We start from the raw sequence: 255,821 nt of genomic DNA, 5'->3' as shown, positions 1-255,821 counted from the left end.
CCATAAATCCTGTGTTTGGAGCCCCGTTTTCTTACAGCTGTTAAGGCTGGAGACGTGGGAAGCAGGAGATTATCTGAAATAGTGCTGAAAGAGTCTGGCAGAGCTTTTCCACTCACTAGTTTATTACAGCAATGGAATTACTCCCTTTCCTTTTAAATACAGTCATGGGCCCCCCTCTGTGATTTTTCCAATTTGCCCAACTCTCTGCAGCAGTGATGGAAAGAATTTGCCTGGCACAGGGCACAGCATAAAACTCCCACCCCCCGTGCCAGCCTCCTGTGCTGGTGCAAAAGGGAACCCTCCCTCGCCTTAGCACACTCGCCATAACATTCATTTTCTCATTGCTAGACCTGATTTAAAGCAGAATGGAAATTACTTCAGATTCTTGCATAACAGGTTCCTGTATTTGTAGGGTCACACATATGTTCCTTTTAAAAATTTAATTAGCAAGAAGATCCAAAATGCCAATTGTAATTAAAAATGTTCCTGGTGAGAAGAGTTTCTCACTTTCCAAATTGGCAGATGTCTGGGCTCAGTCAAATAGCAGCAGGTAATTTTGCAAAGGCTTTAGGGCTTAATCCTGCCCTCATTGAGGGAAAGAGCATAACTTGCACTCACTTAATTGGGAGCAAGATCAGGTGTAGTTTCTGTAGGGCCAGAAAAGCTATGTTCTCCACAGCACAAAGGCAGCTTTGTGCTGCACTGCTGGTGCAGAGCTGCTCTGAAACCAGTTTACGTGGCTATGGAAGGCTTAACCCCAGCATTAGGGGAACCCTGAGTGACGCAGAGCTACTGTAGCAGCTCTTATACCCTTTTCTTGGCTGTTGGTGTCAGGGATGTGGCATCCTTAGAGACTTCCGAAGTGTCACATGGAAAGAAGTGTCACCATAGCAAAGAGAAAGTCAGCTGAGAAGCGCTGCCCACACATCTCACAAACGTGAGTCACTCGAAACCCAAATCAGCGGATATACTGACGTTAACGTGATATGAAATAGACTTTTATTTGATTTTACTTTCTTGGGTTCATGATCCATCAGGTTCCTCCAGGTCAGGGCTGTGGCACACTGACACAGGAGCTGTGTGGAAGCTTGCCAGGGCCAACACTCAGTTAGTTTTTCGTTTGTAGGGATATACTTGAGTCAAAGCCCCAAACTCAAACATGCCCAGAGCTTGGATCCAGATCTGAATTTTCTAGCTCAGGCCCAACCACCACAGCTGGCATTAATTGCTGCCCTTCATTGACAGTCTCAGCAGAGAGACCAAGGGCTGAACAGGCCCTGGATACTAAATTCCCCCTCTTACCCAATCCCTCCAACTCAGGATTATGGCTCATTGGTGGGGACAGGTGGAGAAACCTGCATTGTTGCTGTCTGTTCTGAGCATAAACAGAGGACAGGTGTCTCCAGCGTTTCTTACAGCAGCACTAACATCTCATAAAAATATTACAAAAGAATTGTAGGCTACTTAGTTCATCACACTTTCTTCTTTGCTTTTCTTAACCCTAGCTAGTGCTCCCCTGTGACTTTTTACGTTCCTTAACTATTCAGGTTCCCCCACTCTAGATTCTGCTTCTCCTTCATAGTCCAACTTAACTCCTCTGTTCTCTGTCAAGTTCAAAAAATAAAACCTCTTTCTGGAATCAATAGCAAATTAAACATCTGATCCTGTGCTTGTCCAAGCCTCAGCTAGCTAGAGCATCATTTGGGTGATATCATTATGTTGTATGTGTTCTGGCTGGGTCTGAATGAGACTTCCTAGCTATTCCACATGCCTGCTTTCAAGGTATTCAAAGCCTCCAAGCCTTGGACTGTGTGACCCTAAAGCAGCCCAGTGTCAGAGAGAAAGGGACTCGCTGGTACCAGGCATAGCTGCTGACTCTGTGGGTGCTCCAGGGCTCAAGCACCCACCGAAGAAAAAAAATAGGGCGTGCTCAGCACCCACGAGCCACCAGTAAATGGCAGGAAGGTGGAAAGAACCCACTGGCAAAAACAAAAATCAGTGCCTGTGGTACCAGGTAATGAGTTTCAGCTGGCCTGACCAATGGAGTGTACCCGATGCAGTGTGGTTATAATCTGTATCCAAAAGGTGTCATGCAATAAGTCAATGAAAAACTAATAACTCACTGATCATTAATATTCTTGCGTGACCAAAAACACTTGAAGCCCCATTACATAGAAATCAGCAGGGGTCTGGGAAGACCACAGGAAGGGAAGAACAGCATGAGGTCATCCAGACTCTTGAAGCAAGGTCAATGAACTTTAAGAGAGATGCTTTCCAAAGGTTTACTGGTCCATAAAGGGAGGGGCAGAGAACACCCAAGTTATCCATCGCTAGATAGACACTAGGGGTCAGAGCTCTTGCAAGCTGAGAAAGGAAGGGTTGAAGTCTCTGGGAACTGAATATAGGTGAGAAACCTGCTTAGGCAAAAATCTTTCACATAGGAAAATAAGGTATGTCAGCATCTTGTACTTCTGTGGAAAGTCCTAACTGAGGGAAAGTCAGCCATGGCTGGAAAGAAGGCAGATTGGTGAAAGAAGCCATCTTGAACAAAGCCTGTACCTTGTTAGATTAAGTTTTAGACTTTTAGATGCATGATTTAACTTTGATTTGCTTGTAACCCTTTCTCACTTTATTTCTTTTACCTGGCATCACTTATGTCTTATTGGTAATAAATTTGTTATATTTTTTACTATAAACTAACTCAGTGCTGTGTTTGAAGGGAAGGATCTATTTACTCCAGTTAAGTTAATAAACTGTAATGTGTGTTTGTCTCTTTATAGGAGTAAACAAACGATATTATTTCTCCAAGTGGTCTGCACACTTCCGAATACATGTTTTTGGGGAAATTTGAGACTGGGAGCGTGTTGGGGTCACCCTGCAAGTAATAACCACGGCTGGTGGAAGCCAGGGTGGGGCTGTTGTTCTGTCGTCAGGCTGGTAGAGTCAGAGTTGCTGATCCAGGGATATACAGCCCACAGACACTCAGGGTGTGACCTGCAGGCTTATCTGCTGGTGTCCAGGATGTGAGCCACAGCAGCAGGGTATTTCAGGCCCCTCACTGGTCTGGATTGCATCCCAAACCACGACAAACTGCCCTCCTTGTTAGGTTTTCAGGCTTTATGTAACTTCACTGCCAGCTGAGTTCATTCCCTGCATTTACCGATTTTGAATTTCTATTATGGGGGTGGTGTACGTTGAGTTTTATTTCCAAATGAAAAAAAATTATAGGCCGGAAGCATGGTTTGGTGGTTTAATCCTGGGATTAGGAACCAGGGGAAAAAAGTCACTACTCTGTCTTCAGAATGAGGTACAGAAGAATACGAGCGATGCCACAGAGAACCCACCTGCCCTTAGAATGAGAGAAAAGAGAGGTCTAGTTATGGACCACTCAGATGCTCTCTATAATTTGATAGGACAACCTGGTGCAATGGGCATGGCAGTGAGAGCTGCACAAATACTTAGCAGAGAGAAAGTGAGATGAAAAAATGTCCTGAGTTCTAATCCTGGCTCTGACACCAACTCCCTATATTGCCCTGAGGAAGAGTTTTAATCTCTCTCTCCCTTAGTTTTCCCATCTGTAAAATAGGGATAGTTGTAAATCATAGAAATGTAGGCCAGGAAGGGACCTCGAGAGGTCATGTAGTCCATCCCCTGCCCTGAGGCCGTATTAAGTATACCTAGGTTGTCCTTTTCAGATAATGATACTTAGTAACAATAGGTGAATATTGCACAAACATTTCTTTAAATATAAATTCAGATTTTTAAATGAATTTGCTCCAGGTGTGTTTAAGTCCCTTTGTCTTCACTGTCCATTAACATGTATGAGCTAGAGTTTCCCAACTGCTTATGGAAAGCAAATGTTATGTGTGGACATTCAAATGCTTACAGAGAACTACTTGTCCAATCAGGGAACAGAAACAATACCATGTGATCTAGTTGACCAATCATAATTAAGCAACATAGCTTGGATTTCAAATGGTAAACCACAAGGTGAAAGAAATGGCTGAAAAAATTCATTGAATAACAAATCCATTTGAGAAAAACCACAATCCGCATACAGACATTCCACAAGTTGCAAAAAGCAAAATTAATTGAATATTACTTATTAAGTATTATTCACTCAGCTGTTTATCATCTCATAAGTGGTGTGAGAGGTTCAGTTAGGTAATGTTTGTAAAACGTTTTCGAGATAAAGTGTTATATGAGGTACATGTTTTTTATGTTGTCATTAACAAAAAGAAAGGGGCAAATCTGTCTCCCTTTACTACCGTCTGTAGCCTGTTTGAAGTCAAGGGGAATACTCAGGTGAGTAAAGCAAGCAGGACATGGCCCTACTATTAAAACTGACAAGCAGCGTCACATTCAGAAATTAATTTTTAAAAGGATTTTGTTTATTATCCAGAATAATGATGTCATAATTAGAGCTGGCTGGGAATTTTCTGACAGAGTTTTGTCAGAAAATGCCAATTTATCGCCCTGAGATGTTTTTCAGAAATCTCTCTGGTTTGACAAACTTCTGGTGAGCTTCAGGAAGGGTTCCAATGCAAACCTAGGGCCTCCAGCTCTGAGCAGCCCATCCTGCGAACAGCCACTGCCAGACAGCCTGGGCTTCATGAGTCTGCAGCTTTGGGGTAGCCCCTCCATGCCAGGGCTTCTAGAGCTGCCAGGTTCCCTGCCATGGAGCAGCAGCCTAGAAACCCAGGGGGCTCTCTCAAGCTCGATGCGACAGAGCCAGAAACCGGGCAGCCCTGGAATCCATGGCTCTAGGCTCCCAGCTAGAACAGCAGGAGTGAAACTGACAAGAATATCAGTTTCAGTCAGCAGCTGCTGGGGTCTCTGGGAGCATATTTTGTTTTGGAAATATCCTCTGTTGGTTCCCATGAACTGGGCTTGAGAGCCCAAGCAGCTGCCCGAGCTGCAATGCCCACACTGCTATTTTTAGCATGCTAGCTCGAGCCAAGCTAGCATGAGTCTGTGTGCCTGGGCTGGGAGGCTCACTCCCAGCTGCAGTCTCAATGTACCTCATGGGGTCCCAGAGTTCAGGCTCCTGAATGTCTACACTGCAATCTTATAGCCCCGCAGCCGGAGTCCCGCCAGTCCAAGTCAGATGACCTGGGCCAGCCGTGGGTGTTTAATTGCTGTGTAGATGCACCCGAAGTGGCCTGTCGTTAGTGGAACCCTCAGCCCTGAGCTATGCACCCAGGCTCCCCAGCCAGTGCATGGGAAGAGTTAGGCACCTAACAAAGGGATTTTCAGAAGCTGGTCAGCTGAATGGGAAGCCACCTGAGCTAGCCAGGAATGACATGCTGAGGGTGGGGCAGGGAGAAGAGGGGATTTAGGCATCTAAGCTTCTGACCTGGCGCATCTGTCTGGTGGGCTAGAGACAAGGGCCTCCTTTTACTTGGGATCCTAAGCTGCAGACCTTCTCCTGGAACCAGGCACTTAAGCCACGTCAGCCACTTAAATAGCCCGTACCCTAGCAGCCCAAACCATCTTCTGTTCACACTCCATACCTCTCTCACACTCGCCCGACATTGCCCGGTGCCCCTAGCTGTCTTTTGTGCAGGTGCTCTGCTGCCCCTCTGGCCCTCCTGATTGGGGGGGGGGGCAGGTAACAGGTGTTAGGTGTGCTCTGAGCATGCCAATAGGCCCAGGCTCCGCTGGTGAGACAGGCATGTTCCTGCCCAGTCTGAGAATCCTGCTTGGGGGCGCCCGGGGCTTTGGCTTGAGCAAAGGCTCCCAGCAAGTCATTAGCTGTGCGTCGGCACCAGCGCTTAGGGGACTTTGCAAATGCTGACGGGTGGAAATGCAGCACCCGTGGGGTTAGGTGGCAGCTGAGCAGCAGTTCTGAAAATGGCAGTGGATCCCCGAGGGTGGACTCAGGTGTCTAAAGAGGTGGATGGGTGCCTAAGCACCGTAAAAGGATCCTGGCCAACAGGCCTGATTCTCCTCTTGCTAGTGCAAATCTGGAGTAAGTCCATTCAAGTCACTGGCTATAAAGAAAAGCAGAATCAGGCCCCAGATCAACAGATGAGTACAAGCTGCATACAGCCAGATAGATACTCACACTATAACAGCCCATAGCCACAGGCTGTTGACAGACAGACACTGCGACAGCATACAAGTACAGGCTGTTTCCAGGGATAGAGGCGGACATCCTCCCTCTCTCATCCAGAACAGAACAGGAGTGCACATGGCCTCCAGAACACATAGGCATGACGAAGTTGCAGAGCCAGGCACACGCGGACCTAGTGAGAGAGCATGTGGGGGGAGACAGGCTGCCTTCAGGGGTCACACACAGACACGGTGTGAGCACATGGGGACAGGCGAACTCCAGAGGCACACACAGACCCAGTGTTATCACATGGGGACCGGCTGAATTTATGCTACTGCAGCTTTTAATTCCCCATTAACACGGATGTGTGTGTTTGATCATTCTTAAAGTGATTCTTTGAAATCGTCTGGGTGCTCCAGTGCTAATCTTCAGTGCATGAATTGTGAAGCTTGCTGATATCCCAGCAGATCGGCAGTGCAGGACTTCATCTTTGTATGGTCCTACTGGTATTAATTTGCCGCTCAATCTAATGAAATATATACAGCGTGTTGTTTAAATATTCGTCTGACACACTTAGTATGGCAGAGCAGAAATGCCTCTTATATTTAGAAGCCTTGCTCTAGAGTTACATATCAGGATACATGCACACTGCTGTTTTGCAGAATGCAGCTGTCCTGTAAGAAGTGAAAGATCTTAATCTGATCCAGGAGCTGAGGCCAGCGATTTAAAGTTTCCATCTGTCTCTGCCTGTAACACATGCAGGGAGGAAAAGAGGGCTTGCTTTCAAGAAGGAGCAAGTGCTTGAAGGATGCAAGAAGGGTGCAGAGAAAAATCTCAGGTCTGGGGCAGTTTTGCCAGCAGGAGGAAGATTCTGTTGTCCTGCTTGGAGTTTCTGTTCTGGCATCTCATGTTCCTTGGATTTCCTACAGCTCTCGTGTTTCACTGACTCCAACATCATTTTACAATGCAAACCTGACAGCCCGTTTTTCTCCTCCAACTGTGCAGGGTGTAATGCATCTTCATAATGGGCCCAACCCAGCAGGTGCTGACTCAGACAAAAGCCTCATTGTAAAACAAGAGGGGTGACTTAATGATCTGAGAACAGTACTGGGAGCCAGGAGTCACTGATTCCAAATCCCAGCTGTGCCACTGACTCCCTTTGTAGCCTTGAGCAAGTCACTTCACCTCCATTTGCCACACTTTACTGTCTGTAAAATGGGGATAGTACTTTTCTGCATCACAGGGAGATTGTGAAGATTACTTAGTTAACGGATGTAAAACACCACATAAGAGTTAAGCATTATTTTTATTGGTACAAACCTGGTTTTCTTATTCAGCCTTTGCGTGGCTAAATCTTCCATTGATTTCAGTGGAAGTTTTATGAAGAACTGAGTAAACAGGGCAAGATCCCACCCAGACATGATAGGAATGTTGAACTCTAATATTGCACCTGTCATCTGCAAAGCACTGAGATTCTGTTCTGAGAAAGACAGATATTAAAAATTACACAGGGCAATATTGTGACATACACTTTCAAGCAAAATTCTCAGTTGAATCAATAGTAAAAAAATCAATAGCATGATAATAATATCTAACTCGTATATAGTACTTTTCAGCAGTTGATCTCAAGGCACGTAAGCGGTAAGCATCATTATCACCGCATCTGAGGCTCAGAGCGGTCAAGTCACATGGCTATGTCACCTAGCATGCTGGTGTCAGATCTGTGATCAGAACTCAGACCTGCTGAATCCCAGCCCAGTGCACTAGTCACTAGGCAACACAATCTCCCCAATGAAGATGGGCTATGAAGTAGTCCAGAGAAAAGTACATCGTTGTTAACAGGATTTTTTTTTTTTTTATAAATAAGACTGACTTTCTGTGAAAAATAAAACAAGAATTTTTGATAAATGTAACTTATTAAAAATACAATCTGTTTTGACCTGAGCGTAACTAGCTTCCACCCAACACTCCCAGAAGAGCTAGAGATCTTTCTAGTAAAATGATCAGCCATGAACTAGTTAATAATCTTGACATCTAAACTGTCATAAATAGACTTCAGCATTACCATTGCGCTGTGAAACATGGGGGCAGCAGTTCACATGTCCCTTAGCCACGGGGCTCAATTCCTCTCTCAGTTACAACAGAGTCAGCCTGGAGCAGCTCCACCAGTACCATCTCCATTGATGTCACTGATATCTCTGTAGCTCAGCATAACCTCAAGTTGTTTTGGGTGTCTGTAGATCCAGCTCCTTTCTTTCTGTTACCTAGGTGCTTTGTGTCTGTGTCAATGTACGTAGTTAATAGATGGCCCTGGGTTTTGTAGAACCAATAAAGCTCATTGATATACACTGCAAATGGCAGCTTTTCCCATTCACTTTTTCCATTTTCATAGTTAATTTTTATTCTCAAAACACCCCCCAAACAATCAAGAAACCCTTGTAAATTACTGAAAACGATTCTGTGCAAATATTTGTCACTGTTCAGGGAAAACTGCCAGCAGTGGCTTGTATCTTTCATCAAGAAGAAGATCACTTGGAAACTCCTGCTATTGATCTTATCTGTTAGGGCCAGAAAAAGCACACCCCATGTCTTTTGTTTCTGTAACTGCAGGTTAAGAGCATGTTGCTTAAACTTCATCCACATCATTCATGAAAAACACAGCCAAAAAACCAACACACTTTGCCCAACTGAACTGAAAACAAATGCAAAAAAAAAAAAAAAGACCTAGATGTGTCTGTCCTCATGGCCAGTACACGTTGTTGGGGGTTGAAGCTGGTGGTTATAACCGCTGCCCTACATTTAAGACAGATGTAAGAAACAATTAAGCTCCTTTATAGCCGCCTCCACCTCAAAAAGGCATCTGCAAGTTCAGCCAGGAGTCGGAACTATGTGGGTGGAGGGCTTGTTTTGGGTAAATGTGTGCATGTTGGGGGAAGAAGCACACTGCAAGGGATGCAGAAAGAAGCGCACACAAACAGAGAAGGAAGCTACAGACACAGCCAGAACAAGCAGAGATGTGTGGTTCTGGAAAAGCCTTTAGCGAGAGAAAGCTTTTGGGTCCAGGACTCGCTAAAAGTGGTTTGGGCTGTGGGCCAGGAAACGCTCTTCTGTTGTTTGGGTCTGCTTGTGTTCAGGGAAACAGGACTTTGTGAATAAACAGGATTGCATCAAAGGTACCTGACTCCACCCTCAATTTCTCCTCCTAAGTGGAACAACTTGCAAGACCCCAGATTTTTGGTTAGCTGCTCAGGCCACAAGGGGTAAGTCTATGGGGCGAGGAGGAAGGACCCACCTATTGGGCAGTGTTTCAGCCCCTGGTGGCCAATGGGGGCTATCCCTTGTAAGGGAGGCCTTCATTGGAGAGTCTCTAGTCCTTGTAACACATGCTAGAACTGGTCCACTGGGGGTGGAGGGGCATGCCCGTAGAAGGTTTTGCAGGGGAGAAGCAGGCACTAGCCTCATATTTTCAGCCTCTTCTGCCAAATGTGACTCCACCCACTCCCCTCACCCATTGCTGAAAGCTGCTGTCTCATGGGTGTGGATAGGTTCAAACTTAGTCCAGCACCCACATGCTTGACCACTTGTTCTATCAGGGTCTCTCCCACTTTCTTACAAGAGGCACTGAACTTGAGTGACCCAGCCCAGCAGCAGCACAGTCCTTGTTGACATCGGCTGAGTGGGGCTGCTGGGGGAGCTGTGTTTGACACCAGTTGTCAAACATGGCTGAAAATCCTAGGACAGGCACAGCTTTATTGAACATACGTGAATAAATGAAGAGCAGCGATATCAGCACATCAGTAAAGCAAAACGTAGACATACTAAATTCCTTTCTCTCTTTCACATGATTCAAGTGGTTTAATATAAAAGTCTGTGTGTTTATACAAATCAATAGTACTGTAGGTCAGCAATCTTTGTTAGCTTCACAATCACTGCAGAAATGGGGGCCCAACTCCCAGTTACACTAAGGGACAGATTTTCAAAGATATTTAGGTGCCAAAAATTGCAGATGGGTACCCACTGGGTTTTTCAAAAGCACGTATGCAGCTTGGATGCCTATGTCCCACTGATTGCAATCCTGCTTAGGCACCTTTGAGAATCACACTTGGTGCCTAGCTGCGCCTTGAGGTGACTTTGAAAATCTGTCCTCAAGGTCCCTGAGCAGAGAAGCAAAGGCCCAGATTGTTCACTACACTGCACTTGAATATTTGGTAATGTTAGGGCCAGATTCTGATTTCCATTGCATGAGTGTAAATCAGGACTAACTCCACTAAGTCAATGGAATTTACTCTGGATTTACTGGAATTTAACCTTTATTGTTTATTGAGGGACTTTCTGCAGCTCTCTCATTAGCCACTCTCCCTGAACACATTCACCATTGCTGCTCGCGGAACACTAATGACCTCGGAACACGTTAACTTTAATTGGCCAAAATGTATGAGGAGAAAGCAGGTACAACTCTATTGTCGTTCCAGGTTTACTCCCTTGAAAATGAGAGCAGAATCTGACCCAAAGTTTTTTAACTAGGTATTTTCTATTCCATCAGTCTTGCTAGGAGCCACCATTCGAGACTGCTGCTGCACGTGGAAAAACAGGCACTTGGCTCCAAATTTTGCTCTTGCTTACCCCAGTGTAAACTAGGAATAACTCCTCTCAATTCAGTAGACTTACTCTGAACTTACACTAGAATGACAGAGCAGAGTTCAACCCTTACTGCCCACCATGGTGTTGATCTTTTACTGGACTATTTTATACTGTAATAATTAAAACTTACATCTGCCGTGAAAACGGAACAGAAGATCCTCTTCACCCTGGCCTGCGTGAGCAGCACCAACTAAGCCAGGCCACCCTTTGTTCTTGGCCTGGTTCCTTTTATTCTGAAACCTAATTTCTCCAAAGTGGTTTGAAAAAAAACCAAACTAATCATTAAAATAACAGTAATAAAAAAATGAGTGACAAGGAACCTTAGGAAAGACACTTCCCACACACCAGTGTGAACATGATTAGTTAAAACCAATTTTATTCTGCCTCTCAATGACAATTTTGTTACACCTGATAATAATGCAAGTTACAAAACATTTGTAATCCGTGAAACAGTATCCAAAAATCATTAAGACGTGCTCAGAACGGGGCAGTTCCTGGGGTTATTGAAATCAGTGGCAAACAAACTCCAAACTGGGCAAATTCTACCAGTGTAAATCCTGACCTTCGTGGAATGACTCAAGATTTATACTAGTGTCATTAAGAACAGAATTTACATCACTGACTTCAATGAAAAATCAGAAATTGGCCACCATAAAGGCAGAAACAAACAACCCCCCCCCCACAGTACAATTCTGTTAAAAACCTAACCTCAGTGCACAGAAAATACACTCTGTTGCCGGATAGCTGCTTTGACAGGCACAGGTTTCTGAAGATTATTCCTTTGCAATAGCGTAGTTGTACTCGTTCCAGGCATGATTCTCTTCTCATTGACGCCTGTTTTACACCAGTAAAATTCTACTGATTTCAGTGGGGTCACTCCTGAGTTACACCATTGTGAATGAGAGGAGAATGAGTGTACATTGAAGTTGTAATAATAACTTAGCCAACGGAGCTACAACGACTTACCCCAGTGGAGGATGTGGCCCTCCATGTTAATCTTTACTGCCCTTCGTCCTTCTTGAGCACCGATTATTTTGCTTACAAAAACAAATTTGTTCTCTTAAGTTTTCAGCTAAGAAAGTGCAGTTGTATTGTCCTGCGTTCTGCTGTTTGCTTAGGGGCAGCATCTTCCCTCCTTAGAGTGCATCTACACAGCCCCTGGCAGCAAGCCCACCCCCTCCCTAGGCTTCTGACTCCAAGCTCCAGCCCAAGCTGCCGCTTCAAGGCGTTGTCTACACAGCTATTTTTACAGTGTTAGTGCAAGCCGTGCTAGCCCGAGTGTGTTGTCCCGGGCTGAGAGGTTCTCTACCCTGGGCTGTGTAGACGTACCCTCACTCTTACTGATCAGTACCTCACTCTCTGAGCAGGTCGTTGTATTATTAGTCCGATGCTACTCAGCGTAACTCAGGGTGGCAGGATCTGTGTCTTACCAAGTGCACTGACTTACAAACGATCGCGGCAGGATGAGTTGGTGAATCAAACACAAACACTAATGAAGTGGGGCACAATCTGATGAACTGATTTGCTAGAGACACTGTAAAAAGTGGATTGACAAGCACATCGACTAAAATGCACCTATTTTGTCAGAAAAAAAATGAGAAAATGTTCTTATAGACACAGCACGGAAGAGGAAAATATGCTTAGTGCACGTTCAAAGTGTGTCTGTGGGGGGGACAATGCAAGGTGGCTCAACAGTAGAAGACAACAGATGTGAGAGGTCGTTTGGAAGAAATGCATATAGATTCACAATATGGGACAAGAGATTCCCTTCATAATCAACTGATTAAAATCAGCCTTCAGATGGTGAAAAAAAACAAGGTGATAGACAGAAAAGCTCGGGATGACTAAGAAGGAAAGAACTGGGTGACTCTATAGCAGAGAAAAACTGACCATAAATTCGTTATTTAGTATGATTACATGCTAAGGCAATTTTAAAATATTATACAAATCTTTCAGGGCCCAATCCAAAGCCCCATGATGTCAATGGGAGTCATACTACTAGCTTCACCGGGCTTAGGATGAGGCCATGAATCATGTGCTGTAAACAGTATAGACAAGTTGGTTTTGTGTCACTAAGTTCAACCAGTGAACACCCATGGACTCAGGGCACCCTCTACATAAGAGAGAAAGTAAAGTCGGTCACAACGGGCCAAGAACCCACTGTACATTAGGATAGGAGGGTGTGCATTGCTCTATACCAAGATTCTTTTTCAAATAAATAACTTTGCACATCTGGTCACGCCACTTTGATGTGCTAACTTTGGACTATTAGTTCATCCACCAGCAACTTGCCTCTGGAGAGGGACTTGGAGGGTCAAATCTAACAGTCTGGAATGAAGGATTTTTTCCCCCTTCTTCACGCATTTCCTTCCCAGAGTTTAGATAATGATAATCCTTCATGCTCAGTCCTGGTCTTCAGATAGCATGCTGCAATGGCACAAAAATATGTATTTTTGAGAGAGAGAGAGAGAGAGAGAGAGAGAGAGAGATCTGCATTTAAATTATTCATTCTACAGGCCTAATGGATGCATTATTTAATGGCACTTGTTCCTATTAAACAAACATCCCAGTGGATTAGTGGTTCAATATACTTTTGAAGCAAAGCATTATGTTTCCATTGGCATCAGTCTACTCTCAGTCAGACCTGAATTTTTAATCAGGGTTACCTAAATCAGTGTAGGCTAGGATCGTCTGATTGCCAGGAAACAGTCCGATGTTTGCTAAGGGGTCAGTCAACATTTTCAAAAGGGCAGTAGGAGCTCTTTCCCCTTAAACTGTAAAAATCAGCCAGGCAAGAACATGGTTTTGCAAGTGACACCAATGTCTGATATTGTGGAAATGCATTATGGGTTGTCAAGGTCCTTATTCAAGGCCTGATCGCCCCTCCTGTGGGCCGTGGGTAGGGGAGGAAAACTCTGAGAGGTTCCCTTTATGGAGTTTCCTGCCGATTCTTGTGTTGGGGGCAGGGCCTGCCTGCCCCCCAGAGAAGCAGCAGGTGTGGCCCTCAGAACCCATGACTCCCTCAAGGGTGCTGGGCTCTCTGTTGTTCCCCCTCCCTCTTTTCTGGACAATTTCCATAACGTCTCCCGCAATCAGCTGCCCCAGGAATGCCTTAAAGGAGATGCCAAGCATGGAAGAGGGAGCTCCACGAAACAGTAAATGCAGCCTCAGACTGTGTTTACTCTTTAGCAAATTTACAGCTGGGAACTGACCAGGACTAAGTCCGGTCCTCAATGGAAAGGGCGAAAGCTGGTGCAGAGGGTCCCCTCCATGCACAGGTCTGAGGGGAACAATTGGGCCATCATTTTTTATTCAGTTCTTACTCAGGGAAAGCTCCTGTTAAGGCTGGAGAGAAGGCTATCTGAGTCAGGACTTAGAGGATTCTCTGCCATTCTCAGGACCAGGCCAAAGATAAATAAGGACTTCCAGGCTTGCCCTAAGTTTTGCTGGGGTGCCCAAATTGTGCCCAATCAAAGGGGCTTCACTACCAATCTGCCAAGAGCTGGAGCTGCCCTTAGCTTATGGAAAACAGAGCAGGTTGCAGCCAGCCTCGTCTTCTATATAGAGGTGCAGGCTGCAGAGTTCACAGGTCTGAGCATTCAGGCTATATAGGTCACTCCATTAATAAATAGGAGGGAAGCTGCAGGCCATTTTGTAGGATGTCTGTCTCCATCCATTGTGTCTTGTCTAAGATTGGAAGCTCTTTGGGGAAAGGACCGCCTTTTTGTTCTGTGTTTGTGCAGCACCTAGCGTAATGGGGTCCTGGTCACTGGCTAGGGCTCCTGGGTGCTACAGGAATGCAAATAAAAATAATAGTTAGCCAAACTTTGGAGCCCCTGCCCTAGGTGTGTTCTTTATCCTCCTGTCAGAATGCTGATAACACTGAACAGCCCCGGACTCTGCTTGCCACTGGGCTCTTTGGTTTATAAATACCTTTAACATGATGCCTGTGGGCTGGGAGAAGGCCTTTGTGGAGGGATGGCTGTGCGGTTAACATCACAGTCACATTAGTGTTGGAGGAGGAAGCATAGCCATGCAGTCTGAGACCAGAACAGTGAGTGAAAAGATCTGGGTCCTGTGCCCACCTCTGCCACAGACTCGCTGTGTAACCGTGGGCAAGTCAAGTCATCTAGCGACTCCTTAATTTAGCCTATCTGGAACATGGGGAATATAATAATTTCAAGACTCACAGGGCATTAAGGGTATGTTTACGTAGCCTGTGGCAGTGAGCCTCCCAGCCTCATCGTCAAGAGACTTGTGCTAACAGGACTCACGCTAGCGCTCTAAAATGCCGAGCCCGAGTTCCAGCCTCGGCAGCAACTTCGAAGCACTGTCTACAGGGCTATTTTTGGACCGCTAGCATGAGCCCTGCAAGCCCAAAGTCTGTCAACCTGGGTTGGGAGCTCACTGCCATGGGCTGCGTGGTCATGTCCTGTGAGGCTTAATACACTCCTGATTGTCAAGTACCTGGAGGTCCTCAGGTGGAAAATGCTACAGAAGTGAAGAGTATTATCGTTATGTATCTTTTCCTTCCACAGAGTAATTGAGAAATTAGTAAGAAAAGATCTCAGTGTACACTGTGCCTGGCAGATTGCATAATTGCTTAATCCTCTTCCTTCCAGCAAGGATTGCCCAACACGAAATCATAATGTCTGGGGGTTAGCTGAGGCCCTGTGATCGTTAAAAAGAAAGGGACTAGTACTTTCAATGGTTTTAGAAAGCCTGACTGTTCCCATATCTCCTCTATGAGCCACGGGAAAGGGTTATTTCCTGAAAGCTCTCTGGGACTTGCATGGGGTGAAGCGCCGTCTAAACAGAGATAAAAGGGGGAGTCAAAATGCTTCTCTGCGTCAATGTTAAAATATCCTAACAGTTGGGATGAAATTCTAAAGGAGCTGAACACAGACTGCCCTCCTCATGTGTGTATCCACCAGCTGGTAACTCGATTCGCCCTTTGGCAGCTCGGTTCCTGACAAATTGGGAGGATGAGCTGTTGATGTGAATGAAAACTGCTCCGAGTGCCTGTCCATTGGCAGGCACCCCTTGTATCCCTTCCCTTTAGTATTTTGGCCACCCCTCCTCATCCTCAGGCTGTCTGTATTTCACAGTCAGGTCTATACAGCCGGGTGAGTGTTTTTACTTTGCTGTATCAGTGCTTAGTGGTTCCCCACATTTCTATTCAGCTCTCTCCAACTTACTTTGACTAGTAAATCCCTTCAGAGCCCCATACCAAAGAACTGGTTGTTAGTGGACGTGTTTCAGTGCTTAATGGGAAAACAAAACAAATCTGATCTCTAACTCTGCTCCCAACAGCGCCCGCATCACTACTTGCACACATGTTTGAGTCAAACTGACGTGGTTTTAAAAATAAGGACTGTAAAAGGCTGTATAAAAATCACAGATTACTCACAGAATCGGGAGCAAATCCAGTCCTGCTGCAGAGGGCGAGGGGGCTCCCCTGGGAGCATAGTATAAATATGACAAATAAATATGCTTTTAAAAACATTGAAAAATTGGGGCCTCCCTCATTTCCCTGCTGCGACCTGAGCTCAGGAGTCTGTGTCCTCGCTGCACTAGTGAGACCGGAATGAAATCTGTAGCTCCCTGGACTCCACAGCTGTCAGCAGGAACACAACTGTAAGACCCTCTGCTCCACAAATCCAGGTCTCTGTCAGCTGCACCAAAGAAGAATCCCCATTCGCTATAGCTGGGGCAGAGAGGAGAGCTTTGGAAGGCTGCACTCACCAGCAGGCAACATGGATCCTCACCCAAAGCCCAGTGAGGTTGGTGGAAAGACTCATCGACTTCAATGGACTTTAGCTCAGGCCCATGATGACATTGGCAGGTCCGACATTGGCACACCTACCGTTCACTCCGACTAGCCCCATTACGGCGTAGTTATGGCCTAACGCAGTGTGAAGGGAACTGCTCCCTGCCCTGTTTAGGTCGTATTGGCTCCTGCAGGGCAAACACAGCTTTTTTCACCTAGATAAAATGCCTTTAGCTTCACCTTTGGGGCTAAACTTGGTGGTGAGGTAAGCAGTGGCTTAAGTTACGTTTTAGCAAGTCAGTGTGAGTGTCAGTTACATACCGAAGGAGTGGAAGGGGTTGTGCATACAGGGAAGGAAACTAACAGGAGAGGGTACAAGGTATAGCAGGGAAGGGGCCTTCTTTATCTTACACCTTCTGTTTGGCCTTGTCTGCATTGGGAATAGCCCCGATTCAGTAGTCAAAGTAGTTCAACTAGCACTGGCTCCAAAGCATAGACAAGGACAGGCCAAAGTTTGCACCGATTGAGATAATCAAGTCTTACCCTTGCACCATTAGTGAAAATGTCAATCGTGCAAATATAGAAACAAAACTCAAAATCTGATTTGGCCTGATCCTCAGCTGGTATAACTTGGAGTAAGCGCCATTGATTTCCAGATGAGGATTGGATTTATACCGAATGAGATTTTCAATCTTCTCTCGAGTTGCCCCAGTGAATTGAGAAAGTAAATCCATCTAGTTTTGAAAGTATCCAATTTAAACCAAACACGAATCTGTTTCCTCTGAGGCTGGTGCTGCTAAGTCTGTATTCTGCTAACGATTTGGCCTCTAAACACTTTGTGCATTTGTTTTATTTTGAAACAACATTTCCGTGCAAAATTTAAAGGTGAATCTAAACACGTCTCATTCGACATGTACTTGCTGTGAAATCTATTAATGCAGCTAAAGTGACCCCAGGGCCAGGCTAATGACTGGGCAGATGGAGCACTGGTTTAGAAACTCCAAACTGTGGGGCGCTTTAGCCTCTCAATGTCCTACCGAACATTATGTCTAGGGACTCCATACTCCCTTAACCAGGCTGTACCTCATACTATCTGTCAGATGTCATTTCCCAGCTTAAAATGGATGTTTCCCACATGTCCTTGTGATGCGGTGTCCACCCTGCACATGGCCTGCACAGCTAAAATAGGCCCATTAATCTACAGGCTGCACCTGGAGGGGAGCGAGTGACTGGTAAAGCCGAATGGCTGATGAAGCCCAGCTGGGGGAGGAGCTGGGACAGGCTTATAAAGAAAGGAAGTTGGTGGTAGGAGGTGGTCTGCAGGGAGGAGCTGTGCTGTCACTCCCTAGAGGGGAGGGGAGTTGACTCAGTACAAGGAGGAGAACTAGGTGGAGAGTGAGCCCTGGGAACCAGTCTTGGACTACAGACTCTGACAAGTAGCCGAGAGGGGGAAGTAGCCATGGGGAGCAGAGGGGGCCGCAGTGGTAACCCAGAGGTGGGCCAGATGATAGGGCAGAAAGGTAGGAAAGAGCCCAGGGAAACAGCAACAAGACTGGACCTTGAGCAGATAGTGGTGGCTGGACGTAGGGTCCCTGGCTGCAGTCCAGAGTGGTGGGTGGGCCCAGGTTCCCCTATTGCCTGGGCCAAGGGCCTTTGACACCTCAGAATGGGAGGACTAGGTGATTTGGCCGGAGGACTGAATGATGAAGAGGGCGTAACCTGAGTCCAGAGAGAGAGACTGCGGGGCAAGCAACCGAAGGAGGGGGCCTCAGACCAATTGAGAGCTAGTCCCCAGACAAGCCACAAAAGGAGGCACCCCAGCAGTGAGTAGTGAGCCCCATTATAGCCCCCTAGAGAGAAAGTGCTATCCTGACAGACAGGAGAACAACTTCTGCTCTGAGGGTCACCCGTACAAGCCCAGAACTTGGCTCAGTGTCTGCCTCCTGGTAAATCTTTACCATGAAAACAGACTCTAGACATTTCCCAACATATTGGGCCAGCCTCCCAGCTGCTCTAACCCTCCGACTGGTTCCTCAGGACTCAGAGGGATTGAATAAAACTATTCAGGCTATGCAGGGAAGGGCAGGATTCCTCCGAGGGTAGGAGCTCACTGAAATATAAAGAGCTCTTCTCCCTTCTGAATCCACCAGTCCCCTGCCCTGATCTATTTTCAGTCTGCTGCAGAACAATCTTTGGCAGTTCCTGTGATACGCAAGCTGTTAGTGGACCTCGCCACATGCTCTAGTTCTTCCCAGCTGTGTCTGATCTTTGAGCTCATCTGCAGGAGCGACAAGGCCCTTGTCACAGAGAGCAGAATTCGAGGGCCCAGTGGCAGCCTGATTCTGCAGGCACATTGCCTTAGCAGGCCCACAATCTATCACAGAGAATGACAAACCTGACAGTGGTCACTCCAAATCCATTTCTGTTCACGCCACAGTTCAGAAATGCCAGACTTGGCTAGAAAATTCAAGGGGAATCCCAAGAACACCTACCGAATCCTGTTTCCCCGTTGAAGTTAAGGTGGGGCCTGCAGTTAATAGAAAGTACAATTCTTGCCATTGTTTTGTGTTGGGGTGGAATATCCCTCATTTCCCCCTCTGCCACGGCTACCATCACTACCCCCAACAGCCCAGCCCTGCATTACTAGGAGTTTCCAGCCAGCTGAGGATGGCTTGGTGTGGGTACCGCTGGAGCCTTCCTACAACTCTGATCCAACCACTAGCCTGAGGGCTTGCTCCCTCTCCTGAGGGACTGAGCACATGTGTATCTTCAGGGATGGAGGGGCCAAAAGAGGAGAAGCTGGAACAAACTGATAACAGTGGCTGGGATTATGAAAGGGACCTAACGGAATCAGGTGTAATTCAAAAGGAGTAGGGTCCTTTGAAAACCTCTGTCGAAAAGTGCAAGTCACCAGATGGTCTTAATCCAAAGCATTCTGAAAGAATTTAAGCATGACAGGGCTGAGCTTCTACCAAAAACAGGGACTCATTAAATCAGCGACTGGACCAGAGAGTAGCAAATATTGTATGTGTCCTAAAAAAAATGCTAGGCGTGATCCTGGGCATTACAGGTCAGTTAAGCCATTACGCCAATAACAAGTAAATTGGATGAAGCAATAATGAAAGAATTATAAAACACTGAGCCGAACATACAAATCAGCCTGGCTTCCGTAAAGAAAAATCATGCCTCTAATCTGTTCAAATTCTTTGAAGGAATCAGCACACTAGTAGATAAGGAGAAGAGGCAGGTATAATTTCATCAAAGCTTTATGAACGCCCAAATGAAGTTGTCTGCAAGCTCTTCAAGAAACCAAGTAGTCTTGAGAGGAGAGGTAAAACTGGCTGCAAACAATAAACAAAGAGGAGGAATTTTCCAGGAGGTTAATCGTGGGGCGTCCCAAAGGATCCATAACGAGACTTGTTATTAAATATCTTTATTAGTTATCTGGAAAGGAGATGAACTATAAGGGGGCAAAATTTACCAGTGACCAAAATCATTTAGGCTACTCAAGACTTGACAAGACTGAGGAACTTAGGAGGGAGCTAGCAATGACCGATGATGGGATAACATGACAGCAGGTGGAATTCAGTGTTGATAAACACAAGTTAATGCTACTGGCCCAGCTTTTTATATTAACTATATCCTGGCTGAAAAAACGGTACACGTCATAGTACACAGCTCCGTGAATACATCTACTCCACACACAGCAGCAATCGTCAAATAAAGCAAACTCCAGGCTACTTTGCACCAATGTAAAGGGGCCTTAAAGTCAGTATAAAAGCAGGTTTCCCGCACAGGTCCTTTTCCATTACCAGTGTAACATGGCCCTGCTGTAAATGATACTCAGGCCCCGGTGTTTGGCTGGATTAAGAGTGAGACAGATAATATGGGGACTATTATAATGTCATTATTTACATCAATGTTACATTCTCCACTGAAACACCGTGGGCACCCTCATCTTGAAAAGCACTTAGTGTTCAATAGAAATGGTCCAAGGAAAGGCAACAACAATGAGTAGATGCATGGGAAGACTTCTACTGAAGAGAGATTAGAGGTTTTTACACTAGAAAATGAAGACTGGGAAGTGAAGAACATAAGAATGGCCCTACTGGGTCAGACCAAAGGTCCATCTAGCCCAGTATCCTGTCTTCTGACAGTGGCCAGTGCCAGGTGCCCCAGAGGGAATGAACAGAACAGGGAATCATCAAGTGATCCATTCCTTGTCACCCATTCCCAGCTGCTGACAAACAGAGGCTAGGGACACCATCCCTGCCCATCCTGGCTAATAGCCATTGATGGACCTATCCTCTATGAACTTATCTAGTTCTTTTTTGAACCCTGTTATAGTCTTGTCTTGGCCTTCACAACATCCTCTGGCAAGGAGTTCCAAAAGTTGACTGTGCATTGTGTGAAAAAATACTTCCTTTTGTTTGTTTTAAACCTGCTGCCTCTTAATTTCATTTGGTGACCCCTAGTTTGTGTGTTACGAGAAGGAGTAAATAACACTTCCTTATTTACTTTCTCCACACCAGTCATGATTTTATAGACCTCTATCATATCTCCCCTTAGTCATCTCTTTTCCAAGCTGAAAAGTTCCAGTCTTATTAATCTCTCCTCATATGGCAGCTGTTCCATACCCCTAATATTTTTTGTTGCCCTTTTCTGAACCTCTTCCAAGTCCAATATATCTTTTTTGGGATGGGACGACCACATCTGCACACAGTTTTGAGAGATCCTTTTGTAGCTCTTCACAGTCTGCCTGGGACTTAACTATCTTGAGTAGTTTTGTATCATCTGCAAATGTTGCCACCTCACAGTTTACCCCTTTTTCCAGATCTGGTAAGAATATGTTGAATAGGACTGGGGCCCTGGGGGACACCACTATTTACCTCTCTCCATTCTGAAAACTGACCATTTATTCCTACCCTTTGTTTGCTATCTTTTAACCAGTTACCAATTCATGAGAGGACCTGCCCTCTTATCCCATGACTGCTTATGAAGAAAAAGTGGCATATCAGGCAGATATCAGAAAAGGTCAGTTGGGTGAGCCTGTTTGCACATTCTCATTATACAAGAAAAAGGAGAGCTGCTGCCCCAGTCAAAAGATTCCTCAATGACGAGAGAGAGGAGAAGGAAAAGAAATGGAGGGGCTGTGCAGTTAGAGAGACGGGGGAACCCAGTGAACCCTACCGCCGGAGTCTGTGATCCTATCAGGTTTCAAGCAAAGCAAGGCAAGATTGGGCAACTATTTGGACAGGAGACCTCTAAGGAAACTCTTGGCTTTGAGTCAGTACAGGAATCAATATCTCGGTATGCTGCTAAAGGGCACTGTGCTATTGGAGGTTCTCTCCTTCCAGTGAGCTAGACAGCTAAGTCCCTGACCTCACGTCACTTTTCATAAACATAGGTGTGCTGTCTCCAACCTCCTATGTAATTACAGTCTATTTCCTTAACTTCTCCCTGCAGTCATTGTTCTGTCTGAAGTGGCTGTGCACTGTTAAATGGTCACTGCATTCCACTCCCCAGAGATGGCTGCATTTCAGTGGTGGCTGAGGTGCTCTCTCTTTACAGGTTGTACATTAGCTTGTAAAGCATTTTGGAAGGAAGGGGTTCTGTAGAGGTTAGATGATAATAAATGGATTTAACTGTGTGGAATGCACATTGCTAAAGAGAAAAGAACATATTATTGCTCTGCCTGAAGAGAATATATTGTTGTCCTAATTATTTCTGTCCTGTTTTCATTATAAACGTGTCCTCTGCCTGGATAAATCATTTGAGAGAGACAAAAAAGGACTTGTTTCTCCTCCAGGGCTACAAAAAGATAAAAGCTGATCATCTGGACATAGGAGTGTGTGTGGACAACTTTCACTTATAGCAAGGCAATGAGAAACAGATGGTTGCTTTTTGGCATGATTATTGCTAGTTAATACCAAAACATGAATCAGTAATCACATCTCTTCTCCTGTTTGGCAATGTTACAATAGATCCAGTGTCTCTTTTCTGATCCTGAGATTTGGTATTTATACACACTAGAATTTTGCATCTGAGGAGCTCCATTCACTTCATTTTACAGGTAGGGAAACTGAGGCATGGAGCAATAAGTGACTTTCCCAAGGTACACAGTGAGTGAGTTGCGAAGGTTGGAGGAGATCCCAGTATGCCTATCACACAGTCCTCTTCTCTAACCACCAGACAACACTACCTCCTTTACTTCTAAATAAGAAATAATGCAAAAATTGCTTTTAGTTAATGAGAGTGAACCCTTGAATTATAACATGAACATTGTGAATAGTGTCAGTCTGCCATAGTCGTCAATCTCTTATAATGAAGCTCCTGTTCAAGGAAGAACTACTTGTATTGGAAACGACCAAACTTTTCTTACCGTTGTGAAGTGAACTACACAATAGATCCCAATAATCAGAAGGCCAATCATGATTGATGCCACAGCAACCCAGAGTGCATTGCGACCCAGTCTTCTTGATCCTTCTATGTCTCCTTGACTATAACTATTTAAAGCCTGCAGAACAGAAACAGAATTTGTGACTATTGTTAAACAACTCAATCCACCCCTCAGTTCAATTGACGTCACTACGTTTAGTGCCCTGCATTTTGGGACCATAGACAAGATTTCAGAATACTGAGCATTATTTTTAGAACACATATTTGTACTAAGTGAGGTTCATTGTAACAAGGGATTCTGGTTTCCAGTTTCTATGTTCACAAAATTTCAGGGCTTATTCTTGGCTAGTTTAGGTCTCAATTGTGCAACTCTAAGGTCTTGTCTACACATAAAAAATAATCAAGAATAAAGTAGCATGTGAATTCAAAGTGGATTCATTATTCCTGATTTAATCCATTTTGGCATCCAAACATGGAGTTAATTAATTTAGAATAAGGCACTCTTATTCTAGAATAACACATGGAGTTAATCAGGAATAGTTAATCAGGAACATCTAGTCCAGAATAACTTCCCAGGCAGACAAGCCTTTACTTCAGTGAGTAGCCCCACTGAAGTCATCAACATAAGGATTACTGAATCAACGCTCACCACACTCATTCCCATGCATCACTGACTCGCACTATCCTAGAAAAACCTTTTTTTCCTGCTTGATTTGAATTGTGATTTGCATTTGAGCAGAAATCGGCTGTTTCGTTAGCAATGAAATAACCCCAAAAACTAAAAGAAAACCAACCGATCTCATGTATTGTTCACGCCTGTTGTATTACATTAGATGGAATAAATGGGCCCAAAAAGTCAAAGGTGTTAACATGACCCTGTCACTGTCCAGACTTACGCAGTTTTAAACAAGGCTTGGTTACACAGAGACCCCAGCCTGCTTAGTACCATGGCAAACACACCAGAAAAAATCTTTGTCACCCTTTTTTAAAGATACAGAAAGAAGAAGGGAATACAATTCAAGCATTTGCAATGTAAAGTATTAAGGAAGCCTTTCATTTTAGCAACGTCCCTTGTTCCCATTTCCTTTAGTTGGAGAGAGGTTTTAGAATGAACGCCCCCCCCTGCCATTTCACAGACTCTTAGATGGTATTAAAGCTGGCAATAACAGTCCTCTTGGGGAAAAGAGAAGACGTGAACTGAAATGGACTGGAGCTGCTGTTGTTAGAATCCAATCCTGTTTCCTAACCAACAAGGTAATCGCACACAACAGGGGAAAGAAATGAACAGCACAGGTAGAAAATGCAGCTTCTCTCTCTGGTGTTGATTCTCACTTGCAGCCTCACTGCTGGAAAAACACATGTAACTCTTCTGCCCATCTAAGTTGGCAGCAACAAGGGCCGGGTTCTGTATCTAGAGGTTCCGTTTCAATAACGCAATGCAAAACCGGCTCGAGCCCCCACCAGTGACCTGGGACAATTTACATACCACTCCCTGGGTGCCTCTAAGAGGCAATACTTCCCCTCTCGCAAACACGGAGTCTGAGTGTAGCAGAAAATGTTTAATAACATGAGGTAAACAACATCAGCATTAAATTGGAAAAACACCACAAACAGGATTCATAACACAAACCATGAGCAAAAGACCCACCCCAGCAAATTGGGCTGTGTCCTTTCCCTTTGGTTCTTGAATCCAGCAACCCCAAAATCACCCAGAGTCCCCAAAGTCCAACACCCCCAAAGTTTCTTGGGTCCAGCAACCACCCAAAGTCCCAAAAGTCCAACAACCCCCAAAGTCTCTGTCCCTGGTCAGTGCAGCCCCAGAGTAAAAGGGGGGGCACGCAGGGTGTTAAGGGGCACCTTATGTGATCTGAGGCCAGCCGGCCGTCTCTCCGTGGGGTTCCGCCACAGCCTTCACCACGAGTCAGTCCACTTCCTGCCGTCCCACGAACTGCTCTGCTCTACGAGCTGCTCCACTCCGCTCACCAACCTGTGAGTCGCTCCAGCCGTCCCTGCAAACAGCTCCGCTCACCGTTCCTTGGGCCGCTCCAACCGGCCCCGCAAGGCTCCGCGCCGCTCCTCCGGTCGTCCCCGCAAATTGCTCCACCAGCTGCTTAGCAATATAGCTTCAGGCTCCCCCACTAGTTAACACAGCACTCAGCTCTTAATAACTTCAGCTCTTGTAATTTCAGCTCTTAGTGATTTCAGCTCTTAGTAGGGGAGCCCCAGTGCTGGTGCACCATTGGCCCAAAGTGAATTCAGCTCAGCAGCCTGTAACTAGACTTCTAATGGAATCAAAGTTAGCTCTGACATTCAACAGTGGAAAAATGAGGTGGTGTAATTGGTGTTTCAAGCCCTCAAAGGGGGCCCATTCCATCAGATATAAATTAGAGAATGTTTTCACTTCAAGGTCCCAGAAACAAAGGCAAGATTTTCATCTCGAGGCCAAAAGGCCAAAAACATCAAGACACTTGATCACGGCCTTGGATATACCAAGAGACTACCTACACTTGACCAGAACTCAATAGCCCCATCCTCTCTCCATTCACTGGGTTTTGTAACCCATGCCCCTTGTCAAGCAAGTGCTACTTAGGTAATGGTGAGTCCTTCTGTCATACAACAGTTCCACTGGCCTTGATTCACAGAATCAGGGTAACAAAACTTTATTCTTCCTGCCCCAATAACAGAGAAACTGGGGATCCCACACCAGCCAAAGTAACCACTTTCAGTTCCTGTTGTTTCATGCCAGGCGGGTGGGTGTGCCTAGGCAAACACGATCAGCCCCTGGAGTTCTTTTCCACACTCGCCATAATTCACCACCAGATGTCAGGGTAGAGCTCATCCTGACTCTGCTTACACACAGGCCCGGCACATTGTCTCATTAGCCACTCTGAACTTGTGCAAACTTGGGCCAGTATCCGGCTGCTCAGGGCACTGCTTTCAAAGTTTCCTCCTTGGTCACAGGCTTGCAGCAGTGTTGCGAAATTCACAGACGTGGCTGGCTAAGCCAGACTCTTATTAGACTGAAGGAAAAAGGAGAGGGACAGGAGAGAGAGAAATAAGGTGGGGGAAGGAAAAGGACACATGGGGTGAGTGGAGGGGTATATGACGAAGTCTTACATCCCAGGCAGTAGTCAGGATTTAGTCGGGGCTGGTGGCAATGCCATCTGGGTGCCTCTCTCTCTTGGCTCTGTCTGGTCAGGCTAACTTTCAGGCTCAGGATGACAAAGGTCTTCCAGGGTCCCCAGTAGATGGTGGGGGTGGCGGCCATGATGCTGAAGCTTGCTCCTTCCCCTTCTCTCTTCTTTCGGTCAGGAAGCGTTTCCATCCGTCCGTCCGTCCATATTTTTCCCTCAAAGTCTCTTCTTTTATTTTTACATACCCCAAAAGGGAGTGATTGGTGAAATAGCCCGTCCCCTCATTACTGTGTCCACCAAAGGCCTAATTTCCGACACACCAATTTTGGTTCACCGATTTCCAGTCCCACGTATTGTTTATCAGCCATGATTTTAGCAGTGCTTGAGTTATATCACGAAGTCTTTTTGTTTGTCTTTTTGTCTCCTATTTGCACCTTTTCTCATCAGCATTGACTGTTATAGGTTATTGTGACACTTACCTTGTTTGTGAACAAGAACTGAAATGCAGAGAGCATAACTAGGAAGAGAAATGGATTGTTATTTATAGCCAGCAGCATGAACAAGAGGTGAACCTGTCAGAAATGCCTTAAATGAACCTTGCCAATTTCTGACTTTTTTCCAGTGTTGATTTTTCAAAGCCAAATTTTGAAGTATTAATTGTGGTGTTAACAGGATAGGCAAAGCAAAGAGAGTTACTGTAGCACAATAATAGGAATTCAAGAGGATGCTTATTGCGCAGGGATTTTGTGCGTTTAGGTTTTTGTAAAGCATGGCATATTATTAATAATTAACATAATACAAATCCATAGTACTCTGAAAAATATGGCATAATAATAGTCTGTTTATACACACACACACACGTATATATATATATATTATTAATTATATATAATACACATATACGGTGCCATGATTTGGTAGCCACTTATTTAACTATAGCAGCTGCTCTGTAGATAAGGTAGAAAGCCCGATTATGCCCATTTTCCCACTGAAAGCTCAGTGTCGTCCCCCCGCCGCCCTCCACACACTGTAAAATTCCAAGTAAAAATGCTTTTACTCTTGTGTGTGCTTTGTGGCCAGCAGTCAGTAGTTTTTAACCTAATTTGAGATTATTCCGACAAGTGGTTTTAAAGCAGTAGGACTGAGGGAAAAAATAGGCGTCCTTCATAGTTTGAAAATTCTTCTAATGCTTTTTGCCATGTCCTAGTTCAAAATGGTTCACCTGGGAGACTTCAGATGGAGGTTTACTTGAAAGAGCTCGGCGAGATGTTGTGCACAGGATCAAATTTGAGACACTGGATAGCGTATAAAAGAAGTCATTCACTGGCGAATTAGGACCTGAAGAATCCAGGTATTTTCCTAAAGATTGTCACATCCAGGAGGATCGTTGTGGAGCTGAGTTGCCTGGCTCAACTACAGTGCCTTAAAGCACCCACCAACGCACATTCCCACCACAGTAAAGTTTCATGAACACATCTCTGATACTAATCTGACAATTAAGCCCCATACTGACATTTGTTGTTTTATGTAAAACAAATGTAATGTCATGATCTGGGCCTAAGAAGCACTATTCTGTGCCTAACAACACTTGGGTCACATTTATGACCCATGGCATCTGAGGACCTTTTCCAGAGCCCCATGCAGGCAATGAAAAGAGTCTTCAATGGCCTTTGGATAAGGCCCTCAGTGAAGAGTGGGGAATGATGGTCTGACAGGGAATTTATAAAGCATATCTTTTGCTATAGACTGCACATAACTGTAAAGAAGGCTGGAGCTGGGGTAATCATAGGATCCATCAGTCTTTGTGGTCACTGACGAGATGAGTCTATGACTGTTAGAGGATCAGGTATCTCAGTGTTTGTTTTCTTTTTTTTGAAGGTGGTGCTGGTGGCAACAGTTAAGGTTGGGTGACTTATTGGGCATTTACCAGATTCAAAAGTCTGCATTTCTTTTATTTTTCCCTTCCTCCCATTCTTTTGCTTTTTAAATAATTTTTACCTTCAACGTACTGATATGCTCTCTCAGTCTTAATTCAGATTGAACTTGGCTGTCAATGTGACGGTGTCAGAAAACATTTCCGTGACTAAACCATAATATCTTTACTAGTAGCTTGTCTACTGTTCCATACAAAGGCTTTCAGGCCACTGAAGTGCAATTAGAACTGGGGGGATACCAAATGTTACTGCATTACCTTTGTTCCCCAAGGACCTGATGTTTAATCTTGGATCGATTTAGCAGCAGTCAGCATTCAGCATTAGAAACAGAGCAACATAATTAGGGGCTATCATCTGCCAGACACAGTATATGCTCTGTTTATTAGTGAACAGGCCAAGCTTTATGGGCCAAATTCATCGGTGATGTAACATCTCTGAACTCAGAGGAATTCAACTAGGGAGGAGGAGGAATTTGACCTTATGGACCAGATTATGGTTGGCCTTGTGTAGGTGTGCTAGGATTAGTGAGAGTGTAAAGAAAACCACTAGGTGGGCACGGGATTTTCCAAGGGGGAAATTCTGCAAGATCATTTTCTCTTTTTCATTCCACGGCCTGCAAAACGAAATTATAACATTTTTCTCATGTCGGGTCAATCAAAACATTGTGTCCTGACTGGACATTTAAAACAAATATATAAAATGCAATAAATTTTGAAACAAAAAGTAATTTCTAAGCAAAAAGTCAAAGCATTCCTCTCTGGAAACATCAAACTGGATCCTGGCAACATTAGTTGAATGTTGTGTTGGGTTTTTTAAAACGAAACTTCATTGAAATCACCATGTTCCCAGGAAACGTTTCACTTTGATTAATTGACATTTTCCAGCAGAAAAACGTGCAATCGTAAGATTTCCAAACAGCTCTTCTAAGGAACCTCCCTCCTTGTATCTAGGTGCAAGGGGCAGACACCATTCAGGCTCTTATACACCCTTAGTGCCGGATCCCGTCACCCTTACTCACATCAAATATAAAAATTTTATTAAAGTGTTTAAAATGAAATATACACAAGTTAAGAGGGAAGGTACTGTACATCTGGGGTCAGGCTTGGGTTATGAGGGATTACAGGTGTCGGTTGCAAGGGTGAAGAGATACATACATATCACATAACCGGCATAGACCCAGATTGGGGTGCAAGAGTTTTTCAAGTGTCAGTGGATAAGTGGGCTTGGGTACGCCACCCATGGAATGAATAAGGAGTCCAAGTCAGTATCGGTGTAGCGAATGAGTACATGGGTGGGATGTGTCCCTTGGTTCGTCAGGGAAGGAAGTGGTTATTTCCCTGGTTGGCGGTCTCAGTTACTCAGTGTGGTATTGGCGGTGTCCTGTGATATGTTCCGTATACATTCATTACATGCTGAGTAGTCCCTCTGATTTCTATGGGTGGCAGAACTGAGCCCATAAAGACCAAACGGGATGCTGACCCTAAGCCCTTTGCCCTACCCAGCAGTGGGAAAAGTCGCACCTAGTCCTCTCAAGAGCTGTAGTAGTGACTCTGCTCCTCCCCACAACCTGGGCACTAGCCATTTGTCTCTCCCTCAGGCACAAAATATCTGGGAGTTCCCACTAGACATGTGGCGTCTGCAGTGCCTTCCAGTGCAGATTGCAGTTTAAAGCCACAATTTAACCCTGTGAGTTCACATCTGCCCTGTGTATGGGGCCCTGGATGGCAGCCTCAAAAGCCCATGTAGAAAAAGTTCACAGTTTACTCAGCAAGAGTGGATTGATTTTTCCAACCACTTCAGAAGTTCTCATCTGTTCTAACAATAGTTGGACACCCACGCTTCATTCCACACGAGCAAGAGCCAAATCGGATGTATGGAAGTCACTTTGGAAACAGCTGGTGAGAGATGAGCTATGCCACTCAGGTGACTTGCCTTCAACTAATAGAAACCAGCCCAACTGATCATTCTGGCAGAAAAGCAGTGATATGTCCTGAGACTCGGCTATTGTGCCCAAGTGGGGAAATGGCCAGTCTATCTGTCTTTAAACTAGCAGAGGGATATCCTGTTTGATGCTTCACTGAGAGGTCTCTCTATTATTAGGTCATGTTGGTCAAAATCTTGCTTGTCTACTCAAGTAGTTATTCCAATGACTTTACCAGGACTATCTGCATGAGCAGAGCAAGCAGAGTTTGGCTTGCTATGCTATTTAGAAGGATGGCGGGGAGACAAGGGGATGGTAAAGTGAAACAGGGAACTAACTTTGTCACTCTTTTATGTTATCAAAAGGAATCTCAGGTTTTCTCAAATTACACTCTTGAGGCTAAATTCAAAGTGGTTTATATGGAAGGGAAGATCCTGGGGTTGGAACAAAGGACTGGGAGTCAGGGTTGCTGGGCTCTATTTTGGTCTCTACCAAGGGGAAGGGATAGCTCAGTAGTTTGAGCATTGGCCTGCTAAACCCAGGGTTGTGAGTTCAGTCCTTGAGGAGGCCACTTAGGGATCTGGGGCAAAATCATTATTTGGTCCTACTAGTGAAGGCAGGGGGCTAGACTCAATGACCTTTCAAGGTCCCTTCCAGTTCTAGGAGATAGGATATCTCCATTAATTTAATGACTTATGAGAATGCCCTTGGTTAAGTCACTTAATGTCTTGTATCCATCTGCAACATGAGTCTAAAAATGTTTACTTATTTACCTCACAAGGGTAATATCTTAGTGTTTTTAAAGTGCTTTGAGATCCTCATATGGAAGATGCTACAGAAGTACAAATCACTATTAAAACATAATGGTTATTATTATTAAAGTTGCCAGGTTGGATTTTCTTAGCTGCTTGCAAGAAAGGCCTCGATTCCTAAGGGGAAAATAAAAACTTCATCCTACTCTTAGAGTGGTTTGTTACTTCTAGCATAATTATTCCCTGTTGAACACATGATGCAGGCTGAAATGAAGCTTTTGGCAAGGCAGGGAGCTACAAGTCATGGCTCTATAAAGCTATTCTAATGTATTTCGGAAGCATGAAGGAGAGCTTCAAGGTGACCTGCGTGGGCACCGGATGGATAAATAATTCACACTGCATACAGTACTTAAATAAGTCATGCTATTTGAATAATGTTATTTTAATAAAAATCCCTGGGTGAGGAGGAGGCAATTAGCACGAAGGGGCAAGCACCAGATTTAAGAGACCGGCAGGAGAGAGGCTCCTTCGTCAGGAGGCTTATATTGAACAGCATTAAGTAGATATTATTCAAGGATAAAATGGATATATGGGAGGGACAAACCTAAAGCCCACAGAAATCAATGCGAGTCTTTCCACTGACTTCAAAGGGCTTTGGATCAGGCCCTTGGTTCTCCACCCCTAGGACACCTTCAGCTGTTATAGATCTAAACTGACCCAACCCCAATCTTATTTCTAGGGCTAACCACTATGTCTAGGGTAATATGTCTATCTGTGTTTAACCTCTTAGTCTTTATCTAGTTTCAGTAGCAAATCACAGCCACTTGGAGTCTAATTCCTTATGAAATCTCTCAAATCCCTCCTCTCTTGTTCATTTTGAAGTCATAAACCAATTAGAGGCCTGATACTGCAAAGCCTTGTTTCTTTCAGCAGCCCCACTGCCGTCAGCAGCTCTACTCATGTGAGTCAGGACTACTCACTCATTTATACATACAAGAGTTCCTCTGTTCCCTAACAGGCCGTCCTGCACTCATGGGCATAGAAGTTAGCAGGATTGGGCCCTACAGTTTTAATTCATTTTAAGTTGCTTACTCTGTGAAGCATTTCCACAGTACAGTGCTTGCTCATAATTCCTTAGTCTGAAATCTGGCTGTTCATTGCAAAGCAAAACGAACTGGAGAACCCTCCGCGTTTTACAGATGGCAAATACCTTAGAAGTCAGCCTCCCCGCTACACTTATGACTCTTAACAGCCTCAGCTGACTTACCTGAAGACAGTCTGTGCTGCCTGGCAGAGCCCTTCCCCGGCTTTGCAGGGAAGCGAGGCTCCCTGTGCTCTCCTGCTCAGACTGACTCTGGCTGAGAGGAGGTGAGCAAGACATACTTGCCCAACGCTACCAAACCATCAACAAATGGGCAGGGAGGCAGCAGAAAGGGCCAAGGAGTGAGAGGCTTCATCTCCCTTCCATCCTGTCCCATAGTAGCAAGCTGGGCACACAGGGAGGAGTAAGCCACTCTGCACCCCAGGGCGCTGGTACAGCCGCCCCCTTTCACGTCGGTGTTTACAGGGATGGACTGACTATATTGTGTAAGTGTATGGTGGGTATAGCTAACAGCAGCGGCAGATGTGCTTCAGTACAGCTGCCAAGCATTGTTAGTTATTTACATTCAAGTAACAACCCCGCCCACGCCTGCCTATACAAGGCTCTGGGCACCCTAGTGCATAATTAGCTATTGGCTACTTTTTAAACAAAATGTCCTTTGGATGTTCCCAAATAAACCTTCTAAAGGGGATAACGTCACACGCAAATGCGAGCGCACGTGCCTCACGCCGCTGACCAGAACAAACGCCTCTAACAGTGCTTTAAAAACACGGAGAGGGGAAGGACCCGCTTCAGAGAGCAAGTTCCATCGTTTTGCTTCCACACTCCCACCACTTCTTCTATGGACCTCGTGCAATGCCTCTGCTCAAGAAAAGTAACGTACAAGCAGACAAGAGCCAGCCAGCTGCAGCAATGCTGGACTTGGAGTCCAATACGTTGCCATTATGAGCCTCATGCCTTGAGTTCTGGAGTCTGTGGGTCAGCTGCCTACCCTGTTTGAAGGATTCATCCTGTCCAATCAATAACAGCCACCCCGCACAGAGAGCCACGGCAACTTGAAGTCTTTAATTCATGACTTGAGGACTCCAATAACTCAGCCAGCAGTTAGGGGGCTATTATAGGAATGGGTGGGTGAGGTTCTGAGGCCTGCAATGTGCAAGAGGTCAGATTAGAGGATCATGATGGTCCCTTCTGACCTTAAAGTTTACAAGTTGATGAGAAGTAGCTCTTGAGATGCCACTGCAAATATCAAACCACATGTTGCCTCGCTGGCCACTAAAACAAAAGAGCTGAAGAGGAGTTGCCAGCAATGGACGACGAGGGTTAACATAAAGGGCCCAACCTTGGTCCCGCTGAAGCCAATAGGCGGCTCACCATTGACTGCAGCGGGAGCAGAACCAGGCACAAAATTAGCCATGGCACCTGGACCAGGTGATCTTCTAAAGGAGGAGGCACAGAATCTGATCCAAGCTTGACGAAATCAATGGGCTCAGGATCAGGTGTAAAGAGAAGAGCGAGGTAGAAAGCTGAGGAAGATACTGGAGAATAATTATAATTCTACTTTTCACTTCTGCGGAATCTTTCATCCAAGGAGCTCACACACACCAATTAATTAAAAACCCAACACCCCTATGAGGCTGGTAAGGGATACATAGAAATCACTTAATCCAGCATTATAAAACAGCTGAATGTGGGGTGGAACACATCAATGGTTTAACACTGCACAGCAACACGACACGATAGCTTAAAGCACTAAAGGAAAGAAGAATGCAATATACAATTGGAATTGCCAAGGAATACAGTTGGGGAGAATGTAAGTTTGGCCCGGACATTGGGGTAAACACTTCTACTCTTGCAAAAAAATACCAAGCAATCTTTAATGACCTCAAGTGACCAGGACCTCAGTTTTACAGCTTATCCAAAAGACAGCACCTTCAGCATTATAGTGCCACATCCTCCTCCTCTTGGACTCACTGATCTCATGTAGCAATGAGTTCTATGAAGGAGGCAAGGAATAAGGAGGAGAGAAAAATAATTAGGATGGGTGGAAAGGTCCATTCAGAAATACTCAAGGAAATAAGATGTAAAATGGATAACAATGTTGAATTATTTGGTTTAACAGACAAAGTTAATTGGAATAAAACTTTGTGACCAAGATAACAGAACATCGAAGACTTTATTTGAATCATCTTTGCCTCCATGTTTTAGGTCTGATAAATGTTTCAGCTTTCATTTATCTGGCAGGAGAACATGAGGCCGTGTCACTGATTTATGCCACTGACACTATTATCTCCTTAATGGTTTTGTCTCAGTAAGGTACTTAAACACATGCCTAACATTAAAACCAGCACACAGTGCCATTGACTCCAGTGGGGCTAGTGCTCCAAGGTAAACGTGCTCAAGTACCTTACTGATCAGGACCTGTATTCTTAGTAGGATTGCCAACAAAACCAAAGGAAGAAAATGCTTCAGAATTCAGAACTGCAAATCTCCAATCTCCTTTATATCCACTGTGAGCAGCGTCATGAACCAGCTTCCTCGTGGCCTTGCTAATATTAGTATCTGGAAACAAACCAGCTGAGTAAAAACTAACCCCAGGCAGGACTGCAAAGATGCTGATAGGACAAGGGGAGCACTTGGAAGAACCTGACTCTCTAGCACAACCCCCACCATCAAGGGCATCTGCCCTCAAATTGTCAAGTCAAGCTGCAGCCCTGGAGTCCTTTTGGCCTCTTTATTGCTACTGGGTGCTCAAAGAGACATGGTGGCAAAAAAAAATCACCCACTTCCCCCCGTGACTGGCCCGAAGATGCACTCCGTCCCATTAGACATAGTTCAGGCTGCGGAGATTGATGCATTTTAAGCCCCAAGCTTGTACGTTGTGACTCCTATCTAGGAATGAAACCACATACCCCCAAATGCGCCAAGTACCACAAAACACAGGAGCCCTTCTGCTTATTAACACAGGTGCCCACGAACACATTGCTTTGCGCGCTGTCTCCTTGGCTCCCCACTGAATCTAGAGTGCAGTTCAAGGTCTCTGTCCTGACAGTCAAAGTCCTCCATGGGATTGGCCCAAGCCACCAGAGAGATTGCTTCTTCCTCTCCCAGCCAGGCCCTCCACAACAGGTACCGTTCCTCCAAAACAACAGAACTGTCAACCAACAGGGGGACGCTCCTCAGCGCAGGAGACAAAGACTGGCTTCGCTCACACAACAGAAAGAAAGCGAGCTAGAGAGGAGTATGGGGGGAGGCGGGGAAAGAAACCTTTGCTGTATTTTATCATGCATGCCCCTCATAGCGATGCCAGTCAAGATCACAGACTGGGTATTTAAGAATACTTTAATGGAAAGGAAAGATCGGCTCTGACCCTTTGGTTCTACAGATCAGGAGTATACAGACTGTATTCTATACTGCAAGAAGGTCGCTTATCCACTAGGTCAAAGAGAGGCATGCAGGTGTGTGCTCTCCTCTTTACCCCTCTTCAGTTACTCAGCAGTTGTAAAGAGGTAAAGTGTGAGGGGAGGTTTAAGATCAAAGGCTGACTCTGTCCAGAACGTTATTGTGTTTTTCCAGTGTTGGGGGGAAAGGGGGCAGAATACATTAAAAAGAAACAAAAACCCACCCACCCAAATCCTTTGCCAAGTGTACAGGTGAATTGACAGGAGAAGGCGTGCGGCTGTGTTCGGAATTCCCTCTGTACCCGAGAGAGGTTTGAGCAACAAAATTTAGAGCCAAATGTGAGCTCCCCAGAGTTGGAGCTGGCCTTTTACAGCTATGGCGCTCGCTGCAGAGTTTGCATAGGTATGCTGGGGGGAGTCCAGCCCCCTTCCTGTGCATACTGCAGAGGGGTGAATACTATCCGAAGGGGGTTGTTGCCTGGACACTGAACTAGTCACCACTCCAAGCACAGCAGTGGGACAGGTCAGGGCCCGGGAAAGGGAAGTCTCTCTCACAGCCCAGCAATGCTCCCCCTGATGCCCAGATGGGCCGAGCTAGGACAAGGCTTCGTAGAGCAAAGGGACAAGGGGGGGCTCCGCAGGGAGGACCTGAGCAAACCCAGTCCGGCTGCTGCTGATCTCATTCCGGAGCCCGTGGCGGGCAGTGGCTGCGGGACCGCCCAGGGCTGGGTTACACCACCGGGGGCTGGGGGGCGTCGATCAGCCCCCAGGGACAATGACATTTGCCAGCTGCCTCCCAGGAGGCGGCCAGCCCGGGCAGGGGCTCTCCCCGGCCACTCACCATGATGGAGAAGACGAAGGCCACGATGTTGATGGGGTACGCGGGGCAGAAGCAGGAGAAGATGCTGAGGACCAGGTAGTTCTTGGGCATGGGCTCGGCCTGCGGGGGCTCATGCTGGACGCTCGTCTCGGGGCTGCCGCGCAAAGCCCGCTTGAGGTCCGAGTTGGCGGCGGGTGCAGACATGGGCAGCGGCCGGGGCGGGAAGAGCTCGGCAAAAGGCTCCGCTCTCTGGGCTGGGAGCTCCGCGGGAGGGTCTGAAATCCCAGCGCCAGGCTCAGGGGAGCCGTGACCTCACCCCGCATCTCTCCTCCCCCGCCCCCGGCTGCAGGGAAGGGAGCCAAGAAAGTCCGCCCGAGAGACACGCGGCGCGGCGCGTTCGCAGCCGGAGCCTCATGCTACGCGCCGCGGAGCGGGGCACGGGGCAGGGGCTGCTCCGTCTTGTGACCCGCGGGGGGAGCCGCCGCCGCGCCCCCGCCCTCGCTCGCCCTGGGCCAAAGGGGAGTAAGCCCAGGGGCCGGGCAGGACAACATCGGAAGGGGGCGAACGTGTGGGGAAAGGGGGGCAGGGGGCGCAAAAGGGGGCGGCGCGCGGGGCTGGTGCGTCTCCTTGGCGGGGGCCCCCTGCCCGGGGCTGTGGCGATAAAGCCACGATCCTAGCCCGGTGCTTCCGTGCCCGAAAAGCTGAACGCTAGAGATGTAAGTCACTGAAACTCCCCCCGTGAAACACGGTCTGAGGCGGCGCATTCCCTTCCCTGCCGGTGTCAGCAGCTTCGAGGAAGCCAAAAATATCAAACGTAGCCAGCCGCCGGCACGTGGGGGGAGCAGCCGGGCAAAGCCGGGAACTGGAAACCCCTCCGCGCCCAGCGGCCCCTTTGCACCTGGCTTGTCTCCCACGTGGCGAGAAGCCGGCAAGAAACAGGCACTTGGTTAGCAACCCAGGCCTGGCCGGCCTGGGTCCGAGCCAGGGTCTGTCTAGCCAGGGCCCTTGGCCCTGGCCAGCACCGGCTGCTTCAGAGAAAGGTGTAAGAGCCCTGGGGGTGGGAGAATCTGCCCCACACACTAAGGCTACATCTACACTACAGGGTGTGTGTGTGTCGATTTAAGATACGCAAATTCAGCTACCTGAATAGCGTAGCTGAATTCGACGTATCGCAGGCGACTTATCCCGCTGTGAGGACAGCGGCAAAATCGACCTCTGCGGCTTCCCGTCGACGGCGCTTACTCCCACCTCCGCTGGTGGAGTAAGAGCGTCGATTCGGGGATCGATTGTCGCGTCCCAATGGGACGCGATAAATCAATCCCCGAGAGGTCGATTTCTACCCGCCGATTCAGGCGGGTAGTGTAGACCCAGCCTAAGGCTTGGGCTGAGCGCTAAGCCCCAGAAGTTGGCGTCTTAAACCCTGAAGGTTTAATTTCCCTACCACCACTTTATCCCCATGAATTGTAACAATTTCGGATATTCTTGTTATCCCCGTAAAGGTCCAATCCCTTTGTGAATCTTTGCCTCTCTGCCTTCTGGTGGCCCCGAGTCCCACAGTCGAACGTCTTGTGTGGATTAAGTATTTCCTTTTATCCCCTTTGAATGGTTCAGAGGAGCCAACACAAACCCCTTGAATGTAGAAGGCCCCAAACGTTTTGGTTGGTCTCAGCAAACCGACTCTTCCTGCGGATTGCTGTAGCCACCTCTGCACATGGGAGCCATACTATTTCGCTTTTTGGGTGGAATATTTTATAACTTTCAGAAAGGTCATTTATTTTTAATGAATAAAGGTCTGTTTCAAACATGCCCATAAAGCCATAATGGTTTTCAGGCTGATGAGACGAGACATGATAAATTTCATCCACGCGTCATTCCGAAGCCAGGCCCCAGCACTGCAATGTGGTGTTGATAGAGCCTGTACTGCTACAGCACCGTATCCACCCCCTACTAGCCAAACCGCTGCGTTCTCCAAATCCCTCCTTCGTCCCCCATGTGTCTCATGCTGGGGGACAAGGAAGGGATTGGGAGAGTAGAGCAGATACCCCCAGCCAGGAGGGTGACGAGGAGGAGAATGGAAGGGAGCCCTCTGCAGCCACATTGTCACAGGAGTGAGTGAGCGGAGCAGAGACCCCCAGCCAGGAGTGTGAGGAGCCGTCACTGGGGAGGCCATCCTGCCGCTGAATGGCTCCTGCCCTCTCACTTATCTGAACTCTCGCTTACCCCAAAGAGAATCTACATCATGCCTGCTGTCTGGGTAATCAGGAGTATACAGGGTCAGAGCGCGCCAGACTTGTACGGTGCTTTGCCTCACAACAGCCGGGCGAGGCAGGGAAGTGTTATTTCCTCTGAAAATCAGGTTGTAACAGGGGCAGCTCACGGGCAGACCACCTCCACTTGCGAGGATGCAATGTTCAGGTGTTCGTCCAGTGTAATGCCCCCTACTGTTCTGGGTCTACAGCAGACCACAGCCTATGTGGCCCTACCCTCCAGCCAGGTCAGCTTTCAAGTTCAGTCACTTTGGGGGTAACAGAAAAATCCAAACAGATGAACCCCCTGAAATTTAATGGCCTTTATGCTCAGCCTTCATCTTCCTTCATCAGTCTTTGCCTCTTTTATCCTGGGGATTTTGTTACTCCTCTTGCTGGGGGAGGGGGACCCTGCGTTAGGCATTAAGGATTGCTCCTTACACTTGTTGCCTGATTTTAGGGGCATAAATATGATTGTTTATACAATAGGCTTGCCAATTAATCCGATCAGAAGATAACAAGGTTCTCGTCCCAGCATCAGGTTACACAGAGTTTTGCAAGGACCCTCGGTTTGTATGACCAGGACACTCATGCTCAGTGCAAAAATACAGCCTCTAAGACTGTTATTGAGATAAATGGACTAGTAATCAAGAAAAAGTAACCAATCGGAATGACAAAGGAAATAATACTGTTAGAGGCATAGGCGCCGACTCCGTGGGTGGAGCACCCACAGAAAAAAATTGGTCCCCGTGGTCCTGCCCTGCCCTCCAGCTCTAGCTGACCTCTGCCTCTGCCTCCTCCACGAGCGCGCCGCTGGAGGGAGGGGGAACGCGGCGTGCTGAGGGAAGAGGCGGGGCTCGGGCGGAGATTTGGGGAAGGGATCCAATAGGGGCAGGGAGGAGGCGGAGTTAGGGCGGGGACTTTGGGGAAGGGGTTGGAATGGGAGTGGGGCCAGGGGTGGAGTCAGGGCGGGGAAAAGTGCAGGGGGGGTGCGGGCACCTATCGGCGCCGGAGAAATTTGGCGCCTATGGTTAGAGGTACATGTGGTATTGTTTACTATAAAGCTTCCTAGATTAACATACTCACACCCTTCCTTGCTAACTTGGTGGTGAGAGACAAAGGACCAACCTCGCCTCTGGCATGCCAAAGATTCCGATGGTCCAGGTTCATCCACGCTCAAGTGGGAGATGAAGAATTTAGGAGCAGTGAGGGAGCTAGAAAGCTATAGAAAGACCCAAGAGAAACTAATTAAAAAGCTGATTAAAAAAACTAACTAAACATGGGGATTTGCTCCTCGTAGAGAGCCTGAGCACTTTGTGCCCACCCTCCATGTCCAAACTTAATGTCCTCACCCCCATAATATCAGGGTACACTTATTTTATAGGCTGGCATGTTCATAAGTATTAATGACAATTAGCTCATCCTCACATGTGTTATTCCTAGCCTGAACCAGTTTGGTGGTGGTGATTTCCATGTTCTTTGTGGTGTACCTGTTAAGTTTATGGAGGGCAATCAGTCGGCCACTTATCTATGCCAAAGGTCACAAATATAAGTAGGCTAACTTACTTTAGCTCATCTTACAGGATGTGGCCTGTAGGTTCCCTGTGTTACTGCCAAAATACTCTAGTACAAATCCATACATCATTATAATAAAACAAACAACAAATCCATAAGAAAGGGTATAATACACCAGCAAGAAGGCTAGTCCTATGGGCTACGCAATCCACCATGCCATCCAGGGGCTGCTCTTACCTTTCCCTGTTTGCCAGGGTCTCTCACAGGGCTGCAGACTCTACCACTCCCACCCTGGGCCTTCTGTCTCCTGGGGCAGCTTCTTCTCAGTCTGCCACTTTCCTCAAGGCTCTCCGGCAGCCTCCTGACTCCAGAGTCTTCCCCTGCTTTGCCTCAAGCCTGTCTTTGTGGAAGGCCTCCCCCCCCTTTTCTCAGGTGGGCCTTATAGTAATTTGGGCCTGACACTCCCCCACCAGGGGTAACCCGGTGGGCTAATTAGGCCCTCAGGCTCCTGTTACCCTTTTATATGCCAGTGTGAGGCATATACCCCATCACAAGGTCCTACAGCGAGCCAGTGTCAGAGCATCTTGAACAGAACCAACAACCCTCACTTCCAGCTCTCTGCTCAACCTCCAGTGTCCCCCATGTGAACGGAGGAAAGAAAGTCTAAGAAATAATTTTCCAAGTTGGGTTGATTTGGAGATGAGAAGCCCTGCAAACTTTATCGCCACAGGATAGGTTTGCTATAATGGCCTATTTAGAAAAAGGGTTGTATGAAAGGCCTACCCCAGCATTCCTTTGTGCACCTAAAATTCCTGTTGCAGTCAGTGCATTTATAGATTCGTAGGCCGGACGGGACCATTGTGATCATCTAGTCTGACCTCCTAACACAGGCAATAGAACTTCCCCAAAATAATTCCTAGAGCATAACTTTTAGAAAAACAACCAAACAATTTCAAAATTGTCAGTGACGGAGAATCCACCATGACCCTGGTAAATTGTTCCAGTGGTTAATTACTCTCACTGTTAAAAATGTACACCTTATTTCCAGTCTGAATTTGTCGAGCTTCAACTCCCAGACATTGCATTGTGTCGTACCTTTCTCTGCTAGAACCCATTATTAAATATTTATTCCCTATGTAGGTCTGAAATCAAGTCACCCGTTAACCTTCTCTTTGGCAAGATAAATAGATGGAGCTCCTTGAGTCTATCACTACAATGCAGGTTTTCCAATCCGTTAATCATTCTTGTGGCTCTTCTCTGAACCCTCTCCAATTTATCAGCAGCCTTCTTCAATTGTAGAATCAAGAATGGAACACAGGATTCCAGCAGCAATCTCCCCAGTGCCAAATACAGAGGTAAAATAACCTCTCTGCTCCTACTTAATATTTCTCTGTTTATGCATCCAAAAATTTCATTAGCCCTTTTGTCCACAGCGTCGCACTGGGAGCTCATGTTCAGCTAACTATCCTCCATGCCCCTCCAAATATTTTTCAGAGGCACTGCTTCCCAGGATCAAGTTCCCCATCGTGTAAGTGTAGCCTACGTTCTTTGTTCCTAGATGTATACACTTCCATTTAGCCATATTGAACTGCATATTGTTTGCTTGAACCTAGCTTACCACGCGATCCATATTGCTTTGTATCAGAGACTTGTCCTCTTTATTATTTACCACTCCATCAGTTTTTGTGTCATCTGCAAACTTTATCAATGATTTTATGTTTTCTTCCAGGTAATTGATAAAAATGTTAAATAGTGGGACCCCACTAGAAACATACCCGTTTGATAATTCCCCGTTTACAATTCATTTCAAGACCTGTCAGTTAGCCAGTTTTTAATCCATTTAGTGTGTGCCATGTTAATTTTATCTCTCTATATTTTTTAATCAAAATGTCATGCGGTACCAACTCAAATGCCTTACAAAAGCCTAAGTATATTACATCAACACTATAACCTTTATCAACTAAACTTGTAATCTTATAAAAATAGATCAAGTTAGTTTGACAGGATCTATTTCCCATAAACCCATATTGATTGGCATTTATTATATTACCCCCTGTAATTCTTTATTAATCAAGTCCCATATCAGGTGCTCCATTATCTTGCCCGGGATCAATGTCAGCCGGACAGGCCTATGATTACCTAGGTCATCTCATTGACCTTTTTACAATATTGGCACAACATAGTCCAAGTGATGGCCTGGTGGTGCAGGTGCAGCAAGGATGAAAGGGGCATATTTGACACTTAACTCACGGTGCATTTGAACTAAAAAAGCCTGACCACGCAACTCTGATTTATAGAACTGGTTGTATTGACTTCAGTAGGCTTACTTGGGTAAGTAAGGACTTACTGAGGTGAATAAAGATTGCAGGATTGGCCCTTGGTGCTGTTTTAACCCCTTAATACTTCCTTTCTGGGTCACTCACCCCAGCATTTGACTGGACAGCAGAATTATCCTTAAAATATTTTCATCTCCTGTGGCAAGACCCAGGTTGCTACCAGCACTCAAAGAAAATATCAGCTGCCCTTCCTGGCTCATCTAATGCTTGAGGGGTGGGATATGTATGCCAGGGCAGAGAGCCCGCACAACTTCCTGCACCCCACTGAAGCCCTTAACAAGGCCTTGTGCATTGTGGGGAAATTTCCTCAGTATGCTTTGTCTCCCAAGAGAATGTGTGAGTATGCCGCTCTTGAGCGCCCCCTGCTGGGTGTTTAGCGGGGCAGTACTGGCTTGATGAGACACAGCTGTACATCTTGGCCAGCACAGCGGAAGGGAAAGTGATGTAGTACTGACCTCCGAGTTGCAGAAGAGAGTTCTAGAATTCTCCAGGCCTCCTCCAGGATTTGGATTAAGGACCTTGCTCTTCTACGGGATAATAAATATACAGCTAGGATTTCAGAAAAATAAAAAAAAAAAAATGAATGGCCACTTTTATATTGTTGGGAGTAGTGGGTGAAATCTATTACCACTTGCTCCCCCTCCCCCCGTTCCATTTTGAGGTACAGGATCTAAAACCAGGCTGCATTCGGTTTCTCATTTCCAAAAGTCATTCATGTACGTTTAAATGAGGTTCAAAATACTTTGTGTGACATCCTGGCCCCATTCAAGTCGATAAGACTTCTGCACTTGACTTGAATGGGGCCAGGAGTTCACCATTTCTGTGTATGGGAAGATATATATGTGGATATCAACGTAATATACATGCAATATTTACCTATATAGAGAATAAGCATCTTTCGAGCTCTATCCTAGGATCCTGGAATAAAACACATGTAGAAGGAAAACCTGCTGATCTATCAAAATGTCAGAAGAAACGATTTCAGATCGTTAGGAAATGGTAAAAATTACTCCAGTTCATTTATGTGCCAATTTTCCCATTAGTATTCAAGCACCGGCTTTCTGTAGCTGCAAAATGACTGATTTGGCCTCAAGGGACTGCTAATGAAGAACAATAGCTTTTTGGATAATATTATTAGTACACCATTTACCTTCTGAACTGAATGCAATCTGGTTAGTTCATTCCAAAGGGGAGAAGAAGAAAATAAATAAATAAAGTAGAACTGCAGGAATAGTTAGATAGACTTTCCTTTTTCAGATATAGCGCCACGCAGTCAGAACGTAACTGCTAAACGTGAATTAAAATAAAATACAACTGTATTTCAGTTGTCAATAGTTAGGTACTTAATGCTTATGGTCTCATTCGTATTGACATAGCTTCCCCTCCAAGCCCTCAGAATTAAACATAACCACATGGAAGCCATAGTACTGTAGTAGCCTAACACTCTCTGAAAGCACAGTGGGTCACACTGCACCATTGATTTTTAAAGCACAGCTCACTATTGAGTTCAATGGGAGTTGCGGGCACTGAGCATGTCTCTGAAAGGGATCGGCACCTTCCAAGATCCGCCTTTAATCCCTGAGCACACTTCCTGGGGCTGTCTGTGTTGAAGGGCCCGATCCTGCACTCTTAACTCAGGCAAAGCTTTCATTGGGAATTTTGGCTGTCAGGTCTGAAGGATCGGGCCTGAAGTCACTTCCCCTCCCCGTCGTAAACATTTCTGATGTGAGAGGGTAGCAGAAACTACATTCCATCATAGCTGGAGCAGGGGAAACTCCGGCTGAGGAGGACACTATGGCAAACCCCTTTCTTGTACAAGCCTCATGGGATCTTTAATGTCCAGGCAAAGCAGGAAGTACCTGGGTTTTTAAATTCCCATCGGAAAGAGGAAAGAATAAATAAGTTTTGCCTGGGGTGGGACGTCTACTGGGGGGTTGGAATGTTCACTGGAGAAAGCACACACCAAAATTAAGTGCACAGAGGCAGGCGGAGGAGTGGGGTGGGTTGTGAACAGGTACAGTTGGAGACTGGGTTTTCAGAAATATAGCCCTGAAAGAGGAGATTGGATGCCTCTCTTTTGCTTCTAAAGCGCATTCAAGTCTTGTGGAGCACAGGAGTTTGTTAGAGGATATTAATGAGCTGAAAAGGCAGACAGAGTGTGGCAGCTGTAAGGAGATATTGAAGAAATTTCAAATTATCTGGGGCAATGTCTCCACTAGTAATCATGAGCGAGATCACTGGAGAGTTTTGGGAAACAAAAGTTCTATCAAATAGCAGCAACTGTCTCTGAATTTAGCAGGGTTCCTTCCCCCCCCACAAGGCACTTTAAAAAGCAAGCAGGGCAGCCTGTTAGGAGGAAATTGATTAATTTTTAAATACCAGTAAATTGTCTCCACTTACCAAGGCAGACAGAGAGAAAGAGCGAGAGAGAAATACAATTAATCCCTTCGATTCAGGAGATGCAGGCAGTTTACTCCTGACAGTCTGGGAAATCTCCTGGTCTGAACGCCTATTGGAATGGGAAGTCTGGAGAAAACATTTGTAAGAATTTCAGGAACTGCTCACATGGATGGCAGAGCTCACCAGCAATTGTATTCCTAAACCCAGCTATGCTATCCTAGAACCTAGGTCAGAGTAACCATATGGTTAAGTACAGCCAATTTCACCAATCTTACTAAATTCCTGCAAAAGAACTTAGACAATGTGTTTGATATCTGGCCACTTCTGGAAGAAGCAGCGATTTTCCTGGTGATCCTGATAACACAGGCTACATTTGAACTGCTGTACCTGGTTGAGACAGGCAGTGAATATCATGGTTCAGCCTTTAAGAAATGCCCTCCTTCCGTGTTTCTTAGGGCAACTGGCAGGTCAGTCCGTGTGCAACATGCCCATTGATTTCAATGGGCGTTCCAATCACAGCCTGAGGACAGAATTAACTGTGAAACTCAGGTGTCTCTATTGCCACTTATTATGTTATGACCCGTATTGGTACAAATTCTGCCTTCAGTGACCTGTGTATAGCTCCCAGTGATTTCAAGGGGAGCTGTGTGTGCGCGCAGAATTTGGCCCATTTGGGTGTAATGGTATGTCTGCTCTGGATCCGATGGTGTCTAGGGCTAGTGTGGATACATGAGGAGAGCAGGGAGAAGATGCAAGGCACTTTCCCCGCCCTACCTTTCTCACCCCACATGGGGCCAGATCTAATAGCAATCAATCAATCCCAGAGCATGGGGACTGCGCTCTTCTAGTGCATTCAGGGATATAAATCACCCCAAAGGGCCAAGGAAGAGGCAGGGCCAATGCTTCCCCACCCTGCCTTGGCTCATGGATCCGGCTAGGTGAACTGGGGAAGGACCGATGGTGCCTCTTGAGACACAATGCCTGACTATAGTGCAGGTAAGATTGCTTGCTATGCCCTCAGTAGGGAAAGTAGGCCTGGATCCAGAAAAAAGGAGAACGGACAGAAGTTTTTTGAGACTGGGCACATGGCAGAAGGAATATTAGCCTGACAGTATCACAAATGGAGACATCTTAATGGTCTCTGAGTAACTGTAATTTCTTCATCATCTCCTGACAGCTATCGCTCCCTGCCTTCTGCTTTCTTTTCAGATCAAGGCTGGCCCTGCCACACTAGAAAGAAGGGAAAAGAACAAATAAATGAGACACAGGAATAACATTTTTCTGGTGTCACAAAGATTTTTATTTTGTGGACAGATCAAAGACAAAGACACAAACCTTTCTGAATACCCTGACCTTCCCTGGAACCATCTCCACCTGGGCTAGAAGAAGGGTTGTGAATGGAGGAGGTCTCGCACAGGTGATCAGTCGGTCCGGTCAGACTCACGTCCTGATGGAGTTGGAGTTGACTTCTATAAGTCCGTGAAAGATGCACACTCTCTCAGACCTCTTCCAATGTTCAGTTAGACTTTGTCCTTAGGGATTCTTTCTGTGACAACTGGAGACATTCCCAACATTGGAGAAAAAAAACCCACAAAAGACAGACCTAGAAGACTGCAAATCATGTAATCCAATTTCATTATTAAGCCTAGATAACAAGATTAGAGTTAAAATATTTACATGCTACTTAATTCCTGTTCTACCATGGATTATTCACAGGCTTTGTTTTAGGAAAATCAGCTAACAATAGCATTAGGTAACCCATCAGTGTTGCCAAGAGTTCAGTGCCTGGAGGCATTCGCCTTGTATTTGATGTGAGAAAATTTTTGGGCAATTTTTTTTGTTTGCTAGAGAAATTAAAATTTTGGATCATTTCTTCAATTAAACTTTTCTGTAATGCCTTAAATGCAGATACCAGACCCAGATACTAAGGATACTTGTACAGCTCCCATTATCACAGGACCAGACACGCTTTAACATACGTATGTATTAAAATTGTGCCGTTGGCAGATGATAGCTTGTTGTTATTCTGGATATCACACAATCTGTATCACTCAATCAGCTGTTGGAGGAATATGGCTCTATATCTCTGTTCCTCTTTGGCACTGGCAAATTTGAAGTGCTGCCTTTGGGGGACTCGAGTTTTTTTCTCTCTTCAGACTTTCTGCTTGATTGGTCCCTTCTCCTCAAGGCTTTAGACATTTTAGGGTCAAAAATCACTCCATGTTTCTTCAGCTTGGGTCAGAGACCGTGATTTGGATCATAATGAACTCAAACCAAACCCCTGGATCCAGTGATACCCAAACTTCATGGCTGCACTAAATCCAAATCTTTGGATTTCAGTTTTGCAAAAGGCCCCTATCTTTACAATGGGCTGAACCAATGCCTTGGGTCCAGTCACCCCCAAATTTTTGAATGTTTCTGAGTAGTTGGAATTTCCCTTGCTGGCGAAGGCCACATACAGGTTGTATGGGAGGATGGGGAGTAAAGAGACGGGTAAACAAACTGCTGACTGAAGGCCTGATCCTCTAATCCTTACTACACAAATCATTCTAACAGAAATAATGCCTTTGACTTCAGCAAGACCTTGCCCAGCCCTGGCTCACATCTCACCTCCATTCAGAATGTTGCTGCAAAGATCATTTTCCTAGCAGGGTGTTTTGACCACATCCTCCTCCTTCGCATCCTCTACTTGCTTCTCCATTTCAATTGCATCAAACACAAGCTGCTTGTATTCACTTTCAAGGCCCCTCACAATTAGGGTGACCAGATGTCCTGTTTTTATAGGGACAGTCCTGTTTTTGGGGACTTTTTCTTATATAGTCGCCTATTACCCCCCACCCCAGTCCCGTTTTTCACAGTTGCTATCTGGTCACCCTACTCTCAGTCAAACCCCATTCAACGTACCATCTCTCATTCATTATCTAGCTGTCAATGCTCACCTCTGATTGGTCTGTCAGGCCAGCCTCCACTGCCCGCTTGTTACATTTTCAAACAAGCCCCTTTGTGCTTTCTCCAGTGCCACCCCTTGAGCTTTGGAGGAGCTCCCAAGAAACGGCTGCTAATCTACTTCATTAGCCTAATTCAAATACTTCCTCAAACCTCTCCTTTGTCATGATGCCCATAAACAACTTAACAACGGTTAGACTGCTGGTGTGCAGAGACCACAGCCTACTATGGCTCCCAATATTGTCCCATTGTTGACTTGTATTCCCCTTGGCTGTCTATATCCAGCTGTCGTCTCTTGTCTCATACTTAGATTATAAATTCCTTGGGCCAGGGACCAGCTTTTCGTTTTGTATTTGTACAGCACCTAGCACAATGAGGTCCTGGTCAATGACCAGAGTTCCTAGATGTTACTGTCACACAAATAATAAACAACAACAACAAAGACTCCTTATATGAGTAAGGAAACTCAGTTTCGGACCTTGACAGCGGCGGCTGACTCACTTGTAGATGCGAGGGGATAAGTTAGCATCCACTTGAGGGGAAATGTCATGGGATATTTTATGAGTAAATTAGATCAGGTAAATGCGAGTGCCAGTTCAATCGTGAAGAGTGCAAGGGCTCCAGTAAGGCTATTATAGCTTTAAGAAGCTCAAAGGAAAAGGAATATTATACACTCCAGTTCATCATGCAGGCACTAACTGACTGTTCACTGGAAAGTTTCTGGGAGTTAATGGTTATCCAGTTGATTTTAAATGCTTCAGTGGTCTCCTACCCCATAAGCTAGTGATGAGAGTGTTTGTCCAGCAGAACTTGTGGAAAGCAGCAGCACGCCCAGGGACATGCTGAAAGCATTAAGCTTCCTTGTGCATTAAAAGGAATTAGAGAGGAGAGAACTGCGGGAACTACAGTTGCTGCTTTATCACAGCTCTTGCTGGGTGATTCTGAATGAACAGCTGGACTGTACTCGTCCTAGGCTATTAGGTGACGAAGGCTGTGCTATAAGCTAGTATAAAGATAATGTTTCCTAGATCTGAAGTAAGGTTTGGGGCACTGATGTCACAGAGGATTAATAATCTCCATATAGGTAGCACTGTATACAGGCAAACCAATACATTTTATTTTTGGTAGGACCCTGATCCTGGAAGTAACTGACTGCCCTCAAATCCCCACAAGTCAAGGGTGCTGAGATAGTGTTAATTTCGGAGGATGAATTAAATACAGGCAATTTACTGATTTTCTAACATTTTACTTATTTTCTCTGGTTACACCTCGGGAACTGCTCTAATACGGAATACACCTCTACCCCGATATAACGCGACCCGATAGAACACGAATTCGGATATAATGCGGTAAAGCAGTGCTCGGGGGGGGGGGGGGGGGGGAAGGAGCGGGGCTGCGTGCTTCGGCCGATCAAAGCAAGTTCAATATAACGCGGTTTCACCTATAATGCGGTAAGATTTTTTGGCTTCCGAGGACAGCGTTATATCGAGGTAGAGGTGTATTGTAGTGTAGCCAAGGTGGTGGTGGTTTTGGTTGTTAACATGTCATGGAAGGCAATCGTGTATCACAGTGATAGGTGGCCTTATACAAATCTAGATCTAGAGAGTTGGCCAGTTGCCCTAACAAGAGCATTTCTTCTTGGATCCACGAGGAACAGGTAGGGGTAACTGGCAACATATACTGATAGAATTGATTCAATGGGCCTAGCACCTGCCTCGTTTCAGCTGCCTCTCCATAGATGTGGAGAAGGTACTCTGTGTTTGTACAGTGCCTGGCACAACAGGGCCTCACCTCAGTCTTAGGCACTCCTGTAATAAACATGAATAATCTCATTGGAATCCAAAAGCAAAATTCCCATTGATTTCAATGGTAGAGGCTCAGGCCCCCTTTTTCAGCCATGTTGAACATATTTGAATTTGACCTTACTTTTTGCAGTTGGATTAGCATTTGTATAACCGGTCTTAAATCTCCTTGTATCAGTGGCATTATTTCTTCTATACTATACCTGGTTTGAGGTACAAGACAGGATGTCCCTCATCTTGTCTGCTTTTCAAAGTCGCTAGTTCTACTAATATGTGCATTTCAAAACAGAGACGTGTTAGAGTTGGAAAGAGAAGTGTTCCCTTTTCTAGAGTGCTGATGGCTGTGTTTGCATTTGCTACATGTATTTTTTCTATTGCTGACAGTCAGCACTGCACCTGAAGTTATGAAATTGATGCATTTTTCTACTGGTGGGGCCAGTTCAGGCTGATTCCTTAATGAACATCTCGAAAGAGAAACTGACCGATTTACCTTCCCTTGGTTTAACCATGACATCACTGTCATTGTGTAGATGCACACGCCATCCTTCATCGTGAGCTAGAATCCTGGGCTCTGGCTTCCCATACATTGTCAGTGGGCCCTGATGAGGTGTCACTTTGGTAAATGTTTCTCCATAAACAAACCTGGGAGCAAGCAAGTGCCAAGGTGCTAGTTAAAGCCCCCGTTGCTGTCTGAGAGCACTGTCTCAGTCACCGTGAAACTTCTTAAATTATTATTTAAATTGAAAGAAAGAAATGAGATGCCTATACAAGGCTATAGCTGACCAAACACATAATTAACATGACATCAGAACACCTGCAGCATTAAAATAATCATTCAGACAGGAAGTCTCCTAGCTAGCCACCAACAAAAAAGCTCCTTTCCCCTGCTTCGTCGTTTTACGGAACTCTCTCAGCCCTAACCCTATTGAGCAGATGTCTTTTGTAGCCTGCCTGAAAGGTCATAAAATCTGGACTGTTGCGGACCAAGATGAGGAACAAGTTTCAGAGTCCTGGAGCCCTCCCAGAGAACATGCTGCCAGCTACTGCCTCTCTTTTACAACATAGGGATCCAACTTGAGTGCCCCGGCTGAGTACCACGGCTGCAGTATGGCCCGGGGACCGAGGCAATCCCTCAGGTACGTGGGTACCAAGCCATTTAGGCTGACAGAGTATGACATCGCTACTTGTGTGCTATCACCACATTGGTGTTGTGTGGCTAGATTGGCACCTGCCATTTGTTCGATTAGGCATGATCAAAACGTATCATTGGCATGGCTGAGATTTTTATTGTGGCATGAAATGTGACCAATGGAAATACAATAATCTAAGTGCTCAGTGGTGCATATGTGAAACATGGTAAATTCCGGGTGTGTAACATGTATAATAATTAGCCATTGCTTGGAAGGAAGCACCTCCTTAATATGTTCCAGGATTATTGCATTCTTAACTACTTTTGCTTTTCTGAGGTTTGGGTGTAACATCTTTTGGGAGAAGAAAGTCCATAGAATTCAATTACAACATGATTGAATTTGCAGTTGGATTTGCTGTTGATTGAATTATTAGTTATTGAGATGCTTTGATAGTACTGTGTCAGCTTGGGTTTTGCCAAGGACTAGAATATGACCACTTTAGTTAAATGCATTTAGAATGTGTTGAATTGCTCTGATTATGTTGTGAAACCTTTCTGCAGCTGAGCATATTCCAAGAGTTAATTTCCTGCGCTCTTAAACCTACATTAGCAGAGAACATTATCGTGCATTGAGATTCTGGTGCTAGAATTAGTGGACAGAACATTTGTTTCAATGTAGTTTTTAAAAAAATGTACCAATATGGAATTTAGTTAGAATTCATAGTAAACTCTATGTATTTCTATCTGTAGGATTTGTGTTTGGAAGGCTATCTACATTAAATCTAACTCTACCTCTTTCCATCTAGCAATAGTCATTATTAGGGAGTTTAAGATCAGACAATTTTTCAATTATAGCTTGTTCTTTTAAACTGTGCAGCTAATTTTCCACCCATTTACTCTGGTTAGAATTCATTCAGTTCTGACTGAAGAACGGTGCAGTGATTCAAACAGATCTGAATGTTTTTCTGTTCCTTTAAATGAGAAAAAGGTTTTAATAAAATTTCTTATTTTTGAGCAATTCTTTGCCTGACATCACTTCTGCAGTGCTAGAATTTGAGCAGCTTCACAACCTAGAAAGCATCTCTATTGTTTTGGAATACAAAGAATGTCAGCCTGCTTATTTGCTTTCTATTTTTCACTAGGGAGTTAAATTGTCCGAGTATCTTTGAAAAGTTTGTTTGGAGCCATTTGTGCAGGTCTTTATTGGAAGGTTTGCTATTCTGGGATTCTTTAGGATTCTTTAAATAGTATCATTCTATCTATCAAAGTTTTCAAATAGACAATGGGTCATATTTTGCTCTCATTTACCGCAGTGTAAATCTGAAAGATCTCCACTGGCTTCACTGGATCAATTCCCAATTTATTCTGGTGCAACTGAGAGCAGAGTTTGTCCCAGTAAATCTGATTGTTGTATTCGGTTCTGTATATATCTTTGTTTGGATCAGTTTTGTTAGTTATACATAGAGAAGGGCCTGAACCAAAAACCGGAATCCTAGCATTCCAGGCATTGGGGAAATTCTGATCTGGATTCTGAGCTGAGCGTTGTGGGTTAGGCCTAACACTAATTTTGTAAATAATTAATAACTTTAACACTTTGCCATTGTGAATCATCCCGTAAGAACTACATCTCGCACACACCCACCACTTTGCTCATTAAAGGTTTTCCACCTGCATTAATAAGAACAGTCGCTCAAATTGGAGTAACACACTGGTGAACCAGGCCCAGAATTCTCCTTCCATGGTGACTATTCTAATGACTACAGTAGGAGATCCTTTAATGGGCGAAATGTGTGGGAGATGCAGTTCCTATGGGATGACACACAAGGGGTCTCAGAATGTCTGCACTGCAGCTACCAATTCTGATCCACCCCAGTCTGCAGTGATGGGGCTGGAGAAAGTACGAATAGCAAACAAATCTCTTAAAGAGCCGGGTTAGAATATTCCAGGAAGGTCTCTAAGAAATGATGTATACAGATGATGTTTTGATTACTGTTCTAAAGGTCTGGCATGGGAAATTAAGTACCCCAGCCGGCAGCCATTATGGGTTCTTTTAAAAAAAATTAAAAATCCACTACAATTTATAGCACCATAACTAAACCTATCATCTATAGTTGGGTATAATTTACAATAGACTGCGCTAAAGTAAAGCGCCTATAAATCACATAAAAAACAAAACCACAGGAACAGGAAAGAAAGATAAACAATCTTTTTTTTTTTTACCTACTTAGCCCTCAGTTAACTCAAGTTGTCAGTGCAGGATTTAGGCCCAATCCTGCTGCCAGGCATGCAGGGAGCCATAACTAACACCAGCCTGGGACAGTTCCTGAGTCCAGGGAAAAGGCAGTGAGTCCTGCCAGCTAACTTCAGCTGGTTCTACAGAGGCTTTTCTGCTCAGTCCTGAGGCAAAGACTTGCGTGAGCTGTGCAAAGGCGGCCTCATCCTCACAGTAAGCAAGGGAATCCAGAGCTCAGAGGAGAATTCTTTCCCCCTTTTTCTCTCCTTTTCAGTTGATTCTTGGTGTGTGTGTGTGTGCGTGCGCACAACTAGACCACTCCCCGCAGTGTGAACTCAGCCAGTGTGGTCACCTGCTTGGGAGGTGGGTCTTTAGTCACTAACGCCTATTCTGACACAGCATCTACTGACCTTTCAAACTAGGGTCTCCATGGTAGGGGAAGATTTTGGGCTTTCACAAAACGTGGGGGGTCAGGACACTGTTGTGATAATTTGTGTGAAACTCCGAGTGAAGTCATAACCTGGGACATTAGCCTCATCACACACCCCTGCTGGAATTATCAAACCAAAGAGCCACATTTCACTCTGCTGCATTGTTTAAAGTGGGCTGTTATTTCGGATACCTATAAATAGTTTAGTATGTTTTTTCATCTGGGTTTGGAAGTAGGAGAAGAATGGCTTTAGTATATTTGAAAGATTTCAAAATGTACTAAGCCATTGAAAAGTTAAGTTTTCTCCCGTTTTTAGGCAGTTCCTGAAAAATAGCTGCATAATAGTTCACCCGAGGGTGGCACGTGAGGTCTCTACCAAAAGCCAGTTCCCATTGGTCATCAGAAATATTGCAAAATGTATGTATGGGAAATATTTAAGGAGTTAGGTATCTAAACTAAACATTATGCTCTTTAGGTCTTGGCATTAAGGCAGGTCACCAGGAGGTGACATACCTGGGAGATGTTTCTTTCAGGTGGGAGGTAGCTGACACCTAGCTCCCTGTCAGGCCATTGGTATACTGGGCATTGTATGCCTGTTGGCATACTGAGCCAGGTGCAAATTCAGCGATTGTGAAATTGAGAAGAGAGGAAATCCAAAGGAAGAGGCAAACAGCAGGGGCATGTCCTGTTTATGAATAAAATAAAGGATTGGTCCAGTGTACCTTGGAGTACAAAGAGAGACACTGAATACTTCACCTAGGAGGCAAACTGACAGCATGCTTACCTCATGAAAGGAAGGTCTCAGCCAGCCTGGCTCTGAAGTGCTGCAGGGATATTGGATGAGCAGCCGTTTATTAGACATAAGAGTATCTGGTTAATTAAGTCTAGGCTGTAGAATGTTGCTATGATTTTATTTGATATGTAACCATTTGTTTCCAGGCAAGCCTATTTACAGATTTCCCGGGACAGCTACCTCTGAAGGGGGAGGATCAGGGGAAATACTTGGACAGGTGGCAATGCTAATGAGCCTCCTACTAAAGTCAAAGGGAGTTTTCTCGTTGACCTTTATGGCAGCAAGTCTGGGCCCCAGAGTAGTCGAAGTTTGAGCCAAAGTGTAGATGCCCCAGAGGCTGCCTTGTGGGTGGAGAAAAAGGATGTCGGACGTGGCGGTCTGAGTGCGAGTGAAACCTGCTGGGGAGTGTGGCACAGGTCGCCCATCCACACAGGGCAGGAGTCTGTTACAGCCCCAGCGAGGGAGGCTTGGGTCTTTCACTCAAGATGCAGCAGCTCCTGTAGGCAGCTCTAGAGGGCCCTGGTTCAATCCCCATTGTGTCAGCCATCCTGTAAGATGACCCCATTAGCTTTGCAGACAGTGCTGCGCTCCACAGAGGGGGTGGTTACAGCCAGTGGGGCAAGTACAGCGGTACGGTCTGGTACGCCGTACCAGTAAGATATTTATAGCCAGTACGGCCTACCGGAAAGACACAGGAGGAGCCCATCCCCAGCCCTTCCACGCAGCTGCGTCTCCTAAGTCCTGCCTGGGGGCTGTACAGCAGCCCCGCCGGAAGACAAGGCTGGAAGGGCTGGGGGCGGTACAGCTGCGCCGGAGGAGCTGCTGGTATGGGGATGCCTGGCGACCCCATGTTCTGCTCCTTTCACTGCTGCGGTTCTGGAGAGCCCTGATCTCCCCCCAGGCTGGGAGTGGGGCAGGGAGGAGTCACATGGGAGCCATGGGGGGAGGTCACCTCCCCCCCCTTTGTGTCCCTCTCATGAGTGCAGCGTACCGGCAAGAAATGATTTCTACTGGCACTACTGGTTGCAGCCTCCTCTTGCACTCTGCTCTCCAGCTAGACAGCCGCCCTGCTGCAGAGGAGCACAAACTTGGAGGCATCCACATTATACAGGCACCATGCCTCCTCTCTCCACCCAGCTCTAGCTCCAACAACCATAACCCCACCCTCAACCCTCTGCTCAGAAGATTGTTTTCAATGTTCTCGCTGCTACAGAAACCCTCCTCTGCCAAGGTGGAGCCTCCTGGTCCTGCCGTTTGCCTCCGCGAGTGGTGGTCAGATGGTCGAGTAGGTGGAGCTAAATCACATGAGCCAGGGAAGGACAGTTCAGTCACTTGAAGGAGAGGGAAGACCCACTGGCAAACTCAGTCAAATAAGGGAGAAGTCGTTACTCAGAAATACAGAGAAATCACTCACTGAGGGACCTCCCATGCTGTCACAAGCACAAAATGCAAAAGGAGTCTACTTTCATTCCTCCCAAAAGAAAAAAGTAACTCAGCTAAAATGACATCAGATTTTGCCATCAAACACCTCAAAGAGAATACTGCAGGAACTAGACTAAGATGACCCCAAAACCTCAGTGTAACTACAACCCTAATCTCACTTTCCTTTCATTCTGAACTGCTGGCTCTCTCTTGTAGGTTGCTTTTAGGGCCATGAGAAGATAGCTTCCTGTCTCTAATGAGGTAAGACTTGGCAGCTGAGAACTCTAACAAGCTGCATCCTTATTAATTAAGTCTCTTCTCTCCTCTGCCTTTTCTTTTCTCTGTGTTGTTCAGTTTCCTTTTGTTGGTTGGCTAAATTAACTGCTGGGCAAATTTATTTTTCAGCTTGCTTTCTGTACGCTTGTTACCTAGCTATGAGCATGGCTTTATCGATTCCTCTGTTGTTGCACTGAATCGGAGACGGAGTTGATTTGCTGGAGAGAAGATCAGCTTGGCCTTTGGTCTTTTTACACCTCTTTTGATCTCACAATGACTGAAGGCCTGATCCAACATACATATAGTTACTGGGGGTCTTTCCATTAACTTTAACAGGAGTTGGATCAGGTCCCAAATGCCCTGGAGTTTGTTGCCCTGTGGTTTTATCTTCGGGAATGCTAGAGCTGTGATATTTATTAACAAGTGTTCGCAAAAAAGAATTGCTGTTATTTATGTTTAAAGCCAAATATAGCAACATCGCTGTAAGATGCCAGAACAGTGCCGCTATTTTACAATACAGCAGAATACAGTGGTGACGCATACTGCTGAAATTCCAATTAAAAAGATATGACCCTATTTCAGAATACCTGAGAATAATAGTGACATTTATTTACCATATAATACAATATATTCAAGAAGGATAGAGGTGTTTATTTTACAATCTGTATTTATAAGCTGCTGTTTTTTTATGTCTAAAATAAAACACAGGAGGAGTATTGTTATTGATACAATAGAATGGTTGGTGTCCTTTCTGGTATAGTCAAATACTTCCTACAAGAACAGAATGGAGATGTTTATTTCAAAATTGCTAACAAGCAGAAGGTAAGGCTGGGCGATGGAGTTGGATATTATTTATTATATCAATTTATTAGATTTTCTATGGTACTCACTAGCATATTTGAGCAACTCATAAGCATGAACTAATTTAGCCTCAACTTATGAGTCAGCAAAATGTTCTCAGTTTTACAGATGAGGAAACTGAGGCACAGAGTGATTCAGGTCACACTGGAAGTCCATAACAACCGGGAGTAGAACCCCATTTTTCTGTTCGCTAGTCCAGTGTCTTACAAGATCATCTTTCCTCTATATGCAATAGGCAGTCACACTGAGTTTGCGCTCCTCCTTTTAGCTAACAAAGCAGTATTAATTAGAAATTAGACAGGCTATCAAAATTAAGAACTCAGTAATAGTAGGGGATTTCAGTTATTCCCATATTGACTGGGAACATTTCACTTCAGGACGAAATGCAGAGATAAAATTTCTCGATACTTTAAATGACTGCTTCATAGAGCAGCTGGTACAGGAACCCACAAGGGGAGAGGCAACTCTAGAGTTAGTCCTGAGTGGAGCGCAGGAGCTGGTCCAAGAGGTAACTATAACTGGACCGCTTGGAAATAGTGACCATAATACAATAGCATTCAACATCCCTGTGGTGGGAAGAACATCTCAACAGCCCAACACTGTGGCATTTAATTTCAAAAGGGAGAACCATGCAAAAATGAGGGGGTTAGTTAAACAGAAGTTAAAATGTACAGTGACTAAAGTGAAATCCCTGCAAGCTGCATGGGCACTTTTTAAAGACACCATAATAGAGGCCCAACTTCAATGTATACCCCAAATTAAGAAACACAGTAAAAGAACTAAAAAAGAGCCACCGTGGCTTAACAACCATGTAAAAGAAGCAGTGAGAGATAAAAAGACTTCCTTTAAAAAATGGAAGTCAAATCCTAGTGAGGCAAATAGAAAGGAGCATAAACGCTGCCAAATTAAGTGCAAGAATGTAATAAGAAAAGCCAAAGAGGAGTTTGAAGAACGGCTAGCCAAAAACTCCAAAGGTAATAACAAAATGTTTTTTAAGTACATCAGAAGCAGAAAGCCTGCTAAACAACCAGTGGGGCCCCTTGATGATTGAGATACAAAAGCAGCGCTTAAAGACGATAAAGTCATTGCGGAGAAACTAAATGGATTCTTTGCTTCAGTCTTCATGGCTGAGGATGTTAGGGAGATTCCCAAACCTGAGCCGGCTTTTGTAGGTGACAAATCTGAGGAACTGTCACAGATTGAGGTGTCACTAGAGGAGGTTTTGGAATTAATTGATAAACTTAACATTAACAAGTCACTGGGACCAGATGGCATTCACCCAAGAGTTCTGAAAGAACTCAAATTTGAAGTTGCGGAACTATTAACTAAAGTTTGTAACCTGTCCTTTAAATCGGCTTTTGTACCCAATGACTGGAAGTTAGCTAATGTAACGCCAATATTTAAAAAGTGCTCTAGAGGTGATCCCGGCAATTATAGACCGGTAAGTCTAACGTCGGTACCGGGCAAATTAGTCGAAATAATAGTTAAGAATAAAATTGTCAGACACATAGAAAAACAAACTGTTGAGCAATAGTCAACATGGTTTCTGTAAAGGGAAATCGTGTCTTACTAATCTATTAGAGTTCTTTGAAGGGGTCAACAAACATGTGGACAAGGGGGATCCAGTGGATATAGTGTACTTAGATTTCCAGAAAGCCTTTGACAAGGTCCCTCACCAAAGGCTCTTACATAAATTAAGCTGTCATGGGATAAAAGGGAAGGTCCTTTCATGGATTGAGAACTGGTTAAAAGACAGGGAACAAAGGGTAAGAATTAATGGTAAATTCTCAGAATGGAGAGGGGTAACTAGTGATGTTCCCCAAGGGTCAGTCCTCGGACCAATCCTATTCAACTTATTCATAAATGATCTGGAGAAAGGGGTAAACAGTGAGGTGGCAAAGTTTGCAGAGGATACTAAACTGCTCAAGATAGTTAAGACTAAAGCAGACTGTGAAGAACTTCCAAAAGATCTCACAAAACTAAGTGATTGGGCAACAAAATGGGAAATTAAATTTAATGTGGATAAATGTAAAGTAATGCACATTGGAAAAAATAACCCCAACTATACATACAATATGATGGGGGCTAATTTAGCTACAACGAGTCAGGAAAAAAATCTTGGAGTCATCGTGGATAGTTCTCTGAAGATGTCCGCGCAGTGTGCAGAGGTGGTCAAAAAAGCAAACAGGATGTTAGGAATCATTAAAAAGGGGATAGAGAATAAGACTGAGAATATATTATTACCCTTATATAAATCGATGGTACGCCTACATCTTGAATACTGCGTACAGATGTGGTCTCCTCATCTCAAAAAAGATATACTGGCACTAGAAAAGGTTCAGAAAAGGGCAACTAAAATGATTAGGGGTTTGGAATGGGTCCCATATGAGGAGAGATTAAAGAGGCTAGGACTCTTCAGCTTGGAAAAGAGGAGACTAAGGGGGGATATGATAGAGGTATATAAAATCATGAGTGATGTGGAGAAAGTGGATAAGGAAAAGTTATTTACTTATTCCCATAATACAAGAACTAGGGGTCACCAAATGAAATTAATAGGCAGCAGGTTTAAAACAAATACAAGGAAGTTCTTCTTCACGCAGCGCACAGTCAACTTGTGGAACTCCTTACCTGAGGAGGTTGTGAAGGCTAGGACTATAACAGCGTTTAAAAGAGAACTGGATACATTCATGGTGGTTAAGTCCATTAATGGCTATTAGCCAGGACGGGTAAGGAATGGTGTCCCTAGCCTCTGTTTGTCAGAGGATGGAGATGGATGGCAGGAGAGAGATCACTTGATCATTGCCTGTTAGGTTCACTCCCTCTGGGGCACCTGGCATTGGCCACTATCGGTAGACAGGATACTGGGCTAGATGGACCTTTGGTCTGACTCAGTACGGCCTCTCTTATGTTCTTATTAATTGAATTGAAAAGTGACTGCCCCACTAGCTGAGATTGTAAAGTGCTCATTAATCCCAAAACAGAATCCCCAAACAGAGAGTAAGGACATTCAGTGCTTAGGCCTTGGGAGAGCTGGAAGGTCCCTGCTCTGCCAGACTTCCCGTGTGACCTTGGACAAGTTGCTTAGCCTCTCTGTGCCTCGATTCCCCAGCTATAAAATGGGGGTAATGCCATCCTACCTCACTGGGGTGCTGTGAGGATAAATGCCTTAACACCTCTCAATCTTTCAGACACTATGGTAATGAGCGGCATAAAAATGCCATAGATAGATAATCAATACGACAAAGAACTGAATGTTGAAAAACTGATTCTTCTAGCTAATCCCTTTTTTTTCTTGCAGCAAAGTCCTCATCTTAAGAAAATCTATCCCTGCCAGTTATCAGCCAGACTAAAACTGCTCTAACATTTGGAAACGTTGCACAAACTTTGTATAAACTGCAAAAATGTATTTTAAAAAATATTCTCGTAAAGCATATCAAAGGCGATTATTGTCACTCATGTTCATTTCCCTCAAAACATTTTGACAGCTTCACAACTTAGCAATGCATAGCACACAAGTGTCATCCCAACCTCATCTCTTATCATCCAGGTCTGGATCAAGTGTGCTTCATCATCCCACAAAGTCACTGCAACCTGCTAGAAATATTATTTATCTTCTCAAAGTATGGAACCAAGAACTGGGATAAATCACCGCGCCCGAGACTCTAGGTTACAACAGGTATTTGAGGCTTATTTAAATAGGGAGCTAGTATAGCTTGTGGCTTTTTTGACACATCAGGATTACACAGAAAAGGCAATAAACTTTATAAAGCACTAAGGAAGAAACAAAAACGGTTTCTTCAGTATAATTTCATTAAATGAAAAACACTGACTATTTTTTGAGAAATAACATTTACTTAAGGGAGAAATGCAGACAAGTTCAGGTGTTTGAATTGTACTTAAAGCCTCTGTCTACATTGTAGCTCCCACTATTACTACCAGCCATAGTCAATTACAGCTATAAAGTTTGTAGTATAGACACAGCCACAATGACTAGGCAAAGCTGGAATGGATCAAGCTAGCAAAGATACATTCTGCCCACATGGCAGCTTGAACTATGCTAGCAACAAATGAATGTAAAAGCAGTCATCACACGGTTCTGGCACTTTGCAAACGCGGTTGTTGCTGGCATGGCTGTAACACAGTTTCCATATCCCAGTATGGACAGGGTATTGTTTTTTTGACTACCCCTTTTTTTTAAACCATACATTGAAAAAGCATAAGCCATGTTATTGACCGGCTAAAAGGCTGCATATTTATGAATCAGGGATCAATGATTAAGATAAAAGCCTCTGTTTATTGATCAAGCGCTGCTCTCTTCAATTAAAATGATAACATGGAGTTATGTCCCAACATTAAAATGTCCGAGCTCACCAATTGTGAATGAGTGCACCACAGGTGCTAGCTAGGTCTGCACGGAGGGACTGCTCTCAGCTGCTCATCTGCATGAACGTGGTTAGACACCCTGGTGATGGGCACTTAATAAAATCGATGATAGGCAGATATTTGACATAATTCATCCCTAAATCTAGCAGTGTTTGAGATTCTGTGCTGTGCCTCTCAGCTATGCAGCACAGAATTCACGGCCCAGAGGGAGGGTGAAAAAAGTGTTCCTAAGCCGTCCTTACCACCCTCCCGATCCTACACTGCTCTGTAGCTCCCAGCGTAATTTACGCCATGTTGTTACACAGGTTTCCCCCGTCTGCCCTGTGGACTGGAGCACTGTTCAGAGTCTCCACAGTACTGCATGTTGTTGCCCACCTCAACACACCCATCTGCCCCTGTGCATGGTATGCCCCTTAGGCCAGTGGTTGTGAGGGGATCCTTAGTAGGCAGTCTTATGGCTGTCTTCCTCTGTTCCTGCGCCACAGGAATTGTCCCCCAGCTGGATCCGAAGATTTTAGGGTCTCCCTTCATGTCATCCCAGCCCTTTTACCTGACATAAAGGAGCTGGAGCGGGGGTGAGGATCCTCATCAATAGAGAGGGAAGCTGTCAGCAGTGAGGAAGAGAAAAGCTGCTGTTCCTACCCAGGGAAGTTCCCTGGATGAGAGGGAGAGAAGTTGCAGATCCTACTTGTGGGTGCCATCCCCTGGACACAGCGCTGCCCAGAGGATTCAGGGGGCCTGGGGCAAAGCAATTTCGGGGACCCCTTCCATAAAAAAAATTGCAATACTATAGGTCTGGCTAGAGAATCTTGCCCGCATGCTCGGGGTTCAGCTGATCGCCATATTTGGGGTTGGGAAGGAATTTTCCTCCAGGGTAGATTGGCAGAGGCCCTGGAGGTTTTTCGCCTTCCTCTGCAGCATGGGGCAGGGGTCGCTTGCTGGAGGATTCTCAGCGATTTGAAGTCTTTAAATAATGATTTGGGGAGTTCAACAGCTAAGTCAAGGGAGAGAATTCTTCCAGGAGTGGGTGGGTCAGGTTTTGTGGCCCGCATCATGCGGGAGGTCAGACTAGATGATCATAATGGTCCCTTCTGACCTTAGAGTCTATGAGTCTATATTCTCATGGGGGCCCCTGTGGGGCCCGGGGCCTGGGGCAAATTGCCCCACTTGCCCTCCCCTCTGGGCAGCCCTGCCTAGACAGAAGGAAGAGAGGGGAGCTCCAGTTCTCGCTGGGGCAGCCCTTGACAGAAGGAGAGACAGGGAGATAGAGGAGCCATTGCCAAGCAGAACCGTGCTTAAAAAATGCCCTCGTTTCCTCCACAAACGTTTCATTAAAGAACTGTAATATTCAATGCTGAAATAGTGCTTTATACAGTCAAAGCACTGTAGAGACATTAGCAAATCACACTAGGTAGAAGTAACTCATCTGACAAATGGGTAGATTCTTTAGGTCAGCTTCTTAGCAGGCATAACTCTATGTGGTTCCATTGATTTCCATGGAGATTCACCGATTTGCACCTGAGCATCTGGTCCTTTGAGTTTCCATTTCTGATTTGTCAGGGAAGAGCCGGAACCTGGTACTTTGCTCACAAGGACATCCCCAATTCTGAACTGTATTCACCAGCTAAGAATAAAGACTGAAACAACAGTAGGTGCCAGCCAGTGTAACAACAGCTTAGCTGGCGGTTAAATGATGACTTAAATGATAAATTATGGGAGCCTGCCAAGAGGAGTAGTGGGGGGAGGCAAGCAACACAGGTAGTTTTCAGGTGGAGCTTGATCCATTTCTGACTGGGATTACGAATAAGGCTAAAATTTTGTCATGGATATTTTTAGTAAAAGTCAGGGACAGGTCACAGGCTTCTGTGATTTTTTTCTTTATTGCCCGCGACCTGTCCCTGACTTTTACTAAAAATATTCATGATAAAATGGGAAGGGACTGGGCAGCAGCTGGGTGGCTTGGAGCTCTGTTCCCCCTCTCCCCCCACCATTGGGGACTCAGAGCTCCAAGGTCCCCCTGCCCCGTGGCGGGGAGCAGCCGCAGTCCCCCCGTCCCCCATAGAGGCCAGGAGCTGTGGGGTACCCCCACTGCCCATGGCAGCAGGGAGCTTGGGGGCCTGCTGCCTCAGGTGGTGGGGGTACCTCACAGCTCCCTGGTGCTGTAGTAGGCACCAGGGGGACCCTGCAGGTCCCAGCAGCCGGGGCTGAAGTCACAGAGGTCTTTGGAAGTCACAGAATCTGTGACTTCCATGAGCTCTGTGACAAAATCGTAGCCTTAATTATGAGACAGGGTTGCCTGCAACAGCAGGGGACTGAACTTGATAACCCAGAAGTTCCCCTCCAATCCTACGTTTGGTTTAGGTTGAATGTAATATCAACTATCACCACACGATGTCACAGCAAGCCAAGTAATGAAGTATGACTGGCATACAAACGGAAGTGATACCACAGTAACACAAGCCATATTTACAGATTCCAAGGAGAGTAAAATAGCCAGGCCATCCTATCACACGTTCGCTAACAAAGCGTTACTGACATTCAATGATCATCGTACTGACCTTGATCCTGATTTTAGTCTGGTTTTCCTTCGTCTTGTGGCTGGAAGATGAATTGAACTCTAGGGTTCTGCATAACCAGATGTTCTGCCGGAAGCTTTGACAAGGCCTGGAAATCCCAAGCCGAGTGGCTTTTTTCTTATTTCAGGCTTAGTCACCGAAATGCCAGATTTACTATTAATGGGAAGAGCTGTAGTATCTAGGAATGACAGAGAACTAACACCTTGTGCTGTCGTTGCACTCCTGTGCCCAGGGATGGCACTGATGAGTCAAACTGGGGGGGTGAAATGATACGTTTCCCTGGAGGGGTCACTCAGTAATAGTCTCTTTAGTCCCCTCTCCTGCTGAGGAGGAGTCATTCTACCCTCTTAGCGAACAGCGGACGGATGATAACTGAGCACTCAGAAGAGCAGGTGAAAGGACATCTGTCCGCTTTTGGCAGCCGCAACTGGAAAATGAACAGTTATAGAAAAGCACCCCAGAATACAGAACACTTGAATCGTGATTTTAATAAAGCAAAACCAATGCAACGTGGATATTCCTAAAAAAATTGTAGAGAACAAACGCAAACATTTCAACTAAGATACAAAAACTAACACAGAAAGGATTTGGCTCAAAGCTTAAAATGTTCCAGTGCTGGGGATTTTTTTTTAAAGCAAGGGCAAGATGGCAAAACTGAGTGCAGAACAGACTGTAACAACTAAGATCGGTTTTCTCTATCTACAAATCTAAAGCAGAAGGTTCTATAATGGAAAAGGGTGAGCCAATGAAAAGGTGTTGGTGATTCTCAGTTCTCCATTGCTATTTGAGGAATGTTTTTGAAGCACTTGTATAATATTGTGGTTTACAACTTGTCTTAATTCTACATGCCAACCTGAGAGTGAGCTCTTGCTGCAGTCCCATAAGGCTACCTGGAAAGGGACTGCAATATTTGGTTTCTCTTTCTTGGTGGTCACTGGGTAAATATGGGCTGGTGTTAAGATGAGCATTGTGGAGTTACACATTTCAATAGCTACCGAGCATACACAATTGGAGCGGTTTCCAAAGTTTTTTTCCCCAGCCCTCATTCAGGCAGATCTCACCAGGAACCAGATCTCTGTCTGAAGCACCAAGACTTCCCTCTTGTGGCCAGGAAACCAGCTCCTCTGACCTTTCAGCACAAGGGTGGAGCACTATGAGCTCTTCTGGGGATTCTGACTCGAGTCTGAAGCCACGCTTTGTAATCCTCTTCTGGCATCTGAACAATATTTTCACGCACAAACTGAAAAATAAAGGGGCATTTTCCTTAGCGCTTTATATTATATATAAGAGATACTGATACCATCTGACTGTGGGACAACCACCATAGAGCCTGCAAACTGTTAGCATGCTAACCTCCTTTAGATTGGTGCGATAAAAATGAAAAGGGAAGTAAGTCTTTTAATACAAGTTTCTTTAATAGTGCATGTTAATTAAAATGAATTTTAAAATTGAAGCCGCTATGATCTTCAGTATTATTTACACCCTAAAACCTGCAGAGCTAAGGTTGTATAAAGTGTAAAGCTTTTCTTTTACCCAGAGTTGTGTTACATTAAATTGGCTTAAAGATGAATCAAAGTGTTGGTTTGGAGAAGTGTCAAGCAGCTGACACTGAATGGGGTTTTTCCTCTTCCTGAAATACTCCCACTGCCTTTATCAGATCCAGGCAGAAGGAACACTAGAGCCCTCCTTTGTGGATGCTTGTGGAGAAGGTAGAAGAGGCTGGAAACAAAACTCAGTAACAGTAGTAGTTTTTTGTTTTAAGTGTCATTCCTAACACTAGTGTGAAGGAAGAGCATGCAAAGGGCACAGAGTGGAAGCCACAATCAAAGATAAAGAGATACAGAGTAACTGGCAGGCAACAGAGAATCTAGGCTTCATGAAGTGTGCATAATGGTAAGGGGAGCCTCTCTGGCGCTACTTTGGGAGTTCCTGGTATGATTACACAAGACAGCGCTCCGGAGACAATGGTTACCTTTTTGTAAGTCACCAAGAAGTGCAGTTAAACTATCCCCAAGCTTTCTGGGTGTTGGAAGAACTTGGCCTTTTTAATCTCATGACACAGATGTGTCTAGTTTGTGTATAGATGTGTCTAGTTTGTGTATAGATGTGTCTAGTTTGTGTATAGATGTGTATAGTCTATCTGATGTAGATGAGCAGCTTGTGTGTGTTGTTATTATATTTAACAGGTTACTGTTGCGGGTTTTCGGCTGATACTGTAACCAGGAGAGGAAAGGGCTGTGATAACAATAGAAACCACAAGGTGGCAACATTGCCTTGTTTAGAGTAAGTTACTTATTTAGCATCCACAATCTATATTTAACATAACCTCTCCTTTTCCCCTTCCATCTTTCCTTCTCTCCCTCTTTCTTCGTTCCCTTGTGCAGATTATTTCTAGAGCCCTTTACTTGAGCCACTTGAGTAGGTCTTTACACATAACCAGAGCAGCTTTTATTCACATGTTGCTGAAGCCTCTTCAAATAAATCTGCAGATTTCACAGTTCACTAGTGTGCTTCTTATTCTCTAGTGCTTGGCACACATCACATCTGTGAAATACAAGCCTTTCCAGAGCACAGCAACAACTGAATGTCCCTCTGCATGTATTCTACTTATACTAACCTGCAGTCACTTTCACTCTGGCAGCAAATAAAATCAGTGATGAAATACCACCAACAAAACAATAATCATTAATAATACTTCTCAGTTACATCGCACCTTTCACCCAAAGAGTTTAAAGGGCTTTACAAAGGTGGATATTATGATCCCCATTTTGCAGGGACGTGGCCCCATCGTCCCAAATCATGTATCTTTGTAACCTTCCATTGGGTAAATCACACTGCAGGATGCCTTCCCTCCCCACCCTGCCCCCCAGGATTAGAACACTAACAGATGGACTCTCATCACCTCCACGGCTGCACAGATGTCTGGAGAACACAACTCCCATACACGTAGCTCACTCAGCACCTTCAGAAAGGTGGTGGGACGGATTCTCACATCCGGGTTCTTGCCAAACTTTTCCAGTTTCTTTAAGATTCTGTGTGTGTGATTGTCATTCTTCACAGCATCTGGGATTCTGGACAGCAAACTGGAAAACCTGTAAGAGCCAGCAGAGCAGAGCTGAAATAAACGCCCTTGAAACTGATGTTTACACTGCTGGGCACCTCAGACTTACCTGCTTTATTTGCCCCCCCCCACACCTTTCCCCCGTCACAGAATGTGAGAAAAAATGTCTTTGTGGGACGCTTCACTGAGCATTACATGCCAGGGAATGATGCAAAGAAGCTTTGTTTCTATTGTTAACAGGACTGTGCACCCAATTTCCTTTGTACGGCATTAAAAAGAGATCCCCTGATTAGTCATTTACATTCCGGATGACAAACCTTTGGTGTGAAAGCAAACAATAAAATACTGACAAATGTTTCCATTTTACTTCTGATTTGCCCTGTTCATCTCTTCTCTCTCTTGTTTAGCCTCTATAGATTTTCCGAAGCAATCACAGCCTGATCTGACACACTTTCTGATTTTCTTTACTGTCCCTTTTCCCCTTGCTGTCATCATATTTTTCCCCAGTACGTGCTGAGATAAATCTTACTGATGTGAGAGTGTGCTTGTAACTTTCAATCTTTGCCATTTCACTCTGAATATGGAGACTCAAGAGGAGAATTATACATTACAATAACAATAAAGCTCTTGTGAAAAGACACATTTTTTTTAATGTCCTGTATAAATTTTTGTAGTGCTGCTTTGACAGCCCTGGAGACTGATGTCTCCAACCCCTCCAGACTGTATGTGTCTGTGGAAGTGTGGTGGCTTCTCCCCCTTGTCCCCTGCAGGTCTGGAATTTGCCAGCACATCAACTAGTCTTTAGCAGCAAGTGCGGTCTCCCTCCAGCTGAAGATACCGCGTATCAGTCTGTCAGCAGCAAGAGGAGGTTCTTCCCAGAACCGATAAGGGGAGACAGTTTAGGTCTTGTCTAGTCAGCGGTTCTCAAACTTTAGCAACCTGAGGACCCTCATTTTAATTTAAAAATTTTAATCCCCCGTTCAGCCCCAAACCCCACCCCCACTCCACTCCTTCCCCCAAGGCCCCACCCCTGCCCCTCCTCTTCCCCACTTCAAGAAAAGCTGCACTAGAAAGTGATCCCATTTTAAGCATGCTGGCATAGGTAAAGTAATACAACCTCCCTAGGCCTTGTCTACACTAGGAGGGTTTTGTCAATATCGTTATAGCAGTAAAGTGAAATTGGCAAAGATCCTTTAGCGTGGGCACAGTGATGGCTGCATAAAAGTGCTTATAATCATCAGTACAGTTTATGCTGGTTGTACCAATATAAGCAAAATTAGGGCTAATCTACACTACCGAGCCTGGGCAAGCGTAGCTAGACCAGCAGAGCCCCCTGGGGAGCTGCAGCATAAGCCAGCAGAAGTGGTTCTGCCTGCATAGTGACACCACCTCTCCGAATGACATTAGCTAAGCTGGCAGGAGCACTCGGTCATCTTAGCTGTGCCTACACCAGGGGTTGTCCCGGCAGAGCTACGCGGCTAACGGTGTGATTTTTTCATACTCCTACCTGTCGGAGCTCTGCCAGCAAAACTTTGCAGTGTAGATCTTTTTAGAGGTATAACTGCATCTACACTGATGCTTTTACTGGCATAGCCGTGTTGCTTAACAAATAATAAATCACCCCCTCCCTAACCATAGGTATTCCAGTAAAACTTTTCAGTGTAGACCTGGCCTTCCTATGGATGCAGTTTTATTAGTAAAAAGGTGCTTTACACCAGAACAGATATTCTTGTATGGGAATAACGATACTGTTATAAGGTTCTTTTATACTTGTATAAATACATCCACCCTAGGCTTGTACAGATACAATTAAAGCAGTAAAATAAAATCACACCCCTACTCGACAGTTATAGTGGCACAGTTTCCAAACTTAGACCAGACCTTTGATTTGGGAGGCAGGTGGGGTGAGTATGCGCTACAATGCAAAATGCAGCTTTTCTAAATAGACCAACATTTGCTTCTAACTCATTCTCAGTTAGGGTCAGTTCAGAATAAGCATCTGGAACGTAGACTCTCGACACAAAATCTGCCGCCACTTTACTTCAGTGGATTCACTGAGGGAAGACTGACGCAGCAGCCCTATTTTCTGTGCTGTGCGATATAGCTATCTAATTCCCATCATCAAAGGCTGGAGCTCTGCAGGAGTGCTTTATTGAGAGGTGCCTGCTTATCTCGTGGTGATGATGCCTTTTGCCCCTGGGAGGGATGAAGTCGATATCTGGGTGCAGTTTATAAACACTAGCGGGGAAATGTTCTTCAAACATGTGTGATGGATAGGCAGCTGGAGGCAAAGTCCTCTCCATCATCATCATTGCTAATAGGAACACAAGTTTTCATTTCCAACACCACATTATGTATGGATCAATGTATACTTATAGAAGGCCTGTCATCCTAAGAATCCCAAAGTGTTTTGCAAACTTATGCCTCCTATAAGGCCATAAGCTGGAGATGGAGAGGAGATGCAGAGTTGCCTGGAGGCATCAGACCTTTTTAAAATGGAAACAAGCTACTTACACCCTCTCTCCTCCCATCTTCACCAAGCAGATTTGCAACACAAGGTGAAATCTGGTCCTGGATATCATTGTTGCATCTTCACTTAGACAGTGTTTATAAGGGTGGTAAAATCAAGCCCTGAGCGATGGTATTTAAGAGGGTTTACAGGTTTCTAAGACGACTTTCTTTTGGTTTTATAGAAAAAAAAAGCTGAAAATAAAGAAGAGCTTTTGGTCCTAGAGGAAATGCTCTGGGGGGGTGTTTAGCTCTTCCTTCCTTACCAGTTGCGTTCATCTTCGTCATGTTCTCTTTCCGCTCTCAGGCCACACTGTCTCATTCTTTCTAGGTCTCTCTCAAAATACGTGATGTTTTTTAAAGATTGGTATTTCTGAGAACTCTTCTCCTCCCGCCTCCTACAAATATACTTCAAAAAATTAAGACCGCATATTTTAAAAATTAACATTCTGATTGAACGTTAGCTGGGAAGATACTTAGGATGGTGGAAGGCAATGAGATGAGAAGAATAGAGCATGTTCAGGCCATCGCTACTAGTAATATTTTGCACTTTGATAGCGCTTTATAAATTAAGTCTCTCCGAACGATTTACTAACAATTAATTAAAGCCTCCGTCAATTTAGTGAGCTAGGTAAAGTATATACTTAAGGATCAAATCATCTGACACTGAAATGCAGTCACCTCTGAGTTGTAAAGTATCTGGTATTTAAGAGCATACTGCAATACTACATAACTCAGGGCAGGAAGAAAGAATACTATTTTAAATATCTGAAACCCTAGGGAGAATAGGCAGAATTTAATTACCTGAGCTGGTATTTTGTCCAGGATACCACACTAATATGCCATATCGTACAAAAAGCCCCATCCAGGTATATTGACCACAAGTAGTCCGGACCTCTGCTTCTCTTCCCATCCAAAAGCAGCTTCTTCAGCAGCACAGTCCCCATCATCACCACAATGGGACCTTGGTTTAGGGTGAACTCAGCCAATAGAGTGCCACCTACTGAATTACCATCCATCACTAGTTCCTGTCACATCCAGGTGATCCTCAGAGTCCCCTCATCCAAATACTGATCTACCCTGCTACTCTTGTGAGATTTTATGAGTTTATAGTGAAGGTGGAATGGTTTCAGGTAATTAGATAGGGTCTGATTTGTTCTTTTATCCTGAAAGATCCAAGAATCAGTCAATTCTTCATGCAGTCACAATGGGTGACTATGAGAGGTGGCAGAGAAAACACTTTGGGGCTCTGGAGAGGACCTAACATACCAGTAGAGGCGTGAATGTAAGAGTGGTGTGGCAGGAGGAGAAACTGGGGATACTGCCCTTTAAAATAACTATGTGAAGAGAGATCTCAGGTCTCTTATTTTCTACAGCTATAGCGCTCAGATGAGTCATAGGTGAAACATTTCAATCTTTCTAGAGGAAAGGATGACCAATGCTGGCTGATCAATGGACCAGAATTGAAGCAGGCCTGGGAGAAGGCTGCTCACTTGTCCTACGCATGAAACAGATGGCTGCAACTGTAGACACTACAATTGCGCAGTAATGTGAAAGGACAGTGATTCACATAGCGATGGCGGATGACCCTACAGATCATGTGCGGATTGGCTCTAATTTGGGGTGACTGAGTAGCCGCTCTTTGGGAGAACAAGGATTAGCTTCAAAAGTAAGTAAATCCAACACTCCAAATGTGCTGTGCTAGAGGGACTGGGATTCTTGGACCAAGGGTTACACTGGAATTTGAAACCTTAGCAGCAGTTTAAGAGGTTTGTGTGACAAACTAGGAAGGCTGCCTTCAGCCTGGAAAAAGTTAATTGAAGATATACTGTTGAACATCACTGAGTCCACTGAATCAACTGGCTAGAATGTAAAGACGACAATGGACTCTGAAGTTTGGGGGAACTTTTTCCCAGTGCCTGTAAATTACACATGTAAAGGTAAATATTCTGTGCAATGTCCTTAGGAATCATGCAGACAAATCTCAGCACAGGGGCTTGAATATTTGGCCCAGAGTGTACATCCTTGCATGGGTACCCCTAAAATCAGCTGGGCATATACGCCATATGCCATTACTCTGGTACCACTCCACCGAAGTTAGCAGACCCATCTCTAAAAGGTTTGAGAGCACGTCCTAAGTATGTTACAGAAGTGAGGCATGCAGTGCTTTGACAGCATACAGCAAACATTCAAGTTCTTACCGTTCAAGGATCTCCAGGTTGTCATGCAAACAAAAAGCTGCTTCTTCAGCTACTGCAGAGAACTTCTGCCTCATCTCAGCACACAAATTATATTTACTTTGAATGAAATAGCTGGCATGGGAGCTGCAGGTGAAAGCACACAAAAGCCATAGTTATTCGTTTCTGTGAAACAGTGCTGGGCAGCTCAGAACACAGAGCTTTGTAAAGTGATGTGACTTGAAAGCCTCAGCTCTCAGATTAAAAGTTAGGACATTCCTGGTCATAAACATGCAAATGAAGGAGTACAGAGCTGGGTTTAGAACTGAACAAGTACTAGAAAAAATGGTCAGCAAATATTCATCTGAATTCAAAAACAAATCTTTTCATCACATCCACAACGTCTTAGTGTTCACCCTTCTGGGGGTGACAAATCGAGTGCTTGAGATTAACTAGCAGGAATATTCACAAACCACGAATTGCTAGCTTGAATTCTGAAATATTCATGGGCAGCAAATTTCTAGTTGCAGATTCATTTGAAAAATTCATAATTTGCACTGTGTTGGTTAGTTATAGAAATCATCCAAAACAGGGAACTGAAGCAAAACTACATGAAATATAAATAAAGAGCAGACTGCAAATTGCAAATAATACCAGACACTGTGAAGAGGACAGGCAGCCTCTTTGCTAATAAATGATTATGATCTCACACTCTTTCATATAATCTGCAACTGGTAAGGTTTAACTAGGCTTTTTTTGCCCAGTAGTGGAATTAAACACAGAAGGGTAAGTAGTTAAGGCAAAATCCATAGATTTGGCTTCACAACTCACATTAATGTACATGGGAATCATATGACAAAATCCACATGGTATTGCATGGAAACCGAGCAGTTTGTGTGTCAGATAGTACATATACTCTAGCAGGGTTTTGCTTACAGTTTTGCTTTCCACATGAATGCCCCTCAGGAGCATTGCATCCAGCATGCTACCTACCTTTTAGGCCTCTTTATGTGCTTTGTGCTCTCCTCCTCCTTAAAGGTTGCTGTGGTTGTTTTGTCCTCCCTCAGAGTCACAGATAGTGAACTGCAAGAAAAAACAAATCATAGAATATCAGGGTTGGAAGGGACCTCAGGAGGTCATCTAGTCCAACCCCCTGCTCAAAGCAGGACCAATTCCCAACTAAATCATCCCAGCCAGGGCTTTGTCAAGCCTGACCTTAAAAACCTCTAAGGAAGGAGATTCCATCACCTCCCTAGGTAACCCATTCCAGTGCTTCACCACCCTCCTAGTGAAAAAGGTTTTCCTAATATCCAACCTAAACCTCCCCCACTGCAACTTGAGACCATTACTCCTTGTTCTGTCATCTGGTACCACTGAGAACAGTCTAGATCCATCCTCTTTGGAACCCCCTTTCAGGTAGTTGAAAGCAGCTATCAAATCCCCCCTCATTCTTCTCTTCTGCAGACTAAACAATCCCAGTTCCCTCAGCCTCTCCTCACAAGTCATGTGCTCCAGCCCCCTAATCATTTTTGTTGACCTCCGCTGGACTCTTTCCAATTTTTCCACATCCTTCTTGTAGTGTGGGGCCCAAAACTGGACACAGTACTCCAGATGAGGCCTCATCAATGTCAAATAGAGGGGAATGACAACATCCCTCGATCTGCTGGCAATGCCCCTACTTATACAGCCCAAAATGCCGTTAGCCTTCTTGGCAACAAGGGCACACTGTTGACTCATATCTAGCTTCTTGTCCACTGTAACCCCTAGGTCCTTTTCTGCAGAACTGCTTCCTAGCCATTCGGTCCCTAGTCTGTAATAGTGCATGGGATACTTCCGTCTTAAGTGCAGGACTCTGCACTTGTCCTTGTTGAACCTCATCAGGTTTCTTTTGGCCCAATCCTCTAATTTGTCTAGGTCCCTCTGTATTCTATCCCTACCCTCCAGCGTATCTACCATTCCTCCCAGTTTAGTGTCATCTGCAAACTTGCTGAGAGTACAGTCCATGCCATCCTCCAGATCATTAATGAAGATGTTGAACAAAACTGGCCCCAGGACCGACCCCTGGGGCACTCCACTTGAAACCGGCTACCACCTAGACATGGAGCCATTGATCACTACCCATTGAGCCCGACGATCTAGCCAGCTTTCTATCCACCTTATAGTCCATTCATCCATCCCATACTTCTTTAACTTAGTGGCAAGAATACTGTGGGAGACCCTATCAAAAGCTTTGCTAAAGTCAAGGAATAACACATCCACTGCTTTCCCCTCATCCACAGAGTCCGTTATCTCCTCATAGAAGGCAATTAGGTTAGTCAGGCATGATTTGCCCTTGGTGAATCCATGCTGACTGTTCCTGATCACTTTCCTCTCCTCTAAGTGCTTCAGAATTGATTCCTTGAGGACCTGCTCCATGATTTTTCCAGGGACTGAGGTGAGGCTGACTGGCCTGTAGTTCCCCGTATCCTCCTCCTTCCCTTTTTTAAAGATGGGCCCTACATTAGCCTTTTTCCAGTCATCTGGGACCTCCACCGATCGCCATGAGTTTTCAAAGATAATGGCCAATGGCTCTGCAATCTCATCCGCCAACTCCTTTAGCACCCTCGGATGCAGCGCATCCGGCCCCATGGACTTGTGCTCATCCAGTTTTTCTAAATAGTCCCGAACCACTTCTTTCTCCACAGAGGGCTGGTCACCTTCTCCCCATACTGTGCTGCCCAGCAGGAGCTGACCAGTCTGGGAGCTGACCTTGTTCGTGAAGACAAGAGGCAAAAAAATCATTGAGTACATTAGCTTTTTCCACATCCTCGGTCACTAGGTTGCCTCCCTCATTCAGTAAGGGGCCCACACTTTCCTTGACTTTCTTCTTGTTGCTAACATACCTGAAGAAACCCTTCTTGTTACTCTTAACATCTCTTGCTAGCTGCAACTCCAAGTGTGATTTGGCCTTCCTGATTTCATTCCTGCATGCCTGAGCAATATTTTTATACTCCTCCCTGGTCTTTTGTCCAATCTTCCACTTCTTGTAAGCTTCTTTTTTACATTTAAGGTCAGCAAGGATTTCACTGTTAAGCCAAGCTGGTCGCCTGCCATATTTACTGTTCTTTCTACACATCGGGATGGTTTTTTCCTGCAACCCCAATAAGGATTCTTTAAAATACAGCCAGCTCTCCTGGACTCCTTTCCCCCTCATGTTATTCTCCCAGGGGATCCTGCCCATCAGTTCCCTGAGGGAGTCAAAGTCTGCTTTTCTGAAGTCCAGGGTCCGTATTCTGCTGCTCTCCTTTCTTCCTTGTGTCAGGATCCTGAACTCTACCATCTCATGGTCACTGCCTCCCAGGTTCCCATCCACTTTTGCTTCCCCTACTAATTCTTCCCGGTTTGTGAGCAGCAGGTCTAGAAGAGCTCTGCCAGTAGTTGGTTCCTCCAGCACTTGCACCAGGAAATTGTCCCCTACACTTTCCAAAAACTTCCTGGATTGTCTGTGCACTGCTGTATTGCTCTCCCAGCAGATATCAGGGTGATTAAAGTCTCCCATGAGAACCAGGGCCTGCGATCTAGTAACTTCTGCTAGTTGCCGGAAGAAAGCCTCGTCCACCTCATCCCCCTGGTCTGGTGGGCTATAGCAGACTCCCACCACAACATCACCCTTGTTGCTCACACTTCTAAACTTAATCCAGAGACTCTCAGGTTTTTCTGCAGTTTCATACCGGAGCTCTGAGCAGTTACACTCCTCTCTTACATACAATGCAACTCCCCCACCTTTTCTGCCCTGCCTGTCCTTCCTGAACAGTTTATATCCATCCATGACGGTACTCCAGTCATGTGAGTTATCCCACCGAGTCTCTGTTATTCCAAATCCCTTAAGATAGTACAGTATGCCTTGCAAACCCAGACATCACCGGGGTAGACAATTTCCGAGATGATAAACAGCTATGATTTCAAGCAAGATAAATCTGGTTGACAACGGAAAATTCATTTTCAAGGTCAACATCAAAATTTAGGTGCACAACTCTCAGTGATGTTAGTAGGAAACCCAAGGCAAATCCCCATGCACTGTATTGAAAACATAATACAAAATATACAGCAAATCAGTAACAGTCAGAAAGCATTGTTATAACACCATACTCTTATAACAATAAGATGCTATCTGTCATGTGCATGCCATGTGCTTTCCACATGTGAAGCTGATAGCATGGAGCATACTACATGCCACATGTTTAGATTCTGTAATGACGCCTACCTTTTAGGCCTCTGGTCCAGTGATGTTAAGCTCTCTTGGTACTTGGATGTTGTGTTTACTCTGTCATCCTTCAGCGTCACCGATAGTGAACTACAAGACAAGACAAGACAAAAATGTACAAAGTATGCCTTCTCCAGCATATGAAACATCCTGCTGGCACTGATGAATTACTCCCAATATGACAGACTTATTCAGAGCCGTCCAGAGATAAGATTTCTACTTGATATTTCTCTCCCCTTTAACTCAGACCAAGGGAAAAAATATTGCAGTAAATGTCAGATTATAACATGTGTCTTGTGTTCTTTGAGTCTGTAGTGGGGAACCCACCACAGAACTGGGGACTGGCTACAGAAACTGGGGCAAACTGAGTCATGGAATTAGATTCAGTGGAGGGCTGGGACATCACAGGCTCTCTTCTTTCCTGGTTTAGTGGCAGCAATAGATCTAGCCAGAGGCCCAATGGTGGTATGCTCCCCCTTGCTTTGACAGCGACAGTGGCTCCTGAAAGGTGAGGAGGAGAAGAACATGGCAGCTTGATCTCCTTTCTTCCCTGTTAGTCAATCCAAGGGGAGAGAGTTGGAAGACTGATGGCATCTTGTTCCTCCTATCACTGACAAATTCACATTACGCGTCAGATTCCATCAGAACCTAACTCAAAAATGAGCTTGGAGATGCTGCATAGATACACACGTCCTGCCTGTAACAGAATTATGGCCTAACAAGAGGTATTGAATTAATAGCTAATTAAGCCAATAGTTTAGCCTGGGTTTGAATAAGTCTCAAATAGAAGCCCCCATCCTCTATTTCTTAGACGAGACACAGCGTAGTGACATAAGCAGTCGAACAGGGGCTGGCAGACAGTTACTGAAACACCCTCTGTAGTAGGGAATTCCTCCCCTTTTTACCCTCTGACAAACACACACCATTTCTGGGCTTAAGAGACCCTTAAGTGAGCACTTTGCCGGTGCAATTATAATGGATAGGCCCAAATTGCCTCTAGTTCAGGCCACCACTTTCCAATTTCAGAGGTGAATTCAACACAATAATTATCATGTGTTAAGTGTGAGAAATAATTCTCAACACCACATCCTGGCCTACTGGTTTGGGGCTGGGGAAGCAGTAGAGCTGATATATCTTGATTTCAGTAAAGCTTCTGACACAGTCCCACATGACATTCTCATAAGAAAACTGGAGCAATGTGATCTAGATGAAATTACTATCAGGTGGGTGTACAACTTGCTGAAAGACCGTACTCAAGGAGTAATTACTAGCAGTTCACTGCCTGACTGGGAGGGCATTTCCAGTGGGATCCCACAGGGATCAGTCCTGGTTCTGGTAATAGTCAATATTTTCATTAATAACTTGGATAATGGAGTGCAGATGACACCAAGCTGGGAGCGGTTGCAAGCACTTTTGGAGGACAAGGTTAGAATTCAAAAGGACCTTGACAAATTGGAAACTGGTCTGAATTCAACAAGATAAATTTTAATAAGAGAAAAGCACTACACTCAGGAAGGAAAAATCAGATGCACAACTACAAAATGGGGAATAACTGGCTAGGCTGTAGTACTTCTGGAAAGGATCTGGGGGTTGTAGCAGATCACAAATTGAATACAAGTCAACAATCTGATACAGTTGTGAAAAAGGCTAGTATCATTCTGGGTTGTATTAACAGGAGTGTCGTATATAAGACACGGAAGGTAACTGTCCTGTTCTACTTGGTACTGGTGAGGCCTCAGCTGGAGTACTTTCTCCAATTGTGAGTGCTGCACTTTTGGAAAGATGTGGAAAAATTGGAGATACTCCAGAGAAGAGCAACAAAAATGAAAAAAGATTTAGAAAACCTGATCTATGGAGGAAAGGTTAAATAAAAATGTTTGGGTTTGAGAAAAGAAGACTGAGGGGGGACCCGATAACAGTCTTCAAATATGTTGAGGGCTGTTAGAAAGAGGATTGTTCTGCACACCCACTGATGGTAGGAGAAACAGTAATGGGCTTAATCTGCAGGAAGGAGGATTTAAATTAGATATTTGGAAAAAAACTTTCTAACTTCAGGTGTAGTTAAGTTCTGGAATAGGATTCCAAGGGAGGTTGTGAAATACCCAACATTGGAGGTTTGAAAGAACAGTTTGGACAAACACCTATCAGGATGGTCTAGTTTTACTTGATGACTTCTCAAGGTCCCTTCCAGCCCTACATTTCAATAATTCTATATACCAGAATAATTGAGAGCGGATCAGTGCTGTTCCATGTACCATTCTTGCCCCATAAGGTCTCCGTGTCACATTCCCAATGCTGGCAAATTGTGGGAGACATCCTCGGACAATAAATGGGTCTTACTCCACACAGTTTTAGCTGGCCTGAAAGTGGAGAGGTTAAACCATGTTTCATCTTGATTACCAGTGAATGTAAATGCACAAAGGTACGTTTTTAGCCACAGCTGCCTGGCTCCTATTAATATTAGTGTGAGCCCTAAAGCAAAATTCCAAAATTCCAATATTGAAAACGCACAACTCTAGTAATACAGCTTCTCCAATCCCCCGTCTCTTACAGCAGACCAAGCTGGGTGTGATTCATGCATGTGACTTTATGAGCTGTTTTCCACTTGTGAAGATGACTGCATATCTCATTCTACATCACATGATTACTCTTTTTTAACGTTCCTACCTTTTAGGTCTCTGTCCCGGTATGCTCTCCTGGTCCTTAAAGGCTGCTAGGCTTGTTCTCTCAGTCCTTTGATATACTGGTGGTGAACTGCAAGGCAAGACAACGTCCTTGAAACTGTTCAGAATATACCTTCTCCAGCGCATGAGCATTGGTGCTGGAGCTGTAGCTGTCAATCTTGAGAGAAGAGACATGGCTTCTTGCGGAGCTTAGGGGTTTTATAACCCAAAGATGTGTGGGTCAGATCTTCAGATAGCTTGATTTGATGTAGCTCTGCTGACTTCAATGGAGCTATCCCAAGTTATACCAGCTGAGGATCTGGCCCATATGTATTTACAAACAGTACTAGACAGAAAAACACTTGAAAATTAATAAGGAGACATAATCTATACACCCACAGCAGCCAGAAAACTCACAGAGTCCAGTTCTGAGTTGCAGAAATCACAGCACCTGTAACAGCCTTGTCAAGACTAGGTCCTTCTCACTGAGTCTCACAACTATTACTGGTAGCATTAGGACAAAGTTTAAATGTGGTTTATGCTGTTGTCCCTCTCTTTTTACTTGTTTGTCTTTTGGAGACCAAAGTTCTGCCACTGACTTCAGTGACATTGCATGCCTATAAGTGACAGCAATATTAAGCTTTATTTTTTGGAAAATGTTCAGTTTGGTGTTCTTTGCAGTGACCCTAAGCCTTCAATACCACGATGAGAATGAATAAAATTGATCTGCACTAACTGTTTACTCTAGTGAAAATTTCTAAAAGCCAGGGATAATTACAGAGTGCATTTGACAGAAGTTCCACTAGAAATTTTATGGGGAGCATGTGGAAAATGCAGTGGTAGCAGCATAAACAATTCTATAGACATTGAGAAGAAAATGGCCTCTTTCTCTATAGAGTTGCTGTAGATGATTTATACAGGCATTGTATGAAATGTTTTCTTGTAAGTGAAGGATTCACTGAGTGTCCACCTGGAAAATAAACATTTATTGTGCACAGTCAAATGGGCCATTCTGTCACCTATACAGAGAAATGTCAATGTCCTCTAAATTCACTGAATATTGAATTTAATCAGCAACTATCCTGAAAAAAAAATAGCACAGTGTAAGCGCTATTGTAGTCAACTGCCTCTCTTAGGTCTGTAGAATCCAATCATGTAGCATACCTGTGCAGTCTGGTCTTCTTAACAATATCTTCTGAACTGAAATTCTTTGCCACATCTTCGTATATGGTCTGGAGTAATTTCTGTAGGTCTGATAAAAAAACCAAACACATGTATAAAAATGTGCCCACTGGACCTTCCACTGCTCCTTCTCTTTACAAGGGAATGCTGCATACATTGGCCTCAGGTTTTGATTCTGATTAGCGATTTTGGTTGCCCAATTTAAGACACCTTAGAAGGACCTGACTTTCAGAGGGAGGAGATTCAGCACTTCCTTTTAGATGTCTCAAGTTGGGCACTCGGAAATTGAAATATACCAAACCACTATTCACGACTGGAAATGTGGATCCCTGTTCTTTGGCTCCGAAATAAATAACAAATGAGAAGTTCGCTAACTTCTTTAATGTTTATCCAAAATTATTATGCAGGAATTAGAAAAGTAGGCAACTTTTAACAAACGGTACCCAAGGCCCACTTCAAAATTCCTATGCTCATGCTATTAGCATTCTTAGGCCATATTTGTAAACATCACAACTTAATCTATTGTGTCACTACATCCTTCTTTAAAATGAACTACGGAATTTAACATCTGACGAGAGATATATCCTTACCATGATGCATTTAAAGCTGATAATTTATCCTCAACAAGTCCTTACTTGGTCATACCTGCCTGTCCATCCTTTTTCTTTCTTTCTACTTTCATTGTGTTATCACCTTTATCACCTTCTCTCCATTGTGACTGTGTGCTCTCATGTTTTCCCATACCTTGAATAGCCCTTCTCCCCCTGAGTGCCAGATGAACTCACTGTTCTTCAAATTCCTCCTCAAAACTCACTTCTTCTGAGGACCTTTCCACCACTAATCCACTGCTGCTTTGGTGCCCAACTACTAAACAAAGCAAACAGCCCATCACAAGAAATACAATAAGATAATCAATACAGTGTTCTGCCCAGAGCCCTATTCCCTCTCCCTAGACACCATCCACCAGCGTCTGTTATTAGTCATTGTATTATCTATCTAATTTTGAGCTGATCCTGCAAGGTATTGAACATATCCTAGGAGATGCTAAGTGAGCTCCACTGGAAATGCGGGCTTAGCTCCTTGTCGGAGGGAATCAGCATCTTGAAGTTAAAGTCAATTAACTGTATGTTCCTCAATGTAGGGACCTTTCCTTAAACCCCAGTAAAGCACTATGCACAAACAAGCAGGGTGGTAATATAAATGACAACTGCTACTAAATAATAAATACCTATTCAAATATTGCAGAGGAGGTTACAGAACACACACAGACTTAATCTGTTGTCAAACAAACCCTGATTGGCCAAAACTTTAAGAAACTGGCTCCTATAGTTAGGGTGTTATGTCCATATTTAAGCATCTAAATAAGTGGTCTGATTTTAGAGAGTGCTAAGCACCCAGGCAGAAGGTCCTGAGTTCTAATTCTGATTCGTTCTAACAGGGACTCTCACTATGACCTTGCACAAATCTTAAGGCACGTGTACATGGCAAAAAAAAACGGTAGCAAGTCTCAGAGCCCAGGTCTACAGACTCAGGCTTGTGGTAGGACTCTAAAAATAGCTGTTTAGAGGTTTGGGCTCAAGATGGAGCTCAGGTTGTAAAACCCATCTCTTCTCTGGCTTCAGAGCCTGAGCCCTTGCAGTATGTCCACACTGAAATCAGGGGAGGGAGGGTGATAACAGCACATATGTAGGCACATCCAATCTAGCTTTAGCCTGAGTATCAATAGCAGTGAAGCCATGGCAACATGGTCTTCAGTGCAAGCTGTACAAGCCTGCCCAGGTCCCTAGCTACATACTCGTGTTCCTAGCCTGCACTGAAGCCCGTGTGCTGTGGCTTCACTGCTATTGGTACCTGAGCCTAGCTAGATCAAAGCTAGCTCAGGTATGTGGAGACATGCTGCAATCTGCCCTCTGACTGTAGTGTAGACATACCCTTGGGGTCTGATCCTGCCAAGCTGAGCACCCAATGGGAATGGAGGGCAATGCACATCTGCTAGGATGTGCTCACCATTTTGTGGGATTGGACCCTCAGTTCCTCTGAGGAATAGGGATAATAATACCTGTACTTAGCATGTATATCTTCAAAGCGCTCTATAAATATTAATCCTCACAGCGCTGCTGTGAATTAGCTAAGCACTAACTAGAAAAGAGAAAGCTGCAAAGAGGGTTGGCCTTGTGATGGGGATGCTGGCTTGTGACTCAGGAGATTTGGGTTGGGACCTCTGCTCTGCCACCAACTCTGTGTCTGAGCCGGGAAAAGCTGCTGAAATGCTGCGCCTCCGTTGCACATCTGTGAAATGGAGTTAATGACATTCACGTACTTCACAGGGTCCTAATGAGGATAAATCCATTTATGTATGTGAGAGGCTCAGCTACTACAGTGATGGACACCAGAGGAAAGCCTACAATTAAAGTGCAAGCTTTATAACGAAGATCCCTTGTGCAAATATGTATAACTTTCCTTTGGAATTTATATCTTTCTAAGACTGGGAATTGCACCACTAAATTGTTGGTTAAAGAAGCAGAAGCAATCCTGTTAGCATTTAATTTCTCAGATACAGTCCTACATATTTTTTTCAATCAATATGAAGTAAACGTCTGGCATTTCAAATGATTTGCACAAATAATCCATTATGCAGTAACCATGAAAAATTAGGATTACATTTAGCGCTGTGTGATTCAAAACAGGGATGATACAGTTGGTATACATTAAAAGAAGTTTTTAGATGTGGCAAAGAAAGCAAACTTGAAACGCTAATCTACTTTGTAAAACCTTTAACAAATCAGAGGGAGCCTGAATGAGAAATTAGACAACCTCAGAACTGACCTGCCTGTTATACCACAGCTGTGAGGATGGCAGCTTCCACGTCTGACTTGTCAACATGATGTGACTTACAGAACCTTTGGACAAGTGTAGTTCCTCACCCAGTCAGTGATGTTGGAAATCAAACTTGTGGAAGCAGGTTCGATACAGTAGCAGTCACAAAACAATACAAACTAAATTATAGCCAGGTAAATGGCTCCATATTAAATTACAGACTGAATCCTGAAGCAAAATAAAAACCCTCTGCAAGAATCATGTTCACATTTATCTGCAGATTAGTTGCCCAATGCAATACATTTCTCACATGTTTTCCAATAAACATGTGTCATCTCAATGGTACTTCTGTGTGAGTTATAGGGAGCCTCATGGGCTGTTTGAGCAATAAGCTACAGGGGCAGTTGAGCTGTTCTAATCCAGTTCCTGTTCTGGCTCCGAGGCATCCTGGTGTTTAACATGATTCTATGGCTACAGAATTTACCTCAGAATCCATCCACTGCTGTAGTGTTGTCCTGCAGAAAGTGAGTTTTTTTTTTTTTTTTAAATTTCTAGCTGTTATAAATATGAAGAATACCTTCGGTTCACATTTTGGAAGTGACCCGAAAGTTGTCATTTTGAGCATGCAAACAGACCACTGGAAACAATAACTCGGAGGTGTCAACCATTCCCATTCATCTCAGTGGAACGTTAACTCAGAAGCCTAATGATGACAGTGTAAATATCAGTTTGTGTGATAATTTTAGCAGAAAAATGAAGCTAGTATCTGCGGTAAATATTGGAGCAGCGATCATTCGAGTGGCTGGGTGCTGTTGAGGGTTACTCAAGTCTAGAACGGGGTTGGCAACCTTTCAGAAGTGGTGTGCTGAGTCTTCATTTATTCACTCTAATTTAAGGTTTCGCGTGCCAGGAATACATTTTAACGTTTTTAGAAGGTCTCCTTCTATAAGTCTAGAATATATAACTAAACTATTGTTGTATGTAAAGTAAATAAAGTTTTTAAAATGTTTAAGAAACTTCATTTCAAATTAAATTAAAATGCAGAGCTCCCTGGATCGGTGGCCAGGACCCGGGCAGTGTGAGTGCCACTGAAAATCAGCTCGCGTGCCGCAGGTTGCCTACCCCTGGTCTAGAAGATTCAAGTCCCCAGAATCTTCCTATCATCTCCACTGTTGGTCATAAGAGAGAGGGAAAGTAAAGATGCAGCTCTTCCTCATTGTCAAAAGCCTCAATTGCGTCCTGAGTGTGAAAAACCAACGCTCGCTCTCATACCTTCCCTGGTGTAAAAAGTCTACGTCCTGCCCCCAGGAGCAGAAAGTAAACGGAGTGCAATGTCAGAATCATTGACACCAAGAACAGTCAGGATTGCATTATTCATCTGCAGAGCTCGCTTGGTAAAAAACAAAATCATTTAAAAAATGTCTTAAAGCTGATGCAGAATTTCCTTTTTGCTTCTGAACACAATATCTGAATGCTGTAGAGGTTAGCATTATTTTGGCCCAGAGTACACCGGGCATTGCCTATACTTCACAAAACAGTGTGTTCAATTTATTTTGCTTCCTCTAAGAAGCAGTGTGGTCCAGTGGGCAGAGTTCTGGCCTTGGAGTCAGGGCACCTGGGTTCTAGTCTCATTTCTGCCACTGACCTGTTGGGAAAGTCACTTCATCTCTCAGTGCCCATGTTTCCCCACTCAGCCTTTGTCTGCCTTATTTTGTAAGCTCTTTGGGGTATGGACTGTCTCATATTTTGTGTTTGTACTGCACCACGCACAATGGGGCCTCAGTCTTGTTTTGGGCCTCTAGATGACATAGTAATACAAATAAATGCTATTAATACATGAGTAATGTGTACATTAGTAAACAGTCCCAAATTAAAAAAATATCTATGTAGTTCCACTGCCCCATATGGAATTACAGTGGGTCAGCTGGTTGTTACAGAAGTTGTTCTACTTTTGTGAGACATCTTCTATTGAAAACTGCCGAGTTGTGGATTGTATGCCATCTGAATAACTTGATGGGCTGAACAATGGCAAATCCATAGCAATTCATTCACAATGGTTTCAAATTGTTTCATCATAGTAAGGGCTACTGAAACAAATTGTACCATGATCTTCTGAGCCACAGTCCCTTCTCCTGCTCACTTTAGGCAAAGTACTTTTTTCCTTATAACACAGCTGAGAGGATTAATCTTTTGAAGCTGTGAATCAGGTTTTCTTGATGTATTAGAACTTAGTAATGGGATGTCCAAACCTACTGGCACATAAAGTTGAACTCAACTGAGAACTGGACATGATGATCTAGCAAATCAAACCCAATTCCTCCAATAATATTAATTAAAATGAAGCAGCAGGATGAATATGTAGATTAATAAAACAAAACTGAATTACTGGTAAATAGTTTTCTCCTACAGTATATCAGCACAAAAAAAGCACCTGGATAGACAGTGCATACGGCACATCAATGGACTTAAGCAGGAGTTAAACTTACCTTATAATGCAGCTCACAGCATGCTATGGCTGAAGGCTGCACTGATACAGACAAATAAAATTTGTATTATCATATAAAACTGCAAAGTAGTTTTGATGATTTTCCAGGAAGATGCTTCAGTCCTCTCTGCCCATCTGGCAACATTGCTCGAGTGAAATGACACCTCACTGACCCACCTGCTGGTACATGAAGCCAATGCAGTCCTTTATCCATAAAGGTATTTTAGAATAGATTACCTCTGTCTTTAAAGCAGACAGGAAAGATGAAAAGGACATTCCACTTTGTGAAGCCCTTTGCACAAGCCAAATAAAATGTGAGGATTTGCTTCATGTCCAGCGATTGTAGTGCTCATTGCAAATAAGAAACCTGGTAATGGGAAAAGCATTATGTGCTGATTTATATAACAATACCATGCACTTTTGTAGTGCCATCTGTCCGAGGATGCCAAAACACTTTACAAACGTTAATTAAATAAGCCTCTTAATACTCGCCTGAGATTGTGCTTTGTTGCCCCCATTTTGCAGATAGAGAGAAGGAACAATGGAGAGGTTAAGTGACCTGCTCAAACTCATACGACCTACTACCGCCAGAAGTATCTTTAAGATAAAGATCTTCTTGGCCACTGTTGAAGCAAATACATTTGTTACTGTGCAGTCAAGTAAAGGCAACTTACAGTGGGAAACAGGCTCTTCATCCTCTCTGGTTTGTTTGCTCTGTACTGACTCACTGTCTTCACATTCCTTGGTGACATCAATGGGAGCTGTATTCACATTGGTATTGTCTTCAGAGCTGGGGACTAGGGAACTTATGCTGCCCAGAGGAGTTCGACTATGGGGAGATGACAGACCACTAAGCCGAGAGACGCTTATGATAGATGTTTTCTTGTTTGTCTTCCTGCTAAGCTGACTACGTGGTGCTTTCTGGCAGGATTTCTTACCCAGAAGGAAAATAAAGGAGGGGAATTTTTATAACAACGTTTGACAGGGATGGTGCACTGTATTTCCATATCTAATGCCAATACTGGATTCCTCTGGGCTTTTTTGCGTCCCGCAGATTTTCTGCAGCGAATTCAACAGGTTGGCTAAACTGCTAAATTGGGAGTCTCTTTCATTTTGGGTTGTTCTCTGCATCTTTCTCTGGCTCTGGCATTAGTGCCAAGTGGACCAGTATACTTTGCAAACAAGTAGCATAGCAGCTTCATAGAGGTTTGCTAATAAAGAAATCCTCAACTTTTTCACCTCCAGGGAGAAAAAGGTCAAAGCTGTAGAGATAAGTGTTCAAGCCTCCACCTCTCCCACACCCTGGAAATCAATTTCCTGTGTCAGAAATATGAAACCTCAGCAGACTGAAATCTGCACGCTTGATAATCAAAACAGAATGTATCACATTGCAAATACCCTGGAGGAATCCATATCTCAATAGAAGATTTCATATCAAATATGAAAACCTACATTTAAATAATGGCAATGTAAATGACAACAGAGAAACTTCTGTCTAATTTAGGCTGCAAGAAAAAAAAGCCGCAGCAACATGAGAGCAGAAAGGAATGTCAACATCAGCATTCACTTTGGATTCCTTGATTCTTGTTGATTTGGGCCCTAACCTAATCCCACATGGGAATCTGGAAAACATCCTATTTAGAAACAGTTCTGTGAATATTGTAAGATTTGCTGATTCCCCTCTCTCCTCTCTTTTTTATTATTACAAAGGATATTTGCCAGGGGATGTTGTAAAGCCCAAAAATATAACAGGGTTCAAAAAAGCACTAGATCAGTTCATGGAGGACCCCACGCTCCGACTGTCCCTACTCTATGATTGCCAGAAGCTGGGAGCGGACAACAGAGGATGGATCACTCGAGGATTGCCTGTTCTGTGAAGCATCTGGCATTGGCCACCGTTGGAAGACAGGATACTGGGCTAGAAGGACCATTGGTCTGGCCGAGTACGGCTGTTCTTATGATGAAACATGATCTTTGTCTTTTTAGAAGTTCAGCAACTCTTGCTACTGATTCCTGAAGCAAAGTCATAAACATATGTCTCCTGGTCTAACCCCTGGGCACTATACTTCCTTTGTTTTCATGCAAACACCTTTAGTAGTAATAGTAGTGGTAGTAATAGTAAGTAAGTAAGTAAGTAAGTAAGTAAATAAATAAATAATAGAGAGGGAGAGAGAGCACCCGTCACCTCTTCAGAAACACAGACTATCTCAGCAGAAGCGCATCAAAATTCTCCACAACATTTTCTGTAGTACACCTAATGTTGCCTTCAATAATGTCACTTCTCTTCAGTTAAAGATTTAAATTTTCGATAATCTTAGAAAGCCTTTCATCTGAATGGCCTCGTTTTCTCCTCCCTTTCCTTTTCTCTAGATGCCATACTTGATTTCGGTTTCTTGTACTGCCCTCACACTTGGGCTTTGTTTTCCAATTTACATTTTTACCTTTTAATTACGTTAAAAAAACCAACGTAACCGTTGGAGTTTGTCAGGATGGGGCCCTTAAAAAGCTAGCGAGCAAACTGGAACTGGATTCTGCTAACCTGCATCATTCTTCCTCACATGGCTGACAGTCGCCTGCTTGTATGAGTAAGATCTACTCATCTGAATATGGGCAAGTAGGATTGCGGCTCCAATTAATTAACAAAGGGGCAAGACGCCAATATTTTCAGGGACTCTCATATTTTTTCGTAGTACATTTCCTTCCAGCAACATCACTAGTTACTATTCAGCCAAGCCACAGCTACACTCCTGCATCTGGCTAACTATTGCTCTTTCTGTAATCCGTCTTCAAACATTTTTTATCAGAACCAAGAGAGCCACGTGTCTTGCAGTCACAAGTTTCAAAGCAGAAAGATCAAATCAGGGAGTCACATGAGGGAACAAAACAGAGAAAACAAATATTTTGAAAGTTGGACTAGCTCGTAAAGTATAAATTAGCAATGAAGTTACCTTTGTATCCATGATAAAGTGCTCCCATCTATACCTTGCTGCCTTGTCCTTATTGATTTTTTTAAATGTACTTTTACTGCCACCAGGGTCCCTAAGTGAAAAACAATTTAATGAGTTTTCCATTTCCAGAATCTTGCTTTTATTACAACAAGTTCTTTTTAGAAATGCAATAAATAGAGAATAAATGATGGCCAATCTCTGCTTTGACATTTATCTTCACTTGTAAGGAGAGGGATAACTTACTAGTGTTATAGCAGCGAGTGAATTATAGTCACAGGTGAAGAGAACTGTTCAGAAAGCTTAGCCATTATGTATTACAAACCTACCACACATGCATTAGGCCAAATTCTGCTCTCAGTTATTTCTGTGCATTCCCATTTCCAGGGAGTGTAAGGCACTGAAGAATTTGGTCTGGGTGGTGTAGCTGCATGGATGTAAGTGACTGCAGATTTGGCCTATTACAGATGGAGCTCGGAGTGCTGATTCTAGTTGAAAATGCCTGATCTTTTCATTATAAAGACCATGTTTTCAGTTGCTTATAACTTCTATCAATTTGGGCTGAGATTTGCCATGCCAAGTGCCTGCCTCAGACTGAATTTTGTTTTTAAAGTTCCATTTCAAATACTTCAGCCATTTCCAAGAACAAGATCAGGGAAACTGCATTCTGTTTTGACCATGTTAAAAAATTCTTCCAGCTGTTTCATTGAAAAGTTCGACTCTCTCCATTCTTTGGAGCAAGGTATTGAAATTTGGCAGGGGGAGGTGCCCTGGCACCAGGAATGTGCCTTTTGCTGTCTGCCTGACAATTCTCCCAAATTTGGTCAAGTTATAAGACTTTGAAAAAGATCAGAGTTCACATGTGGTTAGTAGAGACTCATTAGTGTGGCAGCTAAATACACTGAAGAATCTGCCTGCTGCACCGAGCACGGGTTAGATTGGGGCTGTAACGGCTGAGCAAGACTTTTCCTGTAACTGCTCTCCTAGGGGTGCTGTGGTGTGGGGCACCAGAACTGAGAGCACAGGACCGGTCTCTTCTGTGCTCTGAATGCTCCCTGTACTGGCACCCAGGCTGTATGGAAGAGATAGAGGAAGTCGTCTGACTTGAATGCAGAGGGGAGAGGGAAGAGGCAGAGGATAGGGATGAAGGGGTAGGGTAGGAGCAGAGGGGAATGGGGGCCGGAGCAGTTGAGGAGTGTATAGGAGCAGAAGGAGACAGAAAGAGGCTTGGGGTGAGAGACTGGGGTCAGAAGAGTGCAAACATCAGTAGAGCACATTCCCCTACTAAGCCTGGAATTGAACCCAAAAGTCCCGAGTCTAAATTTCTCTGCTGTGAGCAAATATTTCTGAAACCCACTGGCACAGCGTGTGTCTCATCCCTCGCTAGTGCCTGGTCCACATACGTAGCGGGGGCAAACATTTCACACACAATACACAATGGACTAAGTTTTCATCTCCAGTCCACCTGGTGAATTCTCTCCAAGACTATTCTGCTCTCTCTGTTGTATACAGACAAAGCTTTTATTTGTGTCAATTGGATTTCTGGGCATATAGGGAGAGAAACCAGAACAGCCTTGAAGAGCTCTGCCCTGAGGATCAGAGAAAAGAATTTCACTCATTGCTTTATGGTTCCATCTGATGTCTGGATATACAATTAAGAAAACTTCCTGAATACTTTAAATATGTTATTTCAATATTACTATGTCTATTGGCTGAAAATGTTGAAAAGTTAAAAACAGTATTTACTACTAATTACACAAGTGAAACAGCTATAGTACAAAATGTTCTGAGGTAACTTATCTTTTAAAACAGCCCAGAGCCATATCTAAGCGATGAAATACAAATAGCTAGCAAATATCACTTGATACAGGCTCTGTACTGCAATCACTCTGGAGAGAAAATTCCAGTTGATTTCACTGGGCAAGCCATGCAAGGCAGGCTGCAGAATCAGGACCTTAGTAGATACATTTAACTTGCATAATTGTTTAAAACCAAATTTGGCTTCAAAAGCTCAAGATTCTTTCTGCTAGTGCTACAACATATACTAAGAGAGGGCCATGCTATGCTGCGGGTTTGTCCACAGAACTTATTGATTCCAAAGGGGAGTTCTGTGCACAAGTTGCTAACACAATATGGCCCAGAATTAGTAATCACATGTAACTTGAATAATTTTTACTTAAAAGCAAAGGGAGAGGAAAACCAACAATGTTTGCAAGAGAAAAAAACAACAACTCATCCCATCAAAGAATATTATGCAGCGTGCATGTACTTTGGATTCCAGCAGGTTAACACAGGTTTTAAGGAACAGTTGGGTTCGAGAGTCAAAGCCTCCAAGAGCCAGTGTAGAGCACAAAGCTGTCGAAAGAGGGGTTCGCTGTGAAAATGAAGAAAAAACAAACAAGTGCTGTACTGCAAAGGTGACAGAAGGAACAGTTTGATCATTACATTCAGGGGATACCCTGGCAAACAGTCAGGAACTAAATGACTGACAACAATAATCTTGGGGATAAACACAGAATAGGTTAACAGCATATCTTGGATCAAGCCTCCTGTAAACAACTTCATGTCAGTTACCCAGCACACCCTGGGTGATTTTTCCACATCTGTTGGCGGGAAAGGGTAAATTATACAGTTGTGTTTTGTGAAGGCAGTATCTAACACAGATCCACATTCCTAGGTTTTTGTGCCTTTCTATGTACTCAGTCAGGAATCCTTATTCAGGGATTCTAGACACCGTTTGCACTTGCTTGAGTGAGAACAAGGCGTAATCCTAGAGTGCATGTACATATTGTGACTGACACAACCCCATACTATGCGGTGTACTCGTAGCTGTGTCAGTCCCACGTACGTATGCTTTCGCAGACATTGTGAATTCAAAGCAGCATACCCATACACACTTAGTACATACACATGCTCTCTCTTACATGAAACAATTTTTAGGTAGACAATCTAAACTTTTGAATTTGACTGTATTTTTAAAAAATTAACCTAATCTTGAAATCTTCACCACACAGAGTAGGGAGTTTGTAGGATCAGGGCCTGTGAGACAAATACTACTTTTGATGTGTATGCAAGACTTTCATTAAAAGTTAATGGGAGTCACATGCATTCATCTGAGGATGGAATTTGACTCTGTTGTAGGTAAAAATGTTGTCTATTTTATGAGCCACATATTTCCAAAATTCTAGGGTTCACGGGCCATCAGGCAGACCGTGGCCTGAGGCATTAGCACTTTGGGTCTCATTTTACTTTGCATCCCTCTTATATATTGGCAAGATGGGTGCATCTTAGATTTGCCTTAGAACATACGCATGTGATGCAGGTGGCTGTGGAACCAAAAGACTGTTGTAGACAGGGATGAAAGGCTGTATGATAGTCTTCTTTTTCTTCTTTGCCTTCTTCCTCAGCAGGGGACCTTCTGTTAAAAAGAAACTAAGGGAGGGGATAAGGATAAACATTAGAAGTGGAAGATACAATGTATAGGGAACCATTGTGACTGCCTAGCCTTATTTATATTACCCACGCCCATCCTTCCTCTTCCCTTCTTTTTAAAGTAGCATTGTCTGTTCTGATCTGCCAGAACTTTGATTGCTACTACCGAACTCTGAATTAGGCATTTATAATAAATTAATATTCTTTTGGCCATCTACGATTATAAGAATTTTCTTGACCATATTGTTGAGAAAAGAACTGTGAAACTGATTCTACCTTCCATTATGCTAGTTTTAGGCAGGTGTAGCTCCATTGACTTCAGTGGAATTACACAGCTATAAAAGCAGTGTAATGGAGTAGAGAATCGGACCCCTTACTAGCATGTTGGCTTCTGAAAAGGTTCTCTCAGTAATACTACGGGCTGAAGTTTCAAAAGTTGCCTATACATTCTGCACACAATTTTTCACGATAAATTTACTGTGTGAGCAAAAACACTAGAGATCAAACTGGCACGTGTTTGAAAATTTGGCTCTTGTATAGTTTGATGGAACTGGAGAGGAATGGAGAAGGAATCCGAGGTGACAAATGTCAATCACATTGCTTAGTATGTCACTGGAAGGCCTCCTACACAAGGTAATAAGCACAGTCTGAGAAGCTGAGTGAAACCTTTGGTTTATGCACTGTCACTTGTTAGGAAGTTGGAGTTGCCATAAGAAATTTTATTTTCACAATTTACTCTGTAGGGCTTCTGTATCAGGGCATGACGCTGCTGGCTGGCTCTGAAATGCGAGCTGGTGGATTTGACTCTATATGCATACCTGGTGTCATTTCTAGCACAAAAATGGGGTTTCCAAAGATTGCGAGGCAATGGACTTGCCTGAAATATGAGGTAGTTCCCCCGGATGGAAATTCCTTGGGTAGATTATCATCATCCTGGGACAAGACGACACTACCTGACAGAACAAGGAGTAACGGTCTCAAGTTGCAGTGGGGGAGGTTTAGGTTGGATATTAGGAAAAACTTTTTCACTAGGAGGGTGGTGAAGCACTGGAATGTGTTACCTAGGGAGGTGGTGGAATCTCCTTCCTTAGAGGTTTTTAAGGCCTGGCTTGACAAAGCCCTGGCTGGGATGATTTAGTTGGGGATTGGTCCTGCTTTGAGCAGGGGGTTGGACTAGATGACCTCCTGAGGTCCCTTCCAACCCTGATATTCTATGATTCTATTCTATTCTACCTCTTGTATAGTGTTCCAAGGATACACCATGAAAAATAAAACAAAAAACCTCTGTATCCCACACGGATTGTCAAAGCTTGTCCGCCTTGTTAGACTTGGGGCAGGTGAAGCAAGCTTTTAAAACTGACAGTTAATCAGACTGTGTGAAGAAGCGTGTGTGCAGCAGAGGAACAGTTATGAAGATATGAATAAATGAGGCAGGTTTTCCGGCATTCATCACTGCATTAAATAACAGAGTGATAGTGGAACAGGACAAAAGCGAAGAACAGGAGGAGGGGAAAATATCAAGTGCATAAGGCTGTGATATCAGTTTGCTTTTTCATGGGTGCTACTTAGCAGAACACTCCAAGGACATGGCTATGCAAAAGATTATAGTGGGTCCACAATGAACAGACAACGGTGTTTATTGCAATCGGTAATGTGATAAATGTAAATCTGAAATGATACTGCCCACATCAGAATAGCTGGCAGGTAAGGTCAGAATCCTTAAAAGTATATGCAGAATTTTGAGAACAGGGTCCTCTTAGATCACTGAATACACTTCTGGAAAAAGGTTCTCTTTATGAATATGGAACAGAACTTTAGAGTGAGCCCCCTGCTGCTAATTAGAAGATGTGTGTAGTTGGAATCAAAAGAAAAAAAAATATGTGCTCCTGGCATTCCACTGCCACAATTTTCCTAAAGCAAAGCAACTGTGTTAGCAGATACAACATTAGCCTGGCAACATTCATCTCAGCATTGAGTTAAGTGACTCATATACTGCCTAGGCACCCACTGTTACACAAAATGAACGATCAGATATCTCAGTGTTCTTTAGCTAATTCAGAAATGAAGAAATGTGTGGCTATTCAGCTCTGCCTAATATGTTTGATACTACAGAAGGGATCAAGGCTGCAGTAATGGGATTTACCTCGGGCTGTCACAACTGAAGTGTCTTGCAGTCAAATGTATAGGTACAGTCTGTCTGACATCACACCTTTGGAAGCAGACTCTTTTTCACCCAAAGCAGTCAAAGTTACATTCTACATTAGACATTTATGCTGATCCAAATGAACATGGCTATGTAACCCAGAGGTTCCAGTGTGCAAAACAGCACATTTTCATGCTTCCCCAAATCAGACTTACTTTCTTCTTCTCTATGAGCCCTGAAGAAAGTCCAATTGCCAGAACAGAAACTGTTACAACCCTCCACATTTCGGAGTTACTTATAAGTCCTGCACTCCAAACTAATAAGAGGAAGGGTGTGTCTCCTCTCTACTGATTTCTGGGATGGTGTGGGCAGCAGGTTTCTAATTATTCATGCATTAAAATAGTCGTTAACACAATTATATGCTGCAGTGTATGTAACAACAATAACAAAGTCCCATCACTACAACAACATTTGCTGGAGACCTACAGTAAGTGACATAAAATGTAGAAGATTAAATGTTTATCATTTTTTTCCTGCACCAAGCCACTTGCTCTTTCTAAACAAAAACCAACAAAAACTAGCTATAACCATCACTATTTCACTTTTTTCAACTGAATCTGTAGATGGAAAACCAGGACAATACACACGACTGGAAAGAAGGCTAGGATGCATCAAATCATCTAGAACATACTTACAAATGGTTTATCGGAACTAAGCTTTTATGTCAAGTACATATTTTAGGGTTCCAAAAATCTGCACGATTTCTCAAAACATACAATAACGTAAATATATTTGTATAGGATTTCAACTAAACTACCCACAAGTGGGTAACTTAAGCATTACACTGGAGAAATAAAAGAAACATTCCTGCATTGACAGGGAAATAAATCAGGTGCTCTAATATGTCCTTGCTGATGTGACTTTATGACAGAACTTCTTGGGAGCTGAGAATTCCAACAATTCAATATCTGCTATTTCCTATTTACTAACATAGCTCTCTTTGGTCATTCCTAAGTTGGAGATTGACTGTTAATTTGTTTTATATGCAAATCCCTCTATAGACAGGTACTGTAGGAATCAGGTTAATTTTAATCTTATTTACAACTTTCCAGATCTCTGTTACCACAGGACACTCAGATAAATACTGCTACAAAGTGATGAGTCTGTCACCATTTAAAACATTTGAAAAGAACATCTTTATTAGCCTCTACTGCAAAGGAGCACAAATCTGTGTAAATTAAACTACTGTAGTTGATTGTATTTATTATAGTCAGAAGCCTCACAAAATTAAATGTAAACACATCAGTCCATTGTCAACAGTCACAGAGATGCTGAAAGAATGGTTTTGGCTGCTCATCCATAACCCATTTAAGCCAATATACACACGCCCAGTCCCATGGTGAGAAGAGGGACTATACAAAAGGCACCTTCTTAACTCAGTGGCCCTGATTCTACCCTTCTTATATTGTTTTTATACTGGTGCATCCCCATTGGCTTCAGTGGAGCTACTCTAGCATAAAACTGATGCAATGAAGTGGAGCATTAGGCCTAAAATATCGGCTCCTGTTTGTTTTCGAGTCTTACTTGAGGGAAAAAGATTCATTTACTCCTCTTTGAACTATAAAACCAAGATAACTATGCAAGAGTGCTAGATACTGCCCTTCTTCGCATACCAGTCATAAAACTGTCAGATAAATTCTGATTGCAGAACATTCATTTCTGATTAGGTCAGAGGCAGAAAGAACAACTTAGATTTTTCCTACCACAGGCAGAGTTCATCGTGCTCACCGTTAGCAAAATCATCTTTTGATTTGTTAATGAAAAGATTCATGGTGGTAAGTAATTAAGAAAGAATGAGTTTGGAACTTCATGATGGCTTTTTATAGCCTTTTTTGCCGTTATAACTTAAAAGCTTCTGTTTTAAGGTTTGCTTGAACAATAGTGTATTTCTCCAATGTGCAAGATAATCAAGTAATGAAAATATGCTGTACATTCAATAGCTTCAGCTGAGATTTTCATTATCTTCAGGTGAAGCTATAGTAAAATGCTATATTTTAAGTCGTATATAAAAATCCTTATGAAAAAGGCTGATGCTAGATTTTATCTGTTGAAAAGAACCTAAGTGATCCCCTCCAAAGCGGTCTTTAAACTGCTTTAGCACCCTTCTTACCTCCCCTGAGTTCCCAGTTTATAAATTCAGCACTGCTACAGCCTGGAGTGAAATAACAGATAACGATCCCTATTTTCCCCACATAGACTGAAAACAGCTTTTTAACTGCCTGCCACAGGATACAAGCAAACACAAATAACATGACAAGGATGAAACTAACACCTGCTAGCAGGGATCCTGCCTCTGCATAAATTACATTGGACAGTTTGCATATATAAACGAAGGCCTGCCAAGAGAGTGCATTTCTTTCACTAGTTTCAGTGTGCATTCTTATCCCAGCCCACACATACTGGAAGAGGGCAGCTCAGTAACCAAGTTTCCAATTAGGAGAAGCAGGGACCTCAACCCTAATTCTGTATTTGGTTCACCCAAGTCTAAAGATTTTGCTTTTTTAGAGAATAAATATCCAATAATGCAGATAAGATCTTTTTAAAATCAGTTGGAGGGAATGATAAGTAAAACGCTGAGCAAGTAAGGAGTCACTGATACCAACCTTACTCCCTTGGCCAGATCTACACGAGGGGTGTGATTTTTGTGTGTGCAACACTTCCATAAGGGCAAAAGCCCTAGTCTAGATGCAGTTGATAGCAGCAAAAAGGAGTTATTGCCAGTATAGCTTTTATTGGTTCAGAGAGCAAAATAAGCTATACTGGCAAAAACATTTTAAAAATACATTAACAAATCTGGCCCAAAATGACTTGCCCAAGGTCACATCGGGAATCTGCAGTGAAGCAAGCACTTTTACCCAGGTCTCCAAAGTCCTAAGCCCCCATTGAGAATTGTTGCTGCTTCCAGCTAGCAGCTCCCTTCCATTCCCCCTTCCTGTGTGACCTCTCTCCACTTGGAGACTGCAGTCTCAAGCATTTTTTGAGATTTTGTAATTTTTAGTCCCAAAGTGAAGCCGGAATATAAACTTCAGAGTACCTATGTAGTTAGAGAATATTGAAGTCCAGACCAAACAGAACCTACATAGAGATCCTGAGGGTAGGTGGAAAAGAGGGCATGGCAGAAAAGTAAAAATCTAATTGTTTGGATGCCGGCTTAAAATTCAACACTTCATCTGTTCAACTCCTGCATAGCTAGAAATGAGTACTAGGAACAAATAGAGTATTATTGAATAAACAAAACAGATTCTGAGAGGAAGAATAGTTCAGTGGTTAGCAAAGCTCAGTGGAGGAAGCATAATTATTACTAACGACAACCTCAGCTACCAGCCGCAATGTAATGGGAAGTTTGGGATTGCATGAAACTAAACAGAGTGGGGAGTGGGAGAAGGAGAGGAAGACAGGACCAAATGAACACAAAAGCCACTGTGTTTTGTGTGCCATCCCAACGTGTTCTTAGTGCTTTAGGGCCAGAGTGTTAAAGCTATTTAGCTCCCAAAGATGCGGATAGGAGCCTAATGGGATTTTCACAAGTGCCTGGGTACCTCATTCCCATGGCTTTCAATCTAGGTACTACTGAAAGTTCCACTAAGCACCTACCCTCATCCTTAGAGGCCTAAATACATGTACAAATCTGACCCTTAGTCCCTATGTTCCTATTTGTGGCATGGTGGGAACAACTCTTAGGTGGGACAATTTAGAGAGCTAAGCACTGTAGACCTCCTGTGCGCCAACGTCTTCTCTTCACACAGCCAGCTCTCCTCTGCAAACTCTGAAGTTTTCCCTCCACCCACTAGCCTTCTTCCCCTCCAGGCCTCCTCCTCTCTTTGTACTGTTTCTCAAGCATTTTTGCTCCACGTTCACGAATCAAGTTTCCACTCTATTAACTGAATTTTAAAGCACGTCAAGTTTCTGTTTCATACGAGACGGACTATTCTGCCTCAGGCATCTATGTTAAGGCTCCCAATTTCATATTTTGGTGTTGAAGTCAGCATTTAGGTGGCTGATTATCCACTTTAGGCACATCAGTGCCAATCAGAGGGGTCAAATGCAGAATTTGTTGCCCTAATGTAAGGGTCTAAATTGAAAATTTGGGGTCTGTATATAGAGTCAAGAAAGGCCTCATATGAGGAGGGATTAATCTTGCAACAGTGAATCAAACGTCCAGATATTGATGGCAGAGACAGAGAGTTTAATTCTGAAACTGCCTCTTTCAAAACCTTTGATTCTCAAGTCACCAAAATACCAAAAACCCACTTACTCAGTTAGCTCTTCATCAGAGTCTTCCTCATCTGATGAGTCTCTGGGTGGCTGCCATTCAGTTCGCCATTTTTCCTTTTGTTTTTGCCGTGCTGATTTCAGTGCATTCTTCCTCTCCAACGTTTCTTTCTGAAGAGTGTGGAAATACCCCCGACCCTGCTTCACTGAACTGATCAAATGCCTGCCAATAAATGACAGGATACCGGAATTTAAAAGAAAATCAAAATCCATAAACTTTATAGATGCAGCCAGGTAAACCCAGTGATGTTTTAAGGTCTTCTCTCTGAGGGGCATTTCTCTTCCTTTAATCATTGTTAGGAGTTACATGTTGGCATTGCAGAGTCTAGATATTGTGTATTTGACTGGTCAAATGGGAAGGTTTGAAAAATGATCCCATAAATTAGAAATAAATACACCAGAGATGCATAGATACTCTCATATCTCCGTAGAAGCAAATTTTGTGAGAACTGTAAAAAAAAATTAATCAAACTCTGAGATGGCCCAAAATGTCAGTTGAAATTAATGATTTTTTTTTAATGCAGTGAAAGTTCAAATATGGCCTTTTCCAGATCACTAAAATCTTGCATCTCAGTGGTAACCTGAGGGAACCAGGCAACATTTTCTCAGCAGTTCACTAATGAAAGCATCTCCAAATGTGTGCGCGTCAGGTGGGGAAGGAGGCCAAAGAGAAAAATCAAGCTGGTTTTACTGTATGTCAGCAGTACTGTCAAGCGATAAAAAAAAATTAATCGCAATTAATCGTACTGTTAAACCATAATAGAAAACAATTTATTTAAATATTTTTGGATGTTTTCTACATTTTCAAATATATTGATTTCAATTATAACAGCATACAACGTTTACAGTGCTCACTTTATATTTATTTTTGATTACAAATATTTAGACTGTAAAAAACAAAAGAAATAGCATTTTTCAATTCACCTAATACAAGTACTGTGCAATCTCTTTATCATGAACATTGAACTTATAAATGTAGAATTATGTACAAAAAACCCCTGCATTAAAAAATAAAACAATGTAAAACTTTAGAGCCTACAAGTCCACTCAGTCCTATTTCTTGTTCAGCCAATTGCTTAGACAAACAAGTTTGTTTACATTTGCAGGAGATAATGCAGCCCACTTCTTGTTCACGTCACCTGAAAGTGAGAACAGGTGTTTGCATGGCACTATCGTAGCCGGCGTTGCAAGATAGTTATGTGCCAATTGCGCTAAAGATTCATATGTCCCTTCATGCTTCAACCACCACTCCAGAGGACATGCGTCCATGCTGATGATGGGTTCTGCTCGATAACAATTAAAAGCAGTGCAGACCGATGCATATTCATTTTCATCATCTGAGTCAGATGCCACCAGCAGATTCGTATTCTATTGTTTAACAGTGCGATTAAAAATGTGATTAATTGAAATTAATTTTTTTAATCGTGATTAATTTTTTGAGTTAATTGCGTGAGTTAACTGCGATTAATTGACAGCCCTAGTAGGAAGTAAAGGAAATTTCAGAGAGACTGCAGAAATTGTAGAAAGAAAGATTATAATAATAATAATTAGCTTGACAGACCTATTGCAACATCTTTCCTGGAAACAGCTACTCAAAACTCAAAAGTTAGCTTTAGAGACTCTGTACCTAATTTTATACTTTCAGGTGAGAAATGCAAGCCTATAAACCACAACCTGAAAATAGCAAATATCCTTTTGTTGTTGTTATCGAGCCCAGAGCTAGCCAGGATACAATGCAGAATATACCCACACTGTAGGAGAGGGTAAAGGCCATGAATCATGGGGTATCACACAGACAGATACCTCTTCAAACGTCAGCACCTCTAGTAATATAAACAACAGAGAGTTGAAGAATTCTCTCTCATTCATTTAATAGGAACATAGGAATTGTCTTACTGGATCAGATACATGGTCAATCTAGTCCTGTACATGGGCTCTGACAGTGGCCAGTCCCATGTGCTGCAGTGCAAGGAACCCTGTAGTACACAGTTATGGAATAACCTGCACATTGGGGAAGTCTCCTCCCCTAATAGAGATTGGTTTAAGCTCTGAAGCATGAGGTTTTATATCCTTTCCAAAACTTTTTTTTTTATTATTTACTATTATTATTTTGTGTATTCTTGTTATCACAGAATCATAGAATATCAGGGTTGGAAGGGACCTCAGGAGGTCATCTAGTCCAACCCCCTTATCCATACACATGTCCAATATCTGAATCATGCTAAGTTTTTTACCTCAATGATACCCTGTGGTAATGAGTTTCAAAGCCAACTTATGTGTTTTTTCAGTTCCGACCAACAGCACAATCCATTTTCCCCAGGTACACAAGTGACTTGCACTAGAGAGGGCAGCTGGTTTGGAAGTCGTCTTCTTTGATGTCCCAGCTCACACTGAACTTTCTGAGCCTGATTTTCCACTGAGTGTGACTTTCTTTGAAGTCAATAGAATTACACTGGCATAAAGAGAGTGGGCAATCAGACGCTTTAGGTGCGTACAGTGGCAATCTGGTTTAAGAAATAGTGGAGGAACTAACAACTCTCAAAATAGGGACCTGTTCTAAAACAGGAGCTTCCCCGCAAAAGTGGATGTGTTGGTCAGCATACTTTGGATGCAGGTGAGATGCTACAGTTTGATGCTGATGATTGACATAGCTATAGGTCAAGGACATAAGTGTCAACAGAAGGTTGCCTAGTCCACTCTAATTATACAGGGTAATCGAAATGTACTGAATATCAGCAAAATATTTTCTTTTGCACCATGAAGAAGAAGAAATATCACAAAGCAAAAAGAATGGAAAGATTCTTCAGTCCCATTAGGTCATTCCTGGTGGCTCACAGTCTGTACAACATTAGTTAAATATGTTGAGCTCATCCTGGCTTTGTTCTCTCCTCAGGTTAAATAACCTCTTGGTTAACTATAGTTTATAGTAGCTTGTTGGCCACCATGCCACTTTCTACCTTAGCTTGATTGTCACAAGCTGACAGGTATTGCCCTGAAACTACCTGTTAGCTGCTAAATTCCACTTGCTGCCACTGAGCTTCACTGTCAGCAACAGGAAAGCTGTCAATGAAGTCTGTCAGTGACTTGGAGACAACAGGCAAGGGCATTACAGTAAGGAGAAAAAAAGACGCCATAATGCACTCCCTATAGGATGCTAGCAGGGACAGAAAAGAGAAAGCGCACCATGGCAGTGAAACGGATATGGCATAGCATAATAGGTTACTCTGCAGCCTTTGATTGCAATGTGTAACTAGAAAGTGGCAGCTGATCCAAGTCAAACATGATGGTTCATACCCTGGCACAGAATGTATCCATCTAAATTAACGTGTTTCTGAGTTTTGGATTAAGCGTTGTCAGGCTGTACCTAATCTTTTAACACAGATCTATGCTGAAGCTGGGCCTGGTTCATTTTACTGAGAAGGAACCAAACCGTTTTCTTATTAGCGATGCCTTAAAGTACCCAAAGGTTTAGTTCACTAGTTCTCAAGGTGAATAGCTCCCTCCCTCTCTCCCTGCCTGCCTGCCTTTATGACAAATTACATGTGGAAGGTAACAATTTGCCATTTTTTGAGCCCAGCAATTGCAAACGCCAGTCACTCCACCTCTCTTGTTCTGACACAACGTAACCTCTCTGCTAGACCTTTCTGTACTGGCTCAGGAACAAAGTAAAAACGTTGCTTTCAGAAACCCATGGCCTTATTGAGAGATGCTGTGTGCTTTATAAATTCACCAGGATTCTGGAATAAAATCAGGCTGGCTAATTGTTCTTCAAGGTTTTCACATAAAAGATCTTGACACATTTAATTTCTTTTTTAACAACATAGCAACATTGCTGCATTCTCATGTAATTTTTCTATAGGTTTTTCCTGTCATTACTGATGATTATCAAGATATTTGTGTGTAAAAAGATGTTTTTCCTTCCTTCCTTCATACTGGTTCTTCCACTTGTAGAAGCATTGTTGTGGCTGTTGATTATGATGCCATAAACACTAAAGAGTAAGATTGTAAAATGAATCAAAGCTAATGGGTGAAAAAACAAAGAAAATGATAAAACAGAAAATTTCTTTTACACACAAACTCCTTCAATAATCAGCAATATTGGGGAAAGAAATATAGAAGTGGTGTCGGTTTAAGTACAATTTTGTAAGATTACCTGACTTAAAGGGCTTTTTAAATGTTGTATGCTAAAATCAGTGATCTGCTTGGCAAGCCTACAGGAACACGTGGCTACAACCAATGGTGAATAAACACTTCTTTGTATATGATTTTCAAAATGGCGTTCTTTACAAACAACTATTCCACTTAATTAATTTCATCCAATTTCCAAGTAGTAACAAAGAAATAAATCAGGTTAGTGAAAAAACACAGCAATGGTATGTATAAGCTATAACATATGCCAGATTTAAACAACAAATTCACAATTCCAGAGAAGGTCAAGAAAGACCTTAGAAGTCTATGGACTTTTGGCATGGAGAAAAAATTAAATACATCCTAACTTGGAATATACAGGTAATTGAAATATATTTATATAATGCAGATTTACAATACACCGCTACCTCGATATAACGTGACCCGATATAACACGAATTCAGATATAACATGGTAAAGCAGTGCTTCGGGAGGGGTGGGGGGGGCAGGGCTGTGCACTATGGTGGATCAAAGCAAGTTCAATATAATGCAGTTTCACCTATAACGCAGTAAGATTTTTTGGCTCCCGAGGACAGCGTTATATCAAGGTAGAGGTGTATATTTCATCATTGGCACAGCAAATATTTCTGCATTTAAATGCAGAAATAAGAATGCCCTGTTTATACAGTAACTTAATAAATTTAGCCTGGCTGCCAGATTGATAAGTAGGTGAGAATCATTCATTAAAATGCAAATGCAATTGAGATGAAATTTGGAATACATTTATTACAGTAATTGAGCTTTAGTCAACTGTAGTCACAACAGATTTTCAACTGTCTTTCAGACAAAAGGACGTGCATTATTTTTGGTAAGTTAATACCTTTGTCAGCATGAAAATTAAAAGAGTTTCTTGAGTGCTAATAATTTGCAATAGTATTCTTCACTTTTCTTGATAGGCAAAAATTATTATAGATAAAGGTCAACCACATGCACAAAAGAATGACCTAGTAGCATACTGTGTACACAGCAAATTGATTGTGAGCATATTTTCAGTGCTTAGTACTAGTCCATGCTTATTAAATTACTCTTTAAATCCTTCATGGTCTCTGGGCCATCAGTTAATTGTAATGCAGCACCATAAAAGTATTGCTGAGTCAAGCTTTTGCCTCCAGGATTAAAGATGCCTGATGCATTCCTTTGCACAGGAATGGCTCAGACAAAACTGAAGGAATCCATTAATTTGTTTCTCTTGACCATAAATCCGGAGTTAGGATGACATTAAGAAGCTAACACAACGATGTTACAAACTTGATCATTGTCAAACCAAACCACATATTTACCAACATATTTACATTTTATTTAAATACACTGGGCCAATTTAAGTAACTTGAGTGGCATTACACCAGGGATGTATTTGACCTCGTATATAAAATTTTACCAAATTCGCTACCATCCTCACATCTACAGTATGCAAACAGGAACCATTATAAGTAATCTACACAAGGAACAAGGGACACCAACTGTGCATAAGTGGGGAGATCCTCACTCAGCTGGTGCAAATGGGTGTAGCTCTCTTGACTGCCAATGAACTAGGCCTGTTTACACCAGCTGAGGCTCTGTTGCCCTAGGTCGAATGTTACCTCAGAGCCCTGACGACTACAGATGATGAGACAAGAGAAAAGCACGTATTTGTTTGGGCGCATGTTATTTTGCCTAGCAACAATTCTCACCAGGGACACATAAATTATTTATTTGGTCATGGGCATGGTTAGCTTTTGTGCCCCAGGATGGCTCTTTTACACAGACTTTCTTGGTTTAGTGGTATATAGGCTCCGACGTGATTAGAGCCAATGGTAGAGTTTATCCCTGTCCCTAGGCGCTATAAAGAAAGAATGTAGCCCCTTGCAGCAATTTTATAAACAAATACAACATAGGTGGCACTGATTTGAAAGCTGTTCGCAGCACAGGCTTTCCAAATGCAGTTTCATATATTTCACTAAAGCACCTCAAACCTTATCTGCAACAACTCCCTACTAATCCATTGAAGGGCCTTCCCTGGGCATTCTGCCAGTTCCCAAATTGTGTAGGAGGTATTGTGATGTAAACGTTTCCTAGGGACTGCCAAACTCATTGCACTAATGACCAACTGAATACAAACCCAGGTCTTCTGAGGTGAAAAGCAAGTGCCATAACCGATGTTGCCTCTTAGCTTCCTTTTGACCAGGATTCTTTGTAACAGAAACATTCAAGGAACAATACTACATTCTTTTTTTTTTTTTAAACAGAAAAGTCAGAATATGATAGCTTTGGAACTACAGTAAATGAAAACTAAATAATATATAGTACAACATTCTGAATATGGCAGATTAAAGACAAAATCGACGGAAACATTTTAAATGAACACTTAAATCACCTGCAGCCATACGATGTTGGACTGTGATCCCATCAGATCTCTCAAACTAAGGAGGGGCAAGGGAGGTCAGTATTTGGGGTGGAGAATTCAAAGGAATATCTAAGTGCAGGAAATGGTGATTCAGCAGGTGGTTGGCCCGCTTCATTTTGACTTAGGCCTTGGCTACACTGGCGCTGTACAGTGCTGCAACTTGCTGCGCTCAGGGGTGTGAAAACGCCCCCCCCGAGCGCAGCGAGTGCAGCGTTGTAAAGTGCCAGTGTAATCAGCGCCTGCAGCGCTCCACGCTCGCTCGCAGCGCTGCTATTCCCCTCGGAGAGGTGAGTTCTCGCAGCGCTGGTGGCGCGACTACACTCGCGCTTCATAGCGCTGCTGCGTGTAGCCAAGGCCTTAGTATGCAGTCAGTGCCCTTGTGTGGATTTAGAGGTGCTGTGCTACTGAAAGTGCTAATGACACTGAAGTTCTGACAACCTGTAGTCATGAAAGATCTCAGCAATTTTCAGTGCAGTTAATTAAATTTTGGTTTCCTCACTGCAGTTTCAATTGGATACAGGTTTTTCCCCCCATTCCCTGTCCCAAATTGTTATATAGTGTTGCTATGGATATTATACTGATATCACATTTCACTTGAGAAGTTGCTTCATTTCTATAGTTGAAATGAGCTCTGGGCAAGTCTACACTACAAAATTAAGTCAACCTCAGTTACGTCAACGTATAGTAATTAAACCGCTTGTGTATCTCCACACTATGCTCCTTGTGTCAGCAGTGCTCATCCTCACCAGGTGTGCTTGCACTGATTTAACTGTCAATGTGGGGAATTATGGGATGGCTTCTGAAAGGCAGCCACAGTCGATGTAAGCAACGCAGTGGCTACACTGACACTGCATCACCCTAACTACACCTCTACCCCAATATAATGCCGTCCTCGGGAGCCAAAAAATCTTACCGCGTTATAGGTGAAACCGCGTTATATCAAACTTGCTTTGATCTGCCGAAGTGCGCAGTCCCACCCCCGCCGGAGCGCTGCTTTACCGCGTAATATCAGAATTCTGTTATATGGGGCCGTGTTATATCGGAGTAGAGGTGTATATCAACCTAAGCACTATGCCTCTCGCGGGGGTGGAGCTATTACGTCAGTCAGGGCCGATTCCAAGGTTTTGGCTGCCCCAAGCAGCCAAACCAAAAAAAAAAAAGCCACGATCACGATCTGCGGCGGCAATTTGGCGGGAGGTCCTTCGCTCCGAGCAGGAGTGAGGGACCATCCGCCGAATTGCCGAACAGCTGGACGTGCCGCCCTTCACCGAAGTGGCCGCCCCAAGCACCTGCTTGGTAAGCTGGTGCCTGGAGCCGGCCCTGATGTCAGTGTAGTGGGCGAGTTACATCGGTGGGAGCTACATTTTAGCGTAGGTATTTACAGAGTTAGATCAACGTAAGCTGCCTTATGTCGACCTAACTCTGTAGTGTAGATCAGGGCTCTGTATGTCCCTTACCTACCTGACAGGCTGTTGTGAGGATTAAGTAGTGAATGTCTGTACAGCAGTTGGAGCCCCTGGGATAAAGGCGGTTACACAAGTACAGTGTATTATTCTTATTTACAGAGCACACATTCTATATAGGCCAGATCCTCATTTACTGTAAAGACACATGGCCCTATTGAGGTCAATGTAGGTACATTGATTTATACCAGCTGAGGATTTGTCCTATACCTATTACTGATACTATAGTAACTGCGGACTATTTAATTATATTCTTAACTGCCTTGCATAGTTATTTACATCGGTCAAAGCTGGGCCTAATTTTCATTTAACAGTGGCTGCTTTATACCCTCTGGCACCGGAAAGGTGTCTTTCAGTGGGGATTTTAAAGCCCCTTTCCACTGTCCGAACTGTGTACAGTGGCCTTACAGTAAATGAGAATTAGGGATCCTGAGAGCAAAGACCATCTAAAATGCTATCACTGATGTAAGTGAATGGAAAATTCTGATTTGGTAGCATTTTAAACCCATAATGCACAGGTGTGAATGACTCCACAAAGGTGCAAGGCAGTGGAGAACCAGAAACATGGCAATTAGCATGTACTGGCTAGGTAATTACACAGCAAGTACCATGCAATTAAAGGCCAAACAAATTATTTTTACCTTCTAAAGTACAATGTAGGGTACATGATAATTAAATTAACATTAAATGTAGTTAATAAGCCACAGAAACCTGTAAATACACTGTTGTTACATATTACAGTATACTCCCATTTATCTGAAAACCTCCTCATTATCCGAATCCCTTCTTTGTCCCCCAGCATGAGAGACATCCCCTACGCAGCATAACTCTCATGCTGGGGGACAAGGAAGAGACTGGGATAATGAAGAGGTTTAGATAATAGAACAGAGACCTCTGGCCAGGACTGGGAAGAGGAGGACGAGCCCCCGGCCACACCACCCTGCTGCTGAATAGCTTCTGCGACAGTGCAGGACACCCACTCAGACCCGCTGCCATGGGAGCGAGTGAGTCGGGAGAGAACTGCGGAGAGCTCCCGGCACTGTCACTGCAGGTGTAAGGTGAGGGAGGGAGGCTGTGGTCCTAGGGGGACAGAGCAGAGACCCCTGGCCAAGGACTGCGAAGAGGAGGAGCCCCATGCACAGGGTAGGCCACCCTGCTGCTGAATGACTCTTGCCCTCTCGAGTATCTCACTTCTGACTATCCAATAAAATCTGTGTCTTGCAAGCTTACTGTATTTACCACACTAACGTATTAAGCAATTAAGTGGTACTGTGCCAAATCACCCAAAGTCCTGTGTAGCAAGGAGGACTTGCAATCTGCAACAAGGTAATTATTTCAGATGCAGATTCCCATTTGTACTCTTTTTTTGTTCTGTCTTCTCTGTGACGACAATATTTTCTGTTCCATATGCGTTTGTTAAAACAAAACTAAAATCAGGATCTGCATTACAGATGTATTATCCCCTGTGTATTATCAAGTGGAGACTCGGTCAGAAAATAAACAATTGATACACCCAACGATTTCTCTTTTTGTATTAGGAGGTTTCCTGGCAATAACTGGGGCAAGACTATAAGGAACTAGTAGAAAAAAAATAAAGATCCTCAGGTGACCATACAACACGGCTATCGTAACAGATATCAGTGGGTGCAGTTGCTGATTTATTATTATGCACTTAGAGATGTTTCAGAATGTTTTTCAATAAACTTCAATTACATTAAAATACAGGAAATGCTCTTTTCTACTGCTGCATAAAGCAAAATCTCTCTCTCTTGCTCTTTCAGAAAAAGGTATTGCAATGTTGAGACTCACAGCTATTTGACTCGGTAAACATAGATACAAATTCACACAATAGAAATGATTTATCTTTAGTTGGGGCTCTTTTCTTCCCACGCTATGAGGCATGGAGCAATTAAAAGCACAATGCAAAGGAAAGCCCCCCAATCACCATGGCTTGTTTCCCCACCATTCCTGGAAGCATATGGAGGCCGCTCTTCAATAGTGGGATGTTCTGCTTCCTATCTGATGGTATTTTTGCTAGTTTTCCTTGCAGATGTTAATGTTTTTGTGGTAGGGAAGCAGGGTACAAACATGCTGGGGCTGCACATTCTAGTCTTAGAGAGCTGTTCTGCCAGGTTAGGGGATCCCTCCAGAGCAGTGTTGAGAGAAGAGTGCAGGGCATAGGGATTCCTAAATCCATGGGGCTGACACGAGTGAATCTGAGAGATTTCAAAGTCACCCCTCAAACTCCTCTCGCATCCTCTTTGAGGGAACTATTAGTCAAAAATTCTGCAACATAAACCTCACGTTTTCTGGGCCCTCCAGAAGGGTACAATGTGATTTTATGTTATGTTTTATGTCACCATAAAGGGGTGAATTTGCTGCTTGTTTAAGCAGGGGAAATTCCATTAAGGCCGTTGGAGTTGCATCTGCATATGCTACTGGTCCAAGATCTTCAAGTGAAACTAGAAGATGAGCCTCATACCCCCTTACCTGTCTACATAAAGGCAGGTATGCATGGAACAGTAGCATTCTACTACCTAAAAACAGCAAACCCATTGTAAGTGCTAAAAGCTGCTCAAATCTGTGAGGCAACATATGTCACTTAGTGTCATGTTGCATGGGATTACACTGTGATGTGTTTAGATAGACAGTAAAATCTAATAAGCAACAAACTTATAAAATTGCATACACATACACACGCATTCTACCATGGGGGTGGGGGAGTAAACTGAGAAGTGAACAACCTGGAAAGGCAGAAACATTGATGGGAACTCAAAATAGCAGTTTTTCCAGTGACTGATGATAGAGATAATGATTCATACATCCATATACTTAAATAGATGTCTTTGCCCATGACTGCTGTCTAATTAATGTGAGCCATAATTCATGTAAAAGGAAATTTTTTCTTCTGGAAAAAAAATTCTGCAAACTGCCAGCAATGACAGTGCTAGAAGCATGCCAATTAGAGTGATTTCTGCCAAGCAGCAAGAGGCCACAGAACACTGGTTTCCAAGCAACTGACATTATGAAGTATTAACTACAGCGAAAACTAATACAGACAGATAAACGTTCCACCTTTACAGCTAGCATTGCCTGATAGAGTGAAGTTAAGATGTGAGGAAAGGAAAGAAAAAAAGAGACTCTCTCTGCCCCCACCCCCCGAAACTCCACTAAATCTTGAAGTAAACATTTGCACTAATGAATGCCAACGTATCAATATCACTGAATATTGAAGTCCTTGCTGTCTATATACATTACAGTTGGTTTGGGATAGACTCACAGAGTATAAACGCAAGGAAGATCATAACAAAAAAAACCTCTAAAAACCCAAGCAAACAAATTCCAGTAGATTTTCCAGTAGTTGCCCATATCACCATTTCAATCACAAAAATAACCAGTTTTCTATTAAAAAAAATAGCCAAGGACTGCTCCTTGTCCAAAAGGACTAAAAGAAATAGGAAATGCTACTGTTAGCATAGCTGTCAGTTCAGACATGAAATATGCATTAGTAGTGGCAGAGCTTTTTATGTGCAGATTGACTTCTACAGTTCTCCCTTCAGGAGTCTCTAAAGATTTTAAAGGAGAAATATCCAGCTTCTAATTGAAAGCATAAAAAAACAGACAGTGGTATACTGTTAAAAATTAAACTGCCAACAGTTTGACACTTAGTTTTATTCAACTAATACAGCAAGGTGAAACAGATTCACAGGGGACCATTTTCTTCAAAACTAGGAAACAATAAATCTGCATTTTCCAAATAGAGAGTTTGAATAGTTCATAAAGTGGTACAGATTCTTCCCCTTTGAGCTTGTAGCTTAAAGCAGTCGATTTCTAGCTGCTGTTGATATGGGATGACATCTTGTCAGCTTTACACCGGTTCATCTGATTGGAATCTTCTACATATCACCCTCAATTCTCCCTTGCCTTTGTTTTACTGACACCAGCGTGGTGCTCTCCCCCCGACTTAGTTCTGATACCACATGCCACAAGTCCATGCTAACCTACTCATACCCCTGGATATCCCGGAAGACATGCACAATCTGTGATTATGTATATACATACTTACTTGCATTTGGTACTTCAAAGGTATACAGAGGCACAGATTTTGCACTATGTCTCAGTAGTGTCCTTTTTCATATTTAGGGAAACATCTCTCCAACTGATGGACCCACTGACAGTTAACTCTAAAAGGGATCAACAGATGGTCATTTCTAACTACAACTGGTCAGAAAATAGGGGAAAATTAATGAAAGTTCAAGTTTTTTTCTAGTTTTTGCTTTTAAATTTTGTTTTGATGGACATTTCTGACCAGCTCTACTTATAAACAAAGAAGTAGGTGGTGCTTGAGCCACCTACAGTGTGAAGGGTGGTATAACGATTTAGAAACAGGCATCTGAGGGATGTAAGTTAAATGGAAGTGTAATTTTCACCCTCATTCAATTCATTGCTGAAATAACTGGTTTAAATCCTCTTTGGTGAAGACTTTTTCTTTAACACTATCCAGCATATCAAAAAAATGGTTAATGGATAACCCTATTTGGATACATGAGATTGAAAAAGCTATACAAAAATCTAATTCCTGGCAAAGCACCAGGATCGGCTGGCTAGCCAACAGACTTTCATAAAAGATGTGACCAGATAGTCCCTATTCTATCTAAAGTCACTGATGAAACTTTCCAAAATGGCTAATGTTTTGTGAGAGGAGGAGCATCTTTATCTTCAAAATTAAAGTAATAAAGACTATGATAATTGTTGAGATTTCCATCCTAAGTATTATGCTTTTCAATACAGAATATAAAGTCAATCACCAAAAGTCTAGTAACCTGCCTAAACAGAACAATTCTTTCAATTGTTCAGCTATCAATTGTATTTTGTGAAAGGCAGACTTGCTACTGATAGCACAAGAAAAATACTTCACCTAAACTGCCAAACCCAGTTATCAAGTATCGCTTCACAAGTCTTTTCCCTAAATTCAGATAAGGAATTTGATAGAGTAGAATGGCCATTTCTTATGACAGTACTAGGAAAATTTGATTTTGGTTCAATTTTCCTTAATTGTGTTGAAGACTTTTACAATATTGTCTCTTGCATCTGTACTGATGAATGGAATTATTTTCTCTGTCTTTCAGTTGGAAAGAGGAAAAGGGCAGGGTTGCCCACTCTTTCCCCTCCCCCTTTATTAATCTTTTGAATGCCTAGTGATACGTAAGAAATTGTCTGCCACTTAAGGTATACAAATAAACAAAGATGAGCACAATATTAGTTTGTATGAAGGTGATACAGTTTTGTCACGATCAATCCTTCCAAAATTTCCTCCAAATCTCTCTTCCTCAGTCCCTTCAAAATTTACGTTAATAGATTAATTTGGAGAATGGATTTTTCACAAAGATCAGATACCTCACATTTCCATCATCTCCCATATCAAACCTACAAATGTATTACATACTTCATCATTAACATATGCATAAATCTTTTCCAATGTCATCCATACAATCTTTGCTTATGATAAAATATTCCATGACATTCAAAACTGGCAGCTTCTTTCCTCTATCCTTAGTGGCCAGAACTGAAACTATTTAAATGAATTTATGCAAGGTTGTTGTAGTCATGTCGGTTTCAGGATATTAGAGAGACAAGGTGGGTGAGTGAATATCTTTTATTGGACCAACTTCTGTTGGTGAGAGAGACAAGCATTTGAGCTACACAGAGCTCTTCCTCAAATATGCCCCTATTTCACTGAATACTGAAAAGCACCCAGCAGCACCAGTTGGTATGATCCATTATCTAACAAAGTCATCAGTGCAATGTCTCTACCCAGACTGCCAAGGAGATATGAACTCTTTAGATACTCAGAGTTGTCTTACAATCTTCTCAGTAATCTTAACCAAAAAATGGCTGATTAGACACTGGACTTGTTGACCAGATTGTCAACTTAAAGGGATTTTTTTTCAGCATACAGGAGCTTTCTTTAAAGAAGCCAGACATCTGTCCACTTTAAAGGAGGAACTGACAGTCTTCACTGACCACAGACATAGGCCCCAAGTACTGGTTCTGTTCTGCTGCAAAGTATTCCCAACAACTCTAGTAACTCAGTGAGCTTCATGGGCCTAAACCCAACCAGAGAAGACTAACCATTTGTACCCTCCAAAAATGGCTCTACTTTCATGAAAGCTGACAGTTCAGTGCAAATCCACTCCATTTTACAATCAATCAATCAGATTCTGTTCCCAGCTTCTATCACTGCTAATCTTGCTGCCCTCCCACCCTCTCTGTTGTCTGAAGAAAATATTTTCAGTGGTGCTCATTTAAATAAAGTCACTCATTTCTAAGTATTTTGTGTAAATATGTGACAGTGTTTCTAGTGAACTTGCACATCTTTCTGGTTGAGTTGGGCAGCATGGGTGATTTATAGCCACATGTCTTTATGGGTTTACAGGTACAGTCTTGGAATACTTTTTTTTTGTACATGTTCTTGTATCTATTATTTATGATTAGTTATAAAGACTGCAACATCTTTGGTTCTCAAACAGTACATTCTCACCCAACTGTGGATTACTGTACATTATTTTTGGATCACATTTATGGATGTCATCGGAACAAAGCAATAAGAAGGGATCTCTCTCACACAGAGATGAATGTCATTTCAAAGTCTCTGAGCTCGAGTTTGTTTAGTCTTAGTAAAAATAGTGTAGAAGATTTCCTACTGCAGAAATGAAAACATAATTATTTGCTCAAAATACTAAAGGACTCAAGGACAATGACTTTGACAACTGCCATATTGTGTCTCGTCCACTGAATCATACACTGGGAAATATTTGGTCAAGTTGGTCAGAGCTACTTTGTGGGGACTCAGGTTCAGTTCACATTAAAAGAAAGAAGTTGAGAATCTGAAAATAAAGAGAACACATCATCAGCTGGTTTGTCTGTTTCTTCCTTCATAAAGATAAGCAAGCTTCTCGTTGCATTTTGACACGAGGCTTTCGGAAACATGATGTTTTAGAACTGACTGAATTCCCTTTAAAATGACTTGGCATAACCAATCATTTGGAAAATCCTAATTACAGCAATAATCAGGGAGCCTTAATAGTACTTTAAGTGCATCTGTGATAGGGTGAGGGGAAGTATTAGTGATTGACAGTTGTTGCTGGTATTTAGTATGAGCAACCTCTCTTCCCTATCGTGGTCCTCCTTTGTGCCAGGATGGTGACTTACAGGAAAAGACTATATTTCTGTGCATGAGAGACAGTGTTTTTGTAAGTGAGCATGTGTGAGGTGAAAATTACAGGGCTTGACATTATTTTGACTATGTCTTGATGCCTTAACTAGAATATTAAAGCTTTGGTGAATGTGGTTAAATCCAATCCAGTAATGGCTCTTCAAACATTTCTGAGAGAGTATTAAAATTCATACTAATGTGCTATGTCACTATGACCACTACTAATGATAACTTACTCTTGGTTTCTTCTATTATACCCTTTAAAGCAAACAAGATGTAAGACTACAGACACGACCCTCTGCAAATATGCTAAGATATATCAATTAATGCTTAATTAAGACTACTACCAAATATTCCTCTTATCATGAGGAGGGAAGACAGCACACACAAATCACTGAATAGCATTTGTATTCCTCATCATATTACTTAATCACTTGCTACTCTGCTTTAATTGAAGTTGCAAGGTAGGCTAGGGTAATAGCTTACACACTAGTTTCCCCCCCATGGATTTATATAAAATAACACCATGCAAATTACACCTCTACCTCGATAGAATGCTGTCCCTGGGAGCCAAACAATCTAACAGCGTTATAGGTGAAACCGCGTTATACCGAACTTGCTTTGATCCGCTGGAGTGCGCAGCCCCGCCCACCCGGAACGCTGCTTTACCGCGTTATATCCGAATTCATGTTATATTGGGTCGCGTTATATCTGGGTAGAGGTGTATCAAGACAATTGGGAAGGACTATATAGTGGTTGGCACATTTTTGTATTAAAAATGCACATAAGAGGGATCAAGATATTTCAATACTTACAACGTATACTGGAGAAAGCACAGCATAAAATCATTCAGTTAACAGACACAACATCATTGCTTATCAGAGATTATGTTTGTTATATAAATTCTCAATAACAGCTGAAAATGGTTGTAGTTATTGGTTGTTTGTCTACTGTAGATTTTAGAAAATATTAGATAAAGTAGGCCCATTTTTAAAATTCCATTTCTCAGTTAAAAGAAGAACAGGAGTACTTGTGGCACCTTAGAGACTAACAAATTTATTAGAGCATAAGCTTTCGTGGACTACAGCCCACTTCTTCGGATGCATATATGTTCTTCTTTTTGCGGATACAGACTAACACGGCTGTTACTCTGAAACCTGTCATTTCTCAGTTGTTTCTCAAACAGACAAATTTCTCCATGGCCATTATAACTCAAGTATCACAACTCATTTGCTAAACTATGAAATATGAGGGCTCCCCAATTTTTGTTGCCTTTGAAACCTGCTGGGCCTGAAGATGTTTTTCCAGGATCTCCACTGGGAACACCTAGTAAAGGTTGTGCTATGTTGAATGACACTGGTTGGAAAAAAACAAACAGACAAACAAACATTGATTGCATGCATTGAGACTACTGCGGTTCCCAGAAAATGTGGATTTTAAGTGAAGTTCCCCATATATGACAGTGATTATGCAGGTTTCTCACAGTGTATTGAACAGTTTTGACTAGACTTAGGTAAAACTGAATTTCTCTTTTAAAAAAAGGTTAGTGTGTGAAATTCTTCACTTATTTATTTTGCTTGATTTAACCTTATCTATCCTCATTGTCCTGCCCTAATTTCAATTTTTATGAAATTTTGGTGGATAGAATTATTTTACACTGAAGTATTTGGAATTGCATAAAGTCACTTTTGCATGGAATTGTGAATTAAACTTAGGAAACAAGACTAGATCAAAGCCTATTAGCAGACTACTAATGTGCATAAGCAGGGTGCACACAAACAGTTAGACCATGACATGCTAGTGCAGGCTAGATTTGCACCATAGCTTGCCGCAAACCAAATGTTTGTAAACAAGCCCACAATTAAACATTTGATGTAATCAGAATTTTGTTTATTATAATACAGTGCAGGAAATTGAGATAAAAGTCTTCAATTAAAAGAAGACTACAAAAACACTTAATCTTCTGTTGAAATCAATCCTGCACTGAGTCCCAGAGATGGATTAGATGATCTAAAAAAATCTTTTCTAGGAGCTTGATTTAGTAGACAGTTAAAAAAACCCCAATCAGACAGAGATACCAGTGTGGTCTAGAAGAACGAGCAAAGGATTTAGAATCCCAGGCACCTGAGTTCCAATCTTGGCTCCAACAATGACTCTTTGTATGGCCTTAGCAATTCACTTCACCTCCCTGATTAAGTTTTTCCCAATTCACCAATGGGGATAAAAATACTTGCCTACCTGCCTACCTCAAAGGGGTGTTGTGGGGATTAATTAGTTAATGTTTGTGCACATACAAATATTACAAAAATGCTAAGTATTAATTAAATACATCCACATAGGATTTTAAAAGATTATTCCTACAGTAAAATATTAATGGTAAAAGATTTAAAGTGAAATAACCTTAAGAATTTAAATGAAAGTGGCAGGAGAAACTCCATCCTAGTAGAAAAATCTTATACGCAGTGCCATCCATGCCAATTTAAAAAGATATATTTATACAGGAGAGCTGAGTTCAGATGCATCATCTTGTTTCCAGTCCCAATTTACAGCTTTCTTGACAGAGATGCAAAAAGGTCAAGTGATTTGCACAAGGTCATACAAAGACTTAGAGGCTCAGTCAATACTTGGAATCAGCATCCTCTTGATTCACATCCCTTTGCCCTCACCGTTAGATCATATAACATTATTATTAATGTGTGAATGTCGTCATAATATCTGTAGCATGCAATGCAGCAGAAGCAAAATGTCTGGAAAGAAACATTTTTGATTTCTCCATATAGTCTGGACTAAGAACATCTATCTGCACATTATGTACATTTGCATTTTTATCTGGAGATTCTTGGTGGATGTAAAAAGCAAGCACTTAAGTTTGGCTTTTTTGGTTTCTACTGTCCCTGAAATACCTCAGAATTAGTCTCTCCAGGTCAATCCTGTAGCACAATAACAGGGTTGCTGATGGAAGCCTGCCAGCCACTGCTTGTGCTATACCAGTTCTGTATAATACGGTAAAGAGAACCCTCTCCAGACTGACATTCTAGTACCTTTCACAAGTACAAAGTTCACTTGAAACCTCTCAGAAATTACGGACTCACAAGATTTCTATTACAATACCCATTAAATGTGAGAGCACCTTCTGAACTTTAACGGTACTTCTAAAAGAAAAGCTTCTCTGAACTTAAATATTTCTAGGCAGGTGGAGTGCAGTTTCTAAAACCCTTGTTGGAAGTATCAGCTGATAGTCTAAATCAGGCCCTCTTCAGTCTACTTAAATCTGGTAAAAAATGACACTTGTAATAAATGACTTAGGACAGCCCAATTTTAATAAACAAAGTGGGTAAGTAATGTATTTTATTGGACCAACTTCTGTTTGTGAGAGAGTTTTCGAGCTTAGACAGAGCTCTTCTTCTCAGAAAGCTTGTCTCTCTTACCAACAGAAGTTGGTCCTAAAAAGAGGTATTACCTCACTCACCTTGTCTCTCTAATATCCTAGGACCAACATGGCTACAACGAAACTGCATACAATCTTAAATAGTAATACAATCACTGGGCCAGCTTGCTTCAACCAAGCCTGTGGTGGGTCATATGGTTACTCAGGTGAGAGACTCCTCTCCAAGTCTTCCCCAGGAGAACATTTTCTCCTCAGCCAGCCCTCTCTGTTAAGAAAACAGCTATTATAACAGCTGTAATCAGATCCAGCTCAGGGAGTTCCTGCTGCTTTGTACCTGCATTAGCTCCTGGTCCTTACTTCTTGGGTGTGTGGGTGTATAAACTCCATAATACTTCTGAATGTAATTGGTTCAGATTTTCTCTGAATGATTCAGAGAACTGTTCCTCCAGTCTTAACATAGATTCATTTTAGTGAATTTAGGGTTTGTGAAAAGTGTAAAATTGCCAGCCCTCGTAAATGAAACTCCAATCCTATCCACAAAATAGATAACCATATAGGAAAGGGACTATGCACTTCCAGCACTGCCCATACACTATGTCTCATCCCAATTCTAAAGGTATCACCTCTAAGGAAATGAGAGGACTTCACTCTCCATGCCAAATCAGTCATAGGCCTCTCTGCAGAGATTAATAATGATTCCTTTAATGCCAATTGGATTTTGTTCTGCAGACATGTCCAAAGGTAAGCAATACTGGACAACATGAGTTCCATGTAGCTACATCACAAACTTCAAGAAGCAATACTGAACAGAGGCGGGTTATCATCAAAAGAACTTTAATTTGACCTCAAAGTGACAATCCCACTGAAGATTAGCAATGAACAATGCGTACAGACAACCAATCTAGTGCAGTTCTCTTGAATAGTAGCTAACAATGCACTTTTGGCAAAAGTAAATTATGCCTTATTCTGAAGTGGTCTCTTCAGCCTAGATAACAGTATTTATTTTGTGAAGTATTTATTATGTATTTTATTACCTAGTTTATGAGGTAAAATTTCACTAGGATTTGAATAAGCAAAATAATCAGGGAAGAAGTTCAGAGAAGGCAGGGAGAATGTCAGAAGGATGACGGGTTAAAACAGAACTCTGATATTACCTTCCATAACTAGAATGGAATTCTGGGATAAAATTTAGGATTTTGTAAAACCATCATGTTTTTGTGAAATGTAATATTCTAATTATATTGCAATATATATGTGCAAATAGGAGAGTAAAGCTTTCTGTGGGAAACTTAGCTCGGAATTTCTTGACTTTTGTGCAATTAGAATTTCAGCCTAACGTTGCAAGAATGTAATTTTTTGCTTTTAGCATATTTTATGCTGATAAAATGTTTCAGCCATTCAGAGAACACACATTTGCCTAGGTTTAGCCTAAGAAATTATCTACTGCTTGTACCAGTGTCCATCTTCTTTACTGCTGCTTGCTTTAATTCCGCTATTGTGTCTAGAGAATGCTTTTCAAAGTCTACAGCCCTTGTTGTAAACACTTGTGTAATCTGTATCCCACCGGGGTTGACAGTGGTAATTTGTCAGCATTTATTTGCAGCAGGCTGTAACTAAACCTTGCCAGGAGTAAAACAATCTTTTTGTGTACAAATGCTTGCCGCTTTAATTGCAAAAAATGTTTACTTTTTCTTAGTTTGACATTCAAATTAAAGAATGCTAGAAGGTTCCAAGGAAATATTTCAGACGACTGTAGAGTTACCTACTGCAAGGCATACATGAATGCAATTTAATATCTAGTTAAGCTATTATTGAGCAAATTTAGTGAATGGTCTCTAAGCAGTTCAGTGCAAAGGAACATCTGGCAGAACAGCAGACGAAAGATTTAGTTAGATGTTATTCTTTTTAACATTTCACTAAATTGATCATGAAAACAGGGATTAGACCGCTCAGTTACAAGGAATTAAGAGAAACTTTGGCCCTGACGCTCTCATTTACATTGCACCAGTATTGTGCCAGTTTAACACCATTGTAGTCAATTAAGCAAGTGTAAAACCGGTGAAGCAGAGTGGAGAGTCAGCAGGCCGGATATTCATTTACAATAAGGCTCTTTCACACTAAGGCTCCAATACCTTGGTCTAATTTGGTTGTTGGGTTTAGTGTGTGGGTGCTGGGTGGCGTTGGTGATCTGTGACACAGACAAGGTCAGATGATCTATGGTCCATTTGAGTCCCTCTGCTGGAGGCCTTGCGGTCCTACCATATCTTGCTCCAGAAAAGGAGCAGTGAAAGTGAGTCATCCAGGCCTGCCTAGAAAGGCTGCAGGGAAGCAGCCAATCGGAACACAGCAGGCTCAGATAAAAGGAGCTGCATGGGATGAGCCGGTCAGCTCCTGATTGGGAACAGAGGAGTAAGGAAGGGTGCTCCTTCTGGAGCTCAAGGAAGAACCAGAAGATGGGTTATTCAAATAGCACATGATTCCTATTTGTAGGGTCCCTGGGTTGGGACCAGAGTAGTGGGTGAACCAGGGTCCCACCCACTGGCTGCTGGGGAAGTGGCCAAAGCCCCGAGAAGGAACAAGTTTTTTTTAGAAGCCCAAGAAATGGGCTGGGCTATTAAACAGGCCCAGGGATGGGGCTGAAGACCCTGAAGAGGGTCAACCATTTGTTGAACTTTGTTCCTCTCCCCCATGCCCCTGGAAGGGGACTGAAGATAAGAAGTGACCTGACTGGAGAGCTGGGACACCACAGATCAGCTAAAGGTGAAGAGTCTCCACGGAGAAAGACCTGTGGCGCTACTGTATAATAGGGCAGGGACAGACTTAAAGCAAGCCCAGAAGATGCTGAGGACTGAGCCCAGAGACAGAGCTAAAGATTTTAACAAGGGCAGAGGGACAGGCCCTGTTGAATTTTTACCCTGCAAGGGGTTTGTTCATTTACACACTGACTGTGTGTGACTTGGCCGGAGGGCTGAGACACTGAAGACCCATCTGACAACATTAACAGCCACCACGGGTGGTGGGAGTGTGTGCAGGTTCGCACCCAACCAAAGGAGGTGCTCATGAGAGGTGAGTGTTCCCTGTCATAATGACCCAGAGAAGGGTTGCCAACTTTCTACTTGCACAAAATTGAACACCCTTGCCCTGACCCCTCTGAGGTGGGGCCAGAAATGAGGAGTTCAGGGTGTGGGAGGGGGCTCTGGGCTGAGGCAGTGGGTTGGGATGTGGGAGGGGGTGAGGGCTCCAGCTATGGGTGCAGGCTCTGGGGTGGAGCTGGGGATGAGGGATTTGGGGGGCAGGAGGGTGCTCCAGGCTGGGATGGAGGGGTTTGGTGGGTGGGAGGGGGATCAGGGCTGGGACAGAGGGTTGGAGTGCGGGATGGGGTGCAGGCTCTGGGCAGCACTTACCTCAGGCAGCTCCTGGAAGCAGCAGCAGCATGTCCCCACTCCGGCTCCTACATGGAGGTGCGGCCAGGCAGCTCTGCACATTGCCCTGTCTGCAGGCGCCGCCCCCGCAGCTCCTATTGGCCGCGGTTCCCGGCCAATGGGAGCAACGGAGCTGGTGCTTGGGGAAGGGGCAGTGCATGGAGCCCCCTGGCTGCCCCATGCCTAGGAGCCAGAGGGGAGACATGCCACTTCTTCCGGGAGCCGCATGGAGCCATGGCAGGCAGGTAACCTGTCTTAGCCCCGCTGCGCTGCTAACCGGACTTTTAACGGCCCAGTCAGTAGTGCTGACCAGAGCTGCCAGGGTTCCTTTTCGACCAGGCATTCTGGTTGAAAACCAGACACCTGGCAACCCTAACCCAGAATCTTTACTGCTCAATAGTTAAGATTATGTTGAGTTTTATACTTAAAGCAAGTTTTAAATCTCTTGTATTGCATGTTAAAACTAAGAGGGGGGAGATTTTCAAAAGCACCTTAAGGATTTCAGAGCATAAAGCTCCTATCTAATGTGTGGATGTGCTCATTACAAAACATTAAAGGAGTCAATCTTCAGCCCTGATTCTGACTGCAGTGTCTCACATCTCACGGAAGGGGCCAGAGAGGGAGTTCGCACTCTGGAGGCCCAGAGGTAGAACCAGTGACTGGTTGCTGCCCAGACCCAGCTGGCTTGAAAGTACATGGATCCAGAAGTTGGGCCCAGTTATAATGGCCTGGTGACTGTCCCCTCGGGAGGACTCAGTCAGGGCTGTAAACACACTTCTCTTTCTTCCATGTCTGTTTTGAGACCAGAACTAAACACAGTATTCCAAGTGAGTGCATACATCCCTTTCTACAGTAGCATTACAATATTTACACTATTATTTTCTATCCCATTCTTTATATACTCGAACATTTTCTTCGCATTTTTGACTGCTTTGATTACCGATCGCACCACAATATTGATTTGTGCAATGACGGAAGAGAGGGTGCCAAGCATCTGAATAAACGATATTATAAGAATGCTGTAATGGTGCTTTGTGAGAGCTCTGTAACATAGACCCACCCAAACTATCACCATTTCTTCATGCAGAGATGACATCATTTTGAATAAGCATAAATGAGAGCGAGAGAGAGAAAAACTCCATTTCCAAACTGTTGGTAGTTATCGTTGCCTAGTTTGCCCATAACCAGAGTGCGGCTATTGCAGCCCAAGGAATCTTGCTTTTCTACCCATGGCCTTAAAAAGTCCATTTCTGTGTACTCTAGATTTTTACCTCGTGTGAGTAAGATCTTTACTAAGAGTCTTCAGATCCTTTTCTATTTGTTTAAATGGTGGGGGCATCTTCAAAGGTTCTTGTGTAGTAGACTGAAAATAATTGTAAGGAAAAGAAACTGGATGTTAATGAAAATAGTTCATTAAAGTGGAGACAGTGGATGCAGCTAAACTTACGGTTGCACAATAGTTCCTAGGTTCTTTTAAAAAGGTTATTAGTATCAGTAGTCACAGCTTTCATGCATTTTCAAATGCAGAACTCTACCTTTTGTTTACTCTCTAATGTGCTTACACATGTATAAAAAATAAAATAAAAAAAATTCAGGATCAACCAACCTTCCAACATTCAGTTTTGTGCTAAACAGAAGGGAGATCTAGCAGATTTAAAATAAACAAAAAGGTGAGAGCACACTGCAATAAATAAATCAAAATCTTGTTGCTGGACCGTCAAAGCCAACCCAGGCAAATTGTTAAATACAAGTGTGAGAGGGAAATGTACTTTAGAATAGCCAATGTGGTAACCAGCTTTCTAGTTTTTTCTTTAAATGTATGCTGTAGGAATTGCTTCAGTGTAGATAGCCATAGACTATAATGTAGTTCTGCATTGTTACATTACACATCAACTAGAACATATGCTTGGGTGATCTTGGATGAATTACAGCAGCAGACTTGCCACAGTAATTGTTCTGGGCTTAGCAGAAAGAGGCATTTGAGTAAAATATCTCCAAGCCATTCAATATTTTAAAATGATGCTGTTAGGTCACTAATGCAGTGGAATAACACCAAAATATAACAGCTGGTCCTATAGATTTAGATATGCGCTATGGTGGCAGATGCTCTAAAAATCAATCAAATATAAATAACTGTTTGAAATGAAAACTATAATCATGTGCTAACCATTTCTGCACTGAGCATCAATATAGGTTAAGATCCAGGCCTTTTATAACGTGTACATTCAAATGAACAGAGTGGAAGAGATTACCATTACTAAGCATGGACATTAACAGCAACAGTGTTATCAAATTAGGACCTGATCCTGCAGTCCTTCCCCGTAGGCAAACTTTCTGCTGACTTCAATGGTAGATTTTACCTTGGTAAGGAGAATTGGCCCATAAAGTTTAGAATGTTTATCAGCCAGAGAAAAAGCAGGATTTCTTACTGCTTTTTGAGAAGTGTTCAATTAGGTTAAAAGTAATGATGTAGTATCATGATGTGGAGTAAGGATTTAGGCCTCGATTCAGCAAGGTACTTATGTAGGTAACTTTCAGCATGCGGGTAAGTCTTATTGTCTAAAATTATGCATGTGCTTAAGTACTTTGCTGAATGAGGACCTTAGTGAGCAATTTAAACTCACCTTTGGTCTTGGGGAAATCTTTCCAATAGTCACTGCATCCACTTTCTTTAGTACTTCTTCCTGAGCAGTGGATACCTCCTCTTTTATTGGCTCCTAAAAAAATAAGTCAAACATAATTATTTTGTACTGCTACTGCTAAGTATCTGTGTAATATAAGAACAAGATCTTCAAAATTAGTTGCACAAATCAATTTTCTTGTGCTAATCTATCTTTGCACATTTAGTCATAAATGACAGCTAATTTTCATATGAAGAAAGGCATACAAACCTGTGTAATTTTGGCACACAAAAATATATTCACATTTGAGGCATATTCAAACACACCACTGTGCAAAATGCATGCATAGATTTTAAATTAAGTTGCTTGAGTGCTTAAAGTGCTTTAAATAACAACATTTCTCTTGGAAAATTGTTTAGCTGGGTCACTGCGTCTAAGCTAAAAGGGAAATCCAATTCCCCAAACTTGGAATAAATAGGAAATTAATTACCTGTAACTGCTGTTCCCTGAAGTTATACATTGTCATAGATCACCACTCTTGGGTCTGTGCTTCAGCACACACATGCAATCCCCTGAAGTGAAACACAGGCACTTCCTCAGTCCTCCAAGCACCAGTTTTTTTTTCCAAGTAGGAGGAAAATATATTCCCACAGGTACAAAAAACAAAACTATTTTAAATGTCTTAATAAAAGACAAAAGCTTACAGAACTCTGAACTATGCATGGTGATCGGGCTGAGAGGACAGCAAAATGATTAATTTTTCCTGCAGTATTCTTGGACTAAGGAGCTGGTTTATTGACTAATTTAATTAAAGCAGGACTAGCCAGAGGCTTTGGTTAGCTGCATCCAGAAGGTTAGTGCAGAGCTGACAGTATACTGAAGGTGAAGAGGTCTGCTCGATGCATACCAGACTCAGCGCTTTCACTTTGGGTGAAGTGCTCAATGAGCAGTAAATGTTAAGCACCACCAGAATAGTGTGTTAAGGAACGGAGGGTGTAAAAAACGCCAACCAACACACAACTTTACCTAGAACAAAGGCCAAGTGAGGGAGGAACAAAGTCCTCAGACACTGGAAAGTTGTCAGGATAGATGTTCCAGTGTGTTGACTGATGCAGTCAACTGACTGAAGACTGACTGCCAGTGGGGCCAAATGAAAACAATTTTATAAAAATGAACGTAAGGCACTAGGGTCAAAGCACCAGCGGTTGAAATAGGATATTCTGAGGAAAAGATATAAGATAGCAGATGAAATGTTGAGGAAACGAAAGGTAGCTATATACACAGAAGCCGGATTCAGTGGTCCCGGAGAGCCCTTTCCCTGTACAAGCCATCCTACTGTCAGAAAGGAGCACTAGTAGGTACCAACTTTCACTGCGGGGGTTGGCAGGAGATGTCTGCTGCTGGAACCACCAGTTTAAAACTTTGAACTTGGGAAGCTTCTGCCTTGGAGTATGGACCCAGGAGTGAGGATCTATCACCATGGTCTCTCTATGTGAAGAGAGGGGCGAGGAGAATGAAACAAGGTGGCCTGCAGGGAAAAATAACATAGAACCTGCCAGCTCAGATGGAATCTCAGTTTGTTTGTTGTTCATAAGAATATAGATTAAACTCCGGAAGGAAATGGACTTGGATGTTTTGGTGAATACCCCGTGCATGTGCGTGCATGCATCCAGGTGCTGTTTTCAGAGTAGGGTGAAAATTGTCCATTCAAAGAAATTTCGAGCAGTTTTAGGCCTCCTTCAGTCCTCTTTCCCTCCATGTGTCATTTTTCTTTCTGGTTTTTCTTCACTCTTGCTCCTTCATTGAGGTTCTCTTCTCTTCCCAGCATCAGTGGAGTTATTTGCCTGTCCGTTCCTGCCAGTATGTCTTTCCCAGCCAGTGACACCAAGGGCCAGATTCTGTGTCATTTATTATGCTGAGTAGTATCCTTACTCTGTAAGTAATACCACTAAAATCAGTGTGCTAGCTTGTGGAATAAGATAAAGCTAAATGTGAGTAAGGGTGACAGAACCTAGCCCAAAGACTGCATCGGTTGTTTATATCCATGAGCAGCAGTACAGGACACTTCTTCCATTAGACCATGGACTAAGAGTCATTGCAAAGCTACAGCACCCCAGCACGTGCATCAGGAGGCAATGTTCCTCAGACAGGCTCAACTCCTCCCTTGAATTCCCAATTGCATTAGTGGAGAATAAATTTGTGAACATCCTTTCTGGGGTACAATATACCTCTGCTCCTGCGGATGGCAGCTCTACTGGCTACTGAGAGGCAAAGGAAGGGCAGAGACATGCCTCCAGCTACTCTCTGCCAGTGGTGGATTTAGAGTTAGTGGGGCCCGGTGTGCAGCTTCACTTTCGGGGCCTCACCCTCGGGACTCAGCCAAGAAAAAGAACATTCTCCCTTATCTTCCCCTCGGTTTTCATTCTTTTTTTCTTCACCCTCCTCCTATAAGTAATGGGCAGTAAATTAAAATAAAATGAGATACCTTGATTGGGGCAGGGGGTTGGGGTTCAGGAGGGGGCGGGTTCTGGGAGGAAGTTTGGGAGCTTGGTGCAGGCTCTGGGCTGGGTCAGGGGGTTGGGGTGCTGGAGGGGGCACTTACCTTGGGCAGCACGGCTCCCAAAGCGATTGGCACACACCCCATCTGGCAGCAGCTCCTAGGCGGGGGTGGGGCAGGGGGTCTCCATGCACTGCTACCCGCAGGCACCGCCCCCACAGCTCCCATTGGCCGCAGTTTCTGGCCAATGGGAGCTGCGGAGTTGGCACTCAGGGCAGGGGCAGCGCGCGGAGAGAGAGAGACACACACACACCCAGGGGCCGCAGGGACATGCCGGCCACTTCTGGGAGCAAAGCAGTGCGGAGGGAGGGAGGCAGAGCAGGCAGGGAGCCGCCTTAGCCCTCCTGCTGGCATGTCTCTGCGTGCCCCTTGTGGGGTGGGACAGAGCAGGTCTCCATGCGCTGCCTGGGGCAGGAGCAGTGCGTGGAGCACCTCTCCCCTCCCCTGCCAGGGGCACGCACAGATATGCCAGCAGCCGGCCGCTTACAGGAGTGCCGTGGGGCCACTGGCCACGGCATGCAGGCAGCCTGCCTGTCTGAGCCCTGCCGGCTGGGACTCGGGGACAGGTTGTCAGATATTTGTCCTGCATTTGGGGGGGCGGGGAGTGGGACTCTGTTGTTGGGGGTCCCATGCCACCGCATGGTTTGTTTCATGGTAAATCTGCCCAGTCACTCTTTGTGGGGAGTAGCTGGGACACAACCCTTGCGCTCCCCTAAGCGCTGGAGATATGACTCAGGCAGCCCTAAAACAGAATACATGAGGGGGTTGTCCTTACACCCAGTCCCCTGCAAGACGACGTTAGCCCAGGGCAGAATCTAGCCTTGAAATAGTACATGGGTAGTCACAACACCATCATATAATAACAGAGATCTGTCTTTTTAATTTGCAGTGTCTGAAATGGGAAAAAGTGACTAAAACAATATGGAAATGTCTCATCTGTTCAACTCCCAACATCATATTATTGAAATGATCCACATAGACAAATATGACATGTTATGTGCAGGATTCACGAAAGGATTATTTTTTTTTTCTCTGAATAAATAGGCTATGAGAAAAATCCCATCTCCTTTTTAAATATTTAAAGGACAGTTCCAGTGATCATTTCCCATTTTCAATATTACTGGATTGCCATGACATAATATCACATAATTCCATATGTATGAACCACTGGTATTTTTATAACTATCAAAATCCATAAATTATCTATGGAAACATGACCCAAAGCAAGATTGCATGGGAAATCATCCAAAAATATTTCTGATGAGGATGATTAAAGGTCAGTAATTTTTGTTGAGATCAGGATATATGTACCTAGCAGTTGTGGAGACAAATGAACTGCAGAGAAGCTACAGCAGGTGGAGCTAGATGCCATCTGATTGGACCCAGCTCTGTTCTTGCAAAACTGAATCTGAATCCTTCCTGTGCCCATCAAATGTTACTTAGGGCACAAATGAAGATCCACCTTCCCTGTCTATCCTTGGCCATACTTCACCCATCCTCTATGTTGTTAAATTCCATAAGTTTCCCATCTAAGTACTGTTTGACAGAGGGATTCTACCAGTCACCTCCTTTTGTGTGTTTCTACAGCTATCCAGTGCATGCATCTCTGCCCTAGCCGACACTCTGGGGCTTCATTTTTAAAACATGTCTCAAATATTTTCAATTTTCTTTTCTGGGTAACTCTGGAGATAGAGAGTTGTTGAACACTGACAGATCTCAGCATTTGTTATCAATTCTTTCCATTGAACTCCTAGTATTTTCCTGAGGTATTTGCTTTTGAAGGCATTAGTCACCTGTCTATATCTTTGGTGGATTTCCAGCGTTCACATCTATATGTTAAGGTGGAAATAACATTTGAGTTGATGATTCATAGTTTGGTCTTTGAGTGGTAGATTTTCAATGATCATCTTGTTTTAACTGGTGAATGCAGCTGTTGCCTTGCCAATTTGTGATATTATTGCCTTCTGGCGATCCCCATTGGCTTGCATGTTACTGCCAAGGTAGGTGAATTGGCTCACTGCTTGCATTCCTTTGCCTTCTAAAGTAATGCATGGGTTGGGAGTTTTATTACTGCTTTACAGTTATAGTTGCAAAATGTTAATGTGTTTGAAATGAATCTGAGCTTCCTCCATCACAGAGCGCCCATTAGCCATATGACTGACTTAGTGCATTTGTGGCCTGCCTACCATCAACCTAGTAAAGATAACTCTTAATCATATCAATAAATCTAATCCGCTCTCATGAAACCCTTGATGTGGAGGTGCCAAAGCTTCATGTTTTGGCTGCCTACTGGACTGAATTCTGAATGTTGTTTTTTATAGGCAGTCGTCAAGCTGAGTTCCAGTGCAGTACTCGGAGCTTTTATTTTATTTTACTTTTTTACATCACCTGCTCAGTACTGGCCCTTTCCTCCTTTTTCCTCCATTAGGGCAAGGAAATGTGAACAGAGGAATAAGGACTGAAGGAGAATTCGCAATTTAACACAGATTCCAAGGCAAAAAGCTTCATTAAGAATGAGTAATGTAGAATTAAGATTGTGCTCAAAATAATATTTAAAAAGTGCTTCGTCTTTTAAAAAAAAACCACAGAAACAAACAGACACAACAGAAATTCTTAGATACAAGGCCAGATCCTCTGATCCATTATGGGTATACTACACCAGTCTAATGATTCAAAGCACCCTACATTGGCCATTTGAGAACTCTCTTTGCTGAGGGGAATAGCTGGCTAGTGTAGAGCTGTTGCAGTAGTTACCATGCCATCACCTTTGGGCTGTGAGTGCAGGAGGAATAGGGAAATAGTACATGAAGGATGTAAAAGGAGAGGAAAGGGAGGTCTTTTGCTCAAGGCACAAGACAAACTCAGGATACATGGGATCAATTCCCAGCTCTGACACAGACTTCCTGTGTGACCCCAGGCAGATCCCTGATCCAAAGCCCACTGAAGTTAATGGGAGTCTTTCCAGGGGTTCTGGATCAAATACTGACTCTCTCTGTGCCTCTGCTCCCCATCTGTAAAACTGGAATAAACCACACTTCTCATTACACTTAACCAGCACAGGGATTTTGCAAAGTAAATTCATTATCATTTATGAAGAATTCAGATGCTGTGATGATGGGGATCATAAAGGTACGTAGAAAGGAGCCAAAACCCTGCTGTTTCTGTACTTGAAAAAAAGCTTAAATAGCCTTGTTTTGTTTATCCAGTCTGTTTCCCTCAGCTTATTATTATACCTCATGGAGATCCTGGTCTCCAAGGAACACTGACCTAATTTTGTTACTTTTTTAGTAATTAAAATCCGTGGGACAAATTAATCCCTGGTGTAACTCTGCTAGGAGTTCATGTTGGCTCCTTGAGTGACTATATTATTAGGGTTAGGGTTACTAAGATGCATAATATTTCAAACGGGTCATCACAAGCTGTTAGAAAAATTCTCTCACACTTGTACATGACATCTCTATTTTTGCATTTCCGATTCCTGTTTTGTTTCATTGATGTGGCTGTTAGGCAACATGCCAAAGGGTTTAGTTTTATGCAACACTTCCCAATTCATCTATTCCCTGTGTTTTGTAGTGTCTGACCAATGAAAGTATTTCCGCTCTTGGTTAAGGTTTTCTAGACATCACCCCATTGCTGATGTCGAAATTATAAATGCTTCCCCCCATCTTATATTTAAAAATAAAATGCTTTGGATTGCATTAATCCATCCCATTAGAAATGGATGTAATCTGTGCTGAACTGAAATTTTTAAAAAAAAATATCTGCCTTTCAGAGTGAGAATGGTACAGACTATCATTCTGGTATTCAGTAAACTTTAAACAGGAGTTTCAAGTGAACTAGGAAAGAAGTTGAAGAGTCCCAGTCAGAAACGAAGGGGCTAGACACACACAAACAGCTTTGAAAATTGACAATTTTTAGTCAGATGCAGGACTTCCTCTTATTGGAATGCTATATTAAAATATGAGCATTTGTGACCCCAGAAAGGAGTTGCTAATAAAATTATCTGATCAGTATCTTCTAGAGCACCATCTCCATTCAAGAGAAAAAGAACAGGCTACACTGTCTTCTTCCACAGTGAGAACAAAGTTAATTTGAGAAGGGGTTGGGAAAGGCACAGCTGGACAGCCTCAGGAGATTCAAGGAAATGTAATTGAGAAATAATTATCTCTCTAATTACTTCTGACCAAATCAATAAAAACTGCAGAATACAGAAGCATGATTGCCTCATGGCAGAGGATGAAGAACAGCAAAGTTGAAGATGACCATGAAACTAAAGAAAAGGCCAGACAGGCTGGGAACTTCAAAGCACTCCTCTCTCACAAAATGGAAAGATACCAGTAAAATAAACAAATACATGCAAAGGGGAATGGCTATTTCTGACCACTGCTCAGCACTGAAGATTGTTGAATGTGCACGTCATTGTTTTAATATGTTAGATAAATCATGTGTTTGTCCATTTCACCACCGGTGGGGAGGGAGGGGAAAAATCTTATTTATTGTTTCCTATTCAGCTTTAATGTTTCTTCCATACCTGTACTGTGGGGGAATGATTTGCTGAGGAGGAAATGATTTGCTGACTGGATAAGTTTAATAAGCTATGGCACTTATTCTTATAAATGCATTTTAGTAAGGTAGGCCAAAATGTCATCTCTCCTGTGGCTTCATCCCCAGATGAGTAACAATAGTGAAGCCTGGGAGGTCAAAAACGCATAGCTCAATGTGGCCAGCTCTGCGCATATGATTGGGAATAATCTTCTGGCTAGTCACAGATGGCAAAGGATGTGTTTGATGCATTGGCTATTTGAGCACCAGATAGCAATGAAGATTTCTATTAGGACCTAAGGCTATCTAGCTTAGGTACTTATATGGCCCCCATTACCACCGTAGTTTAGCAGCTCACAATTTTTAATGTATTTATCCTCAAAACACCCCTGCAAAGCATTATCTATTATCCTCATTTTACAGATAAAGAACTTAGACACAGAGAGACTAAGTGACTTAACAAAGGTCACACAAAAAGTCCATGTCAGAGCAGGGCACTGAACCCCAGTCTCCCAAATCACAGGCTAGCAACCTAACCACTGGAACATCATTCCTCTCCTGTAGTTAGTCTTGTCCATGGACTCATCAGTTAAGAGTCTGCACCCAAAGGCATTTGATTCTTGAGTGACCTTTTCTTACATTTGAGGCTGGAAGGGAACAGAAAGGATAGTCCACCTCCAGATTTGTTCTCCGTGTTTCTGAATATGTGGTGAATGTCCTCAAATGAACCAGCACTGATCACATGGTGCAAATTAGCCAGGTTGCTGTGATGCAGAGCAGATCTGGCTGATTACCGGCAGTGAGATCATGGATAGTGAAGGGTTTATTCACCACAGAACTTGCACTGACCAGCATGAAGATGAAGTGCTGGTATTTGTCTGATTTGGGGCTATGTTAAGTAGCTGTGTGTGAGTTGCTCCAGATTGGATGCAGTTGTACGACCGTCTTCTTTCTAGGCACTGGCTGGTGTTCCCTCTGTTTTTCTTTCTTGATTTTACAACTTGTCTTGGAGAGGAATGCAGGTCACCTTAACTGGCAGCGGTGGTAATCTACAGAGTGGCAAGACTGCTCAATCCCCTGAGTTCTAAGATAAGATGAGCTACATCTAGGGGTGCACCAGTGCCTATGGTCTGGCAAGTGTGCTGAACAACCTGGCCACTGTCTTGTGCTGTGTGAAGGGGCAAAAATGGTGGAAAGTAGAGTTGCAAATGGGAGTTATTTTTAAAGGCCCAGGCATTAGGCAATTTCTGGGCAGGTAGGGGAGGAGATATCACTTATGTACTGATTGATGTAGGGTGTCACTTGGCAGAGAAAGGAGGAGAGAATGAGTTACTGCTAAGAAAAAGTACATGCTCCCAAGGAGAGACAACTAAAATAAAAAAAAAGTGTGAAATAGTGTGCTAAATTCTTCACTCAATATCAGCATGCAACTCCAGCCCCACACATATAACTAAGAATTTTCCCATTACATGTAAGCTCTACACAACAGGGATAGAACACAAAACAATGGTGTAGGAACAGTGTAGCAGATAAAATACACAGACTTGACCCTCTCCTTTTGTAAATAGCACTTGATCAGTTTCAGCTGATCACAAATTTTAGAATTTCCAAAAATCGTCAACAATTTTTGTAATGAACATTTGTATTTTTTACCATCTCCATTTAAAGTGCAGTCATGCCAAAAAGATAATGTATTGTCTGGACAGAATGGCATTGACATTTACCAAAAGTACCAACAAAGGTCCAGAAAATCTCAGAAAGACTGGCTACATTGTCTGGCACTGTCATGCTGGTAATGGAAAAGAGCTTCAAACGACAACCTACCCAGAAGATAGCATGAAAAATGCTGAAGACTGTATGGCTGTGGTGGTAGAAATTGGCTATAGAACTTTTCACCCATTGGGAAGTTGTCTTGGTTTCCATACTAGTGAATAAATGTATTCATGATCAAAGCCATCATCATAATTGGCATCCCTTCCTGTCATCCAAACTGAGATATGCTTTCAGGGTGATAGTAGGGGCAAGCTTGCACTACTGCTGCTTGTTATGTGGATAAACAGAGTGTTTCAGACTGTAAGGCTGTCAAGCTGGCATCTCTTCTAAGAACTAAAATTCATTTTAAGCCACACAAAAAAACAAAACAAAAAAAGTGAAAAATGCAACATGACAGACTTCTTGGCACAATTTCCTCACACAACAGCTGGTCCAATGTGTCAGTCTCAAAAGAAAAAAAGTTGGCTGCTCTTTCTAAAGAACTTTATATAAAATAAGCCAAATCCTAAAAGTTCTTTGATCTTAAGAAAGAAGAAAGTCTTTTTAGAAGGCATAATGGCAGGGGGAACTATTGGTAGAATGAACAACCAATTATGGTGGAACTCAGGCACTACCATTGGAAGAAATTGTGGATGTGGAAGCAAGTAAATATATTTTTCCCTTATAAACATAGCATAGGATGGATCAGTCACTAGAACTTGTAACAAACTCTGAGATTACAGTTACTTTCATAGTTTTTTTAAACAGCCCTTTTATGTAAGAGTGTGCAAAAGAGTCATATGACTCACAAGGGGATTTCATCAGTTTTGTCTGGACTATTTTGCGTTTACTGACATCTCAGGTGTAATATCTGAAGCAAGTTTAGTTTTAATTATTTTTATTTTGTTCTCGATTTTTCTGTAATTTGCCAATAATAATACTAAGACAACCTGCCTGGGGTCTTGGAGATTGTTAGTGGGAACAATCATGACTAGGTGCCACACAGAGACCTTGAACTCTGACCTCAGGGAAGGCAGAATCAGAAGTGGTTCACAGCTTGCATACAAGGACAAAGTGATTCTGCAAACAATACTGAAAGGGGGATTGGCAGGGACCAATCATTGCATGAGGAGAGCTGAGTGTTCTAAAGGATACTGGGTTTTAGGTTAGAGTTTTGTGAATTACTAAAAGCTAAATTCTGCTCTCTGTTTATGAGTAGCTTCCACTGAAGTCAATAAGCTTCAATGAGCACCACACATGTACATCTTGGTCCAAAATTTGGCTATTAATGTTGCAGAAAGCAGATCATCCTCCGATTACTGTAGAAAATATCAAGCAGCTTGTGTGGGGCAAATGAAAGGCTAAAATTGCTTATAGACACAGCAGCTTAGGTTAATATAATCTTCTGCCAATGAACTCTATATGCCCTTCTAACATATGCCTTGTATACCGACAAGCTAGCTTACCATATTTCTTTGAAAATATCAAATCCTTCGCACTAAAGGAAAGCTATGAGCAACAGAAACAACAGGGCAAGACTTGCTAATTTCTTTAGACTAATAGGGTAATTTGATCAGAATCTTTATCCTGAGCCTGGCTGTGCATCAAGATTTTTAATAGTGTGGACATTAGTGAACCATTTCTGCAATAAAACTGAGGAAGGTCTACTGCTAATGACACCTTTTCTTATGCAGAAAACTGAAATCTTCCTATTTAGGATTATGCAAACTAGATCCATCTTGGATTCATTCATTTGCAGAATATTTGATTTATACAGTCCTAAACTAGAACTGTCAATGATGAGCTATTCACAAGTGACTTATCTGATTGTGATTACATTTTCAGTCCTTGCAAATTGCAATAAGGAAATTTAAGGTCTCATTGGACAATGAATAAAGCAATCTTGCTCTGTCCTCTGCTTGCTCACATTCAAAACCATTCATTTAGATTTAATTTTTCCCTATATCAATTGTAATTTAGCATAACTTACACTGAACAATTTGTTAGGTGTGTCAAAAAATGATTGTCACTCACCTACTCTCTGATTTAGGCTCTGGATCACCAAATTGATGTAAATCAGTGGCTTTCAAGAAACAAATGATTAGTACTTGGTCCCCTACAGATTTGCACATTGACTATGTGTTCCAGTATTAAACCTTGAACCAGGTTTCTATGTTGAACCCTGCGATTTGTTACTCTGAAGGAGTTTGCTTTCCTGAAGACAAAGTAAATATATTGATGACACATTAGAATGTAGAACCCCTATTCCAAATTGAAACATATGAATGAAAAAGAAGATTTTCCCTCAGTGCCCTGAACTCTGCAATGCTGTATTTCATTCTCCCTTCATCCTCCAAATACATTTCTCCAGTACAACTGGACAGTTCCATTTTTCTCTATCCATGTGACTGAATCCTTCCCGGAAAAGTACTCCCAGAACATTTGTACAGTACATTAGTAGCAAAAAAATAAAATGCAGAAGTAGCTCTTTTCTTTTGCTGGCCCATTGAATTCACATCAACCTTGCTATGTTGAAGGTCTCTTCTTTCAGGATGACCAATGGCTCCACTACACTTGTTGCTCCAACTGTGGAAAAGGCTGTGGGAACCATTATAGTGCAAACTATCCTAGGTTTCTTTCAAGGCATCACCTTTTGGTGCAAAAAATATAAGAGGAACTCTGTAAATTTGGATCTTGACAAAAAATAAATTACCCCTGAGCTATACAGTGAAAATAATATTAGTTTCATTATGGAATTGCTTTACGCTTAATATAAACAATTTTTTCTTCCAAATTAAAACTTCAATGCGTTTTGTGCAGTCTAATCTTTTGGAATATTCCAAATCATATTTTAACAAATTCACATGATTGAGTTGGTGTAACTAGAGAGTTAATGACCTGTAAAATGAATAGTTTACATCTGGTAATCCAAAAAGAATCAGTTTTTCATCATCTGTACCTCACAAAATTGGATCCAACTTTCAATTTATATTTTTTTCAGACAACTATCGCTGTTTATTCCACAAAAAGAACGTGCACTTGTGGATGGAGTTGCATACCTAGATTAATAAAAATATGTCAAGCTTTTTCTAATTGTCTTGCAAAAATATTTTAAATAAATGAAAAAAGAGTATTAGGCAACAGTATTCAGTGGCTGCTATGTAAATAGATGTACAATAACGGAGATGCCCCAGGTATTGAAAATATAATGTTTATGGACAAAAATAAATATAAAGCCAAATTCTGGACCACTTTTCAATTGCACTCAAACAGGCATAGGGCCAAATTCATCCTTGGAGTACAAGTCCTGACTTCAGTGGAGTCAAACCAAAGATACGTTTGGTTCACATTACAAAAGTAGCAGTGTGTGCCCATATTCCGGTTGACAGCTATCCCTTACACAGTAAACTCCTCACCGATTAATCCTGTCAAGAGTATGGACGTGTGTGTGTGTGTGTGTGTGTGTGTGTGTGTGTTTTATGTAAGCCATTGCCCTTTGACTCTTATGGTCTACCTCAAATACACTTCTCTGACTCCGATACTGAAGATCCTATGGAACAGCCTCTCCATGGGTTTTAGAACCAGAATTGGGTCAGCAATCTTCTTGACTATGGTCCCCCTTTTAGGCCTTTTTTATTTATATATTTTTTTAAAAGCAGGAGCCTGAGGTGCAAGCTGAATCGCTTAATCACAAATGATTTCATTGCTTAATGCAGTAGACGTAAAAGTATAATTAGGCCTGGTCTACACTACGACTTTAATTCGGTTTTATCAGCGTTAATTCGAATTTACCCTGCAACCGTCCACACAACGACGCCATTTATTTCGAAATAAAGGGCCCTTTAAATCGATTTCTGTACTCCACCCCGACGAGCGGAGTAGCGCCAAAATCAATTTTAACATTTCGAATTAGGGATAGTGTGGCCGCAATTCGATGGTATTGGCCTCCGGGAGCTATCCCACAATGCACCATTGTGACCGCTCTGGACAGCAATCCGAACTCGGATGCACTTGCCAGGTAGACAGGAAAAGCCCCGTGAACATTTGAATTTCATTTCCTGTTTGCCCAGCGTGGAGAGCACAGGTGACCACAGATAGCTCATCAGCACAGGTAACCATGCAGGCCGATAATCGAAAAAGAGCACCAGCATGGACCGTGAGGGAGGTACTGGATCTGATCGCTGTATGGGGAGAGGATTCAGTGCTAGCAGAACTTCGTTCTAAAAGACGAAATGCCAAAACTTTTGAAAAAATCTCCAAGGGCATTGTGGAGAGAGGCCACAATAGGGACTCAGATCAGTGCCGCGTGAAAGTCAAGGAGCTCAGACAAGCCTATCAAAAAACAAAGGAGGCAAACGGTCGCTCAGGGTCAGAGCTGCGGACATGCCGCTTCTACGCCGAGCTGCATGCAATTCTAGGGGGGGCCGCCACCACTACCCCACCTGTGATCGTGGATTCTGGGTCGGGGATAGTCTCATCAGCTACACCTGAGGATTCTGCCGATGGGGGAGAGGAGGAGGAGGAGGATGAGCTTGCAGAGAGCACACAGCACTCCGTTCTCCCCAACAGCCAGGATCTTTTTCTCAGCCTGACTGAAGTACCCTCCCAACCCTCCCAAGCCAGTATCCAAGACCCTGACCCCATGGAAGGGACCTCAAGTGAGTTTACCTTTTAAAATATAAAACTTGTTTTAAAAGCAAACGGTTTTTAATGATTACTTTGCCCTGAGGACTTGGGATGCATTCGCGGTCAGTTCAGCTACTGGAAAAGTCTGTTAACGTGTCTGGGGATGGAGCGGAAATCCTCCAGGGACATCTCCATGAAGCTCTCCTGGAGGTACTCCGAAAGCCTTGCCACAAGGTTTCTGGGCAGTGCATCCTTATTCCGTCCTCCATGGTAGGACACTTGACCACGCCATGCTTGCAGCAAGTAATCTGGTATCATTGCCTGACAAAGCCTGGCAGCGTATGGTCCCGGTGTTTGCTGGCATTCAAGCAACATCCGTTCTTTATCTTGTTGTGTAATCCTCAGGAGAGTGATATCACTCATGGTAACCTGGTTGAAATACGGGAACTTAATTAAGGGGACAGAGGTGGCCGTTCCTACTGGGCTGTTTGCCTGTGGCTGAAAATAAATCCTTCCCTGCAGTTAGCCAAGCGCAGATGGGAAATTGGCCCTGAGCTTTTCGCGTTTGGCTAGCAGGGATCTTCCCTGTTACCAGCCACGCGGTGGGGGGAGGGGTACAGTGATCATCCCAGAGAATTTATGGCGGGAGGGGGGCTGCGGGGGGGGGGGGGGGTTAGTTTGGTTCCTGCAGGGATCTTCCCTGATACCAGCCACGCGGTGGGGGGAGGGGTACAGCGATCATCCCAGAGAATTCATGGCGGGAGGGGTGGGGTGGGGTGGTTAGTTTGTTTTCTGCTGCTGCTGAATGTTAACAGAAAAACCGCAGCACTCTACGGACTTTGCTTGGTATGTGGGAAAGGAGGGCGCAGAAGCCGTAAGACAATGGCTTACCATGGCCGCATGCAAGCCGAATTCTGTTGCCCGGACCTGTGATCTCTAGCAGCAAAGCCACAGGCACTCAGTATTAAGAGGCAAAATGCGACCTTGCACAGAAATCACATGTGCTATGTAATGTGAATAGTGTTGGTCACCGTGAAAGAGTATAAGCATTGTTCTGCAAAATGTATCTTTTTAAACAATTCTCTCTTCTTTCCCCTCCCTACAGCAGCTGCAAATTCCTCAAGCCTCCCTCCTCCATCCCGAAGGCTATCACAGATAAGGCGTCTTCTTTTTACGACGCGAGACGAGATGTTTTCAGAAATTATGGAATCCAGCCGCAGTGACGGAGCTCATCTGAATGAGTGGAAGGAAACGGTTGCAAAGTATAGGAAAGAAGCCAGTGAACGTGAGGACAGGAGGGACCAATGTGAGGACATGAGGGACCAACGTGAGGACAGGAGGGACCAACGTGAGGACAGGAGGGATGCTCGAGATGAGAGGTGGCGGCAGGAAGATCAGAGGAGGCAGGATGCAACGCTGGGGCTGCTGCGTGAGCAAACAGACATGCTCCGGCGTCTGGTGGAGCTTCAGGAATGGCTGCAGGAAAACAGACTGCCGCTACAGCCCCTGTACCCCCCTCCCCCCTCCCCATGTTCCATATCCTCCTCACCCAGACGTGTAAGAACGCGGGGGGGGAGGCTCCGTACACCTTCCCATTCCACCCCAGTGGACAGCCCAAGCAAAAGGCTGTCATTTTTGTAACCTTTTTTTGGTGGCCTTTTCCTTCCCACCGATCCTCCTCCCAAATCCCACCCGGGTTCCCTCCCTCTTTTTCTAATCTATTAATAAAGAATAAATGATTTTTAAATGATAGTGACTTTATTTGGTTTGAAAGCAAGCTGGGGGAAGGGGGAGGGTGGGTTCCTTACAGAAAATGAGTCAATAAAGGGGGCAGGTTTTCATGAAGGAGAAACAAACAGATATTTCACACTGTAGCCTGGCCAGTCATGAAACTGGTTTTCAAAGCCTCTCTGATGCACAGCGCTTCCTGGTGTGCTCTTCTAATCGCCCTGGTGTCTGGCTGCGCGTAATCAGCAGCCAGGCGATTTGCCTCAGCCTCCCACCCCGCCATAAAGGTCTCCCCCTTACTTTCACAGAGATTGTGGAGCACACAGCAAGCAGAAATAACAATGGGGAGATTTCTTTGGCTGAGGTCAGAGCGAGTCAATAATGAACGCCAGCGACCTTTTAAATGGCCAAATGCACATTCTACCACCATTCCGCACTTGCTCAGCCTGTAGTTGAACAGCTCCTGACTCCTGTCCAGGCTGCCTGTGTATGGCTTCATGAGCCATGGCATTAAGGGGTAGGCTGGGTCCCCAAGAATAACTATTGGCATTTCAACATCCCCAACGGTTATTTTCTGGTCCGGAAAGTAAGTCCCTTGCTGCTGCCCTTTAAACAGAGTAGTGTTCCTGAAGACACGAGCGTCATGAACCCTTCCCGCCCAGCCCGCGTTGATGTTGGTGAAACGTCCCTTGTGATCCACAAGTGCTTGCAGCACCATTGAAAAGTACCCCTTGCGGTTTATGTACTCGGTGGCTTGGTGCTCCGGTGCCAAGATAGGGATATGGGTTCCATCTATCGCCCCACCACAGTTAAAAAATCCCATTGCAGCAAAGCCATCCACTATGGCCTGCACATTTCCCAGAGTCACTAACTTTCGTAGCAGCACCTGAGTGATTGCTTTGGCTACTTGCATCACAGCAGCCCCCACCGTAGATTTGCCCACTCCAAATTGATTCCCGACTGACCGGTAGCTGTCTGGCGTTGCAAGCTTCCACAGGGCTATCGCCACGCGCTTCTCAACTGTGAGGGCTGCTCTCATCTTGGTATTCTGGCGTTTCAGGGCAGGGGACAGCAAGTCACAAAGTTCCATGAAAGTGCCCTTACGCATGTGAAAGTTCCGCAGCCACTGGGAATCATCCCACACCTGCAACACTATGCGGTCCCACCAGTCTGTGCTTGTTTCCCTTGCCCAGAATCGGCGTTCCATGGATAGAACCTGCCCCATTAACAACATGATCTCCAAAGCACCGGGGCCCGTGGTTTCACAGAATTCTGTGTCCATGTCCATGTCCTCATCATGCTTGTCGCTGCGCTGCCGCCGCCGCTGCCTCCTCGCCTCGTTTTTCTGGTCCTGGCTCAGCATAAACTCCACGAGAACGCGTGAGGTGTTTACAATGTTCATGACTGCTGTCTTGAGCTGAGCGGGCTCCATGCTTGCCGTGGTATGGAGTCTGCAGTGTTCACCCAGGAAAAAAGGCGCGAAATGGTTGTCTGCTGTCCGTTGCTTTCATGCAGGGAGGGAGGGAGGGAGGAGGTGAGGCTGTACCCAGAACCACCTGCAACGATGTTTTTTGTCCCATCAGGCACTGGGATCTCAACCCAGAATTCCAATGGGCGCGGGAGACTGCGGGAACTATGGGATAGCTATGGGATAGCTACCCAGAGTGCAACGCTGCAGAAATCGACGCTAGCCCCGGTACTTGGACGCACACCACCGAATTAATGTGCTTAGTGTGGCCGCATACATTTCGACTTTATACAATCTGTTTCCCAAATTCGAATTATATAAATTCAGATTAATCCCGTAGTGTAGACATACCTTATGGCAGGCCAAAAAAGAATTTGAAGAGCAACTAGCAAAAGGCACCATTTTTTTAAAAAGTACATCAGAAGCAGGGAGCCTGCCATAAAAATCAGTGGGGCCACTGGACAATGAAGGTGCTAAAGGGGACCTCAAGGAAGACAAGGCCATTGAGGAGAAGCTAAATGAATTATTTGCATCGGACTTCACTGTAGAGGATGCGAGGGAGATTCCCACACTTGACCCATTCTTTTTAGGTGACAGATTTGAGGAACTGTCCCAGATTGAGGTGTCAATAGAGGAGGTTTTGGAACAAACTGATAAATTAAACAGTAATGAGACACCAGGACCAGATGGTATTCACCCAAGAGTTCCAAAGGAACTCAAATATTAAATTGTAAAACTACTAACTGTGGTATGTAACCCATGACTTAAAATCAACCTCTGTACCAGATGACTGGATAGCAGCTAATCTAACTTCAGTACCCAGCAAACTGGTTGAAACTAGAATAAAGAACAGAGTTACCAGACGCATCGATGATCACAATACGTTGGGGAAGAGTCAACATGGCTTTTGTAAAGGGAAATCATGACTCACCAATTTATTAGAATTCTTTGGGGGGGGAGAAGGGGGTCAACAAACATGTGGACCAGAGATATCCAGTAGATATAGTGTTGTTAGACTTTCAGAAAGCCTTTGACAAGGTCCCTCACCAAAGGCTCTTAAGCAAACTAAGCAGTTATGGGATAAGAGGGAAGGTCCTCCCATGAATCAGTCACTAGTTAAAAGAAACAAAGGGTAGCAATAAATGGTCAGTTTTCACAGTGGAGAGAGGTAAAGAGCAGGATATGTACTGGGACTAGTGCTGTTCAACATATTCATAAATCAGGTGGAAAAAGAAGTAAACAGTGATGTGGCAAAGTTGCAGACTATACAAAATTACTCAAGAAAGTTAAGTCCAAAGCTGACACTGAAGAGTTACAAAGGGATCTCACAAAACTGGGTGACTGGGCAACAAAATAACAATGAAATTCAATGTTGATAAATGCAAAGTAATACACACTGGAAAACATAATCCCAACTATACATACAAAATGATGGGGTCTAAATTAGCTATTACGGCTCATGAAAGATCTGGGAGTCATCGTAGATTTTTCTCTGAAAACATCTGCTCAGTATATAGCAGCAGTCAAAAATGCTAACAGAATGTTAGGAACTATTAGGAAAGGGATAAATAATAAGACAGAAAATATCATAACGCTACTATATAAATCCATGGTACACACAGACCTTGAATACTGCATACAGTTCTGGTCACCCCATCTCAAAAAAGATATATTAGAATTGGAAAAACTAGAGAGAAGTGCAACAAATGATATGGGGTATGGAACAGTTTCCATACAAAGAGAAATTAAAAAGACTGGGACTGTTCAGCTTAGAAAAAAGATAACTAAGTGAGGATACAATAGAAGTCTATAAAGTCATGAATGGTGTGGAGAAAGCGAATAGGGAAGTGTTATTCACCCCTTCACATAAGACAAGAACCAGAGGTTATCCAGTGAAATGAATAGGCAGCAGGTTTACAAACCATACGTAAGTACTTCTTCACACAACGTACAGTCAACCTGTGGAACTTGTTGCCAGGGGAGTTTGTGCAGGCCAAAAGCATAATTGAGTTAAAAAATGAACTAGGTAAGTTCATGGAGGATAGGTCCATCAATGACTATTAGCCAAGATGGTCAGGGATGCAAACCCATGCTCTGGGCTTGAGCCGCTGTCGGAAGACAGGATATCAGGCTAGATGGACCACTGGTCTAACCTAGTACAGCCACTCTGATGTTTTTGATTTTAATATTAATAGTAAAACACAAACCTGCTTTCGTGAACTCTTGAAAACACAGGGTCTATGCATAATCACCATGCTTTTGGAGATCCAAATGAATTTTTGAAGAGTTTTTCTCTCCCTCGTTTGCTCACTGGACTGTCTTAATATGGCCGTTCTTATGTTGCAGTGTTCTTATAGGCCATGATCCTGCACCACAGGAGTCAATGGGAGTTTTGCCATTAACTTCAATGGGAATGTGATCAAGCTTATAAACACCTAATAGCTGAAAATCTGTACTGTTTCATAGGTGTGGTGTAGCAGTTGGGCCAAGTAATCCACTATCTGCACAGTCTCCCTCGTACAACCAATGAATAGTTGAATGCAAATTACCTGTAGAATAAAGGTGGTGATTGGCTGAGTTACCTATAATAGCACAATCGTCTAGGACTCTTGGCACAGCATAGATACATGCCTTATTTAGATGGACACCACACAGGTGTAATGTGTAAAGTCAAAATGGCTGAGAACTTGGATGGTAACAGACCACTTATCCCAGTGATAACGGAACACAGTGATATTCTGAACAAAAAGAGCTCTTAAATATGTTTGTAGCTGTTTCCATTGTTTCAAACCAACTCAACAGACATTCTAGGGTTCAATGTGACACATGGCATGACAGCCCTGGAATCTTATTATTTATATAACATGTGAGGTGTGTGGTCAGCAGGTACCTGGACTCCTTCAGTATATTACAGGATACAGGGCTGAAAGCAGAGGGTGAAATCCTGACCCAATTTAGATCAACGAAAAAACTCCCATAAATTTCAATGGGGACAGTATTTCAGACACTTGAGAAGTGAGGCTATTCAGTATAACATCATTACATTATTATTTTGCTTTAACTAACACTATAAAATTAAAGAAAAAAGCTCTCACATTATTTTTTATACTATCATATTATTTGGAATGGTGTAAAATTGTTTGTATTTTTTTAAAAGTCATATTCTAAGTGACAATATCAAGATATTATGAATTAATTAGATTTACTTTTTAAAATGCCTCCAAGCTACTCTATAAGCAAAGATACTAACTTGTAGATTCAACCAAAAAAACAAAGAAATTCCACAAGTGTTGTTGAATGCAAACTGTCTGTACTGGGCTATCTTGATTATCACTTCAAAAGGTTTTTTTCCTCTTATTTAATTGGCCTCTCAGAGTTGGTAAGACAACTCCCACCTGTTTATGCTCTCTGTATGTGTGTATATATATATCTCCTCAATATTTATTCCACTCTATATGCATCCGAAGTAGTGGGCTGTAGTCCACGAAAGCTTATGCTCTAATAAATTTGTTAGTCTCAAAGGTGCCACAAGTACTCCTGTTCTTTTTGCAAAGTGCAAAGTTTACATTGACTGGTTTTTATTAGTAATTGAGATACAGAAAAAAATATATTTAAACTGTGCATATTAAAGGCAACGATGGCTCACCAGTAATTTACACCAGCTGAGGGTTATGTTGACATATTTAAACCATTTAAACTTTACATTACCACCTAAAACTCTCAATAAAAACTCATCCCTAAACAGTATGACTTGGTGAGCTTTACTTCCTACACCATTCCCTTTATTCCCTACTCCATTGATATTTGACCTTCCAAAGGATAACTATCACTAGTGACATTTTGCGATCGTAATGACAACTGTAGGCAGAGACTGTATCATAATTGCAGTCCAGTTGCCTCTGTTTTGATTTCTAGGGTTGTATTCCATTAGTCCTAATGCTTCATCATGCCATACATCCATTAAATCATTGTTTTCAATTGACAGTGTCCTTTTAGCTAACACCACAAGAAAACATTACAAAGTTACTAAGACTTGTATTTGTGCAATTTTCTATTATACCCAATAATGCTTGAAAGCCTCACTCCCAAAACATGTATCTTTGTTGCAGCAGAACAATGTCTCCAATGGCTAAATCACTCTGACTTGCAAGTTACTGCTTTGCACTATTTCAAATCTAAAATGTCTTGTGCAGGTAATACAAACTAACATTAATGTAGGAGAATAGGCATACTGAGCCAGCTAAAGAAAAGAACTGCAGACAAAACTACTATGCTGGAAACTGCTTTTTATAAAGGGCATAACTGAAGCTTCTCTGATGAGATATAATTGAATATAACGGCTGCTCGAAGAAGGGAGGTTATTATCCGCTGTTCGCTAGAAGAGGAAGTGGGTGCACAGTCAATAAGAGTGATTTCCGACTGTCAGGCAGCAGAGCTGGATGAATCCAACATTGGTGAGCTTTCTGAAAAGGCAAGGGGAAAAAAAAAACCCCAAACAATCCCAGACTCTCATTTGATGAACCTGGATAAGGATTGTCAGGGTCTTGCCAAGATTTAATTTCTCATTTTTCATTGATTGTCATCATTGCTTACAACCTTGGCTGCTGCCTGGTGACACAGGCATGATACAGGATGACAAAAAAGAAAGCAGAAATGTCTCTGATGGGAGTTTAAAATGAGCTTATTTTCCAGAAATCGGCATATAAGCTTCACCAGCAGACAATGGCAACATTTGCTCACTCAGAACTAGTGGTTGAAAGTGCCTGAGAATGCTCTAGCGATGACACAGCTGTCTGTGCAGTTCCCTGAACTGTAATGAGCAATTTGTCTCACAGCCTTGATCCACTGTCAGTTTAGCTGCCACTGACTCCAAACATTAATTTCTTACATTTCAGGAGACAGAGGAAAAAAACTGAAGAAGTAGGAGGTAGATATTGAAACCTATCAATCTGCTGCTTCTGTTAGCTGAAAAGTTAAATGTATCTCTGTTAGATGGCATGGGGATCTCAGTTCCTTAAAAGTAGAAATGCGCAACCCTACATCATAAAACACCACAAATTTTAATCCCCGTTTTTAAATCGTGTGTTTTTCTTTCTTCACTAGTATTTATCATTTCCTTTCCTTTTTGCAATTTAAAATTGTACAATTTTGAGGGAGAATTTTAAAAATAGGTCCTTAAAAAAACCCCAACACCACAGAAGTAGGGTAAACAACATAAAAACATTCTATCTATGGGAGGATGCATACCCCAGTCTTTAGATTCCAGTGTCCTTACTTATTAGTACACTTGTGCAGAGATTTTCTTACTCCACCTTAAAACAGGGAGCCTTTACCTGAAGTATTTTTAGACCTAGTCTCAGTTTCAATATTTTTAAAAGAACTCGAAAACTACTGGTCTAGGAATGTAATCGCAGTGATTTTAAATTAAATTATAGGAGAATTGGTATGGATTTTCAATTATTCTGTCAATGCAATGCAATGAGAGCAGAGTATAAGAATTAGCAATATTTTCAACCATGCCATAACTGCTCAAGAGTTAAACAGAGCAAAGGGTATCACCTCTATTATCTATTTATGAATTTGAGGTAAATATTTAATTTCTATTCTGCTATTAAACTGTCGCTTCTGCAGGTAGGTCACGAACAGTCTGCATCCATTTCAGCTGCTTTCAGCCCACTGCCAGGCAAAGTCTTGGCAGAGAAATAGCTATTAGCTGGATTTGGCTTTGCTCTAACCTCTGAGGAGGGCAGGGACAACCACAAAACTGTAGTGCTACCTCTCAACTAAACACGAACAGCAAGTCTGCAATACGAAAAAAGGGGTACGGCCTGAGAAGTTAGATAAAATCCTATATTGTACATTGCAGGTCATCTAGTCCAGACCGCAGTGCTGAGGCAGGACCAAGTATACCTAGACCATCCCTGTCTTATCTGTTCTTAAAATCTCCAATTATAAGGATTCCACAACCTCCCTTATAGTTAGAAAGTTTTTCCTAATATCTAACCTAAATCTCTCTTGCTGTAGATTAGGCTGATTACTTCTTGTCCAACCTTCCGTGGACATGGAAAACAACTGATCGTTGTCCTTTTTATAAAACAGCCGATAACATATTTGAAGACTATTATGTGGTCCCTCCTCTGTCGTCTTCTTTTCTCAAGACTAACCATGCCCAGTTTCTTTTAACTTTCCTCATGGGTCTGGTTTTCTAAACCTTTTATCTAGGGCTGTCAAGCAATTAAAAAAAAATTAATCGCACTGTTAATAATAGAATACAATATAATTTCAATATTTTTGGATGTTTTCTATATTTTCAAATATATTGATTTCAGTTACAACACAGAATACAAAGTGTACAGTCCTCACTTTATTTTTGATTACAAATATTTTCACTGTAAAAAACACAAGAAATAGTATTTGTTCAGCCAATTGCTTAGACAAACAAGTTTGTTTATATTTGCAGGAGACAATGCTGCCCGCTTCTTGTTTATTGGGTCACCTGAAAGCGAGAAGAGGTGTTCGAATGGCACTCTTGTAGCAAGCGTCACAAGACATTTACATGCCAGATGCACTAAAGATTCATATGTCCCTTCATACTTCAACCACCGTTCCAGGGGACATGCGTCCATGCTGATGATGGGTTCTGCTTGATAACAACCCAAAGCAGTGTGGAACGATGCATGTTCATTTTCATCATCTGAGTTAGATGCCACCAGCAGAAGGTTGATTTTCCTTTTTGGTGGTTTGGGTTCTGAAGTTTCCGCATTGGAGTGTTGCTCTTTTAAGACTTCTGAAAGCATGTTCCACACCCCATCCCTCTCAGATTTTGGAAGGCACTTCAGATTCTTAAACTTTGGGTCGAGTGCTTAAGCTATCTTTAGAAATCTCATATTGGTACCTTCTTTGCATTTTGTCAAATCTGTTCTTAAAATGAACAACATGTGCTGAGTCATCATCCAAGACTACTATATATTTCATGTTATGGCAGAATGCAGGTAAAACAGAGCCGGAGATGTACAATTCTCCCCCAAAGAGTTCAGTCACAAATTTAATTAATGCATTATTTTTTTAATGAGCCTCATCAGCATGGAAGCATGTCCTCTGGAATGGTGGCCAAAGTATGATGCGGCATATGAATGTTTAGCATATCTGGCACATAAATACCTTGCAAAGCCGGCTACAAAAGTCCCATGCAAACTCCTTTTCTCACTTTCTGGTGACATTGTAAATAAGAAGTGGGCAGCATTATCGCCTGTAAATGTAAACAAACTTGTTTGTCTTAACGATTGGCTGAACAAGAAGTAGGACTGAGTGGACTTGTAGGCTCTAAAGTTTTGCATTGTTTTGTTTCTTAGTGCACTACAGTATTTGTATGAGGTGAATTGAAAAATACTATTTATTTTATCATTTTTACAGTGCAAGTATTTGTAATAAAAATAGTACTATAAAGTGAGCACTGTACACTTTGTATTCTGTGTTGTAATTGAAATTAATATATTTGAAAATGTAGAAAAACATCCAAAATATTTAATAAATTTCAATTGGTATTTTATTAACAATGCAATTAAAAGTGTGATTAATATTTTTAATCACGATTAATTTTTTTTTGAGTTAATCGCATGAGTTAACTTCAATTAATCGACAGACCTACTTTTATTATGTTTGTTGCTCTCCTCTGGGCTCTCACCAGTTTGTCCACATCTTTCCTAAAAGATGGCACCCAGAACTAGACATGGTACTCCAACTGAGACCTCACCAGTGCCAACTACACAAGGCAATTACCTCAAGTCTTTTTCTCAACTGCATCACATTGTTGGTTCATATTCAATTTGTGATCCACCACTATAACTCTCAAATCCTTTTCAGCAGTACTGCTAACTAGCCAGTTATCCCTCATTTTGTATTTGTGCATGACTTTTCTTAAGTGTCATACTGTGTACTTATCTTTATTTAATTTCATCCACTAGACCAGGAACCCTGTCAAAGAATGAAATTAGGTTGGTTTGACATGATTTGTTCTTGACAAATCCACATTGGCTAATACTTATTACCCTATTATCCTCTGAGTGCTTACAAACTGATTGTTTAATAATTTGTTCCAGTATCTTTCCAGGTATTGAAGATAGGCTGAGTGGTCTATAATTCCCCAGGTCCTCTTTTTTCCCCTTTTAACTATGTTGGCCATTTTCCAGTCCTCTTGGACCTCACCCATCTCTCATGTGTTCTTGAAGACAAGGATTAACAGTTCCAAGATTGCTTCAGCTAGTTTCTTAAGTATCGATGAGTTGTGTCAGGCCCTGCTAACTTGATTACATCTAATTTATCTAAACATTCTTTAACCTGTTCTTTCCCTATACTGGCTTGTGTTCCTTCCTCCTTGGTGTTAATATTAATTGTTTTAAGGATTTGCTCACAATTAGCCTGTTTAGTAATAACTGAAGGAAAATAAGGATTCTTGATGTCATCCATATTAGCTCTCCTCTCCTGCTAAGCAGTCATAGGCATCGACTTCGTGGGTCAGACGCCACCTATCAGGAGTCAGACTCCACCTATCAGCCCCCCTACCCCCAGCGCTTTCCGCCCAGCAGCAGGCCCCACAGATCGGCGCCTCCCTCTCCCTCCCCACGCCTCCCACCCATCATGATCAGCTGTTTCACAGTATTCAGGAGGCTCGGAGGAGAGGGGGAAGGGGGAGGGGAGAGGAGCAAGGACGCAGCGTGCTCAAGGGAGGGGGCGGAACTGGGTTGGAAGAGGCAGGATGGGGGTGGAACAGGGGAGGAAGAGGCAAGGGGGTGGGGCCTTGAAGGAAGGGGTGGAGTGGGGACGGGGCCTGGGACAGAGCGAGGGGTCGAGCATTCCCCAGCACTTTGGAAAGTCGGCGCTGTGTAAGCAGTGGATCTATACTTTCCACACCTTCCTTTGTCTTTCTCTTTTTATGTGGAAAGGGAGGATATGAGCCTAGGCAAGCAGCTGGTTCCATGGCAGAGTTCATCAGCTATTAGGTATTGCCCCAAGTGACTGTTCAGGAGTTCATTTCAACATTATATGATCCAGCAGCAAAAGCAGAATTCCTTCTAGCTAGATAAGCTCATCCATCTGCAACATTTTCTGCAATACAGATGCTTCTCCAATACTCCACACCATTAGAGCTTCTGGTACCACAGTCAGAGTTTCAGTCGCTATATGGCTGCATATGAGGATAATTTAACCTTTGTTCTTACAGACATAGATTTTTGCAGTTAAACTGCTCTCTCAAATGTTCTGCATTCTGACAATTCAAAAGAGTCTGAGCTAACTCTGGCAGACGTGGAGCTGCTATGTAATACTTCTATGAATACTGTATATGATCTTATTCATTGAGATACACTGTATAGTCATATTGGGTTAGTGGAATGTTTAGGATATGCCTATATTGTTTTAGTTCAAAAGATTGTTGCCAGGATGAAAACAACAAGTCCCAGATGAGAACACGCTTGAAATGGGGAAAGCTATTAGCTTCAAGGATCCTACATTCTGTCTCCAACAAAATTGCAAGCTTTGTTTTACCAATGCTAAGAGCTAACAGATCAAAGCTGTATAAACAGTTAAAAAGTGACTTAGACCCTGTGAAGTAGAGTGGTCAAAAGACTGAGCAGGATTTAAGGACACACGCTCCTTGAAGCAGAGAACGTGAACTGTCTTGTGAGGTAAGGCAACAGATTTGCCACCCAGACCTTATATAGGAATTTTATAGGCTCCCCACCTGGTAAACTAGATATGTGTATAGTCTGTTATAAAATCTTTTTTCTCAGAAATACTTCGGTTCAAAATAATAAGACTGTTACCCAAGGCCTGGATAATCCCATGTCAAGAGAAGTGAAGGCTCAGCGCCTTAGGCCTAGAAGGAGGTGCACCAGAAGAGACAAGAAGGGAGTTAGGGGTGCAGTTAACCCAGTAACTACTTTAATTGCAATAGTTTTTAAAAGATTGTAATTTTAGAGTCTATGTCAGGTGTATTATTGTGCTGCAATTCAATGTAACATTACAAAGACACCTATCATTTGTGTGTAGTGAAACTTGTTCTGGAAAGAAAAAAGTTAAGACTTACACAGATATAGTATATGAAAGAGTGACCGCCCCTGAGACAGATCATGAACAACTTGTTTAGCATGTTTTGGACGCGCACTGAAATTGCGCACACACACACACACACACACACACACACACACACACACACACACACACACACACACACACACACACACAAAAATGAACTCAAATAATTAGATGTTCGCACCCCATCTCATGGTGAAAAGCACCTTACTCCTTGGAAACATTGAGGAACTAGGTGAAAATGCTGTTTTACTAGATTGGAAAGCATTAATTAGCTAGGTAAAAATACCATTAAAAATGTCATGTACCAGTTATCATTTATAACAAAAAGTGAAAGCTTAGGAAACTATTTCCCCAAATGAATAGAAATCACATTATAACATTATAGCTACTACCTCTATTCCACATATCTTGCTTTTGAGCTCTTAATGTAAAGTGTGACAGATATATAGCTGCTTAATTAACTTGACTATTGTCTGCTAAAAATACCTTCTATCTTAGCTCTCCTTCTGTGCGACTAGCATAACGTTAATTTAATGGAAAGGTCACATTATACAACAAGGAATGTAGTGACATTCTTTTATGTCCCTCTTCCCCTGCTTCCAACCCCCCTCTTTATATTTGTGCATTCAACACATTTTCTATAAGCATTTCATGAATAATGAGAAACTACACTAGCCATGAAAAACACTGCCTTCTACTGCTTGAAATTTAACACACATTTGATCGTTTCAAAAAAATGTGAAATTGCACCAGTCTGATTTTACAGAAATATTTTCTCTATGTCAAAACTCGGGCTTCAAATATTATTTCTTTCACTATTAAAAACACCTTCATCCAGTAAGTCTGCATCGGGAAATATTCTAATTTAAAGGACACTTTCGAGCTTTCAGGATTCAAATCAACTTATCTTAAAACTGTTATTCTTTGTAAATATGAGGATTTTATAAAACTTTTTCTCCACTATGAAGTGTTTAGGGGTGTTACTGGTGGTGTCCTGGCTAAACTTCAACTTGGATAATTAAATTTTGCCCACTTAAATACCTTCTAGTGTTTCAACTGGATCCATTATTCCTCATCAGTTTCTAACCTAAACTGCTGACGGATGTTGCAGTCTACTGTTATTGAGAGGTGGCTGTCACGATCGCTATATGCAGTTTGTAAACTACTCGGGCCTCTTTTAGGGTGAAAGGTGACATATAAATATGTTCTTATTCCAAAGAAACAAGCACCACCCATGTCATATATGTAACCTTTCTGCCCCTCTGAGTTGGCAGTAACAAGGGCCAGGTTCAGTATCTAGGGGTTCTGTTTCGATAACGCAATGCAAAACCGGCTCTAGCCCCCACTCAGTGACCTGGGACAATTACATACCACCCCCCGGGTGCCTCTAGGAGGCAATACTTCCCCTTTCGCAAGCACGGAGTCTGAGTGTAGCAAAAGCCTTTTAATAAAGGAGGGAAACAATGCGGCATTATGTTGGGGAAGCACCACAAACAGGATTCATAACACAAACCAGGACCAAAAGACCCACCTCCAAGTAAGTTTGGCAGTGTCCTTTTCCCCCCAGGGTCTTAAGTCCAATCACCCCAAAGTCTCTGTCCCTGGTCAGTGCCGCCCCAGAGTTCAAAAGTTTATCTGCAGAGTTTTACCCCCCCAGCCTGGGTGGAAATGGGGAGGGGCACACGGGATGTTAAGGGGCACCTTACGTGGTCCGAGGCTGACTGCCCCACCTCTCCGTGGAATTCTGCTGCAGCCTTTACCACGAATGGCTCCACTCTACCAGCCGCACCGTGCCGCTCTGCTCCTCCAGCCGTCCCCGCAAACTGCTCCGCTCCCCGTTCCGAGGGCCGCTCCAACCATCCCACAAACTGCTCAGCTCTGCCAGCCGCTCCACTCCACCAGCCGTCCCATGAACCGCTCCAGCTGCCCCCGCAAATGGCTCAGCTCCGCTCTGCTCGCTGTTCCATGGGACGCTCCAACCGTCCCACAAACTGCTCGGCTCTGCCAGCTGCTTAGCAATATAGCTTCAGGCTCCCCCACTGGTTAACACAGCACTCAGTGATCTCATCTCAGCAATTTTAGCTCTTTTAGTGATTTCAGCTTGGCCCAATGCGAATTCAGTTCAGCAACTTCTAGCTAGACTCTTAATGGAAGCAAACTTAGCTCTGCTATTCAACAGTGGAGAGAGGGGGTAGTGCAATTGGTGTTCCAGGCCCTCAAAAGGGGCCCATACCATCAGGTACACATACCTGTCCCGACCTCTCTCAATTCACTGGGTTTTGTAACCCATGCCCCTTGTCTAGCGAGTGCTACTTCGTTACTGGTGAGTCCCTCTGTCATACAACAGTTCCACTGGCCTTGATTCACAGAATCAGGGTAACAACACTTTATTCTTCCTGCCCCAATAACAGAGAAACTGGGGATCCCACACCTGCCAAAGTAACCACTTTCAGTTGTTGTTGTCCCAGGGTAGGCGGGTGGGTGTGCCTATGCAAACAAGATCAGCCCCTGAAGTTCTTTTCCACCCTTGCCATAATTCACCACCAGATGTCAGGGTAGAGCTTATCCTGACTCTGCTTACATATATAAACAGACCTCTTCATGAATACAGTAGTTGTGAATTTGTACCACTTCTGTTTTGTCTCAGTCACATAAAAAAAGCAGAATTTATGTTCTTCCAGAGCATTTAAATATCTCCCCTCTTTCAGCAACTGGGCAAATGCTGATTAATGTTGGGGGAACCTCATCTTTCAATCTGCAAAAGATCTCAACTTATTATTCTCTTACATTATTAGTATATGTACATTCATCCCTGATGTAACTTCATCAAATGCTGCACCAATGGAAACCTCAACTGATCAGTTAGGTCAGCTTTACAGTCTTTTTGTGCAAAGGGACAAAGTGGTGCAAAGGTGCTGTGTCATGGGCACAAAAGCAGTGTTAATACATCCAGGTATCCTGCTCAGTGCCAGTCCTGCATGTTATACTATAAATAATAATATCACTTAGCTCTTATAGTGCTTTTAATCTGTATCTCTCAAAGTGACTTTGGGGGTTGGAATTTCCAGAGTATTAAGGTGAGAAATACTAAATGACAGCATTTAACGTGTTTTAACAAATGATCTAGAATTCCAACACTGAAGTATTGCCTGTCCTACTCATATCATCTGGATAGTGTCACTGCTGACTCTTAGACCTAATAAATACAGTTGAGCTATCAGCTACCAGTTTAGAAATAACAGGAGTGTTATAAAACACAAACTCCCATGTGATCAGGTTGCCTCTGTGGTGCCATCTTGTGGCCCATCAGAGCATGACTCACCCAGTTACGGGTCTTCACCATTGTCTGTGAGGTAGCGATCTTTTGTCCACTGGCCAAGGTTCACTTCAATCCTACCCCTTTCTGGAGTGTTACGGTACAAAGGAAGTCAGGAACCAAACAAAACACAACTCAAAACCTCCAGTGGGACCCTTCTATTTAAGGCTGGTCTCCAAACAGTCCATGCTTCCATTGATTCCCCCAGAGTCTGGTTGTCCCTTCTAGCAGGGACTTATCTGGCCAGCAAGTTAGCCGGGTCCGAGACCTGTAACCAGGCTTCTCTTCCATCAAGAGAAGCAGAGTGTTGCTGTTCTTCTGGGTCAGCCCTGAACTGGGCTCAGTCTCCACCTTGTAGTTCCCCTTTCCATACCTGATGTTTGCTGCAGCTGAGTGTGGCAGGACCAACTTGGTCCACAGGCTTTCCTTAACTCTCTCATTGTCAGTGTGAGGCCTGTCTGCCCCATCCCATCCCATCCGAATCCTGTTATTTGAGTTTGGGGTGGATTTGGTTTAATGAAGCAATGTGAACATTTGAACAGCAAACAATTAAAATCTTCAGAAGAAATAACCTGCTGGTTTGTTGTGGTAACTAAGACTGTGTAAAACTCACTGATTTACCAGAAAGCATGCAAAAGTTTTTGTGGAACGATTCTCTATGAGATAGCGCTTCCTGTTTGTTTTCATACACAAGCTTCAGGTTTGAACCCACAAGTTGCACTGGAAGTCAGCTGAAATACTAGATATTCATCTCATTTCATTGCAAAACCATGTGAAATCATGAATGATGTGATGCAAAATCATGAACTAGCTCAGATTTGCTCTGAAGGTTCAGAAACCTTCATGAACTTTTTGATAAACATGCCTGGTTTGTTATAAATTTAAAGCTCTGAGCAAGCTTTATTAAATCATTTTAGTTCTGAGACTTATTTTGGATAAATCTGTTTGGTTGGTTGTTTGAAGGACCGTGTGCTGTGGCTGGCAGTTGGAAGCTGTGAGCTTCAAAGTTGGAAGCCTCTGGTAATTGGCTGAGCCTTAATCAGTGGGCGGGGCATTCACATAGGCCAGGGCTTTATAAAGCAGCGCACAAGCGACCAGGGAGCTTTTGCAAACAGGGGCTGCTAACAGGGAGTTTCGCAAGGGAGTTTGGAAGGGGAGTGGGAAGGGAGCGGGGGTCCCTTTATTCCCCTTAAAACCTATAAACCAAACTACATTCAAAACCTTTTGCTTTAAATAACCCCTTCATTAACTAGGAATCAATGCAGGCAGAAGCCCAGCTGCAGAGTGGGGGCTATCCAGTTTATTGCACTGAGTGCAGCATGTATGATTACCTGCCCTGTGAGCGGGTGGCGTATGTGTGCATTCGGTGCAAGGAGCTCCTGGCCCTCAGAGACCATGTACAGACTTTGGAGGCCAGGATAGCGGAACTGGAGGAGCTAAGGGAAGCAGAGAGGTATGTTGATGAGGCTTTCCGGGACACTGTAGAATTATCCCACCTCCGGTCAGACAGCCCCTGTGCTGTTTAGGAGGATGAAAGGCCCAGGAAAGCAGAGCAGTCAATGGGAGCAGAGGGAAACCTTCCCATAGTTGGGACCCTCCTTCCAGACGGTGCTGGGGTTGCCTCTCGCACTGAGGTTGCCTCTCCAGGGGAGGGAACTCCAGTTGCTAGGAAAAGGCAGGCGTTAGTAATGGGAGATTCGATCATTAGAAACATAGATAGCTGGGTTTGTGATGACCGGGAGAACCGCATGGTGACTTGCTTGCCTGGTGCGAAGGTTGCGGATCTCTCGAGGCATTTAGACAGACTTATGTGTAGTGCTGGGGAGGAGCCGGTGGTCGTGGTACATGTAGGTACCAATGACATAGGGAAGTGTAGGAGAGATGTCCTGGAGGCCAAATTTAGGCTGCTAGGGAAGAGACTGAAATCCAGGACCTCTATGGTGGCATTCTCAGAAATGCTCCCAGTTCCATGCGCAGGGCCAGGTAGGCAGGCAGAGCTTCAGAGTCTCAATGCGTGGATGAGACGATGGTGTAGAGAGGAGGGGTTTACATTCATTAGGAACTGGGGAAACTTTTGGGATGGGGGGAGCCTATATAGGAGGGATGGGCTCCACCTAAACCAAAGTGGAACCAGACTGCTGGCACTAAACATGAAAAAGGTTGTAGAGCAGTTTTTAAACTAGGAGATGGGGGAAAGCCGACTGCTGCAGAGGAGCATGTGGATCGGACAGAGACTTCTCTTAGGGGAGAGTCTAATGATAGAGAATCTCCAGGTTATAGTCAGGAGCAGAGGATGGAAGAGGATAAAGTAGGGGCCGGATCAGATGATAAACATTCACATAAAAAAGAATCTAACACATCAGAAAAGGGCAGACAAATAAACAGTGACAAGTTTTTAAAGTGCTTATACACAAATGCTAGAAGTCTAAATAATAAGATGGGTGAAGTAGAGTGCCTTGTGATAAAGGAGGATATTGATATAATAGGCATCACAGAAACCTGGTGGACCGAGAGCAATCAATGGGACACAATCATTCTGGGGTACAAAATATATCGGAAGGACAGAACAGGTCGTGCGCGGGGGGAGCGGGGGGGAAGGGCACTATATGTGAAAGAAAATGTAGAATCAAATGAAGTAAAAATCTTAAGTGAATCCACATGTTCCATAGAATCTCTATGGATAGAAATGTCATGCTCTAATAAGAATATAACATTAGGGATCTATTATAGACCACCTGATCAGGACAGTGATAGTGATGATGAAATGCTAAGGGAAATTAGACAGGCTATCAAAATTAAGAACTCAATAATAGTGGGGGATTTCAATTATCCCCATATTGACTGGGAACATTTCACTTCAGGACGAAATGCAGAGATAAAATTTTTCAATACTTTAAATGACTGCTTCATGGAGCAGCTGGTACGGGAACCCACAAGGGGAGAGGCAACTCTAGAGTTAGTCCTGAGTGGAGCGCAGGAGCTGGTTCAAGAGGTAACTATAACATGACCGCTTGGAAATAGTGACCATAATACAATAGCATTCAACATCCCTGTGGGGGGAAGAACATCTCAACAGCCCAACACTGTGGCATTTAATTTCATAAGGGGGAACTGTGCAAAAATTAGGGGATTAGTTAAACAGAAGTTAAAAGGTACAGTGATTAAAGTGAAATCCCTGCAAGCTGCATGGGTGCTTTTTAAAGACACCATAATAGAGGCCCAACTTCAATGTATACCCCAAATTAAGAAACACAGTAAAAGAACTAAAAAAGAGCCACCATGGCTTAACAACCATGTAAAAGAAGCAGTGAGAGATAAAAAGACTTCCTTTAAAAAAATGGAAGTCAAATCCTAGTGAGGCAAATAGAAAGGAGCATAAACGCTGACAAATTAAGTGCAAGAATGTAATAAGAAAAGCCAAAGAGGAGTTTGAAGAACGGCTAGCCAAAAACTCCAAAGGTAATAACAAAATGTTTTTTAAGTATATCAGAAGCAGGAAGCCTGCTAAACAACCAGCGGGGCCCCTTGATGATCGAGATACAAAAGCAGCGCTTAAAGACGATAAAGTCATTGCGGAGAAACTAAATGGATTCTTTGCTTCAGTCTTCACGGCTGAGGATGTTAGGGAGATTCCCAAACCTGAGCCGGCTTTTGTAGGTGACAAATCTGAGGAATTGTCACAAATTGAAGTGTCACTAGAGGAGGTTTTGGAATTAATTGATAAACTTAACCTTAACAAGTCACTGGGACCAGACTGCATTCACCCAAGAGTTCTGAAAGAACTCAAATGTGAAATTGCAGAACTATTAACTAAGATTTGTAACCTGTCCTTTAAATCGGCTTCTGTACCCAATGACTGGAAGTTAGCTAACGTAACGCCAATATTTAAAAAGGGCTCTAGAGGTGATCCCGGCAATTACAGACCGGTAAGTCTAATGTCGTTACCGGGCAAATTAGTTGAAACAATAGTTAAGAATAAAATTGTCAGACACATAGAAAAACAAACTGTTGAGCAATAGTCAACATGGTTTCTGTAAAGGGAAATCGTGTCTTACTAATCTATTAGAGTTCTTTGAAGGGGTCAACAAACATGTGGACAAGGGGGATCTAGTGGACAGAGCGTACTTAGATTTCCAGAAAGCCTTTGACAAGGTCCCTCACCAAAGGCTCTTATGTAAATTAAGTTGTCATGGGATAAAAGGGAAGGTCCTTTCATGGATTGAGAACTGGTTAAAAGACCGGGAACAAAGGGTAGGAATTAATGGTAAATTCTCAGAATGGAGAGGGGTAACTAGTGGTGTTCCCCAAGGGTCAGCCCTCGGACCAATCCTATTCAACTTATTTATAAATGATCTGGAGAAAGGGGTAAACAGTGAGGTGGCAAAGTTTGCAGATGATACTAAACTGTTCAAGATAGTTAAGACTAAAGCAGACTGTGAAGAACTTCAAAAAGATCTCACAAAACTAAGTGATTGGGCAACAAAATGGCAAATGAAATTTAATGTGGATAAATGTATAGTAATGCACATTGGAAAAAATAACCCCAACTATACATACAATATGATGGGGGCTAATTTAGCTACAACAAGTCAGGAAAAATATCTTGGAGTCATTGTGGATAGTTCTCTGAAGATGTCCGCGCAGTGTGCAGAGGCGGTCAAAAAAGCAAACAGGATGTTAGGGATCATTAAAAAGGGGATAGAGAATAAGACTGAGAATATATTATTGCCCTTATATAAATCAATGGTATGCCCACATCTCGAATACTGCGTACAGATGTGGTCTCCTCATCTAAAAAAAAATATATTGGCACTAGAAAAAGGTTTAGAAAAGGGCAACTAAAATGATTAGGGGTTTGGAACGGATCCCATATGAGGAGAGATTAAAGAGGCTAGGACTCTTCAGCTTGGAAAAGAGGAGACTAAGGGAGGATATGATAGAGGTATATAAAATCATGAGTGATGTGGAGAAAGTGGATAAGGAAAAAAGTTATTTACTTATACCCATAATACAAGAACTAGGAGTCACCAAATGAAATTAATAGGCAGCAGGTTTAAAACAAATACAAGGAAGTTCTTTTTCATGCAGTGCACAGTCAACTTGTGGAACTCCTTACCTGAGAAGGTTGTGAAGGCTAGGACTATAACAGCGTTTAAAAGAGAACTGGATAAATTCATGGTGGTTAAGTCCATAAATGGCTATTAGCCAGGATGGGTAAGGAATGGTGTCCCTAGCCTCTGTTTGTCAGAGGATGGAGATGGATGGCAGGAGAGAGATCACTTGATCATTGCCTGTTGGTCCACTCTCTCTGGAGCACCTGGCATTGGCCACTGTCGGTAGACAGGATACTGGGCTAGATGGACCTTTGGTCTGACCCGGTACGGCCGTTCTTATGTTCTAAGCAAGTGTTATCATTACACTTGCTAAAAATATCAAAGAACTGTTCTAACACAGTTCCCATTCTTTCCCAAAAGTTACTATTTGACAAAATTCTCCCAGCGATGGTAGCAAATGTCATTCTAGCTCCCACCTGCAGCCAGCAGAGCAGGAGGTGTTGCCAATAGGTGGAGCAGTCTGTTCCTTTTACCATGTATCCTAGAGAGCATTTTTAATGCACTGCTTAGGAGAAGCAGACTCTAAACCCATTAAAAATCTAATGTTTTGAAAATTCATCACAAAGTGTCACCTTTGTAATGTGCTTCTTTCCTGCCTTGGGCGTGATATTCCAGATCAATTCCCAAACCTAAGTGAGCAATGCAATTCGCAATATTGACAATTCAAACTGTAATCACACAAGTATAATGCACCATAACTGTTCCAGCAGTTTGACATTTGGCAAGTTTACTAAGACCTTAATAACAATGTATTATTACATTTGATATGCTTCCCTTAATTCATTATGGAAGCAGCCTTTAGGAATAGAAATTTAACTTCTGAAATTGATTAGATTGTTCTGAATTTAATAGCATGGAGATTGTGTGGACTCAACTGGATAGCTGTTGTTCCAGAGAGATGTCAAACTAATTTACTGATCATAAACCTTTTATTTTATGGAGCATCTCCTATTCTCAAGTAGTTAGGCTCAAGTCAGGAATACCACCTAAAGTCTAATATTTGTGTTCAAAGGAAAGTAACCATTTTTAACCAAATGAGAACAATGGCCTATTCTAAGATTATTATTTTTTTTAGCACGACTTATTTCTATTCTATGTCTCTACAATTGTGATTTATATTTTGTAAATGTTATTGCCACTTCTAAGTTTTACATTCTAAAGCAGAAAGCAACATGGTCCGGACAAACACGCAAGAGCTGGGAATCAGGAAATCATGAATTCTAATCCCAGACTTGTCACTAACTCGTTGTATGGCTTTGGGAAAGACACTTCACCTCTCTGATTCCGTTTCCTCATGTGTAAAATGGGGATAACATTTGCTTATCCATCTTAAGGTTGTGAGGATTAGTTAATGCTTGTACAAAGCTATGAATAGGAAAAGTGCTGAGTATTGGGACTAAATCATAATAAATCTAGCTATGTCACCATTCAGGGGTTGACACTCCTCTTCTACAATTGCTAGAAACAGCTGAGAATTTGTAGTGTATACATAACCAGAAACCATGCACACCACAGCTGCCAGTTAAATCTCACATATGGAACATGAGAAATAGAACTCAAATTCTGCTTCAAAAAAACATAGGCCTCTATCACTTGAGCTCAATAATCTTAGCTCTTAGCTAGTTATCAGTATTATCATCATCTTTGTGGGGAGGTTGTTATAGTTGTACATAATAGAAATGTTTATCTTTTTCCTTTTTAAAAAACCCACCAACCTAGGAAGTTACATATGAATAAACTACATTTAGGTTCCTCAAATGGTAGGAAATGCCAAATTTAAGGCTGCAACCTTAATCCTGCTGTCTTGTGTGTATGTGTGATGATACAGTCTTTAATTACATGATCTATAACAGGGCTCAAAAAAGAACTAGATAAATTCATGGAGGACAGGTCCATCAATGGCTATTAGCCAGGATGGGCATGGATGGTATCCCTAGCCTCTGTCAGAAGCTGGGAATGGGCGACAGGGGATGGATCACTTGATGATTCCCTGTTCTCTTCATTCCCTCTGGGGCATCTGGCATTGACCACTGTCGGAAGACAGGATACTGGGCTAGATGGACCTTGGTCTGACCCAGTATATGTTCTTATCTGTAGTAACGGATGCCCCCGAATTATGATTTATTACTATTTAAGAATTGCCCAGGCATCGAGGCCTTTTAGAAAGACAGAACAGAGGGCTAAGAAAATAAAAGCCCAAAGTCTCCCGGCTGGTTTTCTTCAATAATCTGAGCAACTTCAGAGTTGCTGCAGCCTTTTGCAAGAACATACTGCTGGTGCAGCTAAAGAGACTTCCCCTTTCCCCCAGTCTGTGAATAAGTGAATGAATTAAAATTTAGATTAATATCAAACATTCAGATATTATATGATGTGCCAAATATAGTGGTAAAATAGGGAATTTGATGGAATATAATATTATAGTTAAAACTGATATAAAAGGAAAGTCAACTATAAATGATACAACTTTGGGGAAAATATAAACTTTAATGACAGGGGTTGCATTCATATTGATTTCTTTTAATTTAAGTAATAAAGTGAAGAAATAAGGTTATATTTGCAATCAAGCATGTTTACGCTATCAAGTTAGTAAAATACACCTGTGCTAATAGAGGCAGTAAATAAAAGGAACTAAAAGCAAATAATGTGTTTATAAGGACACTTGACCACAAAATGGAATAATGAGAGATGTAACTGTTTGGTTAAAATTGCATAGGCTCATCTCAGCCATACATACCACCAAGGTCCCTTGTTAAAACAAGGAGAACAGAAATGGATGATTTATACAGTTGTTCCAGTCTGCTGGGGAATAACAGTTCTTGAAGTGACTTTTCTTTGTATAATGGACTGTTAAAATAAGTGTAAAGAGCACCCAGAAAATACATAGGCACTTTGTAGAAGTTATATGAACCTGAACATTTCAGAAGCCAGCAAAGCGTTGATGGAGAAACTACAACTTGAGCAAGCATAACCACAAACTTGGTTAAGGAATGAACTGCAATTCATCAGCGTAGCGTAGCAATGGAAAGCGACTTGTGGAGGTAAATGGCTGTCTGGAGCAAATCAGACAGTGTTTAAGGTACATCCCGAGATGGTTGTACCAACAGTTATGACCTAACTTGTCTTATACAAGCTGGTGCATGTGAGAAAATGTGTTGCATAAAAAGAGATTGGAAAATGTCAGTCCAGTTGTAAGAACTCAAAAGCTGACGTCACGTTCCCTGACTGGATAGTGAGCGAGGACAACTCATTTTAGTTGGATATTTTGAATCTTCATGAGAAGTATGGGTCACCCCACCAGCACCTCCAAAAAGAGGAACTAAGTTGAACCACCCAGGAGAAATAGGATAAAATGACCTGTCTCCTTCAGCACTTTTGCTTTTTGAAAGCGAAGATGCCTGGAAGAGAGAAGATTGAGGTCCTGGGCCGGCCACCTGGAGTCCTTTTGGTGACATCAAGTACCTACCTTCGATAAGCATCTTTAACTGTCTTTCTATTTTCCAGCAATTTAGGTTGCCCGCTTGTGCACCGGCAAAAAGACTATAGTTATGTCCGTCCTTCACACCACCTGTGTTTGCACCATCAACTCTAGCTGTGAATGATAACGGAGCTGAAAACTGACACCTGAACAATGATCCAGTGATAAGTAACACAGACTTCTCTTAGGTGACCTCCCAAATCAGTCAACTGACCACTTCCTGAAACTGTACCTAATTAGTAAGGATGTGTACATGCCTGTGTATGTGTTTTAAAGATTGTCAGTGTTACAGTGAAAGTCTTTGTTTTGTAACATGTTCCTATCAAGATTGTTGTAATGTAGCTTTAAAACTGAACAAATTACTGTTGTTAACTAAGATTGTAGACCACTGTACATGTGTTCACCATAGTTAATGATTTCATACTGCCTTTCAAGTTCTAGGTGTCTACAGACATAAAATGAGACAAGTGCGCAAGCTTTTTGAACTGCACTCAATTTGTACAGTCTGGCATAAATGTAGGCATTTAAGTTAGATAGTTAGGAGTGTTAGTCAGATCTTGGGCTTATGAGACACTGGGAAATAGGTAGCAAGGGCTGACTACTATAGATCCATTGGAAGGAGATCTTGGTGAACTGGCATGTAAGTAGTTGACCAAATTTTCTTGTAAGTTTTGAATTGTTTTCCTCTGATTGTGTTGGCAACATTGGAGCTGACAACCAGTTGGCACAAGTGAGGCCCTATTCTGAGGGGCTCAGTCAAAAATCTAAACAAAATCACCTTTCCAAGATAGTAATTGAGTATAAGTTTTAATATTCTATTCTGATTGTGTGATTTGATTCTGAAAACTGGAATGGTTAGAATGACAATTTTTCTAGTTTGTTAGCCAAATCATAGTCCAATACTATTTTTGTCTTCCTATATCCTATATTATTAGTTGCTATTGTTAAAGATTGTTAATAAAACTCTATAAAACTAAATTAAACTCAAGTGTTTTCCTTTAAGCAATCAAAATTAAAAGAATCCTAAGAAAGGTGGTATGGGTAATCATTTAACTAGTTGCTAAACTAAAATTTGTTATATATCCTCCAGATCACATACTATTTTTCATAAGACCTCAGGCTCATTCAGTGCTCAGAATGGATGCATAAGGGACAGAATTAAGATTGCAAGGGAAACTGGAAATCTGGCAGTTCTTAACCTTTAAGTGCTTGACTTTCAGACCTAAATAATTCTTCTTTAACTCAAGGTTTTTATGTAACAAGTTAAACATTGTTAAGGGGCAAGGAGTCTACATTAGGCCACGTCTACATTTAAAATTTAGGTTGACATTGCAATGTCACTCAAGGGTGTGAATTTTTTACACCCCTGAGTGTCATAGGCTATGTCTACACTACGCAACTTTTAGTGACAGGGCCGTGCCACTACAGCCACATCGCTAAAAAGCACGCAGTGTAGCCGCTGTTTGTTAGCTCTCCTGCCGACAAAAAACGTCCACCCCCAACGAGTGGTGTTAGAGTTGTCGGCAGGAGAGCGCTCCTGCTGACAAAGAGCGGTTCACATCGGAGCTTGTTGTCGGCAAAAATTTTGTCTTTCAGAGGTGTTAAAAAAACAAAAAACAAACAAACAAACAAAAAAAACCACACCCCTGAAAGACAAAAGTTTGTCATTTAGTTGCCAGTGTAGACATAGGTCAGCTTAACTAAAGCTAACTCCCAGCGGACACACCAGTATGTTGATGGAGAAATTCTTCCAGTGTGTCTCAGAGAGGTGGATTAAGTACAGCAATGGAAAAACCCCTTCCATCACTGTAGGAAATGTCTGCACGACAGTGGTACAGCTGCAGCACTGTAGCTCTGCTGCTGTAGTACCTGTATTGGAGACAGAGCCTTAATAAATCCAAGTAGTAATTAGTAGTCTAACAGAAGTCTGGAGAGCCCAATTTGATGGAATACATACATTGAGGGGGCCAGGGGAAAAAAAGATGTTACTCTAACTTAGACGCAGCTCTCAATTTGGCAAACTGTGTCTAAAACTGAACTTATCTTTCCTCTCAAACCATCTTCTGTCACTTTTGACAATATCATTATCTTTTCTATCACCTAAGCTCCCAGACTTAGCGTTACCTTAGACTCCTCTCTTTCCTTTGATGTCAAATCCACATAATTGCTAAATCCTGTCACATCTTTCACTACATTTCCAAAACGTGTTCTCCCCCAACCAAACAGCCAAATTATCCATCTTCCTATTTACCACTTTGACTATGTTCCCTAAGACAATATTGCACTTTTAATAAACAATATATAAAACCAGCACCATGCATCCAACAATAGATCACCAATACAATGCGAACAAGGGAGCAAAGTTAAGGTTGGGCAGGCTGTGTAAGTTGGGTGGGTGATAGTGAAAGACAAAGAATTGTCAATGGCTTCGGGCAAATGGTTAGATCACATTACTGTTTAGTTCCTGACATTCTAACGTTTGGGGTATTTTAGAAAATGTTAAATTTTTGTTAAGAAAATGTAACTAGTTTGGGGTGCTACTTGAAGCCCTTTAAACACATTTTCAATTGCGACTTTTTTAAAAAAAAAAGTTATTTTGTTTACAAATATAATTTATGGTAATAGAAGACAAAATAATCAGAAACATTGAGCAAGTCAGATTCCACTTACTGGAGGTCAATGCCATACATAAACATTTGCTAGTTACATTACAAGTTCTCAGTGGCTTGTTGCTGTATGTGACCTTGGGGAATGTAGAAAGTGCCAATGGGTCACACCAGCTTTCTTGAAAAAATGTAAAGCTAAGATGCCACCTCACATGAATAACGTGAATGGATGTTAACTTACTTGATGATTAACATGTCAAGCGTTCATACACACGTGTTATGGTTATGAAGCTTGTGAGAAAGATTAGTGGCCTAACTTCCACAAGTTACTTTTCTGTCTGAGTAGAACAACTACTTTTTTGCATGTTTTTAAAAGAAGAAAAAAAATAAAGTTTCTCTGCTTAACATCAAAGAAAAAATTAGAACAGTTTAAAATTTTACATACTAAAAATAAAAGAAAATGAGCAGAGGCAAAATATCAGTAAAACCCAGCTATGTTAGCCACCGGAATTCTCCATGAAAACCTAAATTGGGCATACTCATATACCCATTTTAATGATACAAAAAGCTCTGCAATGGAAGCAGTGTGCACTAAGGCTATGAAAGTCTTTCAACATTTCTTGATGTATAGCCAGCCATGTCTCTCAGGGGCACAAGATACTGTACCCTTTCATTTACATAGTAAGCAGTGAAATATCTTATGATGAGACACTATGAACTCTGAAATTGTAATCACAGTGTAATCACGCTTGCAACTGCTCTTTTGTTTTACATTATCTGTAACTAATATCTCTCATATGTTTTGGTGATAGCCAGGTGATACACTGCAAAGCCATTTGATAAATTGCATGTATCAAATCGCTGACAGTTTCACCTGCACTATGTCTACCTCTTTCTCCTGCTTTGGAGTACTTCTAAGGTTCCAAACTTCTGAGCACATACAAACAACTGCCATTTTAAAAAACAAAACAAAGCACCACAACAGCAACCCACCAGAGAAAGGTTTACTACTTGCCTCAAAATGCGGAATGTGCCTTAAAAATTACATTGTTCTCAGATAATTTATTTAGTCCTGGCCAAAAGGTGAAAGTAAGCTGGTACGTCCCGGTACCCCGTACCGGGGTGGATCAGCTTCCCCTGGTAGCAATTTAAAGGGCCTGGGGCTCCCAGCTAGGGTGACCAGATGTCCCGATTTTATAGGGACAGTCCCGATTTTGGGGTCTTTTTCTTATATAGGCTCCTATTACCCCACCCCCCACCCCCATCCCGCTTTTTCACACTTGCTGTCTGGTCACCCTACTCCCAGCAGTGGCTGGAGCCCTGGGCCCTTTAAATTGCTGCCAGAGCCCTGCTGCCGGAGCCCCGGGGAAGCGGCGGCGGGGCTCGGGCGGCGATATAAAGGGCCCAGGGCGCCTGCTGCAGCTACCGCCCCGTGCCCTTTAAATCGTCCCCGGAGACCTGAGGAGGCGGCGGCGGGGCTCCGGCGGCTATTTAAAGGATCCGGGGTTGCGGTTGCCACTACCGTCCGGGGGCCCTGGGGTAGCGGTGGCAGTGCTCTGGCGGCAATTTAAAGGACCCGGGGCTCGGCCACTGCTACCGCCCCAGGCCCTTTAACTTGCCGCTGGAGCACCGCCACCACTACCCCAGGGCTCCGGCAGCAGGGTTCCGGGGACGATTTAAAGGGCCTGGGGTGGTAGCGGCAGCCGGAGCCCTTTAAATCACCAGCCGAGCCCCCAGCTGCCGCTGCTACCCCGGGGTTGCGGCAGCGCGGCTCGGTTGTCGATTTAAAGGGCTCAGGGCTCCCACTGCTGCTACCCTCTGGGGCCCTTCAAAATCGCCACCCGAGCCCCACTGTTGGAGCCCTGGGGTAGCGGTGGTGGGGCTCTGGTGGTGATTTAAAGGGCCCGGGGCTCCCGGATGCCACTAATGCAGCGGAGCCCTGGGCCCTTTAAAGCTCCGCCAGAGGCCAGGGCCCCCTCCGATGGTGATTTAAAGGGCCCGGGGCTCTGCTGCGGTAGCAGCAGCTGGAGCCCCGGGCCTTTTAAATCACCCCCTCTGCAGCTGGTAGCTCCAGGGGTGATTTAAAGGGCCCGGGGCTCCCAGCTGCTGCTACCACAGCCCCAGCCCCGGGCCCTTTAAATCCTCATTTAAAGCACCCACCTCTTCCGGTTGAGGGCCCCCCCAATGACTCCGGAGTACCGGTAAGTCCTTTAAGTTACTTTCACCCCTGGTCCTGGTCCAGTGACAGTTTTAAGGTGCAATATCTTGCGGCCCATCAGGGTTAGCAATGACAGCTCTACACACGAAATCCCCCTTTTTCTAGAGTATAAAGCTTTGTGGTTTGACTCTGGTTTGCATGCATTACGTGAACATTGCAGCTGCAACTCCGCAGACAATTCTTGTGTAACTGAATATATTACACCATCTTGATTCCCAAGTAATTTTTACATTTGAAATGCACAGCGGCCGATGGGAGCAACTTTGGGTAACTGGAGTAGCTAAAAGTGTGAACTTCACAGTCACAGCCCCCCATTCTCTCTCTGTGCATTCTGGCTGCATCGAAGCAGCTACTCACAGGACTACTGTAATTCCTGAATTGGTGGTTCTCTCACCACAGTGTGCGGAATCTGGAAAAGTATTACATGGGGAAAAGATAGGGAAAAAAGTCGATTCTAAGAAAAATATTGAATGAAAAATTGTTTCTCTTTTAAAGCTCTCACTCTAATGCCATGACACTGTCAAGGTCCTTTAATTCTAAGTAATACTGAAGTACTAACCTGCAAAGACTCTTGCCCAATGCTGACAAGCACTGGCTCGATGTTGAAGAGACCCAGTTTTACCAGCCAAATAATCTGTTCACATGCTGTGCCAGATATTTGGAATGATCTAAATAACCCTTTTCAGGGCTTTGCCAGTTATGGCTTCCCAAATCCATGCCAATGTCAATGTCAGTGATAAAACTGTCACTGATATAGATATTACATCTCTTTAAGAGAAAAAAATTAGAAAATATTTATAAAGATTATTCACCAGTAAAGCCCGCTGTCTTATTAGTAGAGCTGGCTGGATGAGAAGAAAAATTATTTCATATTGACTGGATTTTTCCAAAAACTTCTGCCTAATTCTATGAATGCCATCAATTTCCACAGATTTCAATGGGTTGTGAGCACTCATCACCAAACAGGAGGCCTCAGCATACTGCAAGAAGGGGCTTATATTATAAAATGTCCCATGGGATATAACGATACTTGAGTGTAAAGTAGAACTTCTCTGTACTTGGTAGATTCATTCCCTTTAATGAGTGCCATGTTTTGCATTTGGACCTGAATGTGAATATACACACAAATCATTTAATTTCCCTTAATGCATTAAACTAGTAACAAATCCAATTTACTCTTAAATCTGCCTTTGAAAGTACAGATTTTTTTTAAACTAAACACGCATTTGCTGGTATTATGGTTGCAACCGTACTGACTTGAACTGATCAGCACATACACTGGATTTTCTCAGGTTTCCTGTGCAGACTATACTGTGTGCATCAAAAGGAAAAACGATGTCCTAAATATTTACTTGCATTTGGGACTTTTAAGTCGGCCTAAGGCATAATACTACCTTGTAGGAGGGAGGTACAAACACCATCCTACTTGTTTCAGAAGTCATTGGTAGTGCTCCTTGCCAGAGCAGTCTGTCTGCCCAACCCGCCCCCTCTGGAGCAGCTAATGCTCTGGCAATACAACAGCCGCCTTCCTTTTCCTGCTCTCCTCAGAGTGGCAGTTAAATTACGACTGCCCCTTGAGAGGGTGAACTGAGAGGGAAAAGGCTCCTTGCATTAGTTCCCTGCTCTAGCACACCCAGGCGGGAGTGGCCATAATTTGTCCCTAAGTTTCAGCCTGGAGTAGAGAATTTTTTGCAGTGGAGTACAAGTCCTCTGAAAAATAAGGATTCGTAATGGAAACCCTGACAAATCTCTAACTATAGCAATGTGAATAACACCAGTGTAATTTCTAGCCAAAGAAATTGCTCAGTTTTCTTCTCCAATGCTAGTTGAAAACATTTCTTTGCTGACGCTGTTATCAATCTTATCTAGTGACCTATTTACCTAACGCACACAATTACAGAACATACTCTTATCACAAGTACAGAGTAGGCTGGGACATTAATGATACTGCAAATTCTGTGGAATTGGATTGTTTTAGGCTTGGTCAAAAAGGCCACCTTTCTTTCATGTAAAAAGTCAACAAGCTACCCCAGAGGTTTTGCAAATGGATTTGTTACAGCAATTAATGAAAAAGAAACTATATGAAGATGATAAAAGGTGACTACTATCACCACGCACTGTTACACCAAGGAATCACAAAAAGACCTTTAACACACTGCTCTGGACACTTAGGAAATCAAAAATGCTGTCTGGAAAGTGACATTCCTTGACTTTCAATGAATCAGTCCTGTCTGCTTAGTGTGTGCCCGACATTTTGAGAGAAGGAGAGAGAGAAAGAAACAACACCTAAAACCAAATGAACTTATTTCAACTGTATATGTAATGGATGCTTTAAAAAGGGGTCAATCGTGCCATTTAGATATGAATTTAAATTGGGTGCAATGCTGAAATATACTCCCCTCTGGAGGAGCCCTACAAATTGTATAAGGCAGAATGCCAGGAACCAGGAAAGAAGCTCTGGAGGGGATAAGTGGCCCATTTGGTTGCCTAATTAAACTGATAGAGTGGATTGGGGCAAAAACTAGGGACAGAAGTATGAAGCAGGCCTGTTTAGGCCACATCTAAAAAACATTGACATTGTGGGGGTAATTGGAATGCCAAGGCATTTTAACTCCTGTAGACATCAGAGGCTCCAACGTGGGATTGGGCCACCCAGCTGCCCATAGATAATAAAACCTTAGTGGATTAGGAGAATGCAGGCCCCCCATGTCTTCTAAAGTAGGGTTGCCAGGTGTCTGGTTTTTGACCGGAATGCCTGGTCGAAAAGGGATCCTGGCGGCTCTGGTCAGCACCGCCGACCAGGTGGTTAAAAGTCTGGTTGGCGGGCTGCTGCAGGGCTAAGGCAGGCTAGTCCCTACCTGTTCTGGCATCGCGCTATGTCCCGGAAGCAGCCAGCAGGTCTGGCTCCTGGGGGGAGAAAAACCACGGCGCTCCGCGTGCTGCCCCCACCCCAAGCACTGGCTCTGCACTCCCATTGGCCGGGAACCATGGCCAATGGGAGCTGGGGTGTGTGGGGGCGGTGCATATCGGCGAGAGAGCAGCGCATGGAGCCTCCTGGCCCCCTGCTTAGGAGCTGGACCTGATCCAGGACAGGGAGCCTGCCTTAGCCTGCTGTGCCACTGACCGGGAGCCACCCAAGGTAAGCACGTGCCCCAACCCGCTGCCCCAGCCCTGAGCCACCCACCAGCCTGGAGCCCCCTGGTGTACCCCAAACCCCTCATCCCCAGCGCCACCCCAAAGCACACACCCCCAGCCAGAGCCCTCAGCCCTTCCCACACCCCAACTCCCTGGCCCAGCCCGGAGCCCAAACCTGCAGTTAGAGCCCTCATCCCCTCCCGCACTCTATCCCCCTGCCCCAGCCCAGTGAAGGTGAGTGAGGGTGGGGGACAGTGAGCCACTGAGGGAGGGGGAAATGTAGTGAGTGGGGGGTGGGGCCTCAGGGAAGGGGAGGGCCTAGGGGTGTTCAGTTTTGTGCAATTAGAAAGTTGGCAACCCTATTCTATACCCAAATACTAAACCTTTTAAAGCTCCATCTATAACTAAACTAATATTGGCTGTGGCTTGGAAGTGTTCATTTTGTTCCAGCTGATTACAGACAAATGGAATTCTTTAGTCTGATTGCCTGGGTTTACTTAGGCCTTGTCTATACTATATAGTTAAGTCAATATAAGGCAGTGTACGTCGACCTGACTGTGGAGGTGTACACACTACAATGCTCCTCCTGCCGATTTAACGCTCTGCTACATTGACATAATAAAACCACCTCCACGAGAGGCGTAGCGCTTATAGAGTAATTAGAGCGACGCAGTGTCAGTGTAGACACTGGGTTGCTTATGTCACTCTAAGTGGCCTCCAGGAAGTGTCATACATTGCCCATTGTGACCACTCTGGTCACCAGTTTGAATTCTGCTGCCCTGCAGTCAGGTATACAGGCATGTGCCCTTCCTACTTTAAAGCCCTGGGAATTTTTGAAATTCCTCTTCCTGTTTGCTTGACATGGAGCGCTCACATCACATCTGCCCAGCTGCCCATGCCAGCTGTCTGCAGCAGACATGCTCCTGTCTGGAGTACACTGAAGTTATTGGATCTGCTGTGTCTGTGGGGAGAAGAGGCTGTGCAACCACAGCTCCGCTCAAGCCGCAGGAACTTTGATACCCATGGGGAGATTGCTTGTGGCATGAGAAAGGGCACGATAGGGACACACAGCAGTGTTGTGCCAAGATCAAGGAGCTGAGACTGGCGTAGCAGAAGGCAAGGGAGGCCAATCATCACTCTGATGTGTTGTCAAAGACATGCCACTCCTACAAGGAGTCATCCTTGTGGCAACCCCACTTCCATGGCCAAGAGCCCCATAGATACTTTGGGGGGGGACTGGAGACAATGGCCAGCGAAGTGAACCCCAAGGATGACGTGATGGATGAAGAAGTGGAGTTGGAGAAGGATAGGGGACATGAGACAGGGATATCCGGTGGCATGGCGAGCCAGGACCTCTTAACAACTCCGCAGGGGTCTAGCTAGTCCCAGCACTCTGGCTCTGGCACGCCTGATGCAGGAGTGGGGAGCTCCAGTAAGTACTCATTGTGCTTTGATACTGCAGGGAGACATGAGATAGAGCTGTGCTTTTTTAAATCAGGTTGGAAGAGGGATTGAAATAACCAAACACAGGCACCATTTGTATCTGTTTCTTGTTCCCCGTGCAGCCAGGCAGAGGGAGCCCTGCAGAAAAGTTTGCTGATGCACACCGGGATGTCCCAGGAATCCTCCTTAGAGATCTCTAGGAAAACTTTCCTGGAGGTACTCCACAATCCTCTGCTGAAGGTTTCTTGGGAGGGATGCCTTGTTTCTTCCCCCGCTGTAGGAAACTTTGCCGTGCCAATCAGCAATTATTTCTGCAGGCAACAAAGCAGCACATAGGCGAGCAGTATACAGACCCGGTCTGTAGCCAAACGCAAGCAGGAGCTTCAAATTGCATCCTCAGTTACCCTCATGAGCAAAATATCAGCTGCTATCACCTCTGTCTATGGAAAATGGTACCAGTACTCAGAATAATGGCCCAAGGTGCTTGTAGTGATACCCCTGTGGAAACCCTCCCCCTCGTCCCAACTTGTCCCTTCCCCTCCCTGGGCTAAACTGACCATGGCTGGGGCTCCCACCTGTGTGTCTGCCAAGGGGAAGTGAGAAAGTGGTGTTTATAGCTTGTTTTAATCAAGGCTGTGAGTACACTAACAATAGTGCCTCTGTCTATTGTTTCTTTAGCATCTACAGATATGCCCTTGATGGTCTCCTCCTGCACACCAGGTGAGCAGCTCCATCACATAAGGAGACAAAATAGGAGGTGTAAGAAAGACATGTTCCAGGAGGTGCTGCAATCCTCTGATGCTTCTGATTGCAAGCAGAGAGCATGGAGAGAGGCTATCAATGAGAAACTGCATATGGATAGCCAGGAGAGGAAGCAGGGGCAGGAGTAGATGATACAGCTGCTACAGGACCAAACAGACATGCTAAGGTCCCTGACTGAACTGCAGACAGAACACATCCATGCTCGTCTTCCCTTGCAGCCCATACAGAACTGCCTTTCATACCCTCCCTACAATCCTCCCCGCACATTCCTCACGTGTTCCTGGGCCATCTCAGTACCTCATGCACTCCACCCCCAAGGGACGTGTATCACAATGACAGCTGGACATACACCCAACTGCGAGAGCCTCATTTGAAAATGTGCTTTTCATTTTCATGTCCCTTGCAGAACATATCACTGCTGAATAAAAATGAACTTATAGAAAGATAAGAAATCTTTGTGTCCTACAAATGGTGATTGCTGCTGAAATTCATACACAGTGGCAATTAGTGCATCAGCATTGTAAAATTAACACACACACACCGAGTCATTACAAGGTTCGTACTACAGTGCAAGAAAACAATGCCTGGCTAAATGCATCACAGACAGATATATTACTTGGGTTCATTGTCAAAATGCTCCTTTAAAGCCTCCCTGATTCAAATAGCGCCCTGTTGAGCCCCTCTAACAGCCCTCGTATCTGGCTGCTCAAAATCAGCAGCCAGACGATCTACCTCAACGCTCAACCCCTGTGGAAACTTCTCCCCCTTAGTTTCATAAATGTTATGCAGAGCACAGCAGGTTGCTATGACCATGGGAATATTTTCCTCATTGAGGTCTAACCTGCCAAAAAGGCAGCGCCAGCGACCCTTTAATCAGCCAAAGGCTCATTCAACAGTCATTCTGCACCTACTGAGCCTGTCGTTGAAGCGCTCCTTGCTGCGGTCAAGGTTTCCAGTGTAAGGCTTCATAATCCATGGGAACAAGGAGTTGGCCGGGTCTCCAAGGATCACTATTGGCATCTCCACATCCTCAATTGGAATCTTCTGGTCTGGAAAGAAAGTCCCTGCTTGAAGTTTTCTGTACAGGCCAGTGTTCCTGAAGATGGGTACATCATGCACCTTCCCTGACCACCCCACGTTGAGGTCAGTGAAACAAACCAGGTGATCCACCAAAAAACTTACAAGACCATAGAAAAGTAGCCCTTTCTGTTGACAATCTGTCACAAGGTGGTCTGGGGCCAAAATGGGGATATGCATGTCATCTATTGCCCCACCGCCGTTTGGGAATCCCATTGTTCCAAAGCCATTCACTATTTCCCGTACATTTCCCAGAGTCACAGTCCTTTGTAGCAGGAGGCGATTAATGACCCTGCACACTTGCATCACTACAACCCTCACGGTGGACTTCCCAACTCCAAACTGATTCGCGACTGATTGGTAGCAGTCTGGAGTTGCCAGCTTTCACACAGGGATACCAACTCGCTTCTCCACCGTTACAGCAGCTGTCGTTCTGGTGTCCTTGTGCGGGAGGGCAGGGACAAGCTCCACACACAGGAAAGTGGCTTTTCACACCTGAAGTTTCTGAAGCCACTGCTCGTCATCCCATCCCATAATGATGCAATCCCACCACTCAGTGCTTGTTTCCTGCGCCCAGAACTGACAGTCCACTGTGTGCAGCTACTCCGTGAATGTCAGCAGCAATCTTGAATCGTTTCTTTCCATGGCATGCAGCAGGGCAGACACCATGCAGTCATTTTCAGACTTGGAGCTCATGAAATACTGCAGGATCAGCTGCATTGTGTTCATAATGCTCATCACAATATTGGACAGCAGTGTAGGATCCGAACTTTGAGACAGAAATGGTGGGTGCGCAGTTTACAGGAGCTGTCGAAAAGCAGCGTGAAACGTACTCAGAAGCCCATGGAATGCTGGGACGGAGAAAACTGCATGATGGGATGGTGAGCCTGCTCCCATGAGTCACTGTGAACCCTTTCCAGAACACCCAGCGGCAGATGGTGGTGAGTTGCACAGTGGAATAGGTACCCACAGTGCTCTGGCCTCTCTGTCAATGCAAGAGCACCAACTGTGGACGCGATCTACCATTATATGGAGCGTTGTGTGGACATGCAAAAGTGGTTTAATTACAGCAGTGGATCATCATTGACAGAACATAAGCTGACTTTGTAGTGTAGACATGGCCTTACTGTTTTCATTGTAAGGTAGACAACACATTCCAAATAGTTATTTAAGGATGAAAGAGTAGATTTTTCAGATGGGCAAAAGCTAAAATATTCAAGAACCAGCTGTAAATATCCAGGGAGAACAGATTTACTTAAATAATAATAATGCAGAAACAAACAGAAAAAAATACAGCTATTTTGACATATTTGTTGGCTAGAATCATACTGATCACCACCAATCACTTAAATAATATCCTAGATGTCCAATTAGTTAATGATCATTGCACCCTATGCCCATATCTTCCTATGTAATCACTTCATAATAAGTCCTCAATCACTTTTAGCCCATTTTAGGAGCTTTTCAATTTAGGAAGTAATGGTTGTCAATAGATAATAGCTCACAGGAGAGCACCAACTCAAGTCCTATTAAATCCAGAGGGTTACAGAGTTTTGCTGTTTACAGACATTCCTGTTATTCACCATCATTATTCTTTGGCCATGTTGGTGATCAAAACAAATGCTAATTTTGGGGAGCAAATATATTCATTGAAGAGATTAAGCTTTTCATTTCTAGGAAGACTACTGCTCTCACTCACCCAGTGGTAAAAAAGTATAGTTCTCATGTCTGCAGTCATCAGGTACATACTGAATTACAAAATAATCAAGTATATGGCCATTCTTCAGGACTTGTAGGCTTTTGGGAGTAAAATCATGTTTTATGCTATAATTAGGTTGAGATTTTCAAAGCTGAGCAGGGGATTTAGGCACACAGTGCCCATATAAATGAATGGGAGTTGAATGGTTAAATTCCCTTAGTGGCTCTGAAAACCTCTAATTTAAGCTGCTACCATCATATGCAGTATTTTCAATGCACCTACCTGGTTTAGATCAAATTACTCTTCATAGAAATTATACATTTTAACCTGCTCATTTAGTTCAAATCTCAATCAGCAGAGTTCAAATTTCTTTCCAGAACCGTCATCTTCTGTGCAAAATTACCATTGAGTTTCAAGATTAGTGTAGGAGTCTAAATAATCAGCAGTTGCTGCTGAATATCTAAATGTAAAAGGTACTTCTAGGGTCTGAGGGAAGGGCATTTCAGTGGTTACATGCTATAAAGGCAAAAATAGTGTCATGGGCAAAAATACTAGCAAAACTTGCTGTACACCTACATACCCATAGAACCAAAAGCCTTTTCCCTTTCAAGATGATAGGATGTTAGAGGCTCAGTCAAATATAGTGCATGAGAGCCAATCTCTGTTTAGAGCTTTAAAAACATTCCATCCAAAACTTTAAGCAGTATATGTATTCCAACACACAATCAGTGCAGAAAATTAAGCAACACCTAAATCCCTTCGTGGATCTGGGACACAGTCACTATAGCTTGCTTTATAATTGCAAAGTCAGAGAGAGAAAGATGACTCCATTCTGGGAATATTCAGACAAGAAATGTTGCTTCGCTTGGAGGAGAGCATAAACAACAACTCAGTGAATTATAGATTTCCTTGCATGAACCAACAACAGTGAAGAAAACAAACGCAAACGGTGGGACTTTGCAATTGACTCTCAAGTGTTGGCAACCAAGCAAATGATATTTTTGGCCTCGTAACTCAATCATTAAATCAGACAGTAAAAGGGACCTATGGAAGAGTAAGACCCCCTTACCGAGCGCCTGTGTAACAGCAAAAGGAGACCAGTAGGAGGTGAGAATTACACTGGCAGTCAAAGTAGCATATAAATAATCATAGTTAACCATAGCAGACTTTCTACGAACTCAAATACAGACACATTTTAGAACATAAAATATGCTGCGATAACATCTAAAACTGTACATCTGTATCTCTACTTGATACCAGAGCTTTCACACCACCTCTCTAACAGCTCTCCTCAATTCTAACCCCCATCCCCCAGACTTTTCCTTTGCTCCATCACCCATCTCCAATTCTGAGGTGTCCCTCTTATGCTCAACTTCCAACCCATTGTCCCATCCCCGAGACCCCATCATTTCCCGATTCCTAGCTCATCCTTCCCTCATCCTCAGTCATTTTCTCTTTATTTGCTCCTTCCCTTCCGTTTTCAAGAATGATCTGGTTACCTCTCCTTAAAAATGCTGTATATTCCCATTACCCCAGTTTTCTCTTGGATCCCACGCCCCCCAATCGTCTTTCTAATTTCTCCACTCTACTGAAACTGCTCTTACTAAAGCCTCCAAAGACCAAGTTTAAAAGGCTCTTCTCTGTTCTTAAACTGCAAAATATAAGGTCAAAGCACTTTCCTCTGGTCTAATTTTTCTACTGATGTTCTGTGGTGTCATTACTAATTTGATCATATTGGAATGATTGATTAATAGGCTGGCACAGCACGTTTCACACTGCCTTTTGGTCTCTAAGCAAAAATTGACTATTCTTTTCCAGTGGAATGTGCCTCTACAATTTACTTACAAGATGATCCTCTCTGCTTTGCTATTAAAACCAGAAATGAAAAAAATTAAAAAGTTAATAATTCAGAAGAGGAATTTTCTTATGTTCTTACCTGGGGCATCTGTCCTAAATAGTGGAGGGTGAGTTTCTTTGGCTCTAGGTAGAGAATTTCTCCAAGCTCCTGGTAAGGTTTCCAGCTGGGTGTCCAATATCCATGCTGAGTGAGTTGCTTGTGTCTCCTGTGGTAGTTCTCCCAAAACATTTGCTCCCTTGTGGATTCCCAGCAGTTATAAACCGTGCTACTTCTAGCTTGGACCTTTACACCTTTCTGTGTGGGGATGGGCAATGGTCTTATGAGCACAAAATAACGAGGGTCTAAAGTCTTAGTGTTCCCAGGCATCCTGATCTTGCTATTCATCAACCTGCTGGCTAATAATACTGGTCCCCGGGTGGAATCCCGGTGCTTCTACTGCTGCTATTGGTGATCTTGATCGCCCTCCTTTCACCTCCAAGCAACCCCTGCCACAGAACACAGCCCTTAAGACCAACGGTCACCTGCTGCATGGACCCCAGAGATGATCTTCCTGTTAATTTACAAGAGTAACTTATCAAAAGTATCTGCCACAAAATAACCTGAGATATAAAGCCAATCCACTCTCCTGTACCCACGGCTAGTGGAAATAAATCGTTCATGAACAAACCCACAGCCCTGCCCCACTAAACAACCAACAGGCCAGGGAACCCACAACACACAGGGCTGAACAGAGAGCTCTCTGGGATCCCTCTGAACAGCTTTATTTATTCATTTCAAAAGACACAATAAAAACCATTTCCTTGCGATTTGAATTCTAACAAGAGGACAACAGGTAGGGCCCAAGACCAGACGATGCCCCCCTCCCCACCCTCACAGCACAGAGACCCCCGCCTGAGCTCAGGAGCAGAGAGACACACAGTTCAGAAACACCCCCAGGGTCAAGGAGCTGATGCCCCCCTTTCACTGAGACCCCCCAATCCTCTCTTTGAGTCCAGGTGCTGAGCCCCCCCACTGAACTCCCCCCCCGGGAGGTCCAGGTGCTGAGCCCCTCCCCACTGAACCCCCCCCCCGGGAGGTCCAGGTGCTGAGCCCCCCCACTGAACCCCCCCCCCGGGAGGTCCAGGTGCTGAGCCCCTCCCCACTGAACCCCCCCCCGGGAGGTCCAGGTGCTGAGCCCCTCCCCACTGAACCCCCCCCCCGGGAGGTCCAGGTGCTGAGCCCCTTCCCACTGAACCCCCCCCGGGAGGTCCAGGTGCTGAGCCCCCCCACTGAACCCCCCGAGTCCAGGTGCTGAGCCCCTCCCCACTGAACCCCCCCCCCCGGGAGGTCCAGGTGCTGAGCCCCTTCCCACTGAAACCCCCCCCCCGGGAAGTCCAGGTGCTGAGCCCCCCCTCCTGAGTCCAGGTGCTAAGGCCCCTCCACTGAGCCGCCCCCCAGAGCGTGTCCCGGAAGCAGCGCGTCTCTCCCCAGCCCACCCGCCCGAGACGGCGTCCCCTGTTGCCCCTGACGACGCGTCACAGGCCTCGGCCACCTCCCCTTGGGTCCCTGTTCCGCGGCGGGCGGGCGGGGCAGAACTGCTGACGTCACCCGCCAGGAGACTGGACTGTGAGAACAGCGCTTCTAGGCAGCGCTCCTCCCTCCCACCCACCCGGGCGGGGGCAGAGCCGGGACCTGCCTGCCCCACTGGGGGGCGCTGGGTGGGGGTGTGAAGTGGTGCCTGGTAAAGCGCTTGGGACTCAGGGCTGCTGGTTGGCATCTCTCACTCCTTTGCGCCGACACCCTGGCTAGAGCGGCCCTCCAGTGCCAAACCCCGGCCCCACAGCCTGCGGGGTCTGGCTTCACACAGAGCAGGGGGGGTACAGAGCCCCTTCGCCTGTAGGGCGCACACAGGGGTGGTCACAAGGTCCTGGCTGGTGTAAGCTGGGAGGATTGCTACCGTAGGTGCTGCTGCACCCCCAGCTTGAAGTGGTTTCCAGGGGGGTTACAGCATTCAGCACCCCTCATTGCTACCCACCCCAACATTTCCCTGCATTATCCATGTGAGACTGGGCAGTCATGTTCTGCACGCACAGCAGACTGAAGCTGGAACGTCAACAGATTCAGAACTGGTTGGGGGTGGTGGGGACCAGCAAAAACCATAACAATTGCATTAAGGCATTTCATTGTGTACTATTGTGTCTACACACCAGCATCACTCATGCTGGTGGGTAACTGAACTGACTCCGTGCGCAGGGGGAACGCAAATTTGTATTACCCATGATTTTGGCCCCCGGTTGTAAATATCATGAAATTACATTATGATTAATAGATTGAAAATGTTAGATGAAAGATATAGAGAAGTGCAAATTCCTTTGGAGATATTCACATTCACAATACTCTATGTGGAGGTTTTTATTCACTCTTCCCATCTGTAAAATGGGAAGAGTGAAGTATAGAGATGAGAGGTTCCTTGGTCAAAGAAATACCAGACATGCTCCTGCTTTATTGGAGACAATGGCAAACCTAGTGCAGGATTGGACCCATAGCCTGTTAGCTGCATAGAATTAGAAATCAAGTCTCCTGCCTCCCATGGGAAGCTCTAGGCACTAGCCAACATCTCAAAAAACAAACAAAAACAAAAAAAAACCAACCAACCCACACACACACACACACACTTCAGTTGCTTCACTTTGTCAGTGAGCTTCTTCAGCACAACTTTTCAAACTTCACGCAAATCTTGGCAAACAAAGCCCTAACTGCTGGAAAATGAGAATTCAATATGAGTTTAATACTATATCTTTTCTGGCCTACGATACATACAATAGCAGCAGAAAATAGCATATTATTTATAGTACACAGTTTCCAGCAAATAAATGTTTGTATCTCCTTAAAAACTCTCCCAACCTTTTGAATTCTATAAAACTTGGAGGGTATTATTTACAAATACATGTTCTGTTTCCTAAAAAGAGATGCTTAAAATGTGGGGGGAAGCCCAAAGTACTCCCCTCCCATTTATTTTCTTTTACTTTAAATAACTTTGCTAGAAATAAGATTGAAAAATAGTTATGTATCCTAGCAGCCCACAGTCCAAGGTGCCATCTTTCATGGCAATGCTGTAAAATAATTTACCCAACCCTCCTACCTGGACAAGTGGTTCCCAACCACGGGTACGTGTATTCCTGAGGGTATGCAGAGATCTTCTGGGGGTACATCAACTCATCTAGATATTTGCTTAGTTTTACAAAAGGCTAGAGAAAAAGCACTAGCGAAGTCAGTACAAAACTAAAATTTCATATAGACAATGACATGTTTATACTGCTCTATAGACTACACACCAAAATGTAAGTACAGTATTTATATTCCAATTGATTTTATAATTGTATGGCAAAAATGAAAAGTAAGCAAATTTTCAGTAATAATCAAGCTAGCCCAGTACAGACAGGTTGATAAGAAGTGGGAGAATACTTACAAGGGGAGATAGATTCAATGTTTGTAATGGCTCAGCCATTCCCAGTCCTTATTCAATCCTTTGTTGATTGTGTCTAGTTTGCATATCAATTCTAGCTCAGCAGTCTCTCGTTGGAGTCTGTTTTTGAAGTTTTTCTGTTGTAATATAGCCACCCGCAGGTCTGTCACTGAATGACCAGACAGGTTAAAGTGTTCTCCCACTGGTTTTTGAGTATTATGATTCCTGATGTCAGATTTGTGTCCATTAATTCTTTTGCGGAGAGACTGTCCGGTTTGGCCAATGTACATGGCAGAGGGGCATTGCTGGCACATGATGGCATATATCACATTGGTAGATGTGCAGGTGAACGAGCCCCTGATGGTATGGCTGATGTGATTAGGTCCTATGATGATGTCACTTGAATAGATATGTGGACAGAGTTGGCATCGGGGTTTGTTACAAGGATAGGTTCCTGGGTTAGTGGTTTTGTTCAGTGATGTGTGGTTGCTGGTGAGTATTTGCTTTAGGTTGGGGGGTTGTCTGTAAGCGAGGACAGGTCTGTCTCCCAAGATCTGTGAGAGTAAAGGATCATCTTTCAGGATAGGTTGTAGATCTCTGATGATGCGCTGGAGAGGTTTTAGTTGGGGGGCTGAAGGTGACAGCTAGTGGTATTCTGTTATTTTCTTTGTTGGGCCTGTCTTGTAGGAGGTGACTTCTGGGTACTCGTCTGGCTCTGTCAATCTGTTTTTTCACTTCAGCAGGTGGGTATTATAGTTTTATATGCCATCATGTGCCAGCAATGCCCCTCTGCCATGTACATTGGCCAAACCGGACAGTCTCTACGCAAAAGAATTAATGGACACAAATCTGACATCAGGAATCATAATACTCAAAAACCAGTGGGAGAACACTTTAACCTGTCTGGTCATTCAGTGACAGACCTGCGGGTGGCTATATTACAACAGAAAAACTTCAAAAACAGACTCCAAAGAGAGACTGCTGAGCTAGAATTGATATGCAAACTAGACACAATCAACAAAGGATTGAATAAGGACTGGGAATGGCTGAGCCATTACAAACATTGAATCTATCTCCCCTTGTAAGTATTCTCACACTTCTTATCAACCTGTCTGTACTGGGCTAGCTTGATTATCACTTCAAAAGTTTTTTTTCTCTTACTTAATTGGCCTCTCAGAGTTGGTAAGACAACTCCCACCTGTTCATGCTCTCTGTATGTGTGTATATATATCTCCTCAATATATGTTCCATTCTATATGCATCCGAAGAAGTGGGCTGTAGTCCACGAAAGCTTATGCTCTAATAAATTTGTTAGTCTCTAAGGTGCCACAAGTACTCCTGTTCTTTTTGCGGATACAGACTAACACGGCTTCTACTCTGAAACCTGTCAGTAATAATGTGCTGTAACACTTCTGTAGTTTTAGGTCTGATTTTGTAAGCAAGTGGTTTTGAAAGTGAGGTGAAACTTAGGTTACATAAGAGAAATCGGACTCCTGGAAGATTGAGAGGACTAAACCTACTAGCCAGAACTAGATACCAAAGATTAACTCTTCCCTTTCCCTCAATCAGGACTTTGTCCAAATCATACTGCTCCTTCTTATGCACCATTTCCAAGACCTCGCCTTTTCTATCTGTGTGCAGAGCAAGGTAGGGATTCCCCTTCCCCCCCCCCCCATCATAATTTGTCCACAGGCAATTAAGGCTTCACATTTGGTGATCTGTCAAGAAAAAAAAAAGTTTGTCCGACTTTTCCAGCTGTGGTCTCAGTCTCCCAAGGACATGAAAGTAAAAACTGTTATTGTAGGAAGTGTCTAAAGGCATTTCTTAGCCTTCTGTTTGGTCTGTTCTGGATGATTGCACCTCATTTCTGGTTTCTCATTTTAATTTTCTTGGGTTTTAATGTGTCCGACTCTCATGTGCTCATATATTTAGTTTTGTCCTCACTCAAATATAAATTAAAATGCTAACGCCACCAGCACTCTGAGATGGCGAGTCAGAGCGGAGACTAAGCACCAGTAGCAGTAGGAATCTGACCTGATACTTGAGAGCTTTGTTGCAGGCTAAAGGGTTCTGACAAACAACAGACTCTTGTTAATTTCATTTTGCCATGGACGCTGCATCTTGCAACACTGAACAGCAGGTGTATATACATACTAAAAACCTTTAGGAAATAATTCATTTCCATGATTTTCTTAGTACAGATTGCAACATCTCACTTAGCGTTAGACTTTTATTCTAGGGATTTAAACAGAAAGGCCTGATCTACTATCATCATGCAAAAAAACTAAAATAAAATAAACTAGGTTTTAGGAGCAGCCTTAATGACTAAAAATTTGGTTTTACATAAATACAATGATCCCTGTCCTTGAAAAATTGAGATTTGATGGGTCTTAGTGATTTGTTTGCATTAGAACAAATCTCATATTTCATACATCTGAAGACTAAAGCAAGTAACTGTTCCCGAGCTCATCTCCTGGCTCTGACGTTGGAACTCTCACTGTTTGTTTTGGCGGCCGGGCAGCATGTGTATGTTGTGTGTGCATGCATAGATTTCTAATGAATAATGCTTCAAGATCTATTTTTACCGATTTTCAGTCTTCTTGTTAACATCCCTAATATAGACTCAGATTTAAGGCTAGAAGGGACCATCAGGATCTAGTCTGACCTCTGGCATATCGCACTCCACCAAACCTCACCCACCCACTCCTGTAATAGACCCCTAATCTCTGGCTGAGTTACTGAAGTCCTTTAAATCATGATGTAAAGATTTCCAGTCATAGCAAATCCGCCATTTACTCTAATTCAAATCAGCAAGTGACCCATGCTCCATAGGAAGGTAAAAACCCACCAGGATCTCTGCCAGTCTGACCTGGGGAAAATTCCTTCCTGACACCAAATATGGCGATCAGTTAGACCCAGAGCATGTGGGCAAGACCCACCAGCCAGACACCAGGGAAAGAATTTACTGTAGTAACTTGGAGCCTTCACCCTCTACTGTCCCATCTCCAGGCACTGGAGATATTTGCTACATGCAGTTGCAGAGGGGCCATGGGCCATTGTACGCAATCATACCATCCCCTCCCATAATCTATCAAGCTCAACCTTGAACATAGTATTTATTTCATTTCAATGTCATTAGAAAATCCACCCATCCAAAGCTCTTGAGCACATCTGATAGTATAGTGTACAAATCTTATCACTGAAATAATGAACTCCTCTTTTCCCTGCGATCCATTCAGAATGCACAGAAATTACCCTCTTAGCTCCCTTGCTCCAGCCACTCTCTCCTCAAGCGATTGGATGAACAGATGAGTTTCTGGATATGCATCAAGTGCTTACAGGCTTGAATTGTACCTAAAAACAAATTGACAACACTGGTATAACACACTCTTTGCTAGGTGTGTTATGGAGCAGTGGGTAGCCACAATCTGTACAAAGAGCCCTATGCCAAGCCCTGGGCGGGGTGCTTAAGGGCAGCCCCCAGCCTGTGTCCCTGACGTGCACCATCTAGGGCAGGTTGAGGGTCCAGGGCTCCCCACAGCAGCTCTTATGGCCTAGCTTTGGCTTCCAGCCTGGCTGGAAGTGAAGCCTCGCAGAGAAGAAAAGGAGCAGGGGCAGGGCCTTGTGGCAAGGAGGGGCTGAGGTGGGCCACTGGGAAGAGGCTGGCGCCACCCCAAGCCTCGCTTGGGCAGGTACCACAGGGAACAAATTCTGTAGTGGAGTCATTCAGCCTAGGACCGGGACTTGAACTCTGCATTTCGGAACAGTCCCACCCAATTCGGACTAGGTGATCACCCTCGGCGGGTCTCTCAGTACATGAAAAGGAGGGAGCAATTCACAGGAAGCACTACAAGCATCCTATAGCCAGTGCATGTTTGTTTGTTCTTTGTTAACAGCAAACAAACAAACAAAGCATCTTTATCAGTGAAGTTGAAGCCTTTATCATTTAGCTGTTAGTGCTGCATCCAGTCTTTATCACCCACGCTGTCTCACCCTCATGCCCCCTCCTTTCCACCTCCACCACCACAGAATCGCCTTCTCTTCTTTCTTTCCCTTCTCCCCCTCTCCCCACAACTTCCCCTCGCATGCTAAAGGCTGACCCCAGGTGTGAAGAAGGGAGTATTACATGCAACTTTCTGCACTAGCAGCCTCTTTCTTACCAGCCAAAAGGTATTGATTTCAGTGGGAGATTCCCTGCGTTAAAAGGGACAACAGCTTTAGGCCCTATGTTAGGAAGGATCAGGTAGTCTTCTTTCTCCACCTTGTATATACCACTTCTTGCTGAGTTTGTCCCTCAACACTCCCTCTGCCTTGAAAGTTGGCTGGAAAATTCCCTCTGGAGGGGCAGACAATGAACAACAATTGAATCAGCTCCAAGATGCTCAAGCCCCTTGCCCAGCATTGAGTGCGGCTCAGTTTAGCCTATTTATATGGAAATGCCCCTGTGTTTTCTCGAAGGCAGCGCTGTATATATTATTCAGAAACAAAAAATGGGTTTGCGGTTTTACATTTTTTGGAGACAAAGTGTGCACAGACATTTTTATTCTGTGGCACGTGAGGAATCAGGAGTAGAGCTTTCCAATTTGGTCAGCACCTGTTCTGCAGGCATCAGATTCTTTTACTACCCGTTTTTATACGATCTCAGATACATTTCTCTGCTGCTCTATTCATTGTCCAGTCTCATTTTCAGGGGTTATTCTGAGAAAGACAGGGATGACAGTATATTTTTGAAGGTTTTCTGTCTGTAATTTCTCCATCCAACATACAATTTTGGTGGCAATTTAACAGCTCTTACAAATTACATTCTTATCATTTCCTGGTTGTCAGAGAAGAAGTCATCTCTTTTTACCACAATGTTTTCAGTTTCTTATTGCCACTGTATTTAAGAAAAAACTTCATTTTTTCTTTTTTGTCCTTCGCCTCTATTTCTTATTCCTCAAGGGCAGTGTCAGAAATTCAAAGCTGGTTCCTGGCTATCAGATGATCCAGTATTTTCTCGTCTTTTGGCAGTTTTGTAGAAACTCGCTCTTCCTTCAGTTCCTTCCATCTAAATGGCACCTCTTAATAAATTACCCTTTGTCTTTCAAGCAAAGATCTCGAAATGTGACATTTTGAATCTATAATAGTTGCATTCCAGTGTATACCGCTATCGGGCATCAAGCACAAGGCCAATAGAAAATCACTGGTGCAGAAAATAAAAAGATTTGCATATTTGTGCTCTTGCCCTCCCGTCCAAAACAATTGTGCTCTGTTCTGTATTTTCAAAAAGTTTGATTTTAATATGGGAGGAGTTCTGTCAAGAAATAGCAAAAGCTCCCCCCCCCCCTCATTTTAGTTATTGGGCCGATTTTCCTACCTAAAGGGTAGAAGCAATAGCTTCTGCAGAGGTATGTGCCTCCTTCTCAATCTGAATGGAGCATTATCTTCAATGTGTGTCATTTCAAGTCATAGTGCAGGGATGGTAGAAGCTCGCCCAATCAGTAAGCCTAATCCAGCAGCAAAGAGCGAGTATTTCTCTTCAAGCATTTGAGTCACATGTGTATTACCCCACAAAATTGGGGAGGAGGGAGTTAGGATGGATTAACGGACACCTCCACATCCGCTGCAGCCCTACAGGTCTATGAAAATTGCTTGAACACAAAACGCTCTGTGAATATCTGAATTTTAAAACAAATCTGGTTCCACTATGTTCATTCCCATTCCCTAGTTAATTTCCTCAGAAAGAGTTTATGGCAGAGATCCAGGACACGTGCAACGCATGTTGAAAATAAACTATGCTCCCTTGCGATTGTGCATATTCACACAAGAAATCGAATGCTACATTACAATCCCCAGGACCCCATCCAAAGGGTAGTGATGTCAAGGGAAAGACTTCTTTTGACTCCAATAAGCTCTGAACCAGATCCCTAAGCAGGCAACAAAAATGTAGTGTGAATTATGGGCCTGAACCTCATTCACACAAAGGCCCCTTTGTATCACTTGGGTAGTGTAAAGGCCCCTTAAAGCGGGAATACGTTCTATTTATATCCACTTTAAGCACAATGGCATGACTAGAGTAGGGTAAAGTGGTTGCAGTATAAATAAGTAGTGAGAAGCCCTTGGAGTTTTTCCATTGATTTCAGAGGGGCCAGGATTTCACCCTATATGTCGAATTTGACTAGCTTGGATTTTGAATATGTAAGAACATTAACATACTGTGTGCACGTGAGTACAGCCCATGACTTTTTCCATAATTATTTGGTAAAGAAGCAGTATTGCCAGTCTCAAGCATAAAAACACACACACACACACCCCATGGAGTCAGCCCCCCAAAAATCACAATTGTCTTGAAAGTCTCAAGCAAGTGTTAAATGCCATGTTCTTTTTAGTTACCTTCTGGTTTCTGAAACTTTAGGATACACTCGCTTCAAGCTTTTCACTCCAACCATGAGGGCTAAAAACTTATTTAATACACATACAACAGGGGGGCCCCCCCAAAATGCAGGACAAATATGTGACAACCTGCCCCCAAGTCCTGGCCAGTGATGCAGTAGGGCTCAGGCAGGCAGCCTACATACTGTGGCCGGTGGTCCCACGTCACTCCTGGAAGCGACCGGCTACTGGCATGTCTGGCGGGGGTGGGGAGGGTAAGGGGGAGGCTCCGCTGCCCCCCTCCTCACAAGGAGCAAGCAGAGACATGCCAGCAGCAGGGCTAAGGTGGCTCCCTGCCTGCTTTGCCTCCCTCCTCCACGCTGCTTTGCTCCTGGAAGCAGCTGGCATGTCCCTGTTGCCCCCCCCCCCCCCCCGGGGGGGGTGTCTCTGCATACTGCCCCCGCCCCAAGTGCTGACTCCGCAGCTCCCATTGGCCAGAAACTGCGCCGCCAGCCAGGGCTCAGGTTGTCACATATTTGTCCTGTATTTTGGGGCCCCCGTCATTGGGGGCCCCGTGCCACCACACTTTGTTTCATGGTAAATCTGCTCCTGTGTACAGGGGAAGCAGCACAAACAGATACACAAAGTGCTATCAAATGCACAAATGGGAAAAACAATAGAGGAAGTATTTCCCCCCCTTCATTAACTTCTTTCAGCTACTGTGATCTTGAATGCTGTTCGGAACTCGAGAGGGTGGGATTTGGATGCCCGCACCACTTAGGCAGCTTTGACACTCTCAACTAGGATGGAGAAGACTTTTAGGCAGAAATGAGATTTTCAAGTTGATGGTGACCATTGAAAATTGTTTGGGGCTTAGAGACCTTCAGCCTGCCTCTCTGTTGCCTGAATCTTGGCTATTGGTTAACAAATGAGGGCACAGTAGGTGCAAATCACTAGGATTCTGAACTGGTAACGTTTTTCCAGATTACCACTTTGCATTGGTGTAAGTGAATGCACAAGATACAGGGCAATGAAAAACTAGGCCCTTTGGGTAACATTTTCAAAAGCACTGAAATGATTTATGAGCCTAAATCCCACTGACTTTCAATGAGATTTAAACACTTGAAAATGTTCCCCTTTCTTCTCATACTAGTCTAGAAAGTATCATGCACACCAGAAACACTAAAAAAAAAAAAGTAATAAAAGGACAAGACATCCATTTAGAATTTATCCTGAGAAGTGGACTTCACTGCATTGAAGCATCGTCAGTAATTGCCTCTTGAACCATTCCATAATGAAGGGACCTGGGGGACAATCTCATGGAAAAAAGATCAGCAAACTCATTTGATGTTAATCTTCCAGGTCAGGTTGCATCCTGGAGTCTGTAGAATGATCAGACGGGAAAATGAAAGAGGGTCTCCGACAGAGGTTCTGAGCCATATCTGGATCTGAAGAGGCCCTCCAAGCCCAACACTGCAAGAAAAGCTGAAGTTAGAGGGGGACCAGAAGAAGTAAGGATTACTCCTCTATTCGGAGTGATGAGCCAGAAGGGTCTGTATCCAATTGTCAAATCATTTGTTCACTCTGGTTAAAGGAAAACACAGAGAACTGTAAATTAAGAAAAAGAGTAAATGGGGAACTTCAGTAAAGTACTGTACATCCCCTTCCTGTCCTTGGTCTCAAAGGGCACGTCTACACTTCAATCAGAGTGGTGACAGCAGCACATGTGGACATTCCCCAGCTAGCTTTGATCTAGCTACAATAGCAGTGAAGTTGTGGCCGATGAGCTACACAAGTCCACCCAGGTATGTAGTTGAGCAGCTGGCCTGTGCTGCCAGCCAGGCTATCCCAGTTTCATTGTGATTATTATTGGAGCTAGCTGGGGTATGCCCACATGTGCTGCCATCACCACTTTGATTGTAGAGTAAACATACTGACAGTCCCCTCACCTCAGTCTCACTCCACACCTGCTCTCTCCCACTCTCCATTCCCTCGTCTTTGCCTTAGCTAGACCTCCAACCAACCCTCCCCCTACAAAAATTGTGGCACTAACATGACATTGGCCACCATCACATTGATCACTCTGCTTGTACATTCTGTCCCTTTCTCCTACCCTTTGGCTGGTTTATTTATTTAGATTGTAAGCTCTTTGGAGCCAGGATTGTTTACTGCTGTGTGTTTACACAGCACCTACCACAACGGAGCCTTGCTCGGTGTTGGTCCCTATGCACTACCGTAAGAAACTTGATAATACCTTCTACAAACAAGCATGGACTGAAGCTACCTCTCGACTGGCGCAATTGAAGCACAATTTATAAACAAGACATCTAGATTTCTTTCAGAAAGGGAGGATTGAGGAGCCTTGTGAAAAAGATGGAATGGGGCTTGAAATAAACCAGACCTAAGCAAGTGCGTTGGACCAGATGGCTATTTCCTTTTCCTAATGTGTTTTATGTTCTTGTTTACAGAAGAAACATGCCAGAAAATTGTTTTTAAAAACAAAACCTACCTCTAATGATTTGGAATTCGGATGGAACATTGATTTTTGCAAAAATCACCATGTGATAATGATAATCATAGCTCATTATTGATATTCCTCGTTAACAGAGTCTCAAGGTGAGGCAGTGCTACAGTGGAATCTCATGCTGCCATAAGGAAGGGTTTGGTATGGGAATAACAGCCTCAAGATTCATACTTTCTGGGATGGAGTGGACTGGGTTTATTACAGATTTGAGGGACGGGGACATACAAGCCACACCTCTGCCAGACTGCTGCCTATTGGCTCAGGAGCAAAAAGCTAGTGTCCTTAAAAGGGACAGTTATAGGTAGAGCCGTACAAAATTCACAGTCCATTTTGGTCAATTTCACGGTCATAGGATTTTAAAATATAGTAAATTTAATAACTATAGCTATTTAAATCTGAAATTTCATGGTGTTGTAATTGTAGGGGTCCTGGCCCAAAAAGGAGCTGGGGGGTCGGGGGTCGCCAGGTTATTGTAGGGGTGGTTGCAGTACTGCTACCCTTACTTCTGTGCTGCTGCTGGCGGCGGCACTGCCTTCAGAGCTGGGCAGCTGTAGAGAGCAACTGCTGCCTGCAGAGCTGGGCCTTCAGTCAGCAGCCGTCACTCTCCAGCCGCCCAGCTCTGAAGGCAGCAGCACAGAAGAAAGGGGGGCATGGTATGGTATGGCCACCCTTACTTCTGCACTGCTGCTGGCGGGGCGCTGCCTTCACAGCTGGGCACCCGGCCAAGAGTCGCCGCTCTCCGGCCACCGAACTCTGAAGGCAGTGCAGAAGAAAGGGTGGCAATACTGCAACCCCCCCTAAAATAACCTTGTGACCCCCCTGCAACTCCCTTTTGGGACCCCCAATTTGAGAAACGCTGGTCTCCCCCATGAAATCTGTATAGTAGAGGGTAAAAGCACACAAAAGATCAGATTTCACAGTCCGTGACACGTTTTTCAGGGCTGTGAATTTGGTAGGGCCCTACTTATAGGATTGGCTACAAGTGTCTTGGGTGTGAGATCTGAGGTACAACTGACCTGGGGTAAGCGACTGGTCCTTTGGGACTGGGAGTAAACGGAATATTATTGTGATTTTTGGTGCAAGGCACCATCTAATCACAAAGACAAGCTTGCCTGGGTGGCAAGATGTGCCAGAGTGCCCAAGGGGACAGTCTCTGGCTCCATGTTAAGGCTGTTCTAGTGCTTGAGGAGTTCACACTTGATACTTGGTTGGGGAAATCTAAGTATAGAACACACAACCAGTTGGAGGTTGTGCCCAGCTTCTTAGCAGTCTGCCCCGTGGTTGGCCCTCAGTTATGAGCCACTCCAGACAGCCTGACACCTCTATCTTTAGAGGAGCAGTGAACTTGGGAAGGTTTGGTTAGTGCTGTAGTGAGGGGGGCTGAGCACTGCAGGGGAGATGGTTCTGGGGAGACCCAGGGTTGTTGGTGTCACCCTGCAAGGAGGAGTATCCAGGCTGGGGGAACAAGGCTAAAGTCACTAGCCAAAGCTACACCTTTATACCTTTGCAAAAGTTTAAATGTATATGCATGTGATGGGGGCAAATTATACCAAAAGGCACAGAGCAATGGAGAATCTAACCCCCGAGGGACCTTGGGTAAGTTGTTTCAATTCTCTGGGTCTTTATAGATGTGCAGTAGTGGCAACGGATAAGTAAATGCCAGCCCTTATCTGTCCATCAACCTAGCCCTCTTTGATTGGCTGATTTCTTATAGTCATCCCACAGAGGTGGGTCTTGTGAGATCTGAAGGAGGAGAGGGCAGCAGCCGCACAAACTCAACATGGGATTGGCGTTCCATAAGTAGGCCACTGCGTGGAACGTGGAGCAAAGTCAATTGTGCAAGAAGCTGAAGAAAGAACAGGCACTTTTCACACCACATGAAGGAAACAGATTGAAAAGTTTCTGAAGAAGCTGTCAAGATTCAACCCCTGGCCCCTGTAGCTTGGGACTCGCCTATTGCATTTGTTCACCTTCTGTCTTCCTCCCAAGCAACAGACAAGCCCAACATTATTTTATGATCCCAACATCTGGCAAGCAGCTCCCAGCAACCCTCTAAGCCTGTCACCATAAAAAATAAATCTGCACGTTTCAATGGCCGACTTCATAAAAGTATATGAAAAGTAGTTAAAGGGATATTTCACAAAGCCAGTAATATAAATGCAACCTCTGAGCTGACTAATTAACTAAAGCAGCAATAAAAAGGGAAACCAGCCTCCCATCTGTGGAAATAGATGTTATTTTATAGAGGTTCTAATTAGTTATGCCAGGTCCTGCAGTTTATTTAATTTCATCAGGAAAGTGATAGAGCACTAGATGGTACAGACTTCACAAATAATCGTTCTTTTTGAGGTAAACCGGGAGGGATAATGAAGCCGGGGGAAGAGAAGCTGCCTGTTGGAAGAGTCTCATTAGGCCCTTGGACACGATATCCTTGCAGTCACTCATTTTCATCTGTGACCAGAGGAACGAGTTTTTAGCTGTGCTGAAGTAGTGAACGAAGGTGAAGGGCAGCATCCCGAAAACCCGAGCCACAGGTTTTCATGGGTCCTCCAGTAGAGAGCAGCAACAAGTCTCTTGTCATGGTGGGAAAGCCAAGGTCAAAGCCAAACCGAGTTAAGAGTTTCCCAGTGAAGAGCTGTGGTTTGTGGGAATAAGAAGCTGCATGTCAGTGCTTTTCATATCCTTGACTATCCACTCCAGCTCTGGTTTCTTCAGACCAGGATGGCGTGCGGGGCTATTTCAAATGACAGTCTGAGCAAGGTAGACCTCACTTCAAAACCTGTTTTCATTAAAACTGTTCTGATCCTAAATGAAATCTCCCCTTGCCTGGCTGCAGTCTGCCTGCCAGCTCAGCTATCTGCCAGCTGGAGAGGGTGAGGGAGGACAGAATGATTTAAGCGCCATTCTGAACGCTGTTAATACTGTTCTTGGTTACATAGCAAGCGTGTGTTTATTTTGCAGGCATTTCTATGGAACCAATCACCACAGTCCGAGCACCTCCCGTGCTTTAATGAAACTATCTACACAGCTGCCCCCTAGGAGGTAGGCAAGTATTGTTAGGGCTGCTTGAAACTTTTCCATCAAAAAACAGTTTTCTGACAGAATGGTGGGTTTTCAGCTAAAAGAATTTTGTGGAGAAATGACCGTTTTCCCTCAAAAATTCACAGTTTTCCTGGCATTTAGTTTCTGAGACCAGTCTTCCAGCTGTTAAGTGTGAACAAAACACGGAGCTGGTCAGAAAAAACACCTGCCTATCTCTCCCCCTCAATTGAAAAACCAATGACTTTTTAGTAGTTTTTTGCCACATGATTTAGAGTTTTGATTGTTTTTTGGCAAACACATTTTTGGTTCTCTGATAATTGTCCCTCCCCTCAAGCAAAACATCTAAATTGTTCATGGAAAACACAAGCCATTTTCTGACCAGCTGTAAGTGTTATTTTTCACATTGAACAGCTGGGAAACTGAGGCACAGAGAAATGGGCACAAAATTGCCCAAAGTCACTCACAGGGGGGCTAATTTTCCATTGCCCTGCAGCTTGGGTGGTCGTTTGCATCTGCGCAACATGCCTGTAAATTCTTTGCACTGGTACAGATGACTGCACGAGGTGCAGAGCAACAGAGAATCAGCCTCTGGGAATCTGTGTCAGCGCCAGGAGCTGACTCTATGTCCCCTAAATTCAGGCCATTGTCCTTCACCACAGGACCATCTGTCCTAAGTCAAGGCGAAGGCGGAGCCCACTCCAGCTGGAGTCGCCTCTTTTAAAAACCATCTCTTGGAGAACAAAGTAGATCTAAGGGATGATCTACCACAAAGGCAGGCTTGCCTGGGTGGTGATAGTCCTTTTGGGCATGCCTGTCTGTCATTCCATGTTAAGGCTGTTCTAGGGTTTGGGGTGTTCACTTGGTTGGTTAGTTGGTTGGTGACATCTAATTCTAGAACACACAACCAGTTTGGGTCTTGTGCCCTGGTTTGTAACACTCTGCCCGGAGGTTGGCACCCATGTTTGTGAACCACTTCAGACAGCCTGACACCACCCTGCGGCTGTGGCCAAAGGCAGACAGACAATGTCACACATCACCGACAACTGCCCTCTCACCAGATGCGATGGTGGCCTGGGGGCCCTGCACACTGCTGATGAGGCTGCCGCAAATTGGATCGGCAAGCTCTGCATCTGATAAAACACAGCGCTAGCAGTGATCAGCATCGCTAGCATGCTTTCAGCTCTATAGGAACAGGTGTGAAAAGGGGCCATTGCAGCAAACAGAACCAGATCACAGCCCACGGAGGGCTGGGTAGGAGGTTTGCCACGTAACTCGGGTTAATGAGTACATCCTCTCATTCACCCTGGCGTCACAACCTGGACTAGGACTCCTGAGATGTGTCTTCTGGGATCTTCCAAATGCGGAGGTTAATGAATGAATCAGAAGAGAGGTTACTCTTTTCATTGCTTCTCTGCCTGCAATGGTACTTATGAAGTCACCTTAATGCCCAATGAGCTCATCATGATTAATGCTTTAACAGTACATAGCGAGGGGATTAGTCATGATTAGGACTGGAGTCAAAAATATCATCTATTGCCCCTTTCACGACAGCAGCGTTTGTACTTGAAAACAGGAATGCTGAGTGCTCTGCTGTTAGTAACCAGGCTCTTGCTCACACTGATGCAAGTCAGCAGTAATTCCACAAAACGGACAAAGCAGATGTGAGGGGAGAATCAGAGACCCTGTATGTTCCGGTTATGCACAGCAAAGCATAAAAGTCCATCAGCCTCAGTGCTATACGGGAACAGATGCCCAAACTGACCAGAAAGCAGGAAGCACTGCGGATGAAATACTAGTCCCACTGAAGGCAATTGCAAAACTCCCATTAGCTTCAATAAAGTCAGGATTTCACCCTGTATTTTTTGAAAAGCCATTCTGAGAAAAAGGACTTTGGCAAAAAGCCAAAAGGCCTGAATCCGCACTGCCTACAACTCCTCCTGACTCCTATCCCATAGGACAAAGACCAGCTTGATCTAGAGAGGAGAGAGTAGGGTAGTGAAGCTGAAATGTGAGCGACTTAGATGATTCTGGTGTGATCAGGTAACAAGCAGTTTTTAATTGGCCTCACTTGGAGAGCAGCCATGTAATTTAACAGAAGGCGCAAACATGCAGGCAAAATACAGAAAAGTGCAACCCTGTTAAAATACGAGGCATCATAATGTCAGGCAAAGTGCAATTTGTTTGACACAGTGCTAGATTTGTGCTTTTTCGGGAGAATATCTCCATGGAGGCTAATTAGATGTTGCTAGAAAACAGACTGGAATTGGCTGTGGTATGGTCTGCCTGCTGCCAAGCATTACCTAGCAAGCAATCCCCAATGCAGAAACCAGCAAACTGAGCACCGACAAGTATTTTCAGACGCTCTGAAAACCCTGCTAAGCCTTCAGCCGTTGAGCAGCTTCTGCCAACATCGCTCTCTCCTAATTTCAGTCTGGAGTCTAGTCTCTTTTCTTCTTTCCCCCCTTCACAACCTCTCCTTTCTCCGCCTCCCGATTTTAAGGGTCAGAATGTTTTATTCATTGGTGACTTGTCGTAACAGATAGCGACACAGACACCTTGGTTTTAGAAGTGGTGTCATGCTTCCTTCCAAGAGACGGTTGTGAGAGCATTATGCTTATTTCGGGAGAGGAGTTCCCAAAGACAGGTTGCTTCTGTGCCAGTCAAAGACCAGGGCAGGACAAGTCAACAATTGCTTCCAAAATAGGCCCTTCACAGAGCAGGGGTGTTCTCTTTCTTCAGACCGTTAATATACTGCCCTGAAAGAGCAATTCCTTAGATTACAAGCATCCAAAGTTCTCACACGCCTGGCGCTCTAAACAGCTCAGACTTCCAGACTCTTTTTTTAAAATGGGGGCCCCTAACTCAATCTGAAACAAACTGCTTCCTGCCACCCCCTAAACCTCACTTGCGCAGTTATCCTCTCTCTCCTCCAGCAATAGGAGACATGGGGGGAGGGGGGGAAAGCAAAGAGTTATAATTGGGATCAATAAAACTATGCCTAAGCCTTTTTGAAAAATGTAGTAACCATAAGAAAAGCGGATGTCACTTGGTTTTTATTACGCAACAGCTGCGATGTAGCTTTACCGTAAAGTGGCGTGGAAGATCGGCAGCGAGGTTTAAACTCTGTGCATTGTGGCTTACAGTGCATTATTGTAGGGGGTGGATTACTCACAAAGTGAAGGTACTGGAAATACCCACAGGTACTTCCTGAAGCCGGGTGGGGGGGGAGGGGGACAGGAGGTTAAAGGACAGTTTTTCCATTTCTATGCCAAGTTTCATGTACAAATAACTGCAGGCACAGTTGAGTTCATTTCTGTGCCTAAGTACCCGATATGTAGGGGGAACTGTGGTGTTAGATGTCTAAATGCCAAACGCTGGCCTGACAGTGACGAGAGCCTGTAAGACTGGCAGGCTGGAGAGGGTGAAGCCCTGAACATTTGGCCCCATCCCTCTGCATGGCTCCCCCATGGCAATACTGCACCCGTGGCTCTGGAGCTCTCTGCTGTTCCTAGGAGTCCATGGGTTTGTCTGGAGCTCCTCTTGCTCCACCTAACACAAGGCAGCTTGGGGAGTGTTAAGCAAATGAATGGGAGCAGCCAGTGGTCCTCCCCCCACCTTCCCTAAACTAAGGAAGTCAGGGCCCAGGGAGGCAGGAGAACACAGTTATTAGAAGAGGAAGGATGGTCCAGTGGCTAGGACGTGGACTGAGACTCAGCAGATAGGATTCAGATTCCCTGCTCTGCCACAGGCTTCTGCAGTGACCTTGGGCAAATCACTTAGGCCCAGATTCTCAAAGGTATTTAGGGACCTGAGTTTACCATCTAAGCCCCAGTGGCATTTTTGAAGCCACGGCTCAGCTGCTGCTAACTCTGCAGGTCCAAGTCGCTCCTGGTTGCCATTTGCCAAGCCACCTAAGCCCTGACACTACTCCGTAGCTGACAAGCAGCTCAGAGCCCTAGCTCAAGCTGAAGCCCTAAAGCAGGATTCTCAAACTAGATGGGGAAAAGCCTATCTCACCAGTAGGCCCCCCGCCATAGGCACGCTCTGAGCCCCTGGTACCTGCCAGACCAAGGCCAGAGGCAGGCAACTGGTGGGGTTGGGGGGGAGAGGGTTGCAGCAGGGCGGACCTGAACAGAAGACTGCAGGGGGACTCAGGACACAGGTAAGAAAGGTGTAAAGCAGGAGCAGGAAACACACACACACGCGCACACACACACACACGCACGCACATGGTCTCCACTGCATTGACTACTTAAGCGGAGTCCACTAGGGCTTAGGTGCCCAACTCCAGGAGAGGGTCCATGGCTGAAGATCCTGAGTGGAGGTAGGTGCCGATCTCTGGCCCATCTGCCAGCTGCGCAGGCACCAAAGCCCTTCTCCTCTGCTTGCTCCCCTCCTTAGTGTTTTACTCCTGGCTAGCTCAGCAATCCCTGCTCAGCTCACTGGCTTCAAGACCCCCTTTTAGGTCCCTAACTCTCCCTGTGCATTGTACGGAAGACCCAGGCGCCTATCTTGGGCTTGAGGATCCCACGAGCCGTGGTTAGAATGAAGATTGAAGAGTGCAAGGAAGGCACTGCCTTTGCCTTGAGGCTCTCACACGGTTTACTGATAGAGTGGTTCTGGGCCTCAGCAGGATGGGGTCCCACTGGCATTAAGAGGCAAGTAGATACACCTGCCATGCTTGGGGGAATATGTTACTAGATCAAAGGTTTCATTTTCGTTAGAGTCCAGTGAGGGGAGCTTTTGAACACAGTTTACCCCAGATATCATTGAAGATTCAGTAAAGTGTCCTGGGAAGATTACTTTCCAAACCAACTCTCTCTCCAAAATAGAAATGCAACGTTGATGCTGGGCTCCTGGGTGCTCCAGGAATAGAAATAAAGAATAAATAGCATTGGTCTTGGAGCATCCCACGTACCCAGTTCTGCAGCCCTTGGTCATATTGAGCCCAGTGGGACTACATAGGTAGTACGTACTACTCAATGTGAGTAAGGGCTGCAGAACTGGGCCCAGCACGTGCAAAGGGTCTCATTGTTATATGTATGGCCCCACACAGCTCATTGTTTCCTGTGTACGCCCTGCACTGGACAGCCCAACAAGTGCAGTACTGTAGCAGAATCTGCCTTTTTAAAGGAAAAGGAAAGCAACAAAACTAAACTATCCTAAGCTGTGGTATTCAGGGCCCGATCAGGGAAAGCTCTGTTCTAGCTACACTGGAATATATGAACCCCACATTCTACAGTCCCTGGAGAAGATTTCTTTTTCCCCTTCCTTTTTCAGAGCAACACACGAGCTTGCAACGCTCAAGGGTTTCAGAAATCGGTCTTTGGTGCTGTCTTACTTCCTGAAAAACTCTGTACAGCATTGGGCTAAGGCATATTACTCAATTATCTTTCAACGTTGAACACTGCCTTCATTTCAGATCCAAATAGAGCTAGAGGTTCCACATAACTGATCCGGGCAGGTTAGAACAAACAAAAGAGGCAGGAAAAAAGCCAAAGCTTTCCTTAGGAAAAGCAACCAACCACCATATTAGGAAACAGCAACCTGTGATCCTCCCTGAGTTGTTCATTTACACGGCACCGCTTTCAGCCTCCTTTTCAAAGCACCCGATTATAAATTCCTGGCACACTTCCAAAAGATTCCTCCAGAACTTGTCAAAACTTCCTGAAGTGCAATATTGAAGCTGCATTCTCAACTGCAATATCAGCTGGTTGGAATAATTGAAATGTAGAGGGAAACTCAGTAAAGAGCTCTCCGATTAACACCATTCCTTGCCGGCCCGGAGAAGCTGGGATTTAGTCAGATTGCATTATCACCAAGTTCCTGCTGCTCCAACACCGTGTAGAAACTTTTCCAAAGAGAAGAAAAAAAATTACATTTCACACTTAGGTAGACACCTCTCTATTTGTCTACCTATCTATACAAAGTGCGTGTGTTTACAGATATATGGGACTATAAGTGTAAAGAAAGATATTTTGAAATCAGCACGTTTTTTTGCTTGTGAAGTGCTGCGTTAAATAGCACTACATTTCACTCCATTATAATCCCCCCTCCCCAACAACAACTTTGAAGCTCTTTAAAAACCATATATGGTAACTCAGATGTGAGCTCAGAAGACAAATAAAATGGAAGTATGACTAGCAGGCAAAACCCCCCCAAACCCTCTCATATCCAAAACATGCAGAATAGATTCCAAGGCCAGAAGGGACTTTTGTGATTATTTAGTCTAACCTGTATAACATGGGCCATAGAAAATGTCCCAAAATAGTTTCTATTTGAGCTAGAGCTGATCTTTTAGGAAAACATCCACTCTTGATTTAAAATAAAGATATGCCAGTGATGGAGACTCCACCATGACTGTTCGTAAATCGCCCTCACTGTTAAAAATTAACACCTTATTTCCAGTCTGAATTGGTCTAGCTTAAATTTACAGCCATTCAATCATCTTATACCTTTGTCTGCTAGATCAAAGAGCGCCTTATTAAATATTGTTCCTCATGTAGGTACTGGACTGTAATTGAGTCACCCCTTAATCTTGTTTGTTAAAATAAATAGACTCAAGGAGCCCAATCCATCACTACAAAGCAGGTTTTCTAATACTTTAAATATTTCTTGTGGCTCTTATCTGAACCCTCTACAGTTTATCAACCTCCTTCTTCAACTGTTGACACCAGAACTGGACACAGTATTCCAGCAGTGGTCACACCAATACCAAATACAGAGGTCATTTTACCTCTGTATTTGAGGTTGTATTGAATATAGGATGATAACCCTTTCAATGCAGAGATAAGGAGCATGGAAAGTAGCTGCTTCTTTAGCATTTACTTATTTTAAAATGTTCTTTTTCCACTATTGAGAACTGTTATGGCTTACTATGTGGGGAAATAATATTAAAACAATGGCCCAAACAATGAACGAGGATTTCCTAAGGAGATCCAGCAATAACGTTATTACATCATTTGTACAAAATGTATTCAAACAGGATTTAATCATAATCACACCAGTATTTAATGTGATACAGACGATATTACCAAACACTGTATCCATTTAACGTTAATGCTAGGCAGTTACGTGCTCAAAGGTCAGAAAACGTGAATTTACAACCTTAACTCTGCTCTCTACACTTAGAGAACGCAACAGAGCCAGATCTTCAAAATCATGCACACACCTGCTTATGTCTGAACTCGGGTGTGCAAAGGTCTTGCTTCCCCCCTGCCTAAGGTTACAAGCTGTTATGAACGTATGTCCTTTTGAATGCTGGCGATTTCAAAGTGGCACAGCTCAATGCCCAGCACAGCTCAATGCCCATCTCTCACTGAAACTTAAATCAACTTTGGGCACTCAACTCCCTTAAGCCCCTCTAAAGATTGGGGTTTCCAAATGTTTGAACATATAGTATTTGCCAAATAATACATAGCAATAACACAGATATACCTTATTGCATCATAGGTCTGACTCTCCATTGCCTGGCATCACTGATACTGGTGAAGTGTGAACGTAAAATGCTTCCACTCTGATTTGGTAGCATTTCTCACTCGCACTAGTGTGACTACACAAGGTGCAAGGCAATGGAGAATCAGGTCCCATGAGTTTTAAGACTATGACCCAGGTTCACTAGTGCCATGAGGTCTGAACGACTCCATTGACTTCAGCTAAAGTCAGGTTTGCTTATCAGAATCCTAAGACATGCAAAGAAGCAGACATAGTTAAGGCCCCTAACCATAGCTTTCCTGTTTCCCAGTTCCTGACTGAATAGCTGTGTGTCTTCACAATCACAGCACTTCTACATTGAATTTCCCCCCCTCACTTTTTTTTTTTATAAGCAGAAAAGAGAAACGTCTCCAGTTTTATAACTAAGGCCCGCTGATGATCAACATTTGTAAACTGAACAGTTGTACACTTAAGCACCCGCTGCCTAATGGGCAACTATAGTATATTAGTTATACAGGACAAGCGTACATTCCTATGTCTGCATGTGCCCATGGCCTTGTGAGTGCACACTCACCCAGCGCCACCCAGCTGAGTATACCCAGTGGCACTATGTACAATAAGGAGCTACTCATCTCAGTGCACTTTTAAAGTCAGGTCCATTCTTTGTAGAAGAGCACCAGGGAAGCGTAATGTCAATCCCCATGACCATTAGACTTCCCCTGGAGAGGGAATGCATCCACTACAGGTGAAATCCTGGCTCCACTGAAGTCAGTGGGAGTAGGATCTGGCCCCAAGTGTCCTATGGGTTCAGTTATAAGCATGCTAATTTGCAGAGTTAGAGCAATACAGAAAAATCTAAGATATAAAAGGCAACTACGTGCTAAATCCTAAATAAATCACTATGAGCAATTCTGTCTGAAGTATTGGAAGATTCTTGGATGCAAGATAGCTGGAGGGTGGAGCAGTAAGATTTCCATTCAACCATGGACTATGGAACAACAGTAGCTCACCGACTGTAGAGACTCAAGTCAATAAGTTGTTGTTGTTCTCTGCTGCCTTCCCTGCAAGATTGCACCAACCAAACAAGCATAAATGAGAAGTGCAAAACATGCTAGGCTGGCTACACTGCAGTGGGCATGTTATAGAGCTTGCAGATCTCCAGCAATAATAGAGATGTGTTGTCTTCACCAACTGTTCTATTTTCACAATGTTCTTCTGTTACAGTCTTATTGCATTAACAATTCTCCCCCAGATCATGCTATTACCAAAAAGCCCTGGCAGTCACAAGAGAAAGATTCCAACTATTCACCGTACATTTCAAGCTATGATAATATTAGGTGGTATTGAATTCAACTAGAAAATCATTTTTGCTCTCTCTCATGTGTATGTACACACAGTATCTGAGGCAATATCCATGTGCTAAATGGTATTTCACCGCAACCAGTTTTAACTGAATCATTTTGTAGTTGCAGGAAGAGAACAGAATGAGGAATTGCCCTGACAAATGTTTCCTGGCCTGAGAAAGAATCAACATGGCTTTGGTAAAGGGAAATCATGCCTCACCAATCTATTAGAATTCTCTGAGGGAGTCAACAAACATAGGGACAAGGGTGATCCAGAGGATATAGTGTACTTGGACTTTCAGAAAGCCTTTGACTAGGTCAGGGATTGGCAACTTTTGGCACACGGCCCGTCAGGGAAAGCTGCTGGCAGGTTGGGCCAGTTTGTTTACCTGCAGCGTCTGCAGGTTCGGCCGATCGCAACTCCCACTGGCCGCGGTTTGCCGTGCCAGGCCAATGGGGGCTGCAGGAAGCGGCGTGGGCCGAGGGATGTGCTGGCCACCACTTCCCAGCTTTTTCTTTCAAAAAAAGCTAACAGAATGTTAGTAATCATTGGGAAAGGGATGGATAAAACAGAAAATATCAATGCTGCTATATAAATCCATGGGATCCTCACACCTTGAATACTTGTGCAGTTCTGGTCATCCCATCTCAAAAAAGATATTAGAATTGGAAAAAGTGCAGAGAAGGGCAACAAAAATGATTGGGGTATGGAATAGCTTCTATACAACGAGATTAAAAAGATGGACTGTTCAGCATAGAAGAGATGACTAAGGGGGATATGATAGAGATCTATAAAATCATGAATGGTGTAGAGAAAGTGATGTGTTATTTACCCCTTCACATAAGACAAGAACCAGAGGTCACCCAATGAAGTTAATAGGCAGCAGCGTTAAAACAAGCATAAGGAAGTATTTCTTCTCCCAAGGCACAGTCAGCCTGTGGAACTCATTGCCAGGGGATGTTGTGGTGGCCAAAAGTATAACTGGGTTCAGAAAAGGGAACTAGATAAGGTCATGGAGGATAGATCCATCTATGGCTATTAGCCAAGATGGTCAGGGACACAATCCCATGCTCCAGGTGTCCCTAAACCTCCAACTGCAAGAAGCATTTGGCACTGGCCACTGTCAGAAGACAGGATACTGGGCTAGATGGACCATTGGTCAGACCCAATATGGCTGTTTTTATGCTGTTTAATGACACGAAGGCTAGATCTACACTACAACTGCTACACTAACACAGCTGCAGCTACACCGCTGCAACACAGTAGTGGAGACACTTGCTTCAGTGCTGGAAGGGGTTTTCCTGACACTAGTAAATCTGCCCTCCCCCCTAGCTAGTAGCTGCAGTGAGTGCTTCTGGGGGGCAAGCTCATACCCTCTGGGGAGGCCAGCAATGCTGGCTTAGGGCCTACACTCTCTAACTCAAACATGGCTGGAGAGAAAAGAGAGACACATACACAGAGAAACTGCCAGTCCCCCATAACTGGCACCTCCCATAAACATTTACCTAAAGTAAATCTCTCCCCCGAGGACTGTATCCTTGAGAGCCTGGCTTTTATTGGGCCCTCAGAGGAAAGCATGCGACAATATCATATCATTTATAGTTTTTCCATGGGCTTCTCTGAGCCTCCTTTGTAAGAGCTCAATGCACCCCTTTAGAAGCAAGTCTTGGCATTTGAGAAACACCGGCCTATAAATACTTGCTTACAGTTGGGAGAGGGCGGTGCAGGAAGTTCTATTGTCACTGCACTCATTTTGCTTTTAAAAAGAAACATTTCTTCTTTGCACAGGGACAGACGTGTACCCATTGACATGTGTCATCATTTCTGTGCTTTTGCAAGTTGCCAGGATTTTAATAAGCTGGCAGTCATTGCAAGACCCAAACTGAGGAAATGGCAAGAAAAGAACGCAAAGGGAACACGCACCCCCACAGAGTGACGTTGAAGAATATTTACAGTCGTCTTGAAGATAACAGGCCAGATCCCCGACTGGTGTAAAATCAGCACAGGTCCAGGGACTGCTACAGAGCAAGGATGACTTGCGCCCGCAGAGGATTTGGCTCAGCATCACCGGTCCTTTCTTTTGGGGGGCGGGGGCGGGTGGGGAGGGGAGGGAGATTTGCATTAGGCAGAAGCAGCAGAAGGTCAGGACACCATCCATGGGTAACTCCGTATTGGAAAGGAAAACCAGTTCCAGATAAAGGACAGAGGAGAATGCACTAAGATCTGAGAAAGTTGTGGCAGTACCCATTTCTGAAAAGCACACTCTTGGTATTTTTCATTTACTTTAGGTTCCTCCGTCTCCAAGAGCAGTGGGCCTGAACCGAAATCTAGGGTGAAGGTAAGGAAGAATCCAGCTCTCCCTTCTCTGCTAAATGAGACGAAGCTGCCCCTTGCTTGCCAAGCAGCACCGCTGCCTCTCAGCTGCCCCTCCCGTTTCAGTCTTCAACTACTGCCGAAATCTTAGCGCCAATGTCTGGCACAGAGTCTCTATAATACAACAGGCGGAACCCCACATTCCGGGGGTTCAGACGCTGGACGCAAAACCAGAACGTCCTCAACGTCAGAGCCATCTGGAGTCAGTGTTCAGATACAGCCCGTGCTACAAGCCCCAGTCTAACTCCGTGTCTGAGCGTTCGGTGAGGACTCCTTTCCATTGTGCTCTTTCACAGTTTATAAGCAGTTAAGGGGCAACGTGCTCGCAATGAAGTCATGGGCCACATGAAACAACTCCAGACACAGATCTGAGGGCCAGTGTGCCAGAGAATTTGCAAAGAGGACGGTTCCGCATACCCTGCGGCAAGCTTGCCCTAAGTTCTGTGGCAAGGCTGGCTTGTTTCTGTGGGGCTCCGGTGAGAAGCTTTGACAGCTTCAGGCAGATTTAGAAAAAGAAGAGGATTTGTAGTGAATTATTCCTTGTCAGCTTGGAAAAGGGATGACTAAGAGGACATGCTAGAGGTCCATTACATCATGAATAGCGTGGCGAAAGTGAATAAGGAAGTGTGCTTTACTCCTTCACAAACACAAGAACCAGGGGTCACCCAATGAAACAGGCAGCAGGTTTAAAACAAAGAGAAGGAAGCACTTCTTCACGTACAGTCAATGGCCCTCAGCGCCCAGAGGATGTTGTGAAGGCCAAAAGTATAACTGGGTTAAAAGAAAAGAACTAGATAAATTCATGGAAGATAGCCACTTATGGAACTATTAGCCAAGATAGTCAGGGAGGCAATCCCATGGTCTGGATGTCCCTAAATCTCTGATTACCAGAAGCTGGATGGGACAACAGGGGATGAATCACTCACTAATTGCCCTGTTCTGTTCGTTCCCTCTGAAGCATCTGACACTGGCCACTGTCAGAAGACAGGATACTGGGCTAGATGACCATTGGTCTAACCTAGTACAGCCACTTTTCTGTTTTTTAATTTAATATTAAATAGTAAAACCCAAACCCTCAAGTATTCATGAAAGCAGACACAGAGAGGCTGTACACAATCAATATGCTTTTGGAGATACAGATGAACTTTTTGTGAGGTTTTTCTCCTCTTCGTTTGCTCAGATCTGCAAACCAGTTTTCTGAGAACTTTCAGGAGGCGCCGAGACAGCCTGCTTGATCCCAGGTGGTGTGAAGATGAAGATTCATATTACTCTTGTAGTTATTCTATCAGACAGAGAAGCACCATTAGGGTTCTTGGTCTGAGTGCCAAAGGAAACTTGTGAGAAGACTTCCTCTGCTTGCAAGAGATGTGTATGCCTTTTATGGTGACTTCACAGGAAATACAAACACTAAGTTGTCAGAGGTTGGGATTGCTCAGGGTTAATGGCTATCAGATGCTAGGATTCAGATAAGACTATTTTCCAAGCCTCCTCTTAGTGCCATAAGGATCATGCTAATTCTGTTTGATGACTCATCTGGTATCATTTCAGTAGCAGGGATTGGGGTGGGGGAGATCCCTATGTTTTTAAACCTCCTTTAGCTTCAGTTTATCTGAACAGAATTCAGATAGCATGTTTCTCTCCCACCACCTGGGCTCCACTTTAAAAAAGCATTTTCTCATGTCATGGCAATTTCAGAAAGACTTGCAGTATAGCTATGAAAGAATAAGACGCTTGCCGCCTAAATTCCCTCCCCCCCCCAAACATGAAGGCTTTTCAACCTCAGCTTTTGAGATGTTTGGACAGTTTATTCTCACAGATTTAAGAGACTTCCCCCTCTTGCATTTTAGTTTGCACCCCCGCCCCCAGGTGGGAGGAATCATTGATGGTGGTGCTGTCCAGTTAGGTCAGCTCAAGGGTTTTGGTTAACAGAATCCAGATTTATTTCCCTTTTATCCATTCTGTTGGTTGTCCAACTCCAACGTTGTTAGGAGGAAGTCCCATTAGCTCTGGGCATAATTTTTTTATTAGAAAGATTTTTAGAATTGCTTCCCTATCAGCTTGTAGAGAAATGAAGGCCAAAACTGTTAACGTACAGGAGCGTGCATCAAGAAATTTAGTTCTGTCCCTCCTTTCGCCACTGATCTGCCCACTGACCTTGGACAAATCATTTCACTTCTCTGCGCCTTAGTTTCACCAAACCTAAAACAGGATGAATTATACTTGCCCACATCACAGGGGCATTGTGAGGCTCACTTAGCAAGAGGCAGTGTGGTTCAGTGGATTGGGTACTGGACAGGGGGACAAAGGAAAACTATGTTCCATATTTCTGGCCATGCCACTGTTCAGCTCTGTGACCCTGGGCAAATCACTTTGCCACTTTCACTATGTTTCTATAGACTGCCTACCACAATGGGGCCCTGATCTTGGTTAGGATCTCTAGAGTCTTCCATAATACAAATAATCAGTAATAATCATTATTGCATGGAAAGTATTTGGGTAAAGTGCAAAGTGTTACTTCTTCCTTGGGATTTCTTAAGCAAGAGTATAAGAGAGCTGATCAGAAACTAGCTACATACCTTGTAAGAAACAAGTGGGACTAGGATTGCTGGAATGATCTACAGGCTTACATCTGCTATTGATAGGTGACCAGATGTCCCAATTTTACAGGGACAGTCCCGCTATTTGGGGCTTTTGCTTATATAAGCACTTATTACCCCCCACCCCCAGCCCGATTTTTCACACTTGGTATCCGGTCACCCTAGCCATTGAGGATCTGTACTTAACTGCTATAAAAACAAATAATTAACACCCCTGCACTAAGTCTCTAAACACATCCCAGCAACTGGAAACGTGAAATGCTGGTCTGTCTTCTAACCTACTAGCAAGTTCCTTCCCTCTTTAGCTTTGTCATCACGAGGCAGTCATTAATGTCCAGTAAGTGCTAAACAGCCAGAGCACGCTATATAAATTGGTATTGCAAGCCCCGGGAACGTAGACACATTAACTTACTTCCAAAGGAGCTGACTGTGGAATAAATTGAATAGTTATTCTTGCCCAGTCAATGTTAAGTATTAATTGGCTTAAAATTTAATGATTGCATAAACAGATTCTAGCTCTGGTACAGCCAGTGTATCAAGGCAATAATCTATACCTTACTAATCGGATGAGACGAACCTTAATCAACTGCTTCACGGTTTAAATAAAACAACCCTCAAAATCAATAGAGAATCACTGTTTGTGTCAGTACAGCTGTCAGTGGCTGAGCTCACTGTATGCTTCACTCTTTCATGGCCCTGGCAGAGCATGGCCCATTCACAAGGCCAGCCCCCCAGAGGGCATGGAGAATGGAGCTGCTCATCTCAGCCAGGCCTCTTGGTCCATCCCCAGGAGAGCTCTCCCTTGAGGAGCAGAGGAGTAGTGGCGTAGCAGAGCGGATGCTGGATGAAGACAGCTGGGGAATGAGACTGGATGCAAGCCCCTGTGGGCCAGAAGACCTTACAGTTAAAAGTCAAGGAGGGCTACCATGATGTTTCCTATATGGTAGGTCATCTTCAAAGGGACCAGAGTCGTCATCTTTCTCTGAAGCTTTTAAAAGCCCCACGACTCCTGTTGTAGCCATGGGTGCTCAGCAGCTTTGGAAGTCCTACGTTAATGCAGCATTTCACATTTTGGGCCTTGTACACACAGCAGTGGGAGGTTTGGGGGCAATATTGTCCCATGATCAGGCCCCAGTGGTTAGTTCAGTGGTTAAGTAGAAAGGAACATGCAGGACTGGGAATCACAAGACCTGGGTTACTCAGATTTGTCTCAGCTTCGTTGTAGGACCACGGGCAGGGCACTTAATGTCTGTGCCTCCATTTCTCCCCAGCTGTGAGATGGGGATAATGCTGCTTACCCACTTTGGTAAACACTGAGATCTACAGCTGCTATGGTATATAATTATTGACAAAAGCCAGGACCCCAGATTACAGGGACCTTATTCAATCTCCACATTGGGTAGTTAGGAGCTTGATCATATAGTAGTTCTAGATACTGTATGAGTTTTACCACTGTGTCTTGAATGGAGAGTCATCCAGAGTGCAGCTCTAAGTCCCTAGTAATCATGTTTTTTATGCTAGTGCCTACAAGCCAACTGAGAACAGGGCCCATTGTGCTAGGTGCTGTACAAACACAGAGTAAGAGACAATCTAAATTCACAGATATCCCATCTCCTAGAACTGGAAGGAACCTTGAAAGGTCATCGAGTCCAGCCCCCTGCCTTCACTAGCAGGACCAATTTTTGATTTTGCCCCAGATCCCTAAATGGCTCCCTCAAGGATTGAACTCACAACCCTGGGTTTAGCAGGCCAATGCTCAAACCACTGAGGTATCCCTACCCCTTGGCCCAGGGAGCTTGCAATCTAACTAGACAGGGTAGGGGAAAGTGCAAGCTGCTTGAACTGTTTCCACCAGCTTTTGTCGGCTCTTCCCTGCTATTTCTTTCCCCAAGCCTGCTGGCTGGAGATATGGAGGCTGCATCAGGACAGTCCAGATCGTTTACTCCATTTTGGTTTAGACTATTTATTTCGACATATGACATCAACAAGCACCTTTTCTAAGTATGGGTGCCAATCTGGATTTCTACTTGCGCAGAGCTCGGCCAATGTGACATGAAATGAATATCACAGAATATTACATTCCAAGTTTTTCTAGACCCTGATTGTACAGCCACAGTGGTCTCCCAGCCGTACTCATCATGACTTCTGTAAGCCCAGTGCATTAGGATCCAGTTCTAACTAGAGCCTTTTGTCAACATGTTTTAGCAGTAACGGGCCTGACCCTGCAACACTTACTCACCCCATTGACTACTGAGGTGGGGCAGGACCACTACCTTGGCAGAGCCAGTGGATAGGGCACCAAATGGGACTCAGGAAAGCTAGCATCTCAAGCTGGCCTAGTTTTGTCACTGGCCTACTGTGTAACCTTGGGCAAGTCATTTCACCTCCGTGCCTCAGTTTCCCCAATATGTAGAACAGGGATAATAATACTGCCCTCCTTCACAGAGTTAGGGATTTTTATTATTAGCATGAGTAAGGGTTGCAGAATCCATCTCACTGCTTTGTAGTTAAGCCACTGCAGCATCAGGGATTATCTGGCCATGACTGCATAGCCCAGGGGTAGGCAACCTATGGCACGTGTGCCGAAGGCGGCACACGAGCTGATTTTCAGTGGCACTCACACTGCCCGGGTTCTGGCCACCAGTCCAAGAGGCTCTGCCTTTTCATTTGATTTTAAATGAAGCATCTTAAACATTTTAAAAACCTTATTTACTTTACATACAACAATAGTTTAGTTATATATTATAGAAAGAGACCTTCTAAAAACGTTAAAATGTATGACTGGCACACGAAACCTTAAATTAGAGTGAATAAATGAAGACTCGGCACACCACTTCTGAAAGGTTGCCGACCCCGATAGCCTATGTTTCGGGGTTGTGTTCCCTTCCTGTCCTCCACCCCACCAACGCTGGCTCTTGCGTGGAACTGAAATTCCAAGCCTGCTTCCCCAGAGTTTGTACTGATTTTCAGAAATTGCAGGAAGGCAGCACCACTGTAAATTGGTCTCTCTTTTTTTGCCTATGCTCCGATACTGTACCAGTGGGAGCCAGGCACCCCTCCGCCCACTGGGAGCACCCTGCCCAGGGCCGGCCGCGATATGTGTGTGTGTGTGGGGTGGGGGAACAAATGCAGTTTTAAACTGCTGCTAAACAAGGTGTTAAAAGGAAGCTAATCCGAATGGATTGATCAAATTGTAGGAGTAAGAGCAGCGAGAGCAAGGTGGGATGGGTGGGAGGAATGAGAAAGGCAATTGGTTTGGTCATTTCTTCCAAGGATGATCGCTTGAGGAGGAGCTTGGCGCTCATCTTATTTCTCCCCCCGGAAAGCAAGGAGAAAGAGGCCGCACAACAGCTGTCTTGAAACATACAGTAATCCCCCCATTTAGGAGAGGGAGGGCTCTCTGGAAGGAGTCAGCCCATTAACATTTGGCCCCCTGCTCTAGTTCTGAAAAGCGAAGGTTCCACGTTCTAAAAGGATCATGCCTACACTTAAACTATATTTAAAACACATGGAAATGTCAGGCCCAGATGAAAAGAATGGTAAAAAGTCATCCACACATTGACTTTACCAGCCGGTTTCTTCCATTGACCCCCCATGAGTACTGGACCAGGAACAGCCAGAACCATGAATACAAATAGCGATCAGAGCGCATCAGATGTCACCCCAGTAATTTGCAAGCGTTAAGGCCCAATTGAGAGAGGTGCTGAGCAGTTTGAATTCCCAATGAAGTCAAAGGGAGCTAAGGGCACTCGTCTCACTTACGGCCCAGAGGTGCCAAGGGTGGACCCTAGCATATAGGGCAGGGGAGGGAATCTGGCAGGCCCAACGGGGAGCAGACTGGAATTGCTGGAAACATGAGGTTTAAAGAGATTTGCAGGAAGAGGGGCTGGGGTCAGTAGGTGCTTGGTAACAGACAGGGGCACGTGCTAATGAAAGCTAGTCACTGAGAACAGCTGCTGTAGATGCACATTTATGGGAGAGGAGAGAATCCATGCTCATAGGAATTGGCATCATTCAGAGCCCAGCGCAAGGCTTATGTGCAATTTACGATCTCAAAATAGGGCACGTAGGCCTTGTAATGGGCTGCTGCATCGAAGTGAGTTTAATCCAACAAGTGACTCGAGGTGCTTAGAAATTAGCATCCTAGCTAGAGTGTTGTGGGGAGAACTGTAATGTTGGGTCCCCCCTTGGGGCAGGACTGTCACCGATGCCTCTGTGCATGTGAAAGACTCTAAACGGAGAGAGGAAAATATCGTCTTCCTTTTCAGAGAGCTCTGAACCAGGAGGCCAATAATACAACTGTATCAGCTCAATTCCTTGGTCTTTGGGCAGCTGCAGGATGCGTAACCTTCCTCCTCTCCCCCTCCTCCCTCAGCCCTTAGCCGCAGATAAATGCTCCCCCCGCCACATGTGTTGGTTCAGTCCTTTCTGTAGGCCAAAGATGACTTTACAGTGTCCGGTGTCTCAGCCACACCAGGACAAACAGATCTTGGAAGTTGTTCCATCTTGATATTATTTTGACACAGGGTTATAAAAATGTATGTTTATACTGTCCCACTCACTGTAGGATCTTGGGCCCACACCCACAAAGGTGTTTAGGTTCCTAATTTGCATTGAAATCAACAAAGTTAGGAGCCTAAATATCTTTGGGGATCTGGGCCTTAGTACTTGTGCTGTGCAACCCAACTGCCTTTTAATTTGTCATTTACATAGACAAGTATCATCATCCCCATTTTGCAGATGGGGAATGGAAGTGCAGATTAAAGGTCAGGCTTTCAAGGGCTTAACGCCCACAATTGGAGCTGAATTTTCCAGAGGCATTCGGCTCTCATTCAGGGACCTAGTTAAGGGATAGACTTGCTCCTTCCTGAAAAGCTGGCCAGTAATTTTGGTATCTAAAAAGAAACGAAGATCTTCTGAAAAATCCAGCCCTTCCATGACTTGCCCAAAGTCATACTGGGGTCTGTGGCTGAGGCAGAAGGAATTGAACCAAGATCTCGAGTCCCACTCCAGTGCTACCAATAATCCACTGGAACAACAGTTTAGAAGTGAAGCAGGAAGTCATTCTGGTAATTAACCCAGGGAAGAAATTTCCATAGCTTCTCTAGAATAGAAACCCTGAGCAGTGCCATTGTTCAGTGTTCTAGTTTATCTGCCTACTTTGAATTTCTCTGTAAACAGTTGAACGTCTGTTGAGTGGCATTATGCTGGGGATCCAGATAGCACCTCATCCTTAACAGAGCGAGTTTGGCCACTTTCTTTGGCTGTTTCCTAGAAATAGATGGAGGTTGGGAAGGCAGAGAGCAGCCTGCATTTGGCATTTATTAGATTGTCACAACCCTTTCTGTGTTTTCCATCTATAAATCTGAGCCAACCCCCCTGAGGGATTTTTCATGGACGTAGAGCCTGTTAATATGTAGCTAATAGGATTTAGGAATAAGGCAGCTTGAATGTAATTAGTAACAAAGCAAGAGGGTTTTAAAGGAGGTTATTAATTATATACATTGCTGTTTACAGGAGAATGACAACATTAGCTCCATTAAGCATAGTTATCAATGCATAATCATTTCAATTTAATGAAACTAATACATTTCACAGGGACAGTTACAAATATCCTTTACTGGCTGAAACTATAGTAATGCGCTAGCCGGTTGGTATGCTGGTTTCATAGGAAGCCCTGACTGAGAACATCTCAGCCTTCACTTTTCACACAGTAGTATCTCTCAGTGGTAGGCCTGCTCTAACCACCACTCAGGTTCCTGGGTTCTATGCCCAGTTCTGCTACGGACTTACTGTGTGACCTCAGGGCTGCCCAGAGGATTCAGGGGGCCTGGGGGCTTTGGCGGCGGGGAGCCCCCCGCCACCGAATTGCCGCCGAAGACCCGGCACTTCGGCGGCGGGTCCCGGGGCGGAAGGACCCCTGCCGCCAAAGACCCAGAGTGGAAGAAGCTCCGGGGGCCCGGGCTCCGTGAGAGTTTTCCTGGGCCCCCGGAGCAAGTGAAGGACCCCGCTCCAGGGGCCCCGAAAAACTCTCATGGGGGCCCCTGCGGGGCCCGGGGCAAATTGCCCCACTTGCAAATTGCCCCCCCCGGGCGGCCCTGTGTGACCTTGGTCAAGTCCTTTATTTGTGCCTCAAATACTAAAATGAGGCACAAATTAAGAATTAATAGCATCGTTTTTTAAAAACAGTAAAATCTTACAGGAAAACTGGGGGCGGGGGGGTGTCTTTGAATTTTCTACAGGACCTGCCATCATACTACATCGGAAGATGCCATTTTTGTTTTATCCTGGCCTTGCTTTTAGAAGAAAGTCCTGTGTCACTGCCACATAAAGAAGGGTGCTTTAATTTCCAGTAATAACTCCCTTCAGCCAGCAGTCTCCGAGTGAATGAATGTACCCGCTCCCCATCTAAGAAACAGACACCAACGCAGAAAGCTACTGTAAGTCAGCCAAGAAATCAGCAGTAGAATCCCGGCCTCCTGACTCCCAGTGCCGAGCTCTAACCATGAGTCAGCTCTGCCTCTCACAGACACTGTTAGCATATGTCGCTATTAACAAGTCAGTGAATTCTGTTGCTATGCAATGACCACACTTTGCAGTTGGCATCTTAAAGGCAGCAACAAAAGGTTTGTCTTGAATGTGCTTTTAGAAACACATGATTAAAAAAAAAATAGATGACTCCCCAGGATACAACTCCAGGTACTTTCCAGGGAGGTATAGGTAAGAAACAATCCAGAAGCGGCACACTCTGTTCAAAGAGAAACTAATGCTGAAGCAGTTTTAGAATTAAGGGCGTCATTTTTTGGTGTTTAACACAGTACGGGGAAGGTAGAAATCTTCCCTGGATGACCTGTCCGTTATAAACCTTGTTGTGCATGGGTACAATGCTACTGCTGCCTTCCTGTCCTATTGAATATGTTTTGTGGTTTGTTATAGCCACCGGAGGGTTGATTGACAGCTCAGCTTCTCAATGCAATATGAATCCCAGAGTACGAGTTGCCAGAGCATTTTTATTTGAAAGGTTTCAACTTTTATAAAAAATACAAACAAATACACACTGTAATACACAGGATGTCCATCTTGGCATTCTGGGGACAAACCACTACTATAAAACCACTGGCTGCCTCAGACTTTGTCCTCCCTGTGAGGCACGAGAAAAAGTAAAATAAACTTTGTCAGACTCAGTTCCAGAGGAGAGGAGCTATAAAGAGCCGGGGGGGAGGGGAAGGAACATTAGGTAGAGACTGAATAGGCGTAGAGTAGTACAGTCTACGGATGCTGCGACTCTGGGAGGAAAGCCACTGAATGGAAGACAGCATCCATCCAGAAGAATCCTGCACTGCCAGCACCTATCCACATATAGGGTCCCATTCTGCAACGTGCCTTCTAGTGGTGGTGGGCAGGGAGAGAGGGAAGTAGCAGCTTTATGCCATCTGTGCCTAGCCCACCTTGGGAGTTGGCTGCCAAGCTACCAAGCCCTACCCCCCAACATAAGTTCGCGCAGCCTAAGGAATTGCTCCAATGTACAGCAGCCTTCCAACAGCTGCTTAGAGGCCCAGAATTCCCATCGTGGTGCATACTCTAGGCCCACACTTCCTGCCCGAAGTTAACGCCACCTCGGGTTACACTCCCTCTGCTAGGGCTTGCAAGGAGGGCTGTGAACAAGGGCTGGAAGACAGAGGGGGGAAAAAATCAGAGTGCAGGCTCCCAGAGGAGACTAGCTTGGGCACAAAACAAACCATGGCACCACATGAAGTCCTGAGCCCGCTCTATTCCATTGGAAGTCAACGGGAGTTGAAGCTACTCAGCACTTAACTGGAGGTGCTCACCCTTCATATCATGCCCCTAGCGAGAGGGGAAGCGTATGGTGGAACTGTATTGGGATGCAAGAGGAAAAAACACAGACAGGGAGACTATAGGAAAGGGAGGGGGGCAAGCATTGAAGTGGACCCATTCTGTTCACTTGGGGGCAGCAGACACAGCTATACCCACCACCAGCTCTGCAAACACGCCTTAGCTCGCGACGTGGCAGCCACCATCTTGGCCAAGACACTAGGGATTGAACCCAGGCCCTCTGGCACTTGAAGCATGAGCAGCTTAAGCCAAAGCTCTCTGGTGGGGGCTGTTGCAGGCTCAGAGCCTCAGGCACAGGCAGGGAACTGTAACAGTCACCGGGCAGCCCCATCTCACTCACTCAAAGATGACTTTTGGACAGCCGAGAAAGCCTCAACACCATTCTAGCAGCAATTATTCCATTGCTAATTAAGCACAGAAATAATTTTGCTTCTGCTGCGTGTAATAAAGTGATAGGACAGAGATTAAAAGCACCACCTTGAGCTTTGCAAATTAAAAATAAAATAAAATAAAAAAGCATACCTCAGTCCACCACCTATTCCTTCCCCAAGCAGCTAATCAAGTACAGCTGCGATGCCAACTTCACATCCACTTCAATTAAAGACACCCAGCCCAAATTTGGAAACAATTAAAAACCCCATTATCTTCGATTTACCATTATCTTCATCTGTCTATTTTCTGCCACTGTGCAGAGCACAGGTGAGATCACTGCAGCAGGGGCCACTTGGGACACACTGGCTCATCCATCCTAGGCTACCTTTGCTCCTTATTAAAGCTGCTCACTCACACCTAGTTTTACCTTCATGCTGGAAATGGTTTAGTCTGGATTTATTCCAATTAGTCATAATTTATTGTTTTAATGAGCTCTTCTGCAGGCTTTATTTGCTTCATACCCATCGTTCTCCTCAGCTGTTGTGATATGCTTCAAGGGGAGCTCTTAATAAAGACCTCCAAGATTTCCCACTACCCCACTCTTTAAATACTTTGCAATGTTAAAAAAAGTAAATCAAGACTAACCCTGTTTTTTTTGGAGGTGGGGGTGGATTAACTCTGGAGGGCATTTGGGCCTTTTCTTCTTTGAGGGAGTGGAGAAATTTGCAATGCAAACCTCAGCAGCAAATACATCACTCATCACCCAAGACAGCTGGGCATGAGACAGTGCCTAGTCCCCAGAAGTTGTGTTTTTGGGATGTAGCTTAACGATTTCACATTGGCAAAAAACTAAAGAGGACAGACTCTATTCTGTCCTTGGATAAGCACAGAGCATCCTAACATTGACATCAGGCAGCTTTTTTCCCCCCTCAGAGAGGAAAGTTGGCATTCATGTTCTAGTATAAAACTGGGAATCAGACTTAGGGCACGTCTTCACTACCTGCCGAATCGGCGGGTAGCAATCAATCTATTGGGGATCGACTCATCGCGTCTAGTGAAGACGCGATAAAATCGATCCCCGATGGCTCTTCCGTCGACTCCGGAAATCCACCTCGGCAAGAGGTGGAAGCGGAGTCGACGGCGGCGCGGCAGCGGTCGACTCGCCGCTGTCCTCACAGCCAGGTAAGTCGACCTAAAATACGCCACTTCAGCTACGCTATTCACATAGCTGAAGTTGCGTATCTTAGGTCGACCCTCCCCTGTAGTGTAGACCTAGGGTTACTGTGTGGTTTGTGCTGCACCTCAGAGAGGGGAGGTAGGGGGAAGATGGCTTTAAGCCACCTGCGTGCTGCTTGGATTCAGAGTCCGCTGAGGGCCAGTGCATACTCTGGTGTAAGTCAGAACAGCCCCAGGAGTTATTCTATGTTGTGGTAGCCTCTCCAGGGCTGTGTTACAGCCTAGAATCCCCATAGTGACATGTGCTGCAGAGAGGCCCCTTCCTGCAGGGAATGTCATTTTGCAGAGTGTGCTGCTCCGTCCCTACCTGCCTGACCCTGCAAGCTCTGTGAGAAGCCCAGGCTAGTGGGGGCAGGGCCACACTGTTCTGGAAGGTCATGCAACCAAGTTGGATGTCCTGTATTCTGGGGATGCGTCAGTGGCCAGCCTACTGGGAACAGATCAAGAGGAATCTAAGGAAATGAAGAAAAAGAGACACTGTTGTAATAATTGGGCCTACAAATTGACCCTAATTGTGAACTCAACTGTGGGAAAGTGGATACAACTTTATGCAATGTTCCAATCATACCATGAAATGTTGATGAGGAAAAGTGCGAAGGGAGACAGAAAGACTCAATTAGTCCAAACAAGGCGGTCTACTGGTATCACGCAAGGACTACGTCCGTCTCATAAGCAAGATGAGTGTGGGACTGGAAGTCAGTGGACCATAATTGGTGCATCAGAAATTAGGCCTAATTGGTGGACAGAATAATGAGAGGATGGGCCATTCTGCCCATCAATCCCTTTTTGGGTCCTGAAAAGAAAAATACTTTGGTGGTGGTCGGCGGGAGAACCAAGCATGAGGTAGCAAACTGCGGGGGGCGCCCTGCCGGTCCCGGACAGGGCGGCAGTCAGGCAGCCTTCGGCAGCATGCCTGCGGGCGGTCCGCTGGTCCTGCAGTTTCAGTGGCAATTCAGCGGCAGGTACGCCGAAGCTGCGGGACTGGGGACCTCCCGCAGGCACGCCGCCGAAGGCTGCCTGACGGCCGTGCTTGGGTCAGCAAAAAAGCTAGAGCTGCCCCTTCATGAGGGCAACAGCTACTGACTGAAGAATGGGGAAGGAGTGAGCTTCACCATTATGGCTTCCACCCTTCATCATCTCCTGCAACCCTGGGATCCACTGTGACACTTCTGGACCTTAGTCAGCCTCAGGCAATCCCAATGCACCCCAGCACAGGGACCTTGGGCAGCAGTAACCCCTGAGCTGCTCTGTGGGGTTTATGGCAGATCCCCTAAAATGGGGGGAGAGGCTCCCAGGGAGCCTCTACCAGATTCTATTGCTTGCAGATCTTGAGGCTCAATAGCCCTCCTTGCTATTGGCCAGGTCAGGCTCCAGTCCCTGATAAGGGAGGGAAACTAGTGGACTGGAGGGTCCAAAAGATCCTGCCCATTTCTTACACTCCATGTAAGGACTTCCTGGAAGTCCCGTCCCCTCACCATAGCACTCCCCACAACCCACCACCGTATACAGAACACTCTCAGACTCCACTTTTTAGGCTAGATGGGACTGTCTGGGTGCAAAGTAGCTTTGTGGCTGCTGAGGAGCCGCTAGGCCATCCCCCTCTATACAGGCTCCATCCCCAGTGGTAGGCCAAAGTTTCCTTCTCTGTATTTAGCCATACTGGCAATCTGAGGTGACGTACAACTCACGTTGCCTACAGCATCCATTTTAAACTGCAGCTCCGTAGCCCAGTGCAAGCCTTCTGGATGTCGTCTCCAGGGCTTAATTTGTGCCGGGGCTCAACCCTGGCACCTCTGGCCTTGCCGTGTCAGTTATGAAAGTAAAAAAATTGCTTGAGCCCTGGAACCTCTTTCATTACAAATTAAGCACTGATCACTCCCCTCCCCAGCCACGTTCTTAGGCAGCTTTGAGGTTCAGACAAGCCTATACAGAAATAGCACATGGAGGTTGCTTAGCAAAGCAGACCCATATTTAGACTCTCCTGTGCCTCACAGAGAGAAACTCAAGATTCCCCTCCCACGGGACAATATGCTACAACCTGTGATCTTTAGAACTGCCCCCTGAAATGAACGGAAAAAACAATAAAAAGATATTACCTCACCCACCTGGACTCTCTAATATTCTGGAACCAACACAGTTGCATATGGAAAAAACACTGCCTTTTCCCAAAAACATAAGGGTGGGAGGAAGGGGGAATGTCAGGAAGCCAAGTTTCCCTTACAATTGTCCAAAAGAGCTTTAGATCCATATGAAACCAAGTTTGCAGGCTCACATCTTACAGGTGGCAAGAATTGTTTCCCCCTGTGTTTTTTTAGGACTCTGCAGTTCTCTTTATAAAAAGGATCTTCATTCAGTACAACGGATGATGCCTCAGCAATAAAGCACGCATTTGTCAAACAGCACAATGCAAATCATCTGGTATCCGATTACATCATTACGTCAGTCTCCAGCTTTGATTGGGTGTTTCAGCAGGACTGATTTTTTTTTTTTTGTCTAATCTTTCAGACATCTGGTCTTCGATCTATAGCTAGGCTGAAATTATGCAGCCAGGCATCAATAGGGACAGAGGATATGACATTTGCACTCTTGGGAACATTTTGTTACACAACGGGATCTGAAAGATCTAATTAGGATCATTTCTTAGCATCCTTTGGCAGTACCAATTATTTTGCTTCAAGTAATATGAATATTGATAAATACTATGCAACTCCAATGCAGATACTAGCCTGCCAAGCAACTATTTATTTTTACTCACCTCTTGGAGTATAATTTAGAGTGGTTGAAAGAGAAGAGTATCTTCATGCAAAGTAACTGTGTATAAAGTACAATTCTTCCCTTCCTCTGCTATATTCCAGTTGGGTTTCCTTATGGGGTGAGAGGAGAGAACATTAATTCAATTGAACTGGGTATTGTGGCTTTAAGAAAGTGTAGCCACTGGAAATAGTTCTCTCTTGATTGCATTCCACAGGACTGCTATCTTCGGCAGATCCATCATGTAGAAAGCCCATTCCTCTCCAAATATGAAAAGCTCCCCTCATTAAAATTCTGTGCATCGGTGTCTCCATATTAAAGCAGATATTAAGCCATAAAACGTAATATGTTATGACACCATAAAATGCAGTGTAATTGCTATAAAACCATAAAATGTAATGTAATTGGCATAGCGACCATTATCTCTCTGTGTTATGGTTCTAACTGTTTGAAAACCGTTATCTTACACTATGGTTGAGGACAAACAAACGATTCATATTCTTTGTTACTAGAGATTAGAATGGTGAAATGACTCAACACAAACCCCTCTCCCCCAGCCTCCTAGAGGACTCACTTCCTGTTTAGAGGCAGTGGACAATAATGTCAAATGTTAAAATGAATGCAGGAATGATTGTTCAAAACAGTTATTTCCCCCCCCTTCATTTCCATTTGTTGCCACACCAAGGGGAATTTTAAAGAGCTTCTATCAGTTCAGTAATTAGATAACACTTAAAAACAAAGCTACATTTATAAATAATTATTAAATACATAACATTCCATAGCATGCCATGTAATAACTTAAAATCACACATTAGAGGCCCACATACAAAAATACCTATATAATAGGTCATTATTTCTAATTGCTCACGCTATCCTCAGCTGTTAAGAAGTTATTGCTAATGCATTTTACAACATGCTTTATAAGAAGTTATCAAGGAATTCATCAGATAGTAAAACCAAATAGAAAATGAAGCTCTGATTTAAAAAACAAAACAAAACAAAAAAGGCTATTTTTTAAATTAAATAAATATGTAAAGAGCCTAGTAGTTTAGGCTCAGTAGCTCACCAGCCTTGGAACTGTGGTCTCGTAAGGAAAGTTTTCTGGATTTTAAAGGTCAGGCTCTGTCTGGTAGCATTTGTTCCCCTTCCAAGGGAGCTGTTCATGAATAGCCAAAAGCAGAATTTGATCCTGAATCTCTCACTAAAAAAATAAATTCATTAGTTCTGTTGCAGAAATTTTTAACAACAAAACAGCAACAGCTGTTCCAGTATTTCATGATACTGTAAAGTTTGTTTTGCTGCTGCAAAGATAGCTACAGCAAAGGGCATGATCCACCTTCAATTCCCACCAACATTAGCACCGCCCAAAGCATGCAGGATCAGACCTGCTCTTCATCAGCTATAGGAGCATGGGTTACCTATGTAAGGCCTGGGTCTACATCATTGATTATGGCTATGAAAACCCAGCCAAGCTGATGTGTGTCCCATTAGATCAAGAGCAGGGTAGAAGTGGTGGGAGAAGCCAATGATTCCCAAAAGGAAGAGAACTACAAACATAGCAACTATAAACATTAGCTTGATGGGGACCCCTTTGTCATCCAGAGCAAAGTGGATGATCAATACTCAATGGCAGCAAAGGAAGGTTGATTGGAAACAATGATCTTACCTTGAGAACTCTTCAGCCAATGGGACCCAAGGCACACCAAGAAGAAGCAAGTCAAAGGTCTCCTCAGGGTTTGCTCTAAATCCACTCTCAGAGCTCCCTTTCTTCAGAGTCAAGGCAAACAAAACCCAAGTGCCTTCTCCACAGGAGTTATTTTCCCTCAGCATCTGTACTCAATTCCCTAGCCACTCCCCACAGCCAGCCCCTTTCTAGGAGGTTAATTGAATCATAGAATATCAGGGTTGGAAGGGACCTACTCCAACCCCCTGCTCAAAACAGGACCAATCCCCAGACAGATTTTTGCCCCAGATCCCTAAATGGCCTTCTCAAGGATTGAACTCACAACCCTGGCTTTAGCAGGCTAATGCTCAAACCACTGATCTATCCCTGTTGGTTCCAGCTGGTTCTGATTCTTGCCTTGTATCCTGGATTCCCCCAGGCTTTTGGCCTCAGTCTCCTTCTTGATAGTCCCAGAACCCAGGCAGGTGGTTTGCCCCCTCACATTCCACAGTAAGGCTTTGCCCAGACCCACCAAGGGACTTAACTTTTAGGCACCTGCAAAATCACAGGGACACCCTGTGAACCACAAAGCCCGAGTTAGGGGCCTAGGCACCCAGTGCAGTGAATGGGGAGAAATAGGGACCTTGGAATGCGATCCAGAAAAACCAGCCTGCTAGGCGGGGAGCTGCCTCAGTTAGCCAATGGCAGATGCCAATGAGAGGGGTGTGTGTTAAGCACCCCTGCTCCTCTCCTGGAAATAGGTGCCTAAATCCAGCACCTATCTTTGCTTAGCGATCCCCACGTGGGAACTTGTCTCCTGGAGTCAGGCAGCTTCCGTGCCTAAGCTGTTTCTTGCAGGAATGAAAAAAAACAAACGAGGAGTCCTGGTGGCATCTTAGAGACTAACACATTTATTTGGGCATAAGCTTTCGTGGGCTAGAACCCACTTCATCAGATCTAGCCCACGAAAGCTTATGCCCAAATAAATTTGTTAGTCTCTAAGGGGCCACAAGGATGGCTCAGTTTTTTTGCTGATACCGACTAACATGGCTACCACTGAAACCTTGCAGGAATGAGTTCTGCGCTTGCCTTACTCCACACAAAACCAGCCAGTGGAGGAATGCCCACCTTAACTTTCTAGGCCAGTGGTTAGAGCACTCACCTAGGATGGGGGGAAATCTAGTTCAATGCCCCCTTCTGTTAGGGAAGGACAAAAGCTTTGAACAGCTGGTCACCTACATCTCAGGTGGTTACTCTACCCACTGAGCTATGGGACATTCTGTCAGGGGGCTCCTCAGTCTGACCACTTGGAGCTGTTCCATTGTGGCTTACTCATGAAAAAGTGATTGGAGCAGCGGGCTTGGACCCTGGGTCTCTCGTGGCCCAGGTAGGTGCCCTAAGCACTGGACTACACAGTCATTCTCTCTCCCTCTCTCTGGCCCAATGACTATTCCACTGCAGATAAATACTTAAATAGTCATTGGACCAGAGTGAGAATGCACAAGTGAGAGCTGGGGGTGGAATAGGACACCCAGAAGTGAGGCAGCAGGGCACATGCACAGAGGCAGAAATATAAGCTTATGTTTTCCCAAACTCTGGATCCCAGAGGGTGCTATAGAATAAAGTATGATTTTGAGAGCGTGGGGGGAAAAGCAAACAAATTCTTTGATTTTAAAGTGATGAACAAATGGAGTTGTTGGTAGTGGATACATGTCTACCCGTGGAGACTCGTGACCTGGTGTGTCCCAAGGTAACACAGCTTGAGCTGTAATTCTATAACTCATTATGTGTCACTTTCAGCTCTTTTCTAGTTATTAAATGTCAAGATTAAGGCTAGTTATTCTTAGGAATAAATAGTGTGCATGTGGCAGCAATACATCCTACAGCTGGAGAAACAGCTTCCCGATGGAGGACAGTGGATTATATTGTTATACAATGCACCTGTAAATGAGAGGCCTGGATAAGCGGTAGGTTTCACAGTATATTTCACGGTATGATGTAATTTCATCTCATGATACAATCTATCTTTATGGGCCCTAGTGTCACATCTGATAACACCACAAGACATGATGTCACACTCAAAGGTCCATGGATCCCAAGGCCAGACGGGACCGTTGTGATCAATAGTCTGACATCCAGTATAATGCAGGTCAGAGAACTTCTCCAAAATAACTCTGAGAGCAGAGCTTTTAGGAAGACGGCCAATCCAGATTTTAAAGTTGTAGACCCCACATTTTTATAAAAGAAATTATATAAATTTAGCCTGGCTACAGGTACGTGGCCCCTGAGGATCTAGCTTATATAAAGATTAAAATCTGCATGAACTCTTGAATAAAAATTAAGGGTCCAATCCCACAAGCTGTTCCTCAGCAGGGTCCTGTCAGTGAATGCAATGGGGTGGCTCGAATGAATTAGAACCTGAGCGACTGTTTGCAGGTTAATTGCTAAGGACTTTACCTTTACACTGTGTGATTTTTGTTGTTGTTGGTAACCAATAATAAACTACATTGGAGCTGAACATGTGAGGTTGTATTTTTAACTCAGAGTTCTTGATGACATGAAATGCCCTGGCCAGATTCAAAGCCAATGGAAAGATTCCCATTGTCTTCAGCTGCGTTCTGGGCTATGCAACTCCTAAGCATCACTCAGGTTTGAATGACACCTGGATACTATAATGCTGGGTGCTAAACAGGTGCTTAGAGTAAATAATGATACCTAATTAATAATTGCTATGATTACAGCTTTAACACAGCCTTGAATGATCAAAATCCACCAGCTGCACTCTCCGAGTGGTGGCAGGCTTGTGAATTGTCATTGTTAGAGCCACGCTAAACTCATTGGTTTCGCTTCAGGGGGATTCCAGGAGCATTTTAATCCATTGCTATAAGAGAGGGCTTGCACCCTTCTAAACTCAATTGCACCCCAAGTCTCAAAGGGAAACTCAGTCAAAACAATTTCATTTTACCTAGCTTGGTGTCCAAACTACATGAAATAGCAAATGAACAACTGTAATAATAATTAATAATACCTTGCTCTTATACAGGGGTGTTTCGCTCAGTAGATCTCAAAGCACTTTACAAAGGCCCATTTTACAGATGGGGAAGCTGAGGCATAAAGAAGTTAATTGACTTGCCCCAGCCAACCAGCTGCTGAGCCAGGCATAGAACCAAGGTCTCTGGAGGCCTAGCCCAGTGTTCTATCCACTAGGCAACACTGCTGTACAAATGCTAGTCCCCTCGCCCTTACAACACACCATTACAGCACAATGCTTTCTAAACGTTAACTTCCTAATTCTCACAGGCTCTTTCCAATGTACAAGTGGGGGGAAATGGAGGCACAGAGGAGATGGAAGAGGGTTGCTCAAGGTCACCGCAGCACGTCTGTGGTAGAATCTGGCTAAGAATGTGATCACAGCACTGTGCTCTTTCCTCTATATCAGGGGTGGCCAACCTGAGCCTGAGAAAGAGCCAGAATTTACCAATGTACATTGCCAAAGAGCCACAGTAATACGTTAGCAGCTCCTCATCAGCTCCCCCACCCTGTTCCCAGTGCCTCTCGCCCATTGGCAGTCCCACCGATCAGCCCTTCCCCCTCCCTGCACCTCCTGATCAGCTGTTTCGTGGGGTGCAGGAGGCTCTGGGGAGTGGGAAGGAGCGAGGGCCCTGCAGGCTCAGGGGAGCAGGGGCAGGGTGGAGTGGGGGCAGGGCCTGTGGCAGAGCCAGGGGTTGAGCAGTGAGCACCCCCTGGCACATTGGAAGTTGGCACCTGTACCTCCAGCCCTGGAGTCGGCGCCTAATCAAGGAGCCGCATATTAACATGTGAAGAGCTGCATGTGGCTCCGGAGCCACAGATTGGCCACCCTTGCCCTAGAACGTCATCGAAATACTTATCTATCCTAAAGCTTCCCCCCAACCAACGCATGGCAGAATAAGGTACAATCAAAATTCTGAATCAACAGCAGCAAATAAAAGACACTGACGTATGAACCGAGGTTTGTCAAAGCAGAGCTTTTATGCATGGATCATAAAAGAAAAAAAAAAAAAGGAATTGTAATAGACAAGTAAGAAAGTGATGAAGACCTGGAATAAAGAAGCTAGCAAAGGCAGCCAGCAGCGTCACAGAAAGGGCAAGGTCTAGCAGCATTCCAGAGGAGGGAATAGGCAACTTGGAGAAAAATAAGGTGGTGGATCAAGGATAATGCCAAGCTTTGTGGCCTCTATGGCACAGCAAAGGTGTTCATTAAGAGATGGAAAGAATGAAATCAGCCGCTGAACAGAGAGGACTCTTGCCTCAGGAGAATTTAAATCTCTGAAGCATTTAGAAGAAGCTAATAACCTGGCTTTTATATCATGTTTTCCATATTGTCCTGACTGAATGAAAGAAAATCTGATTATTTGCACAACACTATTGTGATGCAAAAGAATCAGCGTCTCTGCTCCAAATACGTGATGCTGTAAAGGCCCAGGTGGAGACACTACATAATTATGCAACAGAATAACTACAACACTACATCCTAGAGTGGGGTGTGGGCCTTAGCCCTCACATGCCTCAAGAAGCAAGGTGGGTCTTAAGTTCTTTGGCAGAGGAGAGATGGAGCAGCAGCTTCCCAGGAGGCATCTGCTGATCACTTTCCAAGCCACGAAAGTAGACTGCCAGGAGGTCTGCAGGCCTGAGGGGTTGAAAGAGACAAAGGGATCTCCCAGGAGACACTCAGGCGAGCCACCTGGTGTAGAAACAGGTGTAGGAGGGGGTGGAGCTGAGTCCTGTTGCTTAGGAGCTGAAGCCATAATCTTGTGTTTATGACATCACACTCATCTCCCTGACAACCAATTGCAATGTCACAACCAAAGGAATTATTAGGGTGACGCCAAGCGTAGAATTTACAGCCAGGCAGATGAATTTGGAGCAAACACTGAGCCTGTTTCCAGCTGTTGCCTCCCACACTAAGCAACCGGCATTGCGTCTCCAGTGTAACCTAATGCTGGCATTGCGCTGTGCGACCCATATAACCCTCTTGGCACAAGTGGAGCCAGACTCTCCGGATGCCGGGGGTGACTGCTGCATGACGGGACAAGTGTTAACACTGATGGGAAGAGAGATTAAAACAATGCATTAGTAACCTAAGCATGAATCCTGACCACCGAGGCTAAGCCATTCAATGAAATGCCAGGGCTCCATGGGTATCTCCTTGCTCTCTGCAGCAGAGAGGCTGGAGGGAGGTAGGGTGACCAGATGTCCCGATTTTGTAGGGACAGTCCTGATTTTGGGGTCTTTCTCTTGTATAGGCTCCTATTATCCCCCACCCCCGTCCCGATTTTTCACACTTGCTGTCTGGTCACCCTAGAGGGAGGGGGAAACTGCCACAGCTTCTGGGCTTCTGAAAAGATGAAAACGAGCTAAGTTACCCCCACTAACCACAATTTAAAATACACTGGTCGATGGGAGGAATAAACCACAGTACCTTGCAAATTCAGTGGCTTAATGTTACTGTTGCAATAGCAAATCAGTAACAGACTAAGCCAGCCAGGTACAAAGAGGCCTTCTACTGATTCTTTGTACTGTGGTACAGCGGTGCCTACATAGCTAGACTACAGTACACTACCTAGGACCTAGCTGTGATAAGAGACAGCTTGTGCCCCAGACTGTTTAACTAGACAAGACATGGGGTGGGAGGGGCAAGAGAATGGCAAAGTGACTTGCCCAAGTCACATAGCAGGAAGTCAGTGGCAGAGCTTGGACTAGCACCTTAGTCAGCTGACTCTCTATCCATTGGACAATACTCCCTCTTCTGTATAGTCTGGTAGCCCTTGTGTGAGCTGGGCTATCTATATTATTCATACCCCACCTGTGGTTCTCTCATTCTGTGGCAGGGAGAGTCACATTTGTTCTAAACGAAGCTGGTCCGACACGGTCAGATTCTCAGTATGTCAGTCTGACTAGCCCTGCCAGCACTCGCTGCCACTGGGCGCTGCCTCAGGAGGCTACGGATCCGCTGCATCATTATCTGTTAGGATAGTGCTAGTAACATGGTGGCTCTGTCCTTGGCGGCGCTCTGGTGCTGGAGGGGATTTGCTTCTCCCAGCTTACTGGGAGCTTGAACTGAAGAACCAAGCCTGGCTACTGAAGTAAATCAATATCAGCTTTATTAATCACATCTGCCCTGCCTGGCTATCACACAGCATTGACTAAACTCCCAGGCCCTGCCTCGTCACACACGGCACCCACTGCAAAATCGGGGAATGGATTCTCTGAGGGTGGCATCTGCTTCGGTTGTGCTGCTGCCCTTGGCAGGAACCCAGCAAACTGGTGTTCCAGTTCAGCCTCATTATACCAGAGGGGTGGAGGCCAGAGGTAATGTTCAGATACAAACGTTTGTGAGGTGGGGGGATCACAGGGAGAAAGTTTAGATCCCGCGTCTTGATTCAGATCCATAGAGATGGGCCCCCAATGCGAAATGTTCATCCAAATCTGGTCTTTCCCAAGGCTTGGTGCAGGTATGGAATAGGCCCCACCTCTAGAAGACAGTGGAAGATACTCAGCTGGTAGACACCAGCTGACTGCCCTGAACCTAAGATGATTTGCACCAGCTGAAGATATGTCTCAGTAAATTGTGATTCAGCTGTTTCTGAAGGGAAACAATCTCTCTGCAGTTAATGTCAGGTGATAAATTCTTCCATTCACTATGTGCCGGGGGGGAAGCAATGTTTAACTAAGCAATTTGCCATTTGACCAGTCTTGCGAGAATGTTTGGTGGCTGAAAAGTATATTTGGTTTTAACAAAACTATTTAAATGATCCAGTATGTAAGAAAATAAACCTAACTCTATGGATCTGCCTAGAGATTTCAAGGCAAGGACACCAATTCATATCTATTGCAATGGGAGGAATTGGTTCTATTCCAGCATACCTCTATTTGTAACTCACCGAACTATCTTCCTCTCAATAGTCTCCAGCTTAATTAAAAATAAATCCACAGGCTCCCAACCAGAAGCAGCATACTCTAGGGGAGGAACACTGTGGAAGTTTGCCAATTCCTTATAAAGTCTTATTAACAAACCTTGCATGGTGCTTCAATCTCCTTAGAGCTTATTATAAAGGTTTTCAAGAGTCCAGCATAAATCATTTGCCAAAACTACAGCCAGATAATTAGCTGCAATTGCTTCATCCACAGGAGCTCTCTATCGGGCACTTGCAGGGCAAGAAGAGCTAGGAGTCTGGAGGACTTGGTGAGCTGGCAAGAAGAAGACTGTTTTGCTGGTAACAGCGAGTTGCTGCCGCTCACAACCCAGAGGCTGATTTTGCCTGATAGAGTGGAGCGATATTTCGTATCTCTATCAGGATAATAGAAAAGGACTTTTTCTGGTGTAAAGATAAACCAGCTTGATTGAGGGAAAAGATTGGAGAGAGCCATTATCAGACAGCTGCAAAATGATCTTCGGATTCAAGAGATGCCAGAGGATTGGATAGCTTTGCTGCCCTGACGTTACAGCTTGGTGGGGAAAGGTCACCTTGAGTCATAATAGTTTGACACACTGGCCCATGAGTGTTCCTCAACCCAACTGGATGTCCTCTAGCTGGCAGCTTGGAGCTCAGTTTGTATGGACGATTCATTCAATCCATGGTGTCTACTAAGACTCCCATCCAGGGTGGTCTTTCGAGCTGGTGACGTGTGTGTGTGTGTGTGTGAGAGAGAGAGAGGGGGACACTTTTTCCACTGGGAAGTAAACTACCAACTTTAAAGCCACCACTGTCATATGAATTTTGATGAAATGTATATGCCCAAACAGTCCAAGGTGTTAATATGACCCTGTTCCTGTCCAGCAGTTTTAACCAAAGTCCTGCTTAGTACCATGGCAAACACAGCATTCAACACCCTTTTATTAAAGATACAGAAGAAGAAGGAAAAACAGTTAAATCCTGTGCAATGTAAAATATGAAATAAGCCTGTCATTTTCATGCTATCCCTGATTTCCTTTCCCTTTTGCTGTAGCGAGTTTTTAGACGGAACTTCCCCTGTTTGACAGTCTCTCAGCTGGTATTAAAGATGATAACGGTTGTCTTTTTGGAGATGGGCTGGAGCTGTTGTTATTGTTGGGGTTGGTAAAGTCTGATCCTGTTCTCTAGAAGCCAAAACAAGACAAAGACGCACAAAAGGGGAGAGAAAAGAAGAGCAAACACAGAAAATGCAGCTTCTGTCTCTGGTGTTGACTCTCACTTATGTAGCAGGCATCGGCTTATCACAGTCCTGGAATTATATCAGGAGGCCTTTTTGTTTGGACGAATTCAGTCCCGCTCCCTTTTACACCTTCCTCCATCAATATTTGTGGTAGGTTATTGTGACATGTTATGAACTTGCCTTCACTTTTCACAGCCGAGCTCGCAATGAGGGTAAATATGTAGGCCCAATTACTACAACACCAGCTTAGCCTCTTTCTGTTCCCTTCCTTAAAATCCCCTCTTCTGTAATGCATTCAGAAACTGCCCCCTGGTAACAGTTCAGCAGATGGTGAGTTATGATTGCAGCTTGGCTATGCATTGTGCGCAGCGCTAGTCTGTATTAAAACACCCTATTATTTCTATTACCCCTTTCTCCTTCACCCCCAGTCCCCATCTGCCTGTTTGCTTCGTCTGCCTCATGTTTGTCTTTTAAGCTGCTCTTTTGGGCAGGAACTGGCTTTCACAGGTTTGTACAGCACCTAGCACAATAGGACCCCAACCTGCCTGAGGTCTCTTGGCCTGACTGCCATACAAAGGATTAACTCTCATACCAGCTGCATGGTCTACACAAAACATGAGGTGCAGTAGCTCTTAATCAGCTAGTCTTGCTGAAACGTGCTGTCTCTTGCAGCCCTAAGGGCCAATCCCAGCCCCGTTAAAGTCAATGACAGCGTGATTGACAGCCGTGGGAGCTCCGTCAGGCCCTCGGTCAGGAAAAAATAACATGGCCTGGGGAAGCTTGGCAGGATTTCCTTGCTTCCATCTGTTCTCCCCCTTCCCTCCCCTCTCAAAAAATTCTTTCCAGCAGGGTTAGCGGCAAGAAGAAGCCTAGATCAATATTTTTGTTGAGATAAGCCGGCCATTTGCTGCGGAATGACCTTGTACCCAGCTCTCATTGTAAATATCACCCAGAACATTCCATGACTCAGGCACTCGCTCTCGTTCTCTCTCTCTTTTTTTTTTTAAGGAACCCATCGGGTCAGCAGCCTAGTCTTTGGAGTTAGCTCTCGATCGGCGGGAGCTTGCCTTCCTTTGCTGAGCAAGGCAGCAGGCTGCATTCAGTGTGCTGGCATGAAGAGACTGGGAGCTCGCAAGGTAAATCGTCCTGGGTCCCGTGATTCATCCAAGGCTGTATTAATTTGTGTTTTGCTTCCAGGGTCATGTGAAATAGTCTCCGTATATCACTGTCCGGCTGAACATATACGTTGCTCGTTGCAGTAAGTCCTTTTATCCCTTGGAAACTAAAGGAGAGATTCTCCCTAAACCGAGAGCAGGTGCATGTTCCGAGGGGCTTAGGGAGATGGTGCTACTCCCTTTGAAAGATGTTTCGTTGCTCCCCCCCTTGCCCAGCTCAGTAGTTCCAATGAAGAAGGCTAGCAATGGCTCCTAGGGGAACTGAAGGCAGGAGAGGGACTGCAGAAACTTCACGGACCGAGCCTAGAGTTAGACCCTGCCTAAGCTACAAATACAGACAGCCCTGTCCTCATAATCCGCTCATGCCTCCCCTGGCTGACCCCGTGACAATGCAGACGATGGAGGTGTGTCCAGGTTTTGTCCCAGCACCTCCCTGTGTACCTGCAGAACTGTGTTTGTAATAGTGCATTCTGGGAAACTCTAGGAAGTTATCCACTACTGTCTGCGATATGAGAGCCCATGCAGGGCCGGCCATGATACAGCAGGGAAGGAGCCGCAGCTTTATTGGTGGCTATCACAATTTATGGGCCAAGACTTTCCAAAGGAGCTAATAGTTCTGGCTACTCACCTTGCAAGGGCCGTATGTTCAGAGACTGAGTGCTTGGGTCTGTCTGAAATCCAGGCCCCTTGAAGGGACCTCACGGTGGGCACCTAAAAACAAGTCCCTTTTGAAAAATCTGAGCTCTGAGTTCTAACCACATCTGCCCCCTCTACGGGCCCAGCCTGTAGTTCCAAACAAAGCCTGGTTTACCTGCCAGCTCCTCACGGAGAAGTAAAGACCCACTCCTTACAGGGCCGCTTCTGGGTGTATCTATCCGCAGGAGCAGCGGGGCTGGACAATGCTTGGCTCAGAGTGGTTTCCAGGAGAAGATAAACAACAGGCTCTCTCCTGCGAGGTAGACTTCTGGTTCTGCTGTCAATCCTCTCGATCACTTCACCCAACCCACCCACCTGGTCCCTTAGACAGAGAGTGAGGAGTTGGGCCTTCCCTTCCTCAGAGCAGGCTCCACCGTCTCCTAAGCAGTTTTACATTGAAGATGCACAGCTGTTTGGCCCTGCTTATGGGAAAGGGGGTTAACTCTTTCCTCACCAGTCGAAGGACAGGCTCTGCACAGCCCATCACACTGTCCCAGTAGGTGATAGATTCCTGCTCATAGAAAGACCCCAGCAGCACCTGGGGCAAGGCATGCTGGGATTTCCTGCTGCACCCAGAACAGAGAGGATTCAGGACCGGGGTTGGGGGGGGGGGTTCTGTACATATGGGCAAACCCCAGTGGTGAGACCTGCTTACAGCAAGAGAGACACGTATCAGCCTAGGCTGCTGCCATGGTTAGCTGCCATGGTTTCCACCCACGTATTAACCATATTGTGTGAGGACATCACCCATGCCACTGACTGGTTGCAATTTGTTTACGAGTTCTAGTAGGAACAGGGCCTCGTACTGATAAGAAGTGTGCCGGATGGGAATGTCTGAACTGAAGAACACTCAGCATAGTTGTTATGGGGGAAATTATTGTGCCAGTAACACTCCCATTTTGCAGCATTGTAGTATGCACGAGGGAGACACTGGGACCATTAAAACCCCTTAACGGTAGAGCTTGTTGACAATCAGAGTTTCCAGCACGTGGAAGATGCTGATATTTTGAAATTTGGTTTTGTTCAGTCAGGATGGAAAGTAAAAATATCAACATTTTTAATGGAATGGGAAGTTCTGAAACCCTTCGATTCAGAAGTGTCAAAACGTTATGGTTTGTGGAACCAAACTGAAGTGTTTTGTTTCTACTCGATTCAACATTAATCTGTGTCTTTCTGAGCTGCTGCAATGCCCTATGGGAGTTGTTGTTTGGGTGCCTCCTGCCACCTTTCTCCTCTATGGGCCAGGTTCCCTTGCAGGACTGCATCTCCCATGATATATTATGATCATGTGACTCCCATGATGCACTGCAGCAGTTCAACTAGACGCGAGATTATGGGGCATCACTAGAGGTACAGTTCAGCTGGGGAGCTTGGCCCACATAGGCAAATATTGTGTTTGTTTTCCTGACGGAGTATAAACAAAAATGTCAGCAACACAGATATGATCCCCATGGAAAAATTTTGATTTTGCAAAAACTGCATTTTCTGTCCAAAAAAAGTATCATTGTAAAATTCTCAACCAGCTCAACTTAACTTTACCTCCTGTCCCACCCCACAGCTCCCACCATGAAACTTTGCTGCGCACACTCCTCCCTTGGAGACTCGGCTTTCTGCCCTCCCCCAAACCAATCAAATCCTAGCTGGTTTCTGGAAAGACAAACACAACAGCTAAGAATGTCAACTAGTTTTATTTATCAAGTTTGTCCAATAAAAGCACAAATCCTCTTTGGAAAAAAGGTTCCAAACATGCACACAATTTACATTTTGAAATATGTCAGATCTGTCAGTTTGTCTGTCTACGAAGCAACAACATCTTTCCATCACTAGTGCAGATGCTGGCAAGAGGCTGTTTAAAGAGCAGTAGTTCAAATAAGGACAAAGAAAAAGACGCACAATTGGTATGACTACAGAGTTGCATTTGAATTGAAGAGGAGAAAAGATTTTTGATATTGTCATAAATATTCCATCTATAACATATAGCAAAATAATAATAATAAAGAAGACATCCACTTTGTTCTGTCTGATATACAGATAAACAATATTGGAGCATGTAAGACCTCTATAAAACCTTGGTGAAACTGTGGGCTGGATTGGATACTTATTGCTGAGGGGGAAGTGTCGAAGAGAGAAGTTGGAGCTATGGAGTTATCTACTCCCGTTTCAATAAGACTAGCTAGGATCAGAGCCCATGAGCAGTTTGTAAGGGGATTTCAACCACTGCTTGGACCTTGCTATGGTAAATTCTCTGCCCCAGGCTGGTCAGCAGCAGCTACCGGAGAAAAATAAGTGACCAATAAAAGCAAAGTGCAGTTTGGTCTAGTAATTAAGGTACTCAACTAGCAGTCAAGAGACCTGGGTTCTATTCTTGGCTCTGCCAGTGACCTTATGTACGACCTCAGGTAAGTCGTTTCACCTCCCATCCTTCATCTGTCTCGCCTATTTCAATTGTAAGCTCACTGGGACAGGGACTGTCTACTACTGTTAGTATGTCGAGTGCCTAGCACAACAGGGCTCTGAGCTCTCTTAGGCCATCTAGGTGCAACCATATTACAAAGAACAACATTATTAATGGTACTGGAGGCTTACTGTCAACCACCTTCTCCCAGTACAAAATCATTCTGATTAGAACAAGAATATGTTTGTAAAATGTGAGGAAACACGGCCCTTTAAGAAAATATCCAATGTACACTTCCTTTCAGCTAATGCAATCACATCTGGAATTGGAGAGAAATCTTTTCAGGGAGGGAGCGGGAAGAAAGAGAATGGGGAAAGACACTTTAAGCACAGGTTGCTTCTTGGCTGTCCATTGGGATCTCGTTGCCATAGCTGCTGTCTCCGTACTGGCAGTAGGGAGGTATCTGTGGCGCTTCAATGATCAGCAAACCTTCTGGTGATAAGGAAGCAAAAACTGTGACAGGATCCACCTCATATGGAAGTCTGAAAAGAGGAATGGAAAATTATGGGGCTGCCAATCCCTTTTCTTCAGTGTCCACTACATTGCTTTCCCCTGTAGTTTTTAGACAAGCACTTGCGGTTGTTACCTTTGTTGTATTTTCCAAACTGGGCTTTGTGGGAATTCCATTTTGGCGTCACAGCATCCTATGCTCCTACATCATTACTGACTTGTCTGTCCTTTGTATTTTCCACTGGTAAACACTGCCTAGGACCAGCCAAAATGGCTGCTGGAGAACACAACTGCTCCATAGAAAAGCAGATGCAAGTCTCTCAGTAAATTGACCATTAAGCATAGCCAGATAGTTCAGCTGTAGGGACCATCAAGTCAAGTAAAATGTCTCCATTACTCAAGGTTAACAAATATTGTGGCAGGGTCACTTTTTGCTAATAAACAGCAATTAAATATTATGGGGCACATTTGAGTTATTGTGCTGTCTATTTTTCTTGGCAATCTATCCTTATACTGTATTGCACACCCCAGTGGAAATCCACATTCGTGGACTGGGTCTAGCCAGTGTCACTTTCAGAGAATATGATTACTAATAAATTGGACTAAAGGCGGTTAGGAAGAATGGTCCTGTGGCTAATGTCCAGGACGGGGAGTCAAGAGTCTTGGGATCCTTAGCCATCCCTGGTACAGACTTGACTGAGTCACTTAACTAGATCGCTCCGTGCCTCAGTTTCCCCATGTGTGAAATGGTAGTGATATTATTTACATACATTGTGGGCTCTTATGAGGCTAGATTGATTAATGTTTGTAAAGAGAACCCCAGCTGGCAAAACCATATAGAGATGTACAAAGAATTATTTAAATTAAATTAATGAACCTCAAGCAGATCCAGAATTGGTGATGCCTTGTATTATTCATTATTATAACTGTGTATGTTCTGTGTATGTTTAAAGACCTCTCTTTTCACTATAAGGCTCTCTGGTTAATCTCCCCTGCAGATATGTTTGACTGGATGCCACTCATAGTTTATGCATCTTGAGCTTCTGCAAAGCACAAGTAAATCATCTTTATATCACAGCCTGCGTCATGGCAAAAAAAAAAAAAAAAAAACATGCCCAAATAAGGAGCCTCTCTGACTGGTTACTAAACTTGCCTGGGCTGGGCAGCGTAAATCTGCTTTCAGACTGTTGTCTCCAATCTGACCCAACCAGTTTGTACTCAGACAGACAGGCTTGCTTGCATTTCGCATCTGGGCAGAGAAGCCTCCATGCAAAGTTTGGTTCGTTTTTGATTTCCAAAGAACGCCATCATTCTGAACTCTGCGGCTCGGACCCTCACTTGCGCTGCAGCTTGGCTCACCATTTGCGCCATTCGTTGTGCCTGGGTAAACTCTGGCATTCACTGTGCACTGGTTTAAAGGAGGGAGCAAGGTGCAGGACAATGGTAATTGGGCCCTAGGGGTCTAGTTTTGGGGGCTTGGCAAGGGAATGGCCACAGAGCCACAACCTGAAACCACTCTGACGGGGGAACACGCGTCCCCCAGAGGCTGTGACAGCCCACGGACACTGCTCGTGACAGCAGCACAGCCACTCCCTGCGACACTCCTGTGTTAGAGGGGGGAAATCCTGCCTCCACAGCCCCACTCAGCGGCTTTGCTCCTTGTCCGTTTACTCAGGCTTAGCACTGGCCAGGCAGCACTTGGCTCTGTATGCACCAACACACCGACTGCTGGGCAGGTAGCAAGTCCGAACAAAACAAGGGGCCCGAGTTTGATCTCACGCAGGTAACTCCACTGACATCAGAGCTTTTACTGCTGACTTACCCCAGTGCAAGTAGGGTGACCAGACACCAAGTATGAAAAACCGGGACAGAGTGTGGGGGGTAATAGGCACCTATATAAGAAAAATCCCCAAATATCGGGACTGTCCCTATAAAATCAGGACATCTGGTCACCCTAGGTGCAAGTGACAGCAGAATCAGACCCAAGGTGTCACCTCTGACATTATGCTGCAGAAGACAGGCTAAGGGGGTCGGGGTGGGGGTTGGGGGGGGGGCTGTTCCATCATAGCTGCACACACGGAGAGGAGGTCTGGTAAGGTGATTCTGAGATTTGAGGGCAGGAATAACTTTTTTTTTTTAAGGGGTAGAGGGGGGAAACTAGTATCCCAGCACAAGAGGATCTCGTTTCACTGAAGGCCACACTGACCAGCCTGACCCATTTGCATTATTCTAAAAAAATCTCATCCTGTTACCAGTTCTTATCAAATAGTTTCACCAGGCAATGAGTAGGGGCCTCTTAAAGGAAAAGTCAATGTACCTGTTACTTCTCACTTGTTGTTAAACAAATGCCGTGGCCCCATTGCAAAGTGCAATGCAAGTCATCCAGGGCCTTGGTCCCAGTCCAGCCAAGTACCGGAGCACATGCATAACTTCAAACAGGAGCTGTTCCACTGACCACTACTTCAATCATAAACATTCTTAAGTGTTTCCCCGGCCTGGGGCCTTCGTTTCCCTTTTTATTGTCTTTTAAAGAGTGAGCAATTTTTGTGAGTTAAAAAAAAATATCGAATGACAACTTTTTTTTTTTTTTTTTTGCAGCTGAGTATCTTTTTCCTGATAGTTTTGACTTCTCCCATTCCTTCTGGTTTTTGCTGGTTGTGACATAATTTCCTTGCTTTTCCCCCCTTTCTCATTATTTCCCCTAATATGAACATTCCAGCCAATTCCAAAAAATATAGTCCCAATAAACATAGTTAGGATTATGGCTGGGTAGGCGTTAAGAAGAGATCTTTTGTTTTGCCTTAGTCATGAAATATTTATAAGCAGCACGAGCTAATGAGACATTCGCCTTGCGTTACAGATCCACCATGGGACTTGCTCAGCCACAGCCAGGAATATCACAGGAAATCAATCTGTCAAGTCCTGCTGGGAGCTGAGAACGCCCACCCTCTGTAACCCTGCCCGTTTGTCCAGCCTTGTTCCTCTCCAACCTGCCCTGTCCTGCTTTGACGTTCCTGGTAATGGAAAGGATATTTGCAAAACATATTGTGACGTGCAGGTCTAGCCCTGTCTATATTCTACAGAAGCTTAAGGTTAAATGTACGGATTAAGGTAAAACACTGACACCCCAACCACAACATGTGCCTTTGTGGAGGGAAAGAAACTTTAAGGTAGTAGAATTAGAGCTTGGAATTGTCTGATGTTTGTTGATTTCTAACACTGGGCCCTGCTATAGAGCATTTTGCCTATAGACCTTAAAGTGCATTTCAAAGCTGGGTAAGGCATTACTCCTGTTTTGCAGATGGGAAAACTGTGGCACAGAGAGGTTTAAGTGACACAGCAGGTCAATGACAGAGACGGGAATAGAACCTAGGTCTCCTGCCACCCAAGATTAATACAAATTCAGTTTCCCCATCAACATGCCTTTCCTTGAAATAGACACAAGTTTGCAATCAGATTTGACCTGCCCTGAAGCGGAGGGAAATTTGGAGCTGGGTTTTGATTTGACCTGTTCTCTAGAAGTCAGCAGTGAATTTTGGGAGTGTTTGGGCCTGGGGGTTTGTTTGGAATCACATTTAGCCTCACTCCTGACCTCCAGGGGTAAGAGAAGAATTTGTTGTCTTTGGCTTCTTTTCTAAGACTTCCGCTAACGGGTCTGTTTTCGCGTGGGCACCTGTTCAGTAGGAGCTGGATGGAGACACATGGACTCGTGGAAATACCTTTCCCTGCCACTATCAGGCTGGGCTGGATTTGAACTGGTGAGAGGCAAGAGGGTTGCTATCAGCTGTGCAGTCTTGTGGCTTTAAATTTCAGAGAGAGTTCTGGAGTGTGAATCATTCACACAGTGTAAGTACCGGGGACTTATGTGTTTATTTATTTATTTGTTATTATTACTCATGTACTCATAAATAGTTCAAAAATATATTGTGGAGTCATTGGTCCAAATTCACTCATGATGTAACTCCACTGAAGTCAATACGATTACAATCTCTTGCGCCAGCACAGACTTGGGCTTGTAATAACAAACCCTGAAGGAATGTGGTTTGCGGGCAGGGAATTGAACACTTTTCAAACACATCTCACTGATTTATGTTTCCCACCTAGCTGCACAAGGAGCCAGACTTTATGGCTGTGGTTTTCAAAGCTGTCCAGGGGCTTTAGATACACAACTATTCATTTCAGTGGGAATGCGGACTCCAAATCACCTAGGCAGCCTTGAAAATCTCAGCCCGTGGAGTCGATGCTTGGGGGGGGGGTCCTGCTGAAGGGGATGCAGCTGATGGCTTCTTGCAGGGCTGACCTCTATATTAGGGCATAATTTCAGCATTGGTCTCAGTATTACATTCAGGTTCAGTAACTGACTCCAATACATGCACTTGCAGGCCACCCTTTCAAGCTAGTGAGGTTACCAGTTTCCCCAGGAGTACACACCTAGTAACAGGACTTTTGCATCCATATCAACCTCATTTGGTTGTCAGGAGGATGGGTGTGCATTAGGGGCACAATCTGCCCATGGGCCTATCCCATTATAATCAATGGGACCCAGGTCATCTGAGAGCAGAACCTGGCCGTCGGTGGTTCACAGGGAGCTGAGGGAGAGTGCTTGATGGCTTGCTCAGAAAATCATTTCATGCTCTCAAAAATAAGAGACTCGTCCTCATTCCTAAACCCTGCTCTCCTCTGTGGAGTGAGAGCCCCGTGTGGGCAAGCCCCATAAGAAAGAACTGAGAAACCACGGTGTATATTATACATACTGGATTTTCTTGGTGAAGTTCTTGGAGACTATTCCTCCTTCTTCCTGTTGCTCTTCATGTTTGCCTGGAGGGGACAGGAACACACAACAACAGTGTCTCAGATGGCTGTTTTACCAACAGGCAAAAAAAGTTCTGCTCAGATTCTCCTCCCCTGCCCTTCACAGTTTGACCCAGCTAAGCTCTTGCTTCTGCAAGAGCCCCCTAAAAGAAAAATAACGTGGGGAGAAGCTGATGGTGAAGGAACCTGCAGTACTAAGCCCAAAATTTAACAGCGAACAGGCACCGTGGGAGAAGGAACCCTACCTTCTGCATCTAGATTAGTGGGCCTAATTCTGCTCTCCCTTACACCAATGTAACTACACTGGCTTCAGTGGAGTTGTTCCTGATTTACACCAATGTGAGAAGATAGTCAGGCCCAGGTTCTCAATGTCGAGTCGTAAGCAGGTGTCATGGGCTCCAGACTGTCCTACCCTTTTCATAATGCTAAATGGGAGGGGATCCTAGCCAGATGGGATGGAGATTCCAGGGAGATGGGTAGGTATGGAAGAGGTTGAGGAGCACTGCTCTAAGACACCCTTTGCTGAAAGTCTAATCTTATTAGAGCCAAAAGCATGTGGACGATCCAGGTTCTAGATGGGGCAAATACAGAAAAACCTGTTCTCACCTCTGTGTACTACAGATCCAAAACGGGAATCGGCTAACTGGGCTGTGCTCTTGGAGGCCCTGTTCCTGCACCATTAAAGCCAATGGGAGCTTTGCAATTGGCTTCAACCAGCCCTGAAATGCCCCCGATTCAAAGTTCTCAGCAGCCTAGAACCGATCAGAGCCATTAGAAGGTTGGGTGGCAAGAAGGAATGGAGGTGGTGGGCGGTGACAAAAATTGTGGGTTAAAGAAGATCCTTAGAATGAAGGGTAGCAAGGTGTTTGCGTAGCAGAATGAGATCGTTTGAACAGCTGGAGGTTGGGACAGATCAATAAAACAACTAGGAAAATCTATTTAGAATTCACAGGCAAGAGAGTTTAAATAACTTGAAGCATTGACAGATGAGGCCTTGGTGAGTTCTGGTTTGCTGGCACTGCTGGTTGCTTAGTATTGCTGTAATGAGCACAGAGCCCCAGACAATGGGGATAGTTCCAGGCTAGCTTTGGGGAAGCACCTGAACGTTTGACGGCATGTAAGAGTGGGTGCAGATCCCACAGCAGCTGAAACATGTCCTGTACCGCCACCTATGCCCATCAAATTATCAGCCCTAGAGAGTCTCCTACCCAGTGTTATGGAAAATGGTCATGAATCCAAGGGTGATACAGTGCGGGAGACTTAGAGAATAGCGGTAGCCGAAGAAGTGAGGCTACATCTTGTGGAGGACTGTGACAGTCCACACCTCCACCTTCTTCTATTTCAAATCCTTCCTTAAAGGTAATCTCCTCCAAAAGGCCTTTGACCCCAGTTCCCTAACCTTCCAGCAAGCTGGGCATGCCAATACATGCGATTATGTCTTCCTCTACTGACTGGTCCTTGAAACTCTAGAGCAGGCAGCTTCTTTCTATGCTCTTCCAGGTCTTCCCCCTGACCAGGCTCTCCCTTAGCTCGTGGAGCTCCCCTTGCAGCCCAAGTGGTGAAGACCTGTGTTTTGGGCGCTGAAGGCATGGAATGACCATGGGAAAGCTATCTGTATGTGGCCATGGTTTGCTATACTAGCATAAAAATTGAATGAAACATGGAATTAACAAGGTGTGCTGAACTTCCCTGCTCACTCAGTCATCCTGGTTTTGCCAACCCTGCGTGTTTAAAAATCCCTCCCCCCCAATCATGGCATTGGCTTAACAATCATAGAAAAAAAATGCCTTCTGAGGCTTTAGGGTCACACTGGGGCCACATTTTCACACTTCACAGCCAGGAGGGCTAGACAGTTACCTTTATTGTGTAATGACAGCTGAGGATCTCACCTGATCCCATGCCTCCAGGAGCTGGGGCTTTAAGAAAAATCACTAAGTATCACGAGACTCTCAATAAAATCTCGTGAGGTGGCCACACTGTTGCCCTCTTATTTGTCTGGAAAGTATCTGGCACACTTTGGTGCTCCTTAGCTATTAATAATGGACAGATAAGCACCCTCTGCTACATAATGCTCAATAGTCTAATTCAGCAACTACAGGGTTAAATTCCGGAATGTAGCTCATGGTTTAATTGGAACCTCCTATGTCAGAGACCAGTGCTAAGGGTGAAACATTATTGCTGCTTGTTCTGGGAAGATGTCTAATTAAACCTAGGGCGTGTCTGCAAAGCAACAGAATGGCAGAAAACCCCGGGCCCTGTTACTGTGTTTAAATGCAAGTTTAAAATCCAAGTGGATGCTCTGTGATTCTTCATTACCTGGCAGATGTATAGATCAGAGGCCTCTGGTAAATATCCTGCAGTATAGATGTGGAATAATAATCAAATAGGCCTGATTGCGATCTCACATCTGCATAAATCAGGGTAACGCTAGGGTGGCAGCGTCTAGCCAGCGTCCAGAATGGAGCTGGATGAAATTCTTCCGACAGACAAAAAACTCTCTTCGTTGAAAGATACAGATTCAAGTTGACCTCAACATTTTGTGAATGTGTGTAGAATTCGCTGTTTCAGTCACTCCTCCCCCCCCTTCTGAAAAAAATCAAAGTGTTTGGTTCTGCCATTGTCTACAGCAAATGTTTGGATTATTTTTTAAATTTGAAATGATTTTTCTATTGTTTTAAATGTACAAAAATCCAAAAATAAAACAAAACCTTTGGTTTGGCCCCAAACGATTCTCCACCCCCACTTTTTCAGTTTGGCCAGTGAGCCAAAAAACAAACAAACCCCACCACTCAGTTCTCTACACAGCTCTGGCTAGCCCTGAATCAGCCCCCGGCTGTGTCTGCTGCTGACCCAGTGGCAGAACTCGCCATAAGCGAGGAGTGCTTCCCCCAGAAAGAACTGCCCCAAAATCAAACACAGCGGGAAGAAAACTGGTTTCTAGCTGCTGCTCCTCAGTTCCCTTTCTCAGGCAGATTCCACCGTAGTGGGAGTGGATGCAACTCCCATTGACTTCACCTGCTAGAAGGAGTTACCACCGTCGTATTCCATGGCGGAAGTGGCCCAAAGAGCAGGCATCAAGCACCAGACCATGTTCCGGGGGGAGGCTACTCAGACATGATCAGTTCCCAAACACAAGGACGAGCCTTCTCCCCCAGCATGGTCCCAGAGCCAGGTGCTGATCAGAATGGGGGTGGCATTTTGTTTGGTTCATCCGGCCCAAAGCTTATTTGTCACTTTAAAAGAGAGTTTGTCAGCCAGAGTCCCCCGGGTTCATCCCACTTCTAGTGTGGGAGTCCCTTCTGCAAGGGGGAAATCTCTCCTCCCAGTTACCCTGCTCCTCTGGCAAGACTTAGCAAGCAACAGCTCTCTCCTGCTCTCCCTAGCCTTAATCCTGGTTATGGTCACTTTTGCTGTGGTTTCCCGAAACCTATGAATCAGAAATCCAAGCTTGATGAGCTCCATAAGGCTGCCGTAGGCCATCCCTCTGTCAGCATAAGATTTTCCCAATACTTTGCCCGCTGTAGCTTGATGGGTCATTGTGCTCCAATGTTTTCACATTGTTTTGCGGCCCGATCAGTCTCCCTGCTGACACTTCAGACTGAAAGCAGATCTCTCTGGCCTCCTGCCACGCCAGGGGCGGCCTGCTCCTTTTCCTCCCCTAGCCCCAGCATACTCCTCCAACTTCCTTCCCCAGGGGCCGGTGCAGTTCACCAGAGCACTTACAGCTCAGCTCTGTGAAGCAGATCCTCAACTGGTGTAGATCAGCAGGGCTCTTTTCAAGCCAAAGGAGTGACATTGATTTACAACAGCTGAAGAGCCAGCCCTGGTTCTTTTCTTCTGTTCAGAGCGTTCCTTCCCCCTGGCGCTTGCTAGCAGGGCTGTGCAGAGAGAATCTCATCAGCTCTTTTCCCCCCCCCCCCTGCCCACTTTATGTTTTCCTGGTAACACGTTATTTTTAATGCTACATTAATTGTTGGGAAATCACAATAGAATTTTTATGGCCTCCTCATTGAGCGCTGGTGAATTGGCTCCATCATCAGTGTTATTGCAGGGGATGCTAAACGAATTAACAATTAGACACAACATAAAGAAAGGGGTTTTTTCCCTTCCCAGGTTATTTCTTTTGCTGTTTCTGCTCTGTTAACCTCTCCCTTTGTTTCCCAGCTTTATGTTCTGTTTCCACCACCCTTCTCTAACTCCATTGCACAATGTATGTGCTCCCCCCTCCCCCACTTGTTAATCCTCCCTTATTTTAAAAACTCCACTTAACTCTTTCTGGTCATCTCCGTTTCCAGCCCCCTTCCTCCTCCTGTTCTTTTTGTCTGGTTGTCCTGCCCCTTTGGGACTTGTTCCTGTTTGGGGGAGGGGTGGAGAGTAGGGTCATTGCAGCATTCCTGACTGCTAGTAGCTGCTGAATGCCTGAGGACACTGTAGTGAGACACTGTCCCTTTAAAGGAATTTCCCCTTGGGACCAGAATCTCTGGAATGAGCCATAATTAACAGAATTGTCTTGGGGCCCAACCCTGCAAACACTCAGTGCTGCCATGATTGGTGCTATTGACTTCATGAGGACTAATCACTTCAGTTTAACCCAATGAGACTTGTTTGGCATGACAAGTGTCATCAGAGTGTAAAAACAGAAACAGACCCAGGTCTCAGTCCGGGCTCACTGTGCCCTGCTCTGGATAGAGCTACCCGCTGGGTAGGATTTGATCCAGTGTCTGGCACAGTAGTCAGGTAGCAAGTGTGTGCAGGTTCTTCCTTTCTAGATGTGAACGCTCTATGCTTTTCTGGGCTGAGATGTTCAAAGTTACATCTGTGCTTTGGACGCTCAATTTCCAGTCCTTACGCAGCTTTGAAAATCTCACCCTTGCCCTTTGCTTAAACTTTCACCCTATCCAGTTTAAGGAAATGAATGTCCTAGCTCTTCAAAACTGGCAGAGCATTTAAACCTCTAGGCCCTGGTGCTCCTCTCACACTAGTGTAAATCAGGCACAACTCCATCCAAGTCCCTAGAGTCCCACTGCTGTGAAACTGGAGTAAGCCGAAGGAGAATCAGGCCCCTCAAGCCTGTTAACCTCCTCGATTTCTCTCAGTCTGGAGGCTGGGAGTAGTCCCATCGGGCACGTTTCACTTTCCCTGCCTCAGGCTGCAGTGTTTGGCGTGCACATGCTGCAGGGGACTGTTCCTTTGTTAAAATAAAGCTTACATAGGATTGACAGAAACTCCTGGAATTAGTTATTTGAACCTTAGATTTTGTAAGAGATTTTTTTTTCTTTTCTTTTTAGGACCTAGATTTATTTCCATTTCTCTATGGTCCTTTTTTCTGTGCTTCCCTTCCTCTGCTCCCTGTCTTTCACTCACCTGACACTTCCACATAGCCGTCCTTGGTTTTCACGGTCAGCTCCTCGGGTTTAAAGCTTTGCACATTGACACACACCTTCCAGGGCTCCCCAGAGAAGGGAGCAGGACTCCGACCTTCAGGGTAACTGCCGAACCTGGAGCCGTATCCCGGAGGGGGCATGCCAGGGGCTCGGGCCATTCCTGATCGCAGTGGACCGGGCCAGGTACTGGTCAGTCGTGGGCGAGCCCAGTCCAGCAAGTCTGCAGTCAGGTCCCCAGAGAAGGGGCACATGCCGAAGTCATCGTCCAGGAGTCGAGAGGACAAGCCAGGCTCTCTGAATCGGTCTCGGACATTTCGGTGCCTGGGGGAGTAATGGCAGGAAAAGGGCATCTGGCTGTCAGCCATGATTTTCTTCTAAGTCAAAAACAACACTGTGTGAGGACAAAACTGCCAATGCTGTCCGGCTCTAGAGCACAGGAAATGTCAGTGTTCGCTTTTCTGTTCCTTAGTGCAAAGTTTCCCTTGAAAAAATTCCCAGGATTGAGTCATCCACTCACTCAAACCAGAGAGGGGGGAACTGCTGTGCCCGGAATCCAACAGTTTATATTAGTTTATACCCGTTCCCCAAAACCAACACGATAAAAAAAAATCAGGGCTGAATCATTCGAAGATTTAAAAGGCAGGGAGCAAAGAATTCAGGAGGCAGGGAGCGAGAGGAGAGAAACAGTATCCTGTTTGTCTGAAATTCCACCCAAGAGAAAGTGGGGGAGCGAAGAAAAAAATACCTTGGTGGTGAAAAATCTCTTCCAGGGAGCGAGAAAATCCCCAACTTAAGACGCTTGTTTCCTCTGTCTACCTGCCCCTTTCCCTTCCGATCCCTGGCAGGAGCTTAAATAAACATTGGTGCTCAGAGTCCAGAAACTTCTTTAACATTCCAACCAGCTGGGAGCCTTCTATTTATATGGAGTTCGGGGCTGGGGGTTGTGCTTTGCAATCCTTGCCCTGTCAGCTGCGTATTTTAGAGAGGATGAAACACCCTTGGAGAATCTATGCGGCGACAGCTGACCTCTCCCACTGGGCCGGGAATACTTACGTGGGACAGCCAAGTTTAGGCAGCTTTCCTCACTTGCCACTCCTTCTGCTCTGCTCCCTCCCCGCCTTTGCTCCCTCCCTAGCCCACAGCAGCCAACATGCTCCGAATAGCTTCAAGGCTGACTGCATCCCCAACCTGTCACCATTTTAAAATACCCCCCTGGCCCAAAAGCTTATCAGAGCCCTCGCTCGCCTCGCACTGTAAGGACACCTGTTAGCAGGGGCCGATTGAGCCAAGCACTGTACTGCTTAGTGTGAGTCGTTCCCTTGTGGCTTCGGTGCCGGTATCGGGGATAGTGACGAGCTAGGGCTGTGCGCAAGGGGTCAGACTTTTAAAGAGGGTCCTTGTGTGGCAGAGCAGCCGGCTGACTCAGCCCTGGCACGGACCCCCAGTCCCCGCTACAGTCAAGGTTAGGAGACCAAGCCCACGGCAAGTGCTTCATGGCAATTGAGAGCTAAATTGGGCCCTGGATCAGGTCTGCTTCTGCCCCGGTACCCTAAGCAGCCGGCAAGTATGTGTGGGGGGTGCCCGCCCCCACGATGGGGCAGCACTGGCTGGGGAGGCTTTGGCCAGGGTGGCTGGCTGGCCGCTCCCATTGACCCCCCCCCAAGCAGGAAGTTGTGGTGCAAACAGCATCTCCCCTCTCCCTTGGCACAAATCCTCCAGGGCTGCAGCAGCCCCTGCTGGCCTAGGAAGCGTCATTTGTCCCCCCAGAGCTTGGGGGGGGGGGAATTGAGCCTCACTTCAATATGCTGTCTCTGCAGCTGGCCCCGTATGAATGCTGGTGTCAGGAGCAGTGGGGTGGGCTCTGGGGAGGTGCTCGTGGGACAGTTGTGGGGAGCATAGTGGGTAACTGAGCACGGGATAAACCGTTGTTCAGGGTCGTACCAGTTCAGGGCTGGTCCAGGCTCCCCCGCCGCCCCGTGCTGGGATTCTCCCCGGGACAGCACAGGGCAGCTACGGACTAGCAGGTGGCCAGGAGCTTCTAGAGCACTGAACCCAGCCAAACAAGGGAGGTTTCGGGCTTGCTTCACCCCAGCTCCAGAACGTTAACAGACCTGGGGAGGTCTGTTTTTGCATCACTCACACGCCTGCCCTCCCACAGCTGCTGCACCCAGCTGGAGCTACGTGACTATGGCCTATAATTACAGTATGGAGCAGGCTGAGCCAGGCAGAGTTGTGCCTCCATCCCCATGGGGTGCAGGAACCATGACCAGCTCGCATCGCTAGATCCTCCTCGCTCTCGCTCCTTTGAAGGCTGGCCAGACACGTCTCTGTTCCTGGGACTGCCCCAGCCCCAGCTCCCTTTGAAGTGCCTGGGAAGCCTCCCCAGGGCTTCCAGGGGCTGGGCCCACGAAGTACTGCTTTAACTTCTGTTGAAACTGGCCTGGGATGCATTTGACCTTCACAGACCTTGCCAAAGCCCCAGCGAGCTCCCAGCTGGGGCTGTCAGTAGCACAGGGGGTGTGTACGTGTCTGACTGCTCTGGGGAGGAGAATCCTGAGCGCGGGCCTCTCTGGTGGGGATGGCTCCACACAGGCTACAGAGGGGGCGACCGCCCAGAGCAGGGAAATCATCCTGCCCCTCCCTGCCGTTTGGCAGCTGAATTTCATTTCAGTAGTGTCATGCATCCCCCTCCAGGCATCCGGAAGGGCATGTTGTCCCCATGCAGTTACCAAGCGCTGGCTTTCAATGCCTGTCAAGGCTGGATCCCTACTTTGAACTTTAGGGTACAAATGTAGGGGCCTGCATGAAAACTTCTAAGCTTAACTACCAGCTTAGCTCTGGTTCGGCTGCCACCATTTCAATGGATTCCATTCCTGGGAAACCTTGAAAAACCTTCACCAAATCCCTGGTGAATACAAATCCAAACCCCTTGGATCTTAAAACAAGGAGAAATTAACCATTCCCCCTCCTTCCTCCCACCAACTCCTGGTGAATACAGTTCCAACCCCCCTGGGATCTACAACAGGGAGAAATTAACCATCCCCCCTCCTTCCTCCCACCAACTCCTGGTGAATCAAGATCCAAACCCCTTGGATCTTAAAACAAGGAAAAATCAATCAGGTTCTTAAAAAGAAGGCTTTTAATTAAAGAAAAAGGTAAAAATCATCTCTGTAAAATTAGTATGGAAATTAACCTTACAGGGTAATCAAATTTAAAGAGCTCAGAGGACTCCCCTCTAGTCTTAGGTTCAAAGTACAGCAAACAAAGATAAACACTCTGGTAAAAGGTACATTTACAAGTTGAGAAAAACAAAGGAAAACTAACACGCCTTGCCTGGCTATTTACTTACAAGTTTGAAATAGGAGAGACTTGCTTAGAAAGATGTGGAGAACCTGGATTGATGTCTGGTCCCTCTCAGTCCCCAGAACGAACACACTCCCAAACAAAGAACACAAACAACAGCCTTCCCCCCACCCCCCCCAAGATTTGAAAGTATCTTGTCCCCTTATTGGTCCTTTAGGTCAGATGCCAGCCAGGTTACCTGAGCTTCTTAACCCTTTACAGGGAAAAGGATTTTGGAGTCTCTGGCCAGGAGGGGTTTTATAGTACTGTACACAGGACAGCTATTACCCTTCCCTTTATAGTTATGACAATGCCCTTCATTTCAGAAATGAACCGAGGGCTTATAGAGGCCTGGGGATCATGGCTGCCAGGCTGCGGGGGCAGAGGATGTCTGCATGCTGGTACAGGGTCGGGTGAGATCATTGACTCATAATAATAACGACTTATTTCACCAGTGCTTTCGCACCGCCCCGCACTCCCCGAGAGCCTCGCCAGCGCTTTCGCACTGCCCCGCACTCCCCCTGAGCCTCGCCCGCGCTTTCGCACCGCCCCGCGCTCCCCCAGAGCCTCGCCTGTGCTTTCCCACCACCCCGCACTCCCCCTGAGCCTCGCCCGTGCTTTCGCACTGCCCCGCGCTCCCCCAGAGCTTGCAGGTCTCCCAGAGGTCCAGGGGAATGCCCAGCTCAACCAGAATTAGCCTGTAGTTAAAAAAAAGGCAGAGGGCTCCTTACCGAGGAATTGAGGCTAGACAGGGCCTATTCGGTTGCCCAGTGCACTCTCCTGCCAATGCAGGATTCACCTGCTGTATAGCCTCTAAACGGGGCTCCCTCCGCTTTAGGGTGACCAGATGTCCTGGTTTTATAGGGACAGTCCCGATTTTTGGGTCTTTTTCTTGTATAGGCTCCTATTACCTCCCACCCCCGTCCCGATTTTTCACATTTGCTGTCTGGTCACCCTATTCCGCTTCCCTGTGGAGACCATTCCTGAGGCCAGTCAGTGTCTAACAGATGGCATCGCTCGGCTACGTTGCCTGACATCCCGCCTCTATTTTCTTCTGCTTCACTTCAGCCCATCATTCCACCTCTTCCCACCCCCACTCTCTGTGTTCTCCACCGGCTCCTGAGTCACTGGTAACCAGACATGTCCTAGGTGGTGGTGTTCAGCTCTCAGGTCGCACTCCAAACGTCACCTCAGCTGCCAGGCTAATCACACCGGGAGGGACTCGGAGACAGTAACGAAACGTGGAAGGAGCCGGGCCGGGATCCAGCCGGACGCTTCCCTCTGGCACAAGCTCAGTGGAGTGCAGCTCCCCGCCGCGTCGCTTGGTCGCCTCTGGAGCAAGAATTGAGTTTTTCGCACTGAAATCGGTCGCTAGCGCGTTTCTAGAGGGGTTTAGAGAGGGAATCAAGACGATGAGCAAAAGGCGGATCCTGTGGCAGAATGAAGTCACAGTTCCTGACTGCCTGCTATGGGACCCCAGGGAGGCACGGATTGAACTGCTTCGCTTCCCAGGGGATTACACCAGCGTCTTCCTAGAGCAGCATCGGGGGGAAGCAGGACGACAGGGGTCCTCGTCCCTTGGCTGTTGGGGGCCTCCCCCATCCAAAAGGGCATAGAATTTGAAACTGGTTCCCCTTCTACCTAACGCCCCCAGGCTAGTGGGTCCATTTACTGATTGATGGGCGCCACGAGGGCCTCTCTTGGGGACAAGTTTTGGCAGCCTGGCTCACACCGAGTAGTATCTGAAGCTTCTAGATAAGTTCCATCTACGACATCTGCGGTGCCGTACTCTGCGTCAAATGGCAGGCGACCGTTACCAAGCACGAGGCTCTGGAACGTAGTCACGCCACAGGGCTCAAAGCCAGGCACGTCGCAACCTACGTCCACTGGGCTGGTCATGTGTTGATGATGGACAACATCAGAATGCCACAGCAGTGAACTGAAAGTGGGTGACTGCATATGAATTGATTCAAGGCGTAGCCGCAACATTGACGCGGTCAGCAACAGCCAGATCGCGCTGGGGAGCCGCAGTCAAGGATGGGGATTACTTGCCAGGTGGCTCTTGGGGCACCGAGGCTGAGTCGTAAAGAGCAGGTGCAGACGGCAATCCCTTCCTTGGCCTCGGGCGACCCATGCACTTCCTGCCACGCGCACAGCGGCCTTTTTAGCCACTGTTGTACTCACAGGCGTCACGTGTCCTCTTCGGTCACCACAAGAAAAGTCTCTTACTTCGGGCGCTGTCCCTTGGCAATCAGTGGCACTGCCCAGGCCGGAAGGGGCTGTTTAGTGGGAGGAAGAGGGTCAGAATTTGGCCCCGTGTCAAGCAATGGTTAGGCTCGTGGCTCCAACCCCATCCCATCTTTGAACACTAACAAATATGGTTATAACAGTTAATATGTTTAAGCACATGAGCAAGCTGCAGCCATGTAAGTCGTCCCATTGAGGTCACTGAAGTTAGGCCTCTGCTTAAGTACCTGACCGAATTGGCACCTCAGTACCCTGCCAATGTCGCATTGCGAGAGGGATCTGGGTGGCAGCAAACTGGCTCCAATGACCTTGGCGAAGGCAGCATGATGCTATCTGGGACGGGAAGGCATTTGGATGAAGGTGGCCTCACCACTAGGCATGGGGGGAAGGCTCATGTTTGGTGGGGCGGGCACAAATCAGTTCCGGGACTTGAAGAATCACCTTTGCTCTCCCCCTGCTCCAACTGTAACTCAGCCAGGCGGGAGAGGCTGATCCTACAGCTGTAAATATGCATTGTACATTCCTTGGGCCAGCGCCCGGCAGCTTAGGCCCTGCAGAGGTTAGTGGCAGACCTGTGACCGATGCTAAGATTGCTTTCCATTGCTCATCCTCCCTGGATCTGTGTGCCTTGCTCCTTCCTTCCAACACCTACACATTCTCCTTACACTTGACAGAACTAATTATACCAATAACATCTTAATGTGCCGTGGGGTAATCGTTAATGCGTTGGGTGGTCACTGTAAAACCATTAATCACAGTGAACTAACGTGCTATTAATGGGAAAGTGAGTGCAATTCCCCGGTACGCAGTGAGTTGTAGCCATGTCAGGCCCAGGATATTAGAGAGACAAGGTGGGTGAGGTACTATCGAATGCTTGTCTCTCTCACCAATAGAGGGTGATCCAATGAAAGATATTGCCTTGCCCACCTTGTCTCCGCAATTCCATTGGTATGTTGAGCAGTTATTGCATGTGCTTGTCGATACGTGTCCTCCCTGTCTGGAGGATGCTTTCCTTTAGATCATAAAAAATGTCTTGGCAACATGCTGGGGTGGGGCTGCAGGATCTCTGGAGGGCAGGCTGGAATTAAAGCAGCCTTCTCTCATCCCTACGTAGCTCCGGACATTGGTCAATGGGGACAGCCTGGCCCTCTGCCTGATTCCTCTGGCATCCAACATAGGATCAGAGAAGTCCTATTGGTCCATTCAGACCATCCTACTGCCTGGGCAGAGTTAAGGCTCTATGGATTCGAAACTGATGCACACTCTCAGAGACTCATAGACTTTAAGGTCAGAAGGGACCATTATGATCTTCTAATCTGACCTGCACAACGCAGGCCTCAGAACCTCACCCACCCACTCCTGTAACAAATCCCGGACCTATGTCTGAGCTATTGAAGTCCTCAACTTGTGGTTTAAAGACTTCAAGGTGCAGAGAATCCTCCAGCAAGCGACCCGTGCCCCATGCTGCAGAGGAAGGCGAAAAACCCCCAGGGCCTCTGCCAATGTGCCCTGGAGGAAAATTCCTTCCTGACCCCAAATATGGCAATCAGTTAAACCCTGAGCATGTGGGCAAGACTCACCAGCCAGCACACAGGAAAGAATTCTCTGTAGTAACTCAGATCCACCCCAGCTAACATCCCATCACAGGCCATTGGGAATATTTACCACCAATAGTCAAAAATCAATTAATTGCCAAAATTAGGCTGTCCCATCATACCAGCCCCTCCATAAACTTATCAAGCTTAGTCTTGAAGCCAGATATGTCTTTTGCCCCCACTACTCCCTTGGAAGGCTGTTCCAGAACTTCACTCCGCTAATGGTTAGAAACCTTCGTCTAATTTCAAGTCTAAACTTCCTGATGGCCGGTTTATACCACCTCCTGCTTTGATCGTGGTCACTCTCACAAGCTAAGCAGGCTGGGTCACTGTGCGGATGGAAGCGCTAGGTGCGTCTCTGTGAGATACCAGGGCAGCACTCGGCTGCTGGAGGGGGCTGGCTGTCTATTGGCAGGAGATCTAAAGCTAAGGGCCCATCCCCTTTGGCTCATTAAAGTGCCCGTAGCACTTTTCCCAAGGTCTGGGGGGAGAGGGGGTTCACCTAAGCGAAATTCTGCTGCGGTGTTTTTCCCCCTGGAGTTTCTTGTGACTATTAGTTGCTCTCTGGCTACATACCCTGCAGTTCTAGTGTTTCTATAAATAGCACAGAGACGGCAGCTCCAGACAGAACCCAACTCCCTTTAGAATCTCACCAAGCAAAAGTGATTTTCCAAAATGTGTCCCTGGAAAATCCCCGTCGGTGCCAATTATTCTTTGTGTTTCAGTCTTTGAGAGACTGAAGCGTTGTGGCCCCAGAGAGAACGGGCAGGACCGAGGTGCCACCACGGCCCAAGGCCCCTGCAATGGCAGGGAACGGATCGGGTGGGTTAGACCCAGATAATCCTAGCAGGTGACCCCTGCTCCATGCTGCAGAGGAAGATGAAAATGCCCCTGGGTCCCTGCCAATCTGACGGGGGGGAAATTTCTTCCTGACCCTGACTCAGCGTGAGCTTGAGCATGGGAGCCAGGATCACCAGCTAAGCACCTAGGAGCAGAGGATTCTCTGCACCGCCTCAGAACATCGCTCCATCCTGCCTCGTGTCCTGCCTCCAGCTGTGGCCAAAACCTGATGCTTCAGAGAAAGGAGAAATAACCCCAAATGCATCAGATCAATTAAATCTTTTTTTGGGGAAAAAATTCCTTCCTGACCCCTGCTGGTGCTAGCCTGAAGCCCTGAAACATGAGGCTGATCATACCAATTAGAACACGGTCGGAGCAAGGCAGAGGCCCCACCTCTCCCTGGCTGGGAAGGAGAATAGACTCAGTGTACTGCCCCCGTGGGGTCCCAGGGGCTTTGTGGATGGTGTCTCTCTTTCTCGCCCGTGTAAAGGCTAAAGATGGTTGTGCACTGTGAGGCCCGTGAAGAGAAGTTTCACTATTATATCAGAAAGGTTACGCTGCTCCAGGGTACTGTCCGAGCCCCTCCCCTCCCCTGTGGCTGGGGTGAGAGGGGAAGCAATGGAACGTGGGGGCCGCCCCTATTGTGACACGCCCCAGTGATCCATTGCGATCTTGCCTTTCAACTGCTCTTAACCAATGAGGCTGCTGCTCCCTCTCTCCCGCATCCCCCGCCACTATAGAATTGCATCCTTGTCTTTTCCTTTTGCATCTAGGGTCTGCTGGTTTCATCACTGGGATTTTTGACAGCAAGGAGCATGGGGGCTATTGCTTTTATGATGTGCAGAAACACCTTTAGCCAAGGGGCCCAATTTTCAAAAGGAGCTGAGCACCCAACGGCTCCCTAGGAGAACAACAGAGCACTTGGGCAAATCTCTCCCAAGATCTTTTGCAAAATATTTTTAAAAAAAGCCTTGAGCCAGGATGGTTGTTTCTTTCCGTACATATGGCTCAGGGATAGACGCATCAACGGGGTGAGAGGGAAAGAGAAAGGCAGTGCAGGAATGTGGGGAAGAAAAGATAAACATATAAATGACACTAGGGAAGGGAGAGAGACCATCTGAGGATTGCTGGGATGGGGGCATCTCCTCTGGTGGCTGGACATCACCGGACTCTTGAGTGCGTCATTATCTCACCTGCTCTCCGATGTCGGCCTCCCTTGCTAGTGTAATTCACTGATTCCTCTCCTTGTACTAACAGGGAGAGTTCAGATAATGCCTCAGGTCAACATTTTCCTCCTCAGCCCTTGCTCCTTCTTGCACCCTCCTCCCAGGCCAGGCATAGTCCCTCTTCGTGGTAGTTATTGATCTACATGAATCATGGTTCCCCTCCCGCCACCGGCTCCTGCTGCCTCTTCTAGGTTTTCTCAATTTAGCAGCTGTAGTCCCTCCCCGTAGCTCTTATTGCTTCTCCAGACACCACATCTCAGTCACCAGCCATGCCTCACCGCTAATAACACCGTCAGCCCCTGGGAGCTCAGGGAGCAGTTAAAGCCCCCTTGTGGGAGCCCAGGAGAGCTAGAGAGTTGGCAGCCATCCTCTGGAGACTCCTTGCACATGCCCACTGGGAGGTGATGTGCTTTGCTGGCAGGCCCTGTCCCCTGTGCTATCGGCATCGCTGGCTCTGTTAAGGATGGACCAAGACCAATCCCAACACCCCCAATCTTTGGGGAAAGGGTCAAAATCCAGCCAGGGATCAGCATTCTGTGCCCCAGGCCCATCTCCAATAGCGACCGGTCCCAGCGACTGGAGGAGCTGGGGAAGCAGGGTCTCTCGTGGGGTAACAATGCTGACCCACCACTATCCCTGCCCCAGCCTGGGACTGAGGGGCAGGGTCTGGGCCTCACAGAACATCCTGGAGAGATGTGGTCATGGGCATTGACACACCCCCTGGATGAGTCCTGCCCTCTCTGAACTGCTGAACATTGAGGTCTCTGCCTTTTGACTGGCCTCACACACAACGCCTCCGTCTGCCCGCACCCAGCACCAATCCCCCTTGGCGCTAGTTCTGCCCTTTTTACCCTGGGCCCTTTGGTTTCTTTACTAAGAGTTCACTGAAATCACAGCCCTTGGCTAGCAACCAGTAACACTCCCCCCTCCCCAGTAATTCATTTCTAGAAAGGTGCTTGAGCTGCAGAGCTCAGATCCGGATCCTGCTTCAAACTTTCCCAGAGTTCGGGGGTGTTTGGCTTAGGGTGACCAGATGTCCCGATTTTATAGGGACAGTCCCGATATTTGGGGCTTTGTGTTATATAGGCGTCTATTACCCCCCACCCCCGTTCCGATTTTTCATACTTGCTGACTGGTCACCCTAGTTTGGCTTCAGGCCATTCCATAGAGATGGCCCAGCAGCAAAGCTTGGATTCAGTTACAGACCCGGATCCCAGCTTCCCTGAAGTTTCGGGGTGGGTGTGGGGTGGGTTGTGTGGTTAGTTTTCTCTAGTCTTTCCTCACTTCTTTTAACTTTTCAACGGCGTTGTATCTAATGGCGGTCAGTAGACACCTGCTGGCAGCATGCCAGAGCTGCAGTAAATCCACAACCATGGCCCTGTCCCCGCTGCTCTTCTGGCTGGCTGAGCTATCCAGGATTCAGACATCCCAGGGCAGTGCCCATTAAATCAGCGGCCGTACAGCTCAGCGCCAGAGCAGAAGAAGCTGGGAGAGCTCTCCGGGGGCCTGACCCTGTTGTGAGCATCATCTGCCCGTACCTTGGCGGGTCAGGGCAGTACTTACCTCAGCCATTAGCGGCAGAAGGCACTTGGTTCTAAGGGATGTTGCTAATGAAGCTCAGACTATGGCTACCCTGGCGCTTTACAGCGCTGCAACTTTCTCACTCAGGGGTGTGAAAAAACACCCCCGAGCACAGCAAGTTACAGCGCTGTAAAGCGCCAGTGTAAGCTAATCCCCTCAGGGAGGTGGAGTACCTGCAGCACTGGGGGAGCTCTTTCCCAGCGCTGGCGCCGCGACCACACTCGCACTTCAAAGCGCTGCCGCGGGAGCCCTTTGGAGCTTCTAGTGTAGCCATGCCCTCAGTGTCAGGGCAGAAAGGACCAAGGGTCAGAGCAGGGTCAAATCCGAGGCTGGGAGTAGCCGAGGAGTGTGTAGTCAGGTTCCAGGCCAGGGTCGAGACCAGGGGTCAGAATCCAAGTCAGGTTTCAGGGTCCAGACCAAGAGGCGAAGTCCAAATCTGTCCGAGTGTAAAGCCAGGAGAGCCGGAGCAGGAAGGGTCATGGCAGCTACAGGAACTCAGCTCTGTTACCTGGACCGCCCCTTGGGTTTATATAGGGCGGGGAGCCAATCGGGAGCCACGATGCTGCTGCCTGTCAGACCCCTTGAGGCGGGACTTCCCATAGTCTGTGTACACAGCAGGTCATGGGTAGTAGAGCACAAACTGGTTACAGCTGCCCCTGCCTGGCAGCTCTGGGTTCGAGAGCCGCTGGGCCTTACACGCAGCATCTGTCACTGGGGCTTGGGTTAAGCCCTCTGCCTTGGGGATGAGTGTGAGGGCCTCACGTGGCTCACACACGTCATGCTTGGAGTCCCTGCCCTGGGTCTCAGTAGCCCCACGAAGAATAGAATCTAGACTCCCTCCATCCTTGGGTGATCTTTGTGCTTGGGGCAAAAATCCACCCTACATGGGAGTCTCCACAGACAGGTCTCCTCCCATTGTAGCTATAACCTTGACTTACACCCTTTGAGGATGGACGCCAGTGTTGGGCAGTGAGGCGGTTTTGCTCCTGTATCAGATAGGCCTGCTTAGCTCAAGCTTTGTCTCTTGTGCAACCTCTCAGACCAGTCACCATTCTTTTAAACTCCGTGGGGAGCTGTCACCAGTTGGTGCACCCCTCATGCCTGGGGTGTGGAATATCAGCCTCCTTAACTCTGGTGCTTGTCGATAGCTGCTTCAATCCTGCGGTGGTCTGCACCTTCCCCCGACCCAGCCCTCTGGCCAGGCTGCGTACAAATTCCACCCCTTCCAGGGTAATAAGGAGTCCAACAGCCGAACGGTGGAGGACCTTATGCCAGGGCTTCAGCCCAGCTCTGGGTCCAACAGGCCTTGTGTCAGAGGGGTTTTTATATCCCCGTCTCGCAGCCAATAGGGAACCCAGGCCCCCTCCTCTTCTCTGGGTTCCCACCTGGGGCCCTGTGCTAAGGCACTGCGTTCTGCTTTCTCTGACTCATTGCTGCTTCCCTGGACTACTTCCTCCCCCCCTCTGCCCCCAGCCCCTTTCTCAGGGCCCGGTCTTCCAGCGCTTTCTCCCTGGAGGCTCCAGCTGCATTGGGCCTGCAGAATCGTTGCTGTAAAGCAGGACCTGCTTTATGGCTCTGCTCCACCCCTCGAACCACTTCCCTCCCCCTCACACCTGGATAAAGCTGGGGTGCTCTGCTGACTTCTGCTAGGAGTGTGGGGAAGCCAAGCGCCTTCACCTCCAGAGGTGCTGGGACCCAGCCCAGCTGACTGACCCAGCTCACTGCCTCCCCCCGTCTCTGGTGGTGAGGGTGGGGCATCCCCACAAACCAAGGGTTGCCTCTGGCTTGAAGTTCTGCTGCCTCATCTTACCGATCCCTGCCCTGGCTACCCAGCGCACACTGCTCTGCAACTATGGGCAGGGCAAGGGGAAACCTCAAGTCATTCAACATTGCTCAGTCGTGCTGACGTCTATTCAGGGCAATAACATTAATCCCAAGACACCTGATGTTTATTAACCTCAGTCTGGGAGGGGTGGAAGAGCCATTTAGTTCCAGCCTCTGTTACCAGCTCTGCCTGGCTTGTGTTACTAATTGCTGCCTGCTCCTTCTGTGCCGCTGACTATGCTGAGCAAAGGGGAAGGGTGGGGCGGGGCTCTGTGCCGTGTGTTTCTGCCACCTGCATTCAGTTTTGCTGCACCCAGCTTTTGCCAAGATGATATTTGATGAGGCATTAAATCAGTGGCGGGCGAAGCCACTGCCGGCTGGGCACAGCTCTGGTGAATCATGCCGAGCTGGCTGGCTGCAGGTGGCAGGGCGATGCCACAGAGCCCTGTGCAGATGGCTGGGCACCACCGCCAGGCCGGCACCGAGCAATAAAAAGCACTTCCCAGGCCAGTAAAAGCCTTCAGGCAGAAAGCACAATGTCCACAAGCAGCAGAGGGAAAAACAGCCCTTGCACGTCACATTTGGGAAGGAGAATTCTTAGATCCTGCCTTAGCTTATTGGGCACGAGAAATACTGCGGAGGGTCCAGCCTTGCGGGGGGCTGAGCTCTCTCAGCTGCCCCAGGAGTCAGGTCACTTACTTAGGGCCTGAATGTGAGGTACCCACGTTTGAAGTGTTTGGCTAAGGCCCCATGCAGCACCGGGGGTAGAACCCACCACCCTGTCTGCAGCTCAAGCCACTAGCCCACACGCCTCCCACGCAGTCCAGTGCAGGACATCCCAGTTTGTTTCCTGTTCGTGGGCTGCCAGGAAAGGAGGCCACTGCAGCGGCAGCCCTTTCATCCCTTCGGCTGTGGGAGAGAAGGGAGTGTCTGTATTCAGCAGCAGCCTACAAGACTTTTATTGGAGTAGCATTCACTCGAGGCACGGGGCGTCACACTCATGGCTAGGCTGACGACCTAATCGCATTGATCTTGCTGGAGAAAGTATTGATGTCACAACACTGTGAGCCGCATCCGGCTGGTGAGTTTGCATGGTCTAGGTTGCAACATGGCACCACTGTCCATCGTGACACTGCAACGTAACACAGGACATTGGCATAAGACTGCCCTGGTCTGCAGGAGCTTCCTGGCTTGGAGAATGGATCTGACGGACTGGCAGACGTTCCTTTCCTATTAGACATGCGGGATTCTAAGGCTCCAGGACTGTACCAAGGTGATAGGTGCCTTGTAAATAGCTATGACCAACAGGCTGCTTTTTTTTTTTAAACTACAGGGAATGGCTCCTCCTGGGTCTCCAAACCACAAATATTTTTTCTGCAATAGGATAAGGGGAGAGGCTCCTTGTACTGCACAGCCATTGAGCATGTAACCCCCCGTTATTGCTAATGGAAGTAGCCTGTGTAATCCATTGTGCTGGGTGATGAGAATTTCTCCTGTAACCCCGCCAAACACGGCAGGTCTAGGGGGCATTCCGGGCTCCGGTACTGTACAGGGCATTGGCATCTCTCTTCCAGCCACAGCCACCGTGTGCTGATGGATTTGGGACAGGGATGAGAATG

At 44.6% G+C, this 255,821-nt stretch overlaps 3 protein-coding genes and 1 long non-coding RNA gene across 9 annotated transcripts; 1 reads left to right on the top strand and 3 right to left on the bottom strand.

Annotated features, from left to right (window-relative positions):
- Positions 1 to 11,055: 11,055 nt before the first annotated feature.
- On the bottom strand, positions 11,056 to 36,777 carry TMEM233 (transmembrane protein 233). The gene is made up of 3 exons (XM_005288709.4): positions 35,951 to 36,777; positions 22,849 to 22,983; positions 11,056 to 13,123 (listed from the first exon to the last, which is right to left on the bottom strand). The coding sequence occupies exons 1-3, from the start codon at positions 36,131 to 36,133 to the stop codon at positions 13,112 to 13,114; spliced, it is 330 nt and encodes a 109-aa protein (XP_005288766.2). The 5' UTR covers positions 36,134 to 36,777; the 3' UTR covers positions 11,056 to 13,111.
- On the top strand, positions 35,711 to 46,432 carry LOC135975734 (uncharacterized). The gene is made up of 4 exons (XR_010592741.1): positions 35,711 to 36,025; positions 40,831 to 41,045; positions 41,124 to 41,218; positions 45,636 to 46,432. It is a non-coding gene; the product is annotated as an uncharacterized LOC135975734 (long non-coding RNA).
- Positions 46,433 to 63,747: 17,315 nt separating this feature from the next.
- CCDC60 (coiled-coil domain containing 60) lies at positions 63,748 to 219,194 on the bottom strand. Of its 6 annotated transcripts, none has more exons than XM_065567834.1 (18): positions 218,404 to 219,194; positions 217,804 to 217,938; positions 216,742 to 216,850; positions 121,950 to 122,042; positions 120,597 to 120,688; positions 97,249 to 97,428; positions 90,668 to 90,790; positions 89,628 to 89,732; positions 87,362 to 87,452; positions 85,088 to 85,346; positions 79,094 to 79,181; positions 77,934 to 78,020; positions 75,267 to 75,356; positions 72,017 to 72,106; positions 71,048 to 71,170; positions 69,113 to 69,244; positions 66,180 to 66,369; positions 63,748 to 64,517 (listed from the first exon to the last, which is right to left on the bottom strand). In XM_065567834.1, exons 5-18 carry the CDS (start codon positions 120,662 to 120,664, stop codon positions 64,410 to 64,412), a joined length of 1,734 nt encoding a protein of 577 aa, XP_065423906.1. In that variant the 5' UTR covers positions 120,665 to 120,688; positions 121,950 to 122,042; positions 216,742 to 216,850; positions 217,804 to 217,938; positions 218,404 to 219,194; the 3' UTR covers positions 63,748 to 64,409. The 6 variants fall into 6 exon arrangements, with proteins under 6 accessions (XP_065423906.1, XP_065423907.1, XP_065423904.1 ...); XM_065567835.1 differs by having other exon boundaries at positions 217,804 to 217,893; XM_065567832.1 differs by lacking the exons at positions 216,742 to 216,850; positions 217,804 to 217,938; positions 218,404 to 219,194 and adding exons at positions 175,493 to 175,964; positions 176,890 to 177,007.
- Positions 219,195 to 230,115: 10,921 nt separating this feature from the next.
- HSPB8 (heat shock protein family B (small) member 8) lies at positions 230,116 to 242,675 on the bottom strand. The gene is made up of 3 exons (XM_005303256.5): positions 241,528 to 242,675; positions 236,106 to 236,169; positions 230,116 to 231,383 (listed from the first exon to the last, which is right to left on the bottom strand). The coding sequence occupies exons 1-3, from the start codon at positions 241,910 to 241,912 to the stop codon at positions 231,224 to 231,226; spliced, it is 609 nt and encodes a 202-aa protein (XP_005303313.1). The 5' UTR covers positions 241,913 to 242,675; the 3' UTR covers positions 230,116 to 231,223.
- Positions 242,676 to 255,821: the final 13,146 nt, after the last annotated feature.

This window comes from Chrysemys picta, chromosome 15 (assembly GCF_011386835.1).
Source record: "Chrysemys picta bellii isolate R12L10 chromosome 15, ASM1138683v2, whole genome shotgun sequence".
Taxonomy (NCBI): Eukaryota; Metazoa; Chordata; order Testudines; family Emydidae; genus Chrysemys; species Chrysemys picta.
Note: the sequence above shows the minus strand (reverse complement) of the source record. Positions and strands in the feature narration are given on the sequence as shown.

Bases quoted from the DNA above. Each gene is read 5' to 3' on its own strand.
- CCDC60 (XM_065567832.1), bottom strand. From the start codon at position 175,798: ATGAATAGCAAGATCAGGATGCCTGGGAACACTAAGACTTTAGACCCT. The intron at 89,733-90,667 runs GTATGTTCTAAG...TCATTTTCACAG, and splicing joins CAGCCACCTGCATCACATGC to CGAACCCCTCTTTCGACAGC. The intron at 71,171-72,016 runs GTAGGTAGCATG...TTTCACCTGCAG, and splicing joins CACATAAAGAGGCCTAAAAG to CTCCCATGCCAGCTATTTCA.
- HSPB8 (XM_005303256.5), bottom strand. From the start codon at position 241,912: ATGGCTGACAGCCAGATGCCCTTTTCCTGCCATTACTCCCCCAGGCAC. The intron at 236,170-241,527 runs GTGAGTGAAAGA...TGTCCCCTCCAG, and splicing joins CGGCTATGTGGAAGTGTCAG to GCAAACATGAAGAGCAACAG. The intron at 231,384-236,105 runs GTATGTATAATA...TCCTCTTTTCAG, and splicing joins AACTTCACCAAGAAAATCCA to ACTTCCATATGAGGTGGATC.
- TMEM233 (XM_005288709.4), bottom strand. From the start codon at position 36,133: ATGTCTGCACCCGCCGCCAACTCGGACCTCAAGCGGGCTTTGCGCGGC. The intron at 22,984-35,950 runs GTGAGTGGCCGG...TCTGTTCTGCAG, and splicing joins CCTTCGTCTTCTCCATCATG to GCTTTAAATAGTTATAGTCA.